Raw genomic sequence first — 272268 nt, 5'->3', positions numbered from 1 at the left:
CCTCCTGGTTCATAGGTTGATGCTCAACCACCGAGCCATGCCAGCTGGGCAGAAGACAGCCATTCTTAAGCAAAGGAGGGCTAATGTTTCACCAGGACACAGCAACAAAGGGGAAGCTCTGGGGACAATGACATGATCAAAGAGTCTGTATTCAGATACTTCATTCTAATAGCCACATTCCCTGTGTCTGCTTCCTGTGTGTCGATCACTGAGCCACTTCATTTTTTGAGACCAATCAGAAGAACAGGAACCTAGCACTTCAGAAGAAAGTGGCAAACTGGAAGGAAGAGGGACTATTGCTGTTGTGCATAAAATAAGTCAGCCCAAGCATAATTGCTTAAAATAACACCCAGCAGTTGGTGGCTAGAGCTGGAATAGTGGGAGGAGGAAAGGCTGAAGCAGCTAGGGGCTGCTCAGGCACCTCTCTCTGCAGTTCCCCATGGTCTCCTTGGGACTTAATTTGGTATTCCTTTAGTACCCTGGCCTCAGGGCAGGTGGGCTGCATATATGGCAGCTGAGGGTGTCAAGAATGGTATTCCTACTCTGGCTGGTGTGGCTCAGATAGTTGAGCATCATTCTGTGTACTGAAGGGTTGCTGGTTCGATTCCCAGTCAGGGCACATGCCCAGGTTGCGGGTTCGGTCCAAGTTGAGGTATGTGTGGAGGCAACTGATTGATGTTTCTCTCCCACATCAATGTTTCTCTCACTTGCTCTCCCTCTCTAAGAAAATCAATAAAAACATATATGTATCTATATAAATATGTATGTATACTGAATGGCCAGATTATGATCTCTGAACGCATAATAATCTGGCCACTCAGTATATATCTATATCTATATCTATATCTATATCTATATCTATATCTATATCTATATCTATATCTGTATCTGTATCTATCTATCTTATCTGTATATTAGAGGCCTGGTGCATGAATTCGTGCATGGGTGGGTCCAGCCAGCCTGGCCAGGGGGAGGGGACATGGGCGGTTGACCAGCCTGCCTGCTGGTCGAGCTCCTGGTCGAGGGGACAATTTGCATATTATCCTTTTATTATATAGGATATACACTGAGTGGCCAGATTATTATGCATTCAGAGATCATAATAATTGGGCCACTCTGTATATTTTAAAAAGAGTGAGTATTCCCAAGAGCATAGCAGAAGCTGCATCAACTTTTATGACCTATGCTGAGATGACACATAATGTCACTTCCACTGCAGTTTATTGATCTTAAACAGTTAAATAACCCACTCAATTTCAAGGAGAGAGGACAGAGACCCCCATCTCCCAATAGGACCAGTGTTAAAGAATGTATGCCTCAGGGATGAAGCTGGCAGTGGGAAACACATATGAATGAACTCGACTTCCCCTATACACACTGGCAGCTGGAAAGAGGAATAAAGAAAATATCCCAAAAGTCAGCACAATCTTTTTGTCAAAGCGCTTTTCTGCTCATAGCCATGATAAAGTGAACGAAGAATATGAAACTGCATTTAATTAGATATAATTAAAATAAAGAGGCACATCTAAAAAAGGCATAATTAAGAAGTAGAAAAATTTACTAGGTGGGAATGTCAACAATGCTAATCCAATGATTACTGTTGGAGTTTATTTTATTGTCACTGAACCTAAATCAGGTTCTGTATCCAATACAGTCAGGAAGCAACCTCAGTCTGCTCTCCACCCTTTTAATCACACCTTCCTAGCTTTCCATTTCTTCTTTCCCCACATTATTGAGGGGAAGCTCTATATATAATTTTCAGTGTGACATATAGTTTTGTTTTTAATTCTTGAGTTGTTTTATAGATGATGACACAGGTTCCACTTTCCCCTCCTATGTCTTTCTTTACTTTTCTTCCTTTGACTTTCCTCCACTATCCTTTTCTTTTTCATCCTATTTTGCCTTTCTCCCAGCTTTTTTTTCTCAGAGATGACCACCTCAAGGGGAAAGCTATACAGTAATCACCCCCACAAAAATGAGGAAATAGGGAGGAACAGCCAGGGACTTGCCCAAAGTCAGGGAAGTGAAAAATTACAAAACCTTGGTCAATGTAAATGTCATTAGGCCAGATGTGTCTGTGAGCTGGCAGTTATTGAAATTAGGATTCTATCCTTCCGCAGACTGGGAGACAAGGACCCTATCCTTCCTGAGGGTTGCATTTCAAGGAATGGCTTTGAGGTCCTTGAGGAAGACATGCCTGAGTTGTAGGAGGTATACATACATCTCAAAGGACAGAGGAAGGATCCACAATTCACAGTAGATTCCCCAAACCCTTATCTATAAGGGATACATTCTAAGACCCCTAGTGGATGCCTAAAAGCATGGATAGTACAGAGCTCTATATACACTGTTTTTTCCTATACATTCATACCTATGATGAAATTTAATTTATAAATTAGGCACAGGTAGAGATTAACAATCTATATATATAAAAAGCCAGCAACCAGAATGCCATAACAACCAGAATGACCAGTTGCTATGACCCCCACTGCGGCCAGTGAACCAGCCTGATCGGGGTGGCGCTGGCCAGCCAACCTCCTGTGACCCCTCCCCCCGGCCAGCTCTGCCCATGATCGCCCCCCCCACTCCAATAGGGGGTGGGCCAGCGGCCAACCTCCCACAGCCCTTCCCCCTGGCCGGCCCCATTCCTGGTGGGTCCCCCCACTCAGATCAGGGGCAGGGCCGGCCAGCCAACCACCCATGGCCCCTCCCCCAGGCCACTGGCCCCCGATTGGCCCCCCCATCAGGGGTGGGGCCCACTGGCCAATCACCCATTGCCCCTCCCCCCAGCTGGCCTGGCCCTTATTGGCCCCGATCGGGGCAGGCCGGCCGGCCAACCCCCCCATCTCCTCCTCCCAACAGGTCCGACCCCACCCTTGCACGAATTGGTGCACTGAGCCTCTAGTAATTATAATAAAATAGAACAATTATAAAAAACAATAGAACAATTATAACAATATACTGTAATAAAATTTATGTGACTGTGGCCTCTCTCAAAAAACCTATTTGTACTATACTCACCTTCTTTTTGTGAACATGTGAGATGATACAATGCCTGCATGATGAGATGAAGTACTCAGAATGGTGCACAACTTAAAACTTATGAATTGTTTATTTCTGGAATGTTTCATTTAATATTTTTGGACGGTGGTTGACTGTAAGTAACTGAAACCACAGAAAGCAAAACCACCGACAAGGGGAAGCTACTGTAAGTCATTTTTAGTAAATTTTCAGTAATGGCAGGTAAAGGGCCTATTATCAGATGTTGACTGGGACAAGCAGTAAATTCTTTGGTAGCCTTAGTTTTTCTGTGTTTTTTTTTTCAGGCAGGTGCTTTAAGGTGGCTAGGGTCATCCTAAGGATGAGACCTTAAGCTGTTAGAAATCATGTTAGGGTTTATCCAAGGCTTTAATGTGTGTGTGAATGTGTGGTGATGGTGGATGAAATCATCTGTGCTGAGAGTCTGCAGCTTTTATAGGCCAGGGTTGAGTCCCAAAGAATAAGAAGGCTCCGAGGGTCTGACTAGAGCTCAAAGAGAGAATCTTTGTCATCACTACCAAGGAAACATAATTTTAAAAAATCCTCACCCTAGGATATGTTTTTATTGTTTTTAGAGGGAGAGGAAGGAAGGAAGGGAGAGAGAGAGAAACATCGATCTGTTGCCTCCCATACACCCGCATCCTGGGTGTATGCCCTGACCAGGAATTGAACCTGAGACCCTTCAGTGCACAGGATACATGGGACGACACTCTAACCAACTGAACCACACCGGCCAGGACAGGAAACATTTTTTGTTTGTTTGTGTGTTTTTTTGGGGGGCTCATCAGGGAACATAATTTTCTAATTGGCCTCATCCACTGTATCATCAAATTTTAATCTGAAAATTGAATATGGTCACATAATTACTTGGTTCACACTTGACATTCCTTTCCTCATTCCCTTCTTTCTCTCCTTTGTAATATTCCTGATCATGTTAGTTTCTCACTAGACTTGATGCTCTTTCGAACAAAGGTCTAAATCCCATTTACCTTGGGGCTTCTTCCCCTCTCAGAGCTCCTCTCTGTGCTAGGTAGGCAAATAGAAGGTACTCAACAGATGTCTGTTAGTTAAATAAAGAAACAATAAGAAGGGGCGGGGGAACCATGTCTGCCATTAATTCTATAAAGCCAGAAAGTAAAGTTAGGGAAGCAATGTGAGAGAAGTTCTTACAGTTTTAATTGGAAAGGGCTTATTTTAGACTTAAAGTTAACTTGTGGGTCCTTATCCCCAATATATTTATTTGCCTTTGTTGTCTAAAGCACTCATTCTTACTTAGAGATTAAAAAGTGTTATTACCCATCCTGGCCACTGGAAGGTTAATTGATTGTCTTTGGAGTAAGACCAACATTTTCTCCCATATGTGTACTTAATCCTAATGTCCTTAAGCTAACATCAAGCTATGGAGGAGGCCTCTGCAGATCCTATTAACACATGCTACTAGTTATATAGTCTTGAGATGGTCACTTCTACTCTCACTTTCTACTCTTGTCTCACCTGCAACATGAGGATAGACATATCTACCTAACAAAGTTACAGTAGGCATCAAGTTGATTATGAAATAAAACTGTAAACTGTAAAGTGGCCATGGGAATATAAGATCAGTGTGATGTTTAGGTTTCTATTATGACTGAGTGTGTTATTGTAATGATGGTACTTCCAACCCATGTGACATTTTCTACATTGTTATAATCACGCAGAAAAAGAATTTGAGGCACACATGAGAGAAGGTAGCAGGCCATCATCATGCAGAGGAAAATGGTGGAGGAGGATCTAGTGATGCCAAGCTCTGTGCTTAACCACTATTTTCTTATTTTGGGGGCGGGGGGGGGGGGAAGCAAATAGGACTGAAGGCAGGTATGGGTTGAATTGTGTCCTCCCAAAATTTATATGTTGAAGTTCTAACTCACAGTACACCTCAGAATGTGACTGTATTTGGAGATGGGGCCTTTTAAAAGGTGATTAAAGCCCTGGCCTGGTAGTTCAGTTGGTTAGAACATTGTCCTGATACACCAAGGTTGCAGGTTTGAGCACATGCAAGAATCAACCAATGAATGCATAAATAAGTGGGTCAATAAATCAGTGTTTCTGTCTCTCCCTTTCCCTCTCTCTCTCAAATCAATCAATAAAAAAGGTTATTAAAATTAAGTGAGGTCATTAGGGTGGGGTCCTGATCCAGTATGACTAATCTCTATATATAAAAGGCTAATATGCAAAGTGTCCCCTCGGGAGTTCAACCGGGAGACTGGGAATTTGATCGCTCGCTATGACATGTGCTGACTACCAAGGGGGTGGTGCGGAACAAAGGAAGGCTTCAGCTGGCAGCCGGAAGGCCCCGATCGGCCCTGATCGCCGGCTAGGCCTAGGGACCTTACCCGTGCATGAATTTCGTGCACTGGGCCTCTAGTACCTTTATAAGAAGAGGAGATTAGGACACAGATACACACAGAAGAAAGACCATGTAAAAACACAGGGAGAAGACAGCCATCTAGAGCCAAGGAGATAGGCCTCAGAAGAAACCAACCCTGCTAACACTTTGATCTTGGACTTCTAGTCTCCAGAACTATGAGAAAATAAATCTCTGATGCTTAAATCTCTCAGTATATGGTAGTTTCTTATGGAGCTCAAGTAAATTAATGCAATTGCATATATATTAGTATTAGAGGCCCCTTGCAGCCCTGGCTTTGTCCAGAAGGTCGTCTGGACAGTCATTCTGTGGTTCGGTCTAATTAGCATATTAGCTCTTTATTACCAGTATATAGGAGATATAGGATATATATATAACAGATTATGAAATAGCAAGAACAGCCCAGACAACTCTGGTCTTCACTCCTCCATCATGGTTCTCTATGTGACACTATTCTTATCTCTGTCTCATATTTGGGTCACAGCTCATCAGCTTGTCCTCTCAACTTCCTCACAGCTTCCTGCAGTAGCCATTATCCTGCACACAGGCTTTTGTGTTTGTCCACTGTGGGAGACGTTAATCATTGAGGGAACCTGGGAATGCTGTGCACTAAGCAGAGGCTGGATCCCCAAGTCCATGCAGCTTTCCCAGGGGGCATTCCCTGGGGACAGCAGTTGCCAGTGGCCGAGAAAGCCTACTGTGTGGGCCAGGTGGTGCCCTGTGGCAGCCCAGCATTCTCCCACAGGCAGTCAACTCATTGAAAGATTGTGGAGCCCTGCCTCAGCATTACTCAACTGTGTGGCCTCCACAATTCACACAACTCTCTGAGCTTCAGTTTTCCCATCTATAAAATGAAGATTAACAGACTTCCCAGGGCTGTTGAGAGGATTAAATAAAATTCAGTAAAAATTATTTACAATGCATAAAGTGTTCCAAAAAGGTTATGTTCCTAACACCCAGCCTGCTGCTTCTCAACTATTCATACAGTTGAGAGCAGCGCACTACTGTTTGCTGTTTGGCTAGGCACCTTCCCTTTGACTCCTAGGACTGTTCTGGTAAACTTTATATTTGTGATTGTGAGAAATGGACAGATTGTCCGTTCCTAGGAGGATTTGCCAAAGCCTTTCCTGTGACCACTTTTGTGGATTCCAGGAAGGGGTATTTTGATAGTCTGCCTCATTGAGGAGTGACCTGCACCGATCCTCTAGAAAATCAGGTCTGCAAGGCAGGAGGATGGCCTGCAGATTTGGAGACTGCTTTCTACAACTGCTCTTACCCTGCTTTTGCTTGAGAGCCTCCTCCCGCCTGTCTTCATCCTATTGGGGTTACCTTGGCAGTGATAGCAGATCATTATTGGCTGTAGGCAGTGTTTCTTGAACTGTGAAGTGCAAAATATTTATATCATTAAACCTGGGGTGGGGGTGGGGCTTGGGGAACAAGTAGATTCCTGGGCTTCTTCCCAGACCTATGGAATCAGAACCCCTGGGAGCCTAAGCTTGTTTCACAAGTTCCCCCAGGTGACTCTGAAGCTGCAGCAACCATCACACCTTGATCATCACACATTGATACAGTGAGTGTTCAAAACGATGGCTAGCATATGTGAATGATGGGGAAGGTGGGGCAGCCAGCTTGATATTTGTGTTTGTGTATCATTTTGCTTCTAAAGCTGACTCAATAGAGTTCCTAACACACATTCCTTCAGTCAGACCCATTGTCCATTGTACCTTTCCTTTTATACTGTTTAAATCTACATAATTGAAATTTAGCCCTACTTAGAACTAATCACAAAAATAAATTCTAGTTAGAAATAAAGCTTTAACTATAAAAATAAACAAAACTATTGCCTTATATTTTTAGCAATAATCCCCATATATAGGTATAAACACCTATAAATGTCTTTTTAAAACAAATTTTAAATATTTTTAAAATGACAAATTATTAAAGGCATATAAGTTGGCCTGGCAAAAAATAAAAGAAAACCCTTAAAAACCAAAAATAATGGAAATCATGAATTCAGAGAAGAAAGCAAGGATACTGAAGCAGTTATTGCTTATGGAATATCTAAGGGCCTGGATTTTCCACTTAAATCATTTGGTTAAGGGGGAAAGAAGACAAAGTCTAGTGCCTACCAAGTGCGAAGTCTATCTGGAGACCTTCCTTCATAAGGCTGGAAACCTGGAAGCCATACCTCATTGGTAATCCACGAGAAAAAAATTTCACCCCTTTTAAGGTGATAGAAAAAAACAAAACAAAACTTGTCTATCTTGACTTTACCTCTGAGTCAAGGGTACACAAATATGTTTAAGAGTTTCACCCTGAGAGGTTTACATTTCACTCTCACATAGGTTTAGGGCCAGAATGTATACTATCTGAGAATTCTGGAAACACTTAACTGATAATCTAGTTAAAAGATATTCTGGCTTGCTAATCTATCAGGTGCCTGCAAAAGCAAATGCAAAACTTCACTCGAGGAATGCACTTCAAGCTCAAGTCAAAGAATTAATGTAAATAGGTTCCATGGAAGAATATCACAATGTATCAAATTGAAGCTTACGTTTATATTATTAAAATGCAATCATACTTACTGAAATTGTTTACAGCTTTGAAGAGCAAAAGATTTTTTTTGTGGAGTATTTTATCACTGACATTATCCAGAATTGCTGGCACCTGGCAACCTAAAACAACAACAACAACAAACTGGCTTTTAGTCAGTTTTATTCTTGTGTTTAAATCCTCTACAAGCATTGCATCCGTTACTGCCCGCACCGGGGGAAGGCTGCTTCCACAGCTCTGTCCTTCATCTGCTGCTGTTCTACAGCGGTGGCCTCAACACTCCAAGGTTATGCATCTATCTTTATTTAAACTGACAGTCTTGAAGTTGAGCATTTTTATTTTAGGCATAAGACCTCTCAACAGTGAAGGGACAAACAAATGTAAACTCTGCTAAATCCCTTTTTCCAGGCCTCAATGCTTAGGATTTTTAGAGCATGTTTTACAAATTGATAATTGGAGAAAAAACTGAATAGCCTTTCAACTTCCAGGACAGTGTATGGCGCCCTCTGGTGGACAGTTTGAAAATAGAAAGACCAGATACTGTAGAAAATAATAGCATACACTGTTTTCTAAGTGCCATGCATTGGGCTAAGTTTTATATGCATTAGCTCATTCTTACAACTGTCTACAAATTAGGCATCTGATTCTAATTTAACAAGTATAGAACTAACTCCCAGAGGTCAGGTAAATTAACCACAGCTACACAGCTAGGGAGTGGCAGAGCTGGGATTTGAACCTAGTTTTATCTCATTCCAGAGCTCAAGCTCTTAACCCCCAAGAACACACTACCAGATCTATATCTCAGAACCTGGAGGCTTGAGGAGTGCAGACCCCAAACTGTGCTTCCAGAACTATAGTTACTTGCACAACTGCTCTGGTAAGATCTAAAAGTAGTTTTTTGATGTTCGCTAGAGGTTGTAATTTTCTCTCAAAAGTAAGCCACTGTGGCTTGGTTTGTCATTATTTTCTGGCTATATTTTTGTTCCTTTTGTGTCTTAATATGTTATGGCCAGTTCATAGTAATGGCCTTTGGCGTCTAGCAATAGTAACTCTCAAATTTTAAAGAACATTAATAATATAATTCATCTGAGGCTTCCCTCAGCAATCTTAGGGCCATGAAATTGAAGTGAGCCAGTTTTGGGAGGAGCTTGGGAGTTGTCCGATTTAGTGGTTTTTGCAATGTGGGCATCTTGAAGAACCCATGGAGGAGGTTTTGGTTCTCATAATGATTGGAAGGTGCTACCATGTCTAGTGGGAGGGACACTGGATGCCCTGCAATGCCCAGACTGGTCACACAGGGAGGAATTTACCTGTGTCCCATGCGACTTCAGATAGAATGTCTGCTTCAACCTATGATGGAATTTCAAGATCTGGGATGTCCTTTCTGCAATATTTTATTACTCTTACACCCCATGTTATCACAAGGAATTATTTTGACATTGTGCTTCTTAAAAAAGGCCTGAATAATTTGCAAGAATATCTGACCTTCTTATTTGCTTCTACAATCTATAATTCATCTTGGCATCTTATTCCTATTTAAAGTATTTTCCGCTTTTTCCTATCATTTACAAATCAGTCAGCTCTGTAAATACTTAATACTAAATGTTGCCCTCTGTCTAGCCATTTTTCTGCTGACTCCTGATCTTCGGGCTTTTATTAAATCTAAACTTATTCATTATAAGTAGGGGCAAGAAACCATTTCCTAATGTCTGGCAGTATAATTCTGTTTGTTTTAAAATATAATATACTAGAGTCCCAGTGCATGATTGAATCATGCACGTGTAGGGTCCCTACACGCTTTCCCTTTCGATCACGGGGAGCTGGGTGCCTGTCCGCTGGTGCACCAGGCGCCGGAGGCTTCTGAAAGGCCTGGTGCCTGAGTGGACAGGCACCCAGCTCCCACGCTTTTGCTTTCGATTGCGGGGGAGCTGAGTGCCTGTCCGCTCAGGCACTCAGCTCCCCTGCTTTTGATGGTCTGCGCGGCGGGACGTCAGCTCACTGCCCCAGAGGCCCTTCTGTGCCGCAGCACAGCCATGGCGCAGATGCTGAGCTCCTGCCGCTGCTGGCGACGCAGCTCAGCGTCCCGCCGGCCCAATCAGCTACCCCGGCCACCCCGAGTCCGGCCCCCCCGCACCTCCTGGCCAATCATGGGCATAGCGAAGGTATGGTCAATTTGCATATTTGTCTATTATAAGGTAGGATTAATAGAAAATTTGAGATATAGTAAGGCCAACAGATGAGAAGATGACTGCCATTGAAATAATGGTTTGTTATTCACAATTCCCAAGAGGAGGGGCCACACTGAGCCAGGGGAGCCACAGGGGGAAGCACCAGGGTTGGTCAGGAGGCAGAGGGAGTGAGGGGAAAAGAGTCTTTATTGTGGTTTCCACAGGAAGAAACAAGTGTGGCAGGGAAGTGGGTTTAGAATTGGCTAGTGCAAATAATTTCAGTAGATTTGGGAGCATGGGACTATCCATGCTAATCACCCCAAGTTGCCTAGTACCTGGCCTTGGGGTGATTAGAGCAAGAGGAGAGTGTCCCACAGTGTGTGAGGCAACAGAGGAGGTGGTTGGGTTGTGGGCTCTGGACTGGTTGGTTTGTATTTTAAAAGCTCATTTTTGGGCAACTTGCTTACTATCTTTAGGAATTGGCTAACTTTGGGAGGGGCAGTCCTTTCAGGGTCAACAAGGTGCCAGATGTCAAATCGTTAGTATATAGAAAATAAAAGACACGTTTAATACACTGCCCAGGGCTTTATATATTAAAATATGTATTATTTTGTTATAACCTATTTACTCGAATTTCCCATTTAAACTACAGTTAAGAGTTCAGAGCAGCTTTTATTTTTTATTTTTTGTTAATCCTCACCTGAGGATATTTTTGCCATTGAATTTTAGAGAGAATGGAAGGGAGCGAGGGGAAAGAGAGAGAGAGAGAGAGAGAGAGAGAGAGAGAGGAAGAGAGAGAGAGAGAGAGAGAGAGAGAGAGAGAGAGAGGAAGAGAGAGAGAGAGAGAGAGAGAGAGAGAGAGAGAGAGAGAGAGAGAGAGAAACATCAATGTGAGAGAGACACAATGATTGGTCACCTTCCACATGCGCCCCAACTGCAGGGGTATCAAACCTACAATCCAGGTATATGCCCTTGACCAGGAATCAAATCTGAGACCCTTCCGTGCATGGGCTGATTCTCTACCCATTGAGAAACACCAGCCAGGTCCAGAATGGTTTTTAAAAATTATGTCTGTAGGTAGTTATATCTATGACATTCATTTTAGAATAGCAAAGAGGATGCTACAAATGTTTATTTTAAAACTAGAGGCCCAGTGCATGAATTTGTGCACCGGTGGGGTCCCTTGGCCTGGCTTGTGGGGATTGGGCTGAAACCGGCTCTTGGACATCCCCTGAGGGGTCCCAGATTGTGAGAGGGCGCAGGCCAGGTGGAGGGACCCCACTGGTGCACAATCGGGCTGGGGAGGGACAGGAGGTTGGCCAGCTGGGGAGGTACCGTGGGAGGGCTCCAAGGCATGTCCGGCCCCTCTCACTTAGTCCTGATTGGCTGGACCCAAGCAGCAAGCTAATCTATTGGTTGGAGCGTCTGCCCCCTGGTGGTCAGTGCACGTCATAGCGAGTGGCTGAGTGGCTTTAGCATATCATTAGCATATTATGCTTTGATTGGTTGAATGGCCAATCGGTCAACTGGACACTTAACATATTAGGCTTTTATTATATAGGATGTCCTTTTGTAACTGGCTTATTCCACTTAGCATAATGTAACACGTGTCACGGAACTTCTTAATATAGACCTAACACACTTCTAATATTAAACATTAAAATAAATGTGAACTATGCATACATTCAAGAAAGATTAATAAAAACAAGGAGATGATTATTTTCCAACCCACTTTTCCCAGGGTCGCAGGTGGCCGGAGCCTCTCCCTGCAGCTCACAGGGCACAAGGTTGGCACCCACCCTGGACAGGATGCCCTTCCATCTCAGGGCCGCTGGGACCCACCCACACTCACTCAGACAGGGACACAGCAATCACCTGATGTGCACATGTTTGGGGAAGTGGGAGGAAACCAGGGTCCCCAGAGAAAACCCATGCAAGCAGGGGGAGAACCTGCAAGCTCCACTCAGTGGCCCTGGCTGGGAATTAATTTTTTCCTTTCATCAATGTTATACCGAAATGCCTGAATGAAATGACGTTACCTGAGGACCTGCTGTAGATGGAGTCAGTTAAGAACTTTCCAGATGCCAGTGAGATGAGGACTCTGAGTAGCCATCAACATGGGCTCCATATCCTGCAGGAGAATAGTCAGGAGGAAAAGGCAGAGCCCCTTGACGCATGTCTGGTATCTTTTCTCCAGGACAGTAGCAGGAAACTGGAGCACACGTGCTTTTCAATGTACACATAGGACTTTTGGTGCATCAGCCAAATATCTGTTCAGTGCTCTTAAGCATCTGCCAGCTATGGAGTTTCAGATGCATTCCTTAGATAAGCGGGTTGTTGTGTTTTTTCTTTTCCATTGCAAATCACTGAATGACAAAAGCACAGATCCTTGCTGGGACTGCGGAATGCTGGCAGTGTTACCCTGAGGCTGCTATGTAAGGAAAACATTCTGCTGAGGCCTTTTGGACAACATGGCTTCATGCACTCATTTATTTCACACCCATGTTTTAAAATAATTCTTTTTGGCTGAAAATGTATTTTCACTGAAGATAATAGACGGAAGTTGTGGGCTGGTTATATTCTCCAAGGGACATTGGCATATGTGCTACATTTCCTCCTGAATCCCACCCCCTCTCTCCTTTCCGATTTTCTGTCTTTTTCTGGTTCTGAGGAGGAAAATTTGGAAAGAAAATGATACCTGTATAATATACCTCTTACTCACCTCCCTCCCCCCCAACCTTTTTACAGGGGAAGGTGGGTAATCTTCTGACCCCAGTTCTACTTTGTTAACCAGTAGGGGCCTCTCCTTCACACCTATCCCACATCTCCAACCCTCAGACCTTGCCTCCTCCCATCTGGATCATTACAATACCTCTATCTTCTCCATGTGGTCCTGAGATCTTTAGTTTTGCCTTATAAACCACTGTTTATGCTGCAAGCAGGGTGAACTCTCTAAAATCACAAGTTGGGTTCTGCTACTCTCCTGCTTCACCCTTTCGTGTCTTCCCATCAGTTACAAGGTAAATTCAACCTCCCTACTAGCCATTCTTCTCTCACCCTTCTGCCCTTCGCCAACACTCTACATGGTTTTAAGTGTTTTTCCCTCATTGTTCACCTGGCAAACTCCTAGTTGCCCTATGGCATGTGTCTCAACCATCACTTACTCTTGGAAACATTTCAGATCTGAACTGATCACTTCATCTGAGGTTCCTTTGCCTAGCATAGCCCCTGGGGGTCTCCGATGTTGGCACTGCTTGACTGAGCATCTGGCTACAAGGACTGACCTTCCTCTTCTTTGCACCTCCAACACCAGTCCAGTGTTTGATTCAAAGTAGACTCTTTAGCTTGACAAGCATGGCTCAGTGGTTGAGTGTCGACCTATGAACCAGGAGGTCATGGTTCCATTCCCAGTCAAGAGTTGTGGGCTTGATCCCCAGTAGGGGCCGTGCAGGAAACAGCTGATCAGTGATTCTCTCATCATTGATTTTTCTATCTCTTCTCCCTTTCTCTCTGAAATCAATAAAAACATATTAAAAAAACCAAAGTAGACTCTTTAAAAATATATGTTGAATTGAAAAGCTACATTAAAGAGGTTTGGCTCAGTGGATAGAGTGTCTGCTGCAGACTGAAGGGTCCCAGGTTCGATTCCGGTCAAGGGCATGTACCTTGGTTGCGGGCACATCCCCAGTAGGGGGTGTGCAGGAGGCAGCTGATCGATGTTTCTCTCTCATCTCATTGATGTTTCCAACTCTCTATCCCTCTCCCTTCCTTTCTGTAAAAATCAATAAAATATTTAAAAAAAAAGCAATGGACAAAGGCAATGATAAAAAGGAGGTAGAAAAGGCAACAAATTGGGTAGGTTTTTGGTGGAATCCCGTTGTACCTGTCTCATAACATTTTCTCACTTTCTACCATGTCTCATCCCTTCCCTCTGTGTTTTGTGCCCCTGGTGTCTTGGGGACAGAGACCTCATTTTTCCGCTGGGCTCTTGTAGCCCCCTGCATGGTCCCTTGAAGACAAGTGGAACTCAGGTGAGGGTTGGCCAAGCAATATTGCATTTTCTCCTGTCACTGCTGGTCCTGGGCCCTAGGGGTGGGATTGAACCCATGAAGGACTATGGAGTCTTCCCAGGGAAGGGAAGGCTACAGGGAGAAGCAGCTATGTTCACAGCAACCCAGAATCAAAGGATAAGTAGCAAGCAAGGCAGAGAAGTTCAAGAAAAAAGTTAGAAAGGGAAGGGAGTGGGGAGGGCTGAAGAAGGAAGAAAAGAGATGAAATGGAAAGAGGCAGGGTGGGATCAAGAAGGAAGAATACAAGAAGGAAGAGAAAGAGAAGTCTGGGGAAGGTAGATGGATTTGTACATTAACTCCCCTCTCTCCAATCCCAGAATTCCCAGCTCTGGCAGGAGCTATCCCTGACACTCGTGCTGTGGTTCTGGCCATCTTCAGTTGGCATGGCCTTCTTCAGACTCTTCCATTTTTCTATCCACTGCTTACAGAGCTCCTATACATGCTCTGATTGCACACACACACACACACACACACACACACCTTGCTAGAATTTTAATTGGAACTGCATTAAATATTAACTCTTTCTATCCAAGAATATGGTATATCCTTCCAAGACCACCTAGGTAAGCTTCTCCCAAATTCTATACCCACCAAAGTGGTGTGATATAATAAAGGTTTATTGTTGTTTGAAGCTGCAACGTTTGGGAGTAATTTGTTAAGCATCAATAGATAACCAATACAGGCCAAATACATACACTTTAATCCAGGGAAATTATATACCTATTTTTAACTTAAATAATATTTTTTCTACCTTGTTTGGCAGCACTGACTCTTTTTTTTAAATAAATAAATCTTTATTGTTCAGATTATTACAATTGTTTCTCCTTTTTTTCCCCACATATCTCCCCATCACCCGGTTCCCTCCCCCCCCCCCCCCCGTTGTCCTTATCCATAGGTGTATGATTTTAGTCCAGTCTCTTCCCATACCCCCCACACAGACACCCCTTTCCCCCCTGAGAATTATTAATCCACTTCCATTCTATGCCTCTGATTCTATTATGTTCACCAGTTTATTCTGTTCCTCAGATTTTGAATTCACTTGATTTTTAGAATCACTTGTTGATAGATATGTATTTGTTGTTCATAATTTTTATCTTTACTTTTTTTCTTCTTCTTCCTCTTCTTAAAGAATACCATGGTAACTCACATAGTTGTATACCACTCTCCTGAAGTAGCAGCCTCGAGCCATTTTTGATCAAGTCTCACTAAAACACGGGCCTAGCGTCTGAGCGTCTGCCTTTACACACCTGCCTGGCACTGCAGGCCCTTCTAGAAGGTGCCACAGCAGATGTTCTAAAATGTGCCTTTATGCTTCTGATATGGCAACATTTCTAAAAGCAGTGTTGCAGTGTAGTGAGCCTTTTTAAGCAGTCCAGCTAAACCCAACTGTCCTCTGGCCTCTTCTGAGAATAAGAGGTGCAGAGAAAATGGGGGAGAGGTAAGCTGTATATGTAAAAAAAAAAAAAAAAAAGGCATATATTTATTCCTTAGGATCTTCAGCAGCACAATAGCAGCAGGCACTATTTAAAACTCTTGGATAATTCGATCTTAATTATATGGTACGCAGAGGCACTAATAAGTTTACAAATCTGCCACCAACACTAAACACATATGTCTTAGAAAATGCTACCCTTTTCCTTGCTTATTGTAGGACCAGGAACTTGGGTAATTGTGAGCAATTAAGAGGGAGTGACCAAACGGTGATTCAGAGGACTCCTCCAGCAACAAAGACACCAGGGAAGCAGTCTGCTGGGTGGGCAGGGGATCTAGGGGCTGGGGAAGCAGCCTGGAGCCCAGAACTTTGGGGTTGATTCATCACAGCTGAATGTGTTCCAGAAAAGTATGCCAGGAGAGCCAAATAAGGTCTCTTTCTTACCTCACATGGATACCAAGAGGCACAGTGATGCTCTGAGAAGAAAAACGCCATGTGGCAAACATAAGCTTTCACTCCCAGCGGCTCATGCTGTGGTGGAGTAGAAATGGCGTGGGCCTTGGGACCCAACAGTGTGCAGGACTCCAAACTTGGGCCTGTCACTCAGCAGCCAAATGCCACTGTGCAAGTGACCGTGGGTGTCCTCAGCTACTTCATTGTAGAAAGGGGAAATAACTCATGGGAGTTGTGTCATAAGTAATTGATACAGCACATGTACAACCTCAAGGAGATGTCCTGGCACACAGTAGGTGTGTAATTAATATTCATTCGTCTCCTTCCTTGCCTCCTTTCTTCAGAGGAGGCTAAAATGCTTTTACTAAGCATCGTCTATGATCCCCACATTTCCCGGCCCATAGAAGGTGCTTCATCAATATTGGCTCAAAGAAGGAACAAATCATCAGCCAATATTGTTTCCTGCTAAATCAAGAAACTAAAGTACAGAGAGGCTAAGTAACTTGGCAAAAACACATGGCTAGTAGCTGGTAAACTGGCCTTTAGTCACAACAGGGGGGTCCAAACTCAGCATAGCCAAATTCAATATGATGGAACCAAGCTATAGTATGGGGCTCTGTCCCTTGATCTTTATTCTGAAGTTGCAATATTTTACAAGAATGTTTATTTCAAAGAGGATAAGAAGAAATACCCCAAATGCTAAAGGTGTGGAATGCCTGAATGGCTTCTTTGGATAAAAGAAACTTTGATTCTATGGTCTATGTGTTTAGGCAGATTAAGTTGATGTTTGATTATAAACCCCAGGGTAGAAGGAAAATAAAAATGTTCATGAAGACTAGAAATTCAAAAAGGGAAGAAGAGAAAAAAAATCAGTAATGAATACTATGATGGTTGCTGTCTAGGAGAGTCTAGATCAAGCATAGCAAACTCGAGGCTCGCCGACCGCAAGTTTGACATGCTTGGTCTAGATAGATCTCACCATGGTATCCCTGTGCTCAGAGGCCGGCAGTGGGGAGCTCCCCATTTCCCCAGATCCACACCCCCAAACACAGCACACTCTACTCTCCTGTTCTGTCTGAATCCAACATGTTTGCTGGCCTCATCTCTTCTGCCTTCCCTGCCTGCTCCCTCACCTAAGCCACAGAGCAGAAGGTTACTGTGGCCTGAACACCTTCTGAGCTATCCTGCCTGAGGCCCGTGTGCCCTCCCCTTCTTACACGTTCAGAAATAATAATCAATCTTGAAAGGCCAATTGAAATGGATAAATCCCCTCTAAGTCCTTTCCTAGCACCTTGGCAGGAAATGATTGCTTCCTTGGCAGTCCCAAAGGACTTGGTAGTTTTCTTGTTCCATTCATCAAAATCTGCCTTTTATTAAAATGACATTTATTTGTAAATGTGTGTGATTTCCCTCTGAAACTGTAAACACCCTCTTGGTCCCTTACCTACTGCACCCTGCCCATAATAAGTGCTCAAAGAATGCTAATTGAGGGAAAACAATTTATTTATTATTATTTTTTTAAATATATTTTATTGATTTTTTACAGAGAGGAAGAGAGAGGGATAGAGAGTTAGAAACATCGATGAGAGAGAAACACCGATCAGCTGCCTCTTGCACATTCCCTACTGGGGATGTGCCCGCAACCAAGGTACATGCCCTTGACTGGAATCGAACCTGGGACCCTTGAGTCCGCAGGCCGACGCTCTATCCACTGAGCCAAACCGGTTTCGGCAAGGGGGGGAAAACAATTTAAATGTCCTCAAATAGAGGCCCCGATGAGTCGGGTATGGTCCAGGCATGCAGTGGGTTTTATGCAACCATTACAAATGTGATATGTGTATTTAAAGATACAGAAGCATAGCTATTGACATTTACATTTCTACTGTCCTGGCATGACCACAGCTACTCATGGAACATTTCACCTGCTTTCAGGCATCTCCCTGTCCCCTTGCAGTGAGTTAGGTGGAGCCATGTGTGTGGGTATATAGCTAATGGAATGTGAGCACAAGTGTCCATTAGTAAATGCAGTTATTCTACTAAAGCAATGAAAAGTCCATGCATGACCCTCCACGCTTTCTTCTTCCACCCTGGAGACCAAGATGGCCATGGAGTCCAGATGGTGCAGCTATGAAATGGCAGTGCTTCCAACTGGGTGCCCAAGTGACCACTTGGAGCAGAGTTATTATAAATATGTTCCCAAAGTGAGAACTAAACCTTCATGATGTGAAGCCACTGGGGTTTTGGTGAGTGACAACAAAACAGGGATGTTAATACTTTCTTTACAGGCTGTTGTGACGATGACATGACATTATAGTACCTAGCATGGTGCTTGGCATATATAGGCACTTGCTAAACGATACTTCCTGTCTCCCTGTCTATTCTCCCATGTGGTGAACTTCAAACTGTCCATTAGTAAATAATGGTATTTAGCAGAGTCGATGTTGTGATGGAGGATTTAGAAAAATCCCAGTCCGTGTCCTGTTGCACTTGCTCAAAGTCCCAGATGAGTTGCTATGGAGGAAACTCTGAGAGGACCAGCAGGAAGGCTCTGGGCCTCCAGCAGGGATGCAGGAATGGGCGCCTAAAGGTGCCCCAAGTGTAATGGCTTGACTTCTGTTTTATTTGCCCTTTCTTATCTAATGGAAACGATTAATTCTTGCCTGAGTGGGGCAAGAGGTCAAGGGAGACAGAGGAATTCCTGGACGGTCCCCGTGGTGCCTAGGGCAGAGAGCTAGAGGGCTATGTGTGGGGATGAAATTTGTGAAAAGGGGTGAGTCGTAGGAGGCTCACCAGAGAAAGAGAAGTGTCACGTTTAATCCTATTTGTCCTATGGGAGTTTTCCAAAGCCAGACAAAGGACATCGTATCTAATGCCCGGTCTCACACACAGACGTCCAGGACAGTTTTTATGTTCTTTTTAAACTCTGCACACACTTGGCTGCACAGATTTGAAGAAGGACAAAGGTTGTTTTAATGGTGTTAATGGGGGGTGATGGGCGAATCATAATCTTTTAACCAAAATGGTTCACTCATTTGTGTCAGCTATTGAAAGCAAAGACTCTTTGGTAGGTATAGAAAGAAAGGAGAAAAGGATTTGAAATTGCTTGCCACCCACCTCCTCCACGGGAGTGCTGAGTGCATTAATGAGGAATGTCTCAGCGCTGAGAACGCCCTGGAAAGAAGTTGCTTTGCCAGTTCCAAATATTATTGTGACTTGTTTAGGCAGAGCTGAAGGAAAGATGGGGGTGGGAGGCTGGCTGCTGCATGCGGTGTTTTTCTTTTGGGGCTCCCAGGTTGTTCCAGAAGCAGAACTACTGCTGAGAAAGACCCCAAGGAGAAAGGAGCACATGTTCTGGATTCTCATTCCCACAATGTGCTTGCCTTTCTGGGAGACCCTGGTCTACGTTTGGTGCCTTGCTGTGGCTTCAAGTGGTTTCTTTTAAACTTAGTTTTGGAAGGACACATAGAGAACCGCAAATAACTTGAAGCTTGTTGGAAACATGGAGCTAAATAAATACCATTAGAATAATGATGTAATGAAGGTAGAACATAAACATTTTGTATCATCTTCCTTGCAAAATAGCTTAAAATGCTTCCAAGAAAGGCTTTTGTTGGTATAGGGATGTGTGTTGAACTACTGAAATGAATTTGGGTGGCAGATAATAGTGACAGTGATAGCGACTGTCTTGTATTTGTAAAGCAGGTTAGAACTTACAAAGCACATTCCATGTGCTCTATCTTCTGTGATCCTACAGCACTGAATTCAGGTAAGCAGGTGAATGTTACTGTGATTATCTCCATTTCATAGATAGAAACATTGAGCCTCCCCAAAGGGAAAACTCTGAGAAAAATACTAGTAATTGTTCCAACAAACACACACAAAAAGAAACATACCCCCCTCCCCCAAAGCAAAATAATCAAGAAAAATAACAAAGATGCCTACTCAATAATTTTTTAAATGTTAGAAGTGGTGAAGAAAAGCTTTACAGAGGTTTCAGCAGTGATTTTTAAACAAATTTTGCTTTTGCTTTTTGCTTAAGGAAATTGGTATGATTTGGTGGAAGAGAGGGGGAACCAGCCTTCCCCCCGCCCCCCATGGAAGAATGGAATATGGAGATGTATAGAGGCTGGAGGGAACATAGTATTTTGCTCATCTGAAGATACAATAAACGCAAGAGAAGGCTCTTATATAAATTAGTAGAAAACCTCAAAGCCCATGATTAATTTAAATTTGACTCAAGAAGCAATTAGAAACCTGCACAAGTTTGAGAAGGTGTATGACAGAAGCAAAACACCTGAGAGAGATGACTCTTAAAGCATACCAAGCCATGAAAAAGGGGGAAATGGGTATGCAGTTGGGAAGCATGGAGGGAGAATGAACTCCAAGGGAGACAGAAAGGAGCCACACTTGTCTTCAGATCAGTAACTGGGTGGGAGGAGGTATGTTGGGTCCTGACAATCAGAGTTATCTAAGAACTTACTGAAAAGACAAAAAATCTCATCCTCTACACCCATCCTGCTCTCACACCCACCTCTCAAGATTCCAGATAGACTTTCTAAGGGTTTGGTGTCGATGGGAAAAGCTCTCCAGGTGATTCTGACATGGGATACAAAGAAGGATGAAAAATAAGATTCCCGTCCAAGGAGATCTTAGGCCTGACCCATGAGTAGATTGAGATTAATGAGAACTCCAATACTCTGTGCCACGTGGTATGATGAAAGTATGTAGAGCAGGGGTCCTCAAACTTTTTAAACAGGGGACCAGTTCACTGTCCCTCAGACCATTGGAGGGCCAGACTATAGTTTTAAAAAAACTATGAACAAATTCCTATGCACACTGCACATATCTTATTTTGAAGTAAAAAAAACAAAACGGCAAAAACACCCGCATGTGGCCCGCGGGCCGTAGTTTGAGGACGCCTGATGTAGAGAAAGCTCTGAAAGTCATGTGAAGGCATGATCAGCCTACACAGAGAAGAAAAGGGTCACAAGATGAGTTGTTCTCAACCCCGACAGCACATTTCAAACAACCAATTAAATCATGCTCTCTGTGGGGATGGGGCCTGGGTAGTAGTCCTAGTATTTTTAAAAAAGCTCCTCAGATGATTCTAGTGCATCTAGGGTTGGCAATAGCTGTTAGATCAAAGTTACCCCAGCCTTTCAAGAAGGAGTAGATGTTTCTGTAGGCAAAAAGGGTAATGGAACTGACACAGGCACAGGCACAGGCACAGAGACATGAAAGTTGCATGCTTGGAGAACAGGGAAGAGTCTAGCATGGCTAGGACTTTGGTAATGAGGAGGAGATACTGAAAAGGTAAACTGGGGCAGCAATGTGAAGATGATGGTGGTGGTAGTGGTGGTGGTGGAGGAGGAGTAAGAGAAGGAAGAGGAGGAAGAGAAGGAGGAGAAGAAAGAGTGGGGGGGAGGAGGAGGAGGAGGGGAAGAGGAGGAGGAGAAGGAGGGGGGGGAGAAGGAGGAGGAGGAGAAGGAGGAGGAAGAGGTCATCCTGAAAACATTATGACATGTTTTTTGAAAGAGTGAGAGAAGAGACCTATGTTTTATATCAATTCTGGAGGGTGAAGATGAATGAAAAGAGACATAAGGATGCCCAACTTTTGACTTAATTTCTTTGCTTATAGTTGTGGTAAAGAAATGGCTAGTGAGTCTTTGAAAGTACTATGCTTGGTAGCCACAAAGATGATTGTCTTAATTCTTTCTTTCTCTCCTTTCTTTCTTTCCCTCTTCCTTCCTTCCTTCCTTCCTTCCTTCCTTCCTTCCTTCCTTCCTTCCTTCCTTCCTTCCTTCCTTCCTTCCTTCCTTCCTTTCTCCCTCCCTCCCTCCCTCCCTCCCTCCCTCCCTCCCTCCCTCCCTCCTTATATATAATGGAATGTGAGCTAATGGAATGTGAGCACAAGTGTCCATTAGTAAGAGAGAGAGAGAGAGAGAGAGAGAGAGAGAGAGAGAGAGAGAGAGAGAGAGAGACATCGATTGGTTGCCTCTTGCGCACACCCAGACCAGGGCTAGGATGGAACCTGCAACCCAGGTACCTGCCCTTGACAGGAAATCGAACCTAAGACTCCTCATTGAGTGGGCTGATACTGTAACCACTAAGAAACACCAGCCAGGGCTGTCTTAATTCTTTATAAGTTTTTGTTTTTTTAATAAAATGAAAAGTGTCAGGGCCCACTTTCCTTCCAAAATACCAAAGTGTGAGCTTATCTCCCTTTCCCCCATCAAAGATTAGAAGTGATTTCAATATTGTCTACCCTTCCAAAGTAGCAATTTAAACCCCTCCTACAACTTTTTGTAACAATTTCAGGCAGCACGTACATATATTACACACATTTAAAAGCAGGCATTTTTAAAGCAGTTTCAGAAAATGAGGTACGTCTTTGTGCCTTGGGGTAAAGGGAACACTGCCAGTGGGCTTTGTCCTTCCGTTTCCCGCCTGTTCCTTTGTTTCCCTGTCTTCCTTAAGGGCCTTAATATTAAACTGAAGTTTATTCATAGCTTTTACTCAATTTTATTGCTGTTTTGAAATTGAAAAGTGGGTGAATAAAAATTAATATTTAAACCTTTTAAGGTCTTTAAAGTAAGTTGATTTTTACATGTATGTTCTTAGAGTATACGTTTCTTTTCTTTCTTCTACTGTGAACCTATAGCTCTTGATATGAAGTACACAAACACATGCACTGTTTCCAGATGGTAGTAAAAGATTAATGGTGGGCAGGAATGTTGAGGCCCTGAGGTTTACAGATGCTTAATTTTATTTTTAGACTCCTCAGATGGATTTCCTTCTTCAGTTCACCCTTCAAACATTCAATGAATGCCCACTGTAGACCAGGCTCCCTGAGGGTGGGAGTAGAGATGAATAAGGCAGTCCTTGATTGCACCTCACCTTCCTAATAACTTTAAGATGAAATAGGGGATAAGATTATTTTTTATATAATGAAACTGGGGCCCAGAAGGGTTAAGGACATGGATTAAGGCTAAACAGGAGTGGATCCAAGATAGTTCTATCTTTGGAGTGGTGCTCAAATCAAATCCTTACATTGTGTGACATGTTTCAATAGTACTTGAATTACTGAGGAGGTGGTGGCAACTGATAATTTACGTTACTATAGTGGAAAAAAATTGACATTGACATTTCCATTATGTAGTATTGTTTTGAGATTTTAAAACATGAACTGAAAAAAAAAAGATAGAACCTGGTGAAGCAGTTATTTAATGTAGGAAATCAAATACTTCATTCTTAACTATTTCTTGTTAGAGAAGAACAAAATGTTACATTTAACAAATGTTAAAATTATTTTTTAATTTTTAATGAAACATTTTCCTTAAAATCCTTTTATAATTACAAACCCATAAAAACTATTAATTGAGCAAGGGACTGTTAAATTCCATATGGTTTTCACATATATTTTAAAAATTTTAAGTAAGAGCTTTGATAACAATGATTTTATTTTTTCATATAACTACCCTAAAACTTTGAAGTACCTTGAAAATATTAAACAGCAAAATACTAAAATCCTAGATGATGAGGAATCTTTCTGGCCTAACCCAACCCTGTGTTTACACCTTGAAAAATTCTTACCATATTCTTAAGGGATCCTATAATTCTTCATATCTTAACTCACTCCTGAGCTTCATTTAAAAAGGAAAAGTAACATGCCTGGCCGGTGTGGCTCAGTGGTTGAACATTGACCCAGGAACCAAGAGGTTGCCAGTTCAATTCCCGGTGAGGGCACATGCCTGGGTTGCAGGCATGATTCCCAGTAGGGGGCATGCAGGAGGCGGTGAACAATGATCCTCTCATCAATGTTTCTATCTCTTTATCCCTCTTCCCTTCTTCTCTCTCTAAAAATCAATAAAAACATATTTAAAAAAATAAATAAAAAAGAAAAGTAACAGAAAAAGTTCTGAGCTGTTGAACAGATGCATAAATTGTTATACTTTCCCTTTTTACTCACTCCTATGTTCTTTTCTTCCTCTCCAGTGGTCGGCGAACTCATTAGTCAACAGAGCCAAATATCAACAGTACAACGATTGAAATTTCTTTTGAGAGCCAAATTTTTTAAACTTAAACTTCTTTTAACGCCACTTCTTCAAAATAGACTCTCCCAGGCTGTGGTATTTTGTGGAAGAGCCACACTCAAGGGGCCAAAGAGCCGCATGTGGCTCGCGAGCCACAGTTCTATGCAATGTCTTCCTTTTCCCATTCAATAGTAGAGATAATTCCAATAACTTCCTTAAATTAATCTAAGTAGATAAAGTGTAGTTCATTAACTTCACATTTTATGTTTCCAAAGTTGAAAACACCCGCAGTGGTACTAAGGACTCCATTCCATTCCCTACCCATCTTTGACCACTTCTCTCATTGTTATGCTTTGTCTGCTTGGTAAGCATACTGCAGGGAGCATCAATCCTTGCAGCCAATTTACAGATGAACCTGGATTAAAATCTTGGTTTCACCCCTTGTTGGCTGTTAAGTTAGGGAAATCACTTAAATTCATTGCATTTTGGTTGTCTTCTGGGCAAAATGGGGATACTTTTTTTGTTGTTTTTGTCTTCAGGAGGGTGAGTAAAAATTAAATAATAATGCAAGTTAAACTCCTGGCCCAATGCCTGCCTAGTACAGAGTAAGTTCTTAATTGAGGTGAATTTTTCTGTCTGCTTCTAGTAAGCAAATAAATAAACAAGCAAAACCTTCTTACTCTGGACACTCCCCTCTCTAGCTCCTCTTTGTTTTAAGCTACAAATCACATTCATAGACTCTTTATTCCTCAACAGGTATTTTCTTTTTTTAAAAAATATATTTTTATTGATTTGGGAGAGGGAGAGAGAGATAGAAACATCAATGATGAGAGAGAATCATCTATTGGCTGCCTCCTGCATGCCCCCTATGGGGGATCGAGCCTGCAACCTGGGCAAGTGCGCTTGACTGGAATCAAACCCGGGACCCTTCAGTCCACAGGCCAATGCTCTATACACTGAGCCAAACCAGCTAGGGCCAGACATTTTCTGATGTACATGTTGTGAGCGCTGGTTCTTATTTCTATTCTCTAGAAAAAGAGCATTTATATTAACTCTTCTCTCCTTTGGGAAATGCTAGCTTTTACTTCTGAAATGTGAATCTTTGGAGTTTGAAATAAATAGTTTAAAAGTCAGCTGGTTTGCAATTTTAGGCACATTTAAGTAAGCTTAGATATATTTCATTATTTCTTTTTATAGTAGTGAAATGATGGGTGCTTTTATCAGTTGGGTAACCACCCATGGGTATACCGGTAAATGATATATTGGGTGGTTCGAGACTTTTATGGGATTTTCTGCCCAGGCTTCCTTTTCTTTGAGAAACCCAACCTTCCTGGGGCCTACCCTGCCATGTTCTTACCTGAATTGCTCTGCCCTTCGCTCCAACCATATTGATTGGCCCAGGAGAGGGCACCTAGGAAGCAGAGCCCATGAGCTCTTGTTCTAGGAATTTCGGCCTCAGAGCAAAAGAGGTAATTGATATTTCTCTGCTGGTGCAAACGATAAGATGTGAAATTTGAGAACAACTGTGCACATATTTCCTACCACATGGATAAATCTGGTGAAACAAGTAGAGATGAAAAATAGAGATGTATCTTGGAAGTCTCAGGTGCCAGTCACTACACCTGTTCCCAAGTGAACTTGTAGTTCTCCAGCAGTTAGCAGACCTTGGGGGCTGCTTTTCTTTATCCTTGACATAAAGCATTTTGAGTGTGGAGGTGGGAGAAGAAAAAAAGGAGGAAAGGAAATAAGTCTCTCTTCTTTGGGAAAATGCTCTCTGGAGGTAGTTGATTTGTTTGTTTTTTTTTTTAAATATGTTTTTATTTATTTCAGAGAGAGGAAGGGAGAGGGAAAGAAAGATAGAAACATCAATGATAAGAGAGAATCATGGATCGGCTCTCTCCTGCCCTCCTTCTGTGGTTCAAGCCTGCAACCGAGGCATGTGCCCTGACTAGGAATTGAACTGTGACCTCCAGGTTCATGGTGGACACTCAACCACTGAGCCACACTAGCCGGGCAGACATTACCATTTTTGATTGAAAAAATATAATTACAAAATAGGAAATAAAATTCTTAGAACACTGGGGTAGGAAAAAGCATAAACACTCATGGACACATGTATTTGTCATATGTAACTGAAGAGTAGTGTGAGATCCTAATTAATTTTTGCTTCTCTCAATTTAAGCAGATAATTCATCATCTTAGGAAAGGCAGCAGCAGACAGGAAATAGAGCCTAGCAGGGTTTCCCAAAACCAAAAAGGAAAATTTGCCATTTGGATGACAGAAGGGAGGACTGGTGTGTTGGAATAGCAGAGATCACTCTGTAATTTCTCTGAAGTGCAGGGTGGTGGTGGTGCTGGTGGTCTCAAATGGTGCAAGATGTGCTCAGGACATGGGACTATGGTGGATCATAGCTTTATGGAGCCATCCTGATACCCCAGCATTGCTTAAAAGCAACAGAAAGTAGTTGGCCTGAATGGACAGGGACCTCAGGGCCAGAGATAATGTTCTTATCTCTGTGTGGAACACTGGCTGATGGCCACAAGCTCATTGTTCTAGGCCAGTGGTCGGCGAACTCATTAGTCAACAGAGCCAAATATCAACAGTACGATTGAAATTTCTTTTGAGAGCCAAATTTTTTAAACTTAAACTTCTTCTAACGCCACTTCTTCAAAATAGACTCACCCAGGCCATGGTATTTTGTGGAAGAGCCACACTCAAGGGGCCAAAGAGCCGCATGTGGCTCGCGAGCCGCAGTTTGCTGACCACGGTTCTAGGCTGTTATGGGCTGAGTTGAGCTCCCCACTGCTCAATTCATATGTTGGAACCTAATCCCCAGTATCTCAGAATGTGTCTGTATTTGGAGACAAGGTCTTTAAAGAGGTAATTAAGTTAAAATGAGTTCATATGGATAGGTCTTAATCTACGTAGTTTTACTGGATCCCTATAAGAGGATATTAGGATACAGACACACACACAGAGGGAAGACCTGTGAAGATACAAGGGAAAGACAAGCCAAGAAGAGTGGTTTTAGGGAAAACCAACTCTGCTGCCATCTTGTTCTTGAACTTTTAGCCTCCAGAACTGTGAGAAAATAAATTTTGTTGTTTAAGCCACACAGTCTGTGGCATTTTGTTATGGCAGCCTGAGCAAACTAATACACAGGTATTGACCTCATGTGAGACCTTAGAACCTTATCACATCCTGTGGGGATCACTCCAGGATGGCTGAAGTGGAAAGCTTGCCAATCTTTATGTTTTACCATGTGCTATCTTCCTTTATTTTTTTAAAATTTCTTTATTGATTAAGGTATTACATATGTGTCCTTATCCCCCCAATGCCCCCATACCCCCACTCATGCCCTCACCCCCCTGTTGTCTGTGTCCATTGGTTAGGCTTATATGCATGCATACAAGTCCTTTGGTTGATCTCTCCCCCTTACTCCCATCCTCCCCTACCTTCCCTCTGAGGTTTGACGGTCTGATCGATGTTTCTCTGTCTCTGGATCTGTTTTTGTTCATCAGTTTATGTTGTTCATTATATTCCATAAATGAGTGAGATCATGTGATATTTATCTTTCTCTGACTGGCTTATTTCACTTAGCATAATGCTCTTCAGTTCCATCCATGCTGTTGCAAATGGTAAGAATTCCTTCTTTTTTACCGAAGCATAGCATTCCATTGTGTAGATGTACCACAGTTTTTTAATCTACTCATCTGCTGATGGGCACTTAGGCTGTTTCCAAATCTTAGCTATAGTGAATTGTGCCACTATGAACATAGGGGTGTATATATCCTTTATGATTGGTGTTTCTAGTTTCTTGGGATATATTCCTTAGAAGTGTGATCCCTGGGTCAAATAGAAGTTCCATTTTTAGTTTTTTGAGGAAAATCCATACTGTTCTCCACAGTGGCTTGCCAATCTTTTAAGATTAGGACTTGAAATATAAATTCACTTGTTTAATGGAAAATAAAACCTTATTTCTTGCACACCTAAATCTGAGCTCTGTGATTTAAACTTGGTACTACCAATGCTATTTTGTTTCATGTTGATTTTTCTACATCATATTTTGAGGGCTCTCCTTTTATTTCTGCTATTTACTATTCGTCCTTGTTTTATGTATCTCTCTTTTAGAAGTCATTATTTTATGACCCATTGTGAAGTTGTTCAGAATCACCTAGTACATTTCTTACTTCTTTATGCTATCCAGGAAGCTTGGCTATACTGATTTTTTTTTATATATATATATTTTATTGATTTTTTACAGAGAGGAAGGGAGAGGGATAGAGAGTTAGAAACATCGATGAGAGAGAAACATCGATCAGCTGCCTCCTGCACACCTCCCACTGGGGATGTGCCCGCAACCAAGGTACATGCCCTTGACCGGAATCGAACCTGGGACCCTTCAGTCCGCAGGCCGACGCTCTAGCCACTGAGCCAAACCAGCCAGGGCTATACTGATTTTTGTGGTAAGTGTTCAAAACCATCTGCACTAATACAAGAGTAACATGCTAATTGACTGTACCTTTGTGACGCCCACCAGCCAATCAGGACTGAGTATGCAAATTAACCCAACAAAGATGGTGGGTTAATTTGCATATGCAGGTGCTGTGCGGCCGGGGGCAGGGCGGGACGCTTGTGTCATTGCCATGGCAACAACACAGGCATTTTGCACCACCCCAGCCACTCCCAGCCTCTGGGCAGCATGGAAAGGCGGAAAGGCGGCTCCAGCCAGAACGAAGGTGGTGCCCGCAGCCAGGGGAAGGAAGGCCCATTTTTGCATGAATCTTTGTGCATCAGGCCTCTAGTATGTATATAAAATACATGTAGAGAAAACTTTTACCCTTTGGAAATTTTTCACAAAGAAATTCTACTATAGAGAAGAGACTCGGGAGAAGGAATTAGTAACCAAGCCTCCCAGTTTGCAGCTGATTCAACTGCTACAAGGCAAAATGAACCAGCAATAAACAGTTAAAGCAATGGAAAAGGCTTGAGGAGTTTTGTGATTTTATCAGCAGATGGCAAGTATAATTTAATGTAGACAAACTAATAATTAATTGGGGAGCAAGAAGGCCAGTCCAATGATGTGTCTGGGCAGAAAATAATCCTCTAACACACAGATCAAGAAAAGGATTTAGGGATTATTCTTGAAAAATCATTGAAACTCTCAGTCTAGTGTATAGTTCTGGGAACAAAGGCAAACACAGTGTTAGCAAAGAGCAAGCACAGAAACTGGAGGTGGTACCTGTTAGTTTAAAAAGAACTTGTTTGATCTAGTCAGGAATATCATCATGTTAGCCATTATTATATAAGAAGGTGATAGAAGAATGATAAAAACCCAACTATCAAATTTATCCACTTATACAAAAGGGATGCAAACTCAAATGCCTTCAAGAACCAAGCAGCTGGATAATGTGTGAGTTGTCATGGTAAGACTGGGGAATGGTGGGAACTAGGTCAGAATGCAGGGTGCTTAAAGACTTTCAGATTCACACACACAGGCATGCAAACAGGCGCGCACGCACACACACACACACACACACACACACACACAAATACACACACAGTAGTGGCCCAATAAAACATGCATGCCTGCCCAATTCACCTCTGAGGCCACCAATGTGAGTTCCTGCCTTAGAAAGTCTAAAGTGCCTCTCTTCTGATCCCCCAGCCCCAATCTGAGATACCTGGACAATAAGACTGTATTTTATTCAATCTTGTATCTAGCGTGGCACTGAGCATATTGCTTTGCCCCATGAAGACTGGTTGGAAATGTTGCAATGATGAAGAAGCTCTAGGCTGTATATAGCAGAAAATGCTACTGAAAATTGCTATGTCTGTTACTTCGTGGCTACTGTGTCTGAAGCTGCATGTCTAAAAGAGCTCATGAGTGGGCCCCTAAGCCCACTCTGTGCTTGACTCAGCCTCACAGGACCTAATTTGCATGCAGTGTAAATTACGTATGTCTCTGTTATATATAATACTGTGTTTTCTCTCCTATCTGCTCCTCCCACAAGCTCGGCCTTTCTTCCTCCCAGATCTTTCTCTTCCCCTTTTCAGCAATATAAGAAATTTCTCAGTTGGTTTTTCCTTTTCTGTCCCCTCATCCTGGTTTATTTTCTTTACTGCTCTTTCTCATTGTACCTATGCCACAAAAGATGGGTGGCAAAAACAATCTCAGCGATGTATGTCCTCGGGGAGTGTGATATTCTGGTTAGCAGAGTTTGTGTTGGACTGACATTCTACTACTCCTTTGAAATGCACAATTCTTTTCTGGTGGGTAATAGAAATCGATTAACAAGAAGTTTGTTAGGCTGATCTTAATGTTTATTTATGTTTAAATTGTGCACTGATATATGCAAAAAAAAAAACCACACACACTCCTATATAACAAAGCATAATAATGAAATGAATACTTGTGCACCCACCACTAGAACATTAAAATACTCTTGAAGCTCCAATATTTCACTTAGTGTTTCTTTGATGTCTACCTATCCTGCCTTAGGATCATTATTATGAGCATTAATTATGACTGTACAATACTATGGATGCAAAGGGTAATTATTTTGTCAAAATATAAAATAAAACTCTGAGTTGTTTCTTGAATTTGTTGCCTCTTCTTCCCAGATGCCACTGCTGTGGCCCAGACCCTGAGGAGCTCATTTAGACCGTGACAAAGCCCCCTCATTTGTCTCTCTGTCTCCCCTTTCACCCAAGGTTGAACCAGAAACTGGAATAAGGGGCAGGCTAGTAGGGCAGCTATGGGTAGAGGAATTCAGTTTGTCAGAGGCATGAAAATATTTGAATTAATTTGAAATATGGTGCCAAGTAATTGAATTTTCATACAACTCTAAATAATTAGCATAATGTGAATGGGCTCTATTTATATGCCGTATTAGTTTTCTGTCATTCCATAATAAATTATCACAAACTGAGCACTTAAAACAATATACATTTATTATCTAACAGTTTCTGTGGGGCAGGAGCTTGGTTGGGTTCTCTGCTCAGTTCTCAGGTGGCTGTAATGAAAGTTTTGGCTGGATTGGGTTCTCAACTGGAGACCTGACTGGGGAAGAATTCACTACCAAGCACGTTCAGTTTGTTGGCAGAATTTATTTCCTTGTGGTTATATCACCGTAGGGCCTGGCTTCATACTTGTGTCCCAGTCCTAGGGGTCACCTTGCCACATGGGCTTCTTCAACATGGCTGTTGGCTTCATCCAGCCCATGAGGAGAGTCTCTAACTCCAGCTTGCTAAAATGGAGCCTTATATAATGCCATGTAATCTGGGAGAGAGACATCATGTCACTTCTTCCATATTCTGTGGGTTAGAATCAAGTCATATTTCCTCCACATTCAAAGGGAAGGGATTACACAAAAGTGTGAACACTACGAGGGGAATCAATGAGAGTCATCTTAGGGTCTGTCTGTATATATGCCTAAGTAGACAGTGGTTTGGAACAGAAAAAAAAAATCCTAGTCAGGCAGATACATTTTGTTAAAATTTCTTCCCAAAGATTATAATTAACTAAAAGTTGGCATTCTGCTGAAATTTTAAAACCAAATAATGCTTTGTGTAGTGCTATTTGGAAGGAGTGACTAATTTTGGTATCTAAATTTTAAATCCTTTAATATGTTCCCCCAAAGTGCTTTAGTTTAGAAAATCAAAAAATAGAACTATGAGTGAAAGGGAACTATATAAATGAAGGAAATATCTTGTCAAATTTTAAAAAGATAATTTATTTGGTTTAGGCTAGGAAAATTTTATCTGTTTCAGAATGATTTTTATTTAAAAATATTAGTTTCTCCCTGTCTTCACTAATGAATTAAATCAAAAGATGCTGGTTTATACAAACACCAATTATTATTTTTTTAAATCTTCATTGTTGAAAGTATTACATATGTTCCCTTTTTCTCCCAATTGACCTCTTCCAGCCTGCCCCTGCCCCCCACCCCAGGCCTTCACCATTCTATTGACTGTGACCATGGGTTATGAATATATGCATACAAGTTCATTGGTTGATCTCTTCCCACCCAGCCACCCTCCCCTGCCTTCCCTCTGAGGTTCGACAGTCTGTTTGATGTTTCTATGTCTCTGGACCTATTTTTGCTCATCAGCTTATGTTGTTCATTAGATTCCACATATGAGTGAGATCATGTGATACTTATCTTTCTCTGATTGTTTTATTTCGCTTAGCATAATACTCTCCAGGTCCATCCATGCTACTGAAAATGGTAAGAGTTCTTTCTTTTTTATAGCTGAGTAGTATTCCATAGTATAAATGTAACACAGTTTTTTAATCCACTCATTGCTGATGGGCACTTAGGTCTTAGCTCTTATAAATTGTGCTGCTATGAACATAGGGTGCATATGTTCTTACTGATTGGTGTTTCTGATTTCTTGGGGTATATTCCTACAAGTAGGATTACTGGGTCAAATGGGAGTTCTATTTTTAATTTTTTGAGGAAACGCCATACTGTTTTCTACAGAGGCTGCACAGTCTGCATTCCCACCAGCAGTGTGCCAGGGTTTCCTTTTCTCTACATCCTCACCAGCACTTGTTTTTTATTGACTTGTTGATGGTAGCCATTCTGACAGGTGTGAGATAGTACCTCATTGTCATTTTTATTTGCATCTCTTGGATGAATAAGGACTTTGAGCATTTTTTTAATATGCCTCTTGGCCTTCTGTATGTCCACTTTGGAGAAGTGTCTATTTAGGTCATTTGCACATTTTTTAATTGGATTGTTAATCTTCCTACACATACCAATTAATTAGTCAGCTTAGGACACCCACTTGTTGTCAACTTTTGCTCTAACTTCTACACTCATCAAAGTTATTTGTCTAAAATGCAAACTTGATTTTATCACTTCTCTGATTTCCCACTCCCTATAGGATCAACGTTAGAGTCTTAAGCCTGACATTTATGGATCTTCAAAAATTGGCCTCAGTCTATACTTACCCTCTTCCTCTTTTTTACACTTCTCCCTGCAAACAAAGCTGTAGACACACTAAGCAGTTCACAAGCTCTACTCCTCTTTCATGTGCCTCCCTCTGCACATATTATTTCCTCTACTTGCATGTGTCTATCCCCTTCTTTTGGAGTTCCAAAGACTTGGATTTGCTCGCTTCTAGATTCCTTGGGTAATGTGCTTAATACATAGTAATACTCAATAAATATTGATTTAATAAATATCTTAGATTCTTATTTTTTAAATTGAAAGATAAGATAAAATGATGGTTCCTTGTGGCTCAAATTTTTTTTAAAAAATCATTACACAATATAAGAATGCATCTAAATAAATTAGAATGTGTGGTAGAGATTGTAAATGCTACTGGATTTCAGAAGACATTATCATTCTGTGTTGGAGTCATTGAGGACATTTTGTTGCTGAAGAAGGTGGGATTTGAAACAGGCATTGAAAGATGAGAGTGATTTTGAGCTATTGCTACAATGACACCTTCTTCATAGTAGGCCTGCACTAAAAGTTTATTGATTTAGATTTTTAAATTGAATAATAGACAAAGAGGAGAAAAGACTTTGTGAATGAATAAAAAGCAAAATCAGAAGCTCCAGTGAAGCCCTACCAGTGTGGCTCAGTGGTTGAGCATTGACCCATGAACCAGGAGGTCATTGTTCGATTCCATATCAGGGCACATGCCCAGGTTGCAGGCTTCATCCCTGTGAGGGCATGCAGGAGGCAGCCGATCGATGATTCTCTCTCATTATTGATGTTTCTGTCTCTCACTTTCTCTGAAATAAATACATATATATTTTAAAAAGCTCCAGTGCAGGAATGAGCTGGATATGTGTGGACAACGAGGACATTTTCCTGATAATGTTCTAGTCAACAGTGAAAATTAATTTTGGCCATGTAGGTTGGGAACAAGATTATAGATCTGAAAACTAAAGGGTGCGGTTGGATTTTGTACAGTAGGCAATAGTGAGCCATTACATATTCTCATACTAGTATGATAGTATTTTAGGTTTATTAGACTGATAATGGTAAGCAGGCTAGATGGTAAATGACGTCAGGGATAAAAATAGTTCCTTATACTTTTTACATCTCCTTATGACTTATAAAGCACACAATGAACCTACAGGTTCTTACAACAAGCTTTGGAGAGAGGTAGGACAGATATTAATATTCTTATTCTACCTGAGGACTGCGCTTTAATTCAGATTTCTGTAAAGTCATAGAACTGGTAAATGGTGTCACTGAAACTCAAACTACTTTTTGCCTTGTACTATTTAAGCTCAGTGTTCCTGTCATTAAGAACTAGAAATGAGGAGATAGCAAAAACTGAAAATGAATGATCTATGCAACTTTATAAAGTATGTGAATCAGCATAATCCACATTATGTTGTATTAAATGTCATGGCCCTGATATCAGGAAATTTAAGCCATAATCCTTGAGTTAATGTGAACTAGTGTGACTTTAAATAAATGTCTTCTAAGCGCAACTTCATCTTCCTCATTTGTAACCTGGGAGTTGTACACAAAATTCTCTTTAAATTCATTCTGCCTCATTGGTCTTGGAATTAGTGAGTCATCAGCTAGAGGTCTGGGATAACCAAGTAAGGTTGGTATCACAGCAGTAAGAAAATTGGAGGACAGAGTCAATTTGAAGGCTAGGGATGGTGCTCATCAGGAAGACATTATAGAGAATGGTAGGCAGAATAACAGCCCTGAAATATGGCCACATCCTAATCCTTGGAATCTGTGAATACGTTACCTTACATGGCAAAAGAAGTTGCAGGTATATTTAAAATAAGTATTTTGAGATGGGGAAGATTATCCTAGGTGATCTGGTTGGGGTTTTATAAGGGGAACAGGGAGAAAGGAGCATCAGTTATAAGAAGAGCTGTGATGACAGACGAAGAGGTGAAGCAATTGCTGCCTTTGAAGATGGAAAAGGAACATGCAGGCAGCCTCTATATCTAGAAAAGGAAGGGACCCCCAGAAGGAACTCAGCCATGCTGACACCTTGACACCCACTGAGACCCATTTTGGACTTTTGACTTCCAGAACTGTAAGATAATACATTTGTGTTGTTGTAAGCCACTAAGTTTGTGGTGATTTGTTATAGCAGCCCTAGGACACACGTATAGGGAGTGACTAGGGAGGGAAAACGGATGTTTATTTAGCATTTACTGTTCACCAGGCATTGATATCACAATAAGCTCATGTGGAGGACAGTGTAACTATTTTACACATTAGGAAAATAAATCTGAGAGATGAAGTAGCTTGCCCAGATGACCTAGTGAGGGGCTGATTAGGGAATTCAGACTCAAGGCTGTATGGCTCCTTGTTCCATCACACAATTTCTAGTTCAAAGGGAAAAGTTCACAAGAAGTCTACACAGTGCTGGAAAACCAGGAAAAATGTGGTATAAATTACTGGACCAGGGGCTTAGGGATGGGGAAGACTTTCATAAAAACCTGGCTACATAAATCTGGGAAGGGCTAGCATCGACCACTTATTCAGTAGCAGGTACTTTTTATGCATGTTATTTCATGAAACCACCACAAATCACACTGAGACAAATTTTATTCTCTTAATTTTTATGGTTGACAAACCGAGGCTTAAGTAAGAAAGCACCTTGCTCAAAATCCTATAGCTAGGTAATGACAGAGCTGTAACTTAAACACAAAGCTTAACCTACTGTGATTTAAAAAAACAAAAGAAGCATATACTAGTACCTCCCTCTCTGAAATGGCCTGTATGATTTGATTTGTTATTGCTTGCTCTTCATTTTCTTTTGGTTGAACATGAATAGTTGATTTCACATAATTTATATGTATGCATGATGAATTTAATATACTCTGCTCTTTGGGGAGTTAACTTATGGAGCTAATTATCCTTATTTAGACAATATAGTGGATAAAAATACAAGGAAGTTCAAAAAGGGTTTAAGTTAATTTACAGATGTCAGCGTTCTTAACAGAGAAAAAAACCTTTATGAGCTACTCCCTAGTGGTATTACTGTCCAGAGAGAAATACAGATGTGCCTAACCCTTCATTCCTACCTATCTGTGCACCACTAATGTGTGTGCACATTCCCACCCCACCCCACCCCCCCAAAAAAACACACAACTTCCTCCAAACATTTGTTGTCTTTCTCCCATCCTTTCTTTCTTCACACCATTTATCCCCACCACTACCACCACCCTATAGGTAATTCCTTTGTTTCTTGGGTATCTTTCCTGAGTAATTTATGCAAATACAAGCAAATAAGAATAGATAATCTTAACCCTGACCCTTTCTTTTTAAATCTTTAAATCTTTATTGTTAAGACTATTACACATGCCCCTCTTCCCCACCCCCGATTGCCCCTCTCCACCCAATTCTCACTTTCACCACCTTATTGTCTGTGTCCATAGGTAATGCATATCCTATATAATAAAAGGCTAATATGCAAATCGACTGAACAGGGGAATGACCAGTTGCTCTGACGCGCACTGACCACCAGAGGGCAGATGCTCAACTCAGGAGCTGCCCCCTGGTGGTCAGTGTGCTCCCACAGGGGGAGCACCACTCAGCCAGAAGCCCGGCTCACAGCTGGCCAGCGCAGCGACAGTGGTGGGAGCCTCTCCGGCCGCTGCTATAGCAGCGCCAAGAGCCCCTCGGGGGATGTTCTACTACTATGAGAGGGCGCAGGCTGGGCTGAGGGACCCTCTCCCCCTCCCACTTCCCCCAGTGCATGAATGTCATGCACCGGGCTTCTAGTATACATATAAGATCTTTGGTTAATTTCTTCACCCCCACTCCCTCTGACATTTGTCAGTTTGTTCCATGTTTCTATGTCTCTGGTTCTATTTTATTCATAAGTTTATTTTGTTCATTAGTTCCTTGTTCATTTATTTTGATTTTTAGATACAATTGTTGATAGAGGGGTATTTATTGCCACTTTATTGTTCATATTTGCCTCTTCCTCCTCCTCCTCCTCCTCCTCCTCCTCCTCCTCCTCCCCCTCCCCCTCCCCCTTCTCTCCTCCTTCTCCTTCTCCTTCTCCTTCTCCTTCTCCTTCTCCTTCTCCTTCTCCTTCTCCTTCTCCTTCTCCTTCTCCTTCTCCTTCTCCTTCTCCTTCTCCTTCTCCATTTTGGCTGCTTCCCTGTGTTTGTTTCTATGTATTAGGTAGAGCTGCTATGTCTCCTGGAATTGGTAACGTGGCTCTGTGTAGTACGTGTCCTGTAGGGCTCAGTGGCTCAACCTCCCCAGTCACCTGAGCTGGACACTTTAGGTGTGCCTCTGTGTGTGCTGTGTTCAGTCTTATTGCAGTTGGGCCTTGATTGCTGTTGGAGTCACTGAGAGGAACTGACCTCAGGCCAATTGGCTGTGAGAACTAGCTGTGACTACAGTGGAAGAGCTGTTGTGCAAGAGATAACCCTATGGAGTAGGACTTGCTTCAGTGGGGCTTTGGTGCTTATCGAGTCTGCCTCTTGAGTATGTCGCTTGTGGATGTGTAGAGTTGTAATCTGGTATGGTCTGAAACCGTCCACGGGGTGCACTGCCTCTGGGGCCTCCTGGGAGGTGCAAAGTCAGCCACTTCCTGGGGCCACCCAAAGGGAGCTATAGAGCTATCTGCAGATGGCTGCTAGTTGTGCTGGGCTTAGAAGTGAACAGGTGGGGCCAAGCTGTGAAGCAAGGCAGGCTGGTACTAGTGTCGGATCTTGGGTTTCTTATTGAGAGGAATGGGGCACGTTGATGCCAACTGCTGCTTATTTGAGAGATTTTAGGAATGTCTGAAGCCTGAGCCCGGACAGGCCATTCATATGGAAAAGCCACTGCAAACAGCTTGGGTGGGGCTGCAAATTGGTTGGGGCAGGGTCTCAGGGAATCACCAGGGCATAGCAAACAGTGTGAGTCACACTGATGGAAACTCAGATATGGCTGCCCAGTCAGCTCTGTGATGGGGGAGGTCTCAGCATAGGCACAATGACCCCTGTGAGCACCCAGTTTGGAAGAAAGCTGCCCCCCGAGTTCTTTCTCCAATATCAGACAATCCAGTTCCTTCCCATATGTCCCTAAATCTCGCCTGAGCTGTTGCCCCAGCGCTGGAGCCCAGAGGGATCAAGTCCAAGTAAGTCCAGGTGCCAGCCCTTTAAGAGGGACTGCCTGGGTCTCCAGTAGCCTCTGTGTCACTCAGCCACAAGCCCCTCTGGTTTTTACAACCTGAAGTTACAGGGACTCTCTTCCCAGCTCTGGAACCCTGGGCTGGGGGTCTTGTACGGGGCTGGAACCATGTACTTCTCATGGGAGGTCTCTGCAGTGGAGTTTTCCCTCCCGATTAAAAACACACCACACGTGAGTGTTGGACCAGCCCTTTCTGTGCCTCTGCCCCTCCCACCAGTCTTGACATACTTTCTTCTTTCCTTTTCTAGTTGTAGGAATTCCATTAAGCCCGACTTCAGACTGTTTTGAATGATGGTTGTTGTATATTTTAGTTGTAATTTTGATGTGGTTGTGGGAGGCGGTGAGTATTGGCATTTACCTATGCTGCCATGTTGGTTCTCCTCGCAAGGAAAATTTACCCTCCCCCTTTCTTACAGAAAGTGCTTTATTGCTTTGCACCTTGCTCTTTTTAAAAAGTGGATTATTTATTTATTTATTTATTTATTTATTTATTTATTTATTTTTTACAGAAAGAGAAAGGGAGAGAGAGAAACGTCGGTGTGACAGCAAAACATCAGTTGGCTGCCGCTTGCACCCGCCCCCACACCGGGGATTGAGCCCAAAACCAGGGCATGTGCCCTGACTGAGAATCAAAGCAGCAATCTTTCAGTGCACAGGATCACACCCAACCAACTGAGCCACACTGGCCAGGGCAAGCCTTGCTCTCTCTTTTTTTTTTTGTATAACAAAGTATCCTGCAAACTATCACTAAAAAGAAAACTATAAAATTTCAATATCACTGCATAGTATTCTGTCAAGTAGTTTCCCTTTGGATTGACACTTGGTTTTCTTTTCTCCTCCCCCCCCCCCTTTTCATTGTAAACAATGCTACATGAATAACCTTGACCACAGTAATTTCGGACATGTGCATATTTATAAACTCCCATAAGAGGGACTGCTGTCTTAGAGAGTGATTGCATTTTTAATTTTGACAGATAGTGCGACATTTCCTTCAATAGAAATTGTACCATTTTGTAACACCAGCAGGAATATATGAGAGTGCTTGCTGAAATTTCATTTCTTAACATCAAATACAGAAATGGAGCTTCAAGGGATAATGGGTTCTATGAGCTTACTCTGCAGTGCTCAAAGAAGTCCTATTTCTATAGAAGACAGTAAGATACAAGGAATAAAATTGATAAGGATGACATCCCCCTGATGGTTTTGAGGTTTTACTCAGGCTCACATTAGGAAAATCTTGTGAAGAACGTATGAGGAAGCCCCTTTGTAATGCTTTTGCTAGGGCACATTTTCATGTTTGGAATTCAAGTTTTCTGTCTCCTGGATGTGTTATCAGCCATCATAATTGGGTCTCTCCAGTACTAATACAGTAACACTGACTTCATTTCTAGGGAGAGTAACTTCTTGGCCCAGGGCAATGGTTTAGGCTTTGGAATTAAACCTCCCATGGATGTGACTCTGCCTAAGTTATTTGGTAGACTCAAGGCTGTTTTCTAGACCATTAATATGGGGATACCAATCTCCATGCATTTTGGAATAATATTTGGGACAGTGTATAATATATAATAGCATTCAATACTAATTTTCCCCTCTTTGCTGTTCTGAAAATAGCAGAGAATCGGGAAGAAAAACCCCAAAGGTTTCTCTAAACAACCAAAATCTATGCCACAATTTCCATATATTGTATCTGTTGTATTTTACTCATGGAATAGGCTCTAAAATTGACTCACTATTATTTTACATGGTTATAGTTTGGCTTCCCAGCTTATATCTGAGTGGAAGTAACAGGGGCCAAAGTTGTTAACTGACTGCACTATGAAAAGCAGAGATTTAAAAAAAATTATTTGTAAACAACAACAAAAGTGCCTAGTAGGCCTGGGGTGGCTCCTTAGCAGGCCTATAGAGTTAGAGCTTCTTAGCATAAAACCACCTTAAAGTCAAGTCATCAGGAAGGGGTTAACTGGTGTGCTGTTAAGAAAGCAGACCTTTGGGCAATGCATTTCTTTTTATTAATTCACCACACCCCTTATTACTAAAGAATAGAGGTATCTCTCTAATATATCAATCAGTTTTATGAAGTGTAGAATACAATTTTGGGGGGGACACTTGGAAGAGTAAATTTCAGTTACCTGGAAAATTAATTTAATCAATTCATTCATTTAACCAATATTTATTGAGAGCCCATGAAGTGTTCAGTACTGTGCTAAGTGATGAACTTACTTGGAACACTTAATTGCTTCAAAAGTCCAGGTAAAAAATAAAGTATCACTCATCCATCACACAGTCCAAATTTATGTTAACCTTTCAGTGAGCCTCATGATAGCTGTATTATCATTGTAAGATATTTTAATTTTAGAACCTCCTGGGTTCTACAGTGTATCACTTCCAAATAATGCAGAATAAAATTGTTGAAACAGCAAATGTAAAGTTGAAATCACTTGATAGTCTGTCATTCTTATAAATCTACTTGAAACTTCAATTGTGAAAGCACTTTTGACTCAATCTCATTTGTCAGCTTTATAGAGTGAGTTTAACTTATATAACTAATTTCACTAGTAGTTTATGTTCTTTTAGGGCAGGGAGAAATATGAATCATAAATATGCCATTACTGCTTGCTTTTGAATCTCATTTTGTAGCCTCACAGGATTAAATGGAGGAAATAAATATTTTTAAAATATATTTTATTAATTTTTTACAGAGAGGAAGGGAGAGGGATAGAGAGTTAGAAACATCGAAGAGAGAGAAACATCGATCAGCTGCCTCCTGCACACCTCCCACTGGGGATGTGCCCGCAACCAAGGTACATGCCCCCGACCGGAATTGAACCTGGGACCCTTCAGTCTGCAGGCCGACACTCCATCCACTAAGCCAAACCGGTTAGGGCGAGGAAATATATTTTAAAACACAAATTAATTGTATCTATTTCCTATATGTACTTAAAATATTTTCCTTTATTAGAGATACCAAATTTGAATGATACAATTTAAGCAACTATATGTTGGTACTATGCTAATATAATAGCAACAATAGTGATAATATCAATAATGATAACGGCAGTTACCATTTAGTGTTTATTCTCTATTACTATCTATCAAGTATCATGGTGAGAGATTTGAATCGATTACCACTTTTAATTTGCCCAACAACTTTTCAAAGAAAGCCCTATTATTTCCATTACATAATGTAGGATATTGAAGTTTAAAGATGTCAACTCTCTTGCTCACATCATTCACATTATTTCAGTGGAATTGGGATCCAACCCTGGGCAATCCTACTGTATGTTTATGCCATCTTTCTCAGGTATTATTAATTCAAATTCAGCAAAGGAAGAAATAGAACCCCATATATATGCAGAAATAACCCTTACCAGCTGGCTAGAAGTATTATTACCATAGAACAAGAGGCTTAAATCATAGTATGAAATAAAAGGCTACAGCTATATGACTTATTTCCAAAAGATTTTGGAATTATTCCTCTACCCCCCAAAACAAATGACTGGTGTAAAAATTCTCAATGGGTACTTTCTGTAAAGTCCTTTACAAGCTTTATTTAACTTGGCATAAATACTCATGAAAAGTTATGTCCTGAAATGTGAAATCCTCACCTTTCCCTGCCACTCCCAAAACTTAACAAAGTGCTATAGAGTTAAATATCAGACATCAAAATAGCATTACTGAAAATTTCAAAGGCACTTTTCTTCCATAAAAACTCAATGCCATCCATACAAATATCACCTAATTTGTCCTCAGCATTCCAAAGAAAGTTATTGGCATTATTAGAAGGTTTTACTGAAGGAGGAAGTAGACAGAATCAGAAAAATGAGTACAAAAATTCAAAAAGGTCAATGAGAAAAATGCGTTCACTTTTTCCCCCCTATTTTTAACTTCAAAATGTTCCTTTCACCTGATCAGTAACAACTATAACCATGTAGCTTGCTCTATAAGGCTTCAAATATACTTTCACTGGAAGATTATTATAATTCAAATCCATTCAGTGCTGCTTCACTTTTGTAACTTGTTAGTTAAGATTAAATAGTTTACCCTGCACCTATTTTAATGACATAGCACATTGATAACATTTTCACTCATTTAAAGCTATGTTTACTGACAGAGCCTTAGTACCAAAAATTCTAAAAGGCAATCTTCACACATTCAAATAGCCTGAAAAGTAATCGATACAGCTTAACCCCTTGCTAGTTCTGAATTTTCCAAATTAAGGTCACAGAATTTTAAAATCCCATACTTAAAAAAAAAAAAAAAGTTGATAGAAATACATCAATGGGGGAAGATGATACACTCAAGGTCACAATGTGCCAATTCAATCTTTGCTCCAACACTCAAGATGCAATCAGGCTGATGTTTAACTGGATTTTGCCTGGAGTTTTCTTAAGGGAACTGTGAAAACTTTATTACAAAAGATGGTAAAGTTGTCAGTGACAGGAAAATCAGGGGGGTCAACAGAGGTAAAAGAGGAAGGAGGTATTTAAATAGAAGTGAGAATCAGTATGTTGTGAGTAGGAATCTAAACTGACTTAGGTAATTTCTAAAGACCCCCAAACAAGAAAAGAATAAAAGGTACTTTTGAAAGAAAAACACACAAAACAGCCAAAGAGGTGAGACACAGCCATTTTGATGGGGAGGGGGGGTGTCTAACTATACAATGAGGTCATCCTATCTCCCGGAAGTGACACGTAATCACCTGCTTTGCACTAGCTCCGCCCCTTCCTGCAGAGGTCCCGCCCCTCCGCCAGCAGCCGGGAGGGTGTTAGGGGGCGTTTCTCCAGGAGGAAAGCTGTGAGCTGCGACGCTGAGGAAGGGGACCCCAAAACGTCTGGCACTGCCCCCTCCAGGGATCACTTTGGACCGCCTCACTCGTCCCAGCAGGGTTCAGAAACGCCGAGGGGTCAACCTGATGGGTTTCGGGGTCAACGGAAGAGGGGAAGGGGAGCCCTGGCGGGGAGAACCCCCCGGCCCCCCGCCCAGCAGCTGAGGCATAGGAGGGCGGCCATCTTGGCCGGGTGGGTAGGGCTGGGGAGCTACGGGCGCCGTGTGATTGGGGGGCTCGCCCGGAAGTGACGCCAACTACCCGGAAGCGGAGGGGGTTCCCTGGCCCACTCCCCCCTCGTTCGTTTGCTCCCCCGCTTCCTCCCCGCCCCCCTTCCTCTCCATTCGTTTTCCCCCCCTCCCCGTTCCCTGCCTTCTTTCCCCCCCACCCGTCCCTCCCCCCCCAACCTCCGGAGCTGGGAAGAGAGTCAAGATGGCGGCGAAATCCGATGGCGGTGGCGTGGGGGTGGGCTTCGCCCAGCTGCACAACCTGGACGAGGCGGTGGGCAGCGGCGGCGAGGAGGACGGGGAGCCCGGGGGAGGCGGCTGCGGCGGCGGCGGGGACGGCAGCGAGCCCGGCGAGAGCAGCTCGCTGCACATCTGCCACTGCTGCAACACCTCCTCGTGCTACTGGGGCTGCCGCTCCGCCTGCCTGCGCTCCCTCCTGGGCAAGAAGCCGCGCCGCAACGCCGCCGCCGCCGACGGGGGGGACCAGCCGCTGCAGCCGCCCGGGGCCGCCGGCGCCGACCGCCACCCCCCGACGCCCTCGGCCGCGCGGCCGCAGCCGCCGCAGGTGGAGCGGCCGTGGCTCGACTGCCTGTGGATCGTGCTGGCGCTGCTGGTCTTCTTCGGGGACGTGGGCACCGACCTGTGGCTGGCCCTCGACTACTACCGCAAGGGGGACTACGGCTACTTCGGGCTGACCCTCTTCTTCGTGCTGGTGCCGTCGCTGCTGGTGCAGAGCCTGAGCTTCCGCTGGTTCGTGCAGGACTACACGGGCGGCGGACTGGGCGCCGTGGAGGGGCTCAGCAGCCGGGGTCCCCCCATGATGGGGGCCGGCTACGGCCACGGCGCGGCCCGCGGCGGCCCGGGCGCGGGGGGCTCGGCCACGCCGGGGGCGCAGCGCCTCTGCCGCCTCTCCGTGTGGATCTGGCAGTCGGTCATCCACCTGCTGCAGATGGGGCAGGTGTGGAGGTAAGAGCACTGCGGGGGTGGGGGCGGGGGCTCGGCCAGCGGTCCTGCGAAGGGCCCCGCGGGCGAGGCCGGGGCCCTACGGGGCGCGTTCCGCCCTCGAGGTGCCTCGCAGGGGGGCCCCTCTGACGGGCCGGGCCCGGGGTCTTGAAGGAGGGGTTTGACGCGCACTTCCCCTGACGTCTCAAAAAGACCATCTTTTTGATCAGGAACCTTGGCCACGCCTTTTGGCCCAGGGAGGCCCAAGTCCCGCTGTTTGTCTGCATCCTCGGTTCGCACTTATCAGAGACCCTGCCTCATCCTTCCCCTCCCCCCATCTCTGTAGACCTCGGTATCCCCGTTGTCCCTTTCCCCTGTATCTTAAGATAACCAGCCGCTAGAGCTTTTTATCTGCACCCCAGCTCTTCTCCTGGGGCGGGGTGGTGGTGGTGGTGGGGGGAACCTTCCTTCTTCCAGCCGGTTTGCACTCGGTTTTGTCCCCCGGTGAGACATCTTCCCCTCTTCCCCCGTCTTCTCTCCGCAGTGGCCTGTGTGGGGCCCTGTGCAAACCCCCTTGCAGCCTCTTTATTTAGCACTCCCTTATTCCACGCCCCCTCCCCTCCCCCCTGCCTGCAATCCCATCCCCAGCAAATGATTCCAAACCGCTGCCCTCCTTGAAGGAAAAAATGACTTTTTTCCCCTCTGGATTAGACGTGCCCTTTTCTTAGTGACAGGTAAAATTGTGTAGTGTGCGATGAGTGTAAGCGTTTGTTTTTAATTCTCACCTCCAGAAAATCAGTTAGCCACCTAGACACCTATTCTGATGGAACCTTGGTTTTGGTAGCCAGGCCAGTGTGTAGGTGATTTACATCCACACAAGCCCTAAGCTTGGCCCTGCAGCACTTTCCAAACCCTTTTGTAAATTTCCCGTGTGCCAGGTGAATCCCTCAAACACCATTTGCAGATGTTCTTTCTGCCAGCAGCCTTAAATGGCTAAACTAAGGAAATGATCCTATTAAAACCTTGGTAAATCTGTGCTCTCAAACTTAAATCAGCTTGAGTGTATTTTGGGAACAGTGAGTTGTAGGTAAGAGCATTTTCAAGAGAAAAAAAAATCGTATTGAAGATGAATTACACAGAGCTCTTGAGGTAGATTGCTTCTGTGAGAAGACATTTTGCCTTGATTGTTCCACCTAGTAGGAGGTTTTAGGTGCTCAGTATTTTAGTTAACTAAGATAAAGTTCATGTCTTTTGAATGTTTGTGCAGATCTCTGTTCAGAATTTCAAATAAAAATGTTTCAGAAAGCATGGGATTGAGTTAATGAAATCTTGAAAGTGACTGTAAGAACTCTGTCCCACAAAATTTACATGCAAATTCTGAATAGGGGACGTGAGTGGTTTCCTGGTCTGCCCAGGGTTGTTTATTGGTGTTCCTGAATTGAACCAAGCAACCTTTTTTTCTAGCTGTATTTTCTGTAGATAATTTGTTTCCTGCTGATAACTTTATAAGAAGAGGGGGGAATGAAATAGAAAAAAAGTAGTTGACTTTTAGCTATTTTGAGCATAGCTTGTGGTGAAGTAAAATTTTGAATTTGAAATCTAAACTTAAAACACCCATAAACCCTATACTGAATCTAAAGTACTGTGTTCGATATTGGGGATACCTATTGTGATTTCTTGCAGCTTGATAAGGTATAAAGGAATACAGGGGGAGAGGGACAAAAACTGTGGAGAAGAGAAAGATTTTGAAATAGTAGCAAACTTTAACAGCATGTATTTAATAACTGAACAAGCTGAAGTCACTTATCTCTCTCCATGTCTTAGACTCCTAAGTGTGGGCAATCAAAAGCTTGGTGTCAGGTTAAAATTCCTGAGAGAATTGTTTCTAATGTAATCTATCCTAGCTATTTATTAGTAGTAAGCTTTCGAGATATAATGAAATTGGAGTTCAGTTTCACAAAATTTTTAGGTAGGGTAATTTTCCCTCAACCAACCTAAATCTTAATTGTATTTGGGCAGAGTAGAAGTCCAGATTTTGGAACAAACTGACAAGTACATTTATGTGTAAATTTAGCTTTTATGGTTGTTTAAAAGGGCAGTGCATTATTTTCCCAGACCTTCATTGATATTTCAAGGTCTACAGATACACACACACACACACACACACACACACACACACATATATATACATATATATATATTTGTTTTTATTTTTTTTAAAGTATGTTTTTATTGATTTCAGAGAGGAAGGGAGAGGGAGAGAGAAACATCAGTGTTGAGAGAGACTCATTGATCAGCTGCCTCCTGCACACCTCCCACTGGGTATCAATCCACAACCTGGGCATGTGCCCCAACCAGAATTGAACAGTGACCTCCTGGTTCATAGGTCAACGCTCAACCACTGAGCCATGCCTGCTGGGCTGTTTGGTTTGTTTTAAAAGATGCGTGTGATTTTATTGTCTGAATTGTTTTAGTCTTTTTTTCAAGATTAGAATATATGTCTAAATATTTCATTAAGTTTTAAAAGTATAATGTACTAAAAGAGATGCTAATTCAGTGAAGTTATTTATTCTAACATAGCAATACTTCAGAGGAAATACTTTCTGAGGAAGGATTTTATTTTTATTTTTTCCAGTAAGCTGGTTGTGCTTGAAAAACTCCAGGAGCAGAGTCTGCTCTTTAATACCTGCTAGGCATGTGGCTTGCATAGAAATTCATATGGAAAGCTTAGGAGAAAGGGTTTTATTCTTTTGTTTTAATCTCTTGGCAAATTACTTGTCAGTGTGTATAAACATACATCATCTCAGTTTTTACTGCAGCTCCTTTGGGGTTACAGTTGTTCTCTTATTCATATTAATTACTTGAATTTTGCTATTTTATGTGGTCATGTTATATAAAGGTTAAGATCTAGGAATTATATCATTGATTTGGGCCACATAAGAAAAGATGTTGGTGAAGTTGTACATAGTTAAAACTGGTTCCACTAAACCATGAGTTCCTATCTCTTCACATGCTTTTTTTTTTTTTTTTTTTAATATATTTTATTGTTTTTTTACAGAGAGGAAGGGAGAGGGATAGAGAGCTAGAAACATCGATGAGAGAGAAACATCGACCAGCTGCCTCCTGCACACCCCTATCGGGGATGTGCCCGCAACCAATGTACATGCCTTGACCGGAATCGAACCTGGGACCTTTCAGTCCGCAGGCCAACGCTCTATCCACTGAGCCAAACCGGTTTCGGCTGCTTTTGTTTTTTAAATGTAAAATTACTTGACTTTGGCTTGGACAAAGCACAGTGCTTAAGAAAATTTAGTTTTCCTTTATAGAAAGGTGGTAAACTTCTATGCATGTTGACTTTCTTTTCAAGATGGAAAATCTGGACATCTCTGTCACCAAAAAACTTTGCAGAATGTAAGAAAGTATTTTTGGCTGGGCCAAAATTGGAGCATGGAAGGGTAATCTGTAGGATGACTTGGTCATGACCCTTCTTTGCATAGCACTACTGGGATTATTTAATGCATCTTTTACCCTCACTAATTACTTAACATGTAACTTCCTTTGTAGCTGTATGTGTTCTATTTTTCAGGTGCTTTTCCTAGGGGTAACAGGTATATGAGTCACTCATACTGGGAATATGAGTCACACTGGGCCTCAATTCAGTACAATGTGTTGTTATTAGAAAGTGAGATCATTTTCTTGGAGGGTTAGACTTTAGGAACATTTTGATTTAGTTTGCATATTGCATTGTTGTATGTAAGTTTTTCCTTCAACATATTAGCCTTTCTTTGCTTTTGTGCTACATTTAGAGGGTGCTTAAGTGTGTTGGCAGTTCTCTGCAGTCTAGAAGCAACAGTTCTTTGAAATTTCATTTAATGCCAATGCTAAATCATTAATCTCCCTTTTTATTTATATTTCTTATGAGTATGCTTTCACCCTTCTGTTTTACCAAGTAAAAGAGGAATTTGCTTAAGATCTTAATGGTATTTGTGATTTTTAAAGGGAATATCAGCTCCCCTTTCTCTTGGGGGATGAGATGGGGTAGAGGGTTGCCTTCAAGGGAGAAAAAAGAAAAAGGAGTTTCAAATATTATAATGGCATCACATATCTGTGAACAGTAAAGCTTTGTTTTAGTATTTTTTGTTTGTTTGTTTTTAAGACTTTGGTCTTAGGGACATAGCTCTCTAGATAATCAGTAGTAAATGGTGCTGGGCTGGTGAAGAGGTAAATATACTTTTTAAATGTGTAGGGATTCTTGGTATGCTATGGGGCTTTGTTCTTATTAAATATTTTAGAATAGTAGTGTTTTTTTTTTTGTTTGTTTTGTTTTTTTAACTCTGGCTGAGAATAGAACCTACTACAGCTTTAAAAAAAATACAAAAAGACAGAAATGCTCTAGCATCGCTGGGCCTGCTGAAGAAGAATCCCAAGGTGGGACCTAAGCAGTGTTATTTTTAGAAGCTCCACAGGTGGTCAGATGTGCAGCCAGATATGAGAAACACATTTAGAATTGGGTTTCAGGCTTGTTTCATTTGGAGATTGTTATTGGATTTGTTCTTAATAAATATGAACGAACAATTGGGAATGGAATGATTTGGTACTCTGAAGTTTGGTTCCTGGACAACACCGTAACAAAATGACTTTACCTTGGAAACACTAGTGTCTAAAAGCACTTGGGGCTGTCTCCAGTGTATGCACTTATGGTACTCAGTGTTTTTTCCTTTGAGCCCAAGTATGCATCTTATCTTTTTAAAAGATTCCTAAATTCAGAGCAGTTTTCAATCAGTGTAGCCCACTTCTCTGCCTTTTATGTGATTCAAATAGTGCTTTTATGATTATGTTGAATGTAAAAGGTATATTTTAATTTTAAAGTGATTCTCTTAAGTAGGCTTGAGGTAAACATAACTGGGATTATAAGAGATATTGGACTAAGCGATCTGTAATATCCCTCTATCTCTAAGATCTTGTGATTTAAGAAATTCATTCTTGTGGGGCTGGTGGACTAGTTATAGTCACATTAAAAGATTATATACATGTATTTGTGTGTGTGTGTGTGTGTGTGTGTGTGTGTGTGTGTCTGTATGTCTGTTTAAAGGGGGCTTTATATGTCTGTCTGTTACTGGGTAGGAATTTCAGTATTGTAAAAATATAATTGTTTTTCAGTGTATCCATAAATTTAATGGAATTCTGGTTCAAAATTCAATGGAAATTTTTGAGGAGAAACTGATCTGAGAAAAGTAAATGTGTTTTGAGTAGTCAAAAAACCCTTGAAAAAGTTGAGATTTATCTTAGTAGAAAGTGGATGTGCTTTAAAGTATTAATAATTTGAACAATGTGCTTCTGGCAGAGGAATTAAGCATATAGGTAGTGAAGCAGAAAATGTGAAATAAATTGACAGGTTCGTGGGAATTTAGACAGTAAAGGTAGCACTTCCAATCAGTGAATGGGAACAAGATCATTTAACAAATGATATTGAGGCCATTGACTATCCAGTTAGGGGGAAAAGTTGATCTCTACATAAACAAAAATTCTAAAAGAAAGAAAGATGCAATAAAATACTAAACTGTAAAAACTCTAGAAGAAAGTGTATGATAATAATTTTATGCTCTTGCAATGGGCAGGCATTTTGATACCATCAAGAAAAAAGGGTCAAATTTAACAACATAAAGTCTCATCTAGTTATCCTCACTTGAAAAATTATAGAAAAACATGAATTAAATTTAGACAGGGAGCTAGTACTTCCTAAAGGATAGTGACTATGAAGAGAACAACTCTGAAGATTATTTTTGAGTGAACAGAAACAGTAAAAACTTGACATTTATGGTGAATTTTTAAGGAAAGGTTATGAAAAAATGCCATACTTTGAGTAAAATTGCAACTAGTGATAAAATATAGTTATTTCCAGGATGATCTAGGAAGAAAACCTCAAAATCTGTATTACAGAAGTCTAGCAGTCCAGAAATATAATAGGCACATATCAGAATTCATAAGCAGTTCGTTTCTGTCTTTTACATCATTTGCTTTGATTTTTCAAACTTTATTCATAAGGTCAATTAGTTAGGCTTATGTAATGGATAATTTCTGGATTGTTGAAAAGATTCTGTAGGATGCAAAAAGAAATAAACCGTGTAGTAAATTTTGCTATTTTCACCATGGATTGGTTTGCTTTTATAGTATGCTCTCTGCAAATAATTGGGGCTAAAACTTTAGTTTACTCCCCAGGATATTTTATTTATTTACTTCATTTTATTCAGAAATTCTGGATTTCTTATTTAGCTCTGAATGAGTTAAGTTAAAAAAAATCATAAAAATATAGCCTCATTTAAAAAGTTCAATGAATTGTCTGTTGCCTGAAGACATTCGACTATTCACCACTATTAGAGATATTTTAACAAATTAAAAAGCACAGGGCATTTCATGGTATCACAGGGGTAGGGAACCTTTTTTCTGCTAAGGGCCACTAAGATATTTATAACATCATTCTCGGGCCATACCAAATTATCAGCTTAAAAATTAGCCTGCTATATGTGGTCAAACATTTAATTAACTCACTCCTACTGCCTTGGCAGGGCCAGACCAAATGGTTTCGGCCTGTGGGCCAGACGTTCCCACCCCTGAATAAAGAGAACATTGGAGTTGAGAAATCAGATTTATCATTCTACAAGTTACCAAAAACTCTGATAGTAGTTTCCTCATATTGTATTTAGCAAATAAGGAGTTAAATTGATTGATCTTTAAGGTCCTTTCAATTTTGAAAAGTCTGTTATGGTATTGGTATTATTAATGCTCTGCAGTTTTAAAGAAGGAATTTCAGACTCTAATTTGAACAATTAAAATATTACAAAATGTATAGGTTTCCCAGGAATTATTTGAAGTCCTGTCATATGTTATTTTGACTTATTGTTAAATAAATTCTCATTATTTTTAGTCACTTTGCTACCTATAAAGGCATATATATCTCTCCTGTTAATGTTAAAATTTATAGTAGATTAGACTTCTTGAGAAACTTGTTATGCTGGTTTATTAGCTAATTTTGTGAATTTGCAATTTTAGGTAAAATGAAAGTATTTTACATTGCTCATTTTTTATAGTTTTCTGTTTAAAAAATTTCTTTTTTTAGAAGAGCAAGCAAGAATTTATTGACTGCATAAAAACACATTTTCTAGTAGGATAGTGAATCAAAGAAGGGCATAGAAGATGCAACAGGAGAGCCCAGGCTGGGCTGCTTTGGCTCAATGAGAAGTCAGAGAAAAGGGGACCTTGGAGACAGGTTCAGTGGGGTTACCCCAGGATGAGCTGCCACTACCCATTGCTCCCCTGGTTGCAAGTCTCATGGGGTCCCTTGGAGTTTAGGAGATAGGTGCCTATGGGGGGTAGATCTGGTATATCATATTATCTTATATACCTTAAAACAAACCACAGTATCGTAAGGTATTTTGCATATTGCTAACAAAAAGTTTCTTTTTGTATAGGTATAAATATCACTTTTATCCTGAAATATCAAACAAGTAGTTTTTAAAATAACTTATTTTGAGTGTAACATTTTTGCCTTTTTTTTTTTTTTTTAATTTGAGGAAGCTATTTCTGTTTTATCTTGGTCATCCATTTGTAGAGCATGGTTTGTATACTCATCATTCATTTCTAGGAAGAAATTTGAGTAGTTCACAGAAAGGTAAACAACAGTTTTCTTCACAGTACTTTTGGAAGGGAGGTAGAGTAATTATTGATAACCCTGGCCGGATGCTCATAGGTACATGAAATGGAAACTTTCTTTTTCACCATTATACCCCCTTTTCATTCCATCTTAAATATACTGGAAACATAAAGAAAGATGGCAAAAGTGAGGAAAACACCAAGTCCATGGCTTGGGAAGCCTGCCAATAAAAGAGCGCTGGCTGGGAATTAGGAACCCAGGCTCTTCCAGACAGCAGTACACTCCACCTTCTCTCTTCAGCCATGTTTCTTAGAGTGGTCAGAGAACCCTCTGTTTTGGAATAGGCCCAGAGCTTGTTAAAATGTGGATTTATGGGTCTACCACAGGATTAAGGAACTAGAGCCTTGGAGTTTGGGGCCAGGGAATGTGTATTTTTGCTCAGTTTTTATTATTGGAACTTTTAAAAAAATATGTATTTTATTGATTTTTTACAGAGAGGAAGGGAGAGAGATGGAGAGTTAGAAACATCGATGAGAGAGAAACGTCGATCAGCTGCCTCCTGCACACCCCCTACTGGGGATGTGCCCGCAACCAAGGTACATGCCCTTGACCGGAATCGAACCTGGGATCCTTCAGTCCGCAGGATGACGCTCTATTCACTGAGCCATACTTGTTTAGGGCTATTGAAACTTTTAAGCATACAGACTAGAAAGAGTTGTATTTTGAACACCTGGATTCAGTAATTAACATAGACATGTGTTTAACATGTATCATGCAGTTGTATCTCTCCATACTTCACTTCAAATAGTAAATAGAGTAATTCTACATAGCTACAATATCATTACCCTATCTAAGAAAATTAACAATAATACCATAATTATTCCATAATTCTATAAAATCATCTGGTAGCTGCTTCACATTTAAATTTGCCCAGTTGTCCCCAACAATGTCTTTTATAGTTTTTTCCACCTGCAAACAGAGATCTAATCTAAATTCATGTATTGCCTTTATGTTTCTTTAACTCTAGAACAATCCTCATACATTTTTTTCCTTTATGACATGGACCTTTGCAGAGTCTAGGTCAGCTTTTTTGTATCACCTAATTGTCTCCTACATGTGTTGTCTATCTTCTGTATTATAGGTAAACTGTAAGTTGCATCTAGGGTCTTGATTATATTCAGGCTACATATTTTAGTCAAAAGTACTACTTATACTTTATATATGCATTGTATCAGTAGGCACATGATACCTCATTCATCCTACTATTAGCAATGCTAAGTTTACCTCTTGATTAAGGCTCTGACTGCCAGATAAAGGTACATTTTCCTGATTGCAATCAGTAAGTAACTCATGGGGTAATATTTTGAAAAGGTGTCACTATGCTGTTTCCTAATAACCTTTTACCTAGTAGTTTTAGTGGCCATTGAGAATCCTTGCTTGAATCAGTTATGAAATTGTTGGTGGGAAATGAGATTATATTTTAAACAAGATTTCTAGTAATTCTTCCCTTCTCTAAAGTTTGAGAGCCATTTGCTCTACTGGAATCAGGACCTGAGAGAAAAAAAAATCTGTCCTGAAGAAGTTACTATATGAATCTAGACACTGGTGTATTTTCAATGGGTTGTCAGAGTTGAAGCTTCATGTTAGTTTTGGAGGAACAGAATCAAAGTTTATGCCTCGTGTTCCCTGTATTAATAACAATAAATTGAGTAAGGGCTAATAGAAGTATTAGGGAGAGTGCAAGAGACATGTAGAAATCACCAAGGAGGAAAGGAAACTAGAGAAAATTGAAAATTCTGTATGTTGAAAATTCTGTTTTCACAAATATTGTCTCATTTAAATTTGCATGTTTTTCAGGCCTATTTTACAGGTGATGGTATGAATTTAGAGAGGTTAAGTAATCTAAGTCACTTAACTGGTGGAGGAAGGCTTTGAAGCCAGATCTCACTAATGGCAAAATATGTGCAGTTTTTCTACATCAGACTTCTCTTATAATGGTCACGAGGCTCTTCTCACTAATTACTTGGCTTTACTGTGGGATTTTGGTGCTCTGGCTTATTGAAAGTGGAGGAATGATATTCTTGAACCACTGGGACCTCTCGAGGAGCAAGTTCTTTGAGACCTCTGCAGAGACTAGGGTAGGCTTATGACTTTTAATTGATTATAACCACTAATGTGATTCAAATTATTTTCAGCACTTTACCCCAATCTCTTTCCTAGGATAGACACACCTTCCAATCCTGTGATATTCCACATTAGAAGGAATTTTTAGGGTTGACAGTACCCTCTTGGCCACTCTTCATTCCTGCAGGTCTCACCTAAATGCTGTACCCATAGGTTGGTTGGTTCTCTGTTGACCTGTTGGAAACACCAAGAGCAGCAACACCTCTTTCCTTAAGGGTTTAAAGCATTTGTTTTCAAACCTTGGCTGTGCATTGGAGTTACTTGGGGAGTCAGATACTTGGGTTCCATCGTAAGAGATTATGGTCCAGTATGTTTAGGATTGGCCTTAGATCCTATATGTTTTATTAATCCTCACCCGAGGATATTTTTCCATTGATTTTTAGAGTTAGTGGAAGGGAGGAGGATAGATGAGAGTTAGAAACATTGGTGTGAGGGAGACACTTAGATTGGTTGCCTCCTACAGGTGCCCAACCCGGGCCTGGGATCGAGCTTGCAACCGAGATACATGTCATTGACAAAAATTGAACCTGTGACCCTTCATTTCATGTTCTGACACTCTATCCACTGAGCCAAACTGGCTAAGGCAGAACCTATATATTTTAAAAGACTGTGTTTTCAGTAAGTTTCCCAAGCAGTAGACAGACAGGGATGAGAACCATAGTTCTATAGGCTGATTTCTACCAGTATTTACAGTGTTAGCTCTCAAGGAGAAGGAGTTTATATTAGACTTATTCAGGAATATTTTTTAAACTTAAGCACTGGGCATGTCAGATTAAGAGGGATGGAATGTATAAAGGAAGCTCTGACGATGATTTTATTGGAACACCAGTATTTAGACAGTCTTTGATTGGAACTTATTCTTAGCTGGAATGGGTTGATGAAAGTGTATATTATAAATAGTAGCTATATTTGCTGTATACTATGGCATATGGGTTGTCATATACTATAGTTAAGATTCAGGATACTGTAAAGGCATTTTTTAAAAACATATTTCTTTATTGATTTCAGAGAGGAAGGGAGAGGGAGAGAGAGAGAAACATCAATGATGAAAATCATTGATCGGTTGCCTCCAGCACGTCCCCCACTGGGGATCGAGCCCACAGCTCAGGCACGTGCCCTTGGCCGGAAATGAACCCGGGACGCTTCAGTCCGCAGACCAACGCTCTGTCCACTGAGCCAAACCAGCCAGGCAAGACATTTAACATTAAACCTGTATGGTATATAACTGAATATTCCTTTGACTCAGAAGCTCCTTTGGAAGTTTGAAGAACTTCAGGGTCATTATTAACACAAATGATCACTGTTGGTATTTCAAAAGTGCCAGGTTAGAGGTATTTTACTGTGTTGGGAAAATTGATATTCAATGAGAGTTAATTTCATGTCTCAAATTTTCAGAAATGTTGTATTTGTTGAAATCGGTGCCAAGGATAGGATTCGTAAAAAGAAACTGGTGAATGACAGGGGAAAATTGACCTAATAGGTATTAGATGAATATCAATAGAGATGGAAATGAAGGGAGCAGAGAAAAATGACTTACTTACATTTTGTTTGATAGATCATGGTGTTGAATAGCTAGGAGAGTGGATCGGAAGGGGTCATATAGTGTTTTATTTTACTACTTCATGCTGGTAAGGACACCTAAAATCTACACACACCAAAATAATATCCTTTTGAGCTCCATCCAGGAATGTACTGTGGCAGTGGTGAGAAAACCCAAGGTCCTGGGGGAAGCTCATCAGAAATCCTAGGAGAGATGGGACACAGGATATATAAAAGCAAGTACAGTGTAGAGTGGGTTGGAGTCTCTGTGATCCTGGATCAAAATGAGCAAAACTCCAAAGCTGTCAGTTTGCTTGGTCATAAGGAAGACAGTTTTGGAGATGTCAACTAAATAGTAGTTATAAATAGCCCTGTATATTTAGGATGCTTTCATTTTGCCTTCTGTAAAGCAGTTTTCATTAAAGCTGACTCTGAAGGAACAGATTATGCCTTGCAATAAAGAATTTATGTATTCAAAATTTAAGCAAAATGGTTTTGCTGAGACCTAGTGGGTAATGGTGGGCCTTCGGGTTGGAAGAGAAGAGATTCCACAGAAAGGATCTGTTACTTCATTTGCAGATTAAGCAAAAATTGTTAAAACAAAACTGACGTTAAAAGCAATTACATCTGTTTGAAGCATTTTTGGACTGTATTTGAGGTTTCCATTATTTGATAGGTACCACATAAATTTTAGATAGTTTTCAAGGTGTAGTAATCTAGGATTAAAGGAGATGGTATTTGTCAGGTACATTACAGGATATTGAATAGGGGGCTATGAGATCAGAGTTTGTCATTTTGCCTATTTGCTTGCCATTTGCAGTTCACCATTTCAGTTTGTGGTATGCTCATATCTACCGTAATGTGATATATGCATTCATGAAAAATCTCTCATTCTGCAAAATCACACTAAAAATAATAGGGCTGTAGAAATATAGGATTATGGTGAGACTATTTAAAGAAATGTAACCTTGTAACCAGAGCATTAACAAACACATGACAATCCAAATAAAAATGCTAGCACAGTAGATAGTGACATATGCACTCAGTATCATACCTAGGTGATTCCATGCTTTATTTTATCCTGGAACATGCTTTTTTTTTTCTTCTTTTGATATGTAGATTCTTGTAGGGATTAGCTTCTACTGGAGGCCACTGTCACCAAAATTAAAGCTCTGATCCATGGTGTAGCTTCTTGTGCGCCCACAGCATCATCAGGTAATGAAACAACGGATATTGAAGCCACTAAGTCAGCTGTCACTACTTGTACCAAAGGGAGGCACTTTGGTAAGATTCTCACTGTTTTTCTTAAAGTCTTCATTATTTGCGAAAAATCTTGCCTTTGATAGCTTCAAACATTAACATGCTGGGAAGATTCACTCGTGAACCAACAGTCTTTCCTCATCACACTGTTGTCATTCGCATTTTGCCAGTCATGTGTTGAAGGCATCCATGTTACAGAAGCATGCACTGTGGCATGACTGATATATTTTTGAATCTGTGATGGTGTCAAGATACAGCTCTTGAAAACATCAAGGTTCAGTTGTTTGGGGAAGTTCTAGTTTGGGAAATACTGCAGTGTTTCAAGGTTAAGTGAAATATATTGCACTTCTCATGCTTTGTTGGCCCTTATATACAATGAAGAAGTGAAGAGGGGCTGTTTCAATCCACTTTTAAATGTCTGCTTTTGTAACATAGTCATTAGATGGAATGTGATAATGTCTCAATGCCATATCAGCACTTGAACTACATATATGGAGCAGGAATGGTTTTAAACTTTAGTTCATTTGAAAGGGGGTTATAGTGAGGCTTTAAATTAAAATTCATCTGAGCATACAGTAAACAGAAAAAAAAAATGCAACAGTAGCCAGTTGTCAAGGACAAGACTGATGGGTAGAATAAACAGACAGCTTACAGCAATATAAACAATCTGTTTTCAAAGTGTTTTTTTCTTTTTTAAGGATGCTTGGGAGAACTTCCAAATTAAGTAGAAGTTACTTAAATATGAAAGGCAGTGAATATACAACATGTTTGTTAGTGACTATTACAGTGTTTCCTCAACTATAATAACACAAATTTCTTTAGCTTAACACAATAGAAATGTATTGTCTACTGTGGGTCCCCTGGCAGATGATGGCTTTGACATCCTTTAGGGACTCAACACTCTCAGCATTCAGCCAGTGAAAAGAAAGAAAATGTAGAGAAAGAATAATTGCTTCTTAAAATCCCTAACTTGAAGTGACACACATCACTTGTGGTGACATTCTATTGTAGAGAAGTAGCCCTGTGACTGTACCCAGATTAAAGAAGGCTGGGGAATGTAGTTCTGCTGAGGCAACAGTTTTGTATAATTCTGTGCTTAGCCCAGGTACCCTTCACATTAAAAGAAGTATAGTGTCTGTGTGTACGTGTGTACGTGTGTACGTGTGTGCGTGTGTACTATTGATTAAAGGGTAAAAGAGACAATTTCTTTTTAAAAACTTTGATTTATGTTTTAATATTTTCCAATATGCGAGCCATGTCAGGCCTCTCTCTCATTGTGTCCTTTAAAAAAATACAAAAACTATTTTTATTCTGAGGATCATACAGAAACAGCCCAGAGAGAGAGAGAGAGAAAGAGAAACATTGATTTGTTCCATCCATGTATTCATTGGTTTCCTTTTTTATGTACCTTCACTGGAGATCAAACCTGCAACCTTGGCATATCGGGACAGTGCTCCAACCAACTAAGCTACCCTGCCAGGACCATAAACCTTTTCAATTTTCAATTCATAAAGCTCACTTGGGTGGACTCTCCAAAAATCTTATTTAGTGGCATTATAGTAATATTAATTAACACAGACCCTAGGATATTTTCTTAAGACCAAGTAAAAAATGAATTGCTTAACTTTAAATAATAGTTACTCTTGATTGACATGGATATAAACTCAAATAACAATTTTTAAATCCAAAAAATAACACCTCATACCTATTCGGATAGCTTCTATAAAAAGACTAGAAAATAACAAGTATTGGTGAGAATATGGAGAAATTGGGACCTTTGTGCACTGTTAATGGGAATAAATAGTGTAAGCCATTATGGAAAACTGTATGGTGGTTCTTTAAAAAATTAAATAAGGAATTACATGTGATCCAGCAATTCCATTTCTGGGTATATACTCAGAAGAATTGAAACCAGGTACTTGAAGAGATTTATACACCTGTATTCATAGCAGGATTATTCATAATAGCCAAAAGGTGGAAGTAATCCCAGTATCCATGAATGGATCATGGATAAACAAAATGTAGCACATACATAATGGAATAGTATTCAGCCTTAAAAAGGAAGACAATTCTGACACATGCTACATCATGGATGCACCTTGAGGACATGCTAAGTGACATAAGCTGGTAACAAAAGGACAAATACTGTGTGATGCCACTTTTATAAGGTACCTAGAGTAGAGTAGTCAGATTAATAGGGAAAGGAGGAATGGAAAGGCTGAGATGATGAAATGAGTTCTATGGATGGATGCTGGTGGTAGTTGCACAACAATGTGAGTGTACATCATGCCACTGAACTGTACCCTTAAAAATGGTTAAGGCAGTAAGTTTCATGTTATATGTATTTTACCACAACTAAATGAACAAACAAACCCATCAGATATTTTCATTTCTTTCTAGCCCTACTCACAACTTAAATGAAGAAACAAAATCTTTCTCTCATGCTCAATCAGGACTGTAAAGGGAAGTCTGAACATGGAACCTGAGTTGGGCTTTAATGATGGGTAGGAATTCAACACCAGAGTTTTGAGAGGGGAGAAATAAGGCTCTATGATGCAAATATAAGTATAAATACACACACTCACAACACTCACTCCCCACCCTCAAGCCCCTAAGGAAGTATTTCATTGTAATGCTACCTTGAAAACAGCTGCAGCCAACTTGGGTGGCTTGCTTGTGACAGTTCCCCAAGGTCTGGTTGGCTCAGGTGGTAGTTTCAGTCTCTTGCCTTTGAAATGTTACATGAACTGAAAATAATGTAGAGGCTTATTTTAATCTGTTTTCTGTGTAGATAAAGTCCAGGTATCTAGTGGGAATTAGTACCTTAATAATCAGTTATTTGCTTTTTATAAAGAAAGCATCTGTCAACTTGTAGTCCAACTGTCAACCTTAGATGGCTCTTTTCTAGCTAGATGCCTGCTCCTTGGGCAACTGGACTCCTGTAAGCTCAGACAGAACCATTCAGAAAATAAGATTTAAAGAACACAGGAAGAGCTTACTTGATACTTGAGCAACTGTCTTTAAGAGTTTTGGCTCAGTTGTATTTACAGCCAAACTTACAGTAAAACTAGAAGTTTTCTGTTTGATCCAAGCTCCTCCCTATCCCCCCCCCTTTTTTTTTAAACTTTCTCAGATGTTTGTGCTTAATTTTTTTTTTCTTTTATGATTTTTCCATAGTTGGGATATGTTGTATCCTTTTTGTTTTCAACTTTAATGTGTCTATACAAAAGTTCTTTTTTGGTTGAGAATCAGGTTGTACTCTTTTATAACTGCCCGATGACTACCTGAAGTCAAAGAAGTAAGACTTTTAATGAGGTAATCTACTTTTAATACATTTATTTTCTTGGGCCACTTATAATTTTCAAAGTTTCAAAATATTATTAATTCTTGAGGTTGCTGTAGATTGATCCCAGATATGATAAACTTTCAAAAGATTATACTAGAGTAGACTAATTCATTGCTGTGCATGTGAAATTATTGATTTGACTGGAATAAATATTTATGGCCTGCTAGTAATTTTGTCCTTAATAATATTCTTTTGGATAACCTCTCCCTCCATAAGACAGTTTCCTATTATTTCTGCCTGTAGATTGGCAAACCTGACTCCTACCCAGTCACTATGGCTCAGTACCCTGCTCTCTGTGCTGTAATGATTTGTTATCTCTGTTATAGAACTAAGTACATGGGATTGGTTTCGTGTGGTTTGCAGTTAAGAAGGACCTCCAATTTCATTCCGGTTTCTATGTCAGAGAGGCCTTGATTTGGGGTGGGGGAGGGGCTTACCTTGGTGTGTACATTAGCCCATTTTAATAAATTTAATAAATTTATTCTATCACAGTTTGGGAGACCAGAAGTCTGAAACCACGTTGTCAGGAAGACCATGATCCCTCTAAGACTCTGGGTAGAATCCTTCCTGGCCCCTTCTTAGTTTCTGCTTTCATTGTCAAATGGCATTCTTCCCTCTGTATTTATGTCCAAATTTTCCTTTTCTTATAAGACACCAGTCATATTGGATTAAGGCCCAGCCTACTCTCGTATGACTCCATCTTAACTTATTATTACATTTGCAACTACCCTGTTTCCAATAAGGTCACATTCTGAGATACTGGGGGTTAGGACTTTCACATATCTTTTTGGAAGACACAGTTCAACCTATAAAACTTGTGATTTTTCTTTAACATGCAGGCTTTAAAATTTTCTTTTATAGTTGACTCAGTGTCAGCCTGACAAAAAAAAAATGAAGGCATTTTGGGCTTGGGTATAGATAAATCTTCAAATAGGGAAATTAGGTGTTTATGAAAGTAGCTGTAATGAAGGTTACCAACAGGTAAATCTCTAGTTTTTTTGCTGTAGGTTAAACAGAGCCTTTGTAGCTGGACTATAATGTATAACGTTACCTGTTCCACCTAACTTCATATTATAACAAGTGGAAATATGGTGGGCTTCCTTATCCATCACTTTAGCTCTGCAGATAATGAATTTTTCTCAGTTTTCATAGTGTCATAGGCTTAGGCTTTATAACTATTTGCTGAGTTCTCAGAGCCTTGGTTTGTCCATTGGTAGAATGAGAATTCTACCTACATGGTAGGGTTGTTCAAGGTTTGGATGAGATGATGTTGGCATAGTGTCTGACACATGATGTGTTTTACTCTGTGGGAGTTGCCCTCTCCTCCTCTCCATCTTTTCTTAGCCTTGGCCATGCTCAAAGTGGCTGTCAGCGGAGCAGCTGGAGGCCGTCGCGCTGCCAGCAGTAACATCTTGCTGCCAGTGGTGCCAGACTGTGCCCAGTGTTGAACTGCCTAAAAATAGCAACCAGGAAGACGGCCAGAGGAGGTCTCTTGCTCTGATTTAGAGGCTTTTGGGAGGGTTTTCTTTGAGAAAGGTATTCATGCTTTATTAAGATGCACTAATTGCCTGTGGGTCTCAGTCCCACCTGGTGAGGTGCTGTGGGCGCCGTTACACCCTTTGTGCCTGGGAGCGGACCTCATCTGCTTTCTACCAGGTTTTAAATAGTCTTTGGAATTTGCACTCAACCCAAGGTGAAAGCTTAAGGTTTTCTCTGAGCATGCATCTCGTCTTGGGCATACTTGTTGCTTTCTAAGTTTCCCAATACACATGGGTACTTTTGACTGCCCTAATTTCACAAAGCAACTCTCTTCTTAACATTTCCTCCTAGATCTCAAGTGGTCTAGGGTTTGTCTCAACTGTCATCTTTTACCTCCAGTGTCTACAAATTGTTCCTCTACTTTAAAATGTTTACAAGCAATGCCAGTTACTTCTCCAGCATGGGAGGGTTTGAGTTAGGCAAAACAGACTGCACCTGTGTCGTCCTCCAGGTGGCTCCCAGACAGGTTAGAACAGAGTTACATAATAATTTGCAAATCAGGTTGACTGTTTTTTCTGGAACCAAGGAGCAAGGTCTCATTCTGGGAAAATAGTCTGCTGCTGCACCAGAGATGGGGTAGGGCAAGGACAATTAAAAATGCCACAAAACTTGCCTACCATTTTAAGTTAATGCTCCCTTGATTCCATGTAGAGTTGATTGCTACAAATCTTTGTTTTTCAGAGCTCTGACAAACTTGGGTCTGGCAGTTGGTGCTTATCTTTGATGTTATGGTATGGTGGGGGGAGCTTGGAGCTGCCTACTCCAACATTCTGACATTACCTGATCAGATTTGGTTCTCTTGTGGTAGTCCACTTTAACACCCATGGAAGTCATTTCATTCTACCACCTCTACAAATGCTGCAGATAGGAGATGCCTCAATTCTTGACAGGCCCTCTTTCTATATCTCCCTGGAAATCATCATAGTTTCGGTTAAGCTGTTTCAGTATTGTTGTTGACTGAGTAGTTGTGTTAATACTAGTATTTGTTCCTATTAAATATTAGACTAAATAAATACTAAATATAAGATTTAAAGATAGTTTGGTGCCTTGTGATCTTTATATTTTAAGGCCATATTTATTTGGATTTTTCCTCCTGTACAAATGCACTTTTGAAATAACCCAAGGCAGTGCTAAATATGATTTGATTTATATACAATTTCATAGTTATGCATTTACTGGAAAAACTAAAGTACAGCTAAAATGGTCTTGTATCTATTGGTGGATAGTATGCATTCATAACCGGTTCACGAATATCCAGTCAGCATCATTTGGTAGAACATTGGACAGCGATCACTGCTTGTGGCTTTTTAAGACTTTCTCTACCCTCTTATGTAGCATGAGATAGCATAACAGTGTATTCAGAAGACAAATTCTAGCATTGTATATAAACTAGAAGTGACCATTTGGATAAGACTTTGAGATCCTTAAATTCAAGAATGTATATCTTTCTGGTGTTCTTTGCCTGCTTTTGTTCTTGATCAATCATTTTGACACTTCATTGGGAGTCACTGTTAATTTTCAGGAGTAAGACCTAGGAGTTAACATGTTACATTTATTCTGAAGACTGAGTTGGGGAAAAAATAGAAAACAGTTGGTAATAAATTATGGTTTGTACTAAGTGAATCTGAGGCTGCTGTGATCCTAGACCAGTGTTTGGCAAACCGCGGCTCATGAGCCACATGCGGCTCTTTGGCCTCTTGAGTGTTCTAACGCCACTTCTTCAAAATAGACTTGCCCAAGCCGAAAACCGACTACTGTGCATGGGCCACGAAGTTTCAATCACACTGTACGTGCATGCCCGCACGTGGTATTTTGTGGAAAAGCCACACTCAAGGGACCAAAGAGCCGCATGTGGCTCGCGAGCCACGGTTTGCCGACCACTGTCCTAGACTGTATGCCATCTTACCACCTTTTCCTTATTGCCCCTTACCTTGTTTGTCTAGGCATCAATTTGAAACACAATTTGGTCAAAATTCTTCATAAAAGCATAGGAGTTAGTTGATCTTTACTCCTCTGCTTAAAATAGTTATTGCCAAGGGAAAGGTTGGATAACTTAATATTGACATGTTGCTTCAGGTGATTTTCTTGGATTGAAGGTGTATTTTAACTCCATTGGTATATCTAGTTCTTTGATATACTCACACATGCACACAGTATCATTTCTAAACTCCTCATTGGGGAGGTGAGGTTACCTTTGTTTTGCAAATTAGTAAACAAAACTTCAGTGGCATTGTTTCTTGAGTAAGTGATGGTGGTGTTCTAGTAGTCAAGTCTAGCTTTCTTTAAATTTTTTTTTTTAAAAAATTATTGATTTCTGAGAGGAAAGGAAGGAAAGAGAGAGATAGGAACATCAATGATGAGAGAGAATCATCGGTCGGCTGCCTCCTCATGCCCCACACTGGGGATCGAGACTGCAACCCGGGCATGTGCCCTGCGACCTCCTGGTTCATAGGTAGACACTCAACCACTGAGCCACACTCACTGGACTTTTTTTTTTTTTTAATTTATCTTTATTATTGAAAGTATTACAGATGTCCCTGTCCCTCCTCCCCCCCATTGGCCCTCACCCCTCATCTCCACTCTCCCCTTCCATCCCCCATAACTTCACACTATTGTCTGTGTCCATGGGTTATGCATATATCCTTTGAGACAGCTTGCAGGGACCTGGAGAGTATTATGCTAATGGAAATAAACCAGTCAGAGAAGACAAGTATCACATGATCTCACTTGTATGTGGAATCTAATGAATTAACATAAACTGATGAACAAAAGAGATCCAGAGACATGGAAGCATGAGGCAACCTGATGAATCTCAGAGGGAAGCGGGCTAGGGGACAGACAGTTGGGAAGAGATTAACCAAAGAATTTATATGTATACTAGAAGCTCAGTGCACGAAATTCGTGCACGGCGGCGGGGGGGGGTTGTCCCTCAGCCCAGCCTGTACCCTCTCCAATCTGGGACTCCTGGAGGGATGTCCGACTGCCCGTTTAGGCCCGATCCTGGTGGTATCGGGCCTAAACGGGCAGTCGGACATCCCTCTCACAATCCAGGACTGCTGGCTCCCAACTGCTTGCTTGCCTGCCTGCCTTCCTGATTGCCCCTAACCGCTTCTGCCTGCCAGCCTGATCACCCCCTAACCACTCCGCTGCCAGCCTGGTTGATGCTTAACTGCTCCCCTGCCAGCCTGTTTGCCCCCAGCTTCTCTCCTCTGCCGGCCTGGTCACCCCTAACTGCCCTCTCCTGCAGGGTTGATCACCTCCAACTGCCCTCCCTTGCAGTCTTGGTCCCTCTCAACTGCCCTCCCTTGCAGGCTGGGTGCCTCCCAACTGCCCTCTCCTGCTGGCCATCTTGTGGTGGCCATCTTGTGTCCACATGGGGGCAGGATCTTTGACCACATGGGGGCAGCTATATTGTGTGTTGCAGTGATGATCAATCTGCATATTACTCTTTTATTAGATAGGATATGCATAATTTAAGGCTAGTTTCTTTATAATATTTCATATCTCAGAAATGTGTTTTGAGAAACAGTTTATTACATGGTTAGAGGAGAAGAACAGTGGGTATAGTTAGAAATTAGTGGATAGAAAAGGGGGATCCTACGAATGAAAGACCTTCACTGTTATGACGTGTGTGTGTGTGTGTGTGTGTGTGTGTGTGTGTGTGTGTGTTTATTATTTTAAGGTCATATTCCTAATGTTTTAATGTTTGGTTCTTTTGAAAGGAACCTGATAAAACAGCAACTTAAAACAAGAACCACCTGAATTTTCACTTCATTTGATTTCATTTTCTTTTTTCCTTTCAGACCTTTCATTTTCCCCAGAGGAATCTATAGGGGAGAAGACTTAGAATAACATAAATGTAGGGGCAGCACAACCAAGGGGAAAAGGCTAACGATAGCACTGAGTAAGTGCTGGGAAAAGAGCCTGAACACCAGTGGGGGAGAGAAGGGAAAAGTAGCAAATACCTAGAGTAATTGACCTCATTCTAGCATGGCTGCTATGACACACAATTGCAGAGTTTGATATTGTAAAGGATCAGAGAACTGTTGGCTCTGCTTGAGGCACTTTCAAACCTCACTACTGTACCTGAATTGAAGCAGAAGCCTGCGGGACCATTGGCTTTCTGGCTGTGAATAGGCCGACTCACTGGGGAAGCAAGCAGGAAGTAGTGCTGGCCTGTTCTCATTCATTCTTCCCCATTGTAGACAGGGGAGATTGTAAGGGTAAAACTAAGATGAGGGTGACTCCTCCAAAAAATTATTTTTACCTTACCAGTCAGAATCATGTGTCTGTAACTTGCTGAGATAGCTGGGTTGTTGACTGGTTGTCTTTTTTATGGTTGTTTATCCTGTTGTTTTGCATGTATTTTTTCAACAAGGGCTGGGCCAGGCACAGCAGAGATTTAGAATGAAGTACAATTTAAACTCTTCATTTAATTCTGTGACTGTAGATATCTTGGGCAGGTCAGTGAACTATGCCTCAGTTCCTCAACTGTCAAGTGAAGTAACAATGGTACATCTAACTCATAGGGAGAATAAATGAGTTTATGTATCTAACGTGCTGAGACAGTGTCTAGCACAAAATAAGGGCTGTATTAAGTGTTGTTGTCAGAAACTGAAAAAGATGAGTAAGAGGCTATGCAAACAAAATGGATATGTATTTTATCCCACCCGAAGTAGTGATTTTACTAAATTCAGTATGTGTTTTGTTACTCATTATTTATTTTTTAATTTTTGCCCTTTGATTTTATTATGGGGCTTAATTTTATCATGGATGTCTATCTCCAGCAGATACAGAACATAATTATGTGAACAAGGAAAGACATGGTACATGAAGATTTTTTTAATACTATGTCAGAACCTGAAAAATGACAATGGCAACAAAAGAGACAAAATCTCTGATATACCAAGTCATATTTTTCCTGCAATTGTAATTATGTCTTAGAATTAAGTGCATATGGAAATAGAGTGTGCAATAAATGCTACTGTGTAATGTTTATATTTTATACAAAACAGTATTTTATAAACCATCTCATGCTTGAAAGACTGATAATTATTAGGAATGACCCTCAGAATATGGTTTAATGTCTTCTAACAAATTTTTATTAAATTTGTTGACTTTTTGATAATTTTAAATGGCCTTATTTTATTAGAAAGTACTTTTAGCTTATGATTACTGTTTTTGCTATCTTCTATAATAAAAGCATAATATGCTAATTAGACCAGACCCAAGCCGGGGCTGCGAGGGAAGTCCGGGTCCCGGGTGCCTGCCAGTGGCCAGAGGGAAGCCTGGGTCCCGGGTGCCAGAGGGAAGCCAGTGCCGGCAGGAGGGGGAAGGGAAGGCCTACTCTTGCACAAATTTTGTGCATCGGGCCTCTAGTGGTATTATATTAGTAAAGTGTTCTATTTTCCCTGTTTTCATGTACAGGGGAAAAAATTGGATATAATAAACCTTTCTCTTTAAGAAAAGCTGTTTTCTTTTTCCTAAAGTGATCTTTTTGGAGGCCTATGTCCAAAAAGATTGGCTATAATGAGAATAAGTGACGAATGCATAAAAGTGTCTGTGAGGTCTTAAACGCTTATACGATGTAGTTCTGCTAGGACTCAGCCATTGCATGTGACATTGCTGTTAATGGATAATGGTTTAAAGAGCTATTGAAAACATTGTGGCTCATTACCGAGTTCTTTTTCTGGCTCTCAAGTGTCAGCCAGACAGACCAACTTAATTAAAACTCTGGAGGTTAAATGGCTCACTGGGTTAACCAATAGGCCTTTTGTAATAATGTCTTAAAATTTTTAGAAAATTAAAAGGCACAGATTTATATACCTGGTAAGCCAAAACAAACCAAAAAAGTGAAGTTTCTCTTTTGTAATTTATGGAGAATTAAGTGTGTTCTATAATTTTTTAAGTTCCAATTTAGCTGCCTTTCTGTGAAATTTGAAATGAAACTACTTAGTACCTTATTATAATAAAAAATTAGAATTTTTCCTGTATTTCCACAATTGATCAGAGCCACTCCTTAAGTTGTAACCTTGGTAAATCTTAAAATATCATTTGGAAAATTCAGGCCATAAAGCTTCCATGAGTTCGGGATGTTAGAGTATAGCTCTTGTGGGCTAAGAGAAGGAAAAGGAGACACTTTTCTGGGTTTACTATATGGTAGGTGTATATATTTCTATTTAATATAGCCCATGTACATTATCTGCTTCTCCCTCCTTCCTCTTAACATTTTTTGTACCCTTAACTCTTAGATTTATTTCTCTGTTAATTTTTTAAAAGCATTCTAGAGGCTTTCATTGTTAGCTTCCTTTTATTATTAGATAGGTTCCTATCTTGGAAAATAAAAAGGAGATTTTTTTTTTTATCTTGGGCATGTCACTTAATTTTTCTGGCTCACTGTTTTTTATTTAATATATGATAGAGTTGGAGTGGGGTTGCATGGAGGGGGTCAATGAGGGGAAAAGGGGGACATATGTAATATTTTCAACAATAAAGATTTAAAAATATATATATGATGGAGTTGGATTGCTTTTCAGATTGACATCCTGTGAAGTAGGATAAAATAAGATTGATCGTTCTGTAGATCTTTCTCTTGTTTTCTTTTTTATTTTACTCAACTCCATGTATTTGCCATGACCTGAATAACTAAGTGACAATTCCTTTAGGCAGGCTAAACCCTTATTCTTTACTTTCCTTTTTTCTAAGTTAAGCCAACCAGAATTTTGAGTTGCAGGTACTTGATAATATAGTTTAATAAATATCATTGTATAAATACATTAAATATGAAACTCCTACTGAGAAAGATTTGTAATAGTTTCTAAAGTAAATTAGTAAGATTTATTAAGGGGCTGAAAATGCTCTCAATATTGTAAAGAAGTGTAAAGGTCCTGGAACTTGTTTACATTATGTACATAAAATTGGATCCAGCCTAACCATGGGACCAAGTATTTTGATTGCAGTTTGTGAGATTTGCAAATTTCAGTTGGGCACAAAGGGTTACTAATGTCCTAAGTTTGTAAGGACATTATGAGTAAAGACACTAGACAGGAATTAGGCTGGGAGATGGGGTGGGATGGGAGGGTTTTGGATAACTTTGGGATATGGATAATGAGTAGATTTATTGAGGAGTGAAAAATGTCTCAAGGTAGGTAGTGGTGGTGGAGAGAGAACTTTAAATCCCAGCCAGAAGAGTTTAGATTGTGGGTAGGTAGATATTTGGAAATCTTTGTTTATTCTTAAAAATGAACACAAAGAAGGGACCTTGTCTCTTCTAGTCTTTAAATGTTGTTAATTTGATTCTTAGAGCTTCTGCAGCCATCTTATCACCCTGTGAGGATTGTAATTTCCATTCCATATTCTTGAATTTAATTTCTCCTAGGTACTCTGCTTAGATCAGGTCCTATTGGCAGTTTTGATATGATTGTATGTTTTAATGAGTCTTAACCTTTGCTATGTTCTAATGTGGTCATAATATTTTAGAATCTTATAGTTGGAAGAGTCCTTGGAGAGTAGTCTGCTCTATCTTCCTAACCAGCACAGGAACCATACTCTTAGTTTTTGAAGTGATTGCTCTATTTCTGCTGGAATGCATGAACTATTTTTAAAGACAGCTCTTTCCATTGGTAGATTTCATTTCTTTGGTTAAAAGCTGCCTTTCTGAGCTTTATGTCAGATCCATTTTCAGGATTCCAGCCCATTAGAGGGACAGTTATGATGCCCTCTTCTAAGCTTTCTTTTCTCAGTCTAAATATTTTACTTTCTCTTACTTTGTATTTCAAGGTTCCCCACATTATTCTTCCCTATCTTTTGTTTATTCTACATCTTAAGACCCAGAATTGAACATAATAATATCCTTTAAATAACTCAGTTATGTTGTTGTTAGCAGCAAGCAACAGAAAACCCCTTCTTGCCTGGCTTAAACAATAAGGAATTTACTGTTTTCCATTTAGAACTGGACATTTTCTTCATATTTGAGTATTGCAGAAATTGATTCATTTTGAATATTTAAATGAATAGCATATCAATGTAGTTAATAGTATTGTCCACCCTTGATGATTCATAAAGTAATGATGTGTTCTACCATTGGTATATTTTATATTTGATGAAACATGACATTATTTTATTTTTAAAAAATATATATTTTTATTGATTTCAGAGAGAAGAAGGGAGAGGGAGAGAGAGATGGAAATATCAATGATGAGAGAAAATCATTGGTCGCCTGCCTCCCGCACACCCCACACCAAGGATTGAGCCTGAAACTCGGGTATGTGCCCTGACCAGGACCTCCTGGTTCATAGGTTGACGCTCAACCACTGAGCCACACTCCCGGACAACACATTATTTAAAATAGCAGGAGGTCTCATGGATAGAGTGGATCCACGATTAGCAATCTCTTTTTTTGCTTTGATTATATCAAGACCCAGCCTGCCAGATAGGCTTGCCCTTACAGGGTTACAAGATGGCTACAGCAGCACTGAGCATCAAATCGTTAATCAACAATATCTAAAGGCCAGGAGAGAGAAAGTTATCCCCTTCTTTCTGTTCATTTTTAAGGATAAACAAAATTTTCCACAGTGCCTCTCCTTGATTAGAATTGTCACATACCCATTCCTCAACCAGTCATTGACAAGAGATAAGGAGTCACCATTATTAGCTTAGTGGTTCTTGGTCTTATTGTACCAGAATGACCTGGAGAACTTATTAAAACACAGGTTGCTGGGATCCACCCCCCAGTTTTAGTAGTTTTTGCAATGTGGACTGAGAATTTGCCTTCCTCACAAGTTTCTGGGTGATGCTGATGCTGCTGGTCTAAGGAATGGAGAGGTAGGCCTGGTCTCCCTTAAAGTGCATAGCCATATAAAATCAAGAAGTGAGGTAGGCAATTGTCTATTTCTGTCCCAGCCTACATCAGTGATATTCCTAGTTGGTGTAACACACTAAAGTGTGGTCATTACTGTGGGTTTATACAGTATTTATTATTAGCAGTAAACTAAGTTTCAGGAATGATTTACTTAAATCATGTAGAGTAGCTTAAGTAGATTCAAGATAAAATTTGTTACTCTCTGACATGCTTTCTTGAGAGGGAGAGAAAAGGATGACTATTTGTGACATCACGAAGAGTGTGCCCCTTTGGTAGTAAATAGTGTATATTAATAATAGCTGGTGTATATTAACTCATTTAAACATCGAGGTGAATTCATCATATAGGTACTGGTAATAAATATCCACATTTCACAAAGGAGGAAACTTAGGCCCAAAGAGGTTAAGTAATTTTCTCAATGTCATACAGCTAGTAAATGTTTTAGCCATATGTTCTACTGAATTCTGTCAGATGGGTCCTCTGTTGCAGAAAGGGTAAGGTGGAGAGGTTTACTGTATATTTTTGGCTTATGCCAGTACAGTGGGATTAGTGTTCTAATTACTACCTCCCTCTCTCCTTCCCTTCCTCCCTAGCTTCCTCCCTTCTTTCCTTCTCTGGTTCATTTCTACCTGTATTTGTGTAATAGATACATTTGGACTTGTGTAGAACTTAAAACATTATGTTAGCAATGTCTGCTAGCTTTTTGCCTTCTATGAAATTTATAAACCTGTTTCCTTAGTCTTTCTGCCTATATTTGGGGGAGAGAAAATTGTGTAGATCAGATTGTGAAGAGACCTATGGTTAAATACTTACTTTTTTTTGTTGTTGTTGAATGTTATGATATGGGGGCTAATTATCTGCGTAAGGGAGATTATGTTGGTCAGAGCCTTTATGGCCAATAATGAACCAAACACAAAAGTTTTTAGTTGCTTCAGAACTGTTGAGAAAGCTAAAAAAAACCTCTAGGCCAAGCTTCTAGGCATGACTCCCAAAAGCAGACTGAAAAACCAGGCTGCCTCACTTCTTGACATGCCCTGCTTAGCACTCTAAGCTGTAGCCATTGTGAACAACTGATCATTTGTAGGTCTTTGTGTAAGCTGTTCCTTTTGCAATCATCTTTTCTTGGCTAACGCTTCTTATCCTTCAGGTCTCATTCTAAATTTTACCTAAAAGTTTTTACTGATCCTTCCATCTTAATCTCTTTCAGACCATTCAGATGCTCCTGCTTTCTGCTCCCATTGTATCCCCCTATCATGGTATTTAACCTTTTATTATTGCTCATTGGTCTGTCTTTTCCCCACTCCTCACTGTGTCCTAGCGTATAGCACAACATGATGCTTGAATATAGGAAGTTAAGTGATTTAGATTTTAAAAGCCACTGATTGCACATTTGAAGCTTCATTATCAAGAAATAGATGCCAATCACTAACTTTTAAGTTGTAATTTATAATTTTCATAATTGTAATTGACTTGACATATTTTTGCTTTGGTTTGAGTGTAAAACCTTTTGTAGTCTGTCTAATGTAACTTAATGGAGAAGGGACAGCTGATCTGTTTGCTAATAATTTTATGAAGTTAGGAACTGGAAATCTCAGAAGTTTGTAATACAGATAGACTCTTAAGAAAAACCACTTGTCTTTGAATAATTTTAGGTGTACAGAAAAATTGTAAAGACAGAACAGAAATTCTCTCACCTCCTCACCTGGTTTCCCTTATTGTCTGTGTCTTCTATTGTGATGGTTCATTTGTCCAAAGTGAGAAACCAATTTTGGTATTGCTACATTACTATTAACTAAACTCCAGATTTTATTTGGACTTTACCACTTCTTCTGTTTGTGTCTTCTTTCTGTTCTGGGGCACTGAATTGCATTTTGTTGTCACATCTCCTTAGTCTCCTTACCTTAGTGACAGTCCTGTTTTTCATGACCCTGACAGTTTTAGGCATCTTGTAGAATGTCCCTCAGTTGGGGTTGGTTTGATCATCTTTTCATGATTAGACTGAGGTTGTAGAATTTTGGAAAGTATACTTACGGGGTACAGTGTACTTCCTGTCATTTATATCAAATGGCTTATGTCACTAATATCAAGGGGTGCATTATACTTACATGACATCATTGCTTAACCTTTATCACTTGATTAAACTGATGTTTGCCAGGTTTCTTCACTGTAAAGTTCTTTTTCCCCCTCTCTTCTTTGAAACCAAATCACTAAATAGCTCCCCCTCAAGGACTAGGGTGGGAGGGGGACAGAAGGGGTGGAGACTTAAACTCCACCTCCTGGAGATGGTGGTATCTCCTTGTTATTTAGAATTCTGTAAGCAACATTTGTTTCTTCTCTCCTCTAATATAAATATTTAGATTTATCACTGTGAAGTCACTTTGTAAATATATGACATATCTCATTTAAAAGAGAATTCAGCTGATTCTACACTTGGTGAATACTTGCTGGACATTTTCCCTCTTAGATCTATTAAACGATAGGCCACTAAGGGGACTCATTTTTATGGTGACCTCTTTTCTTTCTTTTTTAAAAATCAGGCTTCAATGTTATTCGTCAGTTCCTAATCTGATAGATACTATTTATAAAGGAATAGAACCTCTTATGAGGGAAATTATTCCTAAATAAAGCATTAAAATGTAGCACATGTTTGAACATAGATTTGACCCGATGCTTAACAAAAGGAGATTTTGGTCACAGTTATAATGCCCTTTGGGCATGGTATTAATTGATTTTGGAAATTAATTTAAAATGAAACTTCATTAGACAGCCATTACTCTTGCATTTTTATTTTTTCTGCTCTAAATCCTTAGTGAAAGCATATGCTCTTTAGTGAAAAACTGTAAACTGAAGTTTTATTGTTGAAATATTGCCTGGTATTGTAATGATAAATAACTTGCATTTTAAAGAAGCATTCTTTTCTTTTGTGATGGATTTTTGAAAAGATATATTACTAAAATTGCATAATTTGTACTAATAATTGACTTTGAAACCTTTGAAGTCAGTATATTTTATGCTTTTGGATTCATTTACTCAGCAAATATGTGCTGAGCACTGTTAATGTATAGCAGTGGATAAGAAAGACTTGGATGCTGTTCTCAAGCTAGTGCAGACAAATTGAACAAGAGTGGTTAATGCTGCAAAAGGTGGAGTGTATGTGTGAGCTTACCTTGTTTGTGGAAAGGCATCAAAAAGATCTGTTTAGTAATGTGAAATCTGCAACCTGGGGGATGAATAGAATCTGGGAGAAGAGTTGGGGAAGGATGGATGAAGCAGCAGGAACAGTTATGAAGGAAGGCGTATGCCTGGGGAGTGTGGAGTTCTGTACAAGCAGACCCAGAGGACTGAAGTGTGCATATGCATGGGGAGAGCAGGACAGTGGTGAGTAGAGCCACATGATGAGGGTCTTTGTAAGGCTTTTGACTTTATCTGAAAGGCTCTCCAGAAAACCATTGATGGTAGAAGATCAGATTCGAATTTTGAGTACTATCACTGCAGTGGAGTGGAGTAGAGTGGGGAAATAGATTGATGGAAGGTTTGATCTAATGTGGGGAGGCCAGTTAGCCTTCTGTAGTAGTCTCTGCAAGGGATGACATTCGGTGCTTAGTGAGAATTTGGTGTTAAGCTCTACCTTCTGAGAGACCACTGAAATAGGTGAAAATTGCATATGTGTATGAAAAAAACATATGTCTCCTTTAAGACGTGTAAAGGTTTGCCCGGCCGATATGGCTCAGTGGTTGAGCGTCGACTATTGAACCAGGAGGTCGCGGTTTGATTCCCCATCAGGGTACATGCCCGGGATGCGGGGGTCGATTCCTAGTAGGGGGCATGCAGGAGGCAGCTGATCAATGATTCTCATCATTAATGTTTCTATCTCTCTCCTCTCCTTTCCTCTGTCTGAAATCAATAAACATATTTATAAAAACAGAAATGTAAAGGTTTATAGTGTATGTATAGTTCTCCAATCTCATTTAAGGATCCTGAATTTCATTAAGAAACTATTGTGAAATCTTTATTAATTTTTTTCTTTTTTTGTGGGGACGGTCCCCTCGTTTATTTTATAAAATGAAACTAATATTCATATTATAAGGTATTTGATCATACTGATTTAAAATCAGGGCTTTCTTTTTAATTTTAAACATATAAGACTAACACTCTGGAATAATTGACCCTTAATTAACTAGTAAGCAGGGAATTCAGTCCATCCAAATGTTAAATAGTGCCATTTAAAATTTGGAAGCCTGAAGCAAGATAAGGCTGTGGTGGCGTGGCCATAGCCAAGCCAAATGGACTCCTGTTGAGAAATAAAATAAGGTTGCAAAATGAGTACAGTTCTGAGGAGTATCTCATGTAAAGACTGGTGAAGCAGGTGCCAGTAGTGTGGGCCTCAGGATGAAACCATGGGGCTGGCCAGAAGATTTTTGCTTTCATCTCTAATAGCACTCCAATAAATATGAGGTTGTGCTGGTAGAAAATCTTTTATAGTCCCTATTTGTCTTTTCCTTCCTGAAGGAGTAGGAACTTACATAGCAGATTTATCAAAATATGATGAGAAAATTTTAGAATTCAATTTTGAGTCCCTAAAGGATTAGATTGCCTTACTGAGAAGATTTAAAGAGGAGAATAGAAACAGTGGAGAAAAAAAAAGAGGATGGATGGGAGGGTACTTTGCTTTCTATTAAAGAATGGGTGGGTAGACTATATTTATCTAGAACAAAGAAAAAGAGATTACACATACTCTAGAACAGCGGTCGCCAACCTGTGGTCCGTGAGGTCCGAAAGGTTGGCGACCACTGCTCTAGAAAACATATTTTTGCAAGAAAACTATAAAAACACACTGATTGATGCCAGGCTGCAAGTTTTGAGGGCACAGTCCTCAATACTGCCCTCACGTCTGACACCAACTTCAAGTTCAGGGGGTTCCCAAAACCACCCTCAGGTTCATTAATTTGCTAGAAAGGCTCACAGAACTCATTGAGAGCTGTTATCCACACAGTTTTAGTTTATTACAGATCAAAATAAGCCAAAAGAAGAGAGTCATTGGGCAGAGCCTGGAGAGTTCAAGTGCAAAGCCTCTGTGTTGTCTAATGTGCAGTTAGGATGTGTTACCCTCCCAGTATTGATGTGTGACAGTACGCACAGAGTTGCCAACCAGGAAACTCACCCAAGCTTTGGTGTCCAGATATATTTTGGGGGGCTTCATTACATGGACATGATTGATTGGTTGGTTGATTGCCCATGGAGTTGAACTCAAGTTTCCAGGTCTAATGATCTTGTATAACCCAAAGCCCTTGCCATAACTTGGTCTTTCTGGCATCGCCAGTTCTCACCCTAAGACTGTTGGATATGGCCAACCCTACTCTAAGATCCAATATGACCAGCCCCTACCCTAAACAAGGACATTTCTGTCAAATATAACAGATTGCCTCCCAGAAGCCAAGGCAAAAGCCACACCTCTTTTTGGGCAATGCCAAATTTATTGTATACACTTAGATGTTAAAATAATTGCTTTGAGTTTTATAATGAGATTGGTATTGAATAGGGGCCAAAGAGGAAACAGATCATTTAGGATAAGATTATGTGCAATGGTCCAAAGGGAGTGTTGGCTTGACCCCAGGTGATAGTGGTAGGGGGTAAGGTAATAAGAAATTGCTCCAGTCTGAAAATATTTTGAAGGAAAGGGGCAATTGGATGTATGTATGTACTATGAGAGAATGAGATGAGTCCAAGATACCTCTTGTGGCTTTTGGCTTGAACACCTGCAAGGATGGAGATGCCATTACTGAGATACTAGAAAACCAATTGTCCATCATAAGAATTAGGTGGCTCCCACTACTACCAGTCCTATGCTGATGGTATATTGCAACTTATTAAAAGAAAACCATTCCTTGTGTTTCAGATACTTGACAAAAACCAAAACCTGTTGTACTTTATAAACCCCATACCAAGGCTCCAAATGAACAAAATACCAACTTATATAATGTTAATACTTTCATATTCATTCCTCTTTAATAATATTATCAACATGATCTAAACTATATTTAGGTATTTTAACTTATCTCTGAATATCACCAGTAGTAGAGTTTCCAGACCTAAAGTTATTCAACTTATTGAAACTGGTCACATTTTCAGAAGTCCTAGTTCTGTATATTATCATGCTACATGCACAAGTTATGTCATATTTCTTTATTTCTAACAGAAGAAATAGTTTCTTCATGCTCTCGGCTGATGTAACAAATCAGTTTATTTGAGTCAGTTGAGAGCATTTAATCTAAAGGAACTGTTAATATAGAACTCAGTTGTTCATTATTTTCATGTAGCTTTCCTCTACTTTGATGATGGTTATTTTTATCTAGGTTGAATTTCTTCATTGAGTTTAACTGTGAATGTTGTCAGTTAGTTATAATTCACTGGACAGTGTAGAATAGTGTACTCTAATTTTAATTTAAAAATTGATAAGTAAAAATATTCTCCCAGTTAGCAAAGTTTTATTAGTATTACTCTGTTGATGTTATGATCGGAATAATACCAAACCATTTGGCTATCCATCATCTATATCAGTACATGATTTGTCACCTGACAAATTTATCAGTTAGAGTGTATGCTATTCTCAAGCCCTAGTAACCCAGTAATATATTTTCTACATTATGGAAAGTAAAACGGTTGTTTAAGACTGTGACTAGATGAACTCAACTCTAATTACATTTAAATTTATTTATAACAGTTAAAAGGATTAAATAGAAAATTCTTTTCATGAGCAAGTTGAGGGTCAAATTGTCTTTTCTAGGGTTTCTACTCTGGGTTACTAACTTAATTCTGTTCATTTTCAAAGCATACAGATGGGGAAATAAAACAGCAGATTGATATAACTGAAGTTAAAATGATACAATGAGACTATTTGGTCAAATATATACTTTTATTAGGAAAAAAGTTCAATTAAAGTTCTTCAGGTGAAAGAAATCTCATCCTGGTAGTGACAGATGGGTGTGCATTGACTTTTTCTCTCCCTTCTTCCCTTACTCTTCCTCCCTCCTTTCTCCCTCTGTCCTTCCCACAATTTATTATATTTAAAAATATAATATTAGGCCCTAGCCGGTTTGGCTTAGTGGATAGAGCATCGACCTGCAGACTGAAGGGTCCTGGGTTTGATTCCGGTTAAGGGCACATACCCGGTTGCTGGCTCGACTCCCAGTAGGGGGCATGCGGGAGGCAGCCAGTCAGTGATTCTCTCTCATCATTGATGTTTCTCTCTCTCCCTCTCCCTCTCTGAAATCAATAAATGTGTGTGTATATATATATATACATATATATATATTAAAAATATACATAATATTTGCCTAGCTTTAATTTATTCCAATGTTTTAACTGCCCTTACTGCTGGTAAATTATTCTTAGGATATTATTTGAATTCTGTATACTTTAGGAAAGCCTAAGTATGCTCTTAATGTAAATTGAGGGCTAGTCCTTCTTTGGAAGTTTTAGCTCAGTGAATTTTGACAAAGTGAATACTCACATATGACTAGCAGCTAGATCAAGGAAATCAAGTCACAGAAATAACCTTGATGACCCTTTAGTCACTAAATCTACTCTTCCTTCTTGTACCCCACCCCCACCCACAAGGGTAATCACTGATCTTTTTTTTTTTTTTTAATCCCCACTTGAGGTTATGTTGATTTTTTAATTGATTTTAGAGAGAGAGGAAGGGAGAGAAACATCAGTGTGAGAGAGAAACATTGGTTGCCGCCTGTAAGTACTCTGACTGGAGACTAAACCCGAAGCCTACCTAGGTATGTGCTCACCTGGCCAGGGCATGATCTTGTTTGTGTTTCCACGATTGAAAATTGAGAAATTTTTATTTTGTATATAAGTTCTTTATCAAGATATATGCTTTGAAAAATAATTTCTCCTAGTGTGTGGCTTGTCTTTTCATTCTAGTAATAGTATCTTCTAATGAGTGAAGTTTTTATTAATTATGATGAAATTCATTTTACTTTATTTTTTCTTTTACGGATCATGCTTTTGGTGTTGTATTTTAAAGATCTTTGTCAAACCCAAGAACACAAAGATTTTTTTTTCTATGTTTTCTTCTGGAGGTTTCAACTTTTTTTTTGTTGTTGTTAATCCTCACCCAAGGATATTTTTTCCATTGATATTTAGGGAGAGTGGAAGAGAGCAGGAAAGACGAGAGAAACATATTGATTGGTTGCCTCCTGCATAAGCCCTGAGCAGGCCTTGGTCAGGGAGGAACCTGCAATTGAGGTATGTGCCCTTGACCAGAATCGAACTCGGGACCCTTAGGTCCGCAGGCTGATACTCCATACACTGAGCCAAACTGGCTACGGCTGGAGGTTTCATTTTTAAGTTTTACATCTAGGTCTGATGATTCATTTTAAGATAATTTTTGTATATGGTATGGATCAGGTTTTGGGGGGAGAGGAGGGGCATATCAATCAACATCTAATTGTGCTAGTACCATTTGTTGGAAAGATTATTCTTGCCTTGGCCAGTGTGGCTCAGTTAGTTGAGTGTCATCTCATGCACTGAAAGGTTGCAGGTTTGATTCCTGGGCAGGGCACATGCCGGGTTTGTGGGCTCAATCCCACTGTAGGGTGTGCAGGAGGCAACCAATCGATGTTTGGCTTTCACATTGATGTTTCTCTCTCTTCCTCTCTTTCTAAAAATCAATAAAACAGTATTTTTTAAAAATCTTAAAGAAAGAAAAGGTTATTCTTTCTTTATTGAATTACCTTTGTACCTTTGTCAAAAATCAGTTGACCAGAAATGTATGAGTCTATTTCTGAACTCTGTTCTGTTCCATTGATTTTTAAAAAAATATTTTGATGCCAATAGCATACTCTCTTGATTACTGTAAATTTTAATATTAGTCCTTTTTAAAAAAATATATTTTTAATGATTTCAGAGAGAAAGGGAGAGGGAGGGAGAGAGAGAGAGAGAGAGAGAGAGAGAGAGAGAGAGACATCAATGATGAGAATCATTGATCAGCTGCCTCCTGCACGCCCCACACGGGGGTAGGGACCACAACCTAACATATGCCCTGATTGGGAATCGAACTATGACCCCTTGGTCCATAGGTCGATCCTCAACCACTGAGCCATGCCGGCTGGGCAACAAGAACCTTGCTTGAAAAATGTAATTTTTTAAATATTAGATGCCTATCCAGTGTTCTGTTCCTCAAATAAAATGGTTCTGATTCTAACTCTTGGTTGTTTATACTAGTGGGAAAAGATGGTGGGAAAGCCTGTCTGCCAACATTTTGACAGGAGACGTAACAGAGATCTGTCCTAAGTATTCATTGTGATTCATTGTGGGAAGTACTCACAGGATCTCCTTTTGATCTTTGCGTTTATAAATTTTTCTGGCATGGGTATTAAGGGCCAGGTTTTATTTAGCAGGTGTTTCCATATAGTCAGTTTCTAAGGTAGAGACAGACATTCTCCTTAAGAATGTTGTTTACATTGAATCCAGGGACAGGAAGTCCTCATCTTGCTGCTCTTCCGTCTTCTAAGCCCCTTCTGTCTGACTGCCCTACCTGAAGCAGGCAGCAACCTCCTTCTATCTTTGAAGATGGAAGAGCAGCACGGTTCTACCAAAGGAGAGGGCATTATCTGATTAGGTCTATGATGTGATGGATGGCATAGAGTTAATTATGTTTTGAGTGTGGCGTGGTTATGAGAACTGACATTTCCTTGGGAATAACATTTCTTGGTTTTAAAAATGTGATAATTATTGGGGACAGGGAGGGTTTTGCGCAAAGGGTGTTTCAGCTTCTTTCCTATTTGCAAAGGAGGGAGGGTTTTTTGTGCCCTGCTAGTGAGACTTTTCCCAGTAAAAGTTGGTATTCTTATGCACACAGTTCTTCCAGTACTCAGGCCTTACTGAATCTTCGCCTATAGTGTTGTCAACATTTGTTTCTTTTCAAATCTCCCTGGAGACTTCTGAGGGAAGCGCCATTCCCTCCAGTTCCAGGTCTGCTCTGCCTTACATTTTTACAAGATATAGTTGGGATCCTCAGTTTTTATCTCCTCTCCTACCCTATGAGGGTAGCCTTAAGGATATTGTTCATATTTGGCCCAAGGATCTGAGTTATGTCCAAGGTTCAGAGTAATGATTTGTTGCTCCTGTCCACCTCCAACTTGTCTCTCACAAAGAGGTGCTCTGTATGAAGCTGGCACCATATTGTTATAGATCTTTCAAAATGTGATTCTAGCTGGTTACAAACATAACAATGGCAGCACTTTAGTTCTGATGCCTAAAAACACTAAAACTTAATAAATGTGCATTTAAATTCCAATTCCTGGTAGCCATTTGCACCCCCTCCCTTGTGTGCTTGTATTTAAAGCCAGTTATATTCATTTGTTTGCATTATAACCTTCAGTTTAATATTTCCCTTTACTGTAACATTAGATGTCAAATGAATTTCTTTTCCTCATTTTCCTCACAGAGGTTTTTTATCTTAAAAATGTGTAAATTTACTTCTGACCCTTCTTTTTAACTTAAATCTTTTTAGTCTGACTTGAACAGATTTTTGTCCTTGGGGTATTTATTTTTGGCTTTTCCAATTGAAAGATGTTTTCTTTGCATTATCACTTTACAGGTGGATAAAGTGTAAGTGACAGAAACTAATCAAGTCTACCAAGAGTATATATAGGAAGGAAAAAAATGGAGAAAGTAAAAGTTAAAGATTATGCCATTAATAGTATGACAGAGGTTTGAATAAGATTTAGTTTAGAGGAATTACTTGAGACTAGAATAGAGTTGCTTATACAGTAGCTCTGCCTAGTAGATTATTTGATTGTATTAGATCAGTGCTTTTCAAAGTGTGGTCCTGGCACAATAGCATTCTGTTAGAAATGCAAATTCTTGGGCCCCACCCCAGACCTACTGAACCTGAATCTCTGTGGGTGGGGCCCAGCAATGCTGAAGTTTAAGATCCACTGTATTAGAGCTTAGAATGTAGAGAAAACATGGCTCTTAGGGTCAACAGTGCTAGGGAATAACGACTTCTCTTTTGTTGGTCGTGATCCATGTTCGTAGCTATAATTCCAATGAGGGAAAAATTCCAAGGATTTGACATTGTAATTGAATTGAGCATTTTTGTGTTCTGGTTCCACTCAGTGAGCATCTTGCGTTTTCTATAGCTTTACAGATCTCAGCCTTTCTCTGTGTTTGTTACGCAGACAGCACAACTATACTCTCTTTCTGTTTCTTGTAGGCTCTTAATCCGGATTATGTCTCTTTAGATTTCTATGTGGAAATGTGTGTGTGTGGATTTAGGAATTGAAATTTACTTGAAAGATGTAAGTTACAAGGAAAAGATTCATAATTAAAATAAAAGGCATGATGGAAAACATTGAATTTTTCTTTTAAATTTATGCTATGGAAAAGAAAAATCTTTAGAAACATTGTTAAATCTCATGATCTCAGTAAAAGCTAATATTTAAAAATTGTTTTGAATGGTTTAGCAGTATAAAATTGAAAAGGGTAAACAAGGATATATAGTAAAAAGTCTTTCATCCTTGTCCTTTAGTCACTGATTCTCTTCCTCTCAAGTAGTCAATGTTGTTTGCCTGTCCTTTTATATATGTACTAGTATATACACACACTATTTGTATATATATTACTGTGTGTGTGTGTGTGTGTGTATATATATATATATATATATATATATATACATATATATATTTACTTTTTGCCATAAATAATAACATACTATATCTTTTATGATGGACAAATACATTTTTTAAAATCTTTTGCTATAATTGCTATTAGTAATATTATATGTGTGCCATGCCTGCATACACATATGCACACACATCTTCACACGTTAGTATATATGTAGAATGAGTTTCCAGAAGTTTACTAGTTGTATCAAAAATTACGTGAATGTGTAATTTTGATATATTGTCAAATTGCCTTTCATAATGGCTGTACTAATTTGAGTTACCACCAGCAATGTAAGAAGGTGCTTATTTCTCCATACCTTCACCAAGAAAAAGTTTTGAATTTTTGCCAGTCTGGTTGGTGAAAAATAATTTCTCAGTATTTTTTTTTTTAATCCTCACCTGAGGAATGAGGATATTTTTCCATTAATTCTTTTTTTTTTTTTTTTTTTTTAGAGAGAGTAGAAGGGGGTAGGGGAAGAGAGAAAGAGAGAGAGAGAGAGAGAGAGAGAGAGAGAGAGAGAGAGAAACATTGATGGAGGGAGACACATTGATTGGTTGCCTTCCCTATATCTCCCAACTGGGGCTAGGGATTGAACCTGCAACCCAGGTATGTGCCCTTGATTCAGGAATCGAATCCGCAAACCCTTCGGTCTGTGGGTTGATTCTCTAATCCTGAGCCAAAATGGCCAGGGCTGAGAGTGAACAGTTTAACAGCACCACTCTCCCCCCAATAAATAAAATGAAGCCAGCCACTAAGTTTTACTTTACCTTAAATGCTAAATGCTGGTCTAGTTCTAGAACTGAAAAGGACTTGTCTCTCTAGAAGTATATATTTTGAATATATAATGAGTTGTTTTTTTTCTGTGGCTTTGAGTAATTAATTTTACGGCTTTTTAAAAAATTTGTTTTAAGAAATGTGGTCAGGGATTTCCCACACAATCTGGAACTAAGAATTTAGATTTGACATTTGAGCTTTGTAACTTGAGTATTCCTTTTTCTTACCTCTGTTATATATCAAATAGATGAAACTTTTAACAGTGAAGATTAAAGGCCCTGGCCGAGTTAGTTAGAGCATCGTCCCAATATGCCAAGGTTGTGGGTTCCTTCTCTGGTCAGGGCATATATAGGAAGCAAAAATAAAATAAAAGGGAAGATTGAATTGGTTTCTCACATTTATTGTGAACAGACAGAAAAGTGGAAAGATCATTCTTTGAGATAGTTGTTGACTTGGTTGGGTAGAAAATATCCATTTTTGTCTTGTTTCCCTGTCTTCCTTTTCTCCTTTATTAAATAAATTAGACACAAATGCAAGATCCAAAAATAGTAGACTTAGGATGAATTAATGTTCAGGTAGAATTAAGGTATTATAATTTATATAGCATTTGATACTAAATGTATGTAATCTTTAAAACATTTTTAAATTGAATTTAAGAGAGAGAGAGGGAGGGAAAGAGAGAAAACACGCATTTGTTTGTTCCACTTATACATTCATTGGTTGATTCTTGTATATGCCTGACTGGGGATCAAATCTGAAACCTTGGCATAGTGGCTTGACGTTCTAACCAACTAAGTTACCTGGCTAGGACCAATGTATGTAATCTTTTTAAAAATGGTATTTTATAATTGTCCATGCCCCATGAATATTCTCATTCAATTTTAGTCCGTTATTAACTCTTTTAAATGAGATTCTTTGAGCATCTAGTAGTCTACCTGTGGAAGTAGAAAGCAGATTTTTCCCTTTGATAACATTTCAAACCAAGGATGAGCCACTCAAGAAAGATTTGAGAAGATGTTTTTGAAAGTCCCATCAGTGGAACAGTATAAAAAAATTACTTCAATATCTAATTTTACCAATATGACTGCCATGATAAACTTTAGTTTTTAACACCAGGAATATTTTTTACAAAAAGAAGGTAGTCCCATCTCCCCTAATAATCTGTCTTACTAAATTGGGAAATCACTTGGCAAATGAAAAGGAAATATTCTTTGAAGGCAGCAATTTATCTCATCCTCACTTTTGAATTGTATCTGTTTTAGAGTACATGGTACAATAGGAAATATTCATTAGGGTGGATTGTCTAAGAAAAGGTTAGTGTGTAGTGTGCTCTGTTGTGGAATGGGGAAATGTGCAGTTCACAAAAGCTTGCTTTCATAATGCATGAAGTTTCTGTGCATAAAATGATTTAATTGAAGTTAGAAGAGCCCTCAGTGATAATCTGATTTAGCCACCCTCCTAATTTTATAGCCACAGAAACTTAGACTCGGAGCATTTAAATAGCCGATGCAGGACTCAGAGCTAGTTAGTGTGACAAAGCTGGCACTGGAGCTGGAGCTGCTCTCCTGTGGGTGATCCTCACTGTGCAGTGCTTGTGGAGTAACATGAAGTCCCTTGAAAAAGTTACCTATGTGCATTTCACTGATTACTGCATGACTACCTCATAAATCAAAGCAGTGCTGGAAAGACTAGAAATTTTAGGCAATAGCAATCTTTTTGAACCACTTCATGTGTTCACTGGAGATTGAACTCCTAAAAGATACCTGCATTGTGGCTTTGACTCCATTCCACGGTAATTTTGTCCTATAGTCATCTTTGCTCTGTTCATTTCCAATTAGTTAAAAATACCATTTTTATATTCTTTTGAATTCAAAAAGGGTGTTTCACATTTCCAAGTAAATAACTGTCTTTGACTAACCTTTTGTTAATTTTCAATTAATTTTTAGTTCCCTTGCAATTTGGCTAGTTGATTTGGCTTGTGTTGATTTTTCTTTGGACTATGCTAAGATTTTTTTAATTGCCTTAATACATAATGTTTGTGAGTATGCAAATGTATATTTGGAAAGAATGTGAATTCTCATTAGGTACAAATATATATATATATATATATATATATATATATATATATAATGTAGCTTATGGATCTTTCAAATCCTTTATATCCTTGCTTATTTTTTACCTGCTTGATATATTGATTTCTGAGAAAGGTTTTGCTATGGTCTGAATGTGTGTGCCCCCACCAAATTCATACGTTGAAACCTAACCCCTAAGGTGATAGATTAGGAGGAGGTGTCTTTGAGAGATGATTAGAGGTCAGAGCAGGAAGCCCTGCTGTCACAAAGGGCATTAGTGCCTTTATAAAAGAGGCCTGAGAAAGCTTCCTCACCCCCCTTCTGTCATGTGAGGATATAATGAGAAGCCTGCACCCGGAAGAGGACCCTTACCCAAACATGTTGGCACCCTGATCTTGGACTTTCAGCTTCCAAAAGTTGAAAAACACTTGATAGACTTGATATTCCAGCGATGTTGAAAGTTTGGACTAGATGTTCATAGCTTTAGGCTTTACCATTCCAAAAACAAATAATGAAGCGCTCCACAGTTGAGATGGAAGAAGTTGGGATCCACCTAGCTTCTCGATTTGTGGCCTCAGCTCTGCCAGGAGCTCTACTTCTTTGAGGGGTAAATGTGGAGCATTGTTTCTCATCGTCTTATGTAGCCCATTTTCCTTGCACTGAATATGTTGTCTGTGCTTTATAGTTTCCAGAGGGAAGGAGGTAGGACATAATTGTGTTTTAGCTTAAAAGAGCTTTTCTGTTGTTTATATGCATTGATTTATGAAGAGAAGAAAGTGTCTTAGATGTCAGAAGTTTTGTTTTACTGTAGTCATTTAAATACTTTTAATCTTTTTAGATTAGTTTTTTTTCTTTTAAAAAATGGACCAATTATTCCAGTCTTATGCATAGAGGATATTGTAGGGACACAATGAAATGATAATACTTTGGAAAATAATTATAGTGGCAGGCACTTATTATAATTGTTTTGTGCTATTTGAATTAATAAGTTGTGAGTACATTCTTTTTGTATTGAGTTCAAAATAAGTAGTTCATTATTAAATTACTGTCTTTCTACTCTTTGAATTTCAAGATGGTAGTGAGAAGCTAAGTAATTTAAAATACTAAATGAAATAGCAATGAATCTACTTTTATTTATTGTGGATGTTCCCAGAAACATCAGATTCAAATCATTCTCATTGTTTAATTGGGTTATCTTATTTTATATTAGAAATAAAGGCAAAAAAGGTTTGAATTCAGGTTTCAATTCCTAACCTACCTTCTATAGCAAAGGTGGTATGGAGGGAAGGACTGTCCACATATTATTGTGAAGCTTCTTTTTGAACTTAGTTGTTGTTGTTTTGTTTTTCTTCTAAAGTGTATTTGGCTTAAGCTCTCAGTGCATGGCTACCGTGCATGGCTAAAAATAAGTTAAAAATAATGAGTCTTCTATTCCACATTACCACAACATTTCCAAAGTTGTGAGATGAACTCAAAAGTAGACAAGTTTGTCTTCTGGAATGGTGACATAACTGATAACTGGTAGTTTCGTGAGGTTCTTTTTTTTCTTCTCAGATTAGACTTCTGTTTCTTTCACTCTTCCAAGACCCATTCTGGTAGTAAGACCTTTTCTGGTCTAACTCCAGATTCCTCCATTTCCTTGCCTAACAGGATTAAAACAAAACAAAACAAAACATGGTTAACCCTGAGCAATTAGCCAATAGGTGAAAATGGATCTTTGACCTTTTATGTCCCTCTTTATGCTACATATTTCAGATATAATTTGTAGGGTTCTTGTTGATCTTGTAGCCATGTTGATCTTTCTTGGGTAGTGATAGACTCTAGATCTCCTTTATTATACTCCTTCACGAAAAAAGATCAGTTCTGTATGTTTCCTGCCTGTCAAGCTCCTGTCTGTTCCGTGGTGATTAATTTCATATTCATCTCTGGAATTGTGTTCACAGATGTTTATATGCCCTCCCCTCCGCCTCCCCCACCTTTATTTAAAAAACAAATTTGAGAATGCCTGAAGACAGATTTTGGCCCTGTCAGTTGTACCATGGGTACCAGTGGCCTCTGTGAGTGCCTACTGTATTTAGAGGTGAGGGTTCACTTTTGCCTTTCGCCTGCTTTTGCTGCTTGGAGTGTTAGTACTTGTCATTGCCTCTGGTCCTCGACTCAATATGCAGGGCCAGCTTCATGGGCAGGCAACTTGTGTAGTTGCACAGGGCCCAACACTTGATTTAATGTTTTCCCATTACATCTTGATATTCTTAATTTTTTACAAGGGCCCTGCATTTTCATTATGTACTAGGCCCTGGAAATTATGTAGCTGTCCCATTAATAAGCTTTTATTCGTTGCCTTCTTTCTCTCCTCCATTTGCTTCTAGCTTTCCCTAGGGGCTTTTAGTGCTGCCTCATAGCTCGCTATCTTCTGCTCACCCCACTTACTTTACCCACCCCACTATTCCCTCATATATGACTACCTCCTATCAGTGGAATCTACAGAAAACCACAAATAAGAGTTACTTAACTATCTAGCCGGTGCCCGTGAAGTTTACCTGTTAAGATACTCGCAGCTGTTTTAAGATTAGTCTTCCCTTGGGAGCCACAAATATCATTCCATTGTTTACATTTTCATTTGGGTCCTTTAAGTCTTGGACTATTAATATTTTTAGTATTTAGGTAGCTACATATCTAATATTGTGTGAGATAGTCTGCTTAAACCAGTGTGAAGGGAAAGAACCATTTATTTGAAACTATGGAAAAACTCATGATAGATTGTTAAGGATCTTGAATACTTGCCAGTAGATCAGGACTCCCAGCTAGTCAATTGTGTTGGAAGCATTATGTAACACAATGTATGTGAAATTACTTTGTAAACTCCAAATTTTTGCCAAGTGCCATTTGTCTTAAAAATAATTATTTATCATCTTTGTGTACTGTTGGTAAGAATGTAAACTAGTATAACCACAATGAAAAACAGTGTGGTGTTTCATCAGAAAATGAAAAGTAAAATTACTATATGATCCAGCAATTCCACTTCTGGGTATATACCCAAAAGAATTAAAAGCAAGCAAGGTCTTGAAGAAGTATTTGTACACCTATGCTCCTAGCAGTGTGTTATTTACAATAGCCAAAAGGTGGAAGCAACCTAAGTGTCTATTGATGGATAAGTGAATAAACAAAATGTGGTATATAGGTACAAATGAATATTGTTCAGCCTTAAAAAGGAAGGGCACATTAAAAAACAACATAAATCTGGAAGACATTATGCTAAGGGAAAGAAACCAGACACAAAAGAGCAAATACTTTGTAGATTCTACTTATATGAGAGACCTAGAGTAGTCAAATTCATAGACACAGAAAGTAGAATGGTGGTTTTGAGGGGAAGGGGAAAATGGGCAATTATTGTTTAATGGTAACAGTTTCAGTTTTGCAAGGTGAAAGGAATTCTAGAGATGAATGGTGGTTGTAGCACAACAATGTAATATACTTAATACTACTGAACTGTACACTTTTTAAAAATGGTTAAGGTGGTAAAAAAAAAGAAAAAAAAGAAAAGGTACTTAGTTGTATATTTTACCTCAGGGAAGAAATAAGGAAAATAATAATCCTCATCATGTTGGGAAGAGACAAGTGGAGGAAGATATAAGTGAAACAAAAATGGCAGAGTGTTGATAGTTTCTGAAACTGAGTCAGGGTACATGAGGGTTCATTGGACTAGTCTGTTATACACTTTTGAAATTTTCCATAATAAAAAGTTTTTGAAAATGATTATTTGCTATTCAGTTTAGAAGTCTATATTTGTTCCCATCATGAGCAGAGTGTCCAGTTATGACATGTTTTAATTATTAGTCTGATCATCTTTTAGACAACAGTCTCTTTCTGTTAGCAGGACTGATACATCAAAGGCCTAGAACATCCAAATCTGCTAAGAAAATTAGACACGGGAAAGCACAAACATTCTGATGTGTATACACATGAAACTTCAATGTACAAAATCTTGTCTTTAAGCCATTTAAAAATGGAGGATGAAGCAAATTGGAATTTTAAAAAAATCACTGTGTTTAAATTTTATAGAGTTCTTTCTCTTGGTTATAAAATACATATCATATGGGGATTTTGTACAACATCGACGGAAGTACACTTTTATTTGTATAGAAAATATCTAATTAAGTTTAATTATATGGTGGGTTGACTCTGAGCATGACTCAGACATAAGTCCTGTGTAGACATAAGAACTGAAATATCTACAGCTCATGTTAGAGGATGTATATTCATTTTTATTTTATTTTTTGGACTTTTTTTATTGAAGTATAGTTAAAAAGTATATTGTAGTATACTTTTTAAAATAAATACTACATTCCTTTCTAAGTCTATATCAATAATTCTAAGGGAATATGGGCAGAGCCCTTAAATGTTGAACCTAGCAAATTGATATCTTGCCCTACTTAGCAGAATAAGGTGAAAATACGTGGTACCATACAACTAGGTACTGTGCTAAGCACAGAGATGGCCGGCCCCATGATCTGAATGTTGTGTCTATGAACTAATCAAATTATACTAGGACATTTATTTAAAAAAAATTTCTTGTTTGAGTCCATAAATATTTCATCACTAAGAGAAAAAATGAGGCAAATCCATAAATTAAGGCCATTTCAAATATGCTTCTACTAGAGAATCTTATTAAATATGGTTCTGTTGTAATTAACTTTTTAGCAGCCTATTTTCTGCCAGGACTGACTTGTCAGATGTGTAAATTTTGAACACCTATTATGTACAAAATATTAAGCAAAATACTGAGAGAAGTGGAAGGTTAAAAATCAGTGACAGCTAGTGCTTTCAAGCTCAGGCTACAAGTCATTTCAGAAACTGAGTAATCGGTTAATGAGAATTGAGAAGATTCAGTGTAGTATTAGTAGTACACAGCTGGCTTTAAGACCTATAAACTTCTGAGTGAAAGCACTTTGTAACATTTGTCTAGATTAAATTTAGTTGGATTTAACATGAAAAATTGTGGAAGGTAAGCTAACTGAGAAATGTATTTATTACTTTTGATTTAAGATGAACATAGAGCTTGAATTGAATCAGATGCCTATATATATTTTTGTGTAATATACCATATTCCCACAAAATTAAAGAATTTAATTGGTATACTTAGAACCAGAGGAGAAATGCAAAACATTAATCAATAGTATTGACTCTAGTTATAATGTATTCTATTTAATTTAATGGATGTATATGAATGGTATAAAATATTTATAAATATTTGTCTTCATTACATTATAGTTAGGGGCCAGTTCTTTAAGTATAACTTGCAGCAGACTTTCTGAATTTTAAATTATGGCTTCAGTTGAATTAAGTATTTTTACATTAAGTGATTTTTTTTGAAGGTGCTTGGCTGATTTAACCTTACAAAATAGTCTGAGATTTATATTTGGGATTGAAACTATCAGTGCTCTCCAAATGAAGAAGAATTAATTATCAGGATTAATACAGGATTTTGAAAACATAAGCTTCACACTAAAGAGACCACATGATGCCTGGGGGTCACATGCAACTTTAGGCTTCTCAATGGATTTTGTTTTAAATCCTAGTTTCATTCTGTTGTGACATATACAGCCCTCTTCCTGTCGTGGAGACATAGAAATAAAACTTATATTCTGTTTCTTTAGCACGAAAGACCAAACTTGAGACCAAAATATGGAAATAGAGACTAGGACTCACTCCACTTGTGAGGTTCAGAAATACATCTTTCATATTTAGCATTTGACTTCCAGAGCTTAGAAACATTAAATATTTGTTGAATGAGTGAATGCCTTACTTTGATTGTAGAAACAGATTAGTTTGTCCTGTGCTGCTACCACTGCTGTTGGAACTAGGAGTTCCAGTCAAAAATATATTTCTCAGGGCCAGACCATTGTTCTGGTTCAATATTACACTTTCTGTTAGCGGTGAAACGGCACCAGGTCACCAGGTAGTGTCAGACTGGACCTTGATTAGCAACATCGGTACTTGAGTTCTGGCTAAGAAAGAATTCAGAGCCAAGATTCAAACTATAAGAGAAAGTTTATTTAGGAAGTCACAGAGGTAGAAAAAGTGAGCTGCAGAAGAAATGAGCTCAAGAAACAAATTACAGAGGCAAAAGAAGGGCCCTTGGAGTTTAGGAGAAAGAGAGAGGCAAGGAAAACGAACCTTGGGGAAGGGGTTAGGGAAAGGATAAGAGAGAGAGGGAGAATATATATGCCTTCAAATATTCATCAGCCATCAGCTTTTCAGGTGTGTCCCTTTAGAGTTGTGGTCTCCACTAATTGGCCAGTGCTAGGGCAAGGGTCCTGATGTCAGCCATGGCATCGCTTGTCTGGTTTTGTTGCTTTTCTGAGCCTGGAGCTGAAACACAATGAGGCCTAGATGTTATCCCTAGGGGTTAATGCTTAAAGGCCCACTTGGGAGTCTGTTGAGGCCAGTCTTTAGCCCCTTGTTCTTCCAAGTGGTCTACTGCATGACTAGCAACATACCAGGGGAGGGTCCGAACTGCTTGACAGATATGAAAGGTCATGTATCCAAACCTCATGACCAGCAATATGCTAGGGGAGGAAAGGTTACCCTTGGGGAGAGGTCCTTGTTTTCCCAGTTTTGCCCTTTGCTGGGCACCCAGGGCTTTCCACCCTGGCAACCTTCTCAGTAGTACCTGGCCCATCATCTTTGCTCTGCTCATGTCTTTCTGACCGCCTACCACATTTTTCCTTGCCTTAATTTATATGCTTAAAGAAGAGCTAAGTTGCTGTTTAAAGTCATTAGCTTCATTAATGATATTGTTATATTTAACTCTGTAAAAAAAATGAGCGTTCCACAGTCTCAGGAGATGAATAAAATATTACTCTAACTTTGTAGTATCACCTTGGAATTAAATTGTTATTATACTCAGCAGCTGATAGGGTGGGGAGAGCACCCTTCCATTCTAAATAGGATTGTGATGCTCTGGATAGAAATGTGTACATTTTCATCTTTCTGTGATAAAAATTGGCTTTTAATGTTTTGTATTATAGTATCATGTTGGCAATTTCATTCCATGATTATTCATTCACTCACATGTATTTTTATTTTTAGCTCTAAGCGAAAGACATGAGGCCTAAGACTGACAATGAGGTTGTTTTGAGGCCATCTGATTTCTGACTAGAAGGTGTGTGCGATCGCCTCGTCCTGAAACCACTTCAAACAGAATGGTAATGGCAAAACCTAAGGGAAAGAGAGGCCTTCATGTTTTTCCATGCCTGTTCTCCTACCCAATTCCTTCCTTTTTAAAATTAAAAAAAAAAAAATGTTTTAAAATTGTGAACAAAAGGTATTAAACAACATGCTGACAAGTCATAACTGAACTGGTTCAAATGCATAACAAAAGGATTAATTAAATCTTTTAGAGTTGTTAAAACACACTTTTTAAAAAGTGAGCTCTATTGAGCTATTTAACTAGCAACAAAATACTTATTACATGGAAACACCTGAGCCATTATAAATTTGCAGATTGAAATCATTTTCCTCCTTTAAAAACCAGTAGGGTTTGCTCTTAAACGGCACTCTAGATTTCATAAGTTTTTCCGGCTATAAAGTAAAGATTCTTGCCACAATTTCTCTTTTCATAAAGAATTTTGATGTTTTATGTATGTGTGTGTGTTTTTCTTTTTAAAATGTAAAGTGCCTATTAAGAATGTTAGTTGTATCAGTTAACTTTGCTTTAATTATTATATGTATTTTAGTTCAAAATATATTTTATAGTTGAAGGTAATAGTACTTTTTTCATTATAGTAAAACTTTTTTATTGGGCGGGTACTTGTCCTTATTAAGTTTATGCCAATGGACCATGTCCTGTTAAATATGTAGACATAGCAAGGCTTATAAGGCAATTACTAGGCTTTAGATCTTCTGGGAATAGCATTCTAATATGTAGGTTCTTTGCCCAAATTTAGATTTTATACTAACCCATTCTTTCAGAATAAATGGTTCTTTATGTTATTTCATTTCCTGTTCTACATGTAGCAGTGTTAATAGCAAAAATAGTACCACAAGTTTACTTATATTTAGCCTAAATTATGCATTCGTTTTAATTGACAAGATACTAGGAAAATGAAATTGTCAACCCTTTCTAGAGGATAATACAGAGGGCAAATTCTATGGAACTGACAACATTTCTATATATTTTTAAAGTCATGCTTATTTTCTTCTAGGGGCTCAGTTGTCACTATAGTTCTACACATGACCTTATTTCTCTACAAACTGTATTTTCCTACAGTATTGCCAATGGCATTTTACAAACAGTATCTTTTCAGATGTTTAGTGATTTAAAATTTATATAATGTGTTTTGTGTATGTGGCTTTCTGTGATGATAGACTATTCAAATGCCATGTAAATCTAGCACTGTTTAGTTTGAGAACAGAATGATTTTATATCTATGATTTCAATTTATACTTAAATAAGCCAGCCCAGCCTTGTTCTAAAGAAAAACAATGTATAATAGGTTGTTTCTTTGTTTTACCTTATTTCCTGATGTGTTTTATTCTTCTGGAAATATGAACTCTGAACTCTGGATTTTTCTATGGAAAAATTAAATAGGTTGGTTTAAGTAGCATGGTTTTTTGTTTGTTTTGTTAATCCTCACCCAAGGATATTTTTCCATTGATTTTTAGAGCGGGAGAGAGAAACATCAATTTGAGAGAGACACATTCGTTGGTTTCCTCAGCATGCGCTCCCCGATAAGGGCCAGGGATCGAGCCTGCAACCTGAAGTACGTGCTCTTGATAAGAATCGAACCTGGGACCCTTCAGTCTGAGGGCCGACACTCTATCCGCTGAGCTAAACCAGTTAGGGCTAAATGGCATGGTTTTTACGCCTGTAGTAGAAGAATTCTTGGTATAATACACTTTTGTATATTAATGTTTTTATGATAAACGATGAATAATTCTTTTTATTTTTTTAGAAATTCTCATTACTTATTTACCCAAACAATTTTTTTCCTCCAAAGTAATAGTTGACCCTTTTGGAGGTTGGAAGAACTTTGAGGATTATCTTTCTTATTTAATATGCTAAAAGTTAATGTGATAGGAGGACAAAGTCTTTAACCACTGTTAATTGACTAAAAATATATTTTTAGAGTTATGATTTACACAGGAATGAAATCAGTAACTTTATTTATGTACCTGATTGTCTTTCACCATAGTTTTTAAAAGAAGATAAAGACAGAACTAATGCCACTTTAATTTAAAGCTTGAAATGGTAAGGGTAAAAATATTTTGACCCAGTAAGTATTAAATAGGTGATGTGTATGAGCATAATTTAATATTTATTTTCTTATAAGTAAACTGCCTTGTTTTTTTAAGCAAGACTTTAACATTAGACTTATAACTATAAAATGAGAAAAAAACATAAATTTTAAAATGTCATTTTGAAAATTATAAAAGTAAATACTGACCTTTTCTAAGAAAGTCTTTTCCTTTTGACATTGTTTAATTTTTTTTCTTTTCTGTTTTTTAGGTTTGCAATTTTTTTTGGTGATGGCATGTTCAGAATCTTGGATCCCTAAGTTGAATATGTTGTAAATATTTTAGGAACTCTGGATATTGTTGTTTTTGTATATATAATGACTTAATAGGTGAATCAGTAGGTTTAATAAAAAGTATATAAAAGAATAGGATTATATTCTTTATTTCTAAGTTGGCATGCATGTCTCAGATTCTCCATTCTCAGTTTCAGTGTCATACTCCAGGGGCAGTTCTCTTTTAAAAATTTGGGTGTTTTTTTCCCCAGGCAGTTGATATATTCCTCCCATGCTGATTTGGTCAGTTTCTTTTTCTTTATGTCTACCTTCAGTGTAGCTTACTTAGATCAGAGGTAATTATTGATCAGGAAGGAAAAAAAAAAAATCCTAAAGGTGGTAATTATACAATTTTGACCTAGAAATGGTCTCAGAATGGTCTATGTTAGAAGATGCAAATTCTACCCAAATTATATCCAGATATACTGGTGGCAAAATGCTGCCAATTTTTGAATTAGATATATGTAGCACAGAAATGCTAATAAGAGGGAAAAAAGCTGTTCATTTTCACCTCCCTTCTCTCTCCCTATGGTTGGATGAATGAATTGGTGGAAAGTAAAATGGCCAAAGAGTAGATAGTGCGAATGAAAAGGATAAGGAGCAGCATTTTAATCTCGAAGGATTATTTCCTCTTAAAAATTGAAAGTTGGTTATATTTCAAACCCAAAACACTAATTCAAAAGAATATATGCACCCCTATGTTCATTGCAGCATTATTTACAATAGTCAAGGTTTGGAAGCATCCCAAGTGCCCATTAGTAGATGAGTGGATAAAAAAGCAGTGGTATATTTACATAATGGAACACTACTCAGCTGTAAGAAAGAAGGAAATCTTACCTTTTACAACAACATGGATGGACCTGGAGAATGTTACCCTAAGTGAAATAAGTCACTCAGAGAAAGACAAATACCATATTTTTTCACTTATATGTGGAATCTAATAAACAAAATAAACAACATAGAAACATACTCACAGATACAGAGAACAAACTGATAACTATCAGAGGAGAGGGTGGTTGGGGGACTGGGTGAAAAAAAGTGAAAGGATTAAGTAAAAAAACAACCCAAAGACAACAGTATGGTGGTTACCAAAAGGAGGGTGCGAGAAGAGGGTAAAGGGGATAAGTCGTGACGGAAGGAAACTTGATTTTGGGTGGTGAACACATAATATACAGATGATGTATTATAGAATTATACACTTTATTTGGTTAATTTTACTAACCAATGCCACCCCAATAAACTCAAAGGAAAAAAAAAAGACTGCAACATAGAAACCTTGTCTTAGTTTCTAGCCTACAGATGTCAGACTCAGTACTACCATGTCAACTCTTCCCTGAATTTTCCACTCTGCCAACCTAGTACTCTACATGTTTTGGAATTGTCAGCCCCCACAATTGTGTGGCATAAGCCTGTTCCTTAAAGTCAATCTCTATTATCTATCTTTCTATACATACATACATACATACATACATACACATATACATATACTCACATATACATTTATCTATATCTGTATATGTATATGCACACATGCATTTATAGATACACACATATTGCTATAGGCTGAATATTTGTGTTACTCCCCCAAAAATTCATAAATTGAAAACCTAATCCCAAATGTGATGGTATTTGGAGAGGGGGTCTTTGGAAATTAAGTATTGAGAGTGGAACCCTTCTGAATGGAATTAGTGCCCTTATAAAAGCGACCCCAGAGCACTCTCTTGCCACCTTCTGTCATGTGAAGTTTAGGGAGAAGACAGCTGTCAATGAGGAAGTGGGCTCTCACCAGATACCACATCTGCTGGTGCCTTCATCTTGGACAGCCTGGTCTCCAGAACTGTAAGAAACAAATGTATGTTGTTCATAAGCCAAAAAAAGAAAAAAACAAAAAGAAAGTTATCTATATTTCATACACCTCAACATACTATTTTAAAACTGTAGTTTACTATCATGTAGACCCAGAATGTGAAAACTTGGGCATTCTTGATCATAGGAATGAATGGATGGAAACCTGACCTGATAGGAGAGGCAGACAGTCCTTGGGTGACTGGAGTACTATTATCTGTGGTTGTCTTTTTCTCTGGGCTACTCCTGCTAGAATTAAGAAATTTGAGGAACATTCTGGGCATATCAGTTATATGTATGGTCAAATGTGACTGGACTGCTTCCTTACTCTTTATTTTATTACAGTTTTCATTCACTTTTTTTTTTTTTTTTTGGTATTAGTTTCAGATGTACAGCACAGCAGATAGACATCCATACAGGTTATAAAATGTTCCACCTGGCACCTGCCTCCCTATTCTTTTGATCAGAACTGGGGAAAGATTGATTTTTAAGACCATAATCAAAGCAAGTGAAAAAGGATCAAAAGGAAAGGATGAGGAGAATTCAAGGAATTACAAAAACTGAGTGGTAGCTCAGTGGAATGTTAATGTATTAGTTTATTATTGTTAGATTATCCAGTAATACAGAAATAGGTGTATAACAGAAGTGTTAAACATTTCTATTTGAGGGCTTTTAGAAACGAAATAGGCTATACCATAATTCCCCCACCCCACCTCCTTTTTTCTTTTTTCTTTTAAGGGGAATTGGCTGTTACTTAATAGATGGTGCAATGAAAACATCAGAGTTTTAAAAATCTAAATGTGTATTGCCTATTTAGCTGCTTTCCCATTACAACTGGCTTTTAAAAAACTCTTCTTCTATGATACTTTTGTCAATAGAGGTGTTTCCTCTTAGCCAATTCTAGCCACAGTATTGACTGGGCCTTGGCATTTGATATGCCCAGAAGGAATTAGACAGGGAGGAAAAACCTTGGTCCCTGCTGGAATGAATATTTTAAAGACCTTCTTAGATTCTGAACACTGAGTACAAATGAAATAGACCCAAGAGAGGGAAAAGAGCCTAAGAATAAAAAATGGGGTTGGGGGGTGGTTAGGTGTGGGAGGAACTCATACAATAAGTAGCCTAAGGGAAAGGAATAATTTCCTGGAATTATGTTGTAGAGAGTGGAATCCCTGGGACAGTAGGTACTGTGATCTTTATTTGGATAGTTGACATTAGCACTGTAGTATTTTAGGGGTAGTGGCAGGTGATCTTGGGAAATACTAATGTATTTCCTAATAATGAGTTTGATTTTATTCTGCAATCTTATAAATGGGTACATGGCTCAAAGATGAACTTAATTCAAAATAAATAGATATCAGAGAAAATTATAGAAATGGGTCTTTTGTCCCTGTCATATGACTTTAGAAAATGTAGAATGCTGAGCATAGTAGAGAATTGATGGTGTGAATACAATATTTGATGGTTGCTTTCCAGAAACTTCTGAGTAAAATCTTAAATGTGCTTCATGTTGGCTCATTTGTACTATAACAACATTTTTAGTGTGTGTCTCATGGGAAAATCTGTACCTTCCTGGGTCTCTGCATTTCTTAGTCTGGCATGTCACTGTGAGAATTCAGAAACCTAACTATCCAAGGATGAACAGATCTTTGTAAGTTTGGGTACAATAAGAATGTAGGGACAGACACAGAAAAAGTGAGCCTAGAAAAGTGGTTCTTTGTATTTTGGAAGTTTTAGACCCTCTTCTGAGTATCTGAACAAAGCTATGGATCCTTTCCCCAACAAAACTAATTTCTTAGGTAAAGGTTGTCGGGTCAGAAAGATCATCTTCATTTTACTCCTGACCTTGCTCTGACTTGATTGTCACTCTCCGTTAGTGCTTCTCTGAGACTTTTGAAGGTCACTTCCTGCCTTACACATTGAACTTAAGCCATACGTTCAGAGCTTTGCAATGCAGTAGAGCAGAAATTCTCTGGAAGGGCTGCTGCAAAGTACAAGTGGTGAAAACAGAGCCCAAGGCATGAAGATGTGGAACAGCCTCCTAGGTAGTAACTACCTCCAGCTGCGTTAGGGGTGCTTATTTCATGGTCAGTGAATGTCAATGTTTTATTTTTTCACGTGAACATATTTTTTCTAAAATACCTACTTATTATAAAGGTGTTTGTTTGTTTGTTTTTTAAATCTAAGTGTGACTTTTTCTTATATCTTATGATATCACATTCATGGTGTAAAATGTCTACTTCAAATCAACACAATAACGTGAAGTTTGTAATTCTGTTATTTTGTGACGCTGAAATTTTTAGCACATTTTCAGGAAAATTATTGAGATTCCCAGGTAATTCTTTATTCCTTTCAAGTTTCTGGAATGTATGATTATTTCTGAACTTTATTAGTCCATTTATAAGTTTAGAGAAAACTGTCCTCAGTTCGTATTTTGACACAAAATGGGTGCATTTGATTTATATTATTAGAAATGTGTTTCAACCAAAAAAAGTCCATACAAGCGGCTCTAATCTCCAGTTTGGAATCTCATTTCACGTCCTTGTTATGTCATTCACTGGGATGTTTCTGCAAAACTCAGCTTCACTGAGGTCATCCTTGAAAAACCAAGAAAACTGAAGACACTGACGTGGGGACGACTATAGAGCTGGACGAGCATCATCAGGTTGACAGCACAGCGCACTCTGGACACAGCCGAGGCTGCATGGCTTTTGTGCGTGAAATGTAATTTGACTGTCTTTTATGAATTGGACGTATCTTTAACGTAAGAAAAGCACAACTCTTTAAGCCATTTCTGTCAGTACAGTATACTCCTGATTGCTGACACGGGTGGAGCAGAGCCTGAAAATTAGTATCGTGTATTCTGGGTGTGAGGGTGTTTTTGTATTTCCTTTAGGAACATAGTGTTTTGGGCTTTTACAATGTGTGCCTCACAATTCCATGTCCCCTGGGAGAGGAGCCTGAGCATCCGTGTCCCAATGCTTGTTCTCTGTCCTTCCTTTTCTGTGCTGTCGATTTAAATGTGGGAGAATATCAGGTGCATTAGATTCCCAAAATGATCAGAATCCTGTTCTATCCTGCTTATCCTCCCACCATAATTTTTAAGAAACATTTTTTTATTGATTTTTAGAAAGAGGAAGGGAGAGGGAAAGAGAGAGATAAACATTAATGTGATGTGACAGCTTCCTGCACGCCCCCAGCAAGGATGGAGCCTGCAACCTGAGCATGTGTCCTGACCAGGAATCAAACCAGCAACTTTCTGGTGCACAGGGTGATGCCCAGCCAACTGAGCCACACCGGCCAGGGCCTTCCTGCATAATTTTATTGCATTTTCTTTCAGTTCTAAATGTTGCCTGACTTTAGTCCCTTTGTTAGGTCAAGATGGAATTATAACCGCACTGTTCAGGCTTCTCCCTCCCATAGTCCTGCTTTATTCTGCCTGTTAAGTTGTCTTACAGTAAAGAATCCACTTACATTCTTTCATTTCCATCTCCCTTTCTTTGGGGAAATAAAATAGAACTTGACTTAGAGATCTTGGCTGTCTAAGGTTTGCTTGTAAAAATTCATAGCATTGTATTTAAAATTCAGCCTTTTAACTGGTGTTGACAGTAGCCTCCATTGGACATCTCTGTGCTGGCACTCTGCTGGGCGCCCTTGTCCACTCCTCCTCTGCACTGCCCTGTTCTCTTGAGGCTAGGAATAGGCCTCATAGTGCCTCAGGCCTGGGAAGCCCGGGGACTGACTTCTGTGTAAGCCTGCTAGTTCCTGCAGCAGGAGTTCGTGAGGTAGTTGAGGAGATCCATGTGTTCCCCTCTGGATACTGGTAAAAATGGATCACATGCAGAGGAAATGTTCGTGTCAATAATATTTGGAAAGCAAGTTTTATAAAAAAAAAGGGGGGGGGGCAAATTTTAGGTTAACCTATACGAACCCAACACATTGGCTATTCAGGTGTGTCTTACTGAAAAACCAAACTTAAAAAACATTACCAAATTACTGACATATTTAAAATGTGATACTGCCCTAAGAATTTATTATATGTGGTTTTCAGAAATACGTACAAATACGTTTTGTGTAAAAGCATTTTCTGTATATAAAATTTTCTGGCTCTTGCTCTAATAAATATTAAACTTAAATGGTCTTATTATTTAAAACGTAATAGTTTGAAATTAGTCTTTGAGTAAAACATTTACTTTTCATGTAATGTACAAATATTCTTAGAACAAATATGCTTTAGATATGTGTTTTTTCCACATATAAAAATATTGTAAACAGGGGTCATATCTTCAGTTAGAGTTTCGGAAAGTCTGGCTGTAAGTACCAAGTTCTTGGGAGTGGGCTGGCTGGAAATGCATATTGAGCTTTTCTGTGGGTGGCAAACTTTGTCCAAATAAAGTAGCTTTGTACTCTGAAGGAGATTTCAGTAAATTTTTGTTCAAAAAACTATGTTCAAGTTAAGGGAGTTAAATATGTGCTGCAAGTTAAGGAAATGAACAAAATGACCTGTAAATGTGATTGTGTAAGTGGTCTGTAACCCTTTTCTATCCAAGTCAACAGTGGTAGTCAGTAGGAATAGAGTCGGGGTGGGATATGTAGTTTGAAGGGAAAAGAAAGACGCCCATCTGGGATCAGCATTGTTGTAGGTCAGTGTATGTAAGCTGTGCGCTGGGACCTGAACCCAAGGTCAAGGAAGCTTGGTACTAGAAGTTTCTCTCCACAGTTCCTGAATGACCACCAGAGAGGGGTCGGTGTGGATCTGAGGCAAAATAGGAAAAAGACAATGTAGGGACTTCAAATTATTTTCCAGTTTAAAGATTGTTCTTTAAATTTCTGTGTCCTTTTCTCTACTGTATGTCTTTATGTGGTAAAATAAAAGGCTTGTCATCCCAAGTTCTCTAAAGGCATCTTAAAAATATTTTATTGGTTTTAAGGCTGGGAGCTGCTGTTTCTTTGAACCATGTAATAGCATACTAGAGGCCCAGTGCACGAATTCATGCACCAGTGGGGTCCCTCAGCCTGGCATGCGGGATTGGGCTGAAACCGGCTCTCTGACATCCTCCAAGGGGTCCTGGATTGCAAGAGGGTGCAGGCCAGGCCGAGGGACCCCACCAGTGCACGATCGGGGCTGGAGAGGGATGCAGGAGGTAGGCCAGCCGGGGAGGGACCACCGGAGGGCTCCAGGGTGTGTCCTGCCTGTCTCAGTCCCCATCGACCGGACCCCAGCAGCAAACTAACCTACCAGTTGGAGTGTCTGCCCCTTGGTAGTCAGTGCACATCATAGCAACTGGTTGACCGGTCAACTGTCTGCCCTCTGGTGGTCAGTGCATGTCATAGCGAGCAGTTGAGCGGCCTTAGCATATCATTAGCATATTACGCTTTGATTGGTTGAACGGATGACTGGACACTTAGCATATTAGGCTTTTATTATATAGGTTTAAGGTCCCAATTGTTTCTCACACAACCCATACCTCACAGGACTCATTAGGCTACCAGAGAGCAGTTTGGGAAAGTTTTGGTAATTATCTTCAGCATTTCTGTATCATGGGAGTTGGGGCAGCTGGTATTATCCTGTTTCAACCAATGGTGGTCTGGAAATCTCAAGAGTTTCAGTAGTTTTGTGTGAAAATGAACTGAAACCAGATAATGAGAGATGCACTACATTGAGGAAACACAAACCTTGAGGAAATTGTTTAGACTACCTTGCAGATAATTTTTCTACCTGTAAAATAGTTGCCAACCTACAAAAACTTCTACACTATTAGATGACCAAAAATAGTGCAATGGTTATAACTGATTTTATTTTTATTTCTGCTTATCACTAATATCAAGTTTAAGATTACCTTACTACGCCATGGTCTTGTGTGACTAGACTGTTTTTTATTAATTTGCTTTAAAGAACAGGACAAAAGGATCCTGGAGAAGGAGAAACTAAGGATGAACCCATATTATTTTGGGGTTCTTTGGTGATCATCTTTATCTTCCCAGTGGAAGGGCATTTTTTTTCAGGAAAATGTAAACTAAATAACCAATTTTTATATCTTGTCCACTCATGTGCTAGACATTGTGCTAAGTGATACAGAAAACGTGGCAAGGAGTGAACTTCCAAGAAAGACACTGAGCTTTCTTCCTTTGACATCTTTAAGGTGAAGGTTCTTCCTTCCTAAGTCAGTGCTTGTAGGCAAGTTCAGAGGAAGTCAGTGATCTCTAGTCATGGTTTTCAATTCTCCAAAGTACCTCCATTTATCTCCAGAGATATTGCAAAATTCTTACTGAATTGCTCATTAGGGAAAGCTTGCCATATCCTACATTAAGGATTTTCCTTAGAGACTTTCTTTAGAGACCCAACTTTGAATTATTAAACCCAGGGCTATGATTAGTGAGGCAGACACCTGCTTCCTATATTCACTGGGACTTGAAAGCAAGAATGGAATTACTAAATAAAATGAAAATTGGTTGGAGGGATAGTTTAGACTGGATTTGCTGTATTCTGTGCATCCTGTCCCTCGGGTAGAAAACTAGAGTCCAGGGCTTTTAAATTTCTCAGTACTGGAAAGCATTACTTTGCCATTAAAATTTTGGATAAGGTATTTTGAACACTCAGTTTTATAGCAGAGAAAAAATGATAAATCAATATGTATTGATTGAAGTAATTTCTCCTAAAATATGACCAAAAATTGTGGTAGATTTGTAATTTTTTGTTTTGAAGAGAAAGCCCAAATTACATACTGTGGATCTTTGATGACACAGTTCAAAGCAGGGAATTTAGTTTGTTTTTCCTCTCCCAATATCTCATTCTTGCACCAAACCAAGTTACATTTTCAGTTAAATAGCACCTCCGAAGTTTTCCCTTAGGAATTAGAATTTTCTTAAGCTCTTGAGTTGCCTCTTCGGGCCCCATTTTGACCTAAGAAAACCATATCACGGAATGAGTTATGCAACTTTAAAAGCCCCATTTGTAGAACCTTATAGAAACTATTAACATATTCACACCATTGTAGGGTAGTTTTCCCACTTTCCAAATGAGGAATTAGGAAGGCAGGTGTGGTTCCTGGGCTGATTGCTGGTATAGGGGCTGAGTGGCAGGACTGAATGAGCAGCTGAGTTTCCTGATGATTTCAGGACGTCTAAGGCAGATGCCAGAGCGTCGCTTTTCATACCTACCAGCATAAGCAACTCCTGTTTGTTTGTTTTTAATAACATCCTTCCAGGAAGTCAATGTAGCAAATTATAGTTTTTCCCTTCCTCTAGGTTTTATTTTTTGATTTATCTGTTTGTTAAAAATGAGGATAAGAAGTTGGGTTCATTTCCTCTAAAAAATTGCCGTCAGCAGCTGACCTAGAATTCCATCTTGTACCTCAGTATTAGATACAGGATGGGGCAAAAGTAGGTTTACAATTGTGAGCATGCAAAACAGTTTATTCTTGTATTATTTGTTAACTAGAGGCCCGGTGTATGAAAATTCATGCACTGGAGTGTGTGTGTGGGGGGGTCCCTCAGCCCAGCCTGCCCCCTCTCACAGTCTGGGAGCCCTCAGGGGTGGGAGACGACCCAGTGATCAGGGAAAGGCAATGCCCCATTACACCTCTGTTGCTGCCACTGCCAGTAGCACAAGCTTCGGCCAGCCCTGGTTACCTGAGCCTCGGGCGGCCCTGGGCGGCTGGGCAGCTGCCATCTGAGGCTTGCCTGTGCCTCAGGCCGTCCCTAGGCGGCTGGGGGGCTGAGGGGACTGTGGGACTCTGGAGGCAGGTGCGCAGAGCGGGGCTGAGGGGACTGGGAGCCGCCATCTTGTGGCTGTGGGCGCTGCCATCTTTGAGTGCATGGCAGTCAATTAGCATATTCCCTCCTTATTGGCTGTGGGCGCCACCATCTTTGCAACAGCATGAGGGTCAATTAGCATATTCCCTCTTTATTAGATAGGATTATTGTATTTTCCATACAAACAACTCTAAACCTACTTTTGCCCCACCCTGTATAATACATTAAGTCCTAAATTCTGACCAAACAAAAGGATAGATTGGTCTGGGTGGAGCAAAAGATTCTAAAAGCCCTTTTACCTTTTCATGCATAGTGTCCTGCTCCTCAGATCTTTCTGGCTCCCTTTGGTAGTGAATTTGATGATCGCCCTTTGAAATTTAGAATAAGAATCAGAAAGAGGTGATAAAAGGGAAGTAGGACAGGGATGGGCTAAAAACCCGTAAAGTGCAACAAATACTGGTGGTGAGGATGAAGTCTTGTTGGCTTATCAATCTGTGTTTATGACTGAATGAGTCAGGGCTGAGCACTGCACTTGAACTCTTGCCTCATCCATTTCTTTTTTCATCCTCAATCTTCCTCTTGTTGATGGGAACTTGGATTTGCAAGAATGGAATGTTACATGATTACACTGGTACCTAGGTGGGCATCAAATTATGAGTGGGCATAATCATATCCTTAGACTCTGCTGGATGAATGAAAAGACTACATTTCTTGACAATAGGAAATTGTCACCATTCTTACTTCCCATTGTCCCCACTTTTTTTCGGTATGAGAGTACAGCAAAAGAATTTTCTCCAAAAGTTATTTGGCAGGAAAAGTTGAGAAGCATGATATAGTTGGACGTGGCATTTCAGTAAATTATTCATCCCTGCAACATATTTATGGGTGCTTCCTGTGTTCCAGACACTGTTGTGGGCTCTTGGGAAACAACACACAGTGCAGAGTTCACATTCTGGCAGAGGTAAACAGACTCGGAAGCCAATCATCTTACTGTAGAATAAATGGACAAGAGCGGGGGAATGTGCTCCGGACACAGTGTAGGGTAGAGGAGCAGGTCTCAGGTTTTGTGTTGTGTTTTCTAAAAATACATTTTTTATTGATTTCAGAGATAGAAACATCAATGATGAGAGAGGGTCATTGATCATCTGCCTCCTGCAGGCCATCCCCCTGGGGATTGAGTCCGCAACCCAGGCATGTGCCCTGACTGGGAATCGAACTGTGACCTGGTTCAAAGGTTGATGTTCAACCACTGAGCCACACTGGCCAGGCAAGATCTCAGGTTTCAAAGAGAGATTAGAGTAGATTTCATCTGGAAAGTGAGATCTGAGAAAGATGATGGTCATACATAAATTGGAGCTGACCAACAAGTTTATCTTAAGGAAGAGAGAAAACAGAAGGCTGGGAAATGGCCAACAATTGTTTACTGCTTTTCCATTCACTCTTTAACCTGTACTGGAAGTGCTGGCTCTGTCTAAATGTAACTGTGCACAGTCCCTCTTTTTTTTTTTTTTATTGTCATTCCTCCTGCCCAGATTTGCTTTTTCTAGGGCCCAGCCCAGATGGCATTTTTATGGTATTGTTTGTGGAGGTAGGCATGTCATAGCAAACTGGACTGCATGGCAAACTGCGACCCACTAAGTGTGCAGAGGTCCCATTAGAGAAGATGACTGGGCTTTTCATTGGGGCCCTGAAGTGTGGGCCACATGTCATCCTATAAGGATGACAGGCCAGGCTGAGGGGACCCCAGGAGCTAAAGCAGGCAAGGGTGAGCAAGGTCTAACTTCAGGGTGATTAAGATGGGAAAGATCACGGAGGACCCCACATTTCATGCTAAGGTGTAGGGCTTTGAATCCACAGGCAGGAGGGAACCACTGCTGTCCTCTGGGCTTGTCCCCAGTGGCAGTGTCCACTGACTACAGTAGAAATTCGTTGGTTCTATGGGTTTTCAGTTTATGATCTCTGGCACATGCAGACTGGCAGAGAAGGTGGTTAGTGATAATTTCCTCTCTTCTGTCTCTCAATACCTGCTTTTCCAAAATGCAGGTAACTCTCATTCTCAAAGTATATGAGTTGTAAAAATTTCAGATGGCATAGAAGAATCATACTTCTCTATCTCACTACTGTTGACATTCTGACCATCGTCAGTTCAGACTTCTTTGTTCTCAGCTGCACGCAGTGTCCATTATCCATGCGGACAGCATCCTTTGTAGCAGCTGCTCTGTGCAGACGTCAGCAACTCCCTGTGGCTGGAAGTTAAGTGGTTGGTTTACGGTTTTCATGCAGGTTCTTTGCAGTTTTTCACTCTTACAAACTCAACAAGTATTCTCCTGTATAGTGTCTGCACATACCCGATTTTCTCCTTGATGTAAGTTATGAACACTAAAAAAATCGGGATGCCTGAAACTAATGCCAATACTAGGAAGTAGTACGGCAAGACCTTATGTCCGAGCCGTGTGAGTGTGTGTGTGTGTGTGTGTGTGTGTGTGTGTGTGTGTGTGTCTTATCTCTTCAGATCTGCTTAATAACATTTCACGGCGGGTTAAGGGAGGTGGCGTTCCCCAATCGGGCAGGCGAGGGGACTCTGGGACTCCCTCGTCCTTGGTGCTGCAGCCACACGGAGCACCTGCTGCTCATGAAGCATGTTTGCCACCAGCTTTCAGAGCACTGACTCTGAGGCCAACACCACAGAAGCCTTTGGAATATACGATGATTAGCATGTATCACAGCTGAACTAAAAATGGGACTTTCTGGTTTCCTCCCATGAAACTGCCTTGATTCAAGTTTAATTAGGCAGATCAGACACAACATGTTTTGCTGAGAAGTTGAAAATCATATGGCACAATTCTGATCTATTTCTTGATGTAGGAAGCCTTTGCAAGGGTTATGCGTATTTAGTCCTTCCAGGGGAGCGTGCCTTCTGGAAGTGGTCTCATTGGATTACTTGGTGGCAGTCTTCTCTCTATGCCGTTCTCCCAGCCACTTTTCATTCATCAGGTGGTTCCTGGTTAAACCGTTGTGCACTGAACACAGTGAGTAGAACTCAGTGTTAAAGATTCCGGTTCCTGCCCTGGCCGGTTTTGCTCGGTGGATAGAACGTTGGCCTGTAGACTGAAGTGTTCCAGGTTCAATTCTGCTGAAGGGCACATACCTTGGTTGCAGGCTTGATCCTGACCCTGGTCTGTGGGAGGCAACCAATCAATGTGTCTCTCTGTTTATCCTCCTCCCTTTTGCTCTTTCTCTTAAAAACAACAGCAACAACAACAAACAAACCAATGGAGACAATATCCTTGAGTGAGGATTAAAAACCCCTTCCCCCAAAAAAGAAAGAAAAAAAAAAGATTCCGGTTCCTGTTGTGTGAAAGGCTTGACCTAAGTTGAAGTCAGAAATTCTATTCTCTCTTAAAAAAATGAGTGCTACTAAAAATTGTAGCTATGGGAGGAGGGCGCTATGGGGTGATAAGGATACATGTACTACATTAATAAAAAAGAAAAATTGTAGCTATAATCACCTCTGTGCTCATCAGCCATCCGCCTTAGTGCAGTGGTCGGCAAACTGCGGCTCACGAGCCACATGCGGCTCGTGAGCCGTGGTTTGCCACTCTGTTGAGTAATGAGTTTGCCGACCACTGACCTAGACTCTCGATTCCAATAATTACAGGCTGTTGTTGTTCCTTGTGAGTAAGCCCCTAGTGCATCCCCTTCCTTTCTGTCTCGGGGTCTTCACACTGCTGATCCCTTTGCCTAGAATGCTCCTCCCCAGGTGGTCACGTGGCTCCCTGCTTCATTTAGCTCTCTGCTCAAATGTCCCCTCATTAGGGTTTCTCTGACCAGCCTATATCTTCCTTATTTCCTCATAGCAATGACCACAACTTGACATCAAAGGCTCGTCTCCTACAATATAAGCTCAGAGGGGGTCTATGTTTTGTTCCTGGCTGTTTCTTCAAAACCTAAAATGATATCTGACATGTGTTAGAAACTCAATAACGATACATTTGAATGAGTGAATACCGTCCTGCTCCTACATAGGGAGTTGTGGAGAAACTTGGAGCTTTTAAAGAGTCTGGGAGGAAGTCAAGGACATATAAAAAGTGACAGCCACCTTAGAGAAACTGGCCTCAGGGCCCCATCTCATGTCCAGCAGTGCCATTCCTGCCTCCAGCTCCTCTACCCGAATGTTCATTCACTTATGGCCATTAGGCCTAACAGTCCCCCAATTGGAGGGTGACTTGTGCTAATAGTAAGCACTGCCTTAAAAAAACATTTTAGTGGATTAGTACATTCAATACATTTATTGAGCAACAGTTATGGTGCCAGGCATTGTGCTAGAGGCCAGGGCTGCAAAAGTCAACTGGATAGTCTCACTGAGCTTAGAGTTTTCAGAGTGTGTGTTTGGTTGGACAGGATCGCCCTCCTGCCATCCCCACAGTAAGAGAAGAGCTCTGAAGGAGAGGGTGCTCTGCTCAGTGGGGAGGAGAGCTGTAACGTGGAGCTCAGGTATTCACGGGGCTGTGGGTGTGGCATGTGGTCTTGGGGCAAAGGAGGGCAGAAATGGGAGAATGACAACATGTCTATTCAGGACTTTGCTTAGACTCCCCCAGGGCTCAGGGAAGAGGGAGGTAGCTCTCAGGATTCTTGTTTTCTCCTGAACCATATCATGAAACAAAATATTAAAATGACCACTTTCTGTGTTAGATTTCTATGGACTAAAGTCTGAAGCTAATAATTTAAAGTGTTTCTATGGGTGAATATTCCAAAAAATTCAAGGCATGAAAGTCTATTTAAAAAAAAAAAAATGAAACACAGCGAATTTGTATCCCCCACCTCAAGATTCAAAAGAAGGAAAAGAGGAAAAATCTTCATTCCTCCAACAATGCAGATAGAATAAAATTTAATGGAACAAGATTTCTAAGTGATCTTTTTCACTTATGCAAGCAATAAATAAATAATCAATCCTTCAAATACTCTAAAAGAGGTATCTTGAACTTTTCTGTAAGGAATATTTAATTGGAAAGGGATGTAGGACCATCCATGACCATGTAATCCTAACTTGTAAGAAGCTTGGGGTTTGCATGGAGACAGCTTTCCTGCATAGCTCTGTTGAGACAGATTCCTGTCCCCTAGCAGTGAAATGAGATACGGTGCTGGAGTGTACTTTCTGACACCTAATGGTCTAAGGGTGAAAAGTACATAAGGTATTAATAGCGTCAGGAAAAACCCAGGACTGGTAAAAATAGGACCTCGTATTCATCCTGTCCACTGGGTCCCCTGGCTCACATGCAGCTTTCAGAAATAACACCGGTGCTCAGACCTTCTCAGAGTGTGTGTGTGTGTGTGTGTGTGTGTGTGTGTGTGTGAATAATCTGGGGACTTAGTTCAATGGCAAATTCAGATTCAGTATTTCTGGAGACCTGGAAACCTGTTTTTCTAACAGGCTCCAGGAGACGCCAGTACCACTAGTCCACATGTTACAGGCAATAGTAAGGCTCTAGCTTTCCAAGAACTTTCACATGCACTTAAAAATTATATTTTTAATGAGTTTTGCAGAGAGAGGAAGGGAGAGGAAGAGAGAAAAATATTGATGTGAGAGTGGAACGTCCATCGGCTGCCCCCTGCTGGGGATCAAGCCTCAACCTGGTCATGTGCCCTGACAGGGAATCAAACCAACAACCTTTCGGTGCATGGGACTGACTATGCCCAGCCAACTGAGCTACACTGGCCAGGGCCACATGCTTTTTTTTAATGGAAACTCTATAACTACCCTCTAAGTTGAGCAGTGCTGCTGGTGTTACCTTCTTTTACACATAATAAAAGTTTTCGAGAGAGATTGTGTAAGGTTATGCTAGAAGCCAAGTTTTCTAACTCCTCCTGGAGTGGTTCTAATTTGGTTGTTGCATCATAAATGGAGAAGTGGGGAGCAGGTGGGGAGTTGAAACTAAAATGACGTTTTTGGAACCTCAATAGAGAAAATACACACATACACTATTATTATGTCTCCTGAGGTCTTAGGAGTGCGAGCTAATGTACCAGGGGGTACAATGGTAAAGGGTATGTGAGAGGTCTTAGACTTGCCATTTGTAGGCAACAAGAAGACAGAGCAGATGGCGAGTGTCCTGCTGGTGACTAACTTAACTCTCTTTGGGAAAATCAGATTTAACTTGATGATAGGCTGCCTTCCATCTTCCAGAAGAACTTCAGAGCTCGGTGGCATTGATTTATGGAGCACTGCTCCTGTCAGATGGTACCAAAAAAATGTGCAAATGATATGCAAGTGGGCTAAATCTCACTCAAAATTTGCCAACCGGAAGCACGCTGTCTTTATTCCAGCTAGATTTGAATTTGCTCTTTGGGTAACTTCCAGTGAGGTCTTGATTATGCTTATTTTTCATATGGTGTATGCTGAGAAATGGCTAAACACTGTCAAACAAAGAGAAAGAAACAAGCATAGAAATCCAGCACAGCATTTGTGAGCCTGGGTCCTGGGCCCCAGCAGGTGAGAGGAAGTCCGGGCTGGCCCTTGAGGCAAAGTGAGCCTCGTATGGCCCTTTATTTTTCCTCATGAAAAGGCTGCTTTATTATTGGTACTGTCTATCTTCCTTTTGTAAATTGTCTCAGGCATTTGCTGCTAAGTAGTGCAATGATAGCACAAAGATTTGATTCATTTGGTATCTTATTCAGCTCAAAAGCGTGAATGCCTTGGTTTCTCAGTGTTCTAATGGTGTCTTGTAAATGTAATACCTGCTCATGGCAAAAATGTTGTAAATTAAAGGAAACTCTAAAGAAAGAAATCACCTTACTCCTACCACTCACTCAGTGGTAATTAATTATCATTTTGGTTGGCATCATTCATGAACATTTTAACAAGTTGAGATGATGATGCCTATTAAGTTGTTGTTGTTGCTATTAAAGGTTTGTAACCTACTCTTTCACTTAAGAATCTTGGAATGAATGTTTTCCCAAATTTTGAAATATTATTGAAGAGTTTTGTGTTGTTGTTTTTTGTTTGTTTGTTTGTTTGTTTTTAGTTGGCATTCCAGCATATGGAATGTTAGAGTTTAGCCAGCCATCCCTATTGATGACTATTTAGTTTGTGTCCTGTGGTTTAATATGTTATGCTGCAAGTGAGAATCCTTGTATTAAACCTCTGTACATCTCTCTGATTGTTCCCTTAGGATAAATACTGAGAAATGGGATTACCAACTCAAAAAATGCAGTTAAGCTATTTGTTGGATGAATGATGCCTTTTGATATATATATTAGCAAAGCATGTTGCAGAATGGTTGTCCAAGGTATGCCCTTAATTAGCAGTGCACTCTAGCTGTTTTGAGTATTGTTTTTAAACTCTGCCTCTTTGACAGTTTAAAATGATATCCCTTCGTTTTCATTTGCATATATTTGCTCTCTAGTGAGACTGAGTTTCTTACATCCCTTTCTTTTCTTTTGTGAAATGCCTCTTAGGTCCTTGGCTCATCTTTCTCTTGAAGTTTGCTTTGTTCTGTTGTTGTTTAATGATCCCTGAAAGTGCTGTCTATATGAAGATATTCACCTCTGTCTGTATTTTTTGACATTCAGAAAATTTTACACTTTCACCAAGTCAAAGTTATCAATCTTATTGTTTTGTGTTTTCTTCTGCTTTTACATTTAAAAATATTTTCTCTATCTTGAAATAAAAGGATCATTAAAAATGGTTTTAATTGTAGGCTTAATTGGAAGATACCGGACTTAGGTATTGGTAACAAGTATTTTGAGGAAAATACAACCACTGATTGAATGTGACCTGGTCTTAACCAGAGGTGTATATCGAAATCGCCTGTTAGAGGCATTTGTTTTACTTTATTTTTATTGTTGACACTATTACAGATGTCCCCATTTAACCTTTTGCCCTTTGCCTACCTCCACCAAGCCCTGCCCCCCTTTCCTCTGGCCATCACCACTCTGTTGTCTGTGTCTGTGAGTTATACATATAAGTTCTTTGGCTAATCTCTTCACCACTGTTAGAGCTTTAAAAAATTACCAATGCCTGGGCCACAACCCAGAGCCATTGAAATGGATACTTAAAAAACAAACAGGCAAAAACAAAAATTAAAAAAATACAACAACAAGCAAACAAACAAAAAACCATTACACAAGTCCACAGACTTAAAAGGATCATAGTCAAGTTGCACATGATTTGATTTTATTTATTTTGCTTGCTTTGAACATTAAATTTTATCAGCATACTGGGTGTGTTTTGGCTTACCTATCACTGTCTGATAGCAATGAAGGTCGGAGTGCTTTCATGAAGAAGGGGGCTCAGAACAGTGTGCTGGGGGAGCTCCCTGCAAAATCACAGTGGCTCTCTGAAAGTGCCCATCTCAGTCACTTCCATGGTGCGCATGTGATTACTTCTGAGTTCCATGGCTGATTTCGCATGCTGGCCTTAGGAGTCACTGCTCTACTGCAAGTGGATTTTTTTTTAAATTAGAAAAGACAATATATTTACAAATGTATTATATTTGAAGAACATATACAGTAGAGTACATAGGACATATTAGAAGATACAGTGTATTTACAAATTATACATGTAATATATTTGTATATTTCTAAAACCAAGATCCATTATTCTTTGATATTCAGTAGTATTTCATTTGAAATGGGGTGTAAACCTTGCAAATTAGTATTTGCAACTTGGGGAAAAGAAAGTCAAACCAAAATGGTCAGTTTTATATCTTTGTGCAAAATTAAATTATGCTCATTAGTTAACATTGAAAATACACTCCTACTTCTCTAGCCTGGAGTTATCTCATTAAAAAGGCTTATAAGGAAATTTGCCTACATAGCACCCTGCATGTTAAAGTGCAGCCAGTCTGTCCATAGGAGGTGGCAAGTTATGGACAGGCCTTAGCATTGGCAAGGAACTTAGAGAGACTTGGAAATGGTGGTGGTGGTGGTGATACCTCACAGGGCTGTGAGGAGGAGCAGGTGTGGTCATTTAAGTCTAGTATCTGGCAGCTGGCAGCTACTCCATCAATGTTGGTCCCACCATCCCCAGTGTGTTCACTGCACTGGATAATTTGAAATGGGATGTTTGGGGTGAGGAGCAAGAGGCCGAGGGTTCCAAGGAGAGGTCCTGTTCTGTGTTTTAGGTCCCCTGATCAATTTGAGAGAGAAGTTATACATGCCTCAAACAAGGTAGATCATTTCAATGCACTGGAGTAGAAAGTGCTGGATTTTGTGTAACAGATAATACAACTTATTATTGATAAGAAATCCAAAAGGGAAGAGACCGGTGTGGCCTGAAGTGGTTACTACAATATTTTTATAGCATTTTCCTATAGAAAATGCTTAAACCAGATTTGAATACATCTTAGATAATTCCAAGAAGAAGAAAGGCCATGTTGCCAACAATCTCTATTATAACAAAGAGGCTAAGAGCATGTGAGAGGGGACTCGTGCTGGCAGGACAAAGCCCAGTCCGCACTAGAGCACTGAAGGCAGGGGAGGCACTGAACTCATGCCAGAGAAAGTTTTCTTGCATAACCATCTCTGTGCTGTGGTTGAGGTTATGAGACTTGAGATAAACAGTGGATGGGAAGGCTGAGGTGGCCGCAGACTTGGCCACTGTAGCCATCCAGGGCTACGGGGTGGCATTCCAGCAGCTGTTCCAGTTCTTCCTGAGCTGAGAGCCCTGGGGCAGCCACCGTGATCATACTCCACATTGCCTTCTGTAAGATGACGGTCTGACAGACTGGATTCTGTGGTCTTCAGGCCTCTTTCAGCTCTGACATGCCATAATGAAAACTGATTTATTGATTATTCCGGGCCAGAAAAATTGAAAGAGGTTAAAAGGAACCCTGAGTTCTTTTCTGGCTGAGGTTCCTCCAGAAGCAGAGCAAAATGAGCTTTTTGATCACCATCAAGGAGGAAGAGTTTATCTTTGGACCTCTTTCCAGTCTACTTGCTGATCTTTGCAGGGCAGGACCATGGACCGCTCTTGGCAAACTGCACTAAGCCGTTTCTCCTCCTCTTTTACCACCCATGATATCCCGCCCCCCAGCAGTGTTTCTCATACACAGCTTGCCGAGGATACAGATCTTTCCAGCCAGGGGCCCCCCTAACCACCCCAAATTTAGAGATGGTCTCAAAGTCAAAGCATTCCATGTACAAAGTCCATAGTGGTGTTTGCAGAATTATTACTATTCATTTTGCTCAACGGATACTTAGCCACTATCTCTTGTGTTCAGTGCTGTGCTGGGTTCATGGGCAGTACTTTTTAAACTTTAGGTCTCCACCCAGTAGTGGCCTTTAGTCTCAATTTAATTGTCTACAACCAGAATCCTCCTACATAATAAAAAGGTAATATGCAAATTGCATCACTCCGCTATGCCCACGATTGGGCCGGCTGGAGGTGTGGGGGGCGGGACTCAGGGTGGCCGATTGGCTGGCAGTAGGAGCGGGGGGCGGGGACTCGCGAGTCCTCGCCCCCCCCCCGCCCCCCCCCCCCCCCCCCCCCCCGCTCCTGCCGGCCTAAACGGCTGGAGCTGCGGGAGGACCCATGGGGCCAGCGGAAGACGCTGGTGGCGTAATTCGGGGTGGCCGATTGTGTGGCTGCCGGCACCAGTTTTCCACCAGCATCGGTTTTCCTCTGGCCACCCCGGATCGGAGCGCCTCCCGAGTCCCGCCCTCAGCCTTCTGGAGGCGCTCCGATCGGCGGGTGGCCAGAATAAAACTGGTGCTGGCGGAAAACTGGTGCTGGCAGCCAGGTGAAGGAAAATCTATTGCACGAAACTTCGTGCAACGGGCTTCTAGTTCTGAAAATAAAACAAATAGAATAAAATAAGTATCAGTGTCTCACACATAGTACGGCTGTGTATTATTTAATAAAACGTGTTTCAGTTTTACACTTGTAGGTGTGTGTTTCTGTGTGTTATGAATTGCAGTGGGAAATGTATTGCTCACTGCACTGTGGTTAGAAAAGTTTAAACCAATGCTCTGGGCTCACAATTCCTTACCTGCAATTCCACATTCCAAACATGAAAAAATTTTTTAAAGTTTGGCACAAATTCATTTGGCAGCAAAACATGACCTAAAGTGATTTAAGGGCAATTATAGCCTTTCTTTATCCCACTCACTGTTAATATTTGTACACTTAACTGCAGAATGGAGTCATACCTTTCACCCAGTGGGCATGTTGCACTCAACTACTTTCCTAAGAGACAAAAAATTCTGAACCATAGGATCTTCCACAAGAGCGTGTGGACCTGTATAAGGGACATAATAGTTTTCATTCATCCAGCAAATATTTATTGAATGCTTACTATGAGTTTGACATTGCACTGGATGTCAGATATGGAAGAAAGAAAAGTTAGTGCAAGACGAATTCTTGGAGAATTTAACAGTCCCATGGATGGATAGATTTGGGGCCACCACAGCTGGACTTCAGCATTCTCCTTTCATGTTCTTTCTCAGGGTTAGTTCACCCAGGCCCTCAGCTGCAGGGATTTCTCTGCTGATGGGTTCTAAGTTTCCTACACTACGTTTCCGACACGACTTCACACCAGCATTTCAGTTCAGCCCCTTTAAAAGCTGACTGCAAACTCCTTCCTCCTGTATCCCTATATCCTTAATGGTACCAGTGTCTTCCTCACCGGGACACAGCCTTATCCTTGACCTTGACCCTGTCATCCAGTCATTTATTGATCAATTTCTGTTGATTTTTCCTGCCAATAACCTTTGCCTCCTTTCCCTTCTCTCTAGTCCCAGCGCCACCTGTTGATACTGTGAATTATCACTTGTCAACGGGCAGATTAGATGGCGTAGAAGTAGAGTTGGGAGAAGCAAGAGTCTTAGGATCACAAAGACCTGGGCTCAAGTTGCACATCTTCCCTCTTCTGGCTGAGGGACCTTAAACATGTCACACAAGATCAGTTTTGTTTTGATAAAATGGAACTGATGGCCTTAACCTGTTTGGCTCAGTGCATAGAGTGTCAGCCTGCAGTCTGAAGGGTCCCAAGTTCGATTCTGATCAAGGGCACATGCCCAGATTGTGGACTTGATCCCCTTTAGGGGGCATGCAGGAGGCAGCCAATTAATGATTCTCTCTCATCATTAATGTTTCAATCTCTCTCCCTCTCCCTTCCTCTCTGAAATTAATAAAAATATATTTTTAAAAATGGAACTGATGATATATATTTCATGAGTTATAGTCAGGAATAAAAATATACACTCCCAAAATAATATTAAAAGATAAGCCACAGATTATGTGCAGGTATTTGTAGGGCATGTAACTAACAAATGATGAATAGAAAGAATTTATAAAAAACCTCCTTCAAACCAATAATGGGGGAAAAGACACAATTTTTTAAAATGGGCAAAAATATGAACAGGCAGTTTCTAAGGTGGAAATAAAAAAGACCAATAAATATATAGAAAGAGGTTCAACCTCAATGGCAATCCATGAAATGCAAATTAAAACAATGAAATACTATTTCTCATCTATCATATAGCACAAATGTGGGCAAGTATGTCAGGCAATAATAATTCATATTGCTGGTCCATGTGTAAACTGGTCCACCCTCTTTAGAGAGCAGGTTAGCAATCCTATATAATAAAGAGGTAATATGCAAATTAACCCTCACACCCTCACAAAGATGGCTGCCTATGACCAGGCCGGCAGGGGGGTTAGTGAGGGACGACCAAACGACTGAACAAGCAGGCTGTGTGGGGCAACCAGGCTGGTGAGGGGCAACCAGGCCAGCGGGGGGGGCAGTTGGGGGTGACCAGGCCGGCAGGGGGGGCAGTAAGGGGTGACCAGGCAGGCAGGCAGATGAGCAATTAGAAGCCAGTGGTCCAGGATTGTGAGAGGGATGTCCGACTGCCGGTGTAGGCCCGATCCTGAGGAAATCCCCCAAGGGGTCCCTGATTGGAGAGGGTGCAGGCTTGGCTGAGGGGACCCCACCCGCCCCCTATGCACAAATTTTGTGCACTGGGCCTCTAGTATCAAATAAAGTTGAAGATGTGTATACTTACCACCTAGCAATTCCACAGTGCCAGGAATGTCCTTTGCAGCATTGTTTTCAGTGACAAGAACATTGAAAATAACAAAAACATCCATCAAAAGGAGACTGGCTATTCAATGAAATCCTATACAGCAGTTAAAGTGAATAAATCAGAACACATTCATAACATCATAGATACATCTAAACAATGTTGAGTGAAAAAATCAAACTGCAGAATACAGTATGAAACCATTTACATAAAATTTTGAAACATGCCTAACAGTTTTATTTACATATTACATGTTGGCATAAATGTATGGATAAATATCTATTTAGTTTATGAATAAATATATATTAAAGTTTGCATGAAAATTATTAACAACAAATTGAGTATAGTGATTACCTGAGGAAGGGGAATGGAATGGAGACTAATACAGAGAGGGTTTCAGTTATAAGCAACTTATTTCTCAGAAAATGAAGCTATTAATGCAAAATGTTAAATTTTGACAAAGCTGGGCAGGTATGTAAGTTTTCCTTGTATTATTTTCTTTACTTGTGTCCCTGAAATATTTCATTAAAAAAAAACCAAACACAACCCCAACCTGGTCCTTAGTGAGTGCATAGTAAATGTTCCTTCTGCTCCATTCAGAAGGCTTCTAAGATTTTTTTTTTTATTGACTTTTTACAGAGAGGAAGAGAGAGGGATAGAGAGTTAGAAACATCGATGAGAGAGAAACATCAATCAGCTGCCTCTTGCAAACCCCCTACTGGGGATGTGCCCGCAACCAAGGTACATGCCCTTGACCGGAATCAAACCTGGGACCCTTGAGTCCGCAGGCCAACACTCTATCCACTGAGCCAAACCGGTTTCGGCAGATTTTTTTTTTTTTTTACCTGACTAGTCGAGTTCCATTCCCTCCATCTGGCATTCCAGATCAAACAAGGTCCAAACTCCCTGTTGAGGCTCTCATGACCCTCCACTTCCTGGCTCCAGCCTCTCTTCATAGCCTTACGCTGTAGTGCTTCCCCTCAATGGACCTGATGTTCCAACCCTGGTGTCCCAGGTCATGCTTGGTGTATTCCTGCCCCTTTGTCTTGGCTTGTCTGGTTTTCTTGGCTGTAATTTCCTTATCCCCTTTCTCTGGTTATACAAACCCAGCCCCCTTCTACCCCATCTGTCCATCCATACATCCATCTATCCATTTACTGAGCATCTTCTATGTGCAAAGCATATACAGCCTGCCTTGATTTGCTCTGCTACAAATAATCACAACTTTCACTAAAATCTCGCAAATGACTTAATCCCTTTAATGTGGTATTCATCTTATGAAAATTAATTTTATCTTTCTAGACTAGGCACTGAAGGGCAGGTACTATCTTATCCATTTTTAATTGCACTTATGAATGCTCATTCAATATTGGTGGAAGAAATAAATGAGTTTCAGATTGTGTGTCCAAATATTGAAATCAATGTTAAGATTATGGTTTAATCCTTAACACTTGAATCTAAATATTTAGTGTCTTGAGCTCACTGATTTTAATAAGAATACCATGCACTCCCTTACATCTTTGTCCCCTGCCTTCACATTTACTGAGATTCCAGATTCTAGAGCTCCAGGCATGATGGCATTTCTCTAGGGACTTCGCATTTATTTAGAGAAGGAAACAGTGCTGCAAAATACTAGTAACAAGACAAGGCTGTGTGAGGGGTAGGTCAAATAAATGATGTTGGCATCATGATCTGAAATCGCCCTTAATGAACCGGCTTGTCTTATGCTTGGCTGTGTAAGACTGGTTTTGAGAGATTCATCCCTTTGCAAAGGGATCTGGGTCAGAATTATCATTTTATGTCAGCCTGGGTTTCTGTAAAATCCACCCCGTCTTTTGTGGCTCAAGTGGATACTTAACATCTCTATTGCATGTAAGCTGATACTCAGGTGTGATTTGGAGATGTCTTCTGATACCACAATTTTACGAGGCGTGAGCCTGAAATCTTTCTGGCCTGACACTGAATGGAATTTTCTTTGTGCCTTTTCAAAACAGGTGTCTGTGAATTCTTAAAGCTACTTATATGTTCCTCACACCTCCTTCTTTCCAGGAAAACAGTTTTCAATCTGACTGGCAATTTTTTATGTTTCCAACAACCTGTCACAGGTTGTTTGTTGCCATGGTTACTCCTTATCCAGGTGGGCTATTTGAAAACTTGGGGTTGGAAGGCATCTTTATGTTAACTTCACTCTTTCCAGGACAAACTTCCCTTCTCTGCCTTCGGCCTCTGCTGGAATATTTCTGGCGATGGGGAACTCACCATTTCTCGCTGCTGATGACCTTTACATGTAGTAGGATTAGAGACTCGCAAGTGTCTCTAATGGGAGGGCTGAGCATAATGGGAGAGTTGGGCTCTCCCCAGCAGTGGGGCCCACACAGCATTCCAGGGAGACCCCGATCCTCCTCGGAAGGTTCAGGATCTGCTGGCAGGTCCCAGTCTTTTGGGACATTGGGTCTACGGCAGCTTCTTTGAGTCATAGCATTATTGGAGTTCTGGCGTCAAGAATGCTGGTCGCAGTCCTTTAAGAAGATTGCAATTGTGTTTGGCCTCTGGAGCGGCAAAGAACAGAATGCAAGTCTGGCTGGCTGAGGGGGCGGGGAGGGGCTGGAAGAATGAGCATGAAGGTGTAGGGAGAATTTGGGCCCTTACATACAGATTGGACAGGAGACCAAATGACCAGGGGGGAGCTGCAGAGGCCCTGACACAATCCCTCCAGCTGGTCAGTGTTGCGGATGTGACCCTGGAACCTCCAGGCATCCCACTGCCCAATCAGTGTGTCTGATTGGCTGAGATAGTGTCATGTGCCACCCCCCCCCCCCCCACCACCACTTTTGTTCCTAGCAGAGGAAGATCAGGATTGGTAAGACAGAGCCATATGCTTCCCCACCAATTTTGTTTCTAGGAGAGGAGAGTCGGGATTGGCTGAGACAGAGTCACATGCTCCCCCACAGCTTCTGTTCCTAGCAGAGGAGAGCTCAATGGAGCCTTCTACTGCCAGGTGGGCAGCCGCCACCACCTGCTACCAAGAAGGCTCACAATGGGGACTGGGAACCCAGCAGATGGAGACATGGCGGCTGGATTGCTCAAAACACCCAACAGGATGTCTTTGAGTAGCAAAGTTTGAGGAAGTCCCCAAGTCACCATATTGAATATGACACCGTCTGAAAACGAAGAAAAGATAAATTGCTTTACTCCTCCCCGTTCTTTGCTTTGACCTTTGGCATGTCTGCTTTTGGCTGAGGAGGTAAATGCGAGTTAGTAACGGAACCAGTGCCAACCTGGCCCTGCCTAACAGGGTCCAGCGAATCGTCTGCCAAGAGGAGGCGGGGGCTGGCGTTGGGAGGTATTGCAGGGGATGATCGAGTTCCTCCAGGACCGTGGACTGCTCACTTGTACCGCCCGCCCCTCCCTTCGTGAGTGATATCAACGCGTGGTCAGCATTGTTGGAAGTTAGGTGTTGGTGGGACCTCCAAAGCACCCGGAAGCATGCTTTTTCTTTCTGTCTTTAGGTTGTGTGTGGTGTGACCCAACCCTGGAGACCCACACCTGTGGTGGGCACCCTTCCACTTGTCTGGGCCCTTTCGTGGTCCTGGCTCCCTGCTCACATGTCTGGCCTTGGTTTCCCTTCCTGCCTACCTTGCTCCTGTGCCTTCTGACCACACATCCCTTTCTGCTCTGAGCCTCCCAGGTATTTGATTCACCAGTTTGACCCAACTGAGAGGTCTTCAGGTGCAGCAGGGGTGGTAACTTGGAGTCTAGAAAGAGCCCTTTCCCTGGTCTCTAAGGAATATGAACATAAATAGTAGGCGCAGTTTTTTGTGTGTGATTTTTAAAATATCTATTTTTATTGATTTTAGAGAGGAAGAAAGAGGGCGAGAGAGACAGAAACATCAATGATGAGGGAGAATCATCAATTGGCTGCCTCCTGCATGTGCCCCACTTGGGGATCCAGCCTGAAACCGGGTATGTGCCCTGACCTGGAATTTAACGGTGACCGCCTGGTTCATAGTCCGACACTCAACCACTGAGACACAATGGCTGGGCTTGTGATATATATTTTTAAAATATATTTTTATTGATTTCAGAGAGGAAGGGAGAGGGAGAGAGAGAAACATCAGTGATGAGAAAGAATCATTGATTGGCTGCTTCTTGCATGCCCCACACTGGGGATACAGCCTGCAACCTGGGCATGTGCTTTTGGCTGGAATAGAACCCGGGATCCTTCAGTCCACAGGCCAACACTATACCCACTGAGCCAAACCACTCATATGCTAAGGCTGGGCTTGTGATATTTTTTAAAGGCCACTGTTGTAAACACAACTGGGGTTTAAAAGCTGAACGGCAGTAATGGATTCACAGCCAGCTTAAGTGGAAGAGCAGGAGCTGGTTGCTAGATAATTAATAGCTGCAGTTGACTGGATGGGAGGATCTCATAGACAGAAGTCATATCTAAACCACTAAAAGACTTATAAGAGGCACAGCCCCATGAATCTCAATGGGTGCTCCCTTAGGGTGGGCACCCCGGCTGGGCCAGGAGAATCCTTTAGTTGCTGGACTGTGATTAGTTCCAGGAGGTGCGGGTGTGGAAAGTTTGGTAAACTGGGGCGGCAGTTTACCAAAGCAGAGGAAAATTGGTTCCTACTTAATATCAGTCCCACGTGTGTCGTTCAAAAATGGACAGAGATTCAGTCTGTGTTTCCAGTGCTTTATTCTCAGGGAGCTAGGATTTGAAAATAAATTTGTCCTTATTCTGTATGGGTAGATGATAGTTGGGTTGTTTCCTCTCATATGCCAGCCTCAGTCTTCTCACTTCAGTTAAGAGCAACACAGGCCTCAGGGTGAAAAAAGATGGGACCCAGTCTGCCTCCTCCACACCGTGGCTAGGTAACTGTAAACCACTCACCTCTTCTGTAAAGTGGCCTGATGGTACTTCCCTTTTAGGGATATTGTGAGCACTCAATAGGATGGCATGGGTAAAGCATCTAGCACTGTTCCCATGCCAGCCAGGAAAGTTATATCTTGGAAAAAGCATAGCCTTTCAAAAAAGACAAGACTGGCTTTGAATCCCAGCTCTACTATTGACTATCTGTGTACTTGCAGGCAAGTTAACTTCTCTGAGTCTCGGTTTCCTCATCATAAAAGTGGAATTCTTACCTGTTTCACAAAGTCAGGACAATTAATGGAAATGATGTATGAAACTGTCTAGCACAAAGCTGGGGTCATAGAAGAGGTCAATAAATGGCAGCAATTATTATTGTGTCTTTCCTTCCCTTGGCTATTTCTAGTAGATGTGTTGTCATGGTGATGGTGGGTGTTGCGGTGACGGTATTTGCGGAGGCACTTGATATCATTGGCGATGGAGATTGGGAGATGGCTGAGCATACTGTTCTAGCTCCAAGCATGGAAGGCTATAGCTCTGATCCTTCTCACTGCCACACCATCCCCACTCCATCCCCCAAATTCCATCTAAACTTGGAAAGTAGCAGTCCTTGGAGAGATACTATGCAAGGCTTCAGATTTATGGATGGATCCTATTTTCCTGACTAGTTGACATGCAAGACCTCTTTTTATGAAGGCACCACTCTAATTTCAAAGCAAAAGGAAAATATATATGAATCTGATTTTTAAAAACTATTGCCTTATATAAAATGCATACTCAAGTGTTGAAGATGAAAAGTATGTAGATGTAAACATTACAGCCAATATCTGCATCTGGCAATATTTTAAAATAAAGTAATTAAGTGGCTTTTGTACCACTCCAATGCAAGGGGACAACTTTGCACTGGTGTCTTTGTGTCTTATGTTCCATCTAAGTGTGATACTTCTTGTGAAAGGATCCTGTGTGCCACTGCAGAGGGGAAAGGACAATAGACTGTGGGACCTCAGCATCCTTGTCAGGGCAATGCCGGGACTTAGTGGCTGAGCTCTGAGAACTTGTCTCCCCATATACCATGGGGCCATTTATTCTGGTCTAACACCATGGGCTATGTTTTAGAAATTTAGGGAGTTCAATTTACATTCTGGCCATGCAAGAAGAATTTCTGAAATGCTGCACATTTACACTATGTATAATATGTTGGTCCTAGTGTAATTTGGAAATTGGTGTTGGTTTTACTCTGTCTTGTCAGTTAAATGCTAAGATTATATTGAGAAGATAGATTGCTAATTAGGGTGCTTTTGGCTACAGGAACAGAAAATGAACTTTAAAGTAGCCTATGTAATGAGGAAAATGTATCATTTCATTTAACAAGAAGTCATAGGTAATGTGATTGTAGGGTTGGTTAATTCGGTAGCTGAAATATGGCCAGGTTCATAGACCCAGGTTCCTTCCATCTTTTTGCTCTGCCCTCTTCAGAACAGCAGACTGGCTCACTTTGTGATTGCAAAATGGACTTCATGTTTCCTAGTGTAATTTTTAGATATGACAGTATCCAGAAGAAGAGACGGTCTCTTTCCATGTAACTCTCTTTCAGAAGGAAGAAACCTTTCTATAAGACATGGACTTCCGCCATGTCTCACTGGCCAGAATCCAGCACATTGCTTTGTCTAAAGTTAATCCCTGACGGGAGGAATGGTGTTGCTGAGATAATGTAGGCACATTAAAATTTACCTTGAACTTGAGATCAGTCATTTTCCCTGAGGGGAGGAAATTTATCAAGATCAGAGTTCTGTTAGCACAGAAGGAGGGGAGAAATGGAAGTGGGTGGTTAACTAATAAAGGCAGTCAAAATGTTTTTCTCTGAGACAATTGCTGAATGCTTCCTCAAAGGGTGGATTTAGCACCATTTAAACATTGAATCTCCTCACTGTGGTGTTACAGGATTTGGTAGGAGAAAAAGAGGCATGCTATAGAGAAAGACTTATAGAATGTATAGGATTTCAGACTCTGAAACAGTGCGGTAAGGGTAAGACCGAGAATGAGTATGTGTTGGGGGTAGGGTTGGAGTTAATGGGTTTCACTGGTTACACTTCCAGCCCTAGCCTGAAGGCAGATATCTGTGGGAGGCAGTCTCCGCCTTGGAGCCATTCTCTGGAGATCTCTAAGGGCAGGACTGATCCCTGCAGGACAGGACTGGCCAAGTGACCTCCGAGGCCTCTGTTCTGTTTCAGATATTTCTGGCGTTAAATCTTTTCAGAGGATGCAGGTGGCAGCCACACCACTGCCTCTGTTAGCAGCAGCCCAAACTACTGCACTGACTCTTTTTTTATTTGAAGTCTCCCCTTTCACTGAGGAGGCAGCAGGATCTAGAAAAGAGATACATACTATCAGAGTGGGACACCGGAGACCTGGCTGGTGCTTCTGCTCCGCTGGGGATTCACTTTGTAGCTGAGGTAAGTCACTTAACCTCACTGTGGTGCTTTTTAGTGTGTGCAACTCGACTTAATGCTTAAAATGTAAGAAAAAGAGCTTTTTACGCTTTCTTACATTTTAGATGTGTCGGGCGAGGCTTGCCTTAATGCGGGCTGGGCAGGATACAGTGCCTTCGTCCCATTGGGCTTCTTTGCAGCGAAATGTCTAGAGTCCTGATGGCCGCCTCCACATTTCATGCTCGCCTCTGCTACAGGCTATAATTTGTGGGTAACAACAGTAACAACTAGCACAGCTTGAGTACCTACTGTGTGCCAGGTGTATTGGCAGCCTGGGATTTGGGCCCCGGCTTATTAGTGCTTAGGTTTCCAGAAATTTCTGGGGTCAGCCAAGTTCAACTTCTGTGTTTACCTGTAGTGTGATTTTCTGTCTCAAATAACGTATTTATATTGAAGCAACCATTCATAAACCACCGAGTCAGCATATTAGCAAGGATCTGGGTCAGGGACATGCATTCTATTTGTTTTGTTAAAACACATTTGGCTTCCGCTCCTAATTCTTCAACTGAGGGACAGCCAGTGGTGGTGTGAGCATGCGTGGACAGTGTTCTCTAGGGGACCCCGGCCCACCCACCAAAGAGGAGACTTAGTTCCTTAGTTCCTTCTGCTGGTGCTGCTCAGACTCTAGTGAGCGTAAGAATCCCCTGGGGAATTTGTGAGATCTTGGGTACCACCTGTAAATATTCCTGAGCCCCCACCTTCAGACACTCCCGGGTCCCCACCTGCACACACTCTGACCCAATAGATTTGCGGCGAAGCTCGTGCATTCTCACAGCTCTATAAGTGATGCTGAGGCAGAGCCTCTGTGGACCCCAGTTTGGCAATCACAGGTCTTCCTGATGTGCAGAATGCAGCCCATGGAAGCAACCAAAAAGACCTTTGACAGAACTAAACCAGGACAAACTGAGTAGATACCTAAGTGCTCTGGAGAGGTGGGGACTGGTGTAAATGGCCAAGGCCACAGAGCTCCCAGTAAGCCTTCTGCTGGGACAGGAAGTTTGAGCTGAGGTCTGAAGGAGGTGGAGGCAAGTTGGCAGTATGGAGGTTATGCACCTCCCAGCTGCACACTGGCAGCCTGAGGGATAGTCTTGAGTCTTTGAGTAGAGGTCTGTGGGTGGTCTGCCCAGTGGCTGACTAAGGCTGGACCAGAAAGGCGAGGTTCCTAGCAGCCTGACCTCTGGGGTGGTCTTTCCATCCCTGGTGACTATCCACCCTGGCATCTCCCATTGTTCCATCATCATTGATGCTCTGCTCTTCCACCCTGGCCAACACCATTAATCCCTTTGGATATTTTAGTGATCATATCTATAAAATGAGAAAAACTGGCTCTTCTCATGAGATCGGTATGAAGAATGATGCAGTCATAACACACACACACACACACACACACACACACACACACACACACACACACCTCTTTCACATTAACCAGCATGCGCTTAGCATTCTACTTGGGCTGTCCCCTGCGAGGGGCTATGGGTTCCTTGAGAGCAGGAATGTACCACACAGCACCTGGAACACGGAACAGGTATGTCATGAACACCTGTTAAATCAGAAAGGGAGCTTTGCCCAGGCTATAGAGATGGTGCCCTGTGAGGTACTTCTGTAAAGGTCATAGGATGAGGTGTAGGTGCTGATGCTAATGGAGCTTTGTGCACACTGCCCCGGGATGACGGGAAGGACAGCAGTGCCGGGGGTCAGGAAAGCCTGCAAGGAGAGCCTGGAAGACAGAGAAGGCAGTGACCACAGGGACAGAGGAGGGCTGGGGTAAGGCCATTCCAGCCAGAGGGAGAGCTGAGAGTGAGGAGCAGTTTAGAGGTGCAGCTGGGGTGCTGGGGGCACCAGATGGCAAAGGCTTATTTTCGAGGCAAAGGAGATTGGGATTTGCCTCATGGATAGATGAACATTGCTTAGATTCCATTTTTCAGCAGACACTCCATTTCATAGGTGTAAGCCAGTGTTTCCTTAGGAGCCGACGGGCGGCAAACTTGTGAGGAAGACAAAGGACATTAGAGGTCTCTTCCGTCTAGTGTATGAGTAACCCCCTTGTCCCGAAGCTGGTGGCAGTCCCTTCTCTGAGTCTGGGGGAATAGCTAAACTGTTACTGGCAAGTGCCTCTTTGTAAAAAGGAAAAAATAGATCCCACACATGAACTCTGAAAACAGGTGAAGTCTGCTACCTTATTTCAAACACATTTGGGCTGAATCCTAAATAGGCCAGTCTGGTGGGTGTAGCTCTAAATTTACACCTTCATCTCGTCGTTAAGATGCGCTAAATGTTTCATTAGCGTGAGGTGCTATGTAACATATGAAGAACTTTGTGAATGTATATTTTCTCTCCTCCCCCCAAGGTAAGATATGCTTTGTGGTAAATAATGCAATGCTTAGAGACAGGGAAGTTTTTATTTTTAAATTCAGTATAAATCATATCTGAATTCCTGGAAGTAATAAGTGATCCAGGCTTGGATCTGTGTGTGCACAGCGAAGTCCAGCAGGGCTGAAATCGTACGTGGCAAATTGCTCTGAGCTTGTGAGAGCACTGGATACACAGATGGTGTCCTGGCCAGATTTCCTACTCCCTTGGTTTGGTAAATATCGATGGTTGAAGTCATAGTCTATTTAAGTCAGTAATTACTGTTTGTAGAGGACAAAACTGTAGGAAATGGGATCTGGAAGATACACTGGCAATTATATACAAATATATAATGAGTGTAACCCATTACTTAGAGAATAGTTGTGGAAACTGAGACTTGGGAGGTATGCTGAAGATCATGGGATGAGTTGGGGCAGAGACAGGATTTAGGAACCCCCAATAACCCTCCATTTTTTTTTTTTTTTTTGCCAGATTCCTTTTCTCTTTCAATGTTATTTATTGTAAAAGTAATATGTTACTAAAGGAGTTTTTTTTTTAAAAAAAACTCACCACCTCCCTACTTCAAAAGCTTTAAAATATATTTCTGCATTTCCTCGCAAAAATTTGAAACAGGTAGTTGTTATCGTAGTGGGCATATAATTCAGTTCTCTGTTTCCCTTCTTAATTAATATTCAAATCACTTCCCCTTACGGTTATATGCTTTCCATAATCACTTTTATGATAGCTCACCAGAGCTCTCTTTGATATACATTCCCTTATTGTTTGAGCACTTAGGTTATTTTCAAATGTTTAACTTTGACCTATAATGCCGGCATGAACATGTGCATTTGGCTTTTTCACATTCCTTGCCCTCTCCCCCCATTGAACCACTCCCAGGCCCTAAAGGGGAGATCCAGCCCATCACTGGTGGAGTTTTGTACTCTGAACCAGGTGGGAGTTGATAGGGAAAGCTTTGACCCAAGCTGGGGGACACAAATAAATGAGAAAAACAAAATAAAGGACAAACAGGAATAAAAATGAATAAATAAACCCCAAAGCTCAGCCTATCAAATCCCACTGTTGCCGGGAGCATTGAAGAGAGGTGATGACTTTTCCTGATGCTGAAAGTGGGGCCCTGGTAGGAAGAAGGAGGAATTCATGCTGTAGCCAGTTTGCAGGAAGAGGAGGAGGAGGGTGGTAAAGGGAGCACTGAGTTCCCCCTCACCCCTGCCCTTGGTGGGTGGGAGGGGGTGCCCCATTGTACTCAGCAGAGTGTTCAAGGATAAGGCACAGCTCAGGGAGTTGGGCTTCTGCTGGCCACCAAGTCTCAGGGAGGGAGGTCCCAGGAATGGCTGTATTCTGCAGGGGCAGCCTCAGAGATCAGCAACAGCATAGCAGGGAACCCTAAGAGAACATCGGTCCCACCCCCGGGCTTTGCCTGGCTCTACCTGCTCCACTCTCTTTTGTAGGAAGCTAGAAACACACCAAAGGCCACCACCAGGGACCCACTCTTATCCTCTGTGGCTTCGTTAGCTCCTCTTCAGTTCTCGAACCCTGAGGGATCAGAGTGGCAACGTGGCCCAACCCCTCTTCAGGAAAACTTGCCGTGTCCACTAAACATGTGGGCTTTGTCGTATCGGCAGGGCAGGGAGTCCCAGTCCAAGGGATCTCAGGAAGGAGGGCTCTGGAGCAGAGGGCTCTTTGACCTGCTCCCAGGCTACAAGGTTGACCAGCTGTCTTAACTACTAGTAAGCTCCTTCCAGCTTTGCCTGGCTTTCACTCCTGCCGATATAACATGGTATGAAGTGATTGCACGTTATTCTGTGAGTCCCACCCCGACTTTGTGAGATTATCTGGATTCCCAGTTGTCAGCAAAGTCATACAGAGAGTGCAACGGGGATTCGCAGATGCCTCCTCCCCCCACTCCCCCAAACAGGAGTGGGCCACCATTTCTATGTTCAGAGCTAAATTCATCTCCTCCAATCTCCCACTTCCACCTCCCCGCTCCTGGCCACACAGCGGCATATCCTGGCTATGGAAGGAGCCAACTGTGTCAGCAAAGCCGAAACTGCCCTGGTCTTTCAGGCTCCCCTTCACCTGGGGTCCCAGGCCATTTGTGTCCTTCCAGGTCTCAGAAGAGAGGGCAGGTGGGCAGAGCATCCTCAGGTGGTTCACTGACCAAGGCCCTGCTTCTCTGGCTGGTGGCTCCCATCCCGCTGCTAAGGAAGAGGAGCATGTGCTTATGCTGCCTTTGACCGAGGCAATGAGGCTGAGCCAGTGGCCCTGGGGGAAGCAGTGGAACCGCCATTGAACTATTGCAGAGTAAGCCCCCTGCTAATTAATACACATGAAAGCTTCTCCATCTCTCCATTAAGCAGGCAGGGCTTATTCTTGTTTACATCTTCTTTGATTGTAAGGTTCCCTTTCCACTTGATGGTCAGAACTCAGGGTGGGGACCCTTGGGGAAAAGAGAGGATCCTCGTCTGAGCCTGCTGATGGGGAGATTCCTGGGAGGGAACATCCCCAGGAGAGGAAGCAAGGCGGATGCATTTAATTTTTTGATTAAAACTAGTTAAATACCGCAATTTTGATGGGTGATCAAATCATATTGGAAATACATCGGGCCAAATACACTTGTGAGGAACTGCTGTGCAGATAATGGAAATCATTTCAATAAAACTCCCATCCATGCTAAGACCTTAATCAAGGGATAACCTGTTTGACATTGGATCACAGAGAACTGTGTAATTCTGCCCCTGCAGGAATAGATTTATTCCATTTGCCTGATTAATGCATGAGGAAGCCAAGGTCATGCTCAAGTTAAAGTCCATCTTCTGGATTTCACTGGCACCGTTCAGTTTTCTGTGGGAGCAAGAGTTTTTAGAGTGTGATTTTAATTTCTTTCTCAGTAATCCTAACTTTTCTCAGAATTTGTTTTTCTATTCTTCGAAACTGTCCCATCTAGAGGTAGATTGTCTAAAAAGTAGGGATATCTCTCCCAGTCCCCTAAAAGTTTCCTATGTTACTGTTACCGAACCTTGATGGTTTCAACTTGACTCAGTGTTACACAGGGAGGGATTTGTCCCAAATAACTACAGACCGCTGGGTTTTCTTGAGGTATTTACCATTGATATGTCCTCGACCTTTTGTCTTTTTATTATACGTCCTATTTTCTGACCCCCTGTTTCCTCATGTGGAAGATGGGGGTAATAACAGGTCCATTCTCCTTCCCAAGGAGGTTGACACCTCAAAGTGCCTGGAAGGGCCTGTGTGAACCACAGAGCACAGCCAGCCACAGGTGGACTTTGGAATCATTGTATGCCCTCTGGGGGTCGGGACAGTGTTTTCTTTCCAACTTGGTTGTATGCTTTTTGTGGGCAAAGGATATCTGTCTCGTCCCTCAGTTATTTCTTGGCCTGAGTCAGCGCTCAGCAGACTCCTTGGCCGACCAGCTGGGCAGTAGAGGGTTGTGCAGACAGCTCTGGAGACCAGCCAGGGAGGCCTGCCTGGTTTGTCACTAGGACGATGAGCTGAGGACAGACTTGAGCTAGTGGAAGGCACTGACTTCATATTTCCAAAGTTTTTATTATTACATTCTGATGGGAGAAATAGATACATAGTTAAACTGTGAAAATGAGCCTAATAATCAGGTCAGTGGAATTTCAGAAGATATCTCTTTTGACATGTTCTGATTTCTTTTTTCCTCTTTCCTTACCCTCCTCCTAAAATCTGTCCTTTCTCATAAAGAGACAGATTTTTGATTTGGCATAGGCTGTAGCTTGGACAAATTGTGCGAGAAGAAATCTCTTTTTATTAGCTTGCTAGGAGGCTGTCTTATCATGGGGACTAAAATGACCGTAGAGGCCCCGGGCTCTTTTAATTAGGCAGAGAACAAAAAGTATATGTCAATTACAAAATGCAAGTGGGCATTTTTTCTTGCTTTTTGAGGTGTGTCTCTGCCAATATTTCAGGGTATTGTCCATTTGTGAAAGTACCCGAATCTCAAGCAGGCACTCTCCTTTAGGGGTATTTGGGCAACTTTTGGATTTTTGTAAACCTTTATTGGTTATTTTATTAGAAAGTGTTATGTAGTTTTTGTAACAAAACTCAGAGTGTCTACAGTAATACCATATTATCTTTCTTCCTCGCCCCTCTTCCTGACTCCTGTCCCCACCTCCCTTTGCAAAGTTGATGGCTGGTAACTATTGGTGTGGCGTAAACTTCCAGACTGTTTTAAACCTGTGCTTAGCCAAACTCATGTAGAGATACATAGATTTTATTTTACAAAAGTGGGATAATTGGGAACATATTGTTCTGCAACTTGCTTTTTTCACCGTGGACATTTCTCAAGTCAGAAATACAGTCTATCTCATTATTTTTTAAAGCTGCATTTATTCTGTTGTTCGATAGCCATAGTGAAACAATTTGGTGATGCACCAAAATGTATTCATTTATTCCCCTACTGATACACATTGAGGTCCTATCCCCCTCCTCCTTCCAACATCTGCACTTCCTTTCGCCATTGCCGACCTGCAAGGAGGATGCCCACACACCACTGCACACATCAGCATGCCCTGCTCAGAGGCACTTCTCCCTGTCAGCGGGTGGCTGGAAATCGGCGCCGGGCCCTTGTGTCCTGCTTTCCACCCCTGGAGGAATGGAGTTCAGGGTTCAGAATGGTAGGCGTTTTTAAGGTCCACTGTTGCCTCATTTTTCTGTCTTTGCTTGCTCTCCCCTGTGGTCCTGGTGTGGCCCATGGGCCCCTTTTGCCTTGGCCATCAGCCTAAGTTGGTTAGAATACACTGCTCATGGGGACAGGCCCCTCGGGAAAGTATGCTTGCCATGGGGGCTGGATGAGAAGGCTGGATGTCCACTCTGATCCCACAGCCCAGAGGCTGGCCACCTGCAGGGCTGGCTGGGTGGGCTCCCTCTCACCATTCTTGGCATTCTAAGCACCTCCAAATAGGCTCTCCATGGCCCGCTGCTAGGACCTTCCTGGACTGCCATTGAGACCAGCCTTTGCTGCCACCCTGGGCACAGGGAACCCCAGGCAAGAGAGGCTGAGTGGGTCCGCACCAGTCAGTCATGAGCACTCATCAGTACTGTGCCTAGTGTCCTCGGAGCTCAAGGAAAACAAGCAGCTGGTGTGACAGAAGACACTGAGTGGGGGGGGCCCTATGTTAGGTAAGATGAGTGGTCAGAAAAGGCACCTGTCAGCTGAGCGAAGAGCAGGGGTCAGAAGGAGATGAGCTCAGCAAAGCATGATCCAGGAATGGTGATGGTGGATGAAAGGGCCTCAGGTGGGGGATCCTTAGGCTAGGACGATGGGGGCAGCTCCAGGAATTGGCAGCAGGGCGCTGGACAGTAAGTGAGGGGACTGCAGCAGGAGGGGAGGTGCCAAGGGGCCAGACAATGTGGATCCACCAGGCCTGGATCAGCTGCACGCCCACATCTCACCAAATTGTCCTGGTGTGGAACTTCTAGGACAGAAAGAAATACTTTATGTGGGGGATCTTGAGGGTGGAGACAGAAAACACAAGTCTGTCCACTCTGAGGCAAGAATGCCGAGTGCCATGCGGGGCTGGTTAGAGTGTGAGGAGCTCAAGTGTCAGTGGCACCTCCACTGTGGGGACAGGGCAGGCCATATGGGGCTGGGCCGTGAGGGCACTGGGACTTGCAGAGAGTGCACTGCCAGGGAGTTCAGGGGCTTGGCAGAGGGGATAGGTGTGGCAAACAGCAGAGGCACTTTTGGAGCAGAGATGCATGAAGGTGGAAGAGTCGGGCCTGGCCCAAAGCAGGGAGCCTCAAGGCCTGAGATGAGTGCACTTGGTTTGTAGGAAAGGGGATGAGGCAAGATGCTTTGTTCTCAGCTGGTTTGTAGTGGGAGTAGTGGCCCTTGCCTGGCTCATGTGTGCTTGTGGCCCTGCTATCTAGTAGCTTACATTTCACTCCCTCAGGATTCAGAGGGGAGGTACTCTAGCCAGGACCCTGTCCTGAGCTGCAAACTGTCAGGGTTGGGAGGTCACTAGGCTGCCACCTGTGTCCAGCCCCAAGACCTGGCCAGATCATGTCCTCCCAGAGTGGGGCTCACCAGGATCTGCCAAAGTGGAGCCTTGTGGCCAAGGTCACATAGAGGACCTGGGGAGAGGGGATGCTCTATAAAGCCTCCAGCATGACCCTCTCTGTAGCTAGAGAACATATCCTCTCTGGCAAAGGGGTGGAAAGAAAAAGGACTGGAATCTGACGAGTGTTCTCTGTCCAACGCTCTATAGTCCCAGGGGTCACAAGGAGGGAGTTGTGATGGCCAGATCCTCTCAAGGCTGCCCCTCATATGGCCCCCCGCCCCTGATAGAGGTACATGCACTTCCCCCCCTAAACCTTTGCTTCCGTGGGATTCAAAGTGACCCGAGTTGTCTGGTGATAGGACATAGACTTCCTCCACACATGGTTGGCAGCCTGGTGGGATGGTGGAGAAGACACCGGTAGGAAGGCAGATGGAATCCAGGTTTGGATTCAGGCACTAGGAGTCCACAGCTGTGTGGCCTTGGATAAGTAACTAGAGCTCTCTGGACCTCATTCCCTCATCTGTAAAATGGTGACAACAATCCACAGCCTCAAAGTGCCCATTAAAGTTGATGATGCCAATAAAGTCTCAGGGCGAATAGTAAGAAATTCAATAAGTGTCAGTTCTCTTTTCCCTTCGGAATTCCTTCCCCTACTTTATCCTTCCAAATGAAATTTTAAAAATAGGTCTGTCTTCCCAGTAGGCTCAGTGAGACTCAATAAACTCTAGAGTAAGGTACCAAGAGAGGTTGCAAAATATGTCTCCCCAGAGACCTTTAACAACACAGTTGTCTGGAGTGACTTGGGGTCAAGGTCAATGGTGAGGCCCCTCCATCTGAGGGTAAGTGTGCTGCTCACACCTGCCCACCTGGAATCTCCTCCTCTAGCCCTGCACCACCCCTACCTCCCTTCAAAAAGGCCCAGCTTGGCGAACAGTGCAGTTGAACGCTGGGAGAGGGCTTCCGCGTTCAGCTTCTCTCCTCCGAGTCCCCTGGGGTCCTGATTCTGAGGAGCAGAAAAGGCTAAGCGTTCGAGGGTTTCCCCCTCCTTTAATTTTAGCAGCAGCTGACTGCCTTCATGCTGACACAGATTGCGGTGGTTGCCATGGGGACCAGAATCCGTGCCCAGATTCCTTCTGGAGCCGGGAAGACAGTGGGGCTCCTCCGGGAGGTTGAAGGGTTTCTACTTTGTGGAGGTGCCTTGATCTTGGACTTCCAGCCTCCAGAACTGAGGGAATCATGTCTGCTGTTGATGGGCTACCTAGTCTATGGTATTTTGTGGTAGTTGTCCAAATGGCCTAAGAGAGAGGGGGTTTATTCAACAGAGTGGTCAGCTTGGGCCTCACAAGAAGGTGACATTGAGTTTGGTAATGGAGTCAGCTACACTGATACCTGGAGGAAGAACACTTCAGACCTGTGCTTCCGCCATGCTTCAGACATGGTAGCCGCCGGCCAGGCACAGCTGTCGAGCCCTTGAAATGTGGCCAGTCCCCATTGAGATGTGTTGTCAGAGTAAAATACACACCAGATTTCAAAGACTTAGAATGAAAGAAAAGAATGTAAAATATCTCATGAATATTTTATATTGGTTCCATGTAGAAGTGATAATATTTGGATATATTGGGTTAAAGTATAATATTAAATTAATTTCACCTTCTTAAAAAACTTTTTTTTTTAATGTGGCTACTGGAAAGTTAAATTTATACATGTGAAATGTAAATTTGAATTATGTATGTGAAAGAGCACTTACATCCGTGGCTTGCATTTGTGACCGGCATTATTTTTCTCATAGAGGGTGCTTTTCTAGGCAGGGTTTGCTAAGCTGGGCGCAGGCCTGGTGTGGGCGGGGATACAAAGAAGGCCAGGGTGGTGGATGCAGTGAGGGGGGAAGGAGGGCAGCAGAGACTCATGGATTTTGAACAGAGGGCTGACATGGGGCTAATGGTGTCCCGTCTTCATCTGCTGGTGCTGCTATAGTAAAGTAGCACAGACCAAACGGCTAAAACAACAGATTTGTGTTCTCACAGTTCTGGAGGCTGGAAGTTCAAGATTAAGGTGGGAATAGGTTTGGTTTCTCCCGAGGTCTCTCTCCTTGGCTTGCAGATGGCCATCTTCTCGCTGTGTCCTCATGTGACCTTTGCTCTGTGCACACAGACCTGGTGCCTCTTCCTCTTCTTGTAAGGACTCTAGTCATATTGGATTAGGGCCCCATCCTTTCCACCTGACTTAATTCCCTCTTTTTTTTTTTTAATATATTTTATTGAGTTTTTACAGAGAGGAAGAGAGAGGGATAGAGAGCTAGAAACATCGATGAGAGAGCAACATCGATCAGCTGCCTCCTGCACACCCCCCACCGGGGATGTGCCCGCAACCAAGGCACATGCCCTTGACCAGAATCGAACCTGGGACCCCTGAGTCCGCAGGCCGACGCTCCATCCACTGAGCCAAACCGGTCCCGGCTTAATTCCCTCTTTAAAGGCCCTATCTCCAAGTACTCACATTAGGAGTTAGGTCTTCAATAGAACACAATTCAGTCCATAACACACCCTTAACAGCTAGGTGCTCCTTCTGCCCAGCTAGTATGAGGGAAGATCACTTGTGGGCAGGACCCTTCCTGTCCCCAGCTCGGACACATGGTCAGCAGTGTGTGAGAATGAGCATCCGGCCCCTAACACCCTTCTTGCTGCAGCAGTAGGCCCTGGACAACCCCCAGAACCCTCCAGGAGGTTCTCCGTGGTGCTTCCTAAAGGGAGACAACCTTCCTGAGACCCCCTAGGTACAGGCCCTCAAAATCCAGGACCCCACCCAACCCCTCGCAGCCACCCTGAGGAGGGGCCGTTATTCCCCATGCTTTCCAGGTGGTGCTTGAAGAAATGAAGCGACATGCCCAGGGTCACACAGTGAGAAGAGGCCACGCTGAGGCCCGTCGGATCCCCAGTCTGTCCTCCAGCCACTGCCTGGGCTTCCGGGCAGCTGGACGCAGCTCTCCACTCTTTGAAGGAACAGTGAGTCAGACTATTACTTGTAAGGGACTGGACTTCCTCGTCCCAGGGGCTTGGGAGTCATGGTTGCAGTTGGTGAGTGGACGCTCTTCTGCGCATCCACTTAGGGCAGGAACACCTGTGCTGGCTGAGGCCCAGGTCCGGGCTGGACTAGCTGACCCTTCCTTCGTACCCGCCCCGGCTTTCATCGGGTGCCTGCCTTGTGCTTGGGGCCCTTTCCTGTCGTGATTGTGTTCTAGCTTCAAATGATAGGTTAGAAAATTGAATCTCAGGGAGGTGAAGGAGGCAAGGCCACATGGCTCGTGCGACCCTCGCCCAGCTGCTGCTGTCACTCCAGCCCGTGTGCCCTTTCCAGCATCCCATGGAGACATCACGTGTAGCTGCTGCTGTAGAGGTCAGGCCAGCGACCTGATAGCCAGGACACCTGGGTTCAAGTTACTTTCTACAAAAAAAATTAAAAAAAAAAGTTTAACTGTGGTAGAATACATATAACAAAATTTAAGCAGATTCATGTTGCACAACCATCATCACCATCCCTCTCCAGAACGCTTTCATCTTGCAGAATAGAAACTCCACACCCGCTGAACAGCAACTCCCCGTGTTCTGTCCCCAGCCCCAAGCGACCACCATTCTCCTTTCTGTGTCTACGAATCTAAGGCCTCTAGGTGCCTCATGTAAGGGGAATCATACAGTCTTAACGCCTTTGTGACTGGCTTACTTCACTTCAGTTCATCCTCATTGTAGCTCATGTCAGAATTTCCTTCCTTCTGAAGACTGAATAATATCCTATTGTCTGTATACACCACATTTGCTTTATCCATCCACCCACCGTGGACACTTGGGTTGCTTCCACCTTTTGACTGTTGTGAATGATGCTGCTGTGAACGTGGGTGTACAAGTATCTCTTGGAGATCAAGTCACTTCGTTTAATCGATGTGCTGGGAACAGTGATACCAGCCTGTCTGCCTCCCAGGTTGGTTTCAAGGGTAAAGTTGCGAATGTGTGGGATGACTTGTGAAGTGTAAAGGACTACCTAATGGGGTGGGAGGTGGTCTGTATAGTTTTCCCCCATCATCAGCCTGACAGGGAAGGGTCAGCTTTCACCAAGAGGAAACAGACTTGGAATATTTACCTAATCCCAACCCTGGGAGGAACTTCATTTGGTAGAGAGAAAACTGATCTAGATCCTAATGAAGGGGTGGCTTGGAGGGCAGATTCAAGCCCAGGTTCATGGTCTATGTCCAGTCTCTGTTTACTTCCCCAATAGGATGAAGCCTGGGGACAGAACTTGGCTCAAATTTCTAAACCAGAGACCCGTGGCTAGTGAACGGACCCACCATTTTCTTCCCCGAGCGCAAGTCTTAGCAGGGTTCCCACACTCCTTCCTCCAGATGTGAGGGGCCACTTTGTGGGAGCCCCTGCAGGGCTGCAGCAGCACTGAAATGGCCCCCCTCTGCAGCCGCCCCCCTCACCCTTTCCCTGCCTTGCCCAAGGCCTCAGCTTCCCACGAAGGTGCCACGGGCCTCTCGTCCTGTGAACCATTTGGAACCTCTCTTGTCCCCAGGCTCTGCTCCGAGGCCAGGCTGGCCCGCCGTCCTGTGGGAACACTACTGTGGTTCCCGCTGAACCTTTAGTGTGTTTTCCCAGTGCTCTGCTACCCTTCCTCCCTCCTCCTGGTCTCAGCGCTGTTTATTCTCAGCCTGCTCCCAGAAGACTGCTGCCTACAGATGCTCCAGTGGTGAGAACTTCATTCACTGGGGCCTGGAGCTCAGCCGCTACTTGGCAATCTTCCCTTGGTGGCCAGGGCCCTGAGGCAGCCCCCCCCCCCCACCCCGCTTCCCCCCTAGTGCAGCACATACAACTTTGCCATCTTTGTTCATCGCCCATACTAGATGGTGAGCTTTGGGGGCAGCGGTGCCCCAGTGCTCAGCGTGGCTCTGGCACACAGCAAGGGCTCAGAGAATGTTTCCTGATGGGATGAAGGCTCCCCTCCTAGAGTACATGCTCCAGAGTATAGACGTGCATTTCTTCCTCCACTCCCCACATCTAGCATAGTGCCAGGTACCTAGCCAGGCCCAGGAAATGATTGATTGAATAAATGAAAAAAAAAAATGAATGAATCATGAGGCCGGAAGCCTGTGTCAGCTCAGAGCAGGGCAGAGCAGTGCCGCTGAATGGATCTTGCTGCCATGTCATCAGATGCTGTATCTGACGGTGGGCCCCGGGCCCCTGTGAGTGGGGCTGAGGAGGGGAGCCCCAAGGTGGGAGAAAGGGCAGGGGAGGCAGAGGGATGAGTCAAGCAGAGCTGCCAACCATAGCTCCATGTGCCTGGCTCCTCTCTTGTTGCTGCTGGAGGCGATTCGGAGCGGATCTGTTGCAATGTCCATGAACCTCCGAGGTAGGACATTTGAGAAAACATCCGGCTCCCCATCTCCATTGTCCCAGGAATAGGCAAACCTGCTTCTTTTGAGTCTTATCTTCCTGCTCAAATGCTCTCGGCAACTAAAAGTCTAAAATTTCCATGATGTCACCCAAATCTGCTTCAACGCTTTTTTCTCAATTCTCTTCTTCAAACCAGCCAAACAGACCACTTGGGTGTTTTCGGTTTGTCTGGCTCGTTTCCTGGAGGCATTCTGGAACCCACCGTCTGGACTCCTGGCCTAGTGAACGGGCCGGAGAGCCCGGGTCACCAGCTGGGGAACTGCTCACTGGTGGCCACCCAGATGGGAGAGTCTACCTCAGGGCCTTTCACCCTGAAACTCCTCGATCCACACCGGCCCCTCTCTGTCTGCCAAAGGCCTGCAGAACAGCTTCTTGGCAAGGGTTTCTACTTCTTAATCTATTTTCACAACCTGTGATTGAACTGTGTGCAATGCAGGTATCAGAAGTTAGTGGCATCTTTTAATTCTCTATTATTGATGAAAATTTTTGGTCTGGAAAGAAAAACTGGGTTTGGGATTGATTTTCATCAGCTTAATTCATCTTTGGTATCGACCGGTGCATACGTTAGAACGAAAGACTAAATCCGTGCTGTTTCAGATGAACAGGAATGTTATTACAGAGCATCTAAGTTTGGGGAGCAGAAGGGCACATCTGACTCTCTGCATGTTATGGCAGTTGTTCATGTCCCTCCATGAGGTCTTAGCAGGCAGGTGCATCTCTGATTCTCCTTCTGACCTCCCTAGACCTAGTACAGTACCTGCCACATAGTTGACTCCCAGCCAGCATTTGTAAAGCACATTTGTTTAAACAGCCTCCAGAGTTCATCACAGCCCTTAATTATTGCTCATCAGGAGGGAATCCCAATGCTCAGACGGTACAAGTGTGCGTGAATGCCCTGGGGAGTAGGATTCTGGGAAAGGTATTGAATATCAGTCCTACAAGCCAATAAATGATTATTCTTCTCAGGAAAATACAGTTGAGACCCTAATTTTGGATGTGCTTTAGCATATAGAGGCAACTTTAGCAGGCAGCTTCTGGCATAATTCAAATATCCTAGCCACAGCCATCCTGCCTTGAGACCACCAACACCCACATCCTCCCATCCTCACACCAACACCCTCCTGTTGTTGCCTGATAGGTCTGGCTCACTCTCCCTCCACCCAGAGTCCCTGGGGTACAGCCAAAGAGGGTGGGGAGTCGGGGGGGGGGGGAGCATAGAATTCTTTTCCTTCTCTCTCCACTCAACATGAGACCTGGGGACAGAAACTCTGGATTTGACTCTTGGCTCCCCCAGTTCAGGGCCCAGCTTGCGTAAGTCCCCAGAGCTGTCTCTGGGCCTGCAGACCCCCTTGTGAGATGTGGCTATTGAGACTCATCTTCCTGCCTTTCTGGGAGGCTCCCTGAGAGGTGCCAGCAGACTGAGTCCCATAGAAGGAACACAGCGGAGGGGGTGGGAGAGCAGAGCAGAAAGAGAAGCATCTGCCCACAAACCAGGAGGGGGACACATGTGGGCCAGTGCTGTACTCACCCCGCCTGGGGTTGGCCTGGTAAGGGGGTGGTGCTGGCTGGACATCCACAGAGCGAGAGGACACTGCAGGTGAGAGATGTGACAGGAGCCAGGTGGAGGAGAGCTGAGCTGAGTCTTGGGGACAAAGGACTGCAATGCCTGAAGGGTCTCCAAGGCCAGAGCCAAGGCTCTGTGTTGTAGTGGGAGGGGGTGAGGCTCCTTCCCGGACCCATGGGGGAGGAGAGAGCTCTGAGGGGAGGAGACAGCTCCCATGGCCTTCGGTGTGGGAGAACAGGAGTGCTGACATCTGGGGCTCAGGCGTGCCTTTTGTGGTTTCCCCCAGTGCATTGGGAGAGGGGTGTGTGTGTTTTGGATTTTGAAGACCTGAATGCATGTCCTGGGTGAGCCTCTCTGAGCCTCAGCTTCCTCATCTGGCAGATGGCCACACTGATGATAAAACTTCATTACAAAAATTGTAATAGTTGGATCTCTTAAAATAATTTTAATTGTGCCATAACATGTGACACAAAATTTACCATCTCAACCATTTTTGAATGTGCAGTTCGGTGGTATTATATGTATGTACATTGGTCTGGACATATGCCTGGGTTGTGGGCTCAATTCCCAATGTGGGGCATGCAGGAGGCAGCCAATCAATGATTCTCATCATTGGTGTTTCTATCTCTCCCTCTCCCTTCCTCTCTGAAATCAATAAAAAAAAATATTTTAAACAACAACAACAGAAAAACAAAGAATAAAGAAAAGGCATGTTGGAGGTAGAGAGCTGGGTAATATGGTGAAGCTATTGGACAGTGGAGTACACCAAGGAATTTGAGGATTATGTGATTAAAACCTTTGGAAAGTTCTTTTTTTTTTTTTTTTAAAGATTAAGGAAAATGACAAGACCCACAAGACAACTTCTTCTCTTAGTTCATAGTTAGGAGGCAATTATCTTTGCAACTGCAGTTAGGAAAAACTCATGTCTGTGAGCCTCCCATGTTTCCATCTTTGCCATGGGTGCTAGGAAGCTCAGAGCTCAGTTCTTACTCAATTGTGTTCATTCACTTGAGTCTAGCTTTTAAAAGAAAGTTAAAATTGTTCCTCCTTCCACTCACATATCCCCATTTAGCATGTCTCTTGTCTTTATTTTTATAATGATTTTAAAAAATTTATGCTATGTCATATCCTTTTAGCAAATAAGCAGAAGGTAAAGAAGTATTTTAAAAGCATTTCCAAGACTTTACTGGTATGCTTTCTAATGGTAACCATTGAGATCTTTGTCAGTCCTTCAGGGTCTCTTTTTGCATTGCCCTTAACTCTACTTGCCTTGAAGGTCAGGGCTCAGTTTTATGCTTAATGGCAGCAACTACCCTTAGTCTAGGAGACACAGATCCATCGATCTCATCTCTTCCTTAATGTGAAGCATCTCTTCCCATGCTTTCATGTTATAAATTATTTTATTACTAGTGGCCCAGTGCACGAAATTCATGCACATTAAAAGGGAATTAATTAGAGGAAATATTTTAATATTGCTTTTTGCCCTTTCTCTATAATAAGAGTGTCAGAGATGAAAGAAAATTAGTAAAATGTATATGAAAATCTCCCTCCTGTCAGAGTCCGCGGCGCATTGCAGGACCCAGGGTCAAGTCCCTGCTCACCTGCGTACACCTCGAAATTTTGCGAGACCCAGACCTGGCCGGCCCCACCCCTGTCAAGCCCCATAGGGCGGGGGGGTGCAGCCTCAGGTCCCGACCTCAGGTACCCCAGCCCCAATGCCAGGTTGGGGGGTGCAGCCTCAGGTCCCCCAGCCTGGCCTCAGGTCCCCTGGCCTTGCCTCAGGTCCCCCAGCCCAGGTGCCAGGGTGGGGGGCGTGGCCTCAGGTCCCCCAGCGCCCGAGGGGGGGGGTGCAGCCTCAGGTCCCCTGGCCCTGGTGCAAGGGCACGAGGGCATGATGACCATTTGCATATTAGCTCTTTATTATATAGGATTTTTGTGCCTTCTATTGTGCCTTCTATTTTTACCACAATTCTTTTTGGGAAGTGAAGGGAGTATAAACACCTGGAGGAAAAAGGGAATTAAAGAATGGAGTATGTGAATATTGGAAATGTCTAAGGAGAGTTGATAGAAGTTGATGAGTATTTCTTAAGATGGCAGAAAATGGAATGTTTAAAGAGGTGAAAGTTGGGAACAAATCATGACAATTCTTGCAATGTCCTTTTGGCTAAGCAATTTCTTTTCTTTTCTATAAGTTGTTATGCTTTCTTTCCTGAAAGATGGTGGGGCTTTCCCTTGCCTTAGCATGATGAGAGGTTAGGACACATGAGGTCAGAAGACAATGGGCTCCCACCACAGGAGGTAGGAGAGTGAAAATGATAATGGCCAACTAATTTTTTATTAGTTATCCACATGGTTCAACTTAACGAAGGCAGAGATTCGCAAGAATCGGAAGGGAGGCTTTAACTTCTCTTCCCTATTTGAAAGATTAATGGGGAGGGGATGTGTCTCAGAGAAGAAATGGGGTTTGTGGTTGGAGTGCTGGGAAGGGAAGATGAAGGAAACCATTTACTGGAAAAGAAATAGGAAACAGGGCAGAGTGAAGAATGAGACTGGAGGACTCGACGAGGCAGTATAAGGAAGTGAAGTGTGAAAGAGATATAACCAAAAACACAGTATAAATGGAGGCATCGATATAAAAGTCATTGATATGAAAGGAAACTTTAGAAGGTTGAGTGAAATAGCAGGTTGGAGAAAGGCACTCAGTAAGCGTTTTGTCAGACCTGATGGCAAGTTGAGAAGATTTTAAGGGAAATTTTGAGCTCAAGGAAAAAGTTTGAAGAGAAAGAGATGCATTCACTCCATCTCTTAATGAATAAAAATTGGGTCCATCAGTTACATCCAAGTGTCTGGCAGAATAGCCCCTAAGGGGGAGAGTTGATGAGAGGTGATTAGTGAGTATCTGTGGCCAGGTCCAAATTACAGCCGGCGACGGGTGGCAGTGGAAATGTTCCAGAAATTTACACTGAGCCAAGTGTGTCTGTGGCTGTTCCTGGCATGGCCTCCTCCCCACAAATTCACATTTGACTCCTACCTGGATATAGTCCACTCGGCCTGTCCTGTCATGTACTATGCGAGTATTAGTCAGGCTAGTGTTGGAGGCTGTAGTAGATGATGCCAGAGTGTCAGCGGCTTCAGAGGATTTAAATGGATTTGTTATCCACATAAGAGTACAGGTGGATGGCCTTCCATGTGGTCATTCAAGAACCCAGCCTACTCCATTCTCCATCACCAGGATGGCTAGGGTCCTTCACCTCTAGCCAGTGCATTGGGAAAGAGGGTGAACAGTTACTTGTGGGCCTGGAAGGGATGTTCACTTCTTCTCACTTCTCATTGGCTAGAGCTTGGTCACATGGCCATACTGATCACTAAGGAGGCTGGGAAAGGCAGTCCAGCTGTGTGCCCAGGAATAATGAGGAAATAATTTTGGTAAATACATAGCTGTTGATGTCACATCACAGTATTTAAAAAAAATAAGTGAAACTCAAACTTTAAGACCAGGTCTCATGGGAGGGTAATTATGTTTATTGCTGTGGGAGTCTTTGCTCTTTTGAAGGATTCAGCAAAAGTGTTCTATATAGAAACCCTCGGCCTGCATGCATTTAAGAAGTCATTCCATCCTCACTGTGTTTGGGTGCTGTGCTGTCCCAGGCATGAGAGGAGAGGTGCTGTGGATGGAATGACTCCTGATTCCTGAAGCCGGAGATCATGGAGTCTGCACATCTATTTATACGTTCTTACTGGGGCCTGAGGGAGAGTGGGGTAGGTGAAGGAACATATAAATTGAGGCATCAGCCTCATTGGAGCACTGATTCCTCTGGTAAACATTTGGCTTGCAGATCACATGCTCACCCCCTGGTCTCCTGACAAGCCTAGCAGATTCTCCCCACCCTCTGGCCTTGGCTCTCCAGATTTCCTGGGGTACATGAGTCAGTGTTGCTCTCTGACAAGCCCACAGCCCATCCAGAGGCAGGCACCTCCTATGCCATGGGCAGAGTGACTTTCCAGCTGTAGGCCTCATCCAGGTGAGCCTGGGCAGGACACGCTGGGAATGCAGGACCGCCCAGTGCAAGCACTTTCTGCACCCGCCCTGCTGCACTACCAGATTGGATCTGACTTGCTGTCTGCTGTCAGGTCTGGTTGTTCTCAGCATCCTCGTTATCCCAGCCTGTCCATCCCACGAAATTCTGTGTTTTCAGATTGCTTTCCCCTGGATGCATTCGCCTGCTGCTGTCCTGGTTTCACCCGGTACAATTCCTGCCTGCTCTTCAGAGGGCGGAGCATGGCCTGGAGATGCTGGCCAGGGAGCTAAGAGCAGCAACATCTAATCCTGGCTGTGTCCTTGTTTGACCCCCACACACCAACTCAGACTCATTTTAATGGCCTCAGGTTAAGTCCTCGCTCCAGCACTGACAGCTGTCCTCCCTCCCACCTTCCTGCTTCTTCTGCCCAGCCTCCCTCCTCCTGCTCAATCTATGGGCTGAGGAGATTGAATTGACTCTCCCTGCCCAAGGCTGCCTGCTCCCTCCAAGAGGAGACTGGATTTTTAATCCTTCCTTCTTTGCTCCCACAGCACCCTGGACAGGGCTCTTTCAGTACTGACCTTGGGCCCACTGTTTCCATCTTCTAGATAGGATTGGGGTTTGGAGTTCTCCAGGCAGGGCTGTCTTTCAGGGTGTATTGAATGAGTGAATGAATGAATGGATTTGCACTGAGGAAGAATGGAGGGAGGGGGCTTCTCTTCACCCACCCAGACTCTGGGGTGGCCCTGATTGGCTTGCATTTCTGTCCAATGGGATTGTCAGAAGGTGACCCACGTCAGTGTGTGTTCACATTTTTACTGGTTCAGGATTTTTAAAATGGCACTCTCCAAGTGGCTTGGCTTTAAGTTTTCACCATCCACAGTGTGAGCAAAGTGCCATAGCCCAACTGCTTCAGTCTGAGACCAGGCCACTTCCAACCCCTTTCCCTTGGGCCTTTGCAGCCAGAATGCGGACTTCAGACCTGCCTCCAAGCCCAAGCTCAGTGCAAGCCCCTTCTGCACCCGCCCTGCCGTACTTCCAACTTGTCCAAGATCTGGGACAAGCTGTTTCTCTTCCTTGAGTCCTTATTTCCATATCTGCAAAATGGGGATAATCACGTACACCATTCAGAGTTGTTATCAGGGTCGGTGTTGTGACTGAAAGAGGTGTTTCCCTTGTGGCACATGTACTGTCATTGCAATTGCTTTTAATTGCTTCTCCTCCACTATAAGGCCAGTTCTCTGCTCCATCCCCAGGGCCCTGTTCATGGTGCAATAAGTATTTATTGAATGGATTGCCAGAAACACCAAACTTAGCACGTGGCATAGAGTAAGTAGGCAATGAATAGTGGTAGTTACTGCCTTTTAATGTCCCCCCGTCCTAGAATGTGAGTTCCTTTGTGGACAGAAAGTATGATCTCCTCCTTGTCATTACTTTGTAACCTCTTCAACCCTTTGTATCTGTGGAACAAACAAACAAACAAACCAATGATGATGTAGAAATAAGCCCCTGGGCACCGGAAAATACAGGACAAGTGCTTTCCACCACATCCCTTGGAAAGCATGTGGGGGTGATCCCCAGCTCATGCCCAGTTCTGGCTTCATGAAGGCCCCACAGGCTTACAGAGAAAGCAGGCGGTCTCAACTCAGGCGCTGTCTAAGGCTGGTGTCTAGTAGAGGCAGGGAGGAGAGGCAGAGGGGAAAGCAGGGGGCTGTCAGGCTCTGCAACCCCCAACTCCCTTCATAGCTGTCCCTCCAAAGCCTTGCTCTCAGCCACCTCAACCCAAAGCTCTTCAGAGCCTGAGTGAGCATCTTCCACTTTTGGGTTGAAAGCCAGCCCTGCTGAGACCTGCACTTGGGCGAATTTGCCTGGGGTTATTCTCCTTTATCTCTACCTGTTACTGAGCCCACTCTGGGGCTTGTGGCTGCAGGGTGGACTGCCAGGAGTACACTTACATCAGAATGATTTACTTTTTAAATTTATTTCAGAAATAATACATGTTGGTTGCAAAGAATTTTATGAAGACAGAAAATTCCAAAGGTGAAAATAAAGTTTACCTGTTTTTGTATAGCCCAGAAATAACCACAATACAATTTTTGGCTTATCCTTTTATTTTTTATTTATCCTTTATTTATTTACTAGAGGCCTGGTGCACAAATTTGTGCACAGGTGGGGTCCCTCTGAGTGGCCTGCAGGGATCGGGCCAAAACCCACAGTCCAACGCCACCTGCAGCTCCTACCTACTGCTCCCGCTCATCCTGGCTCCACTGTGCCTGCCACAGGCTCGCACCCAATCAGTCCCAATGGGGAGAGGCTTGCGCTGCTGTAGCAGCGCTCACCAGCCATGAGCCCTGCATCTGGCACCCTTCTAAGGGGAGTGGCCTGCGGGATTGGGCTGAAACTGGCTCTCTGACATCCCCAAAGGGATCCCGGATTGCGAGAGGGTGCAGGCCAAGCTGAGGGACCCCACTGGTGCACGATCAAGCTGGGGAGGGACCGCTGGAGGGCTCCGGAGAGTGTCGGGCCCATCTTGCTCAGTCCCGATCTGCCGAACCCCAGCAGCAAGCTAACCTACTGGTCGGAGCATCTGCCCCCTGGTGGTCAGTGCACGTCATAGCGACTGGTTGACCGGTTGACTGTCTGCCCCCTGGTAGTCAGTGCATGTTATAGCAGCGGTTGAGCAGCCTTAGCATACCATTAGCATATTATGCTTTGATTGGTTGGTTGGTTGTTCTGCCGTTTGGTCTATTTGCATATTACCCTTTTATTATGATTTAAATATACATATATAATTTAAAGACAAAATTGGGATCATAATATATATAACCTATTATGTTATACCTTTTGACTTATGAACATTTTCAAGTATGATAACTATTTTTACAGCAGCATTTTTAATTGACTGAAAATTTTCTATAGTACATAGATATAGTTGATTACCCTCTTATTGTGATACATCCAGATTGGTTCCAGTTTTTTGGCTATTGTGATAAATATCTTTGTGTCTGCATGTTGTTTGGAATTTAGAATTTTATTTATCAGGCTAATTCGTAGAAATAGAAATATGGATAGACTGGCAAAATTTAATTAAATGGGCAAATTCTGCCTTTTAAAAAGTTAGTTCATACGATTTATATATGGAACAACATAATTGTCAGGAACACAGTGCCTTCTCTTTGAGGATCCTTGGTTATATTTTCTCCTGAGAAACTAGTTTCTGTTTGGTGGACACAGAGAATATTGTCCGTAATCACATCTTGTCTTCATATTAGTCAGAGAAAGACAAGTATCATATGATTTCACTTATATGTGGAATCTAATCTAGTTTATAGATTTTTACAATAGTTTGTGTGCTACCCTCACCCTAGGCTTGGCTTCTCTTGCTTTTCTGCCCAATTTTGTCTTCACTTATTTTTACATGTTTTGATATTGCTATACTCTGTGCATCCTTTTAAAAAATTTTATTGAATTTATTCGAGTGACATTGGTTAATAAAATTATATAGGTTTCAGGTGCACATGTCTATAATACATCATCTGTATACTGTATTGTGTGTTCACCACCCAAAGTCAAATCTCCTCCCATCACCATTTATAACCTTTTACCCTATTCTACCTTCACCCCCACTTCCCTTTCTTTCTGGTAATCACTATATTATTGTCTGTATTTATGAGTTTTATTTTTTGTTTTTACTTAATCCCTTCACCATTTTCACCCCCCCCCCCCCCCGCAAGTCCCCTCCCCTCTGATAGCTGTCAGTCTGTTCTCTGTATCTATGAATCTGTTTCTACTTTGTTAGTTTATTTTGTTCATTATATTTGACATATAAGTGAAATCATATGGCACTTGTCTTTCTCTGACTGGCTTATTTCACTTGCATAATATTCTCCAGATCCATTCATGCTGTCGCAAAGGGTAAGATTTCCTTCTTCTTCTCCTTCTTCTTCTTCTTCTTCTTCTTCTTCTTCTTCTTCTTCTTCTTCTTCTTCTTCTTCTTCTTCTTCTTCTTCTTCCTCTTCTTCTTCTTCTTCTTCTTCTTCTTCTTTTTTTTTTTTTTGACCGAGTAGTATTTTATTGTGTAAATGTACTACAGCCTTTTTATCCACTCATCTACTGATGGGCACTTGGGCTGCTTCCAAATCTTGGCTATTGTAAATAATGCTGCAATGAACATAGAGGTGCATATATTCCTTCGAATTAGTATTTTAGGTTTCTTCAGATATAGTCCCAGAAGTGGAATCACTGGGTTAAAAGGCAGTTCCATTTTTAATTTTTTTGAGGTTACTCCATACTGTCTTCCACAGTGACTGCACCAGTCTGCATTCCCACCAGCAGTGCACGAGGGTTCTCTTTTCTCCACATCCTCTCCAGCACTTGTTTGTTGATTTATTGATGACAGCCATTCTGAGAGGTGTGAGGTGGTATCTCCTTGTGGTTTTAATTAGCATTTCTCTGATGATTTGTGATGTTGATGATGTTATTTTTCAAAATGCCTTTTTTGAATGAATTTTAATCCTTTTCATCTGCACTCAGGGCTGTCTGAAAGGGGATTCCTGAGATGGGTGAGAAACTGGACATTCTGTAAAATGCTTAAGACCCATCCTATCACCCACAGAGAGAATACCATAGCTTATGTTTATTAGGTGCCATCATTACCTCATTTAACCCTTAATGCGCCCTAATAACATAGATACTTTTGTTACCAGGGTCCCTGTTCCAGATGGGGTCACATAGCTCGTTAGAGGGGGTACCAGACTGGGACTTGGGCCTTCGCTGGTGGGTTGGAATGAAGGCAGGGTGGAGAAGGGGGAGGGGTGGCGGACAGGCAACGTGCTGGCTGAGCCCACACCCAGTTCCCGGTCCTCCTCAGGTCCCAGGTCCCCTGCAGCCCTTCTCTTAAGCAGGCAGCAGCGGCCACGCGCCTGGAAGAGGAGCATGTTTCTCTCGCAGGCAGAGCCCGGTTTGTAAACAAACACTGGGGAGCCTCCACCCACCCACGCAGCAGATGGCTCCTCAGCTGCGGTGCAGGGTCCCTCCCTCTCCACTGATAGGCGGAGCTGCAGGGCAGGTGGCATCGCCCAGTGACTGAGCCCCAAGGAACACAGTCCCACCCCCTTCTACTCTCTGGAGGCTGGAGAGAGGAAGCGTGAGCCGGGGGGCCTCTGGAGTGGGACTTTTTAAGTTTCTGATGGGCATCCATTCATTTAATTGCATTAACAATTTATGATATTCAAAGATGGGGAAACTGAGGCACGGGGCATTAAACAGTCTGCCCTGGATATACAGCTGGTGTACAGCAGAGGCGGGAGTTGAACCCAGACCACTGTAAACCACTACTGTAGCAGGTGTTTCTTACTCCATGTCTAGAAATGGTGAGACGTGAGTGGCCGGATTTGGGGGTTTGGGCCATTCATGCTTTTGCTCTCCTTGGTGCTAGGGGTCACCTCCAGCCAGTGCCTTCATTGGGGGACCTCAGGCAGAGGCACTTAGGCTCAACCAATGACAGCTTGCTCCGTGCCCCTGAACTTTGGTGGGTTTCTAAGATCGTTATGGAGCCTGTTGGCATGACGAAAGCCTGTCCTGCTGGCTCAGAGTCTCAGGGCAGGGCAGGTGGGGCATGTTTCCCAGCTCCCACAGGGGTCAGGTGTGGACCGGAGTCGGAGAACTGCTGGCAAAGCTGACATCAGCCAAAGGCTAACTTTTTGAGGAATTGCCAGACTGTTTCCCAAAGCAGCTGCACCATTTTACGTTTTTTAAAAACTTATTTATGTTTTTATGAATTTTAGAGAGAGAGGGAAACATTGATGTGAGAGAGAAATATTGATGGGTTGCCTCCTGTACCCACCCTGGGCAGGGATCGAACTCACAACCTTTTTGGTGTACAGGACGACGATCCAACCAACTGAGCCACCTGGCCAGGGCCATTTTACATTCTCACAGGACCTCTCGGAACAGAGCTGCTTACACACCTGGACTGTCACGTGCAAGAGAAACCAAATTATATTGTGTTTGAGTCATTGCCTTTGGAGGTGTCTTTGATACCGCAGCTCAACATCACCGTAATATACCATCCCGTTGAATCTTCTTACCAGTCAAGGGAGTAAAAGGAATAAAGCCAGTGTGTCTGGTCTGGTATGAAACCTGCATAATATGGAATGGTCTTGCATTTAGGTGGGAGAATGCCACAATCCATGCATCCATTTGTTTGTTTATTCATCTGTCAAAATTTAAACTTTGGTGATTTGCCAAACATATTACCTAGAGCCCTGCCTTCAAAGATCTTGTAGTCTAGCTAGACAGCCAGGCACTTGGTTTAGTAGGACCGACCTTGGGCATGGAATTCAGGCAAAGCTGGGTGGGATCTGGATTCTGCCTCAGTTGCTGAATGAAGGGTCTGGGCCAGTTAGTTCAGCTCTCTGAGTTGTTCAGCACTCTGAGCCTGTTTCCTCATCTCTAAAGGGGGATACTAACACCTCCCTTGCAGGGAACGTGTGCCGATTAAGAACTTGTGTGTGAAGTGACTGGCCCGTGGGAGCTGCTAGCAGTGGTTGTTGTTAATAACCCCTCACAGTGTCCTATGCTGAAGTCCAGTTAGGACAAATGAACAGAACACTGAGCGGGACTCAGTGGCTTCTCTGGAGTGGGGAGGAGGGACTGGATCTGAGGGTGGGGAGAGGCTTACTTGGTGAGGAGGTGTGGGAAGGGCAGACAGTGCAAAGGCAGAGAATTCAGAAGTCCATGGCCTGGTTGGAGAAGAGTTCCGAGGCTTAAGTGGGTAAAAATTGGAGTCTGTGTTCCCCGTCCCCATCTCTGTCCCCCTCTCCAGTCCAGCGCTAGCCTGTCTCTGGGCTGCTGTGGCTTCTGCCCAGGAGGGGTAGGCCTCACAGCCTTTGAGCCCACTTCCTCTTCCTCCTCCTCCTCCTCTTCCTCCTCCTTCTCCTCCTTCTCCTCCTCCTCCTCCCCCTCCTCCTCCTCCTCCTCTTCCTCCTCCTCCTCCTCTTCCTCCTCCTCCTCCTCCTCCTCCTCCTCCTCCTCCTCCTCCTCCTCCTCCTCCTCTGGAGATTTGCAGCTCTGCTCACTCAGATGCAGGCTTTAATCAGAGCTTAAGACCAGCTGAACCCCCAAGGATCTTGTTTGCCTGACCTGATTTTGTAAAAATCCAGCCTCCATCTGGGTTTGGGGGTTGTCCGTGCTGCCTTGTGCATTAGGGGCAAAGGAGTTGGGTTTTTCCATTTGCATGAAAATCAGGAGGAAGAAGATGATGATGATATTAATAATATAATAATTTGCTATTGAATACTGGTGGGGTGGGAAGAGCTCAGCATTCATTCTCAGCCACTTTCCTCTTCTGAGAAATGATGGACTTGTGTTGGCTGCTCTTTCTGACAGTCTGAGATTCCATAAGGGACCCTGGACTACACCGACCAGTTTACCATCTCTAGAAGCCCTGCTCCTGTGCTTGAACCCACCCTTGCACCTGCCCAGTGACCCAGGGTGAGTCCTCCACCTCTCTGAGCCTCTGTTTCTTCCCAGAGGTGGTCTCAGAAGGACAAGCAGGTGTGTGAACTAGCAGGGCTTTACCCCTGGAATGCATGTCTGGGGAACATTTTCTTGGAGGAGTGAGCCCCAGGCCTAGTGAACCAACTCCTTGAGCCAGAGAGCGCATGGTCCCTCAGCTGGGCTCTGTTAACCTGGTCCCTTATCTTTTGTGTCCTGATGCTTTGAGATCCTGGGCCTTACTGACCCTGGAGGGACTGCCCCTCCTAGGGCTAGTCAATTCCTGCAGGTAGCAAACTGCTCCGTCAGTGTACTTTTCAGATACAAATCTGCATCCCCAACCACTGCTTTCATTGGGCTCTGACTCTTGGGGCCTCTGTTTACCTGCACAAATCACCCAGGGCCACGTACCGGATAACAAGGGACAGCCCCAGTGTCCCAGAGCCACTGAAGTAACACTGACCCCCTGATCCTGAAACTGTTTCCCCTGCCTTGCTGGTGTTTCCTACAGATAGAGACCCTCGCCAACAGTTCCCCTTCTCTTCCTGCCTCCTACTGACCCCAGTGCCTCCCTGAATGGCCCCCCATGGCATGGCTTACCCCCTCCTATTGGGATCTGTGAGTAACAAACTACCTTTTCGATGGCAGTCATCTTTGGTCTGTTGGAAACTCAGATTTTTCTATCAGTACATTATATTTTAAAGCACGGTCCTCCTACAATGATACATATGCTGCTTCCAGACCCTCCAAGTAGCTGAGTTCCTTCTCCTCCACAGTCAGCCCTGTGGAGAGCCAGGTGTCCTCAGGACCTCCTGGTGTCTGCTCTAGCCATCCCAGCCAGCCTGTACATATGCAGCCTCATCCAGGAGTGTCCTTGGTCCGGAGGCTAAGTTAGAATGTGCAGTGCCAGGACATCAAAAGTATTAGGTATATTGATTTAAAAACAATTCTGTATATATTTTATACATCCATCTATATCTGTGTCTACCTTCAAAATCTGTTAGGCACTGCCTCCGTGGTTCAATCAGCTTAGACAACGCAATTTTAAAGCTGTCTTCTTTCTCTTCATTCATTTAACAAGTGTTTATTGAACATTTGTTGTTTGTAAGGTGCTGCATGTGCTCTGGGCTGGGATTCAGATCCCTGCTTTGTGTCTTCAGGAGCTCACCATTTAGTTGTAGAGGAGGATGTGCATATAATAAAAGATGCTTTAAAAAAGTGATTTACAAGCCCAAGGCCCAGCTGTAGGGATCAGGAAGAGCTTCATGGAGGAGGTGGCATTTAAAAGGTGGGCCTTGAAGGGTGAGCAAGGGGAAGACTGAGGATTGGGAGGAGGGGCAGAGGGGCAGGAGGCAGCATGTGGGATGGGGTGGGGCTTGGATTCAGAGAGTGATGTCTGAGAGCTTGGGCTTACAGTCAGTCAGGGCTGGGTCCTTCCTCCTCGTCCCCAGTGCAGGGACCAACAGAACTACATGCTGAACAGAACTACAGTGGGCTCCAGCTGCCCCCTGCCCATACGCTGTGTCCTTGGGGATTCATTGAACTTTCTCACATTTGTAAAATGAAAATAATAAAAACACCTACCTCGTGGTGCTGTCATGAGATGAATTAAGAATGATTGGTGTGAGGAAGAGAGAATATTGGACATATGTAACTTTTTTTCACCATTCATTCATTCATTCATTCATGAAACACGTGGTATTTGAGCCCCTACTGTGTGCCAAGCCCTGTGCATTTCACAGCAACGAACACAACACAGAATCCCTCCCTTGTAGAGTTTATATTGCAGTGTGGGGGGAGATGGAGAAGATGAGAAATAAGTAAAGCATAGTGAGTTAGATAGTGACCAGGTGACAAAGCAGAAATAGAGGGTACTGGGGATGCCATACAGAGGAACCAATGTTATTATTGTTTATCATTTAGTTTGGGTGGAAAATCAGTTACATGAAGTAGGGAGAGTTGCAGGAAAGTTTCTGTGGACAGTCGGGTCTAGGGGCACCACAAAAGCTTTGAGCAGTGGCGACCTGAGCTGTGTGTCGGGACAGGGAGGTGGCTGCTCCTGTTCTAGGATTGAGGGCCAGGCGGTGGGGAGACTCTGGCAGTGGGAGAGGACAGAGGAGGATGAGGTAGCTGAGGATGAGGCCTCCGATCTGGGTGGTGGGCACCAAAATGAGACAGAAGCCACCTTGCCTGGGGGGTTCCTTGGCGTGGCCCAAGCCGGCGTCAAGAGGTGTGGCTCAGGACACAGAAGCTGCATCCTCCCTACTCATCAGGGCCTGGGGCCTGGGAAGGTGAGAGAGGCGGGAAGGCTGGAGGGTTGTGAAAAAGGGACTAATATCTCCCTTTCCTAGTGGGAACATAAAGAGTAGGAGTAATCTTTAAGTTTTCCCCAAATCAACAGCGATATGAACTGTTGCTTTGGCGTGGCTGTCTCTGTGGACCACTTTGGTTCTGGAAGTGTCCTATTAGGGGAACGCTGGGGTCCGATGGTGAGAGGCGCTTTTATGAGGTTCTCTTGGTGGAATTGCCTTGGTGGCACAGCCGTACATCTCTAAACCATGTGTCAAAGAGCCTAGTTATTTGTAGAGAAACTTCTTCCTGCTCTTAAGCCATTTCCCGGTGAACACGGGGAATGTTTGCCCAGCAGTTCTCAGAAGAGCCTCGTGAGCCGCTGGCATCGGGAGCAACTCAGGAAGTTTAGCAACATGGAGAATAGAGAAGGTCTGGGGAACCGAGGAACTTGTGGGAAATGTACATGACAACCATGTAAATAAAGAACTTCCCAGTAAGTGCATAAATAAGAAGCAGGCAGCAAGCTCCTTGGAATAGTAATCAGGCTTGGCTGGTTCTGCCTTCCCCAAGTTTGATGGGAGCGGCAGGACGCCTCCATCTATTTTCAACAGAGGAATCACCTCCATGTACGTTACTGCCTGAGCCACAGAGCAGGGGGCTCCGTCACGCAGAGAGCTGTGTGTCCGGGGCAGAGACCCCCATGTCAGAATTGCGTCACCATCCCCTTGTGCGGCACGCAGCAGTGGGGGCGCCCATAAGAAAATGCAGCAGTACAATGAATAGTGTTCAGAGAGTGACAAGGGTTGTAGAGACAAAGCCAGGGAAGGGGATGGAGTGTTTCAAATAAGTCTGTTGTTGTTGTTATTGGACATGTGGTCTGGTTGGAACACAGTGTCTGGGGGCCTGTGAAGGAAGTAAGGTTTGACCAGAACTGTCATCCATGGTCCCCAAGCCAGGACAGGGGCCCGAGAGAGGCTCTCTCGCTGCCCTCGCCTTTGCTTCTGTCTCTGTGCAGTGGGACCCATAGGCCCACGGTGCTGACTGTCCCCGTGGGTGAGGTTGCTGTCAGGCCGCGTGGATCACTTTAGAAAGTCCTAGATGAATCCAAGATGTCCCGCTCCTTCTGTTGCCTTTCAGGGCCCGTTTGGGGGAAGTAGAAGTTGACTAGAGCCAAGATGAGGGGTATTTGTCAGACAGAGCTGCCCTGGAATATGGAATTTGGGGGCGATGGGCCAGACTCCCCAGAGGAGCCGAGCTTGAGGTGGAAGGGATGGAACAGGCACCTGCTTCCCTGCTGAAGCTGAGAAAGGCCTGCTGCTCTCCCGGGCTGGGAACCCTCCTCCCACAGATGCCCAAGCACCCCCGCTGGATGTGGCCATTAGCTCCGACAGCCCTTCCCACTGCCCTCTGGCAGTCCCCTTTTCTAGAGGAGAACACAGGGCCTGCCCCAGCCCCAGGCCCCTGCTAGCCCATAGGGCCTTTGCATGAATTAGAAAAAGGGCCCTTAACTATATACAATTTTTATTTAAAGAAAAGGGACCTTTCCTTGGGTAACTCTTTCAAGTTAGTACAACCTGAACCCCTCTCTGAGGTGGACCAGCCCACAAATGTCTAGGGAACTCTAAGGCCCGGTGGGCAACAGCCCTGGCAGCCCCTGCCCTCTGACCCTGCACACAGCCCAGCAATATCACCCACGGTCCACCCCCGACTCCCTTCCCTGCTTCCCACACACTACCAAGGTGAGGCAACTCTTCCATATTGTTCTCTTTAAAAATAATATATATATATATATGTGTGTGTGTGTGTGTGTGTGTGTGTATATATATGTATATATATATATTTATTTATTGATTGATTGATTTCAGAGAGGGAGAAAGAGAGAGAAACATCAATGATGAGAGAGAATCATTGATTGGCTGCTTCCTGCATGCCCCACACTGGGGATCGAACCCAGACAAGTGCCCTGACTGGGAATCGAACGGTGACCTCCTAGTTCATAGGGCACACTCAACCACTGAGCTATGCCAGCCATATTGTTCTCTTGGTGGAGGCGGGAACCGGGTTTCCTAAGGGGCAGGCAGGAAAGAGAAGGGACGGCAGATCCTGTCCAGAGCAGAGTTGGGACATGGGCTTGCACTGACGCGTGCTCCATGTGCATTTGTGTAGGGGGCTGTCTCCCCTGCAGCTCCAGGACTCAGCTAGGAGACTGGGAACCTCTGTATCGACCACACTCTCTCAGATAAATTGGTACATGTCTATAATGGAAATAGCATCCCTCCACAAGACATTGTGTCTTTGGGCAGTGCACAACCATAACACCTGCACATGGGTGCCATCTTTGTCCAGGGCACACAGCCTGTGAGTCAGGCTTCACACACAGGCCTCGTGGCTTTGGTGGTCATCGGTGCAGAGTTAGTGTTAAGATGGGATCACCATGACCTATCTTCCTCCTCTGATCTTGGTCAGCATTCAGTGCCCGGATGTGGCTTGCCTTGGACCAATGGGAAAGGCCATGTTTAGTGGAAGGAGCGGGGTGGGGGCCCCCTCATAGTTCTTTCTTCCCCTTGAAGGAGGGCGGAAGGAAGCTCCAGTCCCTTAAGCTGCTGACTTCATTAAAAGAGCTGGATTTATAAGATAGCATTGCTGAGTCCCACCCACCTTCAACCATGGCAGTCTGTGTTCTTGGAACTTGCACCCTTTGATTCCCCATCCATTATTTCCACCCTATTTTGTTTATCATATTATCGCAACAGAGAGAATTTAAAGAGGAAAAGTGTCCACCACAATTCTACCTTTGTAGCACAGTGGTCCAGCATTCTTCCCCATCTCTGTGTTCCCGTGAGAGTGCGCCCCTGTGCACACAGACTTAAATCCCTGGATTCCAGAGCATGGAAGGGTCTCTAGAGAATATCTACCCCCCTATCCTGGCTGTGGTGGGGTGGGGTTTGCCTCCTCTCCCCTGGAGAAGGGTGTGTTTGTTGGAGGAAACGAAAAGGGAAGTTTTATGCACTGGGGGGTGTTTTTATTTTTATCTATAAGGCAGAGCAAGTGAATCTTGGTCCCCATGGGAATTCTCAGGAACAGACTGCTAGGAACAGATTTGATCAATGAAAGCTATTTCCAGACAGAACGAGCCATTGATGAATTCCTGCTCTGCCCAGTCAGTCGGTTGGGGCTCATCAGTTTGTGGGAACAGACCAGAGTCAGGAAGGGGAGCAGGGCGACAGGACCAGGCTTGTGGTCCTCCCCCAGAGACTCTGCCTTTGCTGCTCCCTTGCACTGTCTGGGAATGAGGGAGAGATCCCCAGAGCCAGCTTTCTTTCTCATTAGCCCAAGAGGATCAGGGATTGGTCTTTGCCTGTGATCGCTGAGTTCACCCAGGCCAGTGCGGGAACAGTGACATGGGAAAGGGGAAGTGTGCAAGACTGGAGGACGCAGAGTTACTGAATGCAGAGACTTTAGAAATAAAGTGAACCTTATCCCCCAACCTTTGCCCTCTCCCTTTATTCATAGCTGAAGACTGAGGCGTGGAGGAGGAAGGGATTTGTGCAAGATGACACACCGCGCCCATCTCAGGTGTATGGCGTGACAGGTGAAGGGCAAGCTTGGCGTCTGCCCCCTCGAAGTTCTTCCTCACCTGTGACTTAACAGCCCTTCAGCCCTGTGACCAAGAACTCCCTGAGTGTAGACCACAAGGAGTGTCCTAAATTGGCTCCAGGGGAGACTCCCTGTGGTCGGAGAATGATAATTCGATGTGTTTGAGTTGAGTCCTGGGGCTGGTGACTGAGAAGGTGCCTGGTGCTGAGGGCAGGTAACTTGCAGAAGGTCAGCTAGTGGTTCCCACACAGCAGGTGAAATTGCAGAGTCCAGGTCCTCCTGGAAGCCCTGATTCGGAAGGTGGGGGAGCTCTTCTCTGAGAGCTTAAGCAAGTTGTCCCAGCAGCTCTGGGCCAGGCTGGCAGGTCTCTGGGTGCAGGAGGGGTGCTGAGTGAGATGATGTGCAGGGAAGGGCTTGCTGCCCGAGGATGCACACACACATGTAAACACATGCATGCATACACACACACATGTGCATCGTTGCTGCTAGAGGTAATGATTACACAGTTGTTTCCAGGGGCTTTTAACTGGGCATTTTTAGTCAGATGGCTTTGCTGTCTGAGTGGTTGGATTCCTGCTGACCTCACACCCTCCCTTCGACTTCCAGGCTTTCTCCCATCTCCCTCCACCTTCTGTCCTTCTATCCCTCTTTCTGCTCTTATCTGAGGCACTGGGTCCCACACCTGTTTATCTCTTGATTTGCCTGCTTAGGGGATAAAGCATGTGTCACTGGATATGTGGACGTGGCTTTGTCTCATTCAGCCAGTGCAGGGAGGGGAGCAAGTGAGTGGAAAGAGGTGGTGGTGTGTGAAAGGGACTGGGAGAGGAGAGTGAGCCCACGGGTCCTCGGCTGGGACCCAGTGGCCTTCCTGCAGTGACTGTAGAATGGAAAAGGCAGGCAGCAGACATAAATCAAAACCCTGGATCTGCTACTGCAGAGCTGTGTGTCGCTGGGCAAGTTATATAACCTCTCTGAGTATTTGTAAAATGGGGATCATGGTCCTCCTGAGTTGTTAAGATTAAATAGGTTGAGTAGGGTGGAGCTGGCCATAAATTACAAACCCGGGCTGGAGACCGGCACAGAGCATCCCACCCCAGGCTTCCCTGGCTGAGGGCGCTGGGGCTTCGGTGATGGCTCATAGACACCCTTGTCGTTTTCTCATCGTTCAGGGCTTGGAGAGACCAACTGACTCACTCTAGCCAGGACTTCGATGTGGCCGCCACGATTGCTGAGATCAGCCATAAACTCAACATGAGCCAGTGGTTGGTCGTGCGCCTGACATGATACCATTTCTCTGTTGCTGATGCTGCACTCTTCCCCCTCTCTGTACCTGGCATGTTTTTCTGTGCCACTCCGGCCAGCGTAATTGAATCCGTCCTGAACAGGCCTCTATTACAGATCTATGGAACAGACACTGCACGTCATGCCAGCCCCTGCAGCCCAGCCTCCGGAGCAGGGTGGCAAAGTAATCCTGGCATTCCTTTGCAAATATTTACATTCTGCAAGTAGAAATCAAGAGGGACAGAACGTATTTCTCAAGGTCACATAGCAACTACTAGCCGACAGCTGATATCTTGATGGTTAAAGCAAGGGGCCCTGGGAAGACAGCACAAGCTGTATAGTCATGCCCCACTTCAGGATGGGGATATGTTCTGAGAAATGCACCATTAGGGGATTTCATTGTTGTGAGAACATCAGCAGGCACTTATACAACCTAGACATATAGCCTACTGCACACCTGGGTTGTATGGGATAGCCTATTGCTCCTAGGGTACAAGCCTGTATAGCATGTTACTGTACTGAATACTGTAGGCAATTGTAACACAATGGTAAGTATTCATATATTGAAACATCGAAACACAGCAAAGATACATTAGAAATGTGGTATAAAAGATAAAACATGGTACACTTGTATAGGGCACTTCCCATGAGTGAGCGATGAGTGAAAGTGAAGGCCTAGGACATCACTACATCACTGTAGACTTTATGAACACTATACACATAGGTAATGCTAAATGTATAAAAATATTTCTCTTTCTTCAGTAATAAATTAACCGTAGATCACTGTCACTTTTTTTACTTTACTGTATAAACTTTTAATTTTTTAACTTTTCAATTATTTGGTAATAACACAGCTTAAAACACAAACACATTGTACAACCACACAAAAATATTTTCTTTCTTTATATCCTTATTCTAGAAGACTTTTTCTATTTTAATTTTTGTTTTTACTTTTTGAACGTTTTTATTACAAACAAAGGCACACATATGAGCCCCGGCCTCCTCAGGGTCAGGATCATCAGTATCACTGTCTTCCACCTCCTCGTCTTATCCCAGGTCTTCATGTGTGAAGACACATGGGGAGCTGTCATCGCCTATGAGAACAATTCTTCTGAAACACCTTCTGAAGGGCCTGCCTGAGGCTCTTTTAATCTATCTGTCTATCTATCTATCTATCTATCTATCTATCTATCTATCTATCTATGAGAGAGAAACATCGGTCGCCTCCTGTATGCGCTCAGACCGGGAATTGAACCCGGGACCTTTTGGTTATGGAAAGACACTACAACCAACTGAGCCACCCAGCCAGGGATGCCTGAGGTTCTTCTTGAGGAGGTGACCCTCTTTTCAGAAACAGGCCCATGGTGGTTTGCTTGGTTTGTTTGTTTGTTTGTTTGTTTATCACAGATTTGCTTGTAAGCAGATAATGCACCATGAACGTTTCTCTGTTCATGAAAACCTTGCAGAGTTGAGGTCCATGTTTTCAAACTTTTAAAGGAGCTTGCAAAAGTTTCTGCTAAAGCTTTCACTGTGAATTTTCTTGGGGGCCTTTCTTTTTCCTCTCCTGCAGTTGCCTTTTCTCTTGCCTCTTCAGCTCTGTGTTCCTGTCCCAGTCCCAACAATTCCTCATTACTTAATTCCTCAGGAATCACCTCTAGGAGCTCCTCTGCGCCATCCTTATCCATGCCAGGTTGAAGGTGGTTGCTGTCTCAACCACAGCCTTGTTGATTTTTGCAATCTTTGGGCTACAACTCGACAATGGCTATGACGTCACTAGGTGAGAGGAATGTTTGAGCTCCATTATAATTTTATGGGGCCACCATGGTATATGCGCTCTGTGGTTGACTGAAAAGTCTTTATGTAGAGCATGATTATAGTTCCTATTTGGCGATGGTAAACTGAGGCATAGAAGGGAATGTCCTTTCAGCCACTCTGCAAGGTACACAGGCAGGAGGACACTGCTTTTGTGCTTGCCTTGAGTTGGCTCTGTTTGCTCCTCCGTCATTCTTGAAGGATTTAAAAAGGTAAATAGGAAAAGGTGGTAGAAAAATCTGTCCATCAGATTTGGATAACATTTTCTCTTTCTTTCTTATTTCTCATTCCTCATTAGAAGAAGGTACCCTTTTGGTTTTATCAGCCGATGTCTCCCTTGGAGCTGCCCTCAGGAGCCCCTGGGGGAGGTGGGAACACCTGGCAAGCTTTGCAGTTCTGTCCCGAAGAGGTGGGTGTGAAGCCAAGGCCACTCTGCTACCTGTTGTTCAGTCTCCCCCTCTGGAGTGTCCCAGTAAAGAATCAGCATTGGTGGCATTGGCCGTTCCAGCTGGCCCTGCGAGGTTTGGGTCTTTGGGCCATTCTGTCTCCTGGGCGTGGGGCCATCCCTGGCCAGTGCCAGCCACAGCCCCTGAAGAGAGGCCCCGGGAGCAGCAGCCAGCCCCGAGTCCAGGCTGGGTTCTTAGCATCTGCTTCCATTTTAGGCATTGCTCTCTCTGCAAATAGCATAGCACCCAGCACCAGCCTGAGAAGAGCTCTGAGCCTTTCTGCCCAACGCTGTCCTGAGAAAAGGGGGAAGAGATAGAGGTTTTAGATACTCACCAAATAAAGTGAGGCAGCGGGAGATGCCAAGAGAAGATGGCATGAAGCCACCTGGCCCATTCCAGCCATGAGGACCCCAGCTAAGACATTGACAAGAATAAGCTGCCCCATAGCAAGCCGGAGAATAGGGTACCCCTTCCCACGGAGGGTTTCTGAGCTCCCCAAAGCCCAGAGTTATTTACTCTCCCCAGGAAAGTTTCTTTTTGCCCAAGCTGGCCACTTTTGCAGGGTGACCTCCATAATGCCGGCCGGGGCAGCAGTCACAAGGATCTGGTCCTGACTCATCCCCAGCAGACTCTCTGTTGATCTCATTGATAAAAACCTGCAGCCACTGCCGCCACTGTGCATCTGGGCAGCCAGCCAAGCCCAGCTTCATTCACTGAAAGGCTGCAGGGCTGGGGGGAGTCGGGTAGGGAAGTGCAGGGGGAGGAGGCCGGGGAGGAACAGAGGCCTGAGATCTGGTCCCGACTAAGTGGAGCCATGAGCACCGTCCAGCGGGTGGCCACTTGGAGGTTGATGCTCCATGGGTCAGAGAGAAACCCAACTCCTGAAGGCCATAGGCCTGCTAGAGGATCCAAGAGTAACCCAGCCACGGTACTCACCCTCTGTGACTCCCTTCCTGCAGAAGGCCTGTGGGGACCAATCGGGTCATTTCTTCTCTAACCTTGGGGCACATCAGAATTCCCTGGGGTGCTTTAAAATATACAGATGTCCACATTCCACCTAGAAAATCCGACTTAAGAGTTGGCCCCAGAGCCCTAACTGGTTTGGCTCAGTGGATAGAGTGTTGACCTGCGGACTGAAGGGTCCCAGGTTCGATTCTGGTCAAGGGCATGTACCTTGTTTGCGGGCACATCCCCAGTAGGGGGTGTGCAGGAGGCAGCTGATCGATGTTTCTAACTCTCTATCCCTCTCCCTTCCTCTCTGTAAAAAAATCAATTAAATAAAAAAAAGAGTTGGCCCCAGAAATCTGTATTTTCAGCCCATTCGCCAGGTGTTTCTTGGGGCCCACCAGTCATGGCCTGACTACTGTAGCAGGCTCTGCTCCCCTCCAGGTGCCAAGGCAGGACTCAAATTGAAGCTGAGCCCGAAAGCTACAAGGCTCGACAGCTGCTCATCGGGATAACACATTTGGGACCTGCTTCTGTTTAAATCTCCACTCATCTCATGGTTATAGTAGGACAAATGCAGCCCACACCTGGCATGGGCATGTTGGCCTCTGGTTACTGCCTGTCACTGACAGGCATGCCTCGGAGATACTGCAGTGCAGTTCCAGATCCCGGCAATAAAGCGAATATCGCAATAAAGTGAACCACGAGTGTTTTGGTTTCCCTGCGCCTATAGACGTTATGCTTACACTGTACTGCAGTCCATTAAGTGTGCAATAGCATTATGTCTAAAAAACTATGGGCCTCTATGGCAGTTATTACACTTCAGGCTTCTTCCCACCTAAGTCTCCCCGGGCCTCGCTGGCTCCAGCTGGGCTCTGGGTCCTCCCTGAACTGGTCACTGTGGCCAGGGCAATGAGAGCTCCGAGTGGCCAGATGTGAGTGACCTGCCTCCTGGAACAGAGACTGGAGTATGAGTGGAGAGTTGAGGGGTTTGGGAGGCTTCCCCGGTGGAAAATGGGTGAACATAACCAGGTAGCCAGAGTAACAGAAGCCCACCTCCCCCCCTCCCCCCCCCCCCCCGGCCAAACTAAACAAAATTAATTATTTCTCCAAAAATCCCTGAAGGACGGAAACCAGTAAATTTACTAAATGACTAGAATTACTTCTCTGAGTCCCTGAAGTATACTCCTCCCTTCTGCCCTCAATATATTAGTGTCCTCCTGCATCACAAATGTTTCCTGCTCTTTGCTTTAGTTATATTTATTAAAATACCCGCGTGACCTTGGTGAACCCCCTGACATCATGGGGATTCAAATCTTTTATCTATAAAATGAGAAGGTTGGCCTAAGGTACTAATAGTCTCACATTTTTAAAACAGAGGCATATTTTTTCTCTCAAATTAATTTCAATACAAAGTCCCAAAGTAATGTTCATGTAAAAAAGGGTCCCGTAAGTTAAAACTTAGACTATTCACTCTTTATTAAACCGGTAAGTGAAAAAAATTAGGTCCATTCTGACAATACACAGATTTGAAATAAGGGATTATAGTTAATATACTTATACATCAGTCTTGGCATTCAATTATTTCCATTTTTGCCTGTGTGTATAACACAGTATTAAGAAAATCCTGATCAGCTCAAATAGATAGTTGTAAGTGGTAGGAGTTTTCTAACAGCTCTACTTATACTTGCTGAGCAATTTCCTCTGGAGTGAGACAGAGCCAGAAACTCGACAGAGGAGGATTGGATAATTTTTGTTTCATCGTAGAATCACTATACAACATTCTTCCCTCAGCATAAATATGAATGGAGTAATAACAAGTACAAAAAGCTGCAAAAGGCACCAGCATTCTCTGGGCGCTGATGAGAGCGGGGTGGGCTGAGCATTTTCTGTGGTGGCACAGCTGGCTTTCAGACCGAGTCTGGAGGTGTCTGAAGCATCTGCGTGCCTGGCATTCCCTGAGCACAGCAGCCGGGAGGGTGCTAGTGCACAGGCGCCTGCGTGGGGCAGGATTGGCATGCACACCTCTGGGCTCACAGACCTCTCCATAGCCTCAGCCATCTCCCCGGGAGTTCAAAGGTGAGAGGCTCCAGGGTCGGGCCTGCACACATGTGACATAAGCTGGTGGCCCAAGTTTATGGCATTGGTCAATGGCCTCATAGAGTCACTACGTATCAAAATTTGGTACATAGCTTTAGAGAGTGAGGAACGGTTTTTATTGTGCTTTAAAAACATAGTTATGTCAATGAAACATGGCTCCAATTTCTGTTGAATCTCCCCAACCAAAAAATCCCCCCGAATCTTGAGAGCAATGTTTCTCAGATTTTACCGTGCGTCAGGGTTGGGGTACCAAATTCTCAAAATTTAGTGCACAGTCACCTGGAAGGTGTGTTAAAATACAGATTCCTGGGCCACGCCCCCAGAGATTCTGCCTCGACAGGTGTAGGGTGGAGCCCGAGAATTGGCACTCCTAACAAACTCCCAGGTGGCGCTGACCCTGCTGGTCCACCCTGAGTAGTGAGATTCGAGTTCAACAGCTTGAAAAGGACTTGGTCAGATCTCTGCGGAGAGATTCTTCCTTTAAACTCCCATGATTCGCTGAGGCTGGGCAGAGAGTGTATCGCTCTAGGTCCCCTCCTCTCATCTGGACTAGGTGACCATCTGGGAGATGGGACTAGAAACTTTCTGAGAATCCTCTAGGCTCTGAAACACCCTTCTCTCTACTGGTAAGGAAGAGACTTTCACAGGTGACTTCTAATCAGACACCGAGGAACCCTGGACATAGGGTCAGACCTGCCTTTTTCCTTGCTGTGAGCTGTGGCACTTTGAGGAAACCACTGACCTCCCTGTCCTCAGTTTCCCCATCTGCAACATTAGCTCATTTCTCTCCTCGTGACCTCCACCACAGAGTGCTGGGTCTGACAGTGTTTTGTAAATGACCCACCACCACCTGCACACATGTAAGGAGCTGTTACTATCAATACCTGTGAAACCCTTATTCGTGCTATTTCTGGGCATAACTGGGCATTTCAGGCCTTTGCATTCTTCATCAAGATCCCCAGAATATAGCCGGGGTTCTGGAAGTTTAGCTGTAGACCAGCACCTGCGTTCAGGCCTCTGGGGTTCCTCTCCAGGCTGCCCCTTGTGTGGATGGGCTGAGCCCAGCTCACACCTTTCCCCTAGGAGGTTGACCAGCCTTTTTGGGAGCAGAGATTTGGCCGCGAGCCTCCATCTCTGCTGGGGCCGCATACTTTGCTCAGAGCCTGAGGCAAAGAGCTCTGCGGTGTTTTGATCTCTGGGCTCCTGTGTGGCTGATGAAGGGCCCTGTCACAACACGGAAAGAGGATGTGATGATGCTGCTGATGCTGGTGGTGACGCCGATGGTGCGAGCTGGAAATGGGGTGCTACGTCATCGTTGTCATCATCATCATCATCATCTGAGCAGCCACCAGATAGCTTGTACCTATGCTGGGCTGGGCGCTGGGCCGGGTTGGCCATACTTTGGCTCTCAACCTCAGGGCAGCTCCCTAAGGTAAGTGTCATCATCTCCATTTTACAGATGAGGAGACTGAGGCTCAGAGAGAATCCGTTACTGGCCCAAGGTCACACTGCTACTAAGTGTGTATGGATCTGAAACTCAGAGTTTTGGGGGCACCAGCTGGTGCTACTACCTCCTTCTCCCACCCTGCCTTTCTGGGTTTGGCCAGCACATGAACAACATGCCCCAGGAGAAGCCTGTCTTTTATATATATATATATATATATATATATATATATATATATATATATATATATATATTTTATTGATTTTTTACAGAGAGGAAGGGAGAGGGACAGAGAGTTAGAAACATCGATGAGAGAGACACATCGATCAGCTGCCTCCTGCACACCCCCTACTGGGGATGTGCCCGCAACCAAGGTACATGCCCTTGACCAGAATCGAACCTGGGACCCTTCAGTCCGAAGGCCGACGCTCTATCCACTGAGCCAAACCGGTTAGGGCAGGAGAAGCCTGTCTTACTGATTATTGCAAGGGAACGGACAAGGCTGGGCTGTACGTACAGGGATGGGCATGCTGGGTCAGGAGAGAGCACAGAGCAGCCCTGGTCACTAAATGTCACATATACACCCATTCAACTTGTCACCTCTGTCCCCATCAAAGGCAGGAGGAAGGTGGGAGGTGGGACAGGTCTAGGCAGTTTGCAACTGTCCATCTGGGGCTTCCCTGGATGCTGGTACCTGTAGGGGCCTGAGCTCAAAGCCAAGGTCATCTCCCATTCTCCCCAGTTTTAAGCTGTTGTCGGCTGCCCTTCCTAGAAAGCCACCCATGGCTCCCTGTTGCCTATAAGATAGAAGCACAGCTGCTCAGCTCAGTGTCAGGCCCATATTCTCTGGCTCCCACGTCTTGAGCCTCGTGGGGCCCCATCCCACCTGGAGCTCTAGACAAAAGGAGCTTCCTCCTGTTTTCCATAAATGTCCCCAATGTCTCGCCTTTGTGCCTTTGCTCATGCTGTTCTCTCTGCCTGCAGTATCCACCACTTTATTTTGTTTAGCAACTTCTGCTGGTCCTGCAAAGCTCAGTTAAAGTTCCTTTCCTCTACGCTGTTTTCCTTCACCTTTGAGATCCTCCATGCCCCCTGCCTTCCCCACCCATTCAGCCTCTTCCATCTAAACTCCCGCAGCCCCTCCTCTGTTCCCCTTGCCTGGCAGTCACCCCTGCCCCATACTCTTCTGTTTTCCCCCAACCAATTGTGTGCTCGCTGAAGGCAGGCATTTGGTCTGATTTAGTTTTGGTCTTGGACAATGCTCTGCAGACAACTGGCACCCAACACACCAGTGTTGAGTAAATGACAGGGTGTAGCACACTGCTTTTGGAATTTGAGAGTCTGGGTCTAATCCTGGCTCTGTCATCCTGGCCGGCTGGCTTGTTCCTCTCCAGGCCTCAGTTTTCTCTTTTGTAAAATGAGGGAGTTGGACTCCATGGGTGGTTTTCCACCTTTAGTGTACCTGAGACCTACTCAGGAAGCTTGTTTAAAATGTATATTCCCAGGCTCCCTCCCGAGAGTCACAATCTGAAGTTCTAGGGTGAGCTTGGATATGGGCACAATTCACGCACACCCAGAGAGCTTTCTGGTGCCGGTGGTTTTCAGACTACTCTTTGAGCAACTGTGGTCCAGGTAGATTTTGAGGCAGGTCCTGTCTGAGTCTGAGAGGCTGGTAGAACTGTGAGGGGAAGAAGGGGCTGTGGAGTTGTGGCCACAGTGGGTAAGGCAAGAGACAAAGTCACAGTCCCTACCATCATCATCATCACCATCATCATCATCACCATCATAATTATCTTCATCATCATCACCATGATCACCTTTATCATCACTATCGGCATCATTACTTCCATTATCATGTCACCATCATCATGATGATCATTATCACCATTATCTTCATCATCATTACCAGCACCATCATTAGCATCATGATCTTCATCACCATTGTCACCATCATTGCTATCACCACCATCACCATCACCATCACCATCACCATCACCATCAAAGCCATCACCACTCCTCGGTGCTCACTAGGGGCCAGGGCTTGTGGGTATTACTTCCTTCAATCTTCCCAAGAGCCTTGTGACTTGGACCCCAGGAGTAGAGTACAGGAGGCGGGCACAAAGGGATGCCTGTCTGTACCCTGGCAGACCCTGGGGAGTCCAGTGTGCGATGGCCCCAGGTCCCAGGCCGTTCTGCTGTTGGAGTGGGCCCATGCCTTCTCTGTGAGCCTGGAGAGAGCAAATAAGGTACTTGCCCCTTCAAATCCATTCCTTTACCCACTGCATCACTATTACAGGCCTCCTTCGTACCAGATGCCAGGTTTGAATTCGATCCAGACCAACTTTTTTTTTTTCCATTTTCATAAAACAAAAATTTTATTTTTCCTTTCCCCAGCCCCTTCCTCCCCAAAATAAACTCCTGGGAAAATAGCATGTGGAGCTGAGCCTCGGGCCAATTTGTGTCTTTGTGCGCAGCACGCACACTCCATCTTTCACACCACAAACAGCTTTGCTCTGAAAAAATATGTTTTCCCTTCGCAAAACTGCCATTTTAGGGCAACATAGAAAGAGACTATTTTACTCTTTCTTCCCCAGGAAAACCCCACCAAGATGTTGTTTTCCTTTGCTTTTTCTGGAGGGGAGATATTTTTTGACAGCTTTCGTCGCTAATCTGGCTCTTAGCCCCACGTCTGGTGCCAACTTGTAAAGGAAGCAAAGGAAAAACTAGATGAGCAAAGGCAAAATTCTCATAGAGGGGCACCAGAACCCCGGAATTCAGGAGTTTTCAGGGACCTCATGGTAAGCCCAGTCTCCTGACGCCCTGAGAATCCCCTCTGAGGAGCCTAGGATGGGGACACAGCTATGATGGGGCATGGGTGCCTGCTGGGGGTGCTGATTTACACCCATTCAGCAAACATCCCTCCAAACTTTCTTTAAAAAATATTTTTATTGATTTTTAGAGATAGAGGGAGTGAGAGAAACATCGATATGAGAGCAGAACAGAGATATCAATGGGCCGACTGCCTCTGGACACCCCCTACCAGCATTCAAGCCCACAACCTGGTCATGTGCCCTGACCGAGAGTCAAACCAGCAACCTTTGGAGCACAGGACAATGTCTAACCAACTGAGCCACACCAGCCAGGGCCAGACTTTCTTTTTTAGGCTGGAGGTGGGCGGGGTGTTGGGATTACAAAAACAAATCAGTCATGGACTGACTCTACCTCCATACTCTCGTCTCAGACAGAGTGGAGATTTATCTATGCATTTCCTATAACGCCGAGTAGAAGGTGAGATGTACTAGGAAGCATGACTCAAGTCTTAGTTTCATTTGAAGTTTGTGTTAGCCAGGGGAGTTAGGGAGGTGTGGAGTAAGAGGTGGCACTGGAGCTGAGTCCAAACTTTCCAGAGAGGTTCTCTCCAGTACATCGAGATCGGCCCCCATGAGACTGGCCCCCACTTGCCCTCCTTCTTCTTTCTGACCCAGCTCAGAGCCGATGCCCGCTTCTGTGTGGGGCAGCCCTTTGGGTGCTGAAAGACGGCTACTGAGAATCCCCAAGTCTCTGCTTTTCTGGGCTTATTTCCTGGACCCTCACGCCTCGCGGTTCTGTTCTCATGGCCCATCTCCATGGGTGGGAGCGGAGTGGAGGGGTCCTTTCCACTCTGGAGCCAACTTCCCGAGCCAGGAGCCCCTATGGGCTATGCTTGTTTGTGCAGCACAAGGGTTCTTGCTTTGGGCAGTCTGGAAGCTCCGGTCCCATGGGGTTGATGTTATCAGGGCAATTGTCCTGGCGTGGCTGGACTTGGGACCATCCGGAAGGCCTGTCGGCATCCAGATAGAACGGGAAGAGTGATGAGGACATTCTGGGCCAGGGAACACTCAGAGGTGGAAATGATCCCAGTTTGGGCAGGCACGAGAGAGGGAGATGGCTGGGCTGCGGCAGAGATCTATGCAGAGTGAGCTGGGAGGGGACAGGGGAGGACCCAGATTTACTGCAGACTGTGAATACTAGAATAAAGAGTGGACTTAATCTAATGAGCACTTGGGAGCCACAGCAGGCTGTGGAGTGATGTGTATGTTTTGGGTATAATTTTTTGTTGCAGATTTGTGTATAGGGGAGACACCAGGCACAGGGGTGATTTCCAGGTGAATAAGGTAGGTCCTGGCTCTTCAGGAGCTTACAACTGAGTAAGATGGAGAGATGTACAGGGGGCATCCCAGCCCAGAGGTCACTTCCCAAGGGTTCAAATCCTACCACTTCCACCCACCAGCACTGCAGCCTCGGGGGCCACTGAACATGTCAGAGCCTCAGTTTCCACATGTAAATGGGGATGATGATAGCACCCACCCATCGGGTTGCTGTAAGGATCAATGGGATGATACACTGGAAGAGCTTTGCCCAGTGCCAAGCTTGTATCAAGTGCTTGCCATTAGCATAACTATTATTAAGGAGCCAAGGTACATACACCGAGTTGCTAAATGCTACCTGCAGGAGAGCCCGTGAGCTTGGATAGCTGGGGTCTGGGCTCAGTGGGCAAAGAGCACACAGGTGGAGTTCCTAAAAACATGAATAACGTGGTGTCGGCACATCCCAAGTACTCCAGTCTTTCACCCATGGCTGGTGGAATGCAAAACAGCGCAACCACTTTGAAGGACAGTTTGGCATTTTCTTACAAAACTAAAGCATACTCTCACCATATGATCCAGCAACTGTGCTCCTTGGTATTTACCCAAATAAATCAAAAACTTATGTTCACACAAAACCCTGCACATGGATGTTTATAGCAGCTTTATTCATAATTGCTAAAACTCGGGAGCAGCCGTGATGCCCCTCAGTAGGTGAATGGATGCATAAACTGTGTTGCATCCAGACAATGAAATATTATTCAGCATTAAAAAGAAATGAGCTAGCAAGCCACGAAAAGACACGGAGGAGCTTTAAATGCATACTACTAGGTGAAAGAAGCCAATCTGAAAAGGCTACATATAAGGTGGGGCAAAAGTAGGTTTACAGTTGTTTGCATGGAAAATAAGACAATAATTAATCAATACCAATACAAGAATAAACTGTGTGGCGAGTACTTACGACTGTAAACCTACTTTTGCTGCACTCTGTATTGTTTGAGTCTAACTAAATGACATTCTGGAAAGGTAAAACTATGGAGACAATAGAAAGGTCAGAGGTTAGGGGGAGCGAGGGATGAAAAGGTGGGGCACAGAGGATGTTTAGGGCAGTGAAGCTATTCTGTATGATACTGAAATGGTGGGTGCATGTCATTGTACATTTGTCCAAACCCATAGGACACACAACACCTAGGGAACCCCAATGTAAACTGTGGCCTCTGGGTGATAATGATGGGTCAGTGTAGGGTCACCCATTGTAACAAATGTAGCACTCTGGTGGGGGTGTTGATAGTGGGGGAGGCTATGTGTGTGGTTGTGGGGTGGGGGAGACGTAGAGTATATGGGAACTCCCTGCACCTTCCACTTAGTTTTGTAGGGAACCTAAAACTACTCCACAAAATAAAGTCTGTTATTTTTAAAAAGTAACGTGGCTACACAGAAGCCCAGACCTCGTTTCAAATAGTGAATTGATTGAGCAACCATTTGCATATTGACTGTTCAGGGGCTGCAGCATGGGGCACAGGACATGCAGGGAGGAGGATGTGCCTCTGCCCCCAGGAGCTGCTCCCATCATGCATGTGACAGACACTCAGGGGCTGCCACAGGGGGAGCAGCAGGCCATTCGAGGTGGGGGCTGGTGCCAGCACCAGGGACGGGGCTCCCAGCCCAGCCTCAGGAGCTGTAACTGGGGCCCTGGATGGAGGGGTTATTTTGAGGATGTGAGATATAATGGTGACTGTCCCCACTTGAAAGCCGAGCACATATTCTCCTTCTGTTCTTACTACACAACGTCAGGGAGGTGTGAGCTCCATGTCACAGTGAGGAAGCCGGTGAGACCTTGAACCATGAACACAAATGAGTTGCTAAAGCCTAATGTGCTGTGACCTGGGCCAGTTCACACTTCTCTGAGCCTTAGTTAGCTTATCTTTAAAATGGAGCTCATGCCTATTTTGTGGAATTGTGCTGAGAATTAAATGATAAAGTGGTTATGAATGCTCTAGATTCATGCTGGCCAATAGAAATATAACGTGGGCCACAAATGCCAGCCACTTTGGGAATTTTAAATTTTCTAATAGCCACATTAAAAAACATACAAAGGCCCTGACCAGGTAGCTCAGTTGGTTAGAGTGTCATCCTGATACTTCAAGATTGCGGGTTTGACCCCGGGTCAAGCCATATACAAGAATCAACCAATGAATGCATAAATAATTGGAACAACAACTCCATATTTCTCTTTCTTAAATCGATACATAAAAAATTTTTTAAAAAACACCCCAAAATGTGAAAAGAAGTAGGTAAAATTAATTTTAATAACATACAGGGTTGAGCAAAAGTAGGTTTACAGTTGCTCATATGGAAAAAGACATGCAAGTTATGATTATTACAATAGCTTTATTAACTCAAAATAATGTTACAATTGCTTGGCCGAGTGGCTTAGTTGGTTAAGCGTCGTCCCACAAACCCAAAGATCACCAGTTCAATTCATGGTCAGGGCACATGCCTGGGTTGTGGGCTCTATCCCTAGTGTGGGGCATGCAGGAGGCAACTGATCAGTGATTCTCTTTCACTATTGATGTTTCTCTCCCTCTCTCTCTCCCTCTTTCTTCCTCTCTGAAATCAATAAAAATATAGTATATTAAAAGAAAAAGAGCATGGCACAGTAAACCTACTTTTTGCTCACCCCTGAATATATAATGTTTTATTTAGCCCAATATATATAAAAATATTACCACTTAAACATATATAATCAATATAACACATATTCATGAGACATTTACATTTTTGTACTAAGACTTTGATATCTGGCGTGGTTAACACAGCACACCTCATTTCAGACCAGCCACATTCCCGGTGCTCACTAGCCACGTGTGGCCAGATGCTGCCGTATTGGAGAGCACAGCTGGTTTATAAATATAGGCAGTTTCTACTTCTCCCTCTACAAGTGGGAATAACAATATCACACCCCAGAGCTTCACTAATTACTCATCCGGTCACACTCTATCTAGCGTGTATTAGTATTATTAGATCAAGAGCTTTATTTCACGCACCACGATTGTATATTCATAAATTCTAACCCATGAATTCGAGAGTTTGCAATCACGGGCTCATGCAAACACGGGAATTAGTCTTTTGTTCCCCAAGCAATCTGTGTTCACCTCTTTCAGAGCACTTACCAAGCCTGGCATGCGTTCGGATTAGTTGCGTGAATCTCTGTCTCCCCCAGTGCTGCCCTGACTCTAAGTTCTTGGAGGGAAAAGATGTGTCTCCAGCATCCTTCTATCCCCCACCAACCCCTCCTTGCACCCCAAGGGTCTAGCTCTGAGCTGGCCCTAGCAGGTATTCAATAGGTGTTTTATGAATAGGCTCCATCAAGCAAAGTATCGGTTCCTCTTAGAAGAGAAGCATATTATAAAGAAAAGGCTCTAAAGTCAGATTATGTAAAAACGTGTTGAAAGGCAGCAGGGACATCAAATGTAACCACTGAATTGAAGTTTTTATTCCAGCGGACGTGAATCTGGCTGAAGTGAGTACGGGGTTCCGGCACATGGGTGTGTGTTTGGGATATGAGGCCGGAACAAAAGTGTCTGGAAATTTGTCATAGGCATTTGAACTTCTGATGAAATAAATTCTGTCTCATCCCCGCGTGACACATTCTGATCAACTCAAAGGCCTCCTGGGGTGGGATGGGGTGGGGGATGGGAGCACCTTATTCTCCTTGTTTATGTCAGAGCCCCCGTCCTGGGGAGATCTGACCCCTGACCCCTCCTGCAGGCTTTGGATCCACAGGGACTCAGAGACAACCACGCTGGAGAGTAGGCTTTCAGCAGCTTAGTGGTGACCATGTGACCAGGCCATTCACGGTTGCTACCTCAACCCAGGACATGCCTGCAGCCCTGGGAATGAGGACAGTCCATTTCTGGATAGTCCCAGGGCTCACAACTCCCACACCTTTGCAGCCCTCTACTAATCTGTACTGTCTCTTTAAGAGGCATCGATTCTAGACTGCTGCACCATGGGGCCAGGAGAGAAGGCACCTTTCAGCAGGTGATGGAAATGGGGGGCACCTGAAGGAGTCTGTTGATTTGGCCTCGTGGGCAGAGATGTGATAGTGCTGGCGTGGGAGTGGATGAAGCCATTGAGCAATCAAGGCATGAGGCAGGGGCCGAGGCCAGCCACATCCATGCTAGGAAGCAATATTTGAATTCATTAATAGAAATGATGAAAACTCACGCTACCACTTATCGAACACGTATTATCTGCCAGACACTTTGCTAAGCGTTTCACCTGGATCGCTTTCTTTAATTCTTGGTGCACCCCTCCAACATGGGTTCTGTCACGTCCCTGTTTCACTGACGAGGATGCTGACTCAGAGGTTGGGTAACTTGTCCCAGGTCGCTCAGGTGGGCAGAGGCTGCTGGGGCAGGGGCACAATAGGAGTCAACACACACACACACACACACACACACACACACACTCACACACCTACCTCTTAATACGCATGTTGTCTGCAACAAGGCAACAATAATTTATTATCATTTCATTTAAAACCATGGGAGAGGGAATTCCTCTACTGCTTCTGTGAAGAAGCAAAGGGTGGGGGTTGGAAGGGAGCTGTACGTTCTCTGGGACGGCTACTTTAGATGTGTAGGACGTCTTTGGGAGAGGACTATCTGCCTGTGTTGTAACGTGCTTGTTGTGATGCAGGTGAAGGTTCAGTTACAAGGGCTTTCCTAGGTTCATTTGCAATCAGGATTCTCCCCACATGGGTGTGTGTTTTCTTGTGAAGTTTTAAGTTCTCTTTCTACAAGAGTCCCCGTCTCCCCACCTACCCACCTGGGGAAAGACAGTGTGCCTCAGAAATGCAGAGAGATGTAAGGTGACCCAAGTTCCTTCGGAGGGACAGCGAGCTCCAGGTAGTGCAGAGGCAGGGGACTAATTCTCACCTGGAGGAAGGAAGGCGTCTGTGCAGAGGGCACCTTTGGGAAAACACTAACTGAAAGAAAAGAGGCTTTCATAGATACTGAAGGCATAGGCCGTCTCTGGGTGTGGGATTCCTCAACCCTAAATAGAGGGGCAGAGGCGGCTAATAGATCTTTATGCTCCTCCTCCCACCCCCACTCCCAAGGGACCATCTTAGGTTCTAGGATTGAAAGCATCTCTTTAGGAAGAAGCCCACACTCCTCCACCCCAGCCTGGGCCTCCATCCCCTGCCCCCTGCAGTGTTTTTTGAAACTGTGGCCTGTGGACACCGGTATCAAACGCCTTCCGGGAGCCTGTGAGGAGCGCCAGCCACCAAGGAGGCAGAGTGGAGTGGGTCGGGGTCTGCAGCAGCGACCTGGGTGGTGGCGAGGGTGGAAGTGTGGGGGCTGCACAGTGGAGAGAAATGGGGACACCGTGCTGGGAGGGTGAGCAGTCCTTCCTTCCGCCCCAGCACTTTCTCACCGCCAGCCCTGACTCACTGATTGAGACAAGTTCCCGTCTCTGGTTTTTGTTCAGCACATCAGAGGCTGAGCCTAAGCCTTTGGTCTGGAGTTTGAACAAATTGGAGCTGAAATCGCCTCAGCGGGGTAACTGGGAGCGCTTACTGTCAGTGCCAACGCCGCTGTGCACGGAAAGGGGAGGGAGGAGTGACACTTTTTCCTGGTGGACCTGGAATGCAGGAGCCCAAATCCAAGGAGTCCCAGGTTGGAGATGCCTAGCTGTAGCCCTAGGACACTGAAGATGTTTAAAAGGTGCCTGATGAATTAAATATCGATTAATTAAATATTCATAATAAATATAGAAAGGGAAATGATCTCTCTTTTTGTCGGTTGCATAGTATAGTTACAAAAGCCCAAGCTTTAGGGGAAAAAGCAACTTGGGATTTTGGTTCTACCACACTTACCAATTGCAGAGCCTGGGGCAAAATAATCCCTCTGAGTCTCAGTTTTGGCATCTGTAAAACGGGAACATTTAAGCTTACTGGTAGATGTAGTTGTAAGGGCTGAAGAACATGGCACATGGGTCTCCTCGGCTCCCACCACCCACTTGATCCCTTGATTGAAAGGCCTGCAGGCCTTTCCCAGGAGTGCTCATGGGAACGCTGTTCTACAGCACCTTTTCCGAGACTGCTTGTGCTTTTGGCCTCTCTCTCTGTTACCTGTCATGATCACATGAGTGAGAAGGGTTGGACTCATTAAGACAGGAGCCTGTCTGTCTAGGGCGTACTGCCTGTGGACTGCAAGGTTTCCAGGGCCGTTTTGGTTACATTCCTTGAAAAGTTCCCCAGTGAGCTGTAGACTCCATGAGGTCAGTAGCTTTATTTCCCTTTCTTTGTTTTCTGCAGTGTCCAATCCAGTGTTCAGCTGGAGGCAGGGGCTAAGTCAATGTTGCTGGGAACACAGAAGCAGCCAGTGATAATGGTGGTGAGGGAGGCAGGCAGGAAGAAAGAGATCTATATGGAATAAAGCCAAGTTCAAGGAGACAGACGCACCCTAAGAGCTCCTTGAGGGCAGAGTGTGTCTTATCACATAGGTATCTCTCTAAGGGCTAGTTCAGTCTTAGCCTAGTGGAATGAGCAGTAAGCAAGGAAGGAAGATTTGAGGCTCTGATTATTTGTTCTTTATATATATATACATACATGTACACACACACACACGCACACACATACATACACTGAGTGGCCAGATTATTATGATCTCTGAACGCATAATAATCTGGCCACTCAGTGTGTGTGTGTGTGTGTGTGTGTATATATATATATATATATATATATATATATATATATATATATATATTAGAGGCCTGGTGCATGAATTCGTGCATGGGTGGGATCCAGCCAGCCTAGCCAGGGGGAGGGGACATGGGCGATTGGCCGGCCTGCCTGCTGGTCGAACTCCTGGTTCAATTTGCATATTAGCCTTTTATTATATAGGATATACACTGAGTGGCCAGATTATTATGCGTTCAGAGATCATAATAATCTGGCCATTCAGTGTATATTGATTTCAGAGAGGAAGGGAGAGGGATAGAGATAAAAAACATCAATGATGAGAGAGAATCATTGATTGGCTGCCTTCTGCATGCCCTCTATTGGGGATCAAGCACGCAACCCTGGCATGTGCCCTGACGGGGAACTGAGTCGTGACCTCCTGGTTCATAGATCAATGCTCAACCACTGAGCCACGCCAGCCGGGCTGGTTGTTCTTTGGAATAAAAAGTACAGCAGGACCAAGAATTTATAGCAGTTATGAACTCTGATGTTCTTAACAACAGAGTCTCCATGGATTTTGGAGCTTTTGTGACCTTGTGACCCTATGTGACCTTGGGCTCCTCATCACAGCTTCCTCTCACTTTGTAAGCTGGGCTGTTTTCTGCTTGAGAGGGGCAGAAGGTTAGAAGCTACTATGAATTGCGCTGAGCTCTGAAGACGTAAATAACTATCGATTAATATTTGTGTTATGAGTGGGAACTGTTACTTAAACAAGGCAGTGCCTGTGCCCACGGGTTTGTATACTAAGAGCATCCTTAATCTGATGGAATCTAATGGAAGCCTGCAGCATTAGAAACTTTCAGCTGCATGCCTTGTTCTTCCCCTCCTTATCACAATGAAAGTCCAACCTTGTCACCCACCTGATTGTAGGAAGAGGAAAGACAGAGTTCTTTATTCACCTCTCCTTCCCCTACGAGATTCTATAGTGTCTTCTCTCAGAGACTAAAAAGTCTTAGAACACAGAGTCTATAGGATGAATTTATAAGAAAAGCCCCAAGTCTCTTCCCAAAGAAGCTGCTCTAGGGAGACTGTGGCTCAATGTGTCTTTAAGCCAGAAGCATTTGTCCAGTAGGCTCCCCAAGGTCCTTTGTAACAGGCTAGACCGAATCCTCATTTCCCACCAGCAGATAGCATCATGGTCATACGTAGCTCACCCTTACATAGTACCTACTGTGTGCCAGCCACCGTTCTAAGCACGTCACATATATTAACTCTTCAGATCCTTACAGAAGTCCTATGAGATACTCTTATTATCCCCATTTTACAGATGAGAATACTGACACACAGATCAACTGACTTGCTTAAGGTCATACAGTAAGTTTTGGGGAAGCATACTTTTGTAAAGGTCTTGAGTTTATTCTAAAATCCTCAAATTAGGAGAAAGCACAAAGTTGGCCTGAGAAACTAGTCCATAAATGCCAATCAAGGGCTCCTTGGCTGGGATTGCAAGTCAGGAGTCCTTTAGGGACTGGGATGTTCCTGTCCTGGAAGTTCCCACAGGTTTTCTCCCTATCCAGGCCACACCCCGGGGCATGTGATACCCCTTCCCAGGCGGAGAGCACACTGCCATTTGTCTTCTCATTGAATCTCACAGATGCCCTGTAAAGTGCTGGTAGAACTCTCCACTTTACAGGGAGGTCACAGAGAGCTTAGCACTGGGCTTGGCACAGAGTAGGGACTCAATCCTAATTTTCCAAATTAATTCTTTAATTTTTTTCAATTACAGTTTACCTTCAACATTATTCTGTATTTGTTTCAGACGTGCAGCATAATGATTAGACAATCATGTACTTTACAGAGTGTCCCTTGATATTTCAAGTACCCCTTTGGCCCCATGCTTTAGTTATTATGATGTTATTGGCTATATTCTTGAATGACTAGATATTTGGATGACTGGATAGGTGGGTTTTTGTATGGATGGATGAATGACAGGAGAATGGGCTCTGATCTTGGTGTGGGGGGGCGCACACCTGGAGTCTGCTTCCTGCATTAAATCACATTAAATGGGGCCAATCCCTGACTCTATGAGCCCAAACCCAACTCTCAAGACCTTTAGTTGAAGTCCCCCCCATCCCATTCCCACCTTGACAAGTCCCCATGTCCAGGAGTCAGGGCAGATACATGCCCTTCTGAGAGGCCAGGGGACTGGGACCAGGGTGAGTGGGAGTGTGGCTCATCCTCTCCTGTCATCTGCTCCAACTGGGCCTGGCTCTTGTGTGCCAGGCCCTACCGGGGGGAAGGGAGCTGCCTTCCCTCCTTGACATTGATCTCTCAGTGGTTGATCCTCCACTATTTATAACCCACTGCCTTTCTGCTGTGCTTTGGCCCAGCTGGGAAGTGAGCACCATGACCTCTGATCGGATTTCTTTTTTCTCGGTTCAAGCTTATAAGGAAGTGAAGCCTCCTCAGAGGTCACAGCTTCTGAGCCCCACGGGTGCCCAGTCAATGCTTGTACTCTTAGCTGAAGGTTGGAACCAATTAACTGCATTAGCCTTGACTGCAAGGGCTGTATGTGCAGGCTCGGTTGGGGCCTGTGAGGTTATGGCCCCCAGCCTGGGCCAGCTGTGTCCTGTGGGCCAGAGCCAGCCACCATGCTGCTCACTCCATCACTAGGTGAGGTCCTTGCCAGGGCTGGGGCGAGGGCCTGGGTGGAGGTGGAGCACCGTCTGAGCATGCTAGCAGCCTGTTTCTGAGTTTCTTGTCTCCTTTGCTCGATGCCAGGGAGCCCTGTCTGCATCCCCAGAGAAGGCCCAGCAGCCTAGCTTCCTTCGGGCAGCTGTCGCTCTGAAGAGTTGGGATGGAGGAAGTACCACTTCGATGGGTGATCCAGAGGGGAAAGATCCAGCCACTCTGCTCTTATAGCCCCATTTCTTTACTAAGGGATAGGGCTTCTATGGGTCAGTGTAGGAGGACTGCCCACCCAGGTTGTCCTCATTTGTCCTTGGTGAAGGTCTTCAAAACCAACTTAGAGAGGAGAGGCAGGGTCAGTCAGTGCTGTGCAATTCACATTAATTTTGGTCCCATGCCCTCTGAGGGGGAAAAGGACACCAAAATATAAAAACATGTTTGCCTTTCACGGACCACGTGCCTTCGGGATGGCCGATACACTTAAGTCTAAATAATTCAGGGCAGACACTGTCTTCTAATAGGAGTTCGAAAACTATGATCGGGAAGAAGGAAGGAGGGATTAAATTTTAAGTGGGAAAGAGAGGGGCAAAAGGGCCTGAGGAGTGGGCTGAGCCTTGAGGGTGAGAACAACATGAGGCAGTGGATATGGAGGGAGGAAGGCCCAGGCAGAGGGTCAGCTTGGGATGAGCACAGTGGCTGGAGAACCTTTGGGAAGCAGGAAGTGGTCTGCTGAGGCTGAGGCATGATGGGGGTGTGGAGCTCTGTTGGGGGCAGCAAGGATAGTTACTAGGTAGATCATGAGCTATTTAAAAGGGAGGCCCAGGCCAGGGTAAGGAGTTTGAGTTTTCTTTTTTGGCACAGGGGAGCTATTGAAGGTTTGGGGCAGGAGAATAACGAACCATGTTTCAGAAAGAGTATGTTGGTGCTGTGTGTGTGTGTGTGTGTGTGTGTGTGTGTGTGTGTGTGTGTAACTTTGATGAGAACGATAACATTTGACAACAAGCATCTCTTCCAAATGTATTCTCAACTATACTAGTATGTGCCATTGCCTGGAAGAGTGGGAATTCTTCTATAGACACCATACTCTGATGGTAGTTCTCAGCCCCTGCCTTCATGCTCCTTGTCCCCCTCCCTCTGAAGACCTGAATGTTATGGAGAGAAATACCAGCCTAGAGTCCCCATGGTGGAGGCATCTGTCATCAGGTCTCCCCCTCCCTACCCTTGCCCCCATCCTGAGTTCACGCAGGGAAGGAAGGCCCCGAGATGCAGCCTGTCAAATACTGCACCTCTGCAGGTAAAGGGCTGTGCACAGGCTTTCATTGCAGGAGCAATTTAGACATCCGGGTCTCATCAGAGAAGGTAGGTCTGACTCCTTGGGATCACTATGGTTACCAGTTACACATCTCTGCTGGTGGCAGGAAGAGAGCCAGGAGCTGAGTCACCCTGAGGGGGAGGCTGAACCTGGGTGAGTAGGAGGATTTAGGTCAGAGAGATGGAAGGCCTGCTTTGACATTGGAGCTTCTCCCATAGGACGGCTGATGGACTCTCAGAGGGTCACGTCTCCATAGTTTGAAGACCTGGCCAAGAGGCCTGGGGGTTCACCCTATGTCACCTAAAGTACCTGGGGACAGGCCAGGCAGAGGACATAGGAACAGAAGAAACAGCCTGGACGTCAGGGGCCCTCTCAACTTGGCCTCAGCCAACCCTTTCCTCCTCTCTGAGCACCATCTATAGCCAGCACCCACCACTGCCTCAGGGTGCTGTGACCCAGTCCCGCCCAAACTGTTTCCCATCCCAGAGAGATTGGGCTTTCCTGGTGCCTCTACCTGAAATGCCTTTCCTTCGCCTGGAATCCCCAACCCATTCTTCAAGACCCAGGTCAAATGCTTTCCCTCCCAGGTGCTTCATAATTCTCCATCCTTAACCTCTTCCAGGGCACCTGTCACTCGGAGGTACTGTGTGGGAGTCTGATGCCCACCAGAATGTCAGCCCCTAGCGAGCAGGCACATGCCCTGTGGCTCTCCGGGGAGGATCCAGCAGTGTGTGGCTACTTCCGGTTCAGCGGATGCTTATTGAGAGAATGGATGACTTAATCCGGTGGTGCCGCAGGCAGGCCCGGCAGAATTGGAGCCGTGCTCAAACCATCTGCAAGCAGCACTTGGGCTTCCAGGCTAAGCTGCTGTTGTGGTTAATTACAGAGGGGCTCAGAGCACGTTACAGTTTGCACAGCTTCTGCAGCTGGGACCCTGCAGCCTCATTTCTATGATGCTGGTTGTGAAAGCATGAGTACTGTCCTGGCCCTGGGTTCTGGGTTGTCCCCTCAGTGTATATAGGTATATGTACTATATCTGTATGTATGTATGCATCTGTCTAAAGATCATCTATCTACCTATCTATCATCTCTCTCATCTCTGTCTATATTGTCTATATGCATCAATCATCTATAGCCATCATCCATCTATATCTATCCATCCATTTATCAATCTCTCTATATCTATCTATCTATCTATCTATCTAACTATCTATCTATCTATCTATCTACCTATCATCGTCTGAAAGGTGACTTGCTTAGGATTTGGGCGCTGGAGGATCTGAGAGGAGGTGGAAGCGAGGAAGGAACTGGGTAAATAGAGGATAAGGAGGCTAGATTGGCTGTGGGTCTTGCAGGCTCCGCGCGCCGGAAGAGATGAGGGGGTGGGTAGGCAGAGATGCGCTGGTTCCAAGCCTGGGTGTGGAGGAGAGGGGCACAGAGCAGGCAGGGACACAGAAGAGCTCCTACGTCAGCTGCGGAGGCTAAGGCGCGGGTGGGGGCTCCAGGGGGGATGATGTAATTCTAGGCCAGGACGAGTGAGGTGGGAGGGCTTCCGTGCCGCAGCCAGCTGGCGGTGGCGCTCTTGCGGGTGTAGTGGGACTTACCGGCGACAGCCCACGCGCCTTGGGGTTGGAAGAGCTCAGGCGAAAGCAACCAGGCTCTGGGCGAAGCCGGAAAGGTCTTTGACTCCCCGTGTGGAGGGATCTGGAGCGAGAGTGGTGCCTGCGCACCTCGAGCACTCTCATCCTAAGTCGCCAGCCGGGGGCGCACGACGTCACTCGAAGCTGCTGCACTGACTTGCTGGGTGGAGCTCAGGCTCTTTTCACCCCGGGCAGGGGGCGAAGGGCAGAGAGCGAAGGGGACAGAGTGGGGTGGAGGAAGATCCCATCCGGGAATCAGGATCTTCATCATCGGGATCTTCATCGAGTCTCGCCTCCATCCCTACCACCCACCCTGCCTTGGCGCTTGTCCCAGGGGAGGTGCCCAGGTCATGGGGCCCAGGGGTCGCCCTGAGGAGGGCTCGCTAGACATAGGAGGTGATGGTGGGTGGACTTCATCTGGGCCAGTGGGCTGCAGAGGTAGGGTGGGGTGGGGTGCGGGAGCAGGAAGCGCTAGGTGTTAGCCAAAGGTCTGAGGAGACTTTACCTCTGCTCTCCCTAGCCGTCCCACAGCAGCCGGGTCAGGGAAAGCTGAGATTTAGAGAAAGAGCCTACGTCAGAATGGTTGCAAAAGCGCCCAGCCCACCCTCAGTACAGGTCAACTTTCCCTCTTTTAACTTCCGTTTTCCTTTTCTCACGCCCACTCACGCCCCCGGTCTCCCTCCCGCAGCCCCTCCCCAGCTTTCTCTACCCCACCCCCCTTCCTTCCATTTGTGAGCTCAGCCGGTCTCTGCAGGGCTAGCTGTGGGTCTCAAGTTCAGCCAGCCCTGCGGCCTGCCCGAGGCTGGAGAAACCCAGAGCCACTTGGCCTGGAGCCCATTCCCAGCTTCAAAGACGCTCAAAGGAAGACAACCCTCTTTGCCAGACCTGCTGAGTTTCTCTGCCAACCTCCCCGCCTCTCCAGGTACCCCTCTCTAAGGCGAGGGGGTTTCTAGCAGCTAAGAGCAGCAAAGAAGCCCCAGTCCATTTAGAGACATCCTTGCTGCTATAAGTATTCCCCTCCCCCGAGGCCGTGCCTAAATACAAAATCTGGACAAAGGAAGAGTAAACCCCTTTTCACAGGTAGTTGGGCATCCTGGATGTGCTCAGAGGAGGAAAATAAAGGTGCAGCAAGAGGGGGGTTAAGAACAGTCAGTGCCAGGAGAAACAGTGGAGAAGTTGAAACTGGAACTGAGAGAATTTGGATTACAATAAACAAACAAACAAACAAACAAACAAACAAATAAATGTGTAGCTCTGGGCATTCCCCCAGAATGAATGCACCCAGCTGAACAGCTGTTACTAGCACCTTGCAACTGCGCCACAGCTTCCTTCCAGCCCTAACCCCCGGATAACCAGGGGCCTGGCTTCTCATCATGGGTTATTTTGCCTGTTTTAGAAGTTTGTAGGAGTGGAATCATACAGTATGTGTGATTATCTTGGGGAGGGCCTTCCATGTTTTGTCTGTGGTTGTACATGTTTCGGGATTTGGATATGCTTTCCAACAGGACAGATAGTTTTCCCACCCAAGAGAGCAGAGAGGCAGCAGTACGGGCCTTTCTTGTCTTAGATTCACCCGACTGGGGGCTTTTTCGCCCTGTCCCCTGGAGCTTTATCCTGGTGACTGCAGGAACCCACGCTCCTGTTGCCCACGAGTCAAAGGCTTTACCCCAGATCTGGGCTGAGGTAAATTTCTCCGAGCACAGTTGCCTTTTCTTTCCCCTATAGCAAAGGCTCGGAGCGGAGACTAACTCTGAGAAGTGATGCTGAAAACGATGTTCTGGGGAACCGTGCTCTTCTTGGCCTCCTGGAGGGAACCAAAGAGGGAGGGAGACGCGGGGAGGGCCAGGGCTCCAACCTTAATGGAAAGGTTTGCAGGGGCCAGTTGTGTAATTAGTATCTTTGGGAGCTCGCAGGGGGATTTTCCTGCCTTTAAGGAAAGAACATTTGCTGGCCTACACAGGTTAACAGCTGCCCTTTAAATATTTTCCTTTTGTGGTTAGCTCCGTGCCTGCTTTTGAAAATGTGGTCATTTTTAAAAACAAGAATCAATTTCTCCCAGAAGGGATGTGAAGGGTTGCTATACTCTTTGGGAGCCTTTTTTTTTTTTTTTCTCCCCCTCATGCATAATAAAGATTGAGATTATGTAGGTAGGACTAATGCTTAGGGGCTCTGAAAATATGGATTATGCAGATGAGCTATTTCAAGACCTTTAAAAATGCTGACCCTGTCCCTGAGTATTTACTAGCTGTTAGAAAATGTGGATTGTCTAAATGAGCATTTGGGGACCTTTAACACTCAGATTGTGATGGATAAGGAGATCTTCACACATCCCTTCTGGCCCACGAGGCCTGTCTGCTTCATGAGTAAAGCCGTGTTTGGACAAAGCTGAGTTTTCACACAGTGGCCTGGGAGTGATTTGGGCCTGTCATGCAGGCCTGGATGTTGGAGGATCAGAGTAGATGCTGGAGGAGGTTGGGCCTCACAGGGATCTCCCTCCCCCCTCCCCCAGGACTTGGATACAGGGGGTCAGGAAGACAGGGCCATAGGCAGCATGCCTCAGAGGTCCTTCTATAGCCCCCTGACTTCATATAGCAAATCCCTTCTACTTAAGGGGCCCCTCTTAAGTGGGTTTTTAAAATATGTTTTTATTGATTTAGAGGAAGGAACATGGGGAGAGAGAGAAACATCAGTGATGAGAGAGAATTGTTGATCAGCTGCCTCCTGCACTCCCCCTACTGGAGATCGAGTCTGAAACCTGGGCATGTGCCCTGACCTGGAATCAAACCCTGCCCTCCTGGTTCATGGGACAATGCTCAACCACTGGGGCACACTGGCTGGGCTTAAGTGGGTTTTGATTTTTGTTTAATTCATTCTGCAAAGCAAGGGTAGAGTATTGCTATAAATATGTGGGCGCAGTTTCCATACTAATTGCAAGGACGCACTCCCCTCTCCACTAGTTCTGGATGAATGGATGGCGTGGTTCCCTTCAGCAACACAGATCCGGGCCAGATCCAGGCACTGAGGTTTCACAAAAGGGCTGGTTATTAAGTGTCTCTCTTAATATATATCCCTGGCGACAAATTGCTGGTATGAAAGTCAGTTATCCTTTGCCGTTTGGGGCCTGTGTTGGCCAGGTTGAGTGAGACAGCCCTTACAGACAGCTGGAGAGCCACAGACCAGCATCTCAAATAAACACACACAGCCGTGTTTCCTGGGCATCACCTCTTTGGCCTTCTGAGTCCATCTTCCTAGACTGCACTTTGTGAAGTGCGGTGGTAAATCCTTCCTTTCCTCCTATAAACTACATGGTGGCTCAAGTCAACCTTCTCAACTCCTATTCTCACATCTACCTACGTCTAATAGGAGGCCTTGGGTAGGTTCTGTAAATTCTCTGAGTCTTGGTGTCTTTCTCTGTAAGGCAGAGGTATTGATGGTACCTGCCCCTAGGGTTGCGATGAAGATTAAATGCCTGGTGTTTAGTAAGCATGTAATACACGCCTCCCCTTTCAGCTTAGCCTCCAACCTGCTGTGTGACCTTGGGAAATTCACTTCCCCTCTCTGACCTCATTTTTATCTTCAAACTGAGGGTAAGGGTGGTCTACAGATGTAGAAGGGCTCTTATGACTTAAAAGCCCAGACACTGCCACTCAGCAGGGCACTCACCCCCTCTTTTCTGGGGGGTCAGGGGGGTCAGCAAGGCCTTGGATGAAAGAGTTCTTGGGAGTGCTGAGGACTTGAGAATGGAATTGCATGTATTACCACAATCCATTAGAGGTGACCTGGCTTGAGGTAGAACATATTCATTTCTGGTAGATAGTGGGGAAGGCTACTGAAACCAAGTAATCCAGAGAAAAGGGGGACACTAGATTGGAGAGAAGGAGAGGACCATGGAGGGGACACATAGCTGGGGGGTGGGTACATGGAGGGAAGGGAGTACCTTTTCCATTGTTTCCATTTCTACAGCTCTTCTCCCTCCCCCTCGGTGCTGGAAACTCTTAGGTAGACTAAGAATGTAGTTTAGGTTACTGTCAATAACAATGGTGATAATAATAGCAGCAGTAGCAGCTACACTAATAATGATAGCATGCACAGTTGTTGAGCTCCTACTGTGTACAAATGGTGTGAACACTTTACTGTCATGTAATCCTTCTTATGAGGTAGGGGCCATTATTCATCCCATTTCACAGATGAGAAAATGGAGGCAAAGAGCGGTAAAGTAACTTGGCAGGTGAGATGTACCTGTACAGCTGTTCTCTAGCAGCTGAGATCCAAAAGAGGCTTGGGCCTTACCTTCCCATATGTCCCCACATCAGCAGTCAGGGTTGGTTATGGAGTGTGGTAGGTTCCTGCGGCCCAGAATGTCAGGCCAAGGATAGCTTCTGCAGGGCTGGCCCTAGGCACAGTAGAAATAGGTGGACTTTGCAGGCAGCTGGAGCCATTGAGGGTGTTTGAGGAGGAGAGTGCATCAGGAGAGTGAAATGAAAGAACAGTGGGTTAAAGCAGGTGGCTTGTCCATAGGTGTTTCACAAGTGAGGTGCAGACCTGGAGCTGGCAGGACCAGGTGGGCACTGGGCTTCGCTGTCCTGTTCCCTGGGTGAATACACCATCTCCGAGGGCAACAGTCAGAGAAAGGCAGGCACATACTTCCTCTTTTCTCCCCCGGGCAGCATCCACTCAGCCTGGGTTGCTGTGCTCCGGGCCCTGCGAGCCCCAGCCCTGCTATCTATTGCTGTGACCTCAAACTCCTGTCCTGCTGGTTGCCACTCTTCTCCCCCCGCCCCAAGTTTACCTTTTCTACCCCTAGGAAAGGGATGTAGCCCAGAGAAACGAAGCCAGGGCCTCCACGGTATCCACAGCACTGCCCTAGTCCACCCTTGCACCCACAACAAGTAGATGAGACCTGAATAGAATTCTTTTCCTTTTGTTTTGTTTCCTGCTTCTTTCACCAAGTGTGCTTTGTTGGGGGACAGGAAGAGCTGACTGTTTTTCTCTGTGGGTTTGGTGTGATATGTTCTGCACCTGCCCCATCAACATTGACGGTGATCATGATGTTGATAGTTGGGTGGAAACTGTGTTAACAGCTTAATTTCTTTAAAGCTGTGCATGTAAAAGGCTGCAGGGGAGGTCTGACCTGATGGAAGGGAAATATTGACTTTCAGGCATCAAATGATCATTGGGACGCAGACTTTGCTGCCAGACCAAGGAAAGCCTTTACATTATCTCCTGGTCTTGAGACAGACATATTACTTAAGATGCACTTGGCAGCAAGGAACAGAATACCCAACTATCAGAGGCTTAATAATAAAGGCATTTAATTGCCTTCCATGACAAGATGCTGGAGACTGGCATTTCCGAGAATGGTTTGGCAGTTCAAAAATGTTAGGATGTTGGATTCCCGTCTCTGTAACAATCCTGGCCTGTCCCTCATGGTCTTAAACCAGCTGCCACAGCTCCAAGCATCAGAGCAGCATCTCAGTCTGGAAGCTAGAGGAAAGGTGTAAAATGAGCCTTTTCCTTAGCACTCTTTGCTTATTGAAGAACAAAATCTTAACCCAGATGCATCTAGCAGGGTTCTTCGGCCAGAACTTGGTCCCATGCCTACTTCTACACCAATCACCAGAAGAGGGGAACAGGATTAACCACTTGGCTTAGATCAATCGTTTTTCATCCCCTGGATTAGGTGGGGTACCTGCTTTCTCCATGTTGCCACCGGACCACAGATGGGCTTCTGTAAACTAAGAGAGAAGGACATGGCTGCTTGATAGGCAACCTCCTGAGGTAGTCACAGAAAGTCCATATCCTGCTACATAGAGAGGTCTATAAGGTCTTCAAGGAATGAAATGTGCAAGTTCTGTCTGTTGTGGATCTCCAGGCTCTCTCTGGCCTCTGAGCCTTTGCAAATGCTGTTCCTTATGCTTGGAACACCACACTCCACTCCACTGGGCCTGGCCGGCACAAGTCTGCAGGCACCAGCTCTTGGATAAGTCCCCTTTGGCCTGGATCATATATCCCGCTGCTGTGTCCCCCAGCACTCTGTACATCCACAGATGCCTTGCTCCATTCCACTTGGCAGCTTATTTTTCTGTCTCCCATAAGTAGAATGTACATTCTTAGAAGAACAGGAAAGTATCTTGGTCATATTGGTATCTCCAGGGACTTGCATGTCATAGGCATTCAACATCTGGGTAAGGAATGAACAATGAAAATTGTAACCATGGGGGCACCATACTGTTCCTTCTGCCCCAGCTGTCCAAGCATATGCCTTCTTCTCTAAGCCAGCGTTGCTTGCATGAATGAATGAATTGGCATCCTGCTGCAGAGGCCACCTAAACCCCTCTTTTGCTTCCATACTTTCCCTCCCCAGCCCATTTCTCACTCTGCTCCCTAGCGAATCAATCATTTGATCAGTCTCTGTCTTCCCTATTTTTTTTCTCTTTAATTGAAAACATTTTTATGTAAGTTCATTGTAGAAACTTTGAAAAGCATAGATAATGCAAAGGAAGAAAATAGAATATAATCTCACAGTTCAGAAAAAATACTGTTAACATTTTAATTCATATCTTGTAATATTTTTGCTAGAATATACATATATATTTAAATACAGGATCGTAATATAACATTATATTTTTTTCTTATCCAACACATAGCATATTTCCATGTTAATACATACCCATATCATTTTTTATTGTGGTAAAATACACATAATACAAAATTTACCATCTTAACCATTTTTAAGGACACATTTCAGTGGCATTAAGTACATTCACATTGTTGTGCTATCATCACCACTATCCATCTCCAGAAATGTAAAACTCTTGGGAAGTACTCATTAAACCCTAACTCTCTATCACACCCCACCCCTCAGCCTCTGGCAACCATCACTCTACCTCCTGTCTCTGAATTTGATTACTGTAGATAAGTGAAACCATAGAGTGTTTGTCCTTTTGTGACTGGCTTATTTCCTTTAGTATAATGTCCTCAAGGTCCATCCACGTTGTAGCATGTGTCAGAATTCCCCTCTTTTTTAAAGCTGAATAATATTCCATAGAACGTTTAGACCGTCTCTTACTATTCATTCACCGATCCATGGACACTCAGGTTGCCTCTACCTTTTGGTTATTATGAATGGTGCTGCTGTGAACATGGGTACACAAATAACTCTTCAAATACCTCCTTTCACTTCTTTTGGGTATATACCCAGAAGATGAATTGCTGAGTCTTGCATTTCATCATTTTTAATGACTGCAAAGTGTCCCATTGTATGGATGTGCAACACGTTCATTTAAACAGTTCCCTATTGCTGGCCTGATAGGCAGTTGCCACTTTTTATAAGCATCAGAATAACAAAATTTCTTGTCAATATACCTTTGCTCCACAGTGAGATTTTTTAAACATAGATTGGGGCATTTCACTGCCCTGGCTCAAGACTCCCAGGACTCCTCCTAACTCACAAGTCCAGGGGGTGAGGCCCTCAGCTCGGGTCTCAGCTGTCACTGCCCTCCCTCCCTCACTAATCACCCCCTCTGGCGATGCTCCAGGACCTGCGGTACCCCAGCTGTGCGGCATTCCTTTCCACTCCCTGTTTTTGCATGTGTTCTCTCCTCTCCTTGAAACACACGGCCATCCCTCTTTTCACTGGAACTTGAAAGCCTTCCCAAAGGTTCACCTTAACTATATCCTCCTCTGGGGACTTCTTGCTCACCATGCCAGGCAGAATTAACCACACCCTTCCTTATACTCCCCAAACTCCTTACCTGTGTCTGTTAGAGCATTTATGACAGCTTAGCATAGTTATTTGTTGATAGAAGCAGCCCAGAATAACAAAAAGAGGGAATGTTTTGCAGTCTAACAGACCTGCTCCAGAGTCCCAGTATGACTTTGGGTAGGCTGCATGGCTTCTCTGAGCCCCACTTTACTCATTTGTAAAATGGGGATCATAATTCCCACTAAAAGGATTGTTTGAGGATTAAAGATAATGAATGTAATCCCCAGTGCTGACACAGATTAGGTATTAGTTACTATCAGTATGGTAACTCTGATGACAAAGCTATTGCCAATGATGGTGAAAATGAGGTGATGATGACGATGGTGCTGGTAGTGGTGGTGGTGGTGTTGATAGGGGTATGCTGATAGAGTTGATGATGGTGGTGGTGGTGGTGATGGTGGATGGTAGTGGAGGTGGTGATGGGAGGGGTATGATGACATGGTTGATGGTGATGATGGTTATGGTAATGGTAGTGATGTTGGTGATGAGAGGGGTATGATAGGGTTGATGGTGGTGATGGTAGTGATATTGGTGATGAGAGGGGTATGATGACAGGGTTAATGGTGAAGATGATGGTGGTGATAATGATGAAGGTGATGATGATGCTGTCAGTGATGAGAATGATGTACTTGTCCCTCTATTAGAATGTGATCACTACTAGGCAGGTGCTGTGCAGCTTCATCTCTGCTTCCTCAATGTCTGCATAGCGCTAATATGTAATAAAAAATATATTAATTACTTCCAGGCTGACTTACTTTGGGGGGGGGTCCTTCCTGAAGTAACCTGTTAAGCCCAGATGAGCCTCCCTTCTGGGTCCCCCCTGGCTGAGAACTCTGTGAGCTGAGGCAGCACAGCAGGTAGAACCCTCAACTTGTAGCTATAAAGTTGGGGTCTGCCCTCAGCCCTGCCTTTAACTAAGCTTGTCACCTCCTTTCTTTGGGCTTTGGAGCCCCCCTGTGGGTCTCCTGTTCACATCCCTGATTGAACTCTGTTTTCTATCTGAAGGTGCCTTGCTCTGTAACTCTACGGAGATTCCTTCCACTAATGGGCTTCCATCCCAGCTGGAATGGGCACGAGCACCTGGGGATGGAGACTGTGCTCCGTTTCTCCTTTGCCTCCCTTCCCTGGCGCTCCAAGTGCCCGGTGCTGTGCTCAGCACAGAGCTCACATCTTGGTGGTGATGGTGGTGGGGCTGGGTGGAAAAGGACAGCACTCGAGGTCCCAGAGCTCATGTCACCACCACGGCCTGGGCTGTCCATGGTCAGGAGGTGAGAGTAATTAGTTGTCACCTGTGTATCACTAGGGCATGTTACCAAGGGCCTCCTGTGTTGGGTGGGAGGGAGAACGGCCTCCAGGACTAGACATTTACAACACCTTATTCCTTCCCACTTGCTATATGTAGGTCAGTTGGTATTCTCTACACCTTCTTCCCCTGGCGATGAAGAGAACTACAAACACTGCTGAGCGCTTGGGCTTTTCGAGGATTATGAAGCAGCTGCATGTGTCTACTGCACGATTCTTCCCCTGAAAAGCTCACAGTCTGGGAGGGAAGATCATACATGGACACAAGTAATTACAATACAAGGAACGTGGGCCATCAAGTGCTTTTGGAATTCAGAGGGGAGAATCCCTGTGGAGGATTGGGTTGGACTGGCCCTCCCAGGAAAGGGGAGGGTGAGGTGTTCCTGGCAGAGGGATGACTTGGACGGAGTGCACAGAGGCAGGAGTGATTTGAAGTGATTTGTGCTTTCCCAGCAGGAACCTCCAATGTCTACAGTAACGTCATGGATTTATCCCCTTGGGGCATCTACTGGAGAAGAAAGGCAGAGGCGTTCTTAGAATCCCATAGGTCTGATTAGAAAACTGAGGTCTGTTGAAAGGAAGTGCTGTAGGAGTGAGTAGGAACTGGGGAAGCCTGAAGTGCCCAGGGACCTGAGGTCCCTAAGGTCATCCCAGCCATAGCTGGAGCCCACCAATACTGCTTGCCCCTGACTGGCTGTGAGCTGGTGAGGTTCTGAGGCATGTGGAGCCAGGAAGTACCTTTCCTACCCCATCCCAGCTTCTCTTAAATACACAGCTCTCTCTTTGCTCTCCTTTCTTAGCTTTGGCGAACTTCCAAGATGTGGGAGTGACAGCAGCCCCTCATCCCTGCGGAAGCCTGATGCAGGGACGATGCAGAGCGTCAGAGCCCACCCCGGCTGGCCCAGAGTTGACATCTGGGAGCTTGGCTCTGGAAGATAGAGGAAACCCTTTCTTTACACATTAGACAAGTTGCTGCTCAGTTGGAATAAACTCGTGTCTTTGTCAATGAGATAATAGTTGGACCAGCTGAGAATCAAGGTTCTCTACTTCCTGGCTGTCTACTTTCAGCTTCTATCTTGAAGGAGCCTTGGGACAGTGTGTGAAAAAGAGGCCACTTCCTAGCTGGGTGACTCTTTTTAATTCTCTGAGCTTCAGCATCCCCATCAAAAATGGAGTTCTGCCTTCACAGTGTTGTTTTCAAATTAAGAGGAGAAAATGTGTGTATGGCTTCTAATACTTAGCGTATGCTCAATAAATATTAGTTCTGTTTACTATTTGTGCTAAATCATTCTAGAAAGACAGCGGTTGTGTTGTTCTTTCCTCCCCCTAATTCCAGATTTTAGATATAGGATTTGTTTAAAGTTGGAGGAGGGATACACCTTCCACATAAAGAGATGAATCATTATGTGGCCCTTTCCTGAAGGTTGAACATTGAACTTGCCTCCAGGTTCTCGATGCCATACATAATGCCATGAGTGAACCCATTCACAAATATGGCAGCTCCTTTCGACTGAAATTTCCCTAACTCACTGTTACTAAAGCATGTTTGATGAGTAAGAGTAAGACAGCTGGGCACAGGAAAAGGAAGAAAAGGAGCAAATATTTAAGTTTCTGTTACCTTCCAAGTGTGGGGTGGAAAGTACTTTCTACGTTATATTTGTCTTTAGAACAATCATAGGCGCTTTTACAGATGGAAACTGAGACTGAGAGATTTAGGAATTTGACTGTCAAGTCACACAGCTAATTAGCAGCTGTGCCAGGATTTGACCCTGAGTTTGTCTTATGACAGAGTTGGCTTGTCCCTCACCACCATGCTGCTCAGAGGCAGAAGGAGCAGGGTCTGGGCTGGGCTGCAGGGAGCTGGTGGGCTCACTACCAACAAGGGGTGTTCAGATCATAGGGGTTGGGGTGCTTGGCTGCAGAGAGACCAGGGGAACTGGAGCCCACTTGGGGGAGGTGGAGGAAATGAGCACCCAGCTTGGAGAGCCAGAGCTCTGGCTGAGCTCTGCTGGAAACACAGCCCAGGGCCCTGCTTCATCAGCTCCTGCTCTTGTCCACTACTTTCCACTACCACTCCTAATAAATCGGAGTCACAGTTTTTGGCTTTGTACTCATAAATTTGAAGTGGAGTTCTTACTAGGCCTGTCAGTAAGATGGAGAAGGGAGGGTGGAGGTAGAAGTGAATTCTAGGAATCAGGACTATTTTTAGACACATCCTCGTTATTCTAGATCTTGCAGGTCACTGGTACCAGAGAAGAATTTTGCAGACTTGACAGCTGGTGTTAAAACAATTAGGCTCAAAATGACAACCCAGGGATGTGTGTGTGTGTGTGTGTGTGTGTGTGTGTGTGTGTGTGTGTGTATCCATTCTTCCTCTTTCTTCTCCTTGGGGAAACTTTCCTGGGCATCTTGGGCAGGGCCAGCTGGGTCAGTGGGAGGATGTGTGATCTTGGGAGTGAGTTTTGGACTGTGTCCTGAGAGAGCTGATGACACCCCTCCGCTGTGCATGTAGATATCACCCCAGACCTGTCATCTACCCCCTACCCCCTGGCCTGAGTCTTCTCTTCTGTAAACTCCAGGATGGGATTAGGCCTTCTCTAAACTCCCCTTCACCTCTGGCTTCACCTCTGGCACACATCCTGTGATTGGAACTGCAAATGCTTCTTGGCATGCTATTGTGTGGTCATTACAGCTCCCTTCCCAGCAATCCCCCACTGGCCTTGATCATGTCTAACTCATTCTATTTAAGGCTAGGCTGTTGGTTAACATGGAATTCTCTGGGAGGGCTAAGAGGCAGCTTTGTCTAGTTTCTTGTCCTTCATGTCCTCAATCACTCTTCATTGTCTGGACACAACCTGCCTTTTATGTTAATGTCATGCTAGGCAGGAAGAATTATCTCTTATTCAGGGGAGTGTCACCCTTTTTGTTCTCTTCAGAACTTCACCAGATTGGATGAGGCCCACTCACATTGGGAAGGGCAATCTGCTTTGCTCAGTCTGATTCAAATGCTAATTTGATTCAGGAACACTCTCATAGATACTCAACATCCTCACAGACACCCAGAATAATGTTTGACCAACTGTCTGGGCACCCCATGGCCCAGTTAACACATTCAATTAACCATCTTAACATACAATAATTTTTACCCCACCCATACACACATTGTTTTTCATGGTCCCCCTACATATGTTCATGTCTGTAGGCAATTGCTATTATTTCCACCTGGAATGGCCTCCTCCCCATGATCCTCATCTAAGGAAGAAATTCTACCCATAGTGCCTTCCTTACTTTTTCACCACCTAGGAGAGGGCAGGGCTTGTAATACTCTGAGGTGGCTAAGATAATAGATATGGAACCCCACTCTTTTGATTTACATCCTGGCTTTTCTACTTACTAGCTCTCTGGCCTTGGATTCATTTGTATTTCATTTGCTTGGTCTGCATAATGGACGTAATAATAGTACTGATTTCACAGGGCTGTTATGGGGATTGAGTGAGCTGGAACATGTAAAGCTCTTAGAACAGCATCTGCACACAGAAAGAATGAGATACTTACAAGGCATTACTGATGTTGCTATAGTCCCTAATCTGAGCACGGTGCCTGACATATACCAGATGCTCCCTAAGTCTCTGTTGAGTGGAGTCATTTATAATAAAATGTATATAGAGGATAGGAAAGTCAGTGCAGATGGGGTGGTTTTAGTGAAGAACTATGGAGACATTGGGTGTCGTCCCTGGAGAGAAAGTACAAATGATAAGGAAGGTTGTGTGGGGTGTGTGTGCGTGCGTGTGTGTGTGTGTGTGTGTGTGTAAATGTGCACATGTGCCTGCACCTGTTTGGTTGATGGAGAAAGACTTTGCTTATTACTTTCCTTTTCCTGTCAGTCCAGTGCCTCTTATGGACTGAAGCTGTCTTTGCACAACAGGCATGGATGTTTCCGTTTACACCATCTTTGTCTACAGAAGACAAAAAGCTAAGAGAATGGGGATGGGTGGGTGTAGTGTTTTATTTTTCTTCAAAGAGGAAAATTGCAAAGGAAACCTGTAATTGGGAAAATTTTATTTCTTGCTCTCAGCAATATAGAGATGTGCTCTGTTCCTTTACACTTAACTTGGGCTGAATGTGAAAAATGTAAGAGAAAAGCAGAGACTATAGAAAAGCAATTCAAAGCCTTTCCTCAAATTAGCTGGGAGCAGTCAGAAAATATTGTCAGAAGACAGAAATCACTGACAAAGGAGGAAAGTGCTTTCTAGAGCTTTGGACACCCAGCTAATACAAAGCTTAGCATCCCCACTGTTCTGCACACCACTGGAAAAGCCTCTTAATAGAAATATAGATAATCACGGTGCGTTGCAAAGGTCTATTTTAGTCAATATCTATGAGAAATAGTATTGATCTGAGAAGTTGATAGTGGATAATGTTATTAAAAGAAGTATATAACTTTCTAGGTATTGCTTCCTTTAAAAGTTCTCTCTCCATTTATATTTATGTGGATCTGAAGCATAGTCTCCCAGAGCTTTAGTCCTGAAAGGCATCTTAGAGAGGGTCTGTTTCAATCTCCATTTGTCATCTAGATAAGGAAACTGAGGCCCAAGAGAGTGACTTGCCCAAGGACACATGGCCAGTGTAGATCACAAGGATCACCACTCTTTCGTTGATTCCCAGAGAAGAGATGTTACAAAGAGATTCCAACACTTGGAGCCAAACCAATGAGGGGAGGGGTGAGACCTGTAAGTAATTGAATGGTGAATGTGTGAGTGGGTACAGCTGTGCAACCTCTCAAAATCCTATGAAACAATGGAATACCATACTAATTCCTGACCCTGTCAGGATGGCCTAGCCATATTGTTCTCAGTACTGCTGGTAAGGGCAAGCACAAACCTGGGTGGAGAATTGACTAAAGAACAAACAGACTTTTGTGGAGTTTCTCGGCTGTGATGGTTCATGTTATATGTCAACTTGACTGGGCTAAGAGGTGCCCAGATGGCTGGTAGAACATAATATCTGGGTGCATTTGTGAGATTTTTCTGGATGAGACATCAGCAGTTGAATTGCTGAACTGAGTAAAGAAGATGGTCTTTGGCCTGGCTGGTGTGGCTCAGTGGTTGAGCTTCAACCTATGAACCAGGAGGTCATGGTTGAATTCCCGGTCAGGGCACACGCCCGGGTTGTGGGCCCAATCTCAAGTGTGGCATATGCAGGAGGCAGACGATCAATGATTCTCTCTCATCATTGATGTTTCTATCTCTTTATTCCTCTCCCTTCCTCTCTGAAATCAATAAAAAATTATTTTTTTAAAAAAGAAAAGAAAAGAAGATGGTCTTTGATGATATGGATGAGCCTCATGCAATTTCATTGAGGGCTTGCTTAGAACAGAAAGGCAGAGGAAGGGGGAATTGCTCTCTCTGCTTGATGCCCTCAGACATCAGTCCCCCTGGCTCTTGGGCCTTTGGACTTGGACTGAAAGAATTACATCACTGGCTTTCCTGGTTCTCCGGCTTACAGGCAACAGACTGTGGGACTTCTCAGCCTCCATAGCTGTGTGAGCCAATTCCTATGAGCAATGTTCTCTTCTACATATATCTGCATGTATCCTGTCTGTTCTCTGGAGAAGCCTGAATGATACATAGACATAGTTTCACCCAATCCTCACAACTACTCTATGCAGTAGGCAGAGCAAAGCACCCCCACCCCTTTCCCAGTCACAGTGCACAGTCCCCGCCCCCAACACATCTCATTCAGCGTATTCCTGGCACTGACCATCATCCAGGGTGGACTAAAAATCATTCTCAAGAGTATCTCACGAGGGAGCTTGGGTCTGTGGTAGATGGTAAGGAAAGAGAGAAAAGTTGGAGCAAAAGTAGTTGAAAGCTACTGGCCCTACCTGGTTAGAGAGCTCTGGTTATGGAACTGGGTTCCCACTGGGTACTGACATTCCCATGAAGTTCCCCAAAGACCCACAGTCCCTCAGGCAGAAGCCCAGCTGGGTTCCCAGGGAACTCTAAAGCAGGGAGCTCTTCCCCAGCATTCAGTCTAAGCATGTAGGTGACCCTGACAAGATTCCTTTTCCAGCAGGTTGCCAGCGCTTTCCTGGGGGCCTCAGCAAGTGAGTGACCTTCTAAAGAGCCCAGAGACCAGGTCTGGGTGTGCAGTATTTCAGTAGTGATGTGAGGGGGAGGTAGTCCTTTCCTTAGGGTGTGAGAACTTCAGGGCCCTCAACTGTGGGATCCACCACGAGGAGGAAACATCTTGAGAAAGCCTGAGGAGATTGATCCTGGGGAACATGAGAGGCCCCAAAGCCCTGTCTTTGAAGGTGACCTGGAGAACGGCTATAAGGTTCTTTCTGGGGCCATCCAGCTCCCTATTCCCTGATGAAGGACAAATCCTCCAGCAGGCCCATCTTCCTCATATTTGTAGCATCTCCACTGAAGAAGGCTCCTCTTTCTCCCTTAATTTCACCCTCTGGCATGTCACAGCCTCCAAATAGGCAGCTCTCCTGGTTTCTAGTTCAGCCTTGCAAATTAATAACCCACATTTAATAGCTCACAAATTGACTTTTTCTTATCTCCTATTTCTTATCAGCATATACTGGTAGTAAAAACAAAAATCCTTCCTCGTCTATACATCTTGCATGGTCTCTGCTTGTTGAGGTGTGTGGCTTCTCGCAGTGGTGGTCTAGCCTTCCTCCCCCTTGCTGTAGGATTTTCTTAAAAAATGCGGTCCAGATGCAAGGAGGCCTTGCCATGAGATTGTTCAATGTAATTCAGGGGCAGAACTTGTCTGTGAAAAGGCCTTGGCAGAGATGTGACTGATGATAAAGGAAGTTTGTTTTCTGTTCATCCCCACCCGTCTTCTCTTGCCTATCCTGGTGCTTTTTCTGTTCTTTTCCTGGGCTAAGCAGAGGGGTGGGGGTGAGGGCTCATGAGCTTTAGAATTAGATTTTTATTTGCATTCTGGTTCTACCATTTATTAGTTTTTAAGTTCAGACAAGTTAACAAAATATTCAGAGTTAGTTTCCTATCTGTAAAATGGGTGATTTTTCTCTCCTGTAGTTGTTTAGCTGATTATATGGAGTAATATGTGTATAAGTGGAGAATAGGCACTTAGTAAATGTTAGTCTCCTTAAGTCCCCGAGACATATGAGTGTGGGGATAATGTGGAAGTGACATTTAGGCCACTTCTAATTCTGATAGTTGAATCTAGTTTCAAGATTTGATTCTTAGCCCTGGACAGTGGGGCTCAATTGGTTGGAGCGTCATCCTATATACCAAAAGGTTGCAGGTTTGAGCCCCAGTCAAGGCACGTGCGGAAGGCAACCAATCTATATTTCTCTCTCACATCGGTATTCCGATCTCTCTCTCAAAAAAAAAAAAAAAGATTTGATTCTTAGAGCAGCTGTGACCTTATGACCAGACTGAAGACAATAATCTCACAGAGCCCCCCCGACCCCCACACCCCCGGCCACTGCCCTTCTTTTGGAAGAGAACCTCCTGCTGGTCTTCCACTAATCTTCAACTTTGGGATGGCCAGATCCCTACTAGTCCCAGCCCAGGTCCTACCTGGGAAGCAAGCATAAAGCTCCAGAGGGCTTAGCTGAGTGCCTCCCTCAGGAACAAAGCTGGGAGCCAGGCCTGGGGACAATGCAGTAACTCCAAACAACAGGGTATGAAGGTGTGTGACAAGCCTAGGCTTGATTCAGATTGGTGCTGATTTCCCCAAGGATTTACTCCTTAGGAGCCCCCCTGGCATGGTCACATTGATGGGTGGCCACATTGCATTGTGGGTACTTTGCGGGTCGATTTTAGCTCCTAGCTATGGGTTGGGGTCAGGGCCCAGGGGGATGGGAGGGCTTTCAAGGGCTCAGCCAAGGAAACTACAGTTTCTACTATGTTCTGGCTACAGCAGGCAAGTGAAATACTAAGCAGGATCTAGGCCTTAGGATAGGGGCAGACTGAGGCTAGGTGGGCATAGGGGTTTGCTGAGCTCAGAATTTATTCCAGATCCAACCCTGATTGGCATTGGGTGGACTGAGGCTGCAGGTGTGGGGCTTATAAGTGGGGTGGGGAGCCCCAGGAAGAACCCCTTTGGAAGAACCTGGCTTTTGGCTGATTAAAAGTCCAGTGGGTGCATTTCAAAGGACAACAGAGGAGGAACCAGGATGTATGAATGGGTCAGGAGTCAGGTGTGGGGGATAGGGTGCTCCATGACAAAGGGACTCCTGGCATGGGGTGAAATTAGGCTGAGGCTAGGAGAGGAGCAGAAGAAAGACATAGGAGACAGCCACTGAGCCTCCTTCCTAGTAGGTACCACCCTCTTTCCACCCTGTATCAGGAGCTTAGTTTAAGGGATATCTGCAACTTGAACCTCTGAGCATTGCAGTGTGTCCACCTGAAGACATAGGCTGGGCCGGATCATCATTCAGCCCTCCACCTGGCTGAGAATCACACAGATGAAGGGGACGCCCATTCAGAATGAGAGAGGTGGAGGCAGAGGGTCCACACAGCTGGGTCTGCGCCTCCTCCCCTACCTCACCAGCTCTTTCCCACCCCTTTCCTTCCTGTCTGCCTTTTATGACGTCACCTCTCGCCACTGCCCTCACACCCCATCCCCTCCTGCTATCTGCTCCTCTGCTTCCGGACTGCAGGGCTGCTGCTGCAAGTGGTAGGTGCTGATTAAGATGGATGGATTTGTAAGAGGCATTCAATGTGACTAGAATAAAAAGCACCACAGCCTTGCCTGGATGTGGGCATGCAGCCAGAAAGTAGCATCACTCAGGAGATTACTTTACTACTGCAGCTTGTCCTTAAAATAGCATGTGCCCCTCCATGTTCCATTGTGGTTGCTATTTATGTAAATGTAGATACACACACATATATACATTTTTAAGAAGATATTTTTGTCTATTTTCCACCTACCTCTTCCCTTCCTTCTTGTTATTTGTTAGTGGAGATCAGACACCAGTTTTTAAAGGAAGTGTTAAGGATCCAAGGTCACTGGGGAAAGGTGACATTCTCCGACATTCAGGGGTGGTTTGCTGCTTCAGGTCAGCTTAAAGGTTAGCACCATTTGGGAACCTAGTGGAGCTGGGCTTGAGATCACAGAGGTCCATTTGGGGGTGCCTTCCCAGGGGCTGTGGATGTGCGCCAAGGACCACCCCTTCCTCTCATCTCCTGTGAACCAGTCACAGCATCACTTGTCCTTCTGGAGACTCTCTCCAGATGCAGAATTGACTTGCTCGATACACAGTCACTGCTTGGTTAGTAGGGTAGAGGAGGTCAGGGAATTGGTTCAAGGTCATGGAGAAGTGGAGGCTCCACTCCCAGGGCCTTTCTCCTGATGTCCAATCTGGGCCTCACTTTCTTATAGGAACAAGAGGGATTACATTTCCTTTTAATACATCCTATGGGTTTTAAAGGTTCGGAAGCTGCTACTTGTTTAAGGTTGGACCTGAAGTTACTATCTACAGAAATTGAGCCCTGGCCTGGTGGCCCAGTGGCTTGGAACCAACATCCCATGCACCAAAAGGTTTCAGGTTTGATTCCTGGTCAGGGTACATACCTAGGTTTTGGGTTCAAGCCCCGGTTGGGAGTGTACCAGAGGCAACCAATCGATGTTCCTCTCTCACATCCATGTTTCTCTCTCTCTCTTTTTCCTCTCTCTCTAAAATCAATAAAAAACATATCCTCCAGTGAGGATTAAAAAACACACACCAAGACCTTGTTTATAGATAGTGCCAGTGAGAAGCACACCTGCCTCTTGAGATGAGAAGAGGGCATTAGGGATGAGTTAGACACAAGAGCTTCAGCATCAAGTCAGGGGGGTGGCTTTGGATAGATGAATTCTTCATTCTAATAGTAGCCACTAAAATCTGTTGGTCTGTGGTGTGTGTGTGTGTGTGTGTTTATGGTTAAATGGTGCTATAGAATTTACCACCCATCTATTAATTTTTTTCCGTAAGCTCTTTAAAAAAACAATTGACAGCTGAACAGCAACAGGCTGGAAGATGATGATATCATCACTCTGCTATTTATAGATCTTCATTCCCTAAAGAATGCAGATCCTGATATTTAGATTGTGAAGGCCTGTGGGTAGGACTCCTGCCCAGTTTTGTGCTTCCTGCTGTACCCATCACATGGCTGTCTCATGACATCGTTAACCACCTGTTTATAAACAGGAAGCTGAAATATGGAGCCAGGATGTAAGTGGAAAACGGAATTATCTAGTTCTGTTTTCCCACTTTCATTTTCTTTTCACTAGGCTTTACCCATTTCATATATTTGGAAGCAAAAGCAGAGAAGAACAGTGTTTGAATCTATTCCAATTTGGATGTATGGTCTTAAAAAAAAAAGAAAAATGCTGTCTTATACAGGATGAGGAAAGAAAGTTAAGAGTGAATGGAGGATAAACCCTGGCCATTGTGGCTCAGTTGGTTGGGCGTCATCCCATGCACTGAAAGGTTGCTGGTTTGATTACCAGTCAGGGCACATACCTGGGTTTTGGGCTTGATCCCCAAGAGGGTGTGGGCAAGAGGCAGTTCATCGGTGTTTCTCTCTCTCCTCTCCCTCTCTATTCCTTTCTCTCTAAAAATCAAGAAATGTTTTTTTTAAAGAGCGAATATAAGATAGATATAGAAGATAATTTAATGAAAACAGTAATCCTGCAACTTTACCTTTAATTAAATTTAGACTAGAAATTGTGATTCTGGTCTGATCTGGGTCCAGAGGTGACCCTGGGTCTTCCTTTGTGTAGAAAGTTTCCTATAATCATCTTTTATGCTTATTTGAGCTGTTGTTTTGTTGCAAATTAAGACCTGTGGCAATTCTGAGGACCCAGAAAAGATAGACTCATCTTGTTCGGATCTTAACATCCAAATTGATCTTGAAATAGAACATATTTCTTTCAGTCCTCTCAATAATAATGATCTCCAGCTAATCACTTAGCCAGAGGATCAAGGAAGCACTAACTAGAATTTAAAGGAGAAAAGGAAGGTAATTTCAGCTAGAGCTTTGAATACTGAGAACCAGTTTGGGGCCAGAGCAGGCTTTTCAGCACCATGGCCAGCAGCAGCCCCACGCTAACACTGTCCTGTAGTCCTTGTATCCAAACTGTCCTTTGTGCTGGACAGTTCTTTGCTAACAATGCATTGGAAATCAGTCCGCAAGTATAACCACTCCCCATTCAGACACATGGCTGTTACAAAAATTTTGTTTGTGTGTTTTAACATAGTGAGCCTGTCACTTTTACAACCTCTTATATAAAGTGGGGCCAATCATTATCTCAATCAGCGTTTGACAAGGAATGCCACTACTATCCAGGAGAGAAGGCTAACCTCCTGTGGATCACACGGGTGCCACAATGAGCATAACCCAATTCCAATGTGCGATCTACTCTGCAGACTGTCTGATCATCTGCACAGAGATGGATTAAGACTGAATCGTGACATTTTATCTGACTCTGTCACATGTAGCAAACATGTCAGTCAAAAGATCCCAGGAACAAGGGGCTAGTTTGGCTAGATTATTTATTACATAACCCCTGACAGACTACTTAGTTTGTGACCCAGATGGGATATTTACATGCATATTTCCCCCCTTGCATCACCACAATATTATTAATGATACATTTTGAGCACATACCGTGTGCTAGGCACTCTAAGTGCTTTACATGCATTATCTCATTAATTTTTATAACTTCAGTTCCATGAGGTAGATACTGATATTGGCCTAATTTTATGGCTAAGAACTGAACCTTAGAGTGGCTAAAAATGTACTAAATGCTACGTATCCATCAGGTGGTGGAGCCAGAATTTGAACCTGTTTTTCCAGCCACCCTGCTATCTTGAGAGCCATCATTGCAGCCTCTTCTCTCCTTTCTCTGATTTCTTTCAATTACTGAAATGGACTTGCTATTAAGAATTATATCTAATGCAGATATCGGTGATCACATGTGTCATATGATTCGTGATTTGGGCCTAGCCAAGTTTCAGCTACCGCTCACGTCCAATTGTAAGTCATTGTGCTATGACACCCGTCCCCCCTCTGGCATTCTTGCTTTCTCAAGACAGTTCAACCAAAGGAATTATAAGGCAAGTATTAACCCACGTACAATTTTTGTCAGCCTTGGTGGTATCTCACTATTCATTTTCCTTCGTCCAAGCAAAAATGTCTTTCACTCCTATTCAACCACTGGGTTCTCCAGGTGAGGACACGCACTTGGATATTGCCCCTCATCGCATCATTCAACTCCTTATATAAAATAACCTCCACCTGGCTCAGGCCCTTTACAAGGCTGCAGATGTCATCCCTGAGTCTGTTTCTTGGTACCTGACACAGGTAGTGGTGATGAATCTGCAGAAGGGCATAGCATGGATGGAGTAGAGGTTCTATTGTGTGTGTGTGGGGGGGGGGGTAAGGGAGGGGGGAGAAGAGGTTATTCTGTGAAGCAGAATTGGGACAGTAACTCTCTTTGACCTCTTTGCTTCCTTTAGCATCCTAATTGGTGCCAATGTCTGTGGTTGGTATACATTTAATACATCTTGGCTCTGAGCTGCTGATAGGCCCGAGAAGAGGCCCGGGGCTTTCCTTCTTGTATGTAATCTACAGTCTTGCTCCTCAACAGCTCTCATTTCTGTATACAGCTTGCATGAATAGCAGAAAAGGGGTGGGAGAAAAAGGCATTGAGCTTCAAGTCCCCCCTCTTTCAGATTGTGGGTTACATTTGCATGACACTGGTGGTTATCAACTCTCCTGGAAATGATGGTGGTGTCCAAATGGTGTCTCTATGTCTGCATAATGTCTACAAAGTCTTCTGGGACTTTCCAAACAATGGAAAGCAGAAGACTCCAAAGAAGACCAGGATTCACTAAATGAATGTCTAAATCACTAAATGTCTCAGGGAGAATGCCTGAGTTCATTCATCTACTTTTTGACTCAACAAAAATTTACTGAGCATCTCTTTTGTGCCAGGGGCTGTGCTAGTATCTGAGGAGACAGTAGCAAAAAAAAAACCCACAACAACATTAAAAATCCATGCCCGTCCTAACTGGTTTGGGTCAGTGGACAGAAAGGTCCTGGATTTGATTCCAGTCAAGGGCACATGCCCAGGTTTCGGGCTTGATCCCCAGTAGGGGGCATGCAGGAGTCAGCCAGTCAATGATTTTCTCTCATCATTGATGGTTCTATCTTTTTCTCCCTCTCCCTTCCTCTCTGAAATCAATAAAAACACATTTAAAAAAAAAATCCATGTCCTTATAGAACTTACACTCTAGAGGGGAAGTCTAATGACCTGGGCCACCATAATTTATTGAACAATGCAGCCTCCTCCCCCACTGACTTGAAATGCCACCTTTGTCATTTATTGTATGCCAATATGCTTTTCAGTCTATTTCTGGGCCCTCATAATCCATTCAGTTACATTTGCATGACAGTCCATCTGTATCTTATGTGTCAGGGCTACACTGTTTTAACTACTATGTAAAGTTTGTAAAAATTTAGCATCTATCAGTAGTGTCTTCTTATTACACCTATTTTATTCAGGAGTTTCCTAAGAATTCTTGTTTATTTTTCCCTGTGAATGTGAGAATCAGTTTATCTAGTTAAACAAATATCTCTTGGTATTTTTTTATTGGAGGTCACATTAAATTTACAGATTAACTTAGGGGCAATTTAATATCTTTACAATATTGGGACTTCCTATTCAAGAACATGAGATGCCTTTCCATTTATTTAAGTTTTAGTAGAATTTTACTGTTTTCTTCATATACATTTCTTCATAAGTATATTCCTGTATATTTTATAATTTGTGTTATTTTTATATTATTGTTATTTTCTTTCATTTACTGGTTGCTTTCATTTGGAAAGCTGATAATTTCTGCTTGTTAATTCTGTACTTAACAATCTAGTTGGATTACTTTACACTGGGGATTGAGCCCGAAATCCGAGCATGTGCCTGACTGGGAATTGAACCGTGACCTCTTGGTTCATAGGTCGACAATCAATCACTGAGCCATGCCGACCGGACTATTTACTGGTTGATTCTCTGGAGTTTTCACCTGAAAATAATGATAATTTTACCTTCTCTTTTCCGATTTTTATATTTCGTTCTTTTTCTGTTTCTAGTATCTTCAGGCCAATGCTAAGAATTTGTATTGCTAATAGACATTCTTGGGATACCTCTATTGTTTCTCAAATAAACATAATACAGCTTTTGAATTGAGATAGGTAGGTGTGTGTGTGTGTAAAATTTTTATTATATTTTAAGATAAAAAATAAGAGTTTTACTTTGATTCAAATGGATGTTGATGCCTTTCAGTATCTATGGAGATGATCATATGATTTTCTCATTTGATCCATTAATATGTAAAATTATGGTAATAATTTCTGTATTTGTGGAATACAAGACTCATTTGTCTAAGATGTGTCTTTCTTTTACTGTGCTGCTGGATTCTGTTTGCTAATATTTTAGAGCTTGCAATAATATTTCTAAGTAAGATTGGTCTGTAGCTTTATTTATGCTTTGTCTTTCTGATGTCAATATTATGCTAGTTTTATAAAGGAATTTGTAAGCTTTCCCTTTTTTCTATGTTCTAGAATAGTTAAAATTGCATTAAAATCATCTGCTTAAGGATTAGATAGGATATTTTTATAAAATCATTTGGGCCCAGTTTTTTTCCCCCCACAGGTTCCTCTCTGTGACAACTTTTGTTCTATGATAATTTTTCTCTTTACTTTTTACATCTTTCCAGAGGGTTGTTTTTGGTAATTTTTACTTTTCTATAAATAATGCATTTTATTCAGGTTTGCAGGTTTAGCTGTGTAGAACAGAGCAAATAAATCTTGTATGATTCCTTTCACATCTTTTGTATCTCTGTTTCCCCATCACCATTTCTCATTTTGTGCATTTGTGCTTTCTTCCCTTTTTTCTTGATTATGATAACTAATAATTTATTTTTCCCCAAAGAAGAAGCTCTTAGATTTACATATCAATTATACATTTAAAATATTTTATTAAATTTTTGTCAATATTAATATTGCACTTTAAATTTCCTTACTTTTATTTTATTACATTATTTTTCTCTCTAAATCTACTTCTTTCATTTGATTTTTATAAACTTTTAAGTTAATTGGTATATACTCCCATTTTACAGCTAAGAAAATAGGCTTAGAGAAGTTAAATGACTTGCCTAAGACCACGTAATTAGAAAGGAGCAGAAATGGGGCCAACCTACCCCAGGTGCGCTTTTCCCAGCCTGTCCTTGGACCTGGAGCTGACAAGGGTCTGCCCCCTTCAAATACCTTCCAGTTATTCTGCCAAATTCTATCCTCCTCCAGCCACTTCATCCCTTGCAGCTGCTGCAAGAAGGTCACAGCATGTGGAGGCTTTGAGAAACGCCGGGGCCCTAATTCCAGCCACAGATCAGTTTCCCCTTCTTTCCTAAACTTGCATGCAAATCACTTCCTGTGAGCTTGAACAACTGATTTCAGAAACATCTCTCCTGGACGGTGGCCCTTTCGCCAACAATAACTTGACAATGAACAGAAAATTTTTGTATTTTTCTCTTTGTCACAACTGAGCCACTAACATTCCTTCTCAGCCTTGGGGATGAGTTAAACTAAGTGTAGGACCCATTCAAGGAGTCAAGGAGAGGCACACATGTGGGAGAGAGGGTTGCCAGTAAAGAGCGTGGCATGTGCTCTGTTTAACAGAGCAGGGATCTAAGCCCGGAGAGTTAATGTGCTGGACACTTTTGAAGGCATTAAACCATGGCATCTTAGATAGAGAAGCCAGGACACATGTTGCCCTAGACCAGGTGGTCGGCAAACTGCAGCTCGCCAGCCGCTGTTTGCCACTCTGTTGACTAATGAGTTTGCCGACCACTGCCTTAGGGAAAAACACTTAAAAAACATTTTAATAATGTACTAATGTCTTTAACCTGAAGTCAAAACTTCTGGGTAAGGGTAATGCCTTACGAAGTGGTCGGCAAACTCATTAGTCAACAGAGCCGCAGTTTGCCGACCACTGCCCTAGACCTTCTTCTTTCTTGTGAAAGGAAACATTTCTTGTTTTCTGGGAAATGACTTTCAACTGGGAGAAATCAAAGGGCAAGTCCAATTTTCACTGTATCTTTTATTTCTCTTTACTTTGCTGCCATACATGAATGTTGCCACCTGCCTTTGCCTTTGAAACAGAGCTGATTGGAAAGGCGCCGTGAAGAGTTGTGTTGACTTGTGCAGACTTCGCTGGGATGGACTGATTGCATCTCCGCCTTTAAAGTCCTTCCCCCCGTGGCAGCCTTGACGTAGGGCAGCATCCGAGGCCTCTGGGCTGATTAGGGTTTTTAGTGCAGGAAAGTTTGTTTGGATGGATGAGCCTTACTTTATATAGGCTCAGCAATGAGCCTTTTGAATTCTGAATAGCCTTAATCCAAGCCATGGGCTTTTTTTTCTAAACAATTAGCCTTTGGAATAAAAGCACAGTTCATGAATTTGCCCCTTTTCCCATCAGCCATCATTTGGATTTGAGATGGGACATCTATATATAATAATAGGTCCTATTATTAACCCCCAAATGGTGGTATTTCCACTGGATGAAGAAGGAATAATCAAAGAAAGACTTAAGCTAGCGTGCGAAGGATTAAACTTCATTGTAAGGAAGAAATTGCTGGACACCAGGGTAGTCAACCACTAGAACAAGTTATACCCGGAAGTTGGGTAGTGTCACTGTCTGACATCTTTAGAAGGAATGTCTTATTACGTGGAAAGTGCAGTTGATACTAAATTCGGAGGTTCTTTCTAGATCCCAGCCCTTATAATACTATTAATTTTTAGATTCAGGTTTGGAAATGCTAGACTATCTTTTGCTCTTAAATAATTTTTGTCCAATCCCTCCAGGGGTCCTGCTAGATCTGGCTACTGCCCCAAAACCTGTCATCCCTTTCCAAAGCCTTGTTCTCCTCACCTTCTATCTGATCTGTTCCCAAGCCTTTTCGCTCCATCTTGGAAATGTCTACTTCACCCTTCTCTGCTGTGCCTTGGTTCAGGCTACTATTGGCCCCAGCTCAAATACTGCCATGGATCCCAAACCACATAGCTGATGGATAGAATGAATCCTGCCATAGACGGATTTGCTAGGCAAAATAACAATGGCCTAAGGGAGAGTTGTCCAGTTGCCTCTGCAGCCTGGGAGGGTGGCTGGTGGGCAGCAGCCCCACAGCAGCACCAGCATACTGAGCTTGAGGCACAGGTTTGGGTGGAAAAGCCCCAGCTACCTGGGGCCAGGCCTGGGGATGTGGGCTGATCCTGTAAAGATGGTGGTTGAGGCTGAGGGTAGCCACCTTCGTTCAAGCAAAGAACCAACGAGAGAAGAGAGGATGGCCAAGGATAGAGCTGGACTAGGAAGGGAGAGAGGAACCACATTTCCTTCTTTGTTAAGGTCAGAGACTAACACTGTATCTAGAATAGCTACTGAGTCGGGGGTCTGGGGTGCGTATCTTTTTTAGAAGAGAATGCATAAGGGTCCTTGATAAAAACCTCAAGTGATAAAATACACCTAATCCCTATTAAATTAGTCTTTAAAAAATTGTCCATCCTCCCCTACACACACCATATCACATGCATTATTTAATTTGTTTGAGATGAAGTGCATTTCTCTGTATGTATAAATCCATGGAAATTTATTAAGTCTTGACAAGAGTTATTGAATGTTATATTAAGTTTTTCAAATCAGCAGATGTTGGATGACTGAAAAATTATTAATTAATGTGTAACATTAAATACCAATAAATTGCATGGGGCATTTATGAACTATCTTTGAAGGTCATTAAATATGCATATCAGGTAATAAATCTATTCTTCCCTATAAATCTGTTCTGAATCTGGTGAGTTAAGTTTTAGGTGATAGTGGTGGGAGGGCTAGACTGTCGCTGGGTGTCACGGGGACCCCAGGTGGTACTCAGGAACCAGAGGCCAGTCCCCTTCTGTTCCCTTCATTCCCTCTAATGAATGGGAAGAAGGCTCAAGAAAGTGGACTTTTTAGGTTTTAGATGTCGAGTAGAAAGAGCAAAATCCAGAAGTTGGAGTGATGTGGATGACAGTTTCTGCTCCAAAAAACCACCGAAATAATAGCTGCCATTAGTTGAGGGCCTACTGTGCACTCTGATTGCAGTTTTGAAAAAGTAGCCCATCTTATCCTTACCCAAACTCAGGAGGTCAATACTACCCCTAGCCACAGAGATTAAGTACCTTTCCTCAGTTACTTACTCATTTCAAAGCCCCCTCACTTACCATGACCCCTCACTGCCTCCATCCCAGGACCAGCCTCAATTATAGATTCCTTAACAACAAAGAGATATTCCCACTCATACCCTCTCTGAGAGTGGTGACAACAGTGATAATAAATTTGGGCCGCACAGGCCAGCTGTCCTGGTTGTTAAAGGCTGTTGGTTCTTATTTACTGACTAGAGGCCCAACGCACAAAATTCGTGCAAGAATAGGCCTTCCTTCCCCCAGCTGCTGGCACCAGCTTCCCTCTGGCACCCGAAACCCGGGCTTCCCTCGCAACCCTGGCTTCATCCAGAAGGTTGTTCGGAAGGATGTCCAGTCTAATTAGCATATTAAGCTTTTATTATTATAGATGTTTGTACAGTATTGGTTATAACATATTTTAAATCCAATCCAAGGTTGTTATTTAGTCTCGTCCCAAATTCCTCCAGTGATGGGGACTCACTGCCTCCCAAGGCCCATTAACCAACTGTTTGGGTTATTAGAAATTTGCTTGTTTCTTTTTAAATTGAATTTATTGGGTTGACACTGGTTGGTGAAAAAGGTGCAAAAAAAATTCTCTTGCTTCTTAACCTGTACAGTGGACTGGATTTTTGGTCATTCTTCACATGTATTCTCCGGATGGCCACCAGGAGGCAGTGTTGCATGGAGCGGAACTAATGGGAGCCGAGGAGGCACAGGTCCTAGATCCTGCTCCACCACTGAAAACCTGCCAGGTCTCCACAGGTCACTCTCCCTGGGCTCCACCTTAGTAAAATAAGGGTGCTAGCTGGACAGCCTCTGTGGCGGCAGCCATCCTTGGGAGGCTGCAAGGCTGTTCCTAATGGGAGCTTCAATGAGATGAGGTCTCATGGGGGAAACTAGGGATCCCCGAGATGAACTCAGAAAACCTTTTTAGCTTTGTGATCTTGGGTATGCCACTTGACCTTTTTGGAGTCTGTTTCCTTTTGGGGGGCATCCATAGACCTTGGTAGTCAGTCAATGTTTTGTGGCCCAGGCCTTAGTAAGGTGGTAGAGCAAATGTGTCAAGTAAGCGAGGAGTCTCAGGGTCTGCGAGTTTCTGATGGCACGTGTGTCTGGTCATGACCACTGTGTCCACACACTCGTTCCTGGTTCAGTGAGCCCAAAGGTAAACTGCTCAGACAGCGGATGTGTTCTGCCTTCAGGGAGGATATGTCGGTCTTGGAGGCATTAATTGTCACAGTAATTAATTGAAAAATTGTTCTAGGTAGCCTAATGAGGAACCAGCGGCCAGTCCCCTTCTGTTTCCTTCATTCCCTCTAATGAATGGGAAGGAGGCTCAAGAAAGTGGACTTTTTAGGTTTTAGATGTCGAGTAGAAAGAGCAAAATCCAGAAGTTGGAGTGATGTGGATGACAGTTTCTGCTCCAAAAAGCCACCGAAATAATAGCTGCCATTAGTTGAGGGCCTACTGTTTGGATGGATGAGCCTTACTTTATATAGTCTCAGCAATGAGCCTTTTGAATTCTGAATAGCCTTAATCCAAGCCATGGGCTTTTTTTCCTAAACAATTAGTCTTGACACACACACACACACACACACACACACACACACACACACACACACACACAGAGAGAGAGAGAGAGAGAGAGAGAGAGAGAGAGAGAGAGAGAGAGAGCTGGCTTAGGACTAAGGAAGCCACTAAGCCGCTTCAATGGCTTTTGTGATGTTCATTCCACAAACATTTATTGGGCTCTCTGCTGTGCCTGGCACAAGAATAAAGAAAGGAATAAGATGCAGTCTGTGCTATTGGCCTGTGGAGTTGGAGCTCCTGAAGGCAGGGTGTCTTCATGCACTCCCTGTTAGCACCTAACAGACCCCCACAAACATTTATTGGATGAATGAATACAGGATCGCTGTCCTAAAGTCGCTGGCAGTTCGATGGAGACAGCAGCAAACACAGATGACTCTAACATGGCCAGGAGGGATGCAGAGGTTGTCCCATGCTTGGTCCTCTGACTCGTGGGTTCTTATCCTGCAAAGGAGGACCGGACCCGGTGCTGTTCGAGGCCCCCTGGCTTTCTGTGACTCATATCTCCCTTCCCCTCTCTGAAATCAATGCAAACATTTAAGAAAAGGGCTTCCCATTCACAGAGGCCCTGTCATCATATAGGATGGTAGCAGGAGAGGAGGAGGACCATGCCGGGCCCTTTGCTGGGCCCGTTTACTTCTATTCACTCATCCGACAAATGTACTTTCCCTTCATGACCTCATAAATCCTCCCCCAGGGAAGGGGCAGGTGTGGGCACTTTCATGTTTCCTATGAGGGAGACTCAGAGAGTGAAGGTCCATGTGGCAGAGCAGGGATGTGAACCAAAGCCTCTCAGAGCAGAGCATGGTGGATGCACAGAGACCATCTCACTGCCCTCAGCTCATGATTGGAGTCTTGGCCTCCTGACTCCCCAGCTCTTGCTCCCACAGGAGGCTGTGCTTCCCCTTTTACGGAAAACGTGCTGGAACTGAGTCTTCCCCTTACCTCCAGCCCACAGAGGATCCCGCAGATCTGCAAGAGCACGCGCTGGGCTGGGGCGTGGGCCGGAGCGCAGAGGTAATTTCCCTTCTTTCAGTTGCTTCCCGGAGCCTGGTGGGCGCGGGTGAGGGAACACTCCCGCAGAGGGAAAGTGCCGCGGTTCTGGCCCACTCAGGGGACAAAGGTTGGAAACATGTTGCTTAGCTGTTGTTTGCTTTTCATTGTGACTTTATTTGAACCTGAGAGCTGGGGGATAATACCAGAGTGACTTTTATTCCTGGACAGCAGTACGGCTTGAGGCTGCTGTGTGTTCTTTGCCGGGAGAAGCAGTTCTGTTGCCTCCTCGTGAGTGGGAGATGGGGGAGCAGCCGTCACACTCCTTCCCCCAGGACTCTCCATCCCAGGGAAGCCGAGGGGACTGTTGGCCAGCAGGTGGCAGCTGGTCCCCTGTAGCTATTGGCTCAACTGCTAGAGCCTTGCCCAGGTTGATCAGTCCTGGACCACTGGACTGAAGAAGAAACTGAGGTTCAGCGAGGCTAAGCAACTCCCCGAGGTCACATGCCAGCAAGTGGCATAGCTGGCATTTGAACCCAGGCATCCTTGTTTTTTTAATTAAAAATTTTTAAATTGCGGTAAAATACACGTCACATAAAACTTGCCATTGTAAACACATGTAAATGAACAGTTTTGTGGCATTCACATTGTTGTTCAGTCATCACCACCATCCATCTTAGAACCTTTTCATGCCCCTCAATGAAACGCTGTATGCATTAAACAATAACACCTCATCTGTCTTAGTCAGTTCAGGCTGCTATAACAAAACACCACAGAGTCAATGGCTTAAACAGCAGCATTTATTTCTCACAGTTCTGGAAGCTGGAAGTCCAAGATCAAGGTGCTGGTCGATTTACTTTCTGGTGAGGACCATGTCCCTTGCTTGTAGCTGTCTGCCTTCTCACTGAGTCCTAGCAGGACCTTTTCTCAGTGTGTGTGAGGGTGGAGAGAGGTTAAGCTAGCTCCTTCTTCTTGTAAGGGCACTAATCTCATTGTGGGAGCCCCACCCTCATGAACTCATTTCAAATTAATTACCTCCCAAAGATCCCACCTCTTATTACCATTTCACTGGGGTTAGGGCTTCAACATATGAATTTTGGGGGTGGGGCAGGGGGACTCAGACATTCAGCCCATAACTATCCTCCTCCTTCCCCTTGAATCCCAGCCTGCTGGCATTGAGTTCTGTGCTCTTTCCTCTTCCACTTGCCACAGATGGAACCTTTTCCTATGAAACCAGCTCCTGTAGAAGAAATAGAATCTCAGTGGGGTAACATTCCTCAGCAAGAGGGACAGGGGAAGAATGAGGATAAAAGTGACATCGTTTTAAGGTGCCCTAGGTGGTGATCCAGCTAGTCACCTGTCATCCTCTCTCCCACCAAAGCTGGAGGTAGGGATGAAATGAAAAATAATTTTTCCTGCAAAAGGAGACAGCCCAGAATGTGGCTGAGCCGCCCAGTGACTGGGGCCTGGCAGGGCCTGTGGTCCAAGTTTAGGATTGGGGAGGCGGACGCTCGCCTCATTTGGGAACATCTGCTGCTGGCCCTGAGAGGATGGAGTGCCCTATCTCTCTGCTGCCCATGCACTGTTTTCTTTTTCTTTTCCTTTTTTCATGGACTTTCCATTTAATGGACTTTTTTTTAACCCCCCCAATGGCCATATACTGTTTATTTTTATTATTTTATTAGTTTTTAATCTTTATTGTTGAGATTATTTCAGATGTCCCGCTTTCCCCCCCTCTCCCCTAGATCCTCTCCACCCAGTTCCTGCCCCGCCCCAGGCCCTAGCCACCCTATTGTCTGTGCCCATAGGTTTTGCATACATGCATATAAGATCTTTGTCTAATCTCTTCCCACCCTCCCACACACATATCCTTTCCTCTGAGAATCATCAGTCTGTCCTTGATTCTATGCTATTCACCAGTTTATTCTGTTCATCAGATTTTTTATTCATTTGATTTTTAGATTCAATTGTTGATAGATATGTATTTGTTGCCACTTTGTTGTTCATATTTTTTATCTTTATCTTTTTCTTCTTCTTCCTCTTAAAGAATACCCTTCAGCATTTCAAGTAATACTGGTTTGGTGGTGATGAATTCCTTTAGCTTTTTCTTGTCTGTGAAGCTCTTTACCTGACCTTCAATTCTAAATGATAGCTTTTCTGGGTAGAGTAATCTTGGTTGTAGGTTCTTGCTATTGATCACTTTGAATATTTCTTGCCACTCCCTTCTGGCCTGCATTGTTTCTGTTGAGAAATCAGCTGACAGTCATATGGGCATTCCCTTGTAGGTAACTAACTGCTTTTCTCCTGCTGCTTTTAAGATTTTCTCTTTGTCTTTTGCCCTTGGCATTTTAATTATGATGTGTCTTGGTGTGGTCCTCTTTGGGCTCCTCTTATTTGGGGTTCTCTGTACTTCCTGACTTGTAAGTCTATTTCTTTCACCAGGTATGGGAAGTTTTCTGTCATTATTTCTTCAAATGGGTTTTCAATATCTTGCTCTCACTCTTTCTCTGGCACCCCCATAATTCAGATGTTGGTACGCTTGAAGTTGTCCCAGAGGCTCCTTACACTATCTTCATATTTTTTTATTTTATTCTTTTTTCTTTTTGCTCTTCTGGTTGGGTGTTTTTTGCTTCCTCATATTTCAAATTGTTGACTTGATTCTTGGGATCCTCTAGTCTACTGTTGACTCCCTGTATGTTATTCTTTATTTCAGTCAGTGTATGCTTAATTTCTGACTGGTCCTTTTTCCTTTTTTTTTCTTTTTTTTTTTTTTTGCATTCTCACTAAGATCCTTGAAAGTCTCACTAAGTCCCTTGGAGGTTTCTAGAAGATTCTTGAGTAACCTTATAACTGTAGTTTTGAACTCTATATCCAGTAGTTTGCTTTCTTCCATTTTTTTTTATTTGTGACATATTTCTTTGTCTCCACATTTTGGCTGTTTCCCTGTGTTTGTTTCTATGTATTGGGTAGAACTGCTAAGTCTCCTTGAGTTGATAGAGTGGCTTTGTGTGCTAGGTGTCCTATAGGGCCCAGTGGCTCAGCCTCCCCAGTCACCTGAGGTGGACACTGTAGGCACACCCCTTTGTGGGCTGTGTGGACAGACTTGTAGTTGAGCCTTGATTGCTGTTGGTGTCACTGGGAGTAATTGACCTCCAGGCCAATTGGCTGTGGGGACTAACTGCGACTACAATGGGAGAGCTGCTGTGCAGGAGACACCCTGATGGAGCAGGACTTGCTTTAGTGGGGCTTTGGTGTTCACTGAGTCAGCCACTTGAGTGTGTTGCTTAAGGATGTGAAGAGTTGCAATCTGGCATGGTCTCACGCCAACTACTGGGTACACTGGCTCTTGGGTCTCCAGAGAGGTGCAAAGTCAGTCACTGTCTAGGGCCACCCAGCAGGAGCTACAGAGAGATCTGCAGATTTCTCCTCTTTGTATTGGGTTTGGAAGTGCCCAGATGAGTCCCAGCTTTGACGCAAGGCAGGCTGGTGCTAATGACGGGTTTTGGGCCTTTTATTGATAGGTATGGGCTCCCTGATCCAGCTGCAGCTTGTTTGACAGGTTTTAGCCTGAGAAAGGACAGGCCACTCATATGCAAAAACTGCTGCACACAGCTGGAATGGGGTTGTAAATTGGGTGGGTGGGGTTTCAGGGAATCACCAGGGTGGAGCAAACAGAAATGGCTGCCAGTCAGCACTGCACCAGGGAGGTCCCGGCATGGGAACAATGACCACTGCGAGCACCTCTGTCTGGAAGAAAGATGCCCCCAAGTTCCTGCCCAGATGCCAGACAGTCCAGTTCCTCCTTGTATGTGTCTGGGTTCCCCAGAGCCTTGTCCAGCACTGGAGCTCAGAGGAAGTGGGAGCTTGTAAGTTCAGTTTGTGCACCAGCCTTTTAAGAGGAGCAGCTGGGTCTCCAGCAGCCTCTGTGTCACTGAGTCCCAATCCACACTGGTTTTTACAGTCTGTAGTTCTTACTGCAATAGGGACTTCTTTTCCCAGCTCTGGGCCCTATGATGGGTGTCTGGTGTGGGGCTGGGACCCCTTGCTCCTCCGGGAAACCTCTGCAGAGGCAATCCCCCTCCTGATTAAAGCGGCACCTGTGGGTGCCAGAACAGCCCGTTCCGCACCTCCGCACCTCCTACCAGTCTCAGTGTGCTTTCTTCTTTACTTCTCTATTTGTAGGACTGCCATTCAGCCAGCTTTCCGGCGGTTCTGGATGATGGTTGTTCTGTATTTTAGTTGTAATTTTGATGTGATTGTGGGAGGCATTGAGTACAGGCATTTGCCTACACCACATCCCCATGCACTGTTTTCAAAGGACATTCCAGAAAGGATCCAGCAGTATTGATCCCATTGTTTGACTGTGGGCAAGGCTCTCTCCTCTCTGTCCACCCATCTTTCTGTAAGTTAAAAAGTCCCCCAGTCAGGCCTTGCTCTTCTCGCGTTCTTAAGGAGAGGTGTTTCACTCTAATTCCTGGCTTAGTTCTTAACGGTAGAAGCGTATAGTACAGAACTCTCTTAAGACTAGTAGATCAGAGACTGCTAGCATCTGTGGAGCCCAGCTAGCTGCCAGTAGGAACCTCTTCTTGAGGTTCCTACTCCTCCCTCCCACCCCACCATCTAACGGAAGCAACTGGGACATAACGAGAAGTTATCACTGGGCAGTTGGAAAGATATGCCCTTCAATCTGGCTTTATCATTCACTTGCTATGTGACCTTAAACAAATACCTAGCCTCTCTGAAATTCCATTTCCTACTTGTGAAAAAAAAGAAAAAAAAGAATGAGAATACTTTCTGAAAAAAACGACATACCGTTTGGAAAGCATTAGTCATGGTACCAACCAAAAGTGGACACTCAAGAAATATTAGTAGACTTATGCCTTCCCTGGGCCTCAGTTTTCTCATCTATGAAATGGGAATAAAATAGGTTTCAGAGGACGGTTGGGAAGATTGAATGAAAGAATGTGAGAAAGTCTGGTACAGTAAGGCTCAGCTAATACCCCTCCTTCCTTCCTTCTCAGATTGGAGCACTGCACCTAGAGAACCTCAAACCTAGGGGACCCTAAACTTAGGGGAACCCTTTGCTCCCCAGGCAGTGGGCATGGCCTGGGAGGAGTGGCTAATGTAGCATCTTTTCTCCTCCATAGTTGCTTTGTTGGTGCTGCATAATGTTCAACTAAGATACTGGGGCATCTATGACAGTTACCGATGGGTTACTTTAAATTCTTCGTTTATAACGTGGGCAGGGGAGATGGCGCCGCTGCAGGCAGACCAGAGCCCGCTCTGCAGAGGGGGCCACTGACGGAAGCTGAGTCAGGGACATAGCTTGCCTCCCCCTCCTCCTCTCTGACTTCCTGCTCCGGCTCCCCACTGACTAACCCCACCCGGAAGAGGGCAAGTGTGGTGCACACAGGTCAGCGCCCTGGAGCACAGCGCCGGGAAAGGATCTGAGGGCAGATGGAAGATCCTCACACCGCAAGCACTGAGAGAGACCTGTAATTTTTGTTTTATTCATTCATTTATTTACATGTTGATGCAAATGATAGGCTCTCTGTTCTTCATTTTAAACGGGTGAGTCATGTCTAGCCTGTGAATGCACTTTTCCCTTCAGTGGACAGGAGGGAGGAGGAGAGCCAGGGACCCCGGCGACAAGGCGGGAAATATACTGCCCCCTCCTGAGCACTAGGATACCAAGGAGACTGACCTTAGATATAAGAAGGAGCAACAGAAGGACCCTCCCTCGCCATAGGCGGACCTCTGAGAAGCAGCAGATCCCGTGAGTGGGGCTCAGGGAGGCAGGAAGCGTGGTTGTTCTCCATCTCTGCTCCCCTTGGCCCCTGGGGCTGTGCTCTGAGTGGGGAGACCCCACCCTCCTGGCGTGCCCTTAGGGTCAGGTCTCTGATCTTCTGTGCACTTGTCCAGCCAAGGCCTTGGCCAACAGGAGCGCAGGAACCTCCTGGAGAAGGAATGAGGGCCGAAATCCCTATTTTCCCATTTGTGCTGAGCCAGCCCTGTCCTCCCTCCTTGCTGCTACTTTGAACCTGCCTCTCCCACCTCTTCTGCACCTTCCACTTCCTGCAGTCACAGCTCCGTCCCCAGCCTCAGGTTGTCTTCCTGGTCTTGGCATCTCTGATTTGGTCTCGGGAGCTTCCTCCTGCATGGCCTCCATGGGCAGCCCCAGCCTTTCCAGCTCCAGACTCCTGGAGAGAGAGAGAGAGAGAGAGAGAGAGAGAGAGAGAGAGAGAGAGAGAGGAACTTTGATGTGAGAGAGACACATCAATTGGTTGCCTCCTGCACTTGCCCCCACTACCTGCAACCAAGATACGTGGCCTGCCCTTAACCAGGAATAGAACCTGTGACCCTTTGGTCTGCGGGCCCACACGCTAACCACTGAGCAAAATCAGCCAGAGCTAGAGGCTGTTTCTGAGCATCAGGACTTGGTCCCCGCGTGTGTGATTCGGGCACACTGTAGTTTGGGACCCACTGCTCTAACCTCCCAAAGGTCTTTCTAAAACCCTCAGACCAACAGCCTTAGACCAAAGGGGACCCAGGTGGTTTGGAAGGGCTTAGGGGCGGCACCTGGTGTCCTCTTGGAGTCTGGGAGTTTTCCCGTGGAGACGAATCAAGCCTCTGCAGTGAAGCACCTCGAGTGTAGTCTCACTGACCTCACAACCATGTGAGGGATGCATGGCTACCTGGCTTATGCAGGAAACCTATTCTACAGATGACTAAACTGAGGCTCCGAGAAGACGAATGCTTTGTTCAGAGCTCATACTATCAGGAGGTGTGGGCAGCAGGGTCTCGGGATCAATGGAACTTGAACTCGACTGTGCATACCAATCACTTGGGGATCTCACCGAAGGCCAGAGTCCGGTGCAGCCAGGGTAGGGCCTGAGAGTCTGCATTTCTAACCAGCTCTGGGGGGGGGGGGGAGCTGATGCCCTGGGTCCCAAGACCACACTTGTGCAGCCGGGCTCCAGGCCAGTGGTGCTCGGGCTGGGCTGTGCATTGCAATCAACCTGGAGACCTTTACATATGACGGTGGGCTCCCCACCCCCAGAGCCTGGCGTGCAGCCGGGGCCCTCGAGGTGTTCTCCGGTGATTCTGATGCACAGCGAAGGTTTAAGACCTGCTGTCCCAGCCCGGCGCTTCTCAAACGTCACCGTGCATCAGAATCACCTGGAGGGCCTGCTGACACCCAGAACCCTGGGCCCCAGAATAGGACACAGATTCTATTCCAGAGTTCTGAGAGCAAGGCCCGAGAACGTGCATTCCTAACAAGTGTGCAGGTGGTACTGACCCCCTGGTATAGCACCCGGCTTTGAGTGGCAAGGCCGTATACACTGCGGTCTCAAAGGGAGGTGCCCGGACCAGCAGGATCAGCATCCTCTGGGAACTTGTTAGAAATACAAATTCTTGGGCCCCAGCCCAGCACACTGAATCCAAAACTCCGAAGGTGGGGCCCAGATATCTGTGTTTCAGCACCACCCATCATTCTACCTAATCTGACGCACTCTGACGTTTGAGAGCCATACTATGATCTTTTGGCATTGCTGCAACTAAAGAGGATCTCAGTTCAGTCTCCTTGTCCTGGCCTGAAGGTGAGCTTGGTGCCCTTGAGGAATCCTAGTATCAGGGAGAGTGAGGACCATTCTTTGGTTCCCAGGGAACCGGGCGGCCCACACCTGCTGGGCGTGAGACAGTCCCATGTGGGAGTCGGAAATGCCTTACTAGGCCCAGACCAGATGCGACACAAGCTTGTCTCTGTCGCGTGAACTATCGGAAGCAAGAACATCTGTTAAATCATTCTCACTTTCGTGTTTTGTGTGGAGTAAGAGTTAAATTGCCACATCCTGTCAGACAGCCATCTGTTGCCCCGGCAACACCCTGCAGCTGCTGGAGAGAGAGAGATGGTGCTTCCAGGCACCAGGCCCTCACTCCCCTGAGTCTCGAGGGAGCTGTTTGCTGTCTTGGTTTTCCTTCTGGAAAGAGAGTAATCTGGAAAGGCTCCCACGAGGCCCCTGAATGCCTGTGATTATCGTGTAAAATAACTGGAAAGCCGGAAATGTCGCCATATCCTTGCTTTCCTCCTCCCTGCATTGTGCTAGGTGCCAGTGGTCCACGGCCGGCCGGGCAGGCAACTGCCTCCAGGTAACTCCTCACGTAGGAATGTCTGTGGGCCCTCAGAGCCTGAGGAGGATGGCAGTGTTTAGGGGGAGCCTAGCCTTTCACTGTAGCTCTGTTCCCTCTACAGAACAAGGGAGTCTGCTAACCCTGAGTCATGCCCACTGGGCGGTGCCTGCATCAGAACTCAGCGTAGCCACTGTGGGTTTCTCAGAACTGGGAAGGAAGGACGTAGGGTGGACATGTGTCCACAGGACCCAGGGACCTGCCATCTATCAGGCCAGGACTTGCTAGCGTGTGAGTCTAGGGCCTTGGCAATGTGGTATCCTAAGACAACTGAGAGCCCCACGAGCAGGCTTGCTGGGTGTCCAAACCAGTCGGTGGCCCTTGGCCGGCACCCTCAAGGAAGAGGTAAGGGAAGGAGATCTGGAACAGGAAGAGAACTGGAAAAATATATGCAAGGTGTATGCACTGCAGGTTTCACAGGGTCCTGGAGTGCTGGTCAGGGAAACTGAGTCAGGGTGTAGTCCCATGGGCCTGGGCCATGGGCAGGGAATAGGGCTTTCGAGAATGTTGCAGACATTGGCCTGGGCTCATCCCGTTGGCATCAGGGAGCAGGTCTGGGAGCATGATGGGTCCCAAGCTGTAGCTGCTAGAGAAATGGAGGGCATGATGGGCCGGGCCCGGCCCTGGCTCCAGGATGGGCAGGCAGCCTCTCGTGGGGAAGGCCACAGTGACAGGCAGGTGTGGATTGCTGGGAGACTTCTAAGGGCAATTACTAGGGTTTCCTCTTCTTTTTAAGACCAAGAGGATGTTGCCCAAAGGCCTTGTGAAGATCGAGGTATCATTGCCCCCATGGAAATGACCAAGGTCTGTGTCCCCACAGTCTCCAGGTGAACTGGGTTCCATCTGGGCAGTGGGGAGAGTCATGATTGTTTTCATCCATGAATGTGGAGAATCTGGGGTCCTGAGACTGGGCACCTTTCTCTCTCCATGGTTTTGAGCCTCCAGGTCTGAGCTCCAGACCTGAGTAAGGCGCAGTGTCCGCAGGACAGGCCCTGAGTGAGTCAATGTGCTTCGGTGTGGGACGGAGGCAGGCCTTCTGGAAACTGCAGGAGGGCGTTGGGAGTGCAGGGTTTGTAGACGCCACAGTTCATTTGTCCCACAGCCACCTCCCCTTGCAAAGTGTCCCTGAGACGCACGGAGGTTGTCGGCAGCTCCGGCCCTGACGAGGTAGGTTGGGGAGTCAATGCATCCCAGGGCATTGGGGAGTCAATGCATCCAGGAGAAGGTTCGAAGAGGTCATCGAACCCATGTGGTCCCCTGGGCTGATGCAGGCACTTACCAGTCTGTGGATTCTGGATGGCTGGCGATACCCCACCTGGGGGAGCCTCTGGCCCACTGGGCTCTTGCATCACCCCCAGTTCTGCAGCCGCTGAAATGTGGGGTGGGCTGTAGCAGGAGACAGCAGATTGCTGGTATTTATTGAATCTTCTCCCGGCGCTGCTCGACGGCTCACACATTCCTCACCACCACCCTCTGAGGTGGGGGTCGTGTCACCCGCCTGAGAGACATGAAAACGGTGGCTTCAGAGAGGTTCTGTCGCTTACCCAAGGGCACATGGCGGGGAGCTGGGATTTGAACCCAGGACTGACCCCGAAGTTTACGCTCGGCTCTCTTCATGCGTTCACTCAGTGCTTCTTCAGGGCCTGCTTTGCACCAGGCACTGTGTTGGGGGCTGGGGATTCACACTGAGCAGAAATCCCTGCCCTCGTGACATGATCGTTCTAGTGCAGCAATAAACAGGGATCTAAGTGAACAGGGTAGGATGGTAGAGATGGTAAAAATGGCTTGGAGAAAAATAAAGCAGAAAGGGGAGGAGGAGCGTTCCAGGAGAGGGTTCCTCTTTCCCCCGAGTAGTCAGGAAAGGCCTCGCCAACAGAGCCGTGCCTTCTCTGGGGAAAGAGCGTTGCTGGTAGAGGGACTGCTGTGCAAAGGCCCTGGGGCAGGAGCAAGCCTGATTCAGCTGACAACCCTGTGTGGCTGGGGCCCAGCGAGCGAGGGGGCCAGGTAGGGAAGACCCGGGAGGAAGCTGGAGGCCTTTGTCAAGACTGTGGCTGGTCTGGGACTCTGAGTGAGCTGGTAGCCACCGGAGGGGCTGAACAGAGAAGCAGCGACGGCAGTATTGGGTATTCAGTCCACTGACGTTGGGGCCCAGGGTAGCTGCAGGGGGACCAGTGAGGATGCTCAGGCTCAAAGCAGAGTCACTACTTGGACTTTCGGACAGGGGCCAAAACTGAGATCCTGTCTAGCTTCACAAACAGATGAGTCAGAATGTCAGCCTGCAAATGGGGCAGAGGAGATAAGAAATGTTGAGCCAAATCCCCCTTCCAAGCAAGTTCCAAAGACGCAAAATGTAAAAAAAAAAAAATACACTTGCACCCTCTAGAGAAAATTCTCCCTGGTCACACCTCCAATCAAGTCCTCTACCTGTCAGAGCACCTGGGGACGTGACCTTGACTGGGAATTGAACCTGTGACCCTTTGGCCCACGCTCTAACCATTGAGCAACACCGGCCATGGCTGTCATTCAGTTCTCAGGACAGCTGTCCCTTCCTCAGAGAGACCTCCCTGACTGGTCAGTCCAATCTGGCCACGCCCCTGGCCACACCCTGTCGTATCGCCCTAGTTTTTCCTTGATGGCATTTAGTGTTTGCCTGAGTGTTACTTTCTTGCCCACCACCAGAATGCCAGCTGCATCCCAAGCTCCTAGAACGATTCCTGCCACGTGATAGGCCCTTAGATCATCTTTGTTGAAGGAGTGAATGGATGAGGAGATGAGGACGAGAGAGAAGGAATGAAAATGTAGGCCTTGGGACCTTGAGGAGGCTGACTTTGGTGTCAGACCTGAGCTTCCGGGTCTCGGTGACCTTGGACAGATCCTGTTATATCTCGGAGCCTCTGTTTCCTTATCCGTAAATTGAGAACAACCCTCCCTTGCTGGACTATGTCGGGGATCAAATAAGATAACTGTGCGTAATTGGCAGACTGCCTGACCCACAGTGAAATTTGATGAGTTTTCATTTTCTTCCTCTCGGTAGAGACATGGGATCATTTCCTGATCCAAGGAATGGCCTCAGCTCACACTCCAATCAGGTTCTCTCCTGCCTTAGGGGGCCACAGGCATCTCTCCCCCTTCCCCCCGCCCCGCCCCATGCCCCCGGCTGTCTCTGACCCCGCCTCGTGTTCATGGGTGAATGGGCTTGACAACCTGGAGGAGACTGTGACTGAACCCACCTGAAGACCTCTATGCATTTCCGATCAGAGGCATTCTGGACCAGGGGCGGATTGAAGAAGGGTCAGGGCTAGGGTGAGGCAGGCAAGGTGCCAGGGCACCAGTGTTGAGGAGGCCCTCACTTTCAGGGTGCTGCAAACACAGAGTTGCATCTGAGAGTGAGTGCCTCCTTAAATCCCCCACCCTATGCTCCTCGGGGCCTCACTCTCGTCCTTTCCTGGTGGCAAAAGCTCATGTGTTTGGAAGGGACACCGAATCACCTCCCACCCACCCTCAGATTCCCCGGAGCATCCCTGCCTAGGAACACAGAGGAAAGGGCCACAGGGGTGCCCAGCTCCATGTACGGTGGATCCCTTGGTCTTTTCCTCCTGCCTTTTCTGATTCTGGGTGTTATGAACGAAATGTTTGTGCATCCCCAAAATTCATGTGAGACATATGATCTAAGGGCTCAATTCTTAATGTGATGGCCTTTGGAGATGGAGCCTGTCGGGGGTGATTAGGTTTAAAGGAGGGCATGAGCATGGGGCCCCATGCTGGATCATGTCCTCGCCAGACGAGGAAGAGACCAGAGCTCTCTCCTCCACGTGAGACACAGTGAGAAGGGCCCTCCCCAGGAACTGAGTCTGTTGGCTCCTAGCTCTCGGACTCCCCAGCCCCCAGAACTCTGAGAAATAACCGTCTGCTGTTTATGCTGCCCAGTCTACGATATTGTCACAGCAGCCGGGCTAAGACTGGGCACAGCCCGTCTCCCTGCGATGTCTACCCGTTGCTCCTATCTCCCCACACCTTCTGGGGCCACAGTGGGAAAGTGCGGCCCTTTCTATGTGGCCGCAGAGGGGCCCAGTTCCTCTCTCATTTCTGTGGTTTCCACACCCTCTGTAGAACGGGGAAAGGAGCGGTACCAGAGCAACCCTCCGGCCATCCCGGAGAGCAGGGAACGCCGCGTGAACCGTCATTATCTCTGCGTGAGCCCGTGTCTGGGAGTCATGGAGCCTGCAGGAGGGTGGGGTGACCCAGCAGAGGTGATTGGAACTTCTGGCAGTGGGAGCTCTGCAGAGGGGTGTCCTCCAGTCTCCAGGCCGGTGGGGCCGCGCTCCCAGGCTGAATGCTTCCCTGTTCGAGTGCAGACGGCGCTTTTGCACTAAAGGAGGGACCCACTCCCCAAAGCAGCGATGCTCTCAGGCCGCGCTGCCCGGCGCTCAGGCCTGGGTAACGACTGAGACTTTTCCTCGGCCCCTTCCCCGTGTCCCCTCTCCAGAGGCTCTTGGACCCCGCGTCACGTCCTCAGTTGAGCTCATCATTCTCGGTGGGATAGAGAAGGGGGAGGGAGTCACACTTCTTCAAAGGTGAGAAGCCACAGGCACACACACAGGCGCTCCCTCTCAGCCCGTGACCAGGGCCTGCTTCTCCGTCTGGAACGGGAGAAGGCTGGCACAGGCGAAGGCCACAGACCTCTCTCCCCGCGGCTTCTATGACTTCAACCCCTGGCAGAAGCAGGCACGCGCCTTTCCAGGTGACGAAAGCCTCCCAAACTGCCCGCCCTGCCAGAGGGTATCCAGATCTCAGGACGACCCTGCCCAGAAGGGCTCTACCTGGACCCTCCTGGGAGAACAGTATCGCCCACCGGGCAGCTCGTTGTCACTTTTGATTTAACCAAATGAAGCGCAGTGAACACCAAGATGAACGTCTTAATCACATAATTACATTAGTGCCGGCTCCAAAGAGTCAGCAGGCTCCCCGCGTCCCAGGGTTCAGGCCTCTGTTTCCCAGCTCCTCACAGATGGCACATATAGAACATGCCTTTTCCACATGACTTGCCTTGGTTATCACCCAGGCAGAGAACTGAGCGTCATGGAAGGGCTGTGGGGAGTCCATTTGGAGACTATTTTGAGAATCAGGGAGTAGATAATCAGCAATAAGAGCTGTTAGATATGCTAGCCTGACACCAATGAGGGAAACAGAGGCCCAGAGAGGGTGAGCGACTTACCTAAGGTCACACAGCACACAGCTAGACCAACACACTTTCCAGTCACTGTGGGTTTCCTAAGGTTTCAGTTTAAATAGATTTGGACAATGTCAGTGTTTCATTACAAACGTAACTATAATTTGCTAGATATTTTAATCGTTAAAAAATCAGTTTATAAAAGAATAATAATACTGGGAATCATTCTAAGATTAGGTATACTGGTTGGCTCTTACTTTGATTTAGTTCAAGTTCCTGAACCATAAATAATCAATTCTGATCTGGCTGGGTGTCCCCCGTCCCCCCGTTGGCTGGTTCTGAGGAGGGCAGGAGAGGCCGCCTGCCCTGGCACGGGGTGAAGAACACCAGTGGCATGCCAGGGAGGGATGGGAACACTCTGTACGGAGTGAGATCGGGCACCAGAGCAGGGAACCAGCCGCTCTTGGCAGGTGAAGTCTCCATCTGTCCTGCAGTCCCCTCGCAGATTTTCTTCCTGCCGGTGGCTGTGCATCAGTATCCCAGGGTCTTGCTTGTCTGTCTCCTGGGAGGGGCCAGACATTAACACTCAGGAGAGTGAGTGGGGTCAGTGCATGGGGTCGGGGGCATGCCCTGTACCTCCAGCTTCTCGAAGCTCCTTCCAGGCAGATGCCAGCTCTGTGGCCCTGGGGAGTGGAAGGACTTGTAAGAGGTGGATGAGTCCTTTCTTCCAATGGGGACGCAGATAAGAGAGGGGCCACGCCTGCATCTGAGAAGCTGAAGGCAGTTTAATCCCAAATTCTAGTCCAGTCTCTCTCCCCTCTAGTCCCTGGGGTGGGAGGTGCAGAGGGGGCAGCCCGCCTTTTGCTGTGATTATTGGCTGTGACCCCCCTCAAGTCATTGGCTCAATTCTCCCCTTTCTTTGGCACCTGCTGAGTTTCTCTGATTCCCTGGGGCTCGTAGGGGCTCGCACCCCCAGGCCTCTCAGCAGCGAGGAGGGAAGAAATGTCTTCCCAGCAGTGTCCACCCATCATCATGCCTTTAGTGCTCACCCTGCTGACAATCAGCCGGGCTCTCAGGTCCAGTTGTGGCCCTTCAGCCTCTCCCTCTTTGGGGTGAGCTCTCTGCCCCCTTGGGAACCACTCTGCAGCGTGTGGAGCAGGCCTTGGTGGAGCTGGCATCCCAGGGCAGAGAAGACGGCCCCAAGGCAGGGCTAGAAACAGGGCAAGCCACTAACATCACCCCCACCATCCTCCCAGCCCTGTCTTGGGCTGGGCAGAAAGTAAAGAGAAATGTTAAGCCAAGTAAAGGGCCACTGGGAGGAGGGAGGTGCTCCAGCCCTCGGGCCACAGAGGAGGATGCACGGGGTTTACTCTCCAGGGCCAGCCCTAGGCAAATCACAGCCAAGTGGCCCCAGCTCTCTCTCCTGCCCCTTCCCACCAGCAGCACCTGGCCCAGAAGCAGACCCCTGAGGGAAGACAGCAGATGGCAGCAAAAACGCAGGCCGGTGGGGGCCAGGGGGCCCGGGGAAAGATTACTGCCAGCCCTGTCTCTCTTGGCCTCCGTTTTCTTTGTCTATAAAGGAGTTGGATTCCTGCCCAGTCCAACTCCCACTTTCTGCAGTTCCTGCAAAGTGAGACAGGACGTGTTACCCCGTTTGGCTTCAATCAAAAGAATAACAGTCTAACAGCAGGAAGGGGATCAGAACTTGAGCCTGGGGTTCAGAGCCGCTGGCCACATCTGCTCTCACCCCTCCTTCTGTCAAACGCCTCAAGGCCTGGCACTCATGCAGCGACCATTTGCTGGATTAATCAACGGAGACCTTTTTCTCCATGAGTGATCTAGGGTCACCCAACAGATATGCATTCTCTCCCACTTATGGAGGCTGGAAGTCCAAGGGCTAGGTGCTGGCAGGGTTGGTTTCTGCTGAGGCCTCTCTTCCTGGCTTGTGAACAACCACCTCTCGCTGTGCACAGAGGGAGAAGTCTGTGGTGTTCTCTCCCTCTTCTTACAAGGATACCCATCCCATCGGGTTAGGGCCCCACCCTCTCATTTAACCTTAAATCACCTCCTTAAGTGCCGTGTCTCCAAATATAGTCACAGTGGAGGTTAGGGCTTCAGCATATGAATTTGGGGAGGGCACAATTTAGTCCATAACAGCCACCTCCTTACTGCATCCTCATATGATTATCTCTTAGTCTGTGCACGTCTGTGTTCTCGTCTCCTCTTCTGATAAGGACACCCATCAGATTGGAGTAGGGCCCACCCACATGACCTCATTTTAACTCTTTAAAGATTCTATCACCAAATAATAGTCACAGACCTAGGGGTTCGGACTTCAACGTATGACTTTGGAGGGGGCACATTTCAGCCCATGACAGACCCCTGGGCAGACATTTCTGGAGTGACTTCCCTGTAAACAGGATGACAGTATTCCAGGGTGACTGTGACGGACGAAGCCAGGGGAGAGCGAGCAGGACCTCCATGGCTGTAGCGGGTGGTTTTGGAGACACTGAGGACCAGCCTCAGCTGCTGTGCGTGACCTCGAATGTCTTGGTGGTTGAAATTCCACAAGTCAAACTCTCACAGCCTCGGTGTCCTCTGTAAAGGGGAACAATGATACCCACCTTATCTACACCAGAGATTCAAAGGAAACAGTAAGTGGGGAAATGCAATGAGTCAGGTACACTGGTCGCTCTGTCTGGGAAACAGAGCCACGTGGCTCGGGGTCAACTCCCAGCTCTGCTGCCTGCCACGTGTGTGACCTTAGGCAAGTTGCTTGACTTCCTTGTGCCTCAGTTTCTTCATCTGTGAAATGGGGCTATGATAGAACCTACCTTACAGGTCATGTTAAGTGACTGGATACACATGACATACATAGAGTGTATCAGGCATAGATCTATGGAGAGAGAGAGAGGGGCACTCTTGAAAAACAATAACAAAGCTATCCCTGGCCAGATAGCTCAGTTGGTTAGAGCATCCTCTGGATACATCAAGGTTGTGGGTTGATCCCCAGTCAGGGCACATACAAGAGGCAACCAATGAATGCATAAATAAGTGGAACAACAAGTTGATGTTTCTCTCTCTTTCCCCCTTCCCCTTCTCTCTCTAAAAATAAAATCCTACCTAATAATAGACAAATATGCAAATTGACCGTACCTTCACTATGCCTGCGATTGACCAGGAGGCGCGGGGGGGGGGGCGGGACTCGGGGTGGCCGGGGTGGCCGATTGGGCCGGCGGAACGCTGAGCTCGCGTTGCCAGCGGTGGCTCAAGCTCAGCGTCTGCGCCATGGCTGTGCTGCGGCACAGAAGGGGCCTCTGGGGCAGCGAGCTCACGTCCCACTGCGGACCCTCAAAAGCGGGGCAGCTGGGTGCCTGTCCACTCAGGCACCAGGCCTTTCAGAAGCCTCTGCCGCGCCGGAGGCTTCTGAAAGGCCTGGTGCACCAGCGGACAGGCACCCAGCTCCCCCGTGATCGAAAGCGAAAGCGTGTAGGGGACCCTACACATGCATGATTCAATCATGCACTGGGCCTCTAGTAAATAAATAAAAAGAATAACAAAGCGGGAGCTGCCACATGTCAGGTCTCTCAGGTTTGTGACAGCACAATAATAGTGCCTGCCTGGTGGGCTGCCGTGAGGGTTAAATAAGATGGCACGTGAGAAACGTCTAGCAGACTCATAGAAAATGTTCAACATTACTCATGGGCGACCTTGGGAGGGGGTTAGTCTGGCCAGCTAGCGGAGGGTCTGGTGCTGGCCAACTGTATCGTATGCTCTTGCCCTCTCAAGTTCTGCAGAATATGCTGAGGCAGGAATTAATGAATTATTAAGCCCTCTCTGTCGAGGGAGGAGACTAGGCTTGCTGTTCCTGTTACGCGTTCTTAGACGAAGACTGCTGTGTGGATGTACCACTTCTTCACCTGCGCCTGTAGGAAGCTGAAAGAGAACCCACAAGAGATCCTTCTTCCCATTTTATGGATGAAGTGACTGAGGCTGGGGAGGGGATGGGACTCTGGCCATCTCAGGGCTCTTGGCGCAGGGTGGTGCTCTCTGCTCTAACAGGCTCCTAGAAGAGCTCTTGCTGCCTCCTGGCCTCAGCAGCTCCTGGGAGACGAGGTGTCTGTGAGTCTGGGCTTGCGCTGGCTCCCGGTGGCTCTCGGGGAGATTGGGAGCAAAGAGCCCCCTGGGCCCACTGGCCAGGCTATGACCACCTTCAGGAAGAAGTGAATCACAGCCTCCCTGCTCAGAAGCTGTTGCTCCCTCTCAACTTTGACCTCCTCTAGCCCCAGCCACCCCCTCTTCCATCCATCCTACCATCCCTGCATCCATTTATCCCATATGCATTTATTTCCAGGCTAGAGAGGATGGAAAGGTGAGGCCGACCCCGCTCCTGGCCTCAGAAAGCTTGCAGTCTCAGCACCGTGGGTTATTTCTCATTAGAAAGAGCCAGGAAAGAGCCATGTCAGAGGGGCCGTGGGTCCAGCCTTGTGCGCCCTGAGCCAAGGCAGGCTTGAGTGGGAGAGGGCCTTTGTCACAAGCCTCAGGTACAGGGTGTGGCTAAATGCCCACGGCCTGTAGAATAGTACTCTTGACTATCTGAGATAACGCTCCGACTTCACCTCCCTCTGGAGCCTTCCTTGCCCTCCCCACGGCGTAAGGAGCTTTGTGCTCTAAGAGCCCCTTATACTTTGGGGGACAGCACAGTCCACAGCTCTGGTCCTTGACTGGCTTCTGGATGACTTATTTAATGCCCATTTGCCTCAGTTTCCTCATCTGCAAAGAGGGGAAACAGTAGATGTACGCCATGATTCAGGAGCGTGAAGGGTGTGTCACAGTCGAGGTGCACATGCCTGTCTCCCTGCCAGATGTGAGCTCCTTTGCGGGGGGAGCCCAGCACCTGGCTCCAGGCCTAGCCCTGGGAGGCCTTGCTGCCCCCTTTCAGGTGACTGTTCTGTGGGGGGATGTGCCCTCCTGGCTATGGGAGCAAGAGTCAGAGCTCTGGGGAGGAGGTTGGGCCCAGGGCTGGCTCTGGGCCTCCAGCCTGGCCCTCGGTGCTGCTGTATGGCCCCTGCTCTCTGCTCTGATTGCAGGAGTGGCTCAGTGGGTGAGCATCAACCCATGAACCAGGAGGTCATGGTTCGATTCCAGGTCAGGGCACATACCTGGGTTGCAGGCTCAATCCCCAGTGTGGAGTGTGTAGGAGGCAGCCGATCTATGAATCTCTCTCCTCATTGATGTCTCTCTCTCTCTCTCTCTCTCTCTCTCTCTCTCTCCATCTCTCTGAAATGAATAAAAACATATTATTTTTTTAAAAAAGGATCACCCTGTCCAAGGTGATGAGGAAAAGTCAATGCTGGTGAATGTGAAGTCAGAGGAAGAGGGCACAGGATCAGAGAGGTGAAGCCCTCTGTAAAGTCACCGTAGTATTCTTACTCGCCCCCCCCCCCCGCCCCCACCTGGTGTGGGCCTGCGATGCAGTGATGCTGCCTGACCCAGGGGATTGGCCGGGACCTGGCAGGTGATCTGAGCCCCAGGCCACTTCACACCCCCACCCCTAGCCCAGGTCCCCAAGGTGAACCCTTCTCCCCACGGGGCATCGGGCAGTTACAGAGTCTGCATGGCTGCCCCCTTAATCTGGAGATTTGGGAGGAAGTAAGAAACTCCTTCAGTTCCTTACTTACGGATTGGGGTCTGGGGTCAGACAAGAGGGGCAAGGAGTCCCAGACCTTACGGGTCAACTGTGGAGGTGGCCCTGGGGCCCAGGTTTCCTGACTCCCAGCCCAGTGTTCCCCCTGCACGACCCGTGTCCCAGCAGCGAATGGGGAGGCTGCCAGGGAGAGAGCAGCCTAGTGTGGGGCTCACACAGCGGGACCCCGGCCTGGGAGCAGGGGGAACCCAGGCCTGTCCCTTGCAGCCCTCTATGTGTCTCACTTTGGGGGCCTCCCGGGGAGGCTGGGCGGCCCGGGGCCTTGGTGAGCCGCCGCGGCCTTGCACCACCTGGCAGTGCGCTCCACGCTGTGGCCGCGTCACTGGCCTCCTGGCTGGGACAATGCAAACTCGACTAAATGCCACTTTCTGTTTCTATTTCTGGCCTGTTTCCCTGGGCAGCCTCAGGAAACAGCGCACATGACATGTCTGGCTTCCCAGGTTGGGGACGGGGCCTGCATATGGAAGAGGGCTTGGAGGAGCAGAGCCTCACCCCTGCAGAGGGGAAGGGGGTGCGGGGGGCGCGGGGGGTGCTCTGGGAGAGACAGCCCAAGCCCCGCAAGATGACCGCTGATCTGGAAAGGTCTCTGGGTAGCAGACCAGACCCACAAGGTCAGTGTAGTGCCAGGGCCCGAGAACTGGGTCTTACCTGCTCATCCCGCTACGGAGAACACAGAGCGGGGAGGGTATTCCCAAGGCCACACAGCCGGGGCCTGGGGGCCGCAGAACAGCCTCGAGGTCAGGGCAAGCCCATCACATGGACTCCTCAGGCCTTTCCTCACGCACCATGGGCAATGTTCCCTGCTGGAAGTTGCTGGAAGGAGGCTTCCGGAGCCTAAATGCCAGACATGAAATACTGAACACACAGGGCATCGATCCAGTGACTTCATCTTCTATTGGGACCAATGGAGTCACGGGACAGAGGCAGGGCGACTCAGAGGGAGGGGGCGGGGAGTGAGGCTGGGTGTCCCGGGCCTAGTGCAGTGCCTGACACACAGCGGAGTTCAGTCGTGGCCGTGAATGAGTACAGTCGGGAAGAGCCAGGTTGCTGTGGTGAGCACTCGTGAAAGTCGAAAAGGGACACGCTTAGGGGATCTGAAAGGACAAGTTAGCCCATAGGGAGAACAAACACTGGGGTACCTCTCCCCAGGAGGCAGTGTGGGTAAGCCAAACACCCTCCCTGAACATCTCAGATTAACTCATTCCCCACAGATCCACTCGGGAGGGGACACTGGAGGGGACACTGGAGGTTTAGCCACACCCTGTACCTGAGGCTTGTGACAAAGGCCAGGGTTCCTTGTGGCCACTGCCCTGAGTGGGCTCATGTTTGCATGTGTACCGAGATCCAAGGCCCCTGGCAAAGTGCAGGTGGCTTTCCTTTGGGTCAGTGGGTCCCCTCTCAGCGTGGTGAGTTATTTGAACAGCCACTAACGTTTAGGCGGATCCATCTTCCCCAGCCTTGGCCTTGCATCACCTGGAATGTGCTCTAAGCCGTGGCCGCGTCACCTAAATCCTGGGACATCTGTTTATCAGGAAGCTGGCAGAACCACCCTGTCAGGGCCTGTTGTCAGAATTCAGCTCTAATTTGGGGGACAGCAAAGTGGCCCTTCCCGTTGTGGGCGTGGCCCCAGCTCCAAGCAGAGAAGTACAAGGCGCCCAGGGATGGGCTGCTTGCCTGGCTGGAAAGAACTCTGCTGGCTAGAAGAGGAATGGCATGCAGTCACTCATTCCGGACTGGGGACTCGGGCGGCCCCAGAGTGAGGCTTGAGGAACAGGGAGGGAGAGAGGGAGAGAGGGAGAGAGGGAGAGAGAGAGAGAGAGAGAGAGAGAGAGAGAGAGAGAGAGAGGAGGAAAGGAGGGCGGGAGGGAGGGAAGGGTCCCATGAGCTACTCTGGGCTCCAGTCCCGGTGCCCCCAGTGGAGAGTGGGCGCTGACCCTGAGCCGGGAGAACAGGAAGGCTCTCCCCACACTTCCCCCCGGGAGCTTGGAATGAACTTTCTCGAGCTCAAGGATGTTATTAACAAGCTGCCCAATTGGTTCCTTCATTCATGAGACAAACACTGAGTGCCCACCTGGCGGGGTGCCCAGCACCGGGTATGCAAAGATAAACCACGGCCCAGAAACTGGGTCTCTGTCCTTCTGGGAGCTCATAATGGGGAAGAAAAAGTATTTTTCCCAAGTGTAGGTTTGCCAAGGTGCACGGATCTTTTTAATCAAGCTCCTTCCAGAGTATCAGATCAGGGGCAGCAGCGGGGGCCCCACTCTGCTGGTGGGGACACGAGGTGGGGGCAGGTGGTGTGGCCTTCACCCTCCTTATGCTCTCCTGAGCCCTGGAAGGCTGAGGAGGCCCTGGCCACCTGCCACCTTGATCCTACATCCAGGAAGACGCCTCGGTGACACCCACGGCCGCCACCTCCCTTCCCTGAAGCTGTGTGGTGCTCCCCCGCTCCCCCGCTCCCCCTGGGCCCCTGCAGGGAAGTGCCATTTCATGCCTGCTCCCTCAGATGTGTGCCCGCCGCCACTGCTCAGCTGATGTCAGGGACGCTGGAGAGAAGAGCTAAAAATAGCTCCGATTTGAAGCGCTGCTCTCAGGGGCTGAGCTGGCAGCTGACCCTCCACCTTCCCTCCTCTCCTCGCTGAAGGCATCTCAGCTGGAGTGTGTGTGTGTGGGGGGGGGGGGGGACGGTGTGAGGGGGAGCAGAGGGGCTCCCAGTGCCATCCAGGCAGTGGAAGGTTCTAGAGTCATTCGCAGGCCCAGAAAGAGCCCAGGGCGGTGTTGGTGCACAGTTCCTGCTGTGCCAGGCTCGGGGGCCCCTCGAGCCACCCAGGCCTTGCATTCTGGGTGGTTTTAAGGGAGTCCGCAGGTGGGACGTGTGGGGGACACACAGGTGGGCACAGCCACGTGAGCATTTGGGTGTTTCTGATGAACTGCCGGGACTGGGAGGACCACTGGCAGGTCCAGCCACGTGATCTGTGTGTCTGGCAGCCCCCATCGATTTGCTCCTCTCTTCTTAGCTGCCCAGAGAGGGACAGCAAACCCTGTCCTGTCACAGTGTCATCCTGCCGTGCTGGGAACAGCCTGCAAGCCTCTGCCAGGTTCCAGGTGGGGGCCCATTTTCCAGGTGAGGAAGCCGGGGCTAACCTAGATTTAGCAACCTGGGTGGCTCCCCACTGGCTCTGCATCCAGGTAGGCAGTCTTCGCTCTCCCCACCGGCCTCTCTCACACCTGCTCCCTGCCCCCTGGCTACACCTGATAGTTCTCCATTTCCAGACCTTCCAGGCATGTGCCCTCTGGCTGTCTTTTTGATTTTTTAATTATTGATTTGAGAGAGAAGAAGGGAAAGAGAGGCATCGATTTGTTGTTGCCCGTATTCATGCATTCATTGGTTGATGGTTGTACATGAATCGAACCCGCAACCTTGGCCTATCGGGACAATGCTCGAACCGACTGAGCCACCCGGCCAGGGCTGCTCTGGCTGTCTTTGCTTATGTTGTCCCCACTGCCTGCCACCAAGTCAGGGCCGGGGCACCTGAGCTGGAAGAGCTGGAAGGATTTTGCTCTGTCCTGCTTCTTGTTCCTGCTCTGAGACCCCAGGGAACAGCCACGGGGTTCCTCCCTGGCACAGAGTCAATGGCATGAAGGTAGGAGCACAGCCTTTTTGTCCCAGCAGCCTCGACGCTCAGGGCCAACACCCTCCCTGGGTGGCCCCTGGTGACCCAGCTCAGCAATCCTCAGCGGGTGACGAGCCCCAGAGTGGCAGGATTCCCAGAGCAGCCCATGCAGCCCGGGGCCCTCCACCCCTCCCACCCCCCCTTTGGGCCACTTTCTCCCACAGTCACTGCGTGGCCACGTGGCCTGGACCCTTCCAGCCCTGAGGTGTGGTCAGAAATGGACCCCAGAAGGAGGGCCCAGAGGAGAATGCAGATCTTACAATGTCACAACAGCACGCAACACCTGTACTGCTACCAGCCCAGTGATTCCCAACAAACCAGGTGCAGGTGGAGGGAAGAACAGGGAGGGTTGGGGGGGGGGGGGCGTTTGGGGCTTCCCAGGTTCAAATATCAGTGAGCTTTTTCGTGCTTTGGTGGCAACTAGCCCAGCTCCGCCCTTGGTCCTGGGGGCACTGCGCCGTCACTTCCCATCTGCCCCGTGATTCCCAGGCCCCTGCTCTCTCTGAGGTGGCTCACAGCCCGCGAGAGCCGAGCCCCTGGTGTGGGCTCTGCTCCTCCTCTGAGCCCTGTGTCTGCTGTGAGGACAGTGAATGGCCAGGAGCAGGCAGCCCTGGGGACCAGGAGGGGAGGCGTGGGCAGGGGACCACCCTCAGTGTGTGATCATGTGCCTCCAGGTCTGTGCAGGCGGAGCTTAGACGTGTGTAGCAGGTACATGTATATGGTGGTTTGTATGTGTAGGTCTCTGTGGTGGACACAGTGTGTTGCCATTTAGGTGTATGAACTTCATGTGTAGTTAGCATGTACACACCAGGGATATACACTGAGTGGCCAGATTATTATGATCTCTGAATGCATAATAATCTGGCCACTCAGTGTATATATATATTATATATATATTAGAGGCCCGGTGCATGAATTCGTGCGTGGGTGGGGTCCGGCCAGCATGGCCAGGGGGAGGGGACATGGGCGGTTGGCCAGCCTGCCTGCTGGTAGAACTTCTGGTCAAGGGGACAATTTGCATATTAGCCTTTTATTATATAGGATATGCACGGAGTGGCCAGATTATTATGCATTCAGAGATCATAATAACCTGGCCACTCAGTGTATAGTGTTCGTGTGTGTCATGAGTGGCGTTGGTGTGTTCCTGTAGGTGGTATGTGTGTGTGATTGTGTGTATGCATACGTGTGAGAGCGAGAGCAGATGCGCCAGGTCCACCCAGGATAAGGGTAGAGATGCCTCGAGGTGGCCCCGGAGGCATGGCTAGTTATATTTATTTATTTATTATTTTTTAAAAATATTTTTATTGATTTCAGAGAGGAAAGGAGAGGGAGAGATAGAAACATCAATAAGAGAATCATTGACCGGCTGCCTCCTGCAGGCCCCTCACTGAGAACTGAGCCTACAACCCGGGCATGTGCCTTGACCGGGAATCGAACCGTGTCTTCCTGGTTCATAGGTCGATACTCAACCCCTGAGCCATGCTGGCCGGGCACAGCAAGTTGTATTTAAATCAACAAAAATATAAAGGCTTTTTTTTTTTTTTTTAAGCAGCAAAGAGGCCTTCAAGGGAATAACTGTTGTTCGTTTCAGAGGAAAAATATGTCTTGCCTTTGAGGTCAGGCTTTCCCTAAAGACCTGGGGGTCAGGGAGCAGCCCAGCTGTGCGGCCCACAGGCCTGCCCGCCCTGGCGGAGGCGCCGGGCTCTGGGACACAGCCTGGCCGACCCCGGGTGCCCGAGCACTGCTGACCAGCCCCCAGCCCCATGGGGAGCAGGGGCTGTGCTGTGTGGTTTGTTCCAGCCCGGCCAGGACAGCGTCTGCAGATGCCCACGAGGAGGGGACGCCCGGGGCCCTGAGCAGAACCCGCCTCCTGCCTGCCGCCTCCCGCCTGCCGCCTCCCCGGGCCTGCCCTGCACAGTGGGATGCAGGTGAAACCAGGGTCTGCATGGCCTCCACCGGGCGCACGCCCAGCCGATTTCTAGTAGCCTCCTGGGGTCGTGTCCCCTCCCTGACTGGCATGTGGGCTCTGGAGGGGCAGCCTTACCACAGTGCCCCTCGCTGGCACTGCCCGGGAGGCCTGCGCACAGCAGGGAAAGGCAGCCTGGATGCTGAATAACTTAGAGCTGGAGTCCTGTGTGAGTGCTCGCCAGGGCCAGGCCTGCTGGCCTGCTGCTCCTCTCTCAGGCTCCTCCCTCCCTCCTAGGGGAAGTTTGAAGGATCAGGGCCCTCTGAGGCAACCACCACTCCCTTTGTGTGTGTGTGTGTGGGGGGGGGGGGGGGGTGGTGGTAGAAGAGCTCACAGCATTGGGTTCCTGCTCATGTGGCTACCGGAGTAGATGGTGATATCCCAGCCCTCACCCTGCCAGTCCCCCCTCAGGAGTTGGTTTGGCCCTGGGATAGGGCGATGGGGCCAGCTGGGCCTTAAATCCTGCAGCTGCTACCCATTCATCCAGGCTCAGGGCAGCCCCACACCCCGGGGTGTCATCAGGAGGGTCTTCTCGGAGGCTGGGTCCTCGGGGTCAGGCCCAAGGGGACTCCAGCCAGAGGAGAAGGAGCAGGAAGGAGTGGGGAGGTGAGAAGTCTCGTCACTTCTTTGCTCAGGCTCCTCCGGCCTGCCTTCTTGCTGAGTTGGCCATTTTGAGAGTTCTGTGTATATTCTGGGCACAAGGTCTTCGTCAAAGATGTGATTTGCAAATATTTTCTCCCAGTCCGTAAGTTGTTTTTTTTTTTTTTCATTCTCTTAACAATGTTACTTGCAGAGCAAACATTTTTAATGTTGATGGAAGCCAATTCATCAATATTTTCTTGTATGGAGCATGCTTTTGCTGTCCTATTTCAGAACTCTTAGCCTAAAGCAGGGTCATAAACATTTCCTCCTATGTTTTCTCTTACAAGTTTTATAGCTTTCCTTTTTAATTTATGATACGTTTTAAGTTAGTTGTTGCTTATGAATGACTAATTGTCCCTACATCATTTGTTGAAAACACATCTTTTCCCCATGGAATTATCTTTGTACTTTGTCAAAAGTCAGTTGACCATATATGTGTGGGCCTGTTTCTAGACTCTATTCAGCTCCACTGATCTGTGCTTCTCTGTCTTTGCCAACACCACTCCTTCTTAATTACTGTAGCTCTATATTATGTTCTAAAATCAGATAGTGTGAGTTCTTTAAATGTATTCTTTTTTTATTTTTTTCCAAAACTGTTTTGGCTGTTCTAGTTCCTTTGTCTTTCATATAAATTTTAGAATCTGCTTGTCCATATCTGCAAAAAATAATTCTGCTGGAGTCTTTATTGAAATTTTGTTAAATCCATAGATCAATGTGGGGAAAATCGTCATTATATTGTCACTATATGGATTCTTTCCATCCATGAATATGGCATATCTATCATTTAGATTTTCTTTTATTTCTCTTATTAGTATTTTGTATCTTTAAAGTATAAGTCCTGCACATTTTATTAGCTTTGTTTCAGGGCATTTTATTTTTTTAGCTAATTTAAATGTTATATTTTTAAATTTTAAAAATTTTCAATTGTTCACTAGTAGTTTATAGAAATACATTTAATTTTTACATGCAGACCTGGTATCATGAGATTTTGCTGAACTTACTAATGGGTTCTATAAGCTTTTTCTTTTGTATAGTTCTTGGGATTTTCTATTTAGATAATTGTGTCATTTACAAAGGAACATTTACTTCTTTCTTTACAATATGTACATACTTTCTTTTTCTTGGATTATTGCACTGGTGTGATGACCATTTGCATATTAGCCTTTTATTATTAAGATTATGATATTAACTGTGGGTTTTTGTAGATGCTATTCCTATATGTCAGGTTAAGAAAGTACTATTCCTAGTTTGCTGAGAGGTTTTAAAAATCATGAATGGATGTTGCATTCTGTCAAATGCATACTTTCTGTATCAATTAATGTGATGTGTGATTTTTCTTATTAACATCATTGATTACATTGAATATCAAACCCACCTTCCATTCCCAAGATAAACCCTAGTTGGCTATGCTGTGTCATTCCTTCTGTATATCATTGGATTGGATTTGTTAACCTTTTGTTGAAGATTTTTACATCTATATTTATGAGGGCTACTGTCTGCCGTTTTATTTTCTTATATGGCATTTGTCTGGCTTTGATATCAGAGTATTGCTGGCCTCATAAAATGAATGGGGAAGTATTCTTCCTCTTGTATTTTTTCTGGGGAAAAAGGTGAATAGAATTAGTGCTATTTCTACCTTACATGTTAGGTAGATGTTACTACTTTTCCTAACGGATTCTCTAAGCGTCGGTCCCCACAGTCTGGAATGAGCCCTGTTTGGGGCTTTGAGGGTGGGTAGTTCTCTGCCATCAGAGGTTTCAAAATGCCATTTCTGAGAACTTTGTCAGAAGCAGCAGGGGATTGTAGGCCCACAGAGGCGAACCTATTCAGCTTCCGGCCCTTATAGAAATCACTCATTTCCCATCCCAGCCAGTGTCAGGCACAGCTGTGGCTAATTCCCAGCGTGACAACTTAGTTTAGCCAAGACCTTCTCTGATTTGCCTGAACTATGATAGGCTGTGTGACTTCGGGGGGATCACTCAGCCTCTCTGAGCCTCCGTGGGAAAAAGGAGATGATAAATGTGTCTCCCTCTAAGTGGTGGTACAAAAGTGAAAGTCTGCTCCAACAACTAGAGATTTCTGGAGGCAGGTATAGGAACTTTAAACAGCTCCATGGTTCACGAAGCAAGGGGAGGAGATGGAAGTGGGAGGAGAGGAAGCAGAGAGGGCTGAAGGACAGACAGGTGGACAGCACTGGCCTGGGGCGGGGGAGGGGGGCGGCACAAATAGCTGTCACCTGTAGCTTCTGGTCTCCCCACACACTCTCACAGGCATGCCATTTGAGGCCCCCTGTCCCTCCGAGGGGCCATGATTACATACATTTATCTGTTCAGCAGGTCCTGGGGCCCTACTCTGGGCCAGGCAATTGATAGATGAGGAAGGGGGGGCGGGGGGCGGGGGGGGGGGGGCTCAGAGAGGTTGGGAGAAGTTCCCCAAGGTAACACAGCCAGTGACCGAACTGGAAGAGAACGCAGGTATTCGGGGTGAGGTGTGCTTTTCCACTGTACCAAATCCAGAGGAAGAGAGACCAGCGGTCCCCCTCTGAGGCATGTGGAGGGGGTTAAGAGCCCGAGCCCCAAAGCCAGACTGCTGGGCTGTAAGCCCCGCTGAGCCACCGACGGAGCTGGGCCAATGCTCGTGCAGTCCGCCACCTCAGTGCTTCAGGTGCCCTCTGTTAAGTGAGGGTAATGGTGCGTCCACCTCCTCAGGTTATGGCCAGGTTTAAACGAGTTAACAACTACAGAAGGCTCAGAGCATGCCTGGCACATGGGAGGGCCAGGCAAACAGCAGGCATTATCACCTGTAAACATGCCAGGCTGTACTTTCGGCCCTGCAGAGCCAGTCACTTACAGAAGGCGGAGGTTATAAATGCTGGCAAAGCTCAGAGGCCCTCCAGCCGGCCCCTAAGGAGGGGGGAAGGGGGGGGGGGAGGCGGGGGGAGGGTGCAGTACAGGCCCAGCCCCGGGAGGGACTTGCCCAAGGTCGTGCAGGCCGGAGACCAGTCTTCCTGAGTCCTCGCTCGCGGATGACCCGCTGCCTGCCTGCTTTGAGACCCACGCATTTCATGATGCGAGGCCCTAGGAGAGAGACAGTGTGTGTGACAGGCAGTGACACATCCAGGAGGAGGAGAGTTGGGCGTCTTTTCCTTCCCGACTACATTCCTGGGGGAGGTGGGCTTGCTGGAACCTCCCAAATTGAGAGTTAGGAGGAGCAGCAGTCCACCTTGTGTCTCCTGCCAATGCCACGCCTTCCCGTAGGGACTCAGCACATCTGGGCCCGCCACCCCATGCACCCCACGCTGCCGCAAAGGAGGGTGCTGAGCCTTGCTGGGGATGAGATCACCGCCTGGAGCAGTCTTCCTGCGTGGCTTAGGCTCTGGCGCCACCTTGTGGCCATAGGCCTGCACTGTCTTTGCACAGGAGCTGGTGCCCCAGAGATCACTGAATTTTACACATACCTCTCAGTTGTCTACCGGGGACGCAAAGACTTAAGAGAAGACGAGTTTTCAGGAGCCAGAAGGTGCAGAATAAGTAGAAGGCACTTGATCAGGAAATCCTAGACTGGGCTCCAGGGTGGGAGGCTGCGTAAGCGTGATTTCCAAATCAGGTTTCAGACAGGTGCAGTCTGGGCTCCCAGCATCCCTTTGCTCATCAGCACTGGGGACAGGAGCTCTGGTTTTGCCCACTCGCACCCTTATTTATTCCCATACATTCCCCTGAATGCTCGCACAGAGGAAATTAGAGGGTTTTTTCCCTCTGGTAGGCATTATCATTGAGTCAGAATGTTCTGGGCCCATTGCCGTCCATTGCCCTCGTCAAGATGGGCAGAGGGGCTGGTGACTTGGGGAAAACAGGGGCTGGAGTGACAGGTCAGGTGCTGCTTTTGCCCTGGGAGGGCCGACCTAGGTGAATCTGAATGTTGGTGTTACTTGACCTGGGACCTGCATACATAGGCTTGACTGCCACATCATCATTTCTCCACCTTGGTCCACTTTTTGAGGCCAGGAGAGGAAGAGTCTGTGGTCTGAGAGTACCCCCCCTGAGAGAGTATAGATGTGTGGTCTGGTCCCTGTGGGAGTCTGTGGCCCAGGGCATTGTGTGTTGCAGGTGCCCATGTAGGTAGAGCTGAGTGTTGGATCACGGAAACCACATCTGACCTGTGAGACCACGGGCACCAAGCCTCCGCGGGGCACATGGCTGCTCTGGGTGCTGGTGCAGAACTTCCGGACTCACAGCTCTGCCTCAGCCCCTCAGCCAGTACCCCCTTGTCCCCCCGGCCCCGCTCTGCCTTCCCAAGCCACCCTCAGATCTGCTCAATCTGACCCTTCCCTCCACCCTTGATTCAGTCTGACCTCCCCAGCTCCTTGTGACCTGTCTCCGTATCCTGCGCCCGCCCTGCCCAGGTTTATCGTTGCCATCGCTTCTTCCCTCTCCTTCAGGCCCCCCATGTTGGCACTGCTTTCCTCTCCTTTCCCACTTTCTCGTTCCCCCCACATCTCTCTCTCTCTGCCCCTTTCTATGCCCCTTTCCGTCTCTCTTTTTGCTCTGCCTCTCTCTCTGCCTCTCTTTCTGTCTCTGTCTCCCTCTCTCTGTCTCCCTGTCTCTCTCTCTTTCTCAGTGACCCTGGGCAGGCACAGTAACCTCCCTGCCCTTTTCTGAGCCTCTTCCCTGCTCCCTTGACTTTGGGAACTTAGCGACTGAGGCCAAGAGAGAGGCCATGGCTCATGGGAAGTGCCACCGCTGGTAAGTGACAGAACTTGAAGCAGAACCAGAATCCGGTGCTTCACTTCACTCCCAGCCTCAGTTTCCCTATGTGTTAAATGATGATAACCAGCCTGCCCCACAAGGCCTGGCAGGGACTCCGGAGGTGATGGGGCCAGAAACACCTGCCCTTCTCCCAGCCCCTCCGCGGGGTCCCCACTGCAGCCGTCCTCCCCGGTGTCTGCACCTCCTGCCTCCCTGCCTTTGGTTTCCTGCAGGACTGTTTCTCCACGCGCTCCTGGGAGTGTGTCTGCAGGGAAGCAGGTGTCTGCCCAGCTCCCCTGGGTGCGCCTTCAGAGATGCTGCGCCCGAAGGCTCCTAGGAGTCCGGAGAGACAGCCTGCCCATCGGGTGTTGGGTGGGCGCGCATTGCCTGCATGCTGGTTTTAGGCCACAGGCAACAGTTCGGAGGGCTGCTTTGTGTTCCGAAGCGCATCCTAGGGGATCCTGGGGCACTGGATCATCGTGGGGTCCAGTCCATGATTAGCTCTGGAGGGAAGACCACCGATTACAAGTGGAGAGGAGCATCACCTCGCAGTTTTAAATTATTTTACCAACGTATGGTCGTGCGTCTTTGCCTCTAAATCATGGGCTTCGGTAACATGACGCAGGGTTCTTGAACAGCACCATCTCCCACTGCTCTGAGGGAAATACACAGCCCCTCTCGGCCACCAGCATTAGGATCCCTCGCGTAAGTTTGCTGCACATGTGAGCATGTGTGCCTCCACCGTACTGTGACGGAGTCATCCCACCAGGACTCCTCAGTCTTCCTTCTGTATCTGTAGGCACTGGGGACAGGGCGTGGACAGACAGGCTCATGCGCTCCTTGGAAAGGTGGGATAGAGAATGAGGGGTGAGGCTGGAGGGGCAGGCAGGGTCCCGTGAGCGAAGGGAGGAGGCGGGGTTTGATTCTAAGCATGACAGGGGCTGACACGATTGCATTTACAATTCGCAAGGAGCACCTTGGCTGCTGTGTGAAGAGCGATGTTTCTGGGGCCAGAGTTGGTGGTTCTGGGACACAGGGAGGACTTCACTTCGATGCAGGCAGGAGGGGGAGTGGTGGGGACCAGACCCGTGGAGATGACGGGACGGAGAGAAGGGACAGCCCACGGCCCCAGGTGGGCACCTGACAATGCTCAGGCCGTGGGGGCGATGCCAGGCGTCAACCGTGCTCTCAGCCTCTACGATTCAGGCTCTGCCCTGTAGCAGACCCAATGCTTACATTCCCTGGGATGGTCAGGGACGCATGTGTGGCTCCATCCGATTGGCTGTGGGCCCTGGTTTGTGGTTTGTGATCTTGATCCCGATTGGGCCACAAAACCATGCTTTCTGAACTTGCATTTTCCTGGCTGATGTAGTACCTTGGATCCTCCCGTGATTGTGGCCTGGAGACAGCTCCCGAAGGTTCGGGTAAAAGGGAGGCAGAGAGTTTTCTTACAGGACCCAGGATGTGCGCCCACCATGCTTATCTCCTTAACCACCCCCAAGTTCGACTCTTTCCCCATGTTACAGAAGAATAGCCAGACACAGAGTTGGAGTGATTAGTCCAAGGTCCCATTAGCAAACAACCGAGTTGGGCTTTGAACCTGCATCCTTTGCCCCGTGTCCTCTCCGATGGAGGGGTCAGTGTGTTTGCTGCCTGCGTCCTGGCCACACCTGCACACAGCCTCAGGGTCTCCCTAGCGTGGAGGGCACATGGGCTTTGCTGTCCAATGGCCTGGGGCCGGCTCCCAGTTGCTCCACCCGCCGACTGTGGGTCCCTGGTGGTTCCCTAGCTGTGCTGTGTGGGGATTACACCTGCCTGTGGCCTGTGCCCCACCATGGTACTGAGTAGCAGCTCCACAGATGCCACCCAAAGCCTTAGCACCGTGTCCACGTCCGTGTCGGTGGGCTCAGAAGACCCCTAGAGCCGGGTCAAGTGTCCGGAAAACCTCAGAGCGAAGGAGAGACACCAGCATTGCCAGCTCTGGTTTTGGGGGGCAGCATGGCCCTTCCAGAACCCCGCCCCCACCCACGCTCTCTGTTCTGTTCATCTCTCTCGGCAGGTATATCCGCACCATGTACCTGGGGATCCAGAGCCAACGGCAGAAGGAACACCAGCGACGCTTCTACTGGGCTATGATGTATGAATATGCAGACGTCAACATGTTGCGCCTCCTGGAGACCTTCCTGGAGAGCGCCCCCCAACTGGTGCTACAGCTCTGCATAATGATCCAGAAGAACAGCGCTGAGACGCTGCCCTGTGAGTGCCCCACCCCCAGAGCCGGAACCGCGGGCTGGGACAGGCCCCCATCCTTTCTGGGGACCCCCTGGTGGCTGTTTCCTATACACTCAGTGCCCCGCAGACTCTGTGGGTGTCGCCCATTCTGATCCCTGAGTCCCTGGGATGCACAGGCCCCCATGGGATGCTGACCCGGCCCACACTGAGTGCATGAGTGGCACAGACCTTTCTGGAACACCTTTGGGCAAGCCTGCCCACTGCCCACTGCCCACTGCCCACTGCCCACTGCCCACGCCACTTGGTCCTAATGAGTAGAGCAGAGCCAGGGCCTCTAATGTCCCTGGAGCAGCAGAGCTCGGGCCCTGGTATCCTTGGGCCGTTCCTTGGGTGCTGGCCTGAGCTGAGTGTTCCCACGTGTGCAGGATGGGGAGCTGCCCAGAGACAGCACGTGACAGAAAGACTGAACCACCGCAGGCAGCGGTTTCAGACATTGTGAAGCTGTGGCTCTTGCTTCAAATCAAAGCTCACGTAGAAGCCCCGTGCATAAAACAGGCTCAGGTCGCTCTGTTCTAGTTAGATGGGGGTCGGAGCCCGGCACACTCCGCCCCTGGCCTTCTCCCCGGTCCCGGCCCCTGTGGCCCCAGGTGGTCTCCCAGGAGCCCCGGAAGCCCCCAGCGCCCAGCCTGGACGGCACTGGTCTCTGCGGCAGCAGGAAGTCCGAGGCCTGGTGAGGTTAGGCTTCCCCAGACAAGGCAGAGTCTCGATGGACAGACCGGCCTTGCTTTTCCGGCTTGAGGGAGCCCTCGTGGGCCCTGGTGACAGCATGAGTGCCTGGGGCAGGCGTCCTTCCTGCTCAGGAAGCCTCCACACCCACCGCCCTCAGCTCCCCAGGCCAGGGCGACATGCTCCAGGGGGCACATTTGCTGGGGGCTGGGGTGGACCCCTTTCTTTCCCATCCGGGTCCTCCTTTTTCCAACCCTGTTTCGGTCTGAGACTCCCTCCCCTCCCCCCCCCCGTTCCCCCCAATCCAAACTGCCCTTTGCTGTTTCAGTTTCAAATCTCCCTCCCCTACCCCACGGCCCAGGCAGCCAAGATGTCCTTCCAATGTTTGATCACATCCCAGCACCACACATAGACAGGACAGGCGCCAGGGTGACGCAGGGGTGAGCTCCCAACAGGGCATTGGTCCCAGAGCGGGGTCCTGGTCACCACGTGGGCCCTGCGGTGACTTTGGAGATGGCCCTTCACCTTTCCGAGGCCTCCTTTCCGCTTCAGAATAAGGGGAGGTGACGGTCACCCCGGATGCTTAGGGGATGCAGTGATGTGATGCCCGTGGGTCACTTTGAAACTCTCAGACTCCACAGGAACCTCAGGGGTGTGCTTGTCACTTCCAGGCCTGGCAGGAGCGGCTGGACAGGTCCTAGGGAGGTCCCCCTCCCCACCTGCGGGCCATCCCTCTGAGCATGTTCACCTGAAGTCCCTGGAGGGGAAGCTCAAGGGGCAGCAGATGTTGCTTCCTCTTGACCTGGGAGCCCAGTGGGGCCAAGGGGCTGCTTGGGAGTGTGCCCCCAGCAGGGGCCAGGGCGAGGGGCTCGAGTGTCAGGGTCTCGGGCTCTGGGGAAGCTCCCTGGCCCTTCCCCCCACGCGCCCCTGCAGCTCAGAGGTCGGGTGAGCATTAGCCCACGTTCGTTTGGTGTATGGGATAGGTATTTCCCGAAATAGGCTTTCGTGGTTCAATGCATTTGGGAACTGCTGGCTAAACAAAGGTCAGTGGCAGACTTTGCTGTTGGTTGTAAATCCCCAAACAGGGATGGGGTCTGTGGCGTAAGCAGGGTTGATGGGAAGGAAGGAGCCTGCACGGACGGCGAGGGGCTTGGCGTTTTGCTTGTCCATAACTTCTAGCCGTCTGTCATCACCGCGCCATTTCGTTATGATAACAGGTGCCTTCCCTCGCTTTCCCCATAAGAGGCTGCATGGCATGTACGTGCTTTAGAGAAAATCAGTTCAAGCGTTAGAAATTGGAGGAGCGGAGAGAACGTTGTGAACTTGGGAGGGACCCAATGGCGACACGGAAGGAATCTACCAGCTCAGACTCCTGGGAGCTCAGCGCGCACGGCGCACTGGACCTGGACGGGCGGCCAGCTCCCGCCCCGCCGCCCGATCGCTGCTGGGCTCTGGGGAGGGGCGGCCTTTCTGCTCCTTAATGTGGTCGTTTCTGAAGTGAGGGTGATGTTAGCACCTGCACAGAGGGCTGTTGTGAGCATTTGATGACGTGACAAGTGTCAGTGCCTCGTGCGACCTCTGGCTGTTGTGCTGTCGGTGGCGGCAGAGCTTAGACTGTAGATACTGTGTGAACCGGACTGCAGGCTTTCCCGGGGGGACCCGTGTGGACCGGCCTTGCTTTGGCTGGCCTTTGGGGACACCTGTCCACCTTGTGCCGCTCATGCTAGTAGATGGTTAGGAAGATCACTATCACCTTAGCAGTGGGTTTTCCATCGGTCTTGTCCAATGCTAGCCTCTCGGACGTTTGCCATCTCTCCACCTTCTCGTCTTCACTCATCGCTGGGTTAACAGTGCAGTGGTCAAGCCTGCAACGTGGATTTGTGTCCAGTTTTCCCATAAATCAGACTCACGTGAAAAATACGATAATAATGATCACGATAATGACCCATACAAATATTATGCTAGAGTCATTTGGGCATTTCAGCGGGGTCTTCCTGAAATCTGATGTCTGGGACTAAAGATAAAACATATACAGATGCCCCATTTACACTAGTATGAGTCTCGCGTCTGCTGGCAGCTCTGTTCTGGGCTAGAACCGGCCTTGGAAGGCAGTCCGGAACTGCGGGCAGTCAGGCGGAGGCGCAGGCGGAGTCCACCTTCGCCATTTACCGACTTAGGACACGGGGCAAGTTAACCTCCCACCTGGGTGCCTTCATGCGTGAAGCGGGCATAGTAACGACGTTGGGAAGCGTTGTGGAGGCCTCGTGAGCTGCACATTTGCTCTCCAGGACCTTGCCTGGCGTATTCTGGGTACTTACACAGTCTGTCACTCAACAAAGACGCATTCCTAGTAAACCAGGCGCCCTCAGCGTGCCGCGGGCAACACAGAGCGTGGCAGGCGTGGTCCATGCCCTCACGCATCTCCCAGCTCAGGGGAGACAGGACGAAAACCGTTAGACAGAGGACACGTGGCAACTGCTTTGGAGCAAGCAAACATGATGCTGAGACCCAAGGGCACAGGGTGGGGCTCAGGGAAAGCCTCTCCAGACACCTGGCATCCGGGCTGTGTGTCAATGAGAAGGAGCCAGCTCTAGGAAGAGAAGAAGAAACAGCCTTCCAGGCAAAGGGAACAGCACACCCAAAGGTCCTGAGGTAGAAAAAGCCTGGCTTGTTCTAAAAAGTGTAGGGACCCAGCGTGGCTGGAGGTGGGCAGTGGGGAGGGGGGAGGGAGGAGAGAGGCAGGGGAGGGCAGAGAGGCAGGCAGGAGCCCGGCCAGGCTGGGCGGGCTGGGCCCTGCAAGGAGCTTGGGTTTAAACCAAGCGCAGTGGGAAGGCTTACCAAGGAAAGCTATACAATCAGATTTGCTTTTCAAGAAGATTCCCTTTCCTGCTGTGCAGGGGGCAGAGCCGGAGCTGAGCTGGGAGGACCAGCTTAGTGGCTGCTGCTCTGGGAGGAGGTCCAGGCATGAGATGATGGGGTTGAGCGTTTCTGGGAAATGATGCTGAATGTGCCGATTTGATTGGTGCCCTGAGGAGTGAGTCACCAAGACGTACCGGGGCTGGTGTCGGCAGTGAGAGAAGTGTGCACGCGGGGGGTTCTAACTGTGTTGAGATGGAGGAGGGGGAACCGGCAGGAGCACAAATCAAGGGTTAATAGCTCTGTCACCTTACCTTACTTTGGGGTTTTCTGATGCTTAAACATGAACATTAGGGTGGGTGGGGGGCACTTGCTGCACCTACCTAGCACCCGATTCTGCCTTTTGGTGGTTAAGCCCCCACTGAGGAGTTGCCCTACTTATGGGCTCCGGTGACCACCTTCCCCAGGCATCACAGTACCACCATTTGTCAGGCACCTGCCAGGGGCCTGGTGCTGTGTTGGGAACGGGTTTGCAAAGACACGTTCCCTTCAGGAGTTTATGGTCTGGTGCAGCACATTTTAAATTTTTTGATGACTGTATGTACAGAGGAGTGAGTAACCGTTCCTGGGGGTGTGATGGAGGAGGTAACATGTGGTCTGGGTTCTGATGGGTGAATGGGAGCTCTCCTGAAAGAGAAGGTTGAGGGGCTCTCCTGGCAGTGGGACCCCAAGTGCCAAGGGACAGAGGCCTGGGAGAGCATGGAGTGGGCAGGGAGTGGGTGGCTCTAGGTGCCTGGAGCATAGAGTGTATGGCTCTGAGTGTGGAAACAGTGGTGATGATGACGATGATGATGACGATGATACTAGTAATGTTAGTTAAGACTGTGTTCTAGAGACTAGTTTAAGAAGTTGACATGGATTAACCCAGTAAAGTCCCATAGCAACCCTATGAGTAGATGCTCTAATTATTCCCATTTTATAGATGATGAAACTGAGGTCCAGAGAGGTTAAGAGACAGCCACAGGCTTATAATTGACAGGGCTGGATCTTGACCCAGGCAGCCAGCTCCAATGCCTGTGTCCTTAGCAAGGATGGCTGTGGCTGAGTCTCAAAGAGACAGACTTGTGTGGATTCTGCAGGAACGGGTCACTGATGCAGGGAGGAAGCAGAAGTTGACATGCGTTACGGATCTGTCATCTTCAGTGTACACACGTGTGTGCATGTGCACATGTGTGCATGTGTAGTGTACCCCCGAGACAATTATACTGGTTAGTACAGCAGATGGTGCTTCTGGAATCTGCCCAGGGCTTGGCTTTTTGCAAATGTTCTGTCTCGGGAGCACCTGTGGGAGCCACTCTGCTCAGCGCTCATGAGGAAGCCTTGCTGTCTTACTATCAGGCACAGCTCCATCGGACCAGGAGGTGAGGGAATGGGCCTGAGACCAGCTTCCCAGAACACCTCTTAGTGAGAAAGACACACAGGAGCTCACAGGCCTTCGACTGGCCTTTCCTGGGGAACAGTCTCTATCCTTGACCTTGGAGTCTAAGAGAGCTTGGCCGGACACAGTGGATGGCCTACACAGTGAGTGAGGGATTTGGGATTAAAACCCAGTGGCCCACATTTCCAGGGTGGCTCCCACCCCTCAGTCTCCTTAGGTCTCTCTGGAAATGCTCCGAGAAAGCCCCAGGCATCCCCAGATATTCTCTCAGCCGTGCGTGCCCCTCACCCTCTTATCAGCTGGGGGGCAAGACTGGAAGTCCCTGGGTGGGATCCAAAGCTCGAGACCCCCACAGGTGCTAGGGCTGGGCTTGAAAGTAGAGTCACCTCTGGTCCCAGTGGGGAGCCAGCTGGCCCGGTGCAGATCAGCACTGCTCGGGGACACGCGTGGGGCACGTGCTTCTCCCAAGGGCAAGGGGTTCTCAGAGAGGACGAGAGCAGACCTGACTTGTTCTAATAGTGGCGCTCCACAGTGTGACCCCTTACAGGTGCCGCCAGAGCGGGCTGGGGCAGCTGCTGAGAGAGGACGCCTAGAAAGGCACCCTTAGGTTGGTATCCGAAAGCTTTACCCTCCGACTTCAGTTTGCAAAGGGATTTGGACCTACAGAATCTTTAGAACTGAAGAGGTCGGGGAGGCCATCTGGCCCACCCTCCTCGTTTAACATCTGGGAAGCTGAAGCACAGAGAAGCAAGTGAGCTGTTCCAAGTCACACAGCAAGGAAAGCTCCAAAAAGGCTCCTCTTTCTGCCGCACTGTGCCTGCAGCTGGGGCGGTAGCACAGCATCTACAGGATGTGGTTCAAACGCCAAGCCCTGCCCAGGTTACCCCCACAGCCCCCCCTCCCCCCCACATACCTGACCATCAATAACCACGGATGTCTAGATCCAATGTCACGAAGAACGAGCATCTTTACTAAGAAGTGTGAGAACGTGTTGAGCCCTGCCTTTAAAGACCGGCCTTCTTTTAAACAAGCGCTGGGCGCTAAGATTCAATTAGGGCTCTGGCTTTCTGTCTCTTGGGCGTTAACCGCCCCGGTCGTTTTCCTTCTTAACTTCGGTTGCGAGCTCCTTTCACATCAAAAGCCTTTCCGGTGACTCGGACCGCAGCTGCTTTTTCTGGCAAAGCCCTGACTGAGTGCCTTCGCTTCTCAGCTCCCATTAAGCAGAAGGTGTGTGTCTTTCTCTTCGGCCGCCAGCCCTCAAGCACTCCTCCCCCCGCCCCGGCCCCCCTTGAGGATGAAAGGCCTCGAATCCCATAGGAAGCCTCTGCCCACTTTAGTCCCCTGCTCGGGTGTCCCTGTGCGCAGACTCAGCCACAGCCACCCTGGCTAAGGACACAGGCATTGGTTCTAGCCCTCGGGTGCAGGGCAGGCCAGGGGCTGCGTCCTCGCTGTTGGCTCAGTTACACCGCCCTTCCCTCCTCCCCCAAAGGAAGACTTCCCCATCTCTCCTCCTGGGAGCTTTTTTCCTTCTTATGTGAAAAATGCTGTGTCTTTCCCCTGTGGACATGAGCTGTCACCCTAAAGTCTGGGACCGTTGATCATTTAGGATTTGGGTTACAATGAGGTGGAGCTGCCGCCCAGAAAGCGATGGTGATCTGTTTGTGTGGCCTGAAGGTGACGGATCTGTGCTCTACACGAGAGCCATGGATTCCCCACGGTTTCCTCCTGACCCAGAAGTAAGCTGTGTTATTGAAATGACCAAGCCACGGCTTCCAACGACCTCAGGTGATGCATCAACTTGTCTAGACGAACCGGGCGTTTCTGTGCCTGTCCCCATCCCTTCCCAGGGTCGGCCACGGCTTGATGGGACCCTAGGGGAGCAGAGCCCTTCTCCCAACCTGGCCCCTGCTGAGCTGGGGTTGCCCACCTTGGAGACCTACGTGGGGTTTCAGACCAAATCGGTACAAAGATCTCCCAGCCTTGGATCTCAGCTTCCAAACTGCTCAGCACACTCCTGTGTCTTGGCGGGGAACAGATAAATGAAGCACAGGATGGGCAAATGGGCAATCCCCCATTCACCCACTTCTCCTGGCTGTCTTGCATCTTTACCCAAAACTGAACTGATGAGATACGCACAAAGACACGCCTGCCTCCTCCGGCCAGCTCACAGACTAGGCCTGGCCTCTGCCATCTCCCCATCAGGGATGGCCTCTCTCCAGCTCTGTGTTCCTCTTCCTTCGAGGAGACAGCCCTTGTGCCCTCCGGTCAGACATCTGCTTGGGTGTGCACACGGGGCCCTCTGCAGCAGGCTCCCGCTCACAGCCCTGCTCCTGCTACCAGTGGCTTCTCGTTGAACACGACAGTCAAACCTTACATGTTTAAGCAGAATTTTGCAAGGATTTTAAACAGAGACCTAAATAAAGCCCTTCATGACGTCAATCAAGCCTGAATCTGCTTGTAATTCTGGGGCCTTTCATCGGAGGTTGCCCCTAACAACTGGTAAGAGAAAAACAGAAGGAGGATTCTTTTTCTTTTAAACTGTGGTAAGAACACTTAACATGAGATCTGCCCTCTTAACAAGTGTTTAAGTGCAAAAGAAACCCTAGTATGTACTTATACAAGGGAGAGTCCTTAGAGCTGCAGAAAAAAAATGATGCGAAGGACGAACTAAATCGATTTCATGACAGTTAATGCAGAAGAAACAGCAATTGTTCACCTGGAAATGTTTGTGCGTAAAATGCTGGAACAAAGAGGGACGTTGAGGCAGGCTTCCTGCGCCTGCACGGGCTGACAACACAACGTCTGGGGGAGGCGCTGAGATCTGCAAGGCCAGAGCCTGCGCAGAAACCGTAATGGGGCCATTTCTTTGTTTATTCAGTAACTATTTATGAAGCACCTGTCATGTGCCCAGCACAATTCTAGAAGCCAGGGGTGGATATCGCAATAAACAGAACAGATAGAAAACCCTGCCCTCAGGGAGCTTGCATTTCTGGCTGGGAGAGACTGGCCATGAACAAAACAAATGTTTTATTTTATATACAGGTTTCCCCTGCTACCCCAAAGTCCCATGTTTCTATAAGATGTTCATAAGCCGAAATGGCGTAAAGTGGAGAAGCCATTACCACTCATATCTATGGGAAAGTTTCGAGCATTCCCAGGTAGCAGAGCACCACACTGTAGACCCACTCAGGCGACACCTGCCATCGCACGCATTGCTGGGTGCGCACTCAAAGAGGCCGCTTTGCCACCAGCGGAACCAATAGTAACCGTGGCAGCTTTCAAGATCCTTCCCCTCTGCGTGCAAATAGTACGAATGGCGGGCAAGTTCAACACACACACACACACACACACACACACACACACACACACACACACACACACTGTCTTCGCCACCACTGAAACCCTTAATTCCATCCAGTTCTGCACTAAGTATAACACCCTTTCGAGCTCTGTTAAGCTTTTCTGATCCCTTAGGGCCCATCCTGCTAACGGATGCACAACACAAATTGAGCTACAGCACAGGTGCTCACAGACACCGTTCAGAGCTGTGGGCTGGATGCTGAGAGGCCGAGAGGCTGAGTGTGTTCCCGGGAAGAAGCTTGGCGGGGCCGCTCTCGCTGCCTGGGTGCACACTGCCTCACCACGGCTGGGCAAATCCAACACTGAACGCCGGTTTTGCTTTTCACCCTTTTTTTTTTGGTGTAAAAATGAAAGTCCTCTTCCTATTTCTTCCAGTTAGCTGGAGCAGGTACTAATATACGTCTTTCATAAAGGCAAAGGGGTGCAATGCCAGCTTTGGGAAATTGGGGGCACCTGTTGTAGAAAATGACCAGCACTCAGGGGACAATGAGGCTGGGAAGAGGGGTGGGAGGGTGCAGAGCTGTGCCCGGCTTTCAGCAGGAAGGCCAGGGATGGTTTCCCAGAGGTGACCCCTGAGCAAAGATGTGAAGATGGGAGGGAGCCAGCCCCACAGATTTCTGGAGGAGAGTGTGCCTGGAAGAGGGAACAGCCAAGGCAAGGCCTGAGCTAGGAGTTTCTCAGTGTTTGAGGAGCAGCAGGGAGGCTGAGCTGAGTGTCCCTGGGCGCTTCTATAGCTCAGCCCCGCCCGCCCGGGGGTCTTGCCAGCAAAGCCACTCTCCTCCTCCTCTTCTTCCTCCTCCTCCTTCCTCCTCTTCCTCTTCCTTCTCCTCCTCCTCCCCTTCCTACTCCTCCTCCTCCTTCCTCCTTCCCTCCTCCTCTTCCTCCTCCTCCTCCTCCACTTCCTCCTCCTCCTCCTTCTTCTTCTTCTTCTTCTTCTTCTTCTTCTTCTTCTTCTTCTTCTTCTTCTTCTTCTTCTTCTTCTTCTTCTTCTTCTTCTTCTTTCTTCTTCTTCTTCTTCTTTTTTTTAAATATTTAAACAGCTTTATTGAGAAACAATTTTCATACTGTACAATTCACCCATGTAGGGTATACAATTCAGTGGCTTTTAGGATGTTCACACAGTTGTACCATCACCGCAGTCCATCTGAGAACACCTTCATTGCCCCATGAAGACACCTCATCCTGCAGAACTGCTCTCCTGTGAGCTCCGCCCCTACGTTCCCACACAGGGAGCTGGTGGCTGTCGGAGCGCTGGGTCCCAGTCTGCTGTGCTAGAGGGTGGGGAGGGATGCTGGGCAAACCTCTCGAATCCCATCTTCTCTGGGCCTGGATAGGTGAGTGAGGGCAGGAGGGACTCCCGAAGCCCCTTTCAGGCAAACAATGACCCTGAGGGAAAAGTGGGGAAATCTCAGTGGAATCCGGGCAGCAGCGATCTTTAATTATTAGGTTGGACGTTCATGTCAGAGACAACCACGAACTCTAAGCCTCATGGGAACTTTGAGCTCCAGGAAAAACTGCAATGAAATGGTCTTAGAAAGAAGGAAAGAAAGGCCGCATGGCTCACAAATAGACAGTCCACATATAAGACAGTGGTTCAAATATTATTATATTCAAATATAATAATACAATTCAAATGATGTCTTCTCACGTCACCCATCTCTGGGTTTGGGGAGAGGTGGGAGAGAAGCGAACCCGAGAAGGACGCCGGGGGAATGAGGCCCTGTAAGCTGTTCCACTTCCGGGTGACCATGGGTGAGCCACCCTTTCTGAACCTCAACTTTTCACCACATGAAACATATGCCCAAGGACCCAATTACTTCTGGGCCCAATCACTTCCGGACCCAATTGGAGGTGCTCGGTTGGAGTTCTGGGGGTGTGGTGTCCACACCCCTGAAGCCGGAGGTAAAGACTGGGTCTGACGCTGACCCGAGGAGAGCTGAGTCCTGTATTATTTCCAGGCTGCCTTACACATCCAGACCCCACGTGCCCCCCGCTGCCAGGCCCTGGAGTTCAGCTGTAAAATCTGCCCAGCGTGGGGCCCATCACCACTTCGGCCACTGCTGGGGCCCCAACAGGTCCTTCACCGCTCACCTTTCACCAGGAATAACCAGGCACGGCGAATCCTTCCCTGCTGGGCCCCTGGGTTACTCTCTTGAGACTGTCGCCTGGAAGAGAAGGTGCTGCCGCCTGTGCTGCAGTGTGGACAGCTCCAGGTGTGGCCCGCCTGGCCTCACACCCCGCTCACTCGGCACTTGGTTGCTGCATCCACTGCGCTCAGACAAGGCCCTTCACCTCTTAGAGCCTCAGGTCCTCTCAGCTGTAAGCACAGCTGGTCACTCCTGCCTCAGAAGCATTTTGTGAAGAGTAAGGGAAATGCATTTGTCCTTGGCACAAAGAGACACGCGGTTGTGGTGGCTCGCATTTCACTCTCAACTGTCGAAGGCACACGTTGCCCAGCATCCTCAGTGAGGATCTGGTTTGGTGAAGTCATTTTACCTGGTGGGCTTTTCTCATCCAGGGCCACCCAGCCCTCAGAATTCAGGCTAAGGGGGCAAGGACCACTTCCAAGTCAGCCCCCACACGGGTCCGTGCCAACCTCACCTGCTCAGCAGTCCTGCCTCCTTCCCCCAGGCTGCTCACCTGAGCTGCCACGTTGCTGAACAGTGGTGCCGCCCTGTCCAGAGCACAGCTGGCACCGCTGCGCTGTGAGTAGAGGCAGCGAGGCCACACCACCCACCCTGAGGATGATGGTTCTGGTTAACCCAGGGCTATCACCCTCAGGGACTCAGTGGCTCCAGGTAAAGCAACCCAAAACCGTGCGGCTGGGAGAATTTCAAGGGTTTTGATGGCCGTATCATCTCTCACACCATGGGGGACAGGACAAGCCTGACTCAAGCCCTTTAAAAAGATGTTCTCAGCTTCTAAATGACTATAACTTTCTGAGTCGCCTCCCACACAAAGCCTGCAGCCCGCCCCTCCCCTGTCACATTTCTGACAGGTCAGGGGACAGGAAAAGGGGGCTACAGTGGCCTTTGCTCTTTGCCTTGAGAGGCCTGATCTCAGTCCACTCCATTTGCAGAATCTTAGACTCCCAGCAGGTGCCTCCTCTTCCTACTTACAAACTTACTAGCAGCTCACAGGGGCCTGCAGGTGGCGTGGAGCTGGGAGCTCTCCTGGCCTCCGCCATAGGCCTGCTCCCCTCAGGGGAGTGCACGATTTCATGAGGGAATCGTTTAGGCTAGGCTTTTGTTGAAATAAAATATTCTGTCTAAGTCTGATGGTCAGTGATAAAGCATTACACAAATCAAATGCGTCTGCATTGAGCACCTGCTGTGCGTCAGGCTCTGAACCAGCCTCTGAGGGCACAGGGATGGACAGGGCAGGCAGGGCCCCTGCCCTCCGGGGCCAACATTTTAGTAAACAATAAGTAATACCAATTCAAATATAATTGACTTATATATATTATATAGAGAGTGTGAGTATATATATATATACACATATTATATGTATGTATATACATACAGGGTGTCCCCCCAAAAATGTATATACATTTTAACAGCTGATAGCTCCATTTCGAAAATGAAATGTATTTTAATATAATGCCTTTATAATTACTCCAAGTGTGTGTATACATTTTTTGGGATACCCTATATATGTAAGTACATATATAATATAGTATCGTATAGTGGCCCGGAGGAGGGACAGAGAATACCAGTATAACATTAGCCATATCTCTGGAACTAGAGAATACTGTGTATAAATATTATAGTCATGCACCATATCATGATGTTTTGGTCAATAGACAGTCCACATATAAGACGGTGGTCCAATCCTATCTAATAAAAGAGTAATATGCAAATTGATCATCACTCCAACACACAATATGGCTGCCCCCATGTAGACACAAGATGGCCGCCACAAGATGGCCAGTAGGGGAGGGCAGTTGGGAGGGACCAGGCCTGCAGGGGAGGGCAGTTAGGGGTGACCAGGCTGGCAGGTGAGGGCAGTTGGGGGGAGCCAGGCCTGCAGGGGAGGGCAGTTGGGGACAACCAGGCCTGCAGGGGAGGGCAGTTGGGGGTGACCAGGCTGGCAGGGGAGGGCAGTTAGGGGTGACCAGGCCTGCAGAGGAGAGCAGTTAGGGGTGACCAGGCCAGCAGGGGAGGGCAGTTAGGGGCAATCGGGCCGACAGGGGAGCAGTTAGCCGTCGATCAGGCTGGCAGGGGAGAAGTTAGGGTGTGAACAGGCTGGAAGGCAAAAGCAGTTAGGAGCAATCAGGCAGGCAGGCAGGTGAGCGGTTGGGAGCCAGCAGTCCTGGATTTTGAGAGGGATCCCAGATTGGAGAGGCTGGGGTGAGGGACACACACATACCCCCATCCCCCGTGCATGAATTTCATGCATCGGGCCTCTAGTAACATTATAATGGACCTGAAAATGGCTACCACCTTGTGACATCCTAGCTATCATAACACTGCAGCATAACTCCTGTGTTTGTGGCGATCCTGGTGTAAGCAAACCCATTGCGCTTCCAGTCATATAAAAGTAGCACATACGGTTGTGTACAGGACATATATTGATAATGATAATAAATGGCTATGTTACTGGCTTATGTGTTTACTGCACAATACTTTTTATTATTTTAGAGTGTTCTCTTTCTACTTATAAAAAAGGTTTGCTGTAAAACCATATGGCATGTTACACCAGCAGCAGCCTCATACATCCTGTGTCTCCCGCGTCTCTTGATTGCATCATTTTCTCTTGGGCTTGATTTCTCATGTCTTGTTGTTTTGTACAGTAACATGCTGTACAGGTTTGTAGCCTAGGAGCAACAGTCTCTACCATAAGCCTAGGTGTGTAGTGGGCTAGACCAGTGGTCGGCAAACTCATTAGTCAACAGAGTCAAATATCAACAGTACAACGATTGAAATTTCTTTTGAGAGCCAAATTTTTTAAACTTAAACTTCTTCTAACACCACTTCTTCAAAATAGACTCGCCCAGGCTGTGGTATTTTGTGGAAGAGCCACACTCAAGGGGCCAAAGAGCCGCATGTGGTTCGTGAGCCGCTGTTTGCCGACCACTGGGCTAGACCATGTAGGTTTGTGTAAGTGCACTCTGTGATTTTCACACAATGACAAGATCCTCTTTCTCAGAATGCACCCCTATTGTTAAGCAGCGCATGATCGTGTGTGTGTGTGTGTGTGTGTGTGTGTGTGTGTGTGTGTGTATCCAATATGTGTATGTACACTATACATATTCTTTCTCTCTATATGTATTTGTCTATTTTATATGTAGTATAATATGTGTATGTTTCAAAGATGTGCCTTTATGCTTTACACTCATAGTTCATCAAATCCTCCAAATCCACATTTATCCACGGTTCACAAACAATAAGCTAAGGCAGGTCTGTTCGTACCAGAGCCCAAGTCCTTTCCAGGGAATCTCACAGCCTCTGTTAAAATGCAGTCAATCTGGGAACATCAGGGCATTGAACTCAGTCAGCCATTTGCTGTAACATGAGACTGGGTTTATTGGAACGTTCCAGGGATGGAAAACAGCCTTGTTGGTGTGTTCCAGGCCAGCCAGGACCAAGCATCCATGAGGCTCGTGCCATGCCAGCTGAGTGGCTGACATTTGTTCTAGGATCTCTGAAGTGTGCCTTTACCCAGCCCGCAGTGAAGATGGCATTTTGATAGCTCTGACAGCATCTTAGAGAGAAGAGAGAAGTGACGCAGGGGCTGAATTTAGCTTTCTTCCTGCTGGGTCCTTTAAGTGCCGGTGTTTGACCTTGAAGCTGCGTACCTTCCTATTGTCCACCACGTAGGGAAGCACCAGGGTCCATCAGGAGGCAGAGGGAGGGAGGAAGAAATGGGAGCACGAGTCTTTATTGTGGTTTCCGCGGGAAGGAATGGGCAGGGCAGTGGAAGCAGGTGTAGGATGGGCTAGTCCAAATAGTTTGAGAGGCTCTGGGGCCCAAAGGCACTGGGCTGTCTGGTACCTGCCCTGGGTGACCTGAGAAGGAGGCTGGTGGCCTGGGAGGGTCAGAACCCAATCAAGGAGGCTGTTGGGGTGCGGGCTCCGGATGGATTTGTCTGCAGGGGAAAGGCACCAGTGGCTGGCTATTTCTAGCAATTTGTGAACCCTGGGAGGGGTAGCCAGTCCCTCCAGAGTCATGTGGGGATCACATCCTATGCAAATACAAAATTGTGATGAAAATGGGTATGTCAGTACTTAGAAAAGACTATACTAAAAAAAAATAAAAACAATTTTGAACAGCGATTTTCCAACTTTTTCATCTCATGGCACACAAACTAATTACTAACATTTTGCAGCACACCAAAAAATACCTTTTTTGCCGATCTGACAAAACAAATAGGTGTAATTTTGATTCATTCTCATTGGATGGCTATTGTTGTGTTGGCTGTTGTCTTTTTTTTTTTTTCATTTGACAATCTAAGGGAAAGGAGGTCAGTGCCCCTGATTAAATAGTCAGGTACTGCGTGTTTAAAAAATTCTTGTGGAGCACCCAGGTGCCACAGCACACTGGTTGAAAATCCTTGCCTTAGAACTTAGTTACTGTGAGCATATTTTCAGTGAAAGTTTTACAGAGATTGTTTTCTTTGTTGCTGTTACTTAGACTTACAGACTATGATTCTAACACACAGCATTGGTTTGCCCAGAAGTACAATGTTGGCATGAAGGAGAACCTTATGCGGCTCTTCTAATTTGCAATGATGCCCACCAAGCTTCTCAGAAAGGAGAGTTGGTCTGTGCTGGTAAATGTTTAACAACTGGCTCTTAGCACAATTGGGGGAATCCTGCTTTTGTAGCACTTGCCAATTTGTTTGGTATAAATACGGCCACCACGCTTATTTTAAGGCTCCAACATGACATCAAACAGCCCACAAAATTCCTGCAAATTTAACAACTGGACCTTAAAAGCCAGGAAGAGCCAGCCTCCGCACACTGATCCTGTCTGGGGAGTGAGGTAATCCCAGGTTGCAGTATCGGCATTCTTGCTTACTGCCTATGTAACCTTGGCCAAGTTACTTGAGTCTTTGATCCTGGCTCATAGATGGTATCCATGAGGCCTGTTTCTTTCCCCCTGGTTGCCTGCTTAGTAAAGTACCTTTATGCCATCGCCTCTTGCTGTGTGCCTGGGTGGAGGTGAGGACAGGAGACAGACGGTGTTGTTTAAAGAGCCATGCACACAGCTGTGTTATCTTTTTTCTGGGAGCATTTCCAAGAAGAGACTGGGCTTTTTAAAAAAATGTAGCAAGATAGGGGGAAGTTGACAGGTGGAAAGGGAAGAACTGCCCAAATTAAAGGAACTCAGTGTGGGGAAATACACAATGGGAATTTGAAAAGCAGATGGTAGAGTTTCCCCAAAATGTTAGCTTCAATGGTAGGGAGGGAAGAGGCGAGGGTTGAAACAGGGACATGCTGACCTTGACCTGCAGGTAGACAAATAGCCATGTTTCTTGGTTTGGGGAATCTCTAGGGGACCAACCCAGTGGGGTCCAACACCCTACAAATTAGGTGAGCATGCAATGTCAGAACATAGCTGTGGCCACATCCAAGTTCAGTTTCCGCATCTGTGAAAATGGGGATAATAGCCCAGCAGGGGAAGGATGCCATACTGGGGGGTAGCTAATGGTCAAGTGTGAAGAAGGACAGAGCAGGGTCCAAATGCCAAATGTCACACAGAGTCAGGAGTGCACTGAACCAATCCTCTTAATGCTGCACTTGGGACTTGGTTGACCACTTCAATGAGAACTCTCCAAGGGCTTGGAGGGTCAGGACTAAAGGGGAGGTAGGAGAGTGAAGGGAGCAAGGAGATCACCTTTGAGAAGGTTGGAGGAGAAGAGACAAAGAGAGGTGGGGTTGCATTGGGAGAGGATGCAAGGTCCGGGGAGCGACTCTTAGTAAGATGGGAGGAACTTGACTATGTGATGGGAAGGAGCAAGGGAGAAGGAGCTGTGGGTCCCTGCACAGCTGGCTCTTCCTACCCCTGCCCTTCCTGTGCTTAGCGTCTATCCAATCCCTCTTCCTTAAGTGTTTTCCCAACATGTGATTTAGCGGTGGGACTGAGCACTTTGTGGCAGAGGGTAGAGAGGGCAGCTGATGACAGATGTAGGTGGGCACATCCCATTCTACAAAACAGAGTCCTGCCAGGGACCCTGTCCACTTTCACTCAGAAGCAGTCTCGTAGTCATCTGTGGGTACTCCCGTGGCTTCTCAGAGCACTCCTCACATCACATGCTCTGGTATCCCTCTGAGATGCGCTAGCATTCTGGTTTCTTTTCCCAGTCCCCTTTCTGGTGGTGTTTTAGGGATCCCATACGCTGGCCCCTCAGTGCAGCCCTGACCCATTCTGAGCCATGGCCCTGCCTTCTACTTCCCAAACCTCAGCTCCCTTTGTCATCCTGAAGGCTGGGCACTCCTGCCGTCCCTGATCCCTCCCACTGCATCATAGCCTCCGGGTCTTCCACATAATCTGTCCCTACCCTCTGATTTTAGAGTCCCATCCTTTATCAGATAACCTGTCTCTGTGATTTTCACATGATGGGACAGCCATACTCATACTTTTTTGCTTTGTTTCCCAATTGGCAACAGTTCAACTGACAGTGACCCTTGGATATTGTAATGTCACCATCAAATTGGGCCTTCCCTGATGGCTACCCCTCTTCGGTAAGGGATATGCAACTGCAGGGTGTGGCCACTTCTGCTCTGTTCTGTTGGCTATAGGTGTGGCCATTCCATTCCTGGAAACCTTAGATCCTAGGTTCGGTGATCAGAGCCGGAAGGTCCCTCTCCCAAGCCTTTCTCAGGGGAGTGGCCCCCCAGGAGGCTCCAGTGTAGTGACTCCTAGCTGGCTAGGCTGGACTCAGCCAGCTCAGTGGGCCAGCTGCAAGCCCCACCTCCTGGCCTGCACCAGGGAAAGCGAGCCAGCCGTGAAGGTCACTGGCCAGAACTTGTCACAGCCAAACGTGAAGTGTTTAACAATTTCCAGCCTGATCTTCAGAATGCAGAAAGTGATCAAGCTGTAGCTGGAAGCAAATCATAAATGCTCCCAGGCCCATCCAAGAATTTCACTGGGGCCACGGGGCCACGGGGCCACCGGGCCGCTTCCACAGCGGGTTCCCGGGAACTTGGGTCTTGGCCAGGATAACACATTGACTTCTGGGTTGACCTCAGGCAAGACAGAAAGCTTTCAAGTGAGCCACTGCAGACAGGGAAAACCCCACACTTCCTCCCTCTGTAGTGGAATACACTGCAGGCCTTGGAAGATTAATCACTTAACAGAGGGAAAGTGATCTCAGTTAATTCTGTTGGCATCACCTCTTTCTTTGTGGCTTGAATGTTACTCCCCATGAAGAAAGTAGAATATAATTCAAATTTGGTTTTTAGTTCCATAAGCAAGGGCTTCTATCAGATAGCCATGGGTACTGTACTTCTTGTCCACTCTTGGCAAAGATTCAAACCCTCTGCACCCAGTGTGCCCATACTTTCTTTCCTCTCCCCTCACCCAGCCCCTTCCAAGGAATGTCTGCAGGGCCCTTTAATACAGTGGTAACTTTCAAGGCCACTGGAGTCAGACTCTGAATTTGAATCCTGATTCAACTTCTTGACAGCTGTATAATTTTTGAAAATCATCTTGTTTCCTCATCTAAAAAAAAAAAAAAATAGGACTAGAGCACTGTATTAGTTTGCCAGGGCTGCTGTAACAAAATACCACAGGCTGGGTGGCTAAAACACCAGATATTTATTTTCTCACTGTTCTAAAGGCTAGAAGTCCAAGATCAAGGTGTTGGCAGGGTTGGTTTCTCCTGAGGCCTCTCTCCTTGGCTCGTAGATGGCCATCTTCCCATTCAGCTTTGGTAGAATTTCCCTCTGATTACTAAGGGTCGGTAGTACCCCTGAGACATGTCATTATTCACATTAAGAAATGAGTTCACAAAGAGAGGGGTGACATCACAGAGGCATTTAAAAGGGGCTCTCCGAGGATGCTCCAGTGTTGGTAATAAGCCTAGTATAGACTGTCAAGATGATTGCACATCCTTGCCCTCCAGAAACCTACAGCCCAAGTCATGTTACTCCTAAGGGGACCTATTTCCCTCTCTGCCCCAACTCAACAGACAACATGAACAGTGGAGGCTGAAAGGTTAGCGTAACCACTGTGACATGGTCTCAGAGCACGCATGCCCTCACCAGATGCTGTGGAAATGCCCTGTGTGTACAAAGGGCAAAGCAGGACATGTAAGTACCCTGTTCAGAACTTTCCAGAAAACTGAGAGGAAAATTATTAGGCATTTCCAAGATTGGCTTCTATGGAGAACTTAACCATCCAGGATTTTTCTATGGTTATAGTAACATACTGGTTTTTGTTTTCACCCTGTCCTGTTCTGCACTGCAAACCAGAGTATCTCCTTGAAATGTTGGAAGGGGAGGGCTGTGTGATATGGGTCAGTGCAGGGAGGGTGTAAAATGACAGAGGACTTTGATTCTTCATTGAGGTTTGGAGATGAATGGAGACATGGGCAGGGACCTGGGAAAGATGAACAGAAGCCTGGTGCTCTGGGGCAGTTTACTTAGTCTCTTGATGAATGGGCTCCTAGATCTGACTTTTGAGCTTACGAGAGAAAATGACTAGGGGACATTGATTTCAGCTTGGAAGAATGTTGTGGGGAATTGTGCTCTGGTGCGAGGGTGGGGAATGTGGTAAGGAGATGTTGTCTGTGGAACACTATTCAGGACCTCAGTTGAGTTTGGCTGCATTTAGTTTTGAAATGTTGGGAGAAAGGAAAAGCAGAAGAGATGCTAGATGGCTGAGTGAAGATAACACATGCGGGAGTCAGGGGGTGATGGGGTATCTTGCTTGAGAGGAGATTGTATGATTATATCTGACCAACGATTGCTTGCTCCTGGGTGGGTCTGGAGAAACTCTATTAGCTATTTATTGTGTGTAGTTTGAGTTAGTTACTCATATCAAATGAGCAGTGTTATAAATAAAATTGCTCTTGGTGATTCCAGTATCACTTGAGATCATACACATTCACTTGCCTGTTGAGGAGAAATGCAGGGAATGACAGGCAGAGCCTTGGAAACCAAGCTGGTGGGGGAAAGGCATCCTCATACCATGAGTTATCCCGCTGCTGGGTCAGGATGGGGCCTCTTAAGATCTCAGAGAACGTGCAGCAGTGGTTTGTTGGAGAAAGCAACAAGGGTCGCGGGGAGGCCAAGAGAGAGAAGAATGAGTGAGAAAGGCAGCCAGTGAAACAGACAGACTACCCCAGAGTCCTTGATCAGGGTGTCCGTAGGGAGCGGATGAGGGAGGGAGAAGCTAAGTGGAGGAAGGGTCAGTGAAGGGCTCCTTGAGGCCTGAGTGAGCTGATGAAAAGGCAAAAGAGTGACTCCGGTGCCCTCCCGCAGGAGAAGGGTGTGGATCTAGGGGCAGAGAGTAAGCTGTCAGCCTTCACAACAGGTGCTCCCCTCTGTGAATTTCTCTGAGAGCATAGGCTCCTGGTGACAAGGACACCATCCCCTGCCACACATCTGTGTGCCACAAGGATCCCCGTGAACTCAGAATTCCTTAAAATAGAACACATGTGGTCCCATCACAGCAGATACAATGAGGCACCACAGTGGCCCCAGTTCTCAAGTCCCTTGGCAAAGCACGTCAGCCTCAGCTTCCCTCTTGAGCAGTGAATCTCCCGGAGTTCTGGGCTGGGTTGTGGAAACTAAAACTAGATTTTCAAAAGCTGTCAGCTTAGGGAGCAGCTGTGACCTCCAAGTTCGGTTCCTGATTTTGTGTTTCTTTCTCCCTCCTCCTTTAGATCTCGGTGTGTGTGGGCGTCTCCTCAGCTGGCAGCCCTGCTGTGCCCTGCAGTTGACATCCAAGGTTTTGACTGTGTGGGTTTGTGTCTTTCCGGCAGGTGTCTCCTCTGTGACTTCCCTGATGTCCCTGGCTTGGGTGCTAGCCTCCTATCACAAGCTGCTGCGGGACTCCAGGGACGACAAGAAGAGTATGAGCTACAGAGGGGCCCTCATCCACCTCTTCTGGCGCCTCTTCACCATCTCATCCAGAGTTATTTCTTTTGCCCTCTTTGCTTCCATCTTCCAGCTCTACTTCGGGATCTTCGTGGTGGTTCACTGGTGCGCCATGGCCTTCTGGATCATCCATGGCGGAACAGACTTCTGCATGTCCAAGTGGGAGGAGATCCTCTTCAACATGGTGGTAGGGATTGTGTACATTTTCTGCTGGTTTAACGTCAAGGAAGGGCGGACTCGATATCGAATGTTTGCATATTACACGATAGTCTTGACTGAGAATGCTGCCTTGACGTTCCTTTGGTATTTTTACAGAAACCCGGAGACCACTGACTCCTATGCGGTGCCAGCACTGTGTTGTGTCTTTATTAGCTTTGTGGCTGGGATCGCATTGATGCTCTTATATTATGGTGTGCTGCATCCCATGGGGCCACGAGCTAAGATCTTTGCCAGCTCCTGTTGTGCCGAGCTGCTCTGGGGCATCCCTTTGCCCCCCGATGTTGAGCCCATGGCGCCTCAGACCCCTGGGTACCGGGGGACCCAGGTCACGCCTACCAGAGCCGTAACGGAACAACAGGAGGATCTCACGGCTGACACTTGCTTGCCCGTTTTCCAAGTGAGACCCATGGGGCCCTCCACCCCGTCGGGGCGTCCTTACCACCCAGAAGGGCCCCTCATTAAGATTGACATGCCAAGGAAGAGATACCCAGCTTGGGATGCTCATTTTGTAGACAGGAGGTTGAGAAGGACTATTAACATTCTGCAGTATGTCACCCCCACCGCGGTAGGCATTCGGTATCGAGATGGACCGCTCCTTTATGAATTGCTACAGTATGAGTCTTCACTCTAAGAGCGTCTTGACCCAAGTTGAGAAGGGGACCTTAAGTTGGTTTGCGGTTAACACCGCTCGCAAGAAATATAACCCTCCCTTCTCCCAATTCACAAAATCACAACCACCACCACCATCACCACCTCCACCACCACTGCTACAAAAAAAAGAAAATAATACGTCACAACCCCTTCAGATAAGCTTTCTTTCCAGTCGCTGTATGTATACAAAGATATTCTCTATGTTTTGTAAGTAAAAACAAAAAGAAGACCTTTCTTTTGTTTTTTACACATAAAAAACAGTATTGAAAATCCCACACTATTGTTCATAGGGTGGAGAAGGAGGAGCTGTCTCCACTCTAAAAGAAAAAAAAATGTTTTATACCTTACACCAAGTGTAGATCATTTATGGGATTGGTGCTGATTGAAAGAACAAAACAAAACAAAACAAAATAAAACAAACACAAACAAACAAACAAACAAACAAACCTTCAACTGCCTTATGCCCTTAGGTGCTGAGTTTCATTAAGTACTGTCACGTTTTTCTCATGCAAAAACTCTCTGGTGGTTTTGGCACCAAGAGAGGGGAAATTAAACAATCAAGTGAAACAAATCTAGAAACAAAATGAAAACCAACCAACAAATAAAACACAAAGCAATCATTCTTCCTATCTGACTATTTGTATTGAAGAAAACAAATTCACCAAAAGCAAAGGCATAGACACCCCAATCTCTGTTCCGATTCACTCCTTGCTCTCCCGTCCCTGTCCCCAACTTAACAGCGCCTTCTAGGATCCAAATGGCCATTTGGAACTCAAATGGCTGGGAAAGCTCCTTGAAGGCTGACCTTGTGCCATTTAGCATTCACCTAGTTCAGATTACATTTGTTTCCTGGTGAAAAGCAAAATAGAATAAAACAAACAAACAAACAAACAAACAAACAAACCACCCCAGTAATTCAATGAGAACAGGAAATTCTAAAGCAAATTAAAGATTTCCATCTATTTAATCAAAGAAAATCAGTAATAATAAAACTCAGCATAGTAGCAAAAAGAACAACATCAATTTAAAGGCACAATACTTAATCAGTGACTGGCAAAAACGATTTTGGTCTGTCCTTTTAAGGCCGAGAAAGGTATACATTTATCACACATGATATTGTGTAAGGCCTCTTCTGTTTCCATTTGGTGGGAAGCCTTAAATTGATCTGGAAAGAATACTTCATTTTTCATTTGTGCTTTTTAAAAATATTAACACAGAGGAAAATTAGATTATATATATATATATATATATATATATATATATATATATATATATTCAAATTGAATAACTGACCCATTTCAAAGACTGTTTGGTGCTTCTGTCTTTCACCATTGTGGTTGGCTGAAACTCATTCAGCTCACTTGGTGCATCTGGGGTGAGTGGGAAATTGTGTGTGTGTGTGCATGCGTGTGTGTGTGTGTGTGTGTGTGTGTGCCCACAGCACACGTATATTTGTGTGTATGTGTCTGCTGCAAGGTCTTGCCAGAAATGTGGGAAACTGCTCTAAGGAAGACTCTGGGTATGCTAAGGTGGAGTGTAAGAGGGCTGGGGAGGGGGGAGCAGGAAGGAGGGGGTGGTGCTGGAATACAAGCCCCTGTCTGGATGGCGAGACTCACACCAGCAGCATATTCTGGGTCTTAGAGGCCGTGTCATTTGGGTGAAGATTTGATTATTTTTCTCATTGTACCAAATTGAATTTTGAGAGGTGTTGCAATATGTTCAACCATTTCTTAAATGTTATTTTTCAAAGTATTAGTCCTGTAAGGAATATTCTGTTCTAGGACATCATTTCAATCCCATTGTATCTCTACTTGGGCACAAAAAAAAAAAAAAAAAAAAAAAAAAAGGAAAAGAAAAAAATCACAAAAACAAAAAATCTCTACAAAAAAGATATATATATAAATATATATATATATATATACACACACACACTATTTTTTAGCAAATACTCTTAGTCTTTGTTGTGTGTAGCTGCGATTTTTTTTTTAATTTCCAGATATAACTGTTTAGGGTGCAAGACCTCACATTGAACTATTCTTAAGAGAAGTTCAAACTCTGAGGAATTGTTTGTTTGTTTTTATGTTGGTGGGTTTTTTAAAAAGAAAATTATTATTCAAAGAGGTTTCTCCTTATCTTCTTCACTGTTTATCTAAAGATTTTTTAAAAATAAGTTTTAAATTTTAGTTAATTGTAAATCTGGATGTCCCTTTCTTTGTCCAGATCCCTTTGATTTCATTTATTGGTACTAAACTTTGCAGTGCTGTCCTGTCCCCCTCCCTGACTCGGTTGCCCCTGGGGTGCTCCCCCTGTGGGAAGGAGGGGCGGGAGGAGAGGTGCAGAGAGCCTGTGGGCCCAGGGCCCACCCACTAGGAAGCACGCTGCACAGAGCACACCAGGCCTTGTTGTAGACCAGCCACGTGGGTCTGTCTGCGCCCACCCAAGGCACAGGCCCTGGGCCACCCAGCAGTTAATTGGGAGTTCCAATCTGGCTGGAGGTGCTTTTCCTTTGGGTTCTGCTTCCCTACTGAGGGCTTAGCTTGCCACTTACTCTGCTGAGGCTGGAGGATGGGAGGCCATGTGAGAGGAGCCATCCGGGCTCGCTGGGTCCCAGCTCTTGTCTGCCTCAGTTCCGGGGCTCCTGTGCCTGGAGCCTTGGGGACGTCCGTCGCTAGAGCAATCCTTGGCGCTGTCCCCCGTGCATCCCTTTGGGACCTGTGCCACTTTGGCTTGTTTGTCTTTTCTTGGATTTATTTCCTTTCTCTTTCTCTTTCATTTCAACACATTGCAGCTCTATTTTTCTACTGCACATTCAGCGTGTGTGTGTGTGTGTGTGTGTGTGTGTGTGTGTGTGTGGTGTTTGTGTGTGTGTGTGTGTGTGTGTGTGTGTGTGTTTATGTTTACATGCAAATGAGAAAATGGCTCACATTCGTTGACCTGGAGCACCAAAAGTTGGGGTGATAACTTCCAACTCAGGGAGGACCCTCTGGGGCTGTAGCCACTGGGAACAAATGAGAAGATGACAGGACCTTTCCCAAATCCTTTCTTTCAACCTTTTGTTGGACCAGCCTCTACAAGACTCAGGCAGGAAGGCACACTTGTCCCGTGACATGTCATTCCCCACCCCCTTCGTCATGCCAGCTCCTTTCCTAATGATGCAAATGAAAATATGCCTCTAAGAGCGGCATCTGGGTTGCAAAGAACCAGAAGGAGGAAGAAAAATCAGGAAAGAAGTAGAAAATGCAGGAGGGAGGGAGGGAAACATAAAGAGAATGGCCAGGTAGAGTTTGGATCTGTCTTCTCAGTATCGTCAGCCCCTACCAATCCCCATGTCTTTAGCCACCAGGAAACCCTCTCCATTGGTCCCAGGCATCAACTCCCCCATGAGTGTGCTTCCTCTAGTGGGGGGCTGGCCCCTGGGTGGCAGTGTGGGAATCCACGCTCTCAGTGCTCTGAGTTCACCCTGGGAAGTGGGTCTTCCTACCCGGAAGACTTTGGTCCTAAGAAACCCAGCTCCTCCAGGCCACTCTGCAGCAGGTGGCTCTTTGACCCCAGGGAAAAGCGGTGGCCTCCCCAACACTGGGAATCTGCCTTTAGTCTGCCACCTGCCTGAGCCCTGATAAACCCCTTATGGGTGATGAGGTGCTTCTCATATAGCCCAGCTACTACCTAGGGGGACGCCTATGATATTCTTTTTTTAAAAAAAAAAAATCTTTAGACCTACTTTTTGCCCAGGAACTTCTGCTGAAAATAAATGAGCTCTCAATATTTGGTTCTGATAGCAGATAAGCACACTGTACTGGGAGCTACAGAATAAACTAGGAAGCTATGCCCCTTACTGCCACCCCGCCTCCCACCCCAGCAAAGATGCCCCCAACCACACAGAAGATTTGAGTCTTTTCAGTCTCAGAAATACAGTAGCATCGCTAACACCTGGCTGGTTTTGTAGCATCATTTCTGCAAGCTCTGTTTCTCCCTTGCTCAGTAAATCAGTCTCTTCTCTGGGCCTCATGTCTCTTAAGACTATGGTGAGGGAAGCTAAGAGGGTTCAAATTCATCACATGAGCCCCCACTGAGCTTACTCATTCCAAGAGTTTCTTGTATCTGAAATACACTCCTCTGCTGTCTCCAGAAGGTTCACCTTGCTCTCCACAGAAGCACCAGGGCTGCTGTGGGAACAGGCCCCGTCTCTCTTGATGGCACACACTGCCGAAATGTCCCTTTTCAGTCATGGAAGACAACATTTCCTTGTGGCCTCTGGGGCTCCTCCACACCTGCCAGCTCCCCCACACTCAATGTCTCGGAGCACAAAGTCACCCAATACTCTATGGCCCCATGGCCTAACCTGTCCCCTCAGTAGCCATGGCCCCTTTGAGTCTCAGGGTGGTTTCAAAGAGTGTAAATACCTGTCTGGATTGTGATCATGAAGGTGAGTCTATTTGCCATATGGCATCTCATGTCACAGACATCAGACCCTGTCCCAACAGGGGCCTTATTCTCGGGGAGAAAAATGTGTGGGTTTTTTTAAAAGCACCAAAATGACATCATTTTCTCCCTTCTCCCTCTACTTTTACTCTCTCCCACATGGTCATAGGGATAGGAGAAGATGTTTCTGATGCTGATCTTGTTGGAGAACCTCTAAGCAGGCATGACTTCACTCCTATGTATCCATGGAAACCCCCTGCGGCATGTAATTGCCTGATAGAGGAAGCACACTCCCCCTTGATCTCCTCTGCTCCCTGCTCCTGGGGTGGGGGCTCTATAATGAGCCCCAAGCCCTGGTGCTCCAGACATAGCAAACTTTTCTCTTTCCATTACCCAGAAACAGATGTAAGAGGAGGACAGCAGGGGCAGGCTCAGGGCCTTTGGGCTGGAGGAAGGGTATCAGGTCCTAAAAGAGAACAGGGTGGGGCCGTTCATGCCCTCCTGCTCCTAGCTCTCTCTAATGGGGTAGACACACACCGTGGCATTTTCTTTGCCAAAGAAAGTGGCTCCTTACTAAAAGTGAGCCCTCTCAGGCCTCTTAGGTGTGATGGTAGCAGCCCTGGACGGTAGGTAGCCGTCACAAGGGGAAGCATGCCTTATATACACTCGTTTGATTTTCTTATCAAGAAGCTAAAATTCATTATTTATTTGCCAAACTGAAATATATATATATATATATATATATATATATATATATATATATATTAAAATAACACTACCAGATTTGGTTGGGGGAGGGGATTTAAATATGGAGACTGTGAAGAGTTCACTGCCATTAATTTCACCTGGACTCCAGTGAGATTCCCAGTGTAGCCTAGAAAGCTGCCAGAAGGATCTTGATGAGTAGGAGGGAGACCAGGAAGAGATCCTGCCAGAGAGGCCTGATCAGCCTTCCTTTCGTTCTCAAACGTTTCCTGATGACCACAGTCTCTCAGGCAGCCCTCTGTGAGAAGCACACTCGGCTACCCTGTAGGCAGTGAATGTAAACCAGCATCAGCTCCTCTTCTTAAGGTCCAGGTGTGAATGAAAGGAACAAAACGGGAAATCTTTCAGGGTTAACCATCTGAGTCATTATCTCCTCATCTACAATGGAGCCCTCAGAGCAGCAGCGCTCGCTCCCATGCACAGCGCAATGTGGAAAGGGCAGTGGTTAGCCCATCACAGGCTACTAGAGCCCGAAGCTTGTAAGAGGACTGTCCCCAGAGCATCCTAAATCAATGTGTGCCTGTCCCACTTTCAAAACTTGTGAGATGGCAACTCCGCCCTCTCAGAGATTTTTTTTCTGAAGCCCTCACTGGGGAAAAAAGATGATGCGCAATCTAATTCCTGCACGGGCAACATAAGCCTCATTCTCACCCATCCTTAGCTATCTGAAAGGTTTTCTTTCTTGCTTAAAACACTGCATCTGTGCTATTGCCAAATATCAAAAGACAAGGGCACTGCCTTGATCTGCCTGCAGCTTTATTCCCCTGCCTGCCCGGTTTCTGTCTGTCTTACTTGACTCTCCCGGGCACCATCTGCTTCTTCCCTCCTCCTGGGAAGGAGCTGTGCCTTCTTGCTCCCTGTACCTTTCCTTGCACTGGCTGGCAGGAAGTGGCTGAGATGTGCTGGAGCCAAAGGTTGGGGATGCTATTAATGGCAGCTCCTGAGGGCAGCAGACGGACAACCATAGGTGTTCCCCCTACACACGGCCAACACCTTGTGTCAAGGGCTAAGAATAGACCAAATCGGAAATGAGCAGGCAGGACCTCAGGGGCACCTGCCCTGGCCTGCCCCATCCCATGCAGGACAATATGCAAGCCTCCATAGGAGATGCCTGCCCTTGCCAATCCCTAATTCGAATTATGAGACCCCACACCAGAAACTGAAGTCAATCCGCTCATCCATGCTCATCCCGGAAGGACTACTCCTAAAATGTATCCTCAAACCAAGGAAGACAAAGAAATCATTTGCCTTGGGTAGAGTGCTAATGGCTAACCCAGAAAACATCCCTCTAGAAGCAGCCTTCCGCCATGTGTCATGGGGGATGCAGACAACTTGTCGCCCAGGAGATGACCTCCCTTGGTCGGTTTTTCCATCCTCAACGTAGCTCTGAGGTACCCGGGCTAGAGTGGGGTTAGAAGATTTGTTTTAGCTGTAGACTTCCTAGAGGCTCTTCTTCAGACCCAGAAAGATCAGGAAATAGCACAGGCTGATTCAGAGTCCCCCACTGTGAT

General features: G+C 45.3%; 1 protein-coding gene across 1 annotated transcript; it reads left to right on the top strand.

The window, feature by feature from the left end:
- Nucleotides 1-43090: 43090 nt before the first annotated feature.
- On the top strand, nucleotides 43091-266018 carry XKR6 (XK related 6). Its single transcript, XM_079771127.1, has 3 exons — nucleotides 43091-44306; nucleotides 244102-244298; nucleotides 264586-266018. The coding sequence occupies exons 1-3, from the start codon at nucleotides 43546-43548 to the stop codon at nucleotides 265548-265550; spliced, it is 1923 nt and encodes a 640-aa protein (XP_079627253.1). The 5' UTR covers nucleotides 43091-43545; the 3' UTR covers nucleotides 265551-266018.
- The last annotated feature ends 6250 nt before the right edge of the window (nucleotides 266019-272268 follow it).

Source organism: Cnephaeus nilssonii (genome assembly GCF_951640355.1).
Source record: "Cnephaeus nilssonii genome assembly, chromosome: 5".
In the NCBI taxonomy this organism is placed as follows: domain Eukaryota; kingdom Metazoa; phylum Chordata; class Mammalia; order Chiroptera; family Vespertilionidae; genus Cnephaeus; species Cnephaeus nilssonii.
This window is presented reverse-complemented; position numbering and strand designations above follow the sequence as displayed.

Bases quoted from the DNA above. Each gene is read 5' to 3' on its own strand.
- XKR6 (XM_079771127.1), top strand. From the start codon at position 43,546: ATGGCGGCGAAATCCGATGGCGGTGGCGTGGGGGTGGGCTTCGCCCAG. The intron at 44,307-244,101 runs GTAAGAGCACTG...CTCTCTCGGCAG, and splicing joins CAGATGGGGCAGGTGTGGAG to GTATATCCGCACCATGTACC. The intron at 244,299-264,585 runs GTGAGTGCCCCA...TCTTTCCGGCAG, and splicing joins CAGCGCTGAGACGCTGCCCT to GTGTCTCCTCTGTGACTTCC.